The 288,358-nt window shown below is 42.7% G+C and overlaps 2 protein-coding genes, 1 long non-coding RNA gene and 3 pseudogenes across 5 annotated transcripts; 5 read left to right on the forward strand and 1 right to left on the reverse strand.

The window, feature by feature from the left end:
• The first annotated feature begins 721 nt into the window (after window positions 1–721).
• On the forward strand, window positions 722–114,975 carry SOS2 (SOS Ras/Rho guanine nucleotide exchange factor 2). Of its 2 annotated transcripts, XM_050796868.1 has the most exons (23): window positions 722–1,104; window positions 27,410–27,535; window positions 32,642–32,773; window positions 33,892–34,056; window positions 46,343–46,546; window positions 51,995–52,138; window positions 53,923–54,033; window positions 60,337–60,435; window positions 69,914–70,041; window positions 71,447–72,102; window positions 72,573–72,654; window positions 74,729–74,851; window positions 78,743–78,846; window positions 81,675–81,897; window positions 86,266–86,385; window positions 86,530–86,692; window positions 92,344–92,461; window positions 93,581–93,753; window positions 98,244–98,360; window positions 101,604–101,865; window positions 102,355–102,396; window positions 111,725–111,834; window positions 113,259–114,975. In XM_050796868.1, the coding sequence occupies exons 1-23, from the start codon at window positions 1,018–1,020 to the stop codon at window positions 113,766–113,768; spliced, it is 3,999 nt and encodes a 1,332-aa protein (XP_050652825.1). In that variant the 5' UTR covers window positions 722–1,017; the 3' UTR covers window positions 113,769–114,975. The 2 variants fall into 2 exon arrangements, with proteins under 2 accessions (XP_050652825.1, XP_050652826.1); XM_050796869.1 differs by lacking the exons at window positions 722–1,104; window positions 27,410–27,535; window positions 32,642–32,773; window positions 33,892–34,056 and adding an exon at window positions 43,203–43,295.
• A 384-nt stretch (window positions 114,976–115,359) lies between these two features.
• On the forward strand, window positions 115,360–123,796 carry VCPKMT (valosin containing protein lysine methyltransferase). Of its 2 annotated transcripts, XM_050796940.1 has the most exons (6): window positions 115,360–115,838; window positions 115,946–116,056; window positions 116,217–116,289; window positions 117,703–117,822; window positions 119,736–119,840; window positions 122,730–123,796. In XM_050796940.1, the coding sequence occupies exons 1-6, from the start codon at window positions 115,573–115,575 to the stop codon at window positions 122,742–122,744; spliced, it is 690 nt and encodes a 229-aa protein (XP_050652897.1). In that variant the 5' UTR covers window positions 115,360–115,572; the 3' UTR covers window positions 122,745–123,796. The 2 variants fall into 2 exon arrangements, with proteins under 2 accessions (XP_050652897.1, XP_050652898.1); XM_050796941.1 differs by lacking the exon at window positions 117,703–117,822.
• Window positions 123,797–132,518: 8,722 nt separating this feature from the next.
• Window positions 132,519–149,536, forward strand: LOC126959145 (putative uncharacterized protein encoded by LINC01599; annotated as a pseudogene).
• A 24,230-nt stretch (window positions 149,537–173,766) lies between these two features.
• LOC126958527 (PDZ and LIM domain protein 1-like) lies at window positions 173,767–174,751 on the reverse strand (annotated as a pseudogene).
• Window positions 174,752–194,139: 19,388 nt separating this feature from the next.
• On the forward strand, window positions 194,140–196,084 carry LOC126958553 (uncharacterized). Its single transcript, XR_007727219.1, has 3 exons — window positions 194,140–194,453; window positions 194,764–194,923; window positions 195,756–196,084. It is a non-coding gene; the product is annotated as an uncharacterized LOC126958553 (long non-coding RNA).
• Window positions 196,085–221,015: 24,931 nt separating this feature from the next.
• LOC126959146 (uncharacterized) lies at window positions 221,016–223,793 on the forward strand (annotated as a pseudogene).
• Window positions 223,794–288,358: the final 64,565 nt, after the last annotated feature.

The following is a 288,358-nucleotide window of genomic DNA, read 5'->3' on the forward strand; positions in this document are numbered from 1 at the left end:
AGCATACAGTACTCATGAAAACAAGCCACATAGAGCACAAATACGTTAAATATCCCGTCCAGCCCGAATGACCCTTTCTCTCCACGTCCCTGTACAGCCTCCCAAGACGGTAGTCCTCGGGCTCGAGGCGCCACAAGAGTGGCACCGAGTTCGGATTGTCTTGAGCAGGTCGAAAGGAGGGGGCATATGGGGAAAAAGCAGTCAAACTGGAGAGTCTGGAGCGGCCCCCGGTACAGTCCCAGGAAAAGAGGACTCCCCGGGGCCCCCAGGCCCCGCACCCCAGCGCCGGGAAGGCGCCTCTGCCTGCTCCGCGGCGCGCATGCTCCGTGTTAGGCCTCTCGGGCTACTCGGGATTATGAGCGCCGGGCCGAGGGGGCGGGCCGAGCCTCGGCTGCTGGGACCCGGGGCTCGGCGGCGACACCGAGGCACTCTGTGCGGCTGCTAAACGGGCGGCAGCGGCGGCCGGCGCTGTGCGCGCCATAGTGAGGCTCGCTCGCCCGACGCGCACTCCGGGTCGGTCCCCAGAGCTTTGTGGAGGTGACTCGAGTGGGCCGGGCCGGGCGGCGCTGTCGGCTGGGAGGGCAGGGAGGAGGCGATGAGGAGACAAGCAGCCGCCGCCGCTGCTCACCGCCCGCCGCGGCCGTAGCGGGAGTCGGGGCGGGGCTGGGCCAGCTGTACCCCTGCCGGGCCGCGAACCCAGACAAAGGAGGAGGAGCCGCCCCAGAAGCGGGCCAGCGCCGCCGGGAAAGGAGGTCACCGCCGGGGGTCGCCCGGACTCGCGGATCGCCGCGCTTCCTCTGCGGGCACTGCAGGAGGCGAGGGCCGCCCCTGCGGAGGAAGTCGACCCCGGGGTCTCCGCCTGCCCGCCGGCGCCGCCTCCCAGCCGCCTCGGCCGTAGCCTCGGTCCGGGCGGGAGGCGGCGGCCGCCGGCGAGGCGAGGCGGCCCGCGCCCTGCCTGTCAGGCCACCGGCCCGGCCCGCGGGCTGCCCCCGATGCGGAGGCGCTGTCGCCGGGGCCATGCAGCAGGCGCCGCAGCCTTACGAGTTCTTCAGTGAGGAGAATAGTCCGAAATGGCGGGGACTGTTGGTCTCGGCCCTGCGGAAGGTCAGTGCTGGGGCCGGGGCGGCCGGCGGGTTGGGGGCCGGGCCCGTGGTCCCCTGGGCTTCTAACGGGGAGCAGCTTGTTCCTCCCACAGGGCTCGAGTCCCGGGGCCGGGCAGTTTCTCGTTGGCTGGCAATGGGGGCTCACAAATGCCTGTTGCATTCTGAAGGACGTTTCTCAAGTTTTTTTGCCTGGTCCCGGAAGGCAGGTTTTGTTATGATCATAAAACTGGATTTCATGTTGCAGTCATTTCGTCAGGCTACTTCCGCCGTTGACCAATTTGTTGTCCTCAGGCTGGAATCGGGCAAGAGAAAGTCCCGCTGGTATTTAGACAGTTTCTAAAACAAAAGCACATTTTCTGGCTGGGTAATTACTTTTAATTAAGTTCTTTGGGAGTGTTTCCCCTAGGCGGTTTGCTTGTCAAGGGTATCCACTTATGAGGCAATGGTTTTTTGTAATATGGATGTTTCACATGTGTGAAATGTCAGTGAGTCATGATATTCTTATTCATTTTACAGTTCTAAAGGTGAATTTAAAGCGCCTTCCCACTTCCTGCAGACGGTGTCTTACCTGTTTACAAGAGATTACCCTTAGAAAATTTGATGTCTTCACGACCAAATTGCGATTTAGGACTTGAAATCATTTTAAGGAACAAAAAGGGGGCAACTCCTGCAAATCAGTCTTTCACGTTTGGGTGCATTGCTAGGGTGCATCTTTCCTGTAGATGGTGGTGGTCTTCTTCTGAATTTAGGTACTAACCATATGATCATTTTTATAATAAATCCTTTTGTAGGATCAAGACATTTAAAGACTGAATAGGTGCGGGATCCGCTATCATGCCTGCTGAGCAGGGGCTTTCTTTGCCATTAATGCAAACTTAGTCCTTTCTGCCTTTTGTGCAAAATAACCAAGAATACATTCTAAAATAATAAAGAAAAAATAAAGATTAATTTAAGAGACTATACTTGGAAAATATATCCTCATACATTAAATTTCTATAAATGAAAGGAAGTAGTGTATTTTAAAGTTAAGGACATTTTCCTCATGCGTTGAGAGTTGCAGATTTTCCATTATTTTCATAATTCTTACAAGGAAGTATTGCTTTCCTCAGGGCAAACACCAAGTCGTATCTTTTTAAAGAACCTGGCAGAGATGACTAGTGGCAGCTAGACAGTTATTCCATTGGTATACTAAGTGCTAAAGTATTAAATTGACCTTACTTCCATGTGCAGCCCAATTCTGTAAGGAAAGGGGAAGAAATGAAAAGTGTGCTGAGTGGTGATAATGAACTCTGGCCTGAATTAAAAGCAAAGGGGGAAATGTGTAGATAGTAATTAGCCCTTTGACCACAGGGAAGTGTGAGTGTAGTTATCAGGTAGGCCTATATTGTTGGCAGTGTGATGCAGGTGTGTACCCGTTTATAGTTTTCTGGTAGCAAATAGTATTTGAGTGTGTGTTGCATAACTTGTTCAATAGGTAACTTTGATTCTAATAATCTTTCATGTCCCGAAACAGATTTATGTTTTCTTTTTCTTTAAATAGAGAAAGGGTTATACTATGTTGCCCAGGCTGGTCTTGAACTTATGGCCTCAAGCAGTCCTCCCACCTCTGCCTTCCAAACTGCTGGGATTGCAGGCCTGAGCCACCTGGCACCAGACCCAGATTTTTTTTTTTTTTTTCAAGTTAGGCTAGAGACAAAGCCAAGATTAGCATCCAATCCTAGTCCATTGCTTTGATGCTATTACTTTGCATTTATACATTGTGCTTGCTTTCCTGGAACTCAGGTGCCTTGTAGATACTATGTCATATTCCACAGTTCTAGTATGTTCTTTATAAAGTAAATACATCTAAGAAAATTTGGTCTTTTGAGGTGAATTCAGAAAACATTTTCTGTTAACTTACTGTTATGATGGAATTGAAGTACATTTGTATGGAAATTTTAAAAAATATTTTTGGAAAAATTTTGTTAAAAGTAATTAAGATTATGTCCACTTTTGTGGTATTTAGGACATTGCAACTTGTAGGTCTATAGTGCCTGCTAAGAGCTGTAGCTCTTAGGGAGCTAAAGGTTCACTCTTTTCTTTGCAGAAAGTTTTAAATTCTGTTATGTATCAGCCACCTTGTCTTTGTAAAACGAGAATTTCTACCATTTTGGGGGAGTCTCTGTCTTCACATTGAGAGTGTCTAGAACTTGGCATCCTTCCTCTAGCTGACCAGATAGTTACAAAGACAACTAGGATTTGATTGGAATATCTCTCTCCTTCAGTTGGTGTTGCCATTGTACATGTGGTGTATTCTAGCTTCATTAATTCACCTAACCATTATTGAACACATTTTAGGTACTTGACATGATGCTGGATCCTAAGAATACAAAGATAAAATAAAGGCCCCTCCAAAGGTGTATACCATCTAAACCAGAAATTCTAAAATTTAAGGTTTTGGTTTATGTAAATGAGATAGCGATTCTGAGCTCAGAGTTCAGTAAGGGATATTTGTGTGTCTATGAAAGGAGCAGTGTACTTGACTGTGTCAGTTTAGTCAACTTGGACATCTTGGTAGAACGTCTAAAACTGTTAGAATGTAATTTTCAGAAAGGTAAAGTCATGACTTCCAGGCAAATGTAAATGAGCATGTATCAATGATTTTGATTCAGCCCATTACTTAATGAGGGAACTAGTAAGATGTTAAAGTCATTTAATATGAAAATTTGAGGAGGTAGGTATTTATAGGCAATTTAATAAGGGAATATTAAGACTGTTGGGTTACATACAGAATTAGTTAATATCCTACAAGAAACATAAAAGAAGAGGCTTTGGGTTATCTTTTCCTCTGGCTAAACATTACTTGCATCTCAGCCGGCGTGGTGGCTCACGCCTGTAATCCCAGCACTCTGAGAGGCCGAGGCTGGTGGATCACCTGAGGTTAGGAGTTCGTGACCAGCCTGGCCAACATGGTGAAACCCTGTATCTACTAAAAGAATACCAAAAATTAGCCAGGCGTGGTGGTGTGTGCCTGTAATCCCAGCTACTCGGGAGGCTGAGGCAGGAGAATCACTTGAACCTGCTAGGTGGAGGTTGCAGTGAGCCGAGTTTGCACCACTGCACTCTAGCCTGGGCAACAGAGCGAGACTCCATCTCAAAAAAAAAAAAAAAAAAATTACTTGCATCTCTATGTGCCAAAAATCTGTAACCTAATCTTATAGATGTGTAAAATAGCTCAATCAATAGAAATTAATAAAAGATTCAAGCATAGCACTGTACTGAAACACACCCAGTATTCTCTTTTGCTTATTTTCCAGTTTTGGCTAATTTTTATGAAAACTGGATATCTATATCTATATCCATGTATATATCCATATATATATCCGTATATATGTATTTGACAAAGTCACCATTGTCAACATTGAAAATGCAAGGGATTTTTAAAAAATCAACCTCAAGTATTCATTGCATTACAGGGAAACACAGAGATGGCCTGAGTGCAGTGGCTCATGCTTGTAATCCTAGCACTTTGGGAGGTCAAGGTGGTGGATCACCTGAGGTCAGGAGTTCGAGACCAGCCCGGTCAACATGGCGAAAGCCCGTCTCTACTAAAAATACAAAAATTAGCCAAGTATGGTGGTGCATGCCTGTGATCCCAGCTATTCGGGAGGCTGAGGCAGGAGAATCACTTAAACCTAGGAGGCAGAGGTTACAGTGGGCCGAGATCACACCACTGCACTCCAGCCTGGGCGACAGAGCGAGGCTCTGTCTCAATAAAAGAAAGAAAGAAAGAAAAACACAGAGATAAACAAATAGATTTATGGAAAAATAATTTTGGAAATAGAAATGTAGTGTTCTTTAGCTTTTTGCTTGTTCTTTAACTTTTAAAACAGAACCTCACCTAGAGCATTTAAAAACATAGAGGGCTGCAAAGCAGAGTGAAATGACACTACTAATGGATAATGCATGGATTGTTAACATTACTGCTAAATTATGTATCTTCCATAAGAGAGCCAAGAACATAATTGCCTTCACCTCTACTCCCCAAGATCATTGAAGCTATCGTGTTACTTGGGGAAAAAAGAGCATGGTATATATTTGTAAATGCAGTTTATTACCTGTGTCTTTGAAATGCCCTGGTACTATATGCATGTGTTATTTGATTGTATGTTGAGATAAATCAGCATTCTTCATATGGGAAATATACCTCAAAATCATTTTGTCAGATTTTACAGTCCCTGATATTTCTTTTGTAGATGTCTTTTCAGTAAGGTGTTTTTCACCAGGCTAGCCATAGAAAAAAATATGGCTGTTTTCTTGCCAGCTGTAGTTATAAATGTCAGAGAAAGGTAGAAAGAATTGGTTGAATTACTTTGTTCCTGAGTCCAATTAGATTCAGGTTAAATATCGACCTCCCCACCCTGTGACAATTTGCTCTTAGATATCTAAAAGGCAAGAGGTGTGAGAGAATGTCTGGGTTCATTAATAGCAGTCTAGGGCAAGGAAAAAGAATGGTAAGGGCTTTGATTTAAAAATGGTTTTGTGAAATTCTACTGAGATCCTAGTATTTCTGCGTTTGTACAAATGTCTCTTGGAAGTTTGTTTTAGAAGATAGCACTGGATCTTTCCTGAGGCCCACAAGGCAAGTACAGGGTGATCTGAGAAAATATAACTGGTGTCATTGATATATGAGAGTCAAAGAAGACTTTAAGAAAGCAAGATTTGTGCTTCTTTCTGGATGATATATTCAAATATATTGATATTACTGTCCCCAGGCTGGTCTTGAACTCCTGGGCTCAAGCGATCCTCCCACCTTGGCCTCCAAAAATGCTGGGATTACAGGTGTGAGCTACCTCGCCTGGCTGCAGACACTGTTCTGCAGTGTCTGATACGGAAGATTTAGCAGAGCCCCTGCTGTCATAAAGCTTGTGTTCTAAATGGCTGTGGCAGAGAGACAGACACTAAGGAAGTCAACAGTTATCTGAAAGATCAGTAGAATTCACAAAAAAAAAGGGGGCAGGGGGAAAGGATTTGAGGCTGAGGGGAAAGTAAGAACATGATTTGTTTGTTTTGAATAGGTCTCAGATTCTGAATTTAATGACTTATTTTAAAAAACAAGAAGAATAAGTAGATGTATGGTAGACTGTAGGTACACTGAGTTAAGGTCTTCACCTGAGAATAGGAAGTCCTGTTGGGTTCGCATTTACATGGCAAAGTAATTAGATTAACTCGATCAGAATTGCGTTTTGAAAAGATTACTTCAAGTCAAAGCCAAAAACTAATAAGAGATCCTGTGATTTTTGTGACATGAGGCCTGTTGTGGAATTCCTAAAGCCGCTGAATATAACAGTAGAACTCGAGGGAGTCATTTGGAATTATTCCAAACTAATAATGACCCAAACTGACCCGAAGAGTTCAGCCAGAACTAGATGAGCAGTAGGAATGTACTTTAACTTGCTGTACTTGGCTCCCTGTCAGCCGTGATTAAGTAGCCTTCTATTTTCGGTTTAATTTTGGTATGGTATATTTGGAGCAATAATATTCCATTAAAGTGTTTTATGCTGAGTATTCAAAGTATTACCTGTGTTACTACTTGACATAAATCAAGTATATGTCTTTTATATTAACCATGGACTCTCTTTCAAGGGAACAGTAGTTTGATTATATCCTGCATATTTGAATCAAAAGGAATTTTAATGTAACTAGTGGATTTAGCATTATCTCATGTTAACAATTAACAATCAAAAATTCTTTTCTTCCATGGGCCAGGTGCAGTAGCTCATGCCTGTAATCCTAGTACTTTGGGAGGCTGAGATGGGAGGATTGCTTGAGGCCAGGAGTTCAAGACCAACCTGGCCAATATAGTGAGACCCCCATGTCCATAAAAACATTATTTTCTTCTTTTACATAAAAATTATGCTAGTACAAAGTTTTTTCAAATGGATAAAATATTACACACTTCACATTTTAACATGTAGAAGTGAAGCAACAAGATGAAAATAATATCAAGATCTAGATATAAGGACTAGTATTAGCTCTTCTAAGTAAAGTTTTCTGTAGTCCAATTTTCTTCTTCATTAGGTCATTTTGTAAACTCAAACACTATTTCTCTCTTTCTTTCTCTTTTTTTTTTTTTTTTTGGACAGGGTTTTGCTCTGCTACCCAAGCTGGAGTACAGTGGCATGATCATAGTTCTCTGTAGCCTCCAACTCCTAGGCTCAAACGATCCTCCCACTACAGCCTCCTGAGTAGCTGGGACTACAGGCATGTGCCACTACACCCAGCTAATTTTCTTATTTTTCTGTGGAGACAAGGTCTTGCTATGTCCCCCGGCTGGTCTCAAATTCTTGGACTCAGGTGATCCTCCAGCCTTGGCCTCCCAAAGTTCTGGGATTACAGGAGTGAGCCACCTGCCTGCCAAACACTACTTCTTACATGCAAAGTATATTATAGTTCTTTCGTAATTGACCTATTAGCAGCATTTTACAGTTGATCTCTTTCTCCTTTTGAAATCCTTTCTTCATTTGACTCCAGAAGAACATCAAGCTTTCAGGGGTTTTTTTTCCCTGAATATTCCTTCTAGTTCCCCTTTCCTTGATTCTTCCTCATCTTCCTGACCAAATCCTTCTGACCTCCCCCAGACCACACACATATATATATGTGTGTGTGTGTGTGTGTGTATATATATATATATATTTTTTTTTTTTTTTTTTTTTTTTTCTTTTCGAGACAGAGTCTTGCTCTGTCACCCAGGCTGGAGTGCAGTGGTGCGATCTTGGCTCACTGCAACCTCTGCCTCCCAGGTTCAAGCACTTCTCCTGCCTCAGCCTCCCAAGTAGCTGGGATTACAGGTACGCACCACCATGTCATTAATTTTATTTTTGTATTTTTAGTAGAAACGGGGTTTCACCATATTGGCCAGGCTGGCCTCGAACTCCTGATCTCGTGATCTGCCCGCCTCGGCCTCCCAAGTGTTGGGATTACAGGCTGAGCCACTGCGCCTGGCCATTTTTCAGACTTCTATTTCTATTTACACATACTGCCTTGGAGATGTCATCCTACCTCATTGCTTTACATATAATCTATATCTGATAATTACCAAATTTACATTTCTGGCTCAGACCTCTTTCTTTTTTTTTTTCTTTTTTTTTTTTTTTGAGACGGAGTCTCGCTCTGTCGCCCAGGCTGGAGTGCAGTGGCGCGATCTCGGCTCACTGCAAGCTCCGCTTCCTGGGTTCACGCCATTCTCCTGCCTCAGCCTCCCGAGTAGCTGGGACTACAGGCGCCCGCCACCTCGCCCGGCTAGATTTTTGTATTTTTAGTAGAGATGGGGTTTCACCGTGTTAGCCAGAATGGTCTCGATCTCCTGACCTCGTGATCTGCCCGCCTCCGCCTCCCAAAGTGCTGGGATTACAGGCATGAGCCACCGCACCCGGCCAGACCTCTTTCTTAAACATGGATGCTCAACTCTTTTTTTGAGACAAGGTTGCACTCTTATCACCTAGGATGGAGTGTAGTGGCAAGATCACAGCTCACTACAGCCTTAACCTCCTGGACTCAAGTGGTCCTCCCACCTCATCCACCGCCACCCCTATATAGCCGGACTACAGGTGTGTGCCACCACACCCCAGCTAATTTTTTTTTCTTTTTCTTTTTTTTTTTTTTTAGATGGAGTCTCGCTTTTTCGCCAGACTGTAGTGCAGTGGTGCAATCTCGGCTCACTGCAACCTCCACCTCTCAGGTTCAAGCGATTCTCCTGCCTCCCAAGTAGCTGGTACTATAGGCATGCGCCACCACGCTCAACTAATTTCTTTGTATTTTAAGTAGAGACCGGGTTTCACCAATTGGCCAGGAAGGTCTCAATCTCTTGACCTTGTCATCTGCCTGCCTTGGCCTCCTAAAGTACTGGAATTACAGGGGTGAGCCACTGCACCCAGGCCCAATTTTTAAAAAACTTTGCACAGCCGGGCGCGGTGGCTCAAGCCTGTAATCCCAGCACTTTGGGAGGCCGAGACGGGCGGATCACGAGGTCGGGAGATCGAGACCATCCTGGCTAACACGGTGAAACCCCGTCTCTACTAAAAATACAAAAACACTAGCCGAGCGAGGTGGCGGGCGCCTGTAGTCCCAGCTGCTCGGGAGGCTGAGGCAGGAGAATGGCATAAACCTGGGAGACGGAGCTTGCAGTGAGCTGAGATCCGGCCACTGTACTCCAGCCTGGGTGACAGAGTGAGACTCCGTCTCAAAAAAAAAAAAAAAAAAAAAAAAAACAAACAAAAAAAAAAACTTTGCACAAACTGGTCTCCAACTCTTGGGCCCAAGCATTCCTACTTCCTCAGCCTCCAAAGTGTTTGAGTTACAGGCATGAACCACCACGCCCTGCCAACTTTTTACTTGATATTTCCACATAGGCATCTCAGCCAACACTGAATCCTTTTCTTCCCCCGCAAACTTGTTCCTTTTGTAGTGGTTCACATATCAATAAACGGCTACTCCATCCTTCTGGTTGCTCAAACTAAAAATCTTAAGTTATTCTTGAATATTGTCTTTTTTTATACCACACATCTAATTTGTCAGCACATCCTTTTAGCTCTACTTCAAACTATAACTATAGTTACCGTTTTGACTTTTACCACCTGGAACCAAGTCATCATCACCCATCTCCTGGAATATTGAAATATCTTTTCAACTGGTCTCTGCTCATCTACTCTTGCCCTATTTAGTTTTTGGGTTTTTTTTCCCCCAAACACAATAGAGATAAGTGAGATCATTTCACTCCTTTGTTCAAAACCCTTTCAGTGCTTCTTAGAATAAAAGTTAGTCTTCCCAAAGGTTTACTAGGTCCTCTGCATTCTGGGACTGCCCCACCTCCTGCTTTTACCTCTCTGACCTCTTTAATATTGTCCCTTGTTTGTTCTGCTTCTGCACCATACTAGCTTTCTTGTTTCTATAACATAGACATGTTTTAGTCTTAGGACTTTTGTACTTGCTGAATTTTCTACCTGAAACACTCTTCCCTTAGATAATCACCTGGCTGGCCCTTTTACCTCCTTTAGGTCTTTATAGTCAAGCATCATTTTCTTGGAGAGATTTTCTCTTACAGCCGATCTAAAACTGCTACATCCTCCTGCTTCCCAGACAGTCCCACATCAATGTTCACAGTGTTTTCTCTCATAAACCTGTATCTCCAATATAAATGGTATATCCAGTTCTCAATCCAGAAACCTAGTCATCATTCTTCCCCTCTTTCTAACATCTATTCATCACTGAATCTACTTGATTCTTTCTCCTAAATTAGGAGTTTTCTAACTTTTTTTGCTGTGTATCCCAAAAGAATTTTGAAAAACTTGCACATTTTTATGCTGACATCTGGAAATTTCCATTTTACATTTAAATAGTTGCAGTAGATGTAATTTTATATGTGTTGTAAATACTCATGTTTTAAGGAAAAACAGTTCCATCAGTCTTTTAAATGTGCTGAATGGAATTTAAATACGAAAATAATTTGATATCCACCATCATCTTTTAAAAATACACATGAAAAGTGTGTCTTTAAAAGTTGGAAATTTTACACTGTCCTTTTTTCTCTGTGAACTTTTTTCATTATATTTCCCCTACATAATTCTAATATAATATTTTTAGACTTGAGTCTTTAATCCCTCTTTTTAATTTATACTTCTTTACAACCACAAAAAAGTCTACATACTGAGTTTAGAAAGATTTTCCCTACGACCGTAAAGCTTTAAAACCTGTCTTTTGAACTGAATTATTATTATTATTATTAAAGTCTCATTCTGTCACTCACCCAGGCTGGAGTACAGTGGCATGATCATGGCTCACTGCAGCTTCAACCTTCCAGGCTCAAGCGATCCTCCCATTTCAGCCTCCTGAATAGCTAGGACTGCAGGCACATGCCACCACACTTGGCTAATTTTTAAAAAATCTTAGAGATGCTTTCTTTTTATTTTCATGGGCCTGTCCCCTCAGGAAGATGTGTTTTTCGACAGTAGGCTAGAGGATGGAAGAGGCAAGATACTTAAATGAAAATATTTGTAATTGTCTCTTTGTTTAGTGTCCTAGGATTTATGTATTGCACTTCAGAGCAACATGTGTATACTGTAGAGAATTTCAAGATAAGTGAGAGATCCGCCTTTCTTAGTAAAATGGAAGGGCAGCTGTGAAAGGAGAGGTGTAAAAGGAGACCCTGCTTTACTCACTGTGTGCAGACACCTTGTCCGACAGATCTTCTTTAGGAAAGAGTACATATGGCTGTTTAGAAAGTATCCTGACAGACGTGGGTGTTTGGCCCCGGGACTGATTAAACATAAGTGAATGAAACAAATTTAATAGTGATCTTTTCCCAGTTCACAGGGGGAAAAAGCTATTTTTTTTTCAATTTTATTTTTCTTCTATAAATTAGAAAAAACAATCTTTGTTGTCTGCTGCAGTTTACTTGCTAGTGAGTAGTGAAAGATTGTAAAATAAGTGAACGAGTGATAATGGAGGTTTTAAAGGGAAAATGGCTTTTAATACTTTTTGGTTTTTGTCTTACAAACATGTTCCTGTAGTTTGATTTTAAGTTTTAAAGTCATTACTAGCATTGTCCCTGCTGTGATAGAATATATGTCTTAATATTTCATGTTCTGCAAAGAACACTGATTTCCAAATGATCTGCCACTGGAACAAGTTGGGAACCATTTGTCTAGCCTGTACTATCCTGGGTTTACAGGCAAATGGCCTGCCTTTATGGGAAGGTGCTTCTAGGTCATGTGCCATTCACAGAAAACTTTGATGACAAAAAGTTTTGCTTCAGCTAATCTTTTTTACATATTTGATTATATTTTGGTAAGCTCTCACCTAATATTAAGTAGAAATAGCTCCTTGGCCTGTACTTATTTGCATTTTAAATAAACTTACATTGTGAAAGCCTGCTGAAAGTACCTAATTAAGAGCATGGACTCTGAGAAGTATTAGTAGACAGTGGGAGGAGTAGAGAAACATAAGAGAGGGAATTCCCTCATTTATAAAGTTGTATGAGAACCAGGTCTCCAGATACATATCCAGTGAAACGAAAACAAATTTTATGGAGTTTAAAAGCTTTTTCAGTATCCAGATAATTTCAGTGAGGCCAAGAGATCTGTTTGCTGCTGTGAATCTGTTTAACAAGTATTTACCGAGTGCTTTCTTTATGCAGGGTCTGTTTTGTTTTTTTTTTTTTTTTGAGACGGAGTCTCTCTCTGTCGCCCAGGCTGGAAGTGCAGTGATGCAGTCTCAGCTCACTGCAAGCTCCACCTCCCGGGTTCACGCCATTCTCCTGCCTCAGCCTTCCTAGTAGCTGAGACTACAGGCCACCACGCCTAGCTAATTTTTTGTGTGTGTTTTTAGTAGAGACGGGGTTTCATGTTAGCCAGGATGGTCTCAGTCTCCTGACCTCGTGATCCGCCCGCCTCAGCCTCCCAAAGTGCTGGGATTACAGGCGTGAGCCACTGCGCCTGACCCAATGCAGGGTCTGTTCTTTTAATGACATACTAGATTACCTGTATGCTAAGAATACAGGTGTAGGGAAATAGGAGGAGACCAAAAACAAGAAATGGGAGCTGATGTGGTAGTGCCCACCTGTAGTCCCAGCCACAAGGGAGGCTGAGGTGGAAGGATCCCTTGAGCCCAGGAGTTTGAGACACCACTGCACTCCAGCCTGGGTGACAGAGCAAGATTCTGTCTCCACACCTCTCCCCTGCCCCCCAAAAAACAAAGAAGAAGTGATTCCTGATCTTAATGAGTTTAGAGTATACAACTGTGGTTTCAATTCTTGCTTATACACTTTGATTAGAAAAATGTTGCCTTAGAATATTACATTTTAGAATTATTTTTAAAAACTTTATTGGGATATAATTGATATAAAGTATTTACAGTGCATACAATTACAATGTACAATTTGATGTTTTCAACAATGTGATAAGTTGTATATACACAGTAAAACCATCCCAATAAAGCTAGTAGACATACCCTTCAGCCCCATAAATTTCCCCTTGACTGTAAACTCCCTCCTATTTCTCCCCACTCTCAGGAGACATCCCAAGCCATCACTAATCTGTTTGCTTTCATTATCGATTGCATTTTCTAGAGTTTTATATTAATACTAATAGAATCATACTGTAAATACTCTTTTTTTTCAATCTGGCTTCTTTCAGCATGATTATTTTGAGATTCATTTATGTTGCATGTATCAGTAGTTCATTCCTTTTTATTGCCTAGTAGTGTATTCCATTGTGTAGATATACTGTGGCTTGTTTATCCATTCACTTATTTATGTACATTTAGTTTTTCAGATCTTGGCTATTCAAATAAAACTAGTCTTGGCCTCCCAAAGTGCTGGGATTATAGGCGTGAACCACCACGCCTGGCTGCTTAACTTTTTAAGAAACTATCAAACTGTTTTCTAAAGTGGTTGTAGTTTTACGTTCCCACCAGCAATATAAGAGATCCTGCTCCTCCTGCCAACACTTGGTAATTTAATTTTAGCCATTCTAATAGCAGTGTAATGGTATTTTGTGGTTTTAGTTTGCATTTCCCCAGTGATTAATGATGTTGAACATCTTTCATGTTTTTATTTACCTTCCATATATCTTCTTTGGTGAAGTGTTTGTTCAGATCTTTCGCCCATTTTTGTTGAGTTGTTTTGTTTTTTGTTTTTTTTTTTTGGCGGGGGGTGGAGTCTTGCTCTGTCACCCAGGCTGGAGAGCAGTGGCACAGTCTCAGCTCACTGCAACCTCCGCCTTCTGAGTTCAAGTGATTCTTTCCCCTCAGCCTCCCAAGTAGCTGGGATTACAGGCACTCACCACCATGCCCTGCTAATTTTTGTATTTTTAGTAGAGACAGGGTTTTGCTGTGTTGCCCAGGTTGGTCTCAAACTCTTGGCCTCAAGGAATCCACCCACCTTGGCCTCCCAAAGTGCTGGAATTACGGGCATAAACCATCTCACTCGGCCCCCTATTTTTTTTTTCTTTTTATGGAGGTTTCATTATATACCATTCTCTTAATACTATCTTTTTATCTTTTTCTTTCTTTCTTTCTTTTTTCTTTTTAAGAGGTAGGGTCTTGCTATGTTGCCTAGGCTGGTCTTAAGCTCCTGGCCTCAAGTGATCTTCCTGCCTCAGCCTTCCAAAGTACTGGGACTATAGGCATAAGCCACTGCACCTGGTTTATACTATCTTTTGGAGAACAAAAGTTTTAAATTTTTATCAGTTTGTTTTTTTAGGGACTGTGCCATTAGTGTCATATTTAGGAAATCTTTGCCTAACCCAGGGTTACAAAAATTTTCCCTTCTAGAAATTTTTTATTTATTTATTTTAATTTTCAGAAATTGAGATAAGGTCTCACTGTGTTGCCCAGGCTGGTCTCGAACTCTTGGCCTAAAGTGATCCTTCAGCCTCGGCCTCCCAAAGTTTTGCGATTATAGGTGTGATCCACCATACCTGGCCTGTTCTAGAAATTTTGTGGTTAAATTTTATTTTTATATCTATGACCTATTTGAATCACTTTTTCTTTCTTTTTTTTTTTTTTTTAAAATATCTCACCCTGTCTTATGGTGCTGGTCGAATCATTTTATATATGGTGTGATAATTCTGCATATGGTATGTTTGTTTTTTTGCATGTGGATTATCTGTTTTTTCTGTGACCATTTATTGAAAAGGCTATTCTTTTTCCTTTGCTAAAGGTCTTCATGCTTTTATTTAAAAAATCAGTTGCCCACATATGTGTGGTTTTATTTCTGGATTCTCTATTCTGTTCTATTGATCATTTCACTTATCTTTATGTCAGTGCCATACTGTTTTGGTTACCATAGCTTTATAGAAACCTTTGAAATCAGGTAGTGTTAGCCCTTCAACTTTATTCTTCTTTAGAGTTGTTTTAGTTATTCTAGGACCTTTGTATTTCCATAAGAATTTTTAAATCGACATACCAGTTTCTACAAAAAAGCTTGCTGGAATTTTGATTGAGATTGTCTTGCATCTACAGATCATTTGGGAGAAATTGACATTATAACAGTGTTGAGTCTTCCAACTCATAGCTTATCTCTTCATTTATTTCTTTAATTCCTATCAGCAGCATATTGTATTTTTATTTTTATTTATTTATTCATTTTTATTGTATTTTATTTTTATTTTTTGAGATTGAGTCTCAGTCTATGACCCAGGCTGGAGTGTGATGGCACAATCTCAGCTCACTGTAACCTGCGTCTCCTGGATTCCAGCGATTCTCCCACCTCAGCCTCCAGAGTAGCTGCCCGGCTAATGTTTGTACTTCTGGTAGAGATGGGGTTTCACCATGTTGGCCAGGCTGGTCTTGAACTCCTGAACTCAGGTGATCTTCCTGCCTTGGCCTCCCAAAGTGCTGGGATTACAGGTGTGAGCCACCGTGCTCTGCCAGTATTTTGTAGTTTTAGTGTATATCCTTCAACTAAATTTATTATTTTCTTTTTAAATTGAATTTTAATATTTCATAATGGGCTGGGTATGGTGGCTCACGCCTGTAATCCCAGCACTTCGGGAGGCTGAGGCAGGCAGATTACCTGAGCTCAGGAGTTCGAGACTAGCCTGGCCAACATGGTGAAACCCTTTCTCTACTGAAAATACAAAAATTAGCTGGGCGTGGTGGTGCGCACCTGTAGTCCCAGCTACTTGGGAGGCTGAGGCAGGCGAATCTCTTGAATCCGGGAGGCGGAAGTTGAAGTGAGCCAAGATCACTGCCCTACACTCCAGCCTGGGCAATAGAGCAAGACTCCATCTCAAAAAAAAAAAAAAAAAAAAAAAAACCAAAACCCCAAAACATTTTATAATGAAAACATTGCCAGTATTCTTAATTGATATTTGAGATATTTGCATCCTTGTGGAAATCTTGGCAATGGAATGAAGAATTTGGCAAAAATAAATATCAGTCAGACTGTGTATCCAAAAGGATTTATTTCCACATTGTACCTGAAGCTCAAATGTTAATTAATGAACAAGTGTATTAGCAAGATTTTTAATTTAAATGTGAAGATGAAAAACTGAAAAATATAAATTAGGAAATAACATTTCTATAACTTGTTAAGTGTAGTGGTTTATCAGGTTAAAAAGTTAAAGTGCTTTTGTGTGTGTCTACACATGGATTTATAGTATGAGACTATTCTATTTATAGTGTTATATGTAAGGAAATGCCTTCTGGCAATTTGAAAATATGGTGTAACTAAAATACAGGTCTGACTTGTTAATCTACTGTTAAAGACTGGAAATTATTTTAATTGCTCTTTTTCTGACTAGTCTTTCAAAAAAATATGATAGGCAAATTGGTTCTGTTGTGGTAATTTTGTTTACTGTCTCTGTGGAAGTGTAAAGCATGGTTCTCTTCCATCGTCTTCTTGATGTCCTATTACAGTATTTATGGGTGAGATTTTAATATTGCGTATTTATTTTTATGACTGTTTTTGTATTTGAAATTAAGAAGTTTGGCATAAGAAACTTTGATGCTTGATGTTCAAATTGCTTTGTAGCTTATTTAACAAAATCATAATCACAGAAAAAGAATCCATCCCAGTTAGACATTATCTTAATTCTCATGTTCATCATTTTCACTGAGTGGGGCCCCTGGCTTTTTATGGAAAGATGTAAGAAACAACCTTGCCCCAGGGAGGGGGTCCTGAGGAGGCAGGAGGATTGTTTGAGCCACAGAGTTGGTGACCAGCCTGAGCAATTTAGGTAGGCCTCATCTTTTAAAGGAAAAAAAAAGAAATGGCCTTATGAAGTCCACTGCCACACTTGCAATATAAATGTTTATTTATTTAGAGATGGAGTCTCATTATGTTTGGAAGCCTGAAACTCCTAGGCCCAAGGAATCCTCCCACCTTAGCCACTAAGAGTAGCTGGGACTACAGGTATCCCACTATGCCCAGTTAAATGTCTATTTTTCCAAAAATGTCATTTTAAAATCAATTGATCTATTAGAAATGTATGGTTAAAATGTAATTAAGTTATCTCTGGCTGTGTTAAAGAAGTGCAGGGTATAAGAGGAAATATTTATTTTCCCAAAACCTAATTTGAATTTATTAGAAAATATGTTAGAAACATATTTCTAACATAGAAACATATTAGAAAGCCTGATTTTTTGGATATCGGTCCTATGTGAATTTCTAACTGCCTTACTGTTAGACTTTTTGGACCAGACTTCTTCAAAGAGTAGTCTTTTCTTACCATGGCCTTCCATTTCCCCATTCCCCAATTCAAAATTATTTTTATCAATTAGTTTGTATTTTGTCAAAATTATTTATATAAATAAAAAGATAATTAGCTCTTACTTCCCCCTTAAACACAAAATTTTCTGTTTCCTAAAGAAAACCACTTTAACTTTTCAAAGTGATTTATTCTATATTTCTAAGAAAGAAAATGTGCTTATATTGTTATTTCTTGTTTTTTTGTTTGTTTGTTTGTTTGTTTTTTGCTGTTTTGGATGTTTTCTGTTGAGTTCCTACCATGGAGGGTAAGGATTTAATATTCTTTTCTCTCTCTCTCTCTTTTTTTTTTTTTAAGGCAGGGACCCACTCTGTTGTCCAGGCTGGAGTGCAGTGGCACAAAGTATTTAATATTCTTTAATATGCACATACATTCCCCTCCAACCACACACACTTTGCATTTTCTCTTCCCCCACTTCAAGTTATATCTTAATTTGAGTTGGATTAATATTCAAAGTTTACATTATTATGACTGTAAATGCTATTTTGGGGGGTTTTTTTGTGGGCAGAGGAAGGGAGGGGGAACAGGGTCTCACTCTGTCGCCCAGGTTGGAGTGCAGTGGCACAATCTCCATTCACTGCAACCTCCACCTCCCGGGTTCCAGCTGAGATTACAGGCACGTGCCACCAGGCCCAGCTAATTTTTGTATTTTTAGTAGAGATGGGGTTTCACTGTGTAGGCCAGGCTGGTCTTGAGTTCCTGGCCCCAAGTGATCCACCCCCACCTTGGCCTCCCAAAGTGCTGAGATCATAGGCGTGAACCACCGCACCCGGCCTGTAAATGCTATTTAATCTGCTTTTTCTTTTCTAACTCACTGCTTTTACTGGAGTTATTAATTATCTTGTTTTCTTGTTTGTGTGTTTTTCTATGTAGTATACTTGTTACCAAATTGAAACTTCTTACCAGTTTTCTAAATATCCTATCAAGATTTTCATCCATTATATACTCTGTCAAGTTCATTTTCTTGAGACAGTCTCTCCCAGAGCCTTCTGACCTGCACCAGTGTGGACTGGTCACTTTTATTCCTGTTGTACAGCTCTCATCCTATAATTTCCTTTCATTTTATGATGGTCATTCCTTTGACCTTTCTTCCCTATTGATTCCTTTATTTCCTTTATCCCATTTTTTTCTTTCTTGATTCATACCCTTGTTTTAGTGTAGTACAAATGACAGAAGCTTAATGATAAAGGCTACATGAGAGATAAAGTTTTTGACCTTATTCTATCTAAGAATGTCATTTTAGCATGGCATTTGATATTGTTGGTGTCTTGGATTCCAGGCTGAACGTCATTGCCATCTAGCTTCTAGTATTACTGTTGAAAGCTAATGTCTGCTTCTTGTATATAATCTGCTCCTCCTCACTTCCCTGTCCTCCCAGTCTTGTAGGATATTCTTTTTGTCTCCAGTGTCCTGACATTTAAATTTTGTTCAGTGATGTGGGCACTAGAAAAGCCTTTTAGACTTATTTTATTGATAATTTCCCCACTCAATTTCCTCTGTTTGCTAGATGATTCTCAAACTTTTGAAAACCTTATTTATGGTGAAGTGTAACATATAATCAGAAAATGTTTAAAGGATAAATACACATTTTAAGGAACACCTATGTAACACTCAGGTTAGAAGACAGAACATTGTCAGCACTTTTCTCAGAATAACTCTTCAAAAGGTAACCACTTTTATGGTATTCACTGTTTTGATTTTCTTTCTTTTTGAGACGGAGTCTCGCTCTGTTGCCAGGCTGGAGTACAGTGACATGATCTCAGCTCACTGCAACCTCCACCTCCTGGTTTCAAATGATTCTCCTGCCTCAGCCTCCCGAGTAGCTGGGACTACAGGTGTGCACCACCACGCCCAGCTAATTTTTGTATTTTTAGTAAAGATGGGGTTTCACCATGTTGGCCAGGATGGTCTCGATCTCTTGACCTCGCGATCCGCCTGCCTTGGCCTCCCAAAGTGCTGAGATTACAGGTGCGAACCACTGCACCTGGCCTGTTTTGATTTTTCTTTACAGTTTTTCCATCTCAGCATGTGTCCCTTAACACCGTTGTTTATTTTTTTTTTCTGACTTTATTTTTTATTTTTGTATTTAATTTTGTCTGACTTTGTGAATGAAATCCCATTGTCTGTATTTTTATCTGGCTTCTTTCTGCCAACATTTTTTCAGGGTGCATCCACATTTTATCTAGCTGTCATTACTACTGCATTTTTTTGACTGTGTATATTCCATTGTATTAATAAGCCACAATATATCTGTCCCATTCTGGATGAATATTTGAATTCTTTTCTAGTTTTGGAAGGTATTATTAATAATGTTATTTATGAGCCTCCTAGCATATGTCTTCTGATAAACATGTGTGCTCATTTCTCTAGAGCAGTGCTGTCTAGAAGAGATATAATGTGAGCCACACATGTTAATTTTAAATTTTCCCTCCTAGGCTGGGCATGGTGGCTCATGCCTATAATCCCAGCATTTTGGGAGGCCAAGGCAGGAGGATTGCTTGATCCCAGGAGTTCAAGGCCAGCCTGGGCAATATAGCAAGAACCTGTCTCAAAAATTAAAAAATAAATAAAAATTTTCCTCCCTAAGTGAATTAATTAATGCAGGAACAAAAAAAACAAATACTACATGTTCTCATTTACAGGTGAGAGCTAAACATGGGTACCCATGGACATAAAGGTGTTAACAGTAGACACCGGGGACTAATGGACAGGGAGTACTATGCTCAGTACCTGGGTGATGGGATCGTTTGTACCCCAGACCTCAGCATGACACAATATACCTAGGTAACAAAATCTGCACATGTGCCCCCTTAATCTAAAATAAAAGTTAAAAAAGAAAATTATCATAGCCACAGTTGAAAAGTAAGAAGAAACAGATGAAGTTGATTTTAATAACATATTTAACCCAATAAATCTAATCATTTCAGCATGTGTCATAAAAATTGAGAATTTGACTTCTTATTTTAATACTAAATCCTTGAATCTGGTTTGTATTTTACACCAACATCCCATTTCCACTCAGTGGAGGTACGTTTGAGGTGTTCAGTACCCACATGAGGCTAGTGTCTATTATATTGGACGGTATAGTTCTAAAGAAATATATGTAGATCTATCCTGAATATATATATCCTATAGTGCAATTGCTCAGTCATAGAGTATACATATCTTGAACTTTAGTACTTTAATGGCAAAGTGTTTGAAAGTGGTTGAACCATTTTACATTCTAGTAGCAGTGTGTGATAGTTCCCATTGCTCCACATAGTTACCAACGTTTGATATTACCAGAATTTTTAGTATTGCTGCCTGGTAAGCGGATAGTTTTCATGGTGGTTTAATTTGCATTTTTCTGATTACTTAAGAGCTAGAGCACTTTTAAATATATATATGGGCTATTTGAATTTCTTCTTTTGTGAAGTGCTAGTTTAAGGGCTTTTTGCCCATTTTTTTCTCTTGGGATTTTTATCATTTTTTTCTTACTGAACTTCTAGGAGTTCTCTATATATTCTGGACATAAGCCTTTTGTTATACGTACCACATATATCTTCTCCAACTCCGTAACTTGCCTTTTTACCTTCTTAAAGATGTCTTTTGATAAACCTAAATTTTAAAGTTTAATATAAAGTTTATCAGTTCTTTCCTTCAGAGCTAGTAATTTTTTGTGTCCTATATAAGAAATCCTTTTCAATTCCTAAAATCATGAAGGTATTACCTAGTTTTACACTGTCAGAGCTTTATTGAGTATATTTATTTGTTAGGCCTAACATGCAGCTAGGATTGATTTTTGGTTAAAGGATGAAGTAGTAGTCGTTGATTTTATTTTTCTGCAGTGGTTCAACACTATTCATACACTTCCCTGCCTCCCTCACAACTCTCTGCCCACCTCATACTCCACAGTGCCATCTTTGGAAATAAGGGTCTATATATATGTGGGCTTGTTTGTGGACTCTGTTATGTCCCATTGATTTCTTTCTCTATCCTTATGCTATTGTCACATTCTTTATTACTGTAACTTTGTAATAAATCCTGACAACCATTGGAGCAAATCCTTGTACTTCCTTACACACGTATGACTTTCTTGTCAATAAAAAAAAAGAATATATGACTGATTTTCTTAGCCTTTTGCACTTTTATGTACATTTTGAAATTATCTTGACATTTTTGGCAAAACAACCTGCTTGGTTTTGATTGTGATTTTATAACTGCATGGATCAATTTTGAGAGAACTCAGAGGTATACAACATTAATATTAAGTCTGACAGTTCACCAACATGGTACATGGTATCATCTTTCATTTATTTAGCTCTTTTATTTTTCTTAAAGTCTAGTTTTCTCCCTAGGGGTCAGGTGTACCTTATCATGTACTCAAGGTGCACAGTATTTTAAATTCTATTGTAAATGCTATTTAATTTTTTTTTTTTTTTTTTGAGACAAGGTCTCACTCTCACCCAAGCCGGAGTGCAGTAGCATAATCATGGCTCACTGCAGCCTTGACCTCCTGGGCTCAGGTGATCCTCCCACATCAGCCTCCTGTATAGCTGGGACTACAGGTGTGTGCCACAATGTCTGGCTAATTTTTTGTAGAGGTGGGGTCCCCATGTTGCCCAGACTGGCCTTGAACTCCTGGGATCAAGCGATCCTCCTGCCTCAGCTTCCCAAAGTGCTGGGATTACGGGAGTGAGCCACTGCACCTGGCCTAAAAATTTTGTTTGGTAGCTTTGTTGCTGGTACATAGAAAAGTTAATTTTTTATGAATTCAGATAATTTATCTGTACAATATTTTTGTCCTGCATGGGTGCGTTATTTTGTCCTCCATGGGTGCATGGATTCTTCAGAGAAACAGAATCAATAGGAAACACACACACACACACACACACACACACACACACACACACACACACACACAGAGGAAATTGGCTCATGAGATTATGGTGGCTGAGAAGTCCAAGATCTGCATTTGTCAAGTTGCAGACCCAGAAAAGCCAATAGTATAATTCTAGTTCTAGTCTGAAGGCCTGAGAACCAGAAGAGCTGATGGTATAAATTCCAGTCTGGGTCTGAGTCTGCAGGCAGAAGACTGATGTCCCAGCTCAAATACAGTTAGGCAGAGAGAAAGAATTCTTTCTTAGCCTTTTGTTCTATTCAGGCCTTCAGTCAAGTGGATAAGGCCACATTGGGGATGGGAGTCTGCTTTTCTCAGTCTACCAACTCAAATGTTAATTTCCTCCAGAAATACCCTGACAGACATACCCAGAAATAGTGTGTAACCAGTTATACGGGCACCCCAAAATTAACCATCACAATGGGCAGTCAGATGATCTGCAAATTTGTTTCTTCTTTACCAATTCTTAAATTTTCTTTTTCTTGGTTTACTGTACTAGCCAGGACCTCCAAATACAATGTGGAATAGAAATGGTAATAGAAAATATCCTTTTTCTTGATCTCAAAAGGAAGGTTGTCAGTGTCTTGTCTTACCATTAACTATGATTTTATATTAGGGTTTTTTTTTTTTTTTTTTTTTTTTGAGATGGAATCTTGCTCAGTCGCTCAGGCTGGAGTGCAGTGGCGTGATCTCAGCTCACTGCAGCCTCTGCTTCCCGGTTCAATCGATTCTCCTGCCTCAGCCTCCTGAGTAGCTGGAACTACATCCATCTGCCACCACACCGTCTAATTTTTGTATTTTTAGTAGAGACGGGGTTTCACCTTATTGGCCAGGTGGTCTCAAACTCTGACCTTGTGATCCCCCCGTCTCAGCCTCCCAAAGTGCTAGGATTACAGGTGGGAGCCACCACATCTGGCCTATTGTGGATTTTTAGTGTATATCCTTTATCAAATGAAAGAAGTTTACAAAGAGATTGTTTGTTTGTTTGTTTGAGACAGAGTCTCACTGTCACCCAGGCTGGAGTGCAGTGGCACGTGATCTCGGCTCACTGCAACCTCCACCTCCCAGGTTCAAGTGATTCTCCTGCCTCAGCCTCCCGAGTAGCTGGGACTACACGCACCTGCTACCACGTCTGGCTAATTTTTTGTAGTTTTGGTAGAGACGGGGTTTCTCCGTGTTGGCCAGGCTGGCCTTGAACTCCTGACCTCAAGTGATCCACCTGCCTCGGCCTCAGAAGTGCTGGGATTATGTGTGTGAGCCACCGTGCTGGGCCCACAAAGATATTTTATCATGAATGAGTGTTGAATTTTTTTCAAACGACTTTTCTACATATATATTGGGATGGTCATATTTTTCTTTTTTTCTCTCTCTTTTTTTTTGAGATGGAGTCTTACTCAGTCAGCTAGGCTGGAGTGCAGTGATCTCGGCTCACGGCAGCATCTGTCTACTGGGTTCAAGCAGTTCTCCTGCTTGGCCTTAGCCACCCAAGTAGCTAGGATTACAGGCCTGTGCCACCAACCTAGCTAATTTTTATATTTTTAGTAGAGATGGGGTTTCACCATGTTGTCCAGGCTGGTCTCGAACTCCTGACCTCAGATGATCCACCCACTTCCGGCCTCCCGAAGTGCTGGGATTACAGGTGTGAGCCACTATGCCCGGCTGTGATAGTATAATCTTATTTGTATACATTATGGAATTTAGTTAGGTGATACTTAGGCTTTTTTGTTTTTCTGGATTCATAAGTGAAAATGGCCTATAATTTTCTTTTCTTTTAGGGATGAGGTCTTGCTCATTGCCCCAGGCTGGAGCGCAGTGGCACCATCATGGCTCACTGTAGCCTTGACCTTCTGGGCTCAAGTAATCCTCTTGCCTTAGCCTCCTGAGTAGCTGGGACTACAGGCACATGCCACCATGCCCAACTAATTTTTTATTTTGGAGAGATGGGGTCTTGCTATGTTGCTCAGGCTGGTCTGGAACTCCTGGCTTCAAGCAATCCTCTGACCTTGGCCTCCCAAAGTGCTGGGATTACAGGCATGAACCACTGCCCAGCTGAAAATGGCCTATAATTTTCATCTTTTTGAGTTTTTATATAAAGGCTAGTCCCAAAATAAATTGGAGAGTTTATCTTTTTTAAAAAAAAAATTTCTAAATTTTCGCTTAAGATTGTTGTATTACTTCCTTTATGTTTGATGAGTTTGTCAGTGAAGCCAGGTAGACCCATATGATGGGCTATAATGCAAGTCTCAACAAATTTCAAAAGATTGAAATCATAGAAAATTTGTTTTCTGGCCAGGCATGGTGGCTTATGCCTATAATCCCAGCATTTTGGAAGCAGAGGTGGATGGATAGCTTGAGCTCACAAGTTCAAGACCAGCTTGAGGTCAAGCCTATAGTGAGCCATGATTGCGCTACTGCATTCCAATGTGGGTGGCAGAATGAGACTCTGTCTCAAAAAAATTAAATAAGTAAATAAAATTAAAAAGAAAGTATGTTTTCTGACCACATGATTATTATAGAAATCAATTTTAAAAACCTTTAAAAATATTTGCTTCTAGATTCTTAAGGTGAAAGAAGAAACCATAATGGAAATTAGAAACTATAGTCCACCATTCTTATCCTTGGGTTCTTAATCTACAGATTCAGCCAACCTCAGATCAACAATATTTGGGAAAATAATGGATGGTTGCATTTGCACTGAACACATACAGACTTTTCTTTTGTCATTATTCCCTAAACAATACAATATAATCACTATTACATAGCATTTACATTGTATTAGGTGTTTTTTGTTTTTGTTTTTTCTTTTTGAGATGGAGTTTCGCTCTGTCACCCAGGCTGGAGTGCAGTGGCACGATCTCAGCTCACTACCAGCTTCAGCTCACTACCAACTCCACCTCCCGGGTTCACGCCATTCTCCTGCCTCAGCCTCCCGAGTAGCTGGGACTACAGGTGCCCACCACCACGCCCGGCTAATTTTGTTTTTGTATTTTTAGTAGAGACGGGGTTTCACCGAGTTAGTCACGATGGTCTTGATCTCCTGACCTCATGATCCACCCACCTTGGCCTCCCAAAATTCTGGGATTACAGGTGTGAGCCACCACACCCAGCCCATTGTATTAGGTGTTATAAGTAACTTAGAGATGATTTAAAGTATATGGGAGGATGTGGGTAGGTTGTATACAAATGTTACACCATTATATATAAAGGACTTGGGCATCCATGGATTTGGGTATCCACAGGTGTCCTGGAAGTACTTTCCCACAGATACTGAAGGATGACTGTATTTTGAACTGGATGATTACAAAAATATTCCATATGAAAATACAGGTTTCTACAAAAGTAGTTTTAGAGAAAACATACATATTAGAAAAGAAAGGTTGACAAAAATGAGCAAATTGTCCATCTCAAGAAGTTGGCAAAAGAACCTAAGAAGCGGAAGAAATAATGAAGATTAAGCAAAAATAAATGAAATATAAAGCAAACATAAAATAGGATCATAAAAGCCAAGAGTTGGTTCTTTTAAAGATTAATAACATTGATAAACCTCTGAGATGCTGATCAAGAAAAGAACGAACACACAAAAACTAGTATTAGGAATGAAAGAAGGGATTTTACTGTAAATCCTATAGACTTACAAAATATGAGGCTATAATGCACAATTTTATGCTATTTTTTTTTTGAGATGGAGTCACCGAGGCTGGAGTGCAGTGGTGCGATCACTGCTCACTGCAACCTCTGCCTCCCAGGTTCAAGCAATTCTCCTGCCTTAGCCTCCTGAGTAACTGGGATTACAGGCACGCGCCACCACACCCAGCTAATTTTGTATTTTTAGTTTCACCATGTTGGCCAGGCTGGTCTCAAACTCCTGACCTCAGGTGATCCGTCTACCTCGGCCTCCCAATGTACTGGGATTACAGGCGTTAGCCACTGTGTCTATGCTAATTTTTTTAAACTCTCATTTTGTTCAGGCATGGATCCCTTAGGAAATGGCAAAGTCTAAATCATAGGCTAATCATTTTTTGGCAATGGTCGGTTTAGTGGTAGGCATGTGATCTGATGTTAGGAAGAATTCTATGGTAAATTTTGAGACTTCAAATGAAATGGTTAACTTCAATTCTGTGTTCTTTGTGGGGAGGGTTTTAAATTACTTTTGCTTAACTATGAGGCTATTCAGGTTATCTATTATTGTGTTAGTGCTTCTGATTTCATGGCATAAAAATTTAAAACAGGCTGGGTGTGGTGGCTCATGCATATAATCCCAGTACTTTGGGAGGCTAAGGTGGGAGGATCACTTGAGCCCAGGAGTTCAAGACCAGTCTGGGCAACATGGTGAGACTTCATCTCTACAAAAAGTTTTAAAAATTAGCCAGGTTATGGTGGCACACACCTGTAGTGCCAGCTACTTGGGAGGCTGAGGTGGGAAGGTCACTTGAGCCCAGAACTGCAGTGAGCCTGGGTGACAGAGTGAGACCCCGTCTCAAAAAAAGAAAAAAGAAAGCAATACTTTTTTATTATTTCTTTCAACAAATATTTATAGGACACCTACTGTATGCTAGGTACTATTATTTACCATATTTCTTATATCCAGTCAGACAGGATTATTTTTTAGGACAAAAATTTAGAAACAAAAACGGCTCATTCCTAGAAGGATACAGCTGCTTAATAAAAAGAAAAGAAAAAAAAAAAAAAAAAAGAAAAAAAAAACGGTAGGGGGCTCAGCATAGCTGGTGGTGACAATGCTATTGTGAAAGCTGAGTAGTGCGTATTTCACAGAGCACCTCTGTAATTTGTAAAGGAGTATGGTTTTTCAGAGGTACCTTTATTACTGGGATTCATGACCTGCATGGACTTCAAGTAGGTTTGCTGACTTCAAGGTATCCACAATTCCTCTGAAATTGTATCGAGTAGTTTATGTGTATATGCTTTTTGGTGATAGAGAAGAGAGGGTTCAATGACTTTCCATAGATTTTTCAAAGGGTCCAAAAATATTTAAGAACCACTGCTCTGTGGGTTAAGAAAAGTTTACAGAGACCAACAAATAGTTTTTTTCTTCATTTTGTGTTTTATGTCTGTTTTGAGTAACCATTATAGTAAAATATTAATTATGTGTAAGATTCTCTTTGACTTTTGTTCAATTTATATTATTTTGCCATTACTTTAACTGATAACTTTTTTTAAAGGTTCAGGAACAAGTGCATCCCACTCTCTCAGCTAATGAAGAGTCTCTCTATTATATTGAAGAGCTGATTTTTCAGCTGCTTAATAAATTATGCATGGCCCAGCCAAGGACTGTTCAAGATGTAGAGGTAAAAATTATGTTGTCATTTCAAGAAGTCATTCAACCACTGTATGAATTAATTTTTGTATCTATATCATTCTAAATTGTTGTGGAAACTAAAACCATTGAAATTATGCATGAGATATATGGTCAGTTTGTTTTTGACAAAAACATCAAGGCAGTTCATTGAGGAAAGGCAAATTTTTCAGAAAAAAAAGTCTTAGAACAACTGGGTGCATTTATGAGGGGAAAAAACCTTGAAACCTATCTCATGCCGTAGACAAAAATTAATTCAAAATGGATCATGGCCTTAGACAACAGCTAAATACAAGGTTTCTAGAAGAAAATTCTGGAAAATATCTTCATAATCTGGGGTTAGGCACATGTTTTTTAGAGAGGATTCAAAACATAGTACTTTATATTTAATCATAAGGCCAGGTGCGGTGGCTCACGCCTGTAATCCCAGTACTTTGGCTGACTGAGACGGGAGAATTGCTCGAGCTCAGGAATTTGATACCAGCCTGGGCAATATAGGGAGACCCCGTCTCTACAAAAAGTTTAACAATTAGCCAGGCCTAATGGCATGTGTCCGTAGTTCCAGCTACTCGGAGGCTGAGGCAGAGGATTGCTTGAGCCCAGGAAATCAAGGTTGCAGTGAGCCATGATCATACCACTGCACTCTAGCTAGGGTGAGAGAGGGAAACTCGGTCTCAAAAAAACAAAACAAAGAAGAAAATAGATGAGAAATTAAAAAGATGTAGTCATAGACTAGTGGAAAACGTAGAGCTTGAATCCAGAATATATTAAAAACTACTGCAAATCAATAATGAAAAAGACACTTTTCTCCCCTAAAGGGGCAAAAGTCTTAAACAGAAACATGTAAAAGAAGATTTACTAATATTCAGTAAGCACATGAAAAGGCGCTGAAGCTCGTAAGTGATCAGGGAAATAGAAATTAAAACCACGATGAGATACTGTTTCCCACCCACTAAAAAGGATAAAATTAAAGACTGATTACACCAAATGTTGGTGAGAATATAGAGCAGCTAGCTCTTTCTTTCTTTTCTTTTCTTCCTTTCCTTTCCTTTCCTTTCCTTTTTTTTTTTTTTTTTTTTTTTTTTTTTTGAGACAGGATCTCGCTCTGTCACCCATGCTGGAGTACCGTGGCACAATTACGTCACAGCTCACTGCAGCCTCAACCTCCTGGGCTTAGGTGATCCTCCCTTCTCAGCCTTCTGAGTGGCTGGGATTACAGGTGTGGGCCACCATGCCCAGCTACTTTTAAATGTTTTTGTAGAGATGAGTTTCCCTATGTTGCGTACGCTGTTCTCAAACTCCCGGGCTCAAGTGATCCTCCCACCGTGGCCTCCCAAAGTGCTGGAATTACAGGTGTGAACCATTGACCCCAGCCTCAGCTCTGTCGCCCAGGCTGGAGTGCAGTGGTGTGATCTCGGCTCACTGCAAGCTCTGCCTCCCAGGTTCATGCCCTTCTCCCCCCTCAGCCTCCCTAGTAGCTGGGACTACAGGCGCCTGCCACCGCGCCCGGCTAATTTTTTTGTATTTTTAGTAGAGACAGGGTTTCACCGTGGTCTTGATCTCCTGACCTCGTGATCCGCCCGCCTTGGCCTCCCAAAGTGCTGGAATTACAGGCGTGAGCCACTGCACCCGGCCTAACTATAACTCTTAAACATTGCTAGTGGGAATATGAAATGGTATAATCATTTTGGAAAACTGTCAGTTTCTTATAAGTTAAATATATATCTAGCATATGACCCAGTAGTTCTGTTCCTATTTGACCCTAGAGAACGAAAATATATTCACAGAGACCCACACATGAGTGCTAAAGCGGTTTAATTCATAATAACCAAGAGTTGGAAACAAATCAAATTTCTGTCAACAAGAAAATGGATAAATAAATGTGGCAGATTCATAAAATGGAATACTAGTCAGTAGTAAAAATTTAGAAATGAACTATTGATATGAGCAATAATATAGCTGCCATTCATAAACATTATATAGAGCAAAAAAGCTAGACCCAAATGAGTACATATGTATAATTTCATATATATATGAAATTTAGAAACAGCTAAAGCCAATTGAGGTAGAAATCAGAATGGTAGTTGCCTGTGATGGCTGGAGATCAGGGTTATAAAAATGTTCTCAATGAGACCAGGCATGGTGGTTCATGCCTGTAATCCCAGCACTTTGGGAGGCTAAGGTGGGTGGATCACTTGAAGTCAGGAGTTTGAGACCAGCCTGGGCAACATGGTGAAACCCCATCTCTACCAATATTACAAAAATTAGCCCATGTGGTGGTGCACACCTGTAGTCCCAGCTACTCCGGAGGCTGAGGCACAAGAATCACTCAAACCCAGAGGTTGGAGGCTGCAGTGAGCCGAGGTCTTGGTGCCACTGCACTCTAACCTGGGTGACAGAGTGAGACCGTCTCAAAGAAGATGAAAAAAAAAAAATGTTCTCTGTGTCAGTTGAGATAATGGTTACACAGACATAAGCATTTCTAAAACTCAACAAATTGTACATTTTAAGATCTGTGTATTTTACTGCATATAAGTATTACCTCAGTAAAAGATTAGTGTAAATTTTGAGGACATTTGCTCATTGATTTAAAAAAATGTATATGTATGTGTGTGTATATATACATATCTCTCTGAAAAACTATGTTTAAATTAGTGCTAAAATACTTGTTTTGCCTTGGTTACATGGAAGTATTTTTGGATTTTTAGCAATATCTGTTAGGGAGAGTTTTACTTCTTTTGTATAAAAGCACCCTGTGCACATAAAATTAATATTAATATAATTTGTATTCTTTTTCTCCTGCTAAAAACAAAACAAATGTCTAACAGTACAGCTATCAAAAATTATTTTTGTTTTTATTTTTTGAGATGGAGTCTTACTCTGTCACCCGGGTTGGAGTATAGTGGTGTGATCTTGGCTCACTGCTGCCTCAGCCACCCAGGTTCAGGCGATTCTCCTGCCTCAGCCTCCCAAGTAGCTGGGACTACAAGCGTGTACCCCAGGCTAATTTTTGTATTTTCAAAAATTACTTTTATACTATACTGTTTACATTTCCTTTTTTTTTTTTTTTTTTGGAAAATTTTTTCTATAAGCAACAACTTTCTTTCTTTCTTTTTGTGAAGTGGCATGATCATAGCTCACTGTAGCCTTGAACTCCTGGGTCCAAGTGATCCTCCTGCCTCAGCCTCCCCAGTAGCTGGGACTACAGGCATGTGTCACTGTGCCCAGCTAATTTTTATTTTTATTTTTGTAAAGACTGGGCCTTGCCGTGTTGCCCAGGCTGGTCTTGAACTCCTGGTCTTCAGTGATCCTCCCTCCTCAGCCTTCCAAAGTGCTGGAATTACAGGTGTTAGCCACCATGCCCAGCTATAACAAATTTCAGTATAAAGGGAAATCTTAATTTGTAGCAATTGAACTGTTAAGATTTTCCAGGATTCTTGGAATTAAAGCATTTTTCCCCGTGTTCTCTGCTGCCAGTTGTTTGGGTTTTCTTGTGTTTTGTTTTAAGAGACAGGGTCTTGCTTTATCACCCAGACTAGCGTGTAGTGACAGGATCATAGCTCACTATAGCCTTGAACTCCTGGGATCAAGCAGTTCTCCTGCCTCAGTGCGTGCAACCATGCCTGGCTAATTTTTAAATTTTTTTGTAGAGACAGGGTCTCCCTACTTGCACAGGCTGGTTTCATACTCCTGGCCTCAAGGGATCCTCCCACCTCGACCTCCCAAAGTGCTGAGACTTAGAGGCATGGACCGCCATGCCCAGCCTCTGCTACTAGTTTTGAACATGAAATAAATACACTGAAAGCATACTTTTCAATAGCTAAATTTGCTAAAATCTGAGACTATAATTGTAAATATAGGAGACCCTGCTAAATTAGAGTTTAATTCAGATCTCAGTAGTTCTTTTTCATGCCAATGAATCACTAATTAAATTAAATTTAGATGAACTGCCTAGGTGCAGTGGCTCACACCTGTAATCCCAGCACTTTGGAAAGTTGAGGCGGACACAATCACTTGAGCCCAGGAATTTGAGACCAGCCTGGGCAACATGGCAAAACTCTGTCTCTACAAAAAATAGAAAAATTAGCAAAGAGTAGTGGTATGTGCTTGTAGTCCCAGCTACTTGGGTTGCTGAGGTGGGAGGATCGTTGGAGCCTGGGAGGTGGAGGTTGCAGTGAGCTGAGCCGCCCCTGCACTTGCACTTCAGCCAGAAGTGAGACAAAATAAGACCTTGTCTCCAAAAAAAAAAAAAAAACCAAGATGAACCACAAAGGCTAGGATTGTTTTTGTCAAGGTATGTATTTTCATAAGCCATTCTGAGCTCTCTAACCCACTTCATCTTCCGAGAGATACATGATCCCTTTTATTTGAAGCTCTAAGATTAGAGTGGCTGTATACTAATGATTAAAAATGAATGAACAATTTTTGCTCTGCTAGGTAAATAGTTTTAACTCTAGAAACCTAATTTAAAATCACTAATACACTATTTCATGTTTTCTTAATCTTTCTTATATATCCTATGTATTGTTTTTTCATTTTTCCAGTTCACCTTAATTATGTTTAAAGCTTTCTTTTTGAATTTTGCCTTTTTGTTTTATCCATGAAAATTATGTGGAATAATTTTGATAGTCCTGTTGACCTTTTTTTTTTTTTTCCAATTGGGGTCTCCCTCTCACCCAGGCTGGAGTGTAGTCGCATGATCTCGGCTCGCTGCAACCTCTACCTCCTGGGTTCAAGCGATCCTTCCACCTCAGCTTCCCAAGTAGCTGGGACTACAGGCATGCACCACCATGCCAGGCTAATTTTTGTCATTTTTAATAGAGATGGGGTTTCATCATGTTGCGTGGCTGGTCTCAAACTCCTGAGCTCAAGTGATCCACCTGCCTCAGCCTCCCAAAGTGTTGGGATTACAGGCGTGAGCCACTGTGCCCGGCCTGACCTTTTTTTAAACCAAAAAATTTATTTATTACAGGAATCAGAATGTATTGTCACTATTATCTGCTAGCATTAAGAATAGTGATCAAGTTGAATTTTGTATGAATTTCCTATTTACAAACACTTTTATTAATACTACAATGGTTCTGCTATGATTGAGCAGGAGCGAGTTCAGAAGACCTTTCCTCACCCAATTGATAAATGGGCCATTGCTGATGCACAATCTGCTATAGAAAAACGAAAAAGAAGAAATCCTCTTTTACTGCCTGTGGACAAAATCCATCCTTCGTTGAAGGTAACAAAAGATTAAACATTAGTTGGGGGGTGTTCTTTATAACAAATAATATTTTATTTCTATATTTATAAAGCATTAATGTAGCATGGTCTGTGTTAGTGTGTATATGTGCGCTTGCATGTATATACTTGTACATACGTGTCATATAAATATGTATACAAAATATAGTCTGGTGAAATTTGCTTTTCAAACAATATTAAAATTAATAGTGATAATGCATCAGTATTATTTTGTGGCATCTTTTTTTTTTTTTTTTTTTTTTTTTAATAGAGACAGGGTCTTGCTGTGTTGCCAAGGCTGGTCTCAAACTCCTGGGCTCAGGCGATCCACCTACTTTGGCCTCCCAAAGTGGTAGGATAAGAGTCATGAGCCATCATGCCTGGCCCATTGTGGCATCTTCCAATGACTGTTACTCTGACTGATTCCTATGTAGTGGGCCATGATTCTCAGCCATTTGTTGATTAAGAAAGTGTATAATGTCAGAAGCTACTTTGAGTTCAGAGCAGAACTGTTTTTAAAATTAATTTGTATTATTACAGATTATTTTTTATATACTGGAAAAGTGGGCTAGGACCTAGTTTGCCTACTAGATGCATATTAGTGCATAGGGCAAAATATGCTTGATGTATATGGATTTTAAGAGTTTTGCAGCAAATTCAAGCACCCCGCCCCCCTGCGCACTCCCCCACCACACACACACACACACACACACACACACACACACACACACACACACACTTCCTCTCCTCCCCTCAGTAGAAACTACTGTAATTAGGGGATACTGGTTTTAAAACAGGGTCCTTGAAGATAGCAGATATTTTAATATTTGTCAGATGAGTTTTGGTTAATGTATTAGGAGGCTTTTAGTGGAGCGCAACCCAAGATCTCTAAAAGGCAGAGTTGTTAGATTGATAAAAGGCAGAGTTGTTAGATTCAATGTCTCTTAAAAGAAGAAAAGCCCCCAATTCAGGGACCAGAGATTCATTTTATAAACTACATTTAGACATATAGTTAATAGAAAGTTTTTTTATAAGCAAGGATGTTAAATAAGAATTTTTAAAGTGTTTAATACTTGACAGTGCTACATTTTGCAATTAAATTATTTATTCTTTTCACAGGAAGTGTTAGGGTACAAAGTGGACTACCATGTGTCCCTATATATTGTGGCTGTACTAGAATATATCTCAGCTGATATTTTAAAATTGGCTGGTAATTATGTTTTTAATATCCGGCATTATGAAATATCTCAGCAGGACATTAAAGTGTCAATGTGTGCGGATAAGGTAAGTGTTACAAGGTATTTAAACTTAACTTGAATAGCAACTATACTCATTTCTGCCTCAATCTTTTTGTATACATTATTAGATAAGTAATTTTTATAATTGCTAGTACTGGAAGAGAGAAAAATCCTGCCTTTACAGAGTAACCATGATATTTTCCAGGTTTTTAAGCATATGGCAGGATGGGGATCTCTTTTTTTGGTCAAGAATCTTTTATTACAAGAAAAAAACATCCAAGGCCTCAAACCAATTTAAGTAGTTTGAGTTTTATATTTTCAGAAAGAGAATATATAGAGTTCTACTCAGGTACTTTTAAGTGTAAGTAATTTTGAAGACGCTACTTTAGTTTCACAGCTTAGCTTAGTGAGGCACAGGGAGAGAGAAAATTAGGCTGAATGCTGAAGTTACTCTCCTTTGATCATTTTTTTGTTTTTATATCTGTCTTCTTCCCTGGCTGTAAGCTACTTGCGGGAAGAAATTGAGTCTTTCATGTTATTCTGTACTCCTTTTCTCACCTTCTTATTTTTCTTCCTATTTATTTATTTATTTGAGACAAGGTCTCACTTTGTCACCCAGGCTGGAGTGCAGTGGCACAATCTCATCTCACTGCAACCTTTGCCTCCCTGGCTCAAGCGATCCTCTTATCTCAGCCTCTCGAGTAGTTAGGACCACAGGCATGCATCACCACATCCAGCTGTTTTTGTGGGTTTTTTTGGAGAGATAGGGTTTCACCATGTTGCCCAGGCTGGTCTTGAACTCCTGAGTTCAAGTGCCTGCCTCGGCCTCCCAAAGTGTTAGGATTATACACATGAGCCACTGCACACACTGAAGCTATAACACTGAATAAGATTGCAATCCTTGTATTAGAAGGTATTTATTTTACTGCAAAATAAAAAGAAACAGATAATTACAGAACAATATGATTAAAACTATTATACTAATAAGTCCGAGGTACAGTGGAGAAAGTAATGAACTCTAGCATGGGTGAGGCCAGAAAGACTACAGAGAAAATGCCTAAATGAAGCTCTCTCAGCGTGAACAACCTCCAGGACCTAGCACATGTCGGTGGTTCTCACCCTTGACTGCACATCAGAATTAATAGAAAGCTTTTAAAGAATGCTGATGCCTGCATATCACCCCCAGATATTTAATTGGCTTGGATTGGATCTCCAAATCTCAGTGTTCTTTGAAAGCATTCCAGGTAATTCTGATGTGCAGTTATAATGACTGAGACCCATTGTACGATTCCATAATTTCAGAAATGACTTTTCACTTACATTGTGGTTGCAATTCCTTGTTATCTCTATTTTGACTTCTAAAATTATGGCTACTTTTTTTTTTTAACTTTGAAAATATCTTAGACTTATAGAAAAGTTGAAAGTATAACAAAAAGTACGTCCTTGCCACTTGAACCATATGAGAGTAAGTTGCCAACATAGTGTGTCTTATAAACAAGAACATTCTGCTACATTACCACAGTATGACTGACAGTCAAAATCCAGAAAATGAATACATTTAATACATTTTACCATCTAACTTTCAAACATCATTCATGTCTTGTCACATATCCTAATGATGTTTTTACCAAAATCATTCATTCCAGAAGCATATATTGTTTATGTGTCATGTATGTTTATCCTCTTCAGTCTGGAATAATTCCTCATTCTTCCCTTAACTTTTTTTTTTTTTTTTTTTTTTTTTAAACATGGCAAAGCAGGCCAGGCATGGTGGATCACACCCGTAATCCCACCACTTTGGGAGGCTGAGGCAGGCAGGTCACTTAAGGTCGAGTTCAAACCAGCCTAGTCAACGTGGCAAAACCCCGTCTCTACTAAAAATACAAAAAAAGTTGCTGGGCATGGTGGCACATGCCTGTAATCCTACTTACTCAGGAGGCTGAGCCACGAGAATCATTTGAACCCAGGAGGCAGAGTTTGCAGTGAGTTGAGATTAGGCCACTGCACTCCAGCCTGGGCAACAAAGCAAGACATTGTTTCAAAAAAAAAAAAGATAGTAAAGTTGACTTTATTCAAGGGAGGCCATGGCAATAGGTACAGGGACCACTGCAGTGTAATCCCATGGTTGGGGAGAGAGACATTAGAATCAACTCTCCTCCCTTAAGTTTTATAACCTTTACACTTTTGAGGGTTACAGGTCAGTTATTGTGTAGAACGTCCCTCAATTTAGGTTTTCTCTGTTGTTTTCTCTTGGTTAGAATCAGGTAATGGTCTTCTTTGGCAGGAATATCATAGAAATTGTGCTGTGTTCTTCTCATTGCATTTTCTCAGATGGCACACAGGCACATGATTTCGTTGTGTCTCATTAGTAGTGGTGATGTTGACTGATTACTTGATTAGGGAATTATCTGCCAGGCTTCTCATCTGTGAAGTTACTCTTTTCCCTTTTGTAATTAATAAATGAACATTTTGTGGAGTATTTTGAAACTGCGTATCTTATTATTCATCACACTCAAATTTGTTTATCTTAATATAGACTAATGAATTATTATTTTATTCAATGGGTCGTAATCTGTTCCTTCATTATTTAGATGTTGCAGGCCAGGCACCATGGCTCATGCCTATAATCCCAGCACTTCGGGAGGCCGAGACAGGTGGATCACTTGAGCTCAGGAGTTTGAGACCAGCCTGGGCAACATGTCTCTACAAAGAAAAAAAATTAGCCAGGCGTGTGCTTGTAACTATAGTCCCAGCTATTTGGGAGGTTGAGGTGGGAGAATCACTGGAGCTCGGGAGATTGAGGCTACATGAAGCTGAGATCATGCCACTGCACTCTGTCTCAAAAAAAAAAAAAAAAAGTTTCGGTTGTTCCAGATTTGGTTATTAGGAGCCCTAGCTTGGTTTTTCTGTTCCTGTCTATTTGAGCACTTTCTTTTCTTTTCTCCTTCCTATTTATTAATTTATTAAATTATAAATTGACAAATTATAGTTGTATATATTTATGGAGTACAAGGTAAGGTTATGATTACGAAGACAATGTGGAATAATTAAATCAAGTTAATTAACATTTATTCAAGTACTTATTTTTTGTGGTGAGAACATTTGAAATTTACTCTTAGGTAGTAGAATGATGGTTATAAGGCTAGGAAGGGTAGATAGAGTCGGGGAAATGGGGATGGTTAATGGGTACAAAAATATTGTTAGAATGAATGAGATCTAGTATTTGATATCTCAATAGGGTGACTACAGTCAACGATAATTTATTGTATATTTTACAACAATTAAAAGAGTATAATTGGATTGTTTGTAGCACAAAGAAAGGATAAATGCTTGAGGTGATGGAGACTCCATTTTATTCTGATGTATGCATTATATGCCTGCATTTACTCCTTAAATATATACACTTACTATGTACCCACAAAACTTTCTTTTGAAAATTGAAATGACAAAAAAATTTACTTTTTGCAATTTTGAAATGTAAATACATTATTATTTACTATATTCACCATACTGTGCAATAAATCTTACAAAAAAGACCCGATTCCTCCTAATTGAGGTTTTGTCCCCCTACCCTGCAGCCTCTGGTTACCACATTCTATTCTGCTTCTATGAGTTTGTTCTAGATTCCACATGTAAGTGAAAACACATGTGCATTTTTTGTTGTTGTTTGTTTGTTTTTTGTTTTTTTGTTTTTGTTTTTCTTTTTTGAGATGGAGTCCCGCTCTGTCGCCCAGGTTGGAGTGCAGTGGCGTGATCTCAGCTCACTGCAACCTCTGCCCCCCAGGTTCAAGCGATTCTCCTGCCTCAGCCTCCCAAGTAGCTGGGAGTACAGGTGCCCGCCACCACGCCTGGCTAATTTTTGTGTTTTTAGTAGACGGGGTTTCACTATGTTGGTCAGGCTGGTCTCGAACTTCTGACCTCGTGATCTGCCCGCCTCGGCCTCCCAAAGTCCTGGGATTACAGGCGTGAGCCACCAGCTTGTTTGCTTTTGAGAGCTTGAGTCTCCTTCTGTCACCCAGGCTCACTGCAGCTTCAAACCCCTGGGCTCGGGCAATCCTCCTGCCTCAGCCTCACAAGTAGCTAGAGCTATAGGCATCTGCCACCATGCCCAGCTAATTTCTAAATTTTTGTAGGAATAGGGTCTCGCTATGTTGCCCAGGCCGGTCTGGAACTCCTGGCTTCAAGTGATTTTCTTGCCTCAACCTCCCAAGACACTGGGATTACAGATGTGGGCCACTGCACCAGGCCATAAACTATTTTTTTTAATAAGTCATTCCTTTATTTGAAGCATTTTTCTGTGTCCTAAATCTCCACCTTTTCAGAGTTTTAAAAAATCATGTGGCAGGATTTTCAGATCCCCTTGTTATATTGCTTTTAGACTGATTTCTAAAACTGAAGACAGTAGTCCAGATTTGGTCTGAGCAACAGAGTATATTGAAATGCACGTACGTATCCTTTATTCTATATGCTATTCTTTTTTTTTTTTTTTTTTTTTTTTTTGAGACGGAGTCTCGCTCTGTCGCCCAGGCTGGAGTGCAGTGGTATTCTTTAATAATTTCAGCATTAATATTTTGGCACCATGTTACTCTGTGTACTTACTGAGTCTGCAGATTTCTAAACTCCCGAGGACTGTTCCACGTGAAGTACCATTTTGTTAAGTCTTTGATTTCTCCAACTTGTGCTGTTGATTTTTTGTTGTTATTGTAAGAATGAACGTGAATTTATCCCTAGAAAATTTCATACTGTTATTGAGGTTATGTTCCAGCATATGTAGATATTTTAAAAATTGAATTTTCATTCAGCATTTTAGGTACTCTTCCCACATTTTTGTAATGTGTACAGATCTGATAAACTTTGAATTAAAATTATTTAGTAAAAATGTTGAAAAGGCCAGGTGCCTTTGAATCTGGGAGGCAGAAGTTGCAGTGAGCCGAGATCGTGCCACTGCACTCCAACCTGGGTGACAGAGCGAGACTCCATATTATTTTATTTATTTATTTTTTGTTGAGACGGAGTCTTGCTCTGTCGCCGAGGATGGAGTGCAGTGGCATGATCTTGGCTCACTGCAACCTCCGCCTCCCAGTTTCAAGTGATTCTCCTGCCTCAGCCTCTCGAGTAGCTGGGATAACAGGTGCCTGCCACCATGCCTGGCTAATATTTTTGTATTTTTAGTAGAGACGGGATTTTACCATGTTGGACAGGCCGATCTTGAACTTCTGACCTCAGGTGATCCACCCACTTCAGTCTCCCAAAATGCTGGGATTACAAGTGTAAGCCCCCGCATCCAGCCAATACTCTATCTTAAGAAAAAAAAAAAAAATATATATATATATATATAGAGAGAGAGAGAGAGAGAGAGAGAGAGAAAAGGATTATATAAAAAATGAGATTTCTAGCATATGTTATTAGTGGCATTCTTCTAGGTTAAAAGTTACCACTTTTCTTCATTATTACCTTTTATTAGCTATTATTTCACATTTTGTTTAATTCATGGGTCAACAAACTTTACCTATAAAGGCCCAGGGGATAAACATTTTAGGCTTTGTGTGCCATACATCTTTCTTGCATCTACTCATCTCTGCCCTTGTAGCATGAAAGCAGCCATAAATGAATTAGCGTGGGCTATGTTCCAGCAAAACTTTGTTTACAAAAACAGTCTGTGGGCTGGATTTGGCTGGTAGTTTGCTGGTCCTTGTTTCAGACATTCCTGTCATGATCCCCTATTTGTCACAAGAGACTGTCATATGCTTAGCTAAAATCCGGATGACTTGGCCAGGCGTGGTGGCTCACGCCTGTAATCCTAGCACTTTGGGAGGCCAAGACTGGCAGATTGTCTGAGCTCAGGAATTCGAGACCGGCCTGGGCAACATGGTGAAACCCCATCTCTACTATAATACAAAAAATCAGCCGACGGTGGCAGTTGCCTGTAATCCCAGCTACTCAGGAGGCTGAGGCACGAGAATTGCTTGAACCTGGGAGGCGGAGGTTGCAGTGAACTGAGTGCCACTGTTCTCCAGCCTGGGTAACAAAGTGAAACTATGTCTCAAAAAAAAAAAAAAAAAAAAAAAATCCAGATGACTTGATTTGTGGGTCTAGTTATGTAACCATAAGTAATGAGATTGTATGACATGATGTGATCTTAGTATATCCAAACTGATTTCTAGAGATCACTAGTTCAAGAGCTCACAAACCATCTGTTTAATAATTATTTGAATACATGGTTTCTAGGGATATCTTTAATTTGCCAGACAGAGAACTTGAAACCAGACCTATTTCTTTACATTTAAAAATAAAAGCAACATTTGACTATATGAGGTATTCTAGCATATCAAAGATTGCTGAGAATTAGATGATCATAGGAAAGAACCATAGAATTTAAGTTCTAGTATATATGTCATTATTAAGGAAAATAGTATTTAAACTGGAAAAGTTGAACATATAAATGCTTAAGAAGGAAATTGATGTGTAGGAAAGGTAAAGGCCAGGCACAGTGCTTCACGCTTGTAATCCCAGCACTTTAGGAGGCTGAGGCAGGAGGATATATTGAGCCCAGGAGTTTGAGACCAGCCTGGGCAGCACAGCAAGACTTCATCTCTACAAAAAAATTTAGAAAAAGAAACAAAGAAAGAAAGGTGAGACACCCTGGAGAATATAGCAAGACCTCATCTCTACTAAAAATAAAAAAAAATATTAGCTGGGCATGGTGGTGCATCCAACTACTTGGAAGGCTGAGGTGGGAGGATTGCTTGAGCCTGAGAAATTGAGGCTGTAGTGAGCTATTGTGCCATTGGGCAATAGAGGACAAAAAAAAAAAAAAAAAAAAAAAAAAAAAAAAAAAAAAGAGAGAATAAGAGGTCACAAAGCTGCTCTGAAGAAACTTAGTTCACCAGATCTAGATGTACTAGCAGTTGAGTTCTGTATTTTCTTTTTAACCTATTGAATTATACTTTTTTTTTTCTGAAACAAACTCTTGCTCTCTCGACCGGGCTGGAGTATAATGGAGTGATGCTGGCTCACTGCAACCTCTGCCTCCTGGGTTCAAGCAGTTCTCCTGCCTCAGTCTCCTGAGTAGCTGGGATTACAGGCACCTGCCACACGCCTGGCTAATTTTTGTATTTTTAATAAAGACAGGGTTTTGCTGTGTTGGCCAGGCTGGTCTCGAACTCCTGACCTCAAGTGATCTGCCTGCCTTGGCCTCCCAAAGTGCTGGGATTACAGGCGTGAGCCACGCCTGGCCTTTTTTTTTTTTTTTTTTTTAAAGACAGAGTCTTGCTCTGTTGCCCAGGCTGGAGTGTAGTGGTACAATCTCTGCCCACTGCAACCTCTGCCTCCCGTGTTCAAGTGATTCTCCCACCTCAGCCTCCTGAGTAGCTGGGATTACAGGCACATGCCACCATGCCTGGCTAATTTTTTGTACTTTTAGTAGAGACAGGGTTTCGCCATGTTGGGCAGGCTGGTCTCAAACTCCTGACCTCAGGTGATCCATCCACCTTGGCCTCTAAAGTTCTAGGATTAGAGGCGTGAGCCACCCATGCCTGGCCAGAAAAATCTGAAGCTACCAGGAGTGGGGTATGAATATATTTTCTCTTTCATGGTAGTATTACTCCATCTGTTTCAAGAGCTAGCTCGCTCGCTCTCTCTTTTTTTTTTTTTTTTTTTTTTTTTTTTTTGGTGACAAGGACTCACCTAAGCTGGAGTGTGGTGGTGTGAACATGGCTCACTGCAGCCTCAACCTCCAGGGCTCAAGTGATCCTCCTGCCTTAGCTTCCTTTGTAGCTGGGACCACAGGCTTGAACCAACACCATGCCTGGCTATGTTTAAAATTTTTTTGTAGAGGCTGGGTCTCTCTTCGTTACCCAGGCTGGTCTTGAACTCCTGGGCTCAACTAGTCCTTCCACTTCAACTTCCCAAAGTATTGGGATTGCAGATGTGAACCACTGCATCTAGCCTGACTCTACTTTATTGTTCATGCTATAAACATGACCAAAAAATGCTTTACATGTCTAATAGTTTATAAATACATATACTACATGTATGCTGTTTAAACAGTTATCTTTTGTGTATTTACCGTGTGTCAGGTGCTTTGGATTTTAAGACGAAAGCACTGTGTTGTATCTTTAGATGGTTACTATTTAGTAGGAGAAAAGATAGAACAGAAATTTTAATACAGTTGGCCCTCTGTATTCATGAGTTCTGTATCCATGGATTCAACCAGCCACAGATAAAAAATACTCAGGAAAAAGAAATTCTACAAAATTCCAAAAAAGCAAAACTTGAATTTGCTATGAGCTGAGTGCTACATTTAATCTATGTGAATGAAGTGACATGTGGGCATTGTATTAGATATTACAAGTAATCTAGAGATGATTTAAGTAGACAAGAGGATGTATGTAGGTTATATGCAAATAGTATGTGATTTTATATAAGGAACTCGAGTATCTGAGGATTGTGGGGGTATGGGGTGGGTACTGGAACCAATCCCCTACAGACACCAAGGGATGACTTTATACATTAGGTGCTTCTACAGGAAAGAGAGAAAGTTGCTAATCAAGGGCTAATGCTAGTGGAAGAGATTCTGGTAGGGAGTCAGGGAGAGTTTGGAAAAGCTATCCAAAAAAATTGTATTTGAGCTAAGTGGTGAAAAAATGGGTAGAGATTGGTTAGGTGAATAAATGAGAGTTGGGAGGGAAGAGGAAGTAAGAGAAGACATTCTAGACAGAGGGAAATAGAGGGAACTGACCAGATGTAAGGGATATTTCTTAGTTAGAGTCAACAGGATTTGGGAACTGTTTGGATACAGGAGAGAAGTTGGAAAAGTGGTAAGTCTAAGGTGATGGACAAGTTTTCTAGTTATGAAGACCAAGTAGGTGATGCTGTTTATTAGTGATTCTGAGAGTGTACACATACAGGTTTTTTAAGACAGGCAGATATCTAGCGAGCCTTTGGTAACATTTGTCTAGGATCCGGAGAGATGCTGAGGCTACAGATAAACACTGAGGAGTCATTATCATCTAGATAGTAATTGGAAATCATTTAAGGGAATGAGCTCACTCTAAGGAATGATATACCATTCTGTCAGTGTAGCAGACATTTCAGACTGGTGACCTTCTAGTGAATAGGGTCTCCAGGTTTGTTTTTTAAATTTTTGAATTATTTGCCATGTATTTATATTTACAGATCTAAAAGTTGTACATAAAAATGTAAATCCCAGACTTTTCATGAAAAAAGAAAATCAGAATGCCTAACAGAAAATAGCTGGCACTGAGCGGCACACTTCCTCTTTAGGTGCGTGTACCTTACGGTTTGCCATAATTCCCACTGCTCCTTGTATATTATAATGTTACTTGCCTGACCCCTGTAGCATTTAAATTCAGGAACTTTGGTATTATGTGACCAAAAGAGTTTTAAGACTGGAACCGTGGAATGGGTGGTAGAGAAGGTAAGTCATAGAGAAGGAGGCCCCACTGACAGAATGGTATATCAGAAGCCAAGAAGAGAAAAATTGTTTGGGGGGGGTTTATATGTGTTTTTTCTTATTTAGAGATAGGATCTCATTCTGTTACTCAGGCTGGAATGTGGTGGTACGATCTTAGCTCACTGCAGCTTCGAATTCCTGGGCTCAAGTGTTTCACCTCAGCCTTCAGAGTAGCTAGGACCGCAGGTGTCTACTACCATGCCTGGTTATTATTTTTTTTTTACTTTTGGTAGAGGCAGGATCTTGCTGTATTGGCCAGGCTGGTCTTGAATGCCTGGCCTCAAGTGATCCTCCTGCCTCGGCCTCCCAAAGTGCTGAGATTGTAAGCATGAGCCACCATGCCTCACCCTGAGAGTTAAGAGTTTTAAGAATTAGAGAATGGTCAGCTGTGTCAAAAACTAGAGAAAACAAGTAGGAAGACTAAAACACGCCATTAGATTTGACACTAGATCAATAGTGAGAGCAGTTTCAATATAGTAACGGGCTTGCTAAGTGAATGGGAGCAAGAAGTTATAGCTAGCAAGTATGGCCTACTCTAAAAGGGTCTCTGGTGGGGAAGTGAAGAGGGTGGTAGCTCTTCTGTGTGTTTTTATGTCTCATGCCTTCCTTTATTTTGCATGTCTGTTTGAAATCAGATTTCATCACCAAATTCCCTGTGTAGCCATACTGGTTTCTTTAAAGTTAAAAGTGGCTGGGAAGGGGGGATGATGGTCTTCAATGACAGGAAGGTGGATTGCATGAAGCAAGCATTGGGGAAGGGAGGGATTTGAGAGTGTCACAGAACATGAGATTAGGAAGGTGGGTTGGAGTTAAATTATGAATGGCCTTTATCCTAAAGATGTTAGGATTTTATGTAGAAGGCAATGAAATCCAGTATCATTTTTATGTATCATTTATTTTTAGTAACATGATTTTAGAACTCGGGTTGGGAAGACTTGTGGCAGGCAGATCAAATTATGAAACTTGTGTATCCTTGTAAGAGATGGTGATTGTTTAGTAGAGTAATCTAAAGCCTGCAGTAAGATGGAGAGAGCTGACCAGATTTCAAAGATGCTTATAAGATATTTCTGAGTTAGATTCAAAAAGATTAGGAGGGCAGAGTTCCTGTTTACTTTATTAGCGTATTTTACCAACGTGTGATACAGTTTATGGTGATCAATAGATGTTTTTCAGAATGAACGAATGAATATCTGTTATAGTGTTGTCAGAATTTCCTCTCATCCCTTTGAAGTTTTTTTACTTTTTGGAGTTTCCTTTTCAGGGTATACCTTTTAGCTGAACTCTCTGAGTGCTTTTCAATCAGTTTTAAATATATAAATATATAATTAACTAGGTCTAATCATTTTTTTAAAAAACTATTATTAATTTTTAAATGTATGGTCACAGCCAGGCACGGTGGCTCACACCTGTAATCCCAGCACTTTGGGAGGCTGAGGTGGGTGGATCACTTGAAGTCAGGAGTTCAAGACAGCCTGGCCAAGAAGCCCTGTCTCTATTAAAAATAGAAAAAAAAATTAGCCAGGCATGGTGGCATGCACCAGTAATCCCAGCTACTCAGGAGGCTGAGGCAGGAGAATTGCTTGAACTTGGGAGGCAGAGGTTGCAGTGAGCCGAGATCACACCACTGCACTCCAGCCTGGGTGACAGAGACTCTGTCTCACCAAAAAAAAAAAAAAAATATATATATATATATATATATATATATATATAGTCATCTTTCTGTTTCTGTTGATTTACAGCTAGTTCTTGCCTGTTGGTTGACCTGAGTCTGTGGTAGCATCTTTACTATTTCTGAAAGAAGTGGTTGCTACAACAATTTAAGCATCTGTGGGATGTTTGGGTTTAGCAAATGAACATAATAGCAGTGGTCATTGTAGTAAATGTGCATCAGAAATGCATCGCACTGATCTATCGTGTGCCTCTACCATAGTAGCATTTCACTTTTCTCCTTTTAACCCTACTTAAATATATACTGTCATCCTTATACTATGGCAAGGAACTACTATGTTGAATTCCTACTATTTGCTAGACATAGTAGTATGCATTTTATATACATTACTACAGTGAATTATTCTTATCAGTTACATTTCACACATAAGGAATATGACTTTCAAAAGAATTAATGTGTTCATAATCATAGTCAAGTAGTGGCTGAACTGGGAGTTTTGGCTCAGATTATTGTTCCCCAAAAACAGGCTTTTTTTTTTTTTTTTTTTTGCTCTTTTGTGTGTGTGTGTGTGTGTGTGTATTATAGCACACATATATACACATACATATGCATATGTATTAGTACATATTTCACCATTAGTTCATATCTCCAGAAATATTTATTTTGCCATATTTTATTTGATTTTATTTGAACATTTCCCACCTTCAGTTTTCCTTTTATTCTAGGTTTTCTCATATAAATTTACTTATAATACGCACAACTCTTGTTGTTTCATAATGTTGTGTGTGTGTGTGTGTGTGTGTGTGTGTGTGTGTGAGATGGAGTCTTGCTCTGTCACCCAGACTGGAGTGCAGTGGCGTGATCATGACTCACTGCAGCCTTGACCTCCCAGGCTCAAGCAATCCTCCTGCCTCAGCCTCCCAAGTAGCTGGGATTAAAGCGCCCACCATGACGCCTGGCTAATTTTTTATATTTTTGGTTGAGACAGGGTTTCACCATGTCGGCTAGGCTGGCCTGGAACTCCTGACCTCAAGTGATCCTCCTGCCTCAACCTCCCAAAATCCCAGGGAGCTGGGATTACAGCTCCCAGCCCTGTTTAATAACGTATAGATTTCAAGTACTTTGAGGCAGTTTTTATAAAAATAAGGAAAATAAAACAAATCAACATTATTGATTTCTGTTTCTCAGGTTTTGATGGACATGTTTGATCAGGATGATATAGGCTTGGTTTCTCTCTGTGAAGATGAACCTAGTTCTTCCGGTGAATTAAACTACTATGATCTTGTCAGAACTGAAATCGCAGAAGAAAGACAGTATCTACGGGAATTAAATATGATCATAAAAGTGTTTCGAGAAGCCTTTCTTTCTGATAGAAAGCTGTTTAAACCTTCTGTAAGTACCTTTTTGGGTTTGAAATTCTGTGTACCCCCAAAAAAATAGCTTAAAATCATAAATAGTCACTTTTTTTTTTGAGACAGAGTCTTGTTCTGTCGCCCAGGCTGGAGTGCAGTGGCGTGATCTCAGCTCGCACCACTGCAGCCTCCACCTCCCGGGTTCAAGCGATTTTTGCCTTAGCCTCCTGAGTAGCTGGGATTAGAGGCATGCATCACCACACCTGGCTAATTTTTTAATATTTTTAGTAGAGATGGTGTTTCTCCATGTTGGCCAGGTTGGTCTCAAACTGCTGACCTCAAGTGATCCACCTGCCTTGGCCTTCCAAAGTGCTGGGATTACAGGCATGAGCCACTGCACCCAGCCCATAAATAGTAACTTTAAATACTTTATGAGTACATAAAAAATACTTTTATGTATTTGTGGGCTTTATAAACATGTGAATTGTTATAGTAATATAATAGGTACAGTGACAATGAAAATTAGGCACAAAATTAGAAAGATATTTATACTGGGGTGAAATCATTTTCCTCTATGCGGTATCTGATATTTAGAGTCATTCATTTGGAGTTGGTGAAAAAGATGTATGGTCTAGGAAAGAAAGACCTCTGCATTTTTCTGTCTTTTGGTAAGTACCTTAAGGCAGTAGTTTAAAGTTTTAATTTGAAGCTCAGAATATATGGGGTTAAAAAAAATAAAGTTTTAACAGTGGAACTTTTAAAAATAAAAGTTTATGCAGAATGCCATGTTTAACAAACAAAAAAGGTTTTTTTCTTTCTTTATCACATGATTTATTTTTCCATATATGTATGTTTGGCCCACACTTTAAAAGTAATTAGTCTTGGCCAGGTGCAGTGGCTCGTGCCTGTAATCCCAGCTGTTTTGGGAACCTGAGGCAGGAGGATTGCTTGAGGCCAAGAATTTGAGACCAGCCTGGGTAACAGAGCAAGACCCAGTCTCTACAAAAAAATTTAAAACTTACCTGGGCATGGTGGCACATGTCTGTAGTCCCAGCTGCTGGGGAGGCTGAAGTGAGAGGTTTGCTTGAGCCAGGAATTGGAGACTTCAGTGAGCCATGATCATGCCACTGCACTCCAGCCTGGGCAACAGAGTAAGACCTCAGCTCAAAAAAAGATACTTAACCTTTGTCTTATTTGTCTTTTACCTCCTAACTTCCTCCACAAAATAACTATAATGTGAGTAAATAACAGTGAACTCAGACACAGGTGGCTGAGTATTTAAAGTTAGGAACAGATTTAGCTTTTCTTTTTCTTTTCCAAAAGGATGAGTTTAAATGATAATTGGAAGTGTTTTAGTTGGCCATTAGGTTTTTTCTTTTGGATATATGTTTAGTTTAACAATGTTTATAATAATTCCCACTGGGAGTACTATCGTAAGTAGTCAGAACATTATGTTTTTCAAAGTACTGATCTATTTTATTTGATCCTTATAACAATCCTGAGGGATAGATTGGGCAGATATTATCATATCTACTTTACTTGTAAGAAGATTGACCTTATTACTATTTTTTTAAATATAGTTAGAGGTCTCGCTATGTTGTTCAGGCTGGTCTTGAACTCCTGGGCTTAAGCAATCTTCGTCCTCAGCCCCGCAAAGTGCTAAGATTACAGGCTTGAGCCACTGTGCCCAGCTGGAAATTAACATCTTAATCAAGTTAGTTATAGAGCTTGATCTTGAATGTGGCTTCTTTTCTACCACATTATAATTGGATTTTGTCTCTAGTGGTATGAAGAATAAAAACCTAATAAATGCTGGCAGCTATTGTTATCTTTGTCTTTTCTGTGTCCCATCCATTTTCATTCCTCAGGAATTAATTTTTATGGATCTCTTTTCACTGGATTAGTGCTGATATGACAGAAAATGTCTGTTTTAATACTAAAGGGTCAGATGGAAGAGAGAATCCCTTTTCTCTCTATCTCTGTATCTATTATAAATTTTTTAGCTTTAAGTAAAATATAAACTTTTGAGGTAAAGACTATCTAAAATCAGAGCATAGTACTCTACAAATGTTAAAGGAGTGAATGACTTAAAAATGATCTTAAGTGACTCCTTTTGCCCCGCGTCCCGTGTTTTCAAAAAGCTCGCATTTCTGGAAGGCCTAATATGTGCCAGGAGCATTTAACAGAAATCATCTAATTTAACCCTAAGAAGCTTACGAGCTGGGTATCATCAGACCAAATGTGTGACAATGGGCAAATTACTTAACTGCTCTATGCCTCTGTTTCCTCATTTGTAAAATGAGGATGATGATAATACCTATCTAATAAGGATATTAGGTTATTACATTTCAAGTGCTTAGAAGAGTGCCTAGAATATAATGTGCCCAAGAAATGTTAGCTGTCATTATTGTCCTTTTCATTCCTAATCCAAGGTCATTCATCTGGCATGTTGTAAAAGGGAAAAACAGTTTTTCTTCTCTAATCTTTTTTTTTTTTTTTTTTTTGAGATGGAGTCTTGCTCTGTTGTCCAGGCTGGAGTGCAGTGGTGCAATCCTGGCTCACTGCAACCTCTGCCTCCCGGGTTCAAGCGATTCTCCTGGCTTAGCCTCCCGAGTAGCTGAGATTACAGATGTGTGCCACCATGCTTGGCTAATTTTTGTACTTTTGGTAGAAATGGGGTTTTACCATGTTGGCCAGGCTGGTCTCAAAATCCTGACCTCAGGTGATCCGCCTCCCTTGGCCTCCCACAGTTCTGGGATTACAGGCGTAACCAACTAGGTGTCCTGTAATTCAGCTCAATTTTGACATTATTTACCTAGAAATAGTGTCAGATCTCACAGATTAAGGACTCAGTCCCAACACGACTGTCTCCTACTTCAGGCACCAGTTGAAAGTTCCAGGTTGTGAACCGTGCTCCAGACTGATCATTTATAAATTGGAGTTCCCATGACCCACTCCTTGGGTTCCATTAATTTGGTGGAACAGCTCACAGAAATCAGGGGAACACATTTACCAGTTTATTATGAAGGATTTTAAAAGGATACACATGAAGAGATGGACAGGACAAGGTATGGGGGCACAGAGTTTCCAAGCTCTCTCTGGGCAAGCCACCCTCCTAGCACCTCCACAAGGTCAGCAACCAGGAAGCTCATCAAGAATTTTTACGGAGCTTGATCTCTAGCTTCTTACCCCTGCTTTTTTTTTTTTTTTTTTTTTTTTTTTTTTTTTTGAGACAGGGTCTGGCTGTGTTGCCCAGGCTTCAGTGCAGTGGCACCATCTTGGCTTACCATAACTTCTGCTTCCTGGGCTCAAGCGATCCTCCAGCTTCAGCCTCCTGAGTAGCTGGGACTGCAGGCACACACCACCCCACCTGACTAATTTTTGATTTTTTGTAGAGACGGGGTTTTGCCATGTTTCCCAGGGTCTTTCCCCAACTTTTTATAGGTCAGTGGGTGGGGCTGAAAGTTGCAACCCTCTGATCCTTTTTCTTTTTTTCATGAGTCAGTTTGGTTTCAAGTAACCCTTCAATCCTCTAATCATCTGGTCTTTTTGGTGACTGGCCCTATCATGAAGTTATCTAGGGGCCCTACCGTAAGTAACCTCAGTAACATAAACTCAATATTTATCAAAGGGACTCATTATGAATAACAAAAGACATTATTATCACTCAGGATATTCTTAGCATTTTAGGGGCTCTAAGACAGGAACCAGGGACAAAGACCAAAAATATGTTTCATATTATACCACATGTGGTAGAGCCAGCATCCAAGCTCAGGTCTGTCAGGTTCCAAAGCCCGTGATGTTTCCATTATAAGATGCCAGAATGTATAATAGTTGGCCATAACCTGGATGGTCAGTCATATGATATGTTTGTGTTCAGAGGTCTTGAACCTGTCTTATCCTAGATAATAGCTATGTGCCACATACGATGTTTTAGTCAGTGATAGACTATATATACCCATATATATGATGGTAATCCTGTAAGATTATACTGTATTTTTACTGTACCTTTTCTGTATGTAGAGATGTTTAGATACATAAATACTTACTATTGTGTTACAGTTACCTACAGTATTCCGTACAGTAACATGTTGTACAGGCTTGTAGCCTGGGAGCAACAGGCTATACCTATGTGGCCTAAGTGTTGTAGTATATCATCTAGTTTTGTGTAAGTACACGCCATGATATTTGCACAATGACAAAATCGCCTAACAGTGCATTTCTCAGAACATACCCCTGTGTTTAAGCAGTGCATGGCTGTAATTCACAGATGGGAGCTTGGATGAAATCTGTAATTCCTTCTCAGATCCAGGAGATGGCTTCCAAATTGTGAAACCAGATTGTAGCAGGATTAGGAGTTATCTTCATTCTCATCCCAGCTCTTACATTAACCTATAAGACTATATAGCCTAAGCTATAAGTAAAACCTAGGGCTCTGTAAGACCTTGATCAAGTCTTTAAGCGACTTAGCCAGTTTTAAAACACTCAAAATGCCAGAATTCTTTAAGTAAAAAGTAGCTTAGAATCATCCACAGTAGGAGGTTTTAGATTTAACAAAACTATCTGGAATCTATATTTTGCAGTATTTTTACTGTCTGTTATCCAAGAGATTTTTAAAATTCTCTTCCTGTTCATGATTGATTTTTACTCTGTCTTGGAATATATTAGTCTGAGATTGAATGAAGATATACCCTTAACTCATATTGTTTTTTTTGTACAAGCAAATCTCTTTATTTCCAAAGACCTCTCCAACCCAAGTTAAAAGAATACACACTATGATTCCATCTTATATTAACATCAAGATGTACATGTTTGAAAATGGTTGGAATTTTATACTGGAATAATGCATACTAAACTATTAATAGTTTCTACCTCTGAGGGACGTGGGGGTAAGAGGGGCATGATAGTAAACATTCATATTTTGCTCTCTCTGTCTTGCGTTTGAATCTTTTGTAATGATAATACATTCACATATAATAACTTTTATTTTTACAAAGAATGAGTTTTTGTAGAATGCAAGAACAAAATGCAAAAATTCTGCTATAGCTTGTTGACATTTAATGCAAATATATTGCTTTATATAATATGCGAATTGTTCAAAAGTGATAACAGCTTTAATCATGCTCCCAATAAAATATTTGCTAAATAAATTCTACAGTTTATTCCATAAATTTAAAAACATGTAGAAAACAATTACCACCCATAAATTAAATGATGTATTTGGTGCAGGGCTGGCAAGCCCCAAAGTTGGGGCTTAGCTTGGGACAGTTCTTGGCTTTGTCCAGGAAAGAAGCCAAAGGCATGGCAATGGTAGGAACCTCTGCTGAAGCGGCAGTGTACAACAGCAGCAGAAGTACTGTTTCTTGTGGAGCAGGGCTACTCCGTAGGCAGTGTGCCTAGAGTAGCCTGTATTGCTTTTTATATTTAGTAATTTTTAAACAGAATTCTCAATCTCACATTTCTTAACCTTTCCTTCTGTTTTTTTCAGGATATTGAAAAGATTTTTAGTAATATTTCAGATATACATGAATTGACTGTGAAACTTTTAGGTTTGATTGAAGACACAGTTGAAATGACCGATGAAAGCAGTCCTCATCCCTTAGCTGGCAGCTGTTTTGAAGATTTGGCAGAAGTAAGTTTACAAAACTACTTTATATTCTCATTAAAGTCCTAAATGCTGTACTAAGAAATTTAGAGACAAGTCTTGGCAACATAGTGAGACCTCATTTCCATAAAAAAATAAAATAATTAGCCAGGCATGGTAGTGCCCATCTGTGGTCCCAGTGACTCAGGAGGCTGAGGTAGGAGGATTACTTGAGCCTGGTAGATCAAGCCCATGATGTGTCACTGAACTCCATCCTGGGTGACAGAGTGAGACCCTGTCTCCAAAAAAAAAAAAATTTTTATGAAAATTAGAAGATACCACTGGCCATTTTAAAAAGATATTTAAGATTTAACCGATAACAAAGTAAAATCACATTGCCTATATAGTGACACTTTCTTTATAGTGTATTTATGGCAATATTTATAGTAAAAGTTTATATACTAGAGTATTAATATTTGGATTTTTTTTTTAAGTGGTAAGTATGTTCAAGATGAAGGAAGATACATTTTATTGACCATAGCTCTTTACCTTCTGTGGATTTTAAACTTAAAGTTGGAAAGAAGGTTTATATTATTTTAATGTTTTCCAAAGTAAAAATCTTTTTGTTGTCTTTTAAATGACTATAAAAATAATGTAGCTCATTGTAAAAATATTCAGAAAAATAGAGAGATATATAAATTGGATGAAAGTCACTTTATTTTATGATACCCATAGATAACTTATCCTTATATTTTTCTGTGCATACATGCAAACGTATGTGTGTTTGCAAAAATAGGATCCTACTATTTTATAACTTACTATTTTTACTCTGTGCATCATAAACATTGTCCATGTTAATGTATATACTTCAACACAATTTTTAAGTATAAATAATGTGATGTTATATGGAGACACCATAACATATTTTAACTATTATCCATAGGTTGTAGAGTTTTTTCTTTTCTTTCTTTTTTTTTTTTTTTGTTATTGTAAACAACACTGCAACAAACATGCTTGCACTATGCCTTGATATTCCAAACCTTTTTTTTTTTTTTTTTGAGACGGAGTCTCGCTCTGTCACCCAGGCTGGAGTGCAATGGCACAATCTTGTCTCACTGCAACCTCCGCCTCCCGGGTTCAAGCCATTCTCTTACCTCAGCTTCCTCAGTAGCTGGGATTACAGGCGCCTGACACCATGCCTGGCTAATTTTTTGTATTTTTGGTAGAGACAAGTGTTTCACTATGTTGGCCAGGCTGGCCTCGAACTCCTGAACTCATGATCCACCCGCCTCGGCCTCCCAAAGTGCTGGGATTACGGACGTGAGCCGCTGCGCCCAGCCATATGTTCTAATCATTTTTAAGGATATATTCCTGCAAGTGGAATTTTAGTGCTAAAGACTAGGTATAGTTTTAGAACTTTGAAACATTTTGCCACATTCACTTCCAGATAAGTTCCAGTGTATGTAAGCTTCCTTCTTTCTTCACCCTTTCCCTTCGCTAACTCTGGGTATTACCTTATTCTTTCTCTTTTTAATTCTTTTTTCCGAAATTTGTTTTGTTTTCATATCTGGTTCTGCAGATATACCATTCATTTTTGCCAGTCTAATGGGAAAAGAAATCTTTCTTTCTTCTCCTTCTCTTCTCTTTTTTCTTTTCATTTCTTTCTTTTCTTTTGAAATAGGGTCTCACTCTGTTGCTCAAGCTGGAATATAGTGGCACAATCATAGCTCACTATAACCTCGAACTCTTGGGATCAAGTGATAATCTGTACCATATTAGTAGAAAATATATTCTTTTAAACCTAATGCTTTTTCTCTTTTTTTAAAAAATAGGAGCAAGCATTTGATCCTTATGAAACATTATCACAGGACATTCTTTCACCAGAGTTTAATGAACATTTCAATAAATTGATGGCCAGACCTGCAGTTGCTCTACACTTTCAGGTAAACTTAAATTGAAGGGTTTTCTTTTTGTTTATAAAGCAAATCAATAAATATCTCACTATTTTATCCTTCAAATATTTGTAATTCTAGAATACTTTTTATCCTTCAAATCTTGTTCATTCTAAACCTATTTTAGTTTATCTTCTGTTTTCTCTCTGGAGTTCTATCTGTTCTTATTGTAGAAATCTTTTATAGTACAACATCACGAATACTGAATGACCAGAAGAATTTGGCACATACTAGATATGGGATGTAAAGATGAATCTGGCCGGGTGCGGTGGCTCGTGCCTGTAACCCCAGCATTTTGGGAGGCCGAGGCAAGTGGATCACTTGAGGTCAGGAGTTTTAGACCAGCCTGGCCAACATGGTGAAACCCTGTCTCGACTAAAATTGCAAAAGTTAGCTGGACGTGGTGGCGGGCTCCTGTAATCCCAGCTACTCAGGAGGCTAAGGCAGGAGAATCACTTGAACCCGGAAGGCAGAGGTTGCAGTGAGCTGAGATCACGCCACTGCCCTCCAGTTTGGGTGGCATAGCGAGACTCCGTCTCAAAATTAAAAAAATAAAAAATAAAGATGAATCTGGAGTGTGATTTGAGGATTATGTTCCGTATAGGAGGAAGAATTGGAGAAATCTTAAAAAGTTGAGATAACCTCAACCTGCTATATACTCATACTGATTTTTCTATGAGGCCTACTATTTAAAGGAGATAAATACGGTATTGAGGGAGAGTATGCAAGTTAGTTGGTTCAGGAATACACTTAGATAAAATGAAAATACGTGGAGAGATACACACAATAAAATTTTATTTTTACTATCTCAACACTAACAACAAAAGTTATGTTGGCTAGGTGATACTTGACTAAATGTGTAAAACTTCTACATCTAAACCGACTTTTCCAGCCGGGCGTGGTGGCTCACGCCTGTAATCCCAGCACTTTGGGAGGCCGAGGCGAGGCGGGTGGATCACGAGGTCAGGAGATCGAGACCATCCTGGCTAACACAGTGAAACCCCGTCTCTGCTAAAAATGCAAAAAATTGGCTGGGCGCCTGTAGTTCCAGCTACTCGGGAGGCTGAGACAGGAGAATGACATGAACCCGGGAGGCGGAACTTGCAGTGAGCCAAGATCACGCCACTGCACTCCAGCCTGGGCAATGAGCAAGACTCCATCTCAAAAAACAAAAACAAAAGAAGTTATGTTGGCATAGGTGATACTTGACTAAATGTATAAAACTTCTACATCTAAACTGACTTTTCCAGCCAGACATTGTGGCTTGTGCCTGTAATCACAGCACTTTGGGAGGCTAAGGTCAGAGGATTGCTTGGACCCAGGTTTTTGAGACCAGCCTGGGCAACATAGGGAGACCTCGTCTCTACAAAATATAAAAACTTAGCCGAGCGTGGTGGTATGCACCTGTGGCATGCAAAGAGAATTGCTTGATCCTGGGAGGTCAAGTCTGCAGTGAGTCATGATCATGCCTCTGCACCCCAGCCTTGGGTGCAGAGTGCGACCCAGTCTCAAAAAAAATAAAAATTAAAAATAAACTGACTTTTTTTACCCCTTGACATTTGAATATGGTAAAATTTTTATTGTCCTAAAACAAGCAAGCTAACAAATGAACAAACCTTTCTTTAGTAGAATAAGTAACTAGAGTGAAGAAAGTTTTTTCATTTCCTCTCTCATTTTTTCTTTACAGCCAATTGTCTTTATGTTATTTTTTACCATTCTTTATGAAAACACTACCATGTATGTTTTAATCAGGATATAAATTGCCTTTGACAAGTAACTTAATTGCCAAATCCAGTAGATATTTTTATTTCATACTTATGTCTGTAGTATTTGTTACTCCTCTTGTCTCTGGGTTCCTGTATACCTGAAGACTGGCCGTGATGGCTCATGCCTGTAATCCCAGCACTTTGGGAGGCTGAGGTGGGTGGATCACCTGAGGTCAGGAGTTCAAGACCAGTCTGGTCAACATGGCGAAACCCTGTCTCTACTAAAAAATGCAAAAATTAGCTGGGTGTGGTGGCAGGCATCTGTAATCCCAGCTACTCAGGAGGCTGAGGCAGGAGGCTTGAATCTGGGAGGCGGAGGTTGCAGAGAGCCGAGATCGTGCCACTACACTCCAGCCTAGGTATCAGAGCAAGACCCTGTACCGCCACCCAAAAAATATATATATATATACATATAGATAGATAGAGATACACACACACACACACAAGCCCAGTGTGGTGGTGCACACCTGTAGTTCCAGCTACTACAGAGGCTGAGGCAGGAGGATCACTTGGAGGCAGGAGAATCGCTTGAACCCAGGAGGTGGGGGTTGCAGTGAGCCAAGATTGCACCACTGTGCTCAGGCCTGGGCTACAGAGTGAGACTCTGTCTCAAAAAAAAAAAAAAAAAAAGAAAGAGAAAGAAATACCTGAGACTGGTTAATTTATAAAGAAAAGAGATTTAATTGGCTCAGAGTTCCACAGGCTCTACAGGAAGCATGGCTGGGGAGGCCTCAGGAAATTTACAGTCATGACGGAAGGCAAAACGGAAGTAGGCACGTCTTCACATGGCCAAAGCAGGAGGAAGGAGCAGGGAGGTGCCACACACTTCTAAACAACCAGATCTCCTGAGAACTCTATTACAAGAACAGCATTAAAGGAAGAAATCCGTCCCCATGATCCAGTCACCTTCCACTAGGCCCCACCTCCAACATTGGGGATTACAGTTGAACATGAGATTTGTACGGGGACACAAATTCAAACCATATCAGCTCCTATGATACTACATGTTCCCAATTTTCATCTTCTCTGATTTCTTCTTCTCAGTCTCTTAATTATAGCTATTATCCAACTTCTGTTATCAGCCCCTGTTTTTCTGTTCTTCTGTACTCTCCTTGGGTGACTTCATCCATATCTATATACTGGTGACTTCTTATTTGTATTTCCAGACCATCACTTTCTTTTAAGCACTCTGTATATATGTGTATGTGTCTATACACTTTCATATAACCAGCTGCTTTGAATTGATGCACTTGGATACCCTAAACGCACTTCAAATATGACATGTTTAAAACTGAAGTTACCATCTTCTCCCTGCCTTCTTTACTGTAAATTCCCATTATTTATTATCTTCCACTTCTCTACTCTCAAAAATTTGTTATCATGGAATAAAAATTATACTTAATTCTCAAAATTACTTCAAGAGAGGAATATTTTTAAAGTTAACTCATTTTCATATAAACCATAAAGTATGCATTAAATACACAGTCTATAAGAACTTTGGATACTCATTAAAAGCACTCACAACACATTCCTTGTTTCAGTCCTATTTTATTAGAAATTTTTGCTGTGGAATTTGAATGTTAAAGGGCCCAATTATTAATAAAGCTGTCACCCTAGATATTCAGTGAGATTGGAAGAGTTAGATGAAATCCTTTTTCAGGCCAAACCCACTTGTTTTAACTTTAAAAAAAATTCTGTGTAAGATAAAATAACGCTTCCTTAATAAAACTAAAAACAAAAAGCATCTTTAGAAGCTGTGTAGCATACTTTATTTATTTAGAGACAGTGTCTCACTCTGTTGCCCGGGCTGGAGTACAGTGGCACAATCTCAGTGCATTGCAATCTCCACCTCCCGGGTTCAAGCAGTTCTCCTGCCTTAGTCTCTCGAGTAGCTGAGAGTACAAGTATGGACCACCACGCCTGGCTAATTTTGGTATTTTTTGGTAGAGACAGAGTTGCACCATATTGGCTAGGGTGTTCTTTTGACCATGAGGCACCGTGCCTGGACTGTATAGCACACTTAAAAAAATAAGATTTGAAGTTAGAACTTAAGGCTTTGGGTCAATTAATAGTTTTTGTTTGTTTGTTTGTTTGAGACGGGATCTCGCTCTTTCACCCAGGCTGGAGTGCAGTGGCATCATCTTGGCTCACTGCAACCTCTGCCTCTTGGGTTTAAGCAGTCCTCCTGCCTCAGCTTCCTGAGTAGCTGGGACTACAGACGCATGCCACCACACCTGGTTAATTTTTGTATTTTTAGTAGAGACAGGGTTTCACCATGTTGGCCAGGCTGTACTCAAACTCTTAACATCAGGTAATCTGCCTGCCTCAGCCTCCCAAAGTGCTGGGATTACAGGTGTAAGCCATCATGCCCAGCCCCAATTAATAATTGTATTACCTTGAGCAATTCACTTAATCTCTGAGACTCAGTTTGCTCATTAGTAAAATGGTGATCATAATGATATATATCTCTTATAGTTATTAGGAAATTAAAGGGTAATATATATAAAGCATAAGCATAATGTTTAATGTGTATTAAATACTCAAATGTAGCTCCTATTATTGTCAGAGGACTCCTTACACTGTAAATACATGCTACAAAAATTTTATAATGCACTCTGTCAGCCATTGTAGTACAAATTAGCAAAACAGTTGATCTTGTAGACTAATTTTGAAGTTTCATATTGGTTTCATTTCAAGCACTATATATAAAATATCCAGAGTAATTCACTATATTAATTAGATTAATGCTGTCTTATTCAGGCTGCTCTAATAAAATATCATAAACTGGATGGCTTATAAACAATAGAAATTTATTTCTCACAGTTTGAGTTTGGAAAATCCTATATCAAGAGGCTAACAGATATGGTGTCTAGTGAGGGTTTGCTCTTCTGGTTCATAGATGGTGCTTTCTTATTGTGTCCTCACATGGTGGATGGCACAAACAAGCTCCCTTAGGCCCCTTTTATAAGGGCACTAATCCTGTTCACAAGGGCTCTGCCCTCATATCCTAATCACCTCCTAAAGGCCCCACCTCTTAATACTGTTGCATTGGGGATTAGGTTTCAATATATGACTTTTGAGGGAACACAAACATGCAGATCATAACAAATGTCAAAATGAGTTAATCTTTAAGAAAATTGGTGGCACTTTTTGTGTATCCTACTAAGAAGTTTGGTTACTGGGTAATATGTCTGTTGAACAGATTATAATTTAACTTTAACAAAATGTGAAAATTATGGGAATATTTTTGAAGATTTTTTGAAAGCAACCTACCAGATTCTTTCTCACATTATATATTGGTGTGGTTGGTATTTTTCTTATGGCAAGAAATACCAGTAAGTCAACTATATAGATGTTTAAAATTAACATGAGTTAAATCCATTATAAATTTTAGAAAACCATTTATTCTGCAGTAGTTTCCAAAACTGGGGTATACCTATCCCAAGCTATATACTAAGATTTTTCAGGATATGTAAAGGCACAGAGAGCTTTAAAGGAATCTATTTCTAGTCTTTGGAGCCGTTGTTTATGTTTTTTGCATTGTCTTTTCCAAATTCTCTTACTTGTTAACTTTTGCTGTATGTATTTCCCATTATGCATTGATCCAAGATGTGAAAACCTCTAGGGCACCAAACAGGAAAAAAAAAAAAAAAGTATTACCTCTATGGGAGAGTTCACTGAGTACAAAGCAAAAGAGTTTGCAAAAGAAGGTTATAGGGGGATGCTAGTAAAAATTCTTGGTAGCCAAAATGTCATATCTATCTATGTTATGTCGTATCTATCTGCCTAAGAATTAAGACGTGATATGCTTATCACAAGGGTTTATATTAACCTTATTGTAAGTACTTTATCATCATTTAGGATAAAGAAGAGGAGAAACTTGTAAAGTTCTCATACCTTGATGTAATATGTTAGAAGCAGTTGTAGTTTCATCCAGAGGCTTCTAATCCTTCAGACCATGACATTAATATGTTCGTTTGAATTTAACAATAAAGTTTGACTTCTGACAAAGACTGGTGTTACTGTTTATTTTGACAGTGAAGATCGGCTTTGTCAATTAAGTCGTATGACAGACATTTTTCATAAATGAGCTAAATCTGAAATTTTATTCAATTATTGTTTGGTGAAATATATATAGATCACATTTACAGTATACAGCATCCCCTGAAATGCATCTTTTGTAACTATGTAAATTTAAAACATTTTAAAATTCTGCAAGAGGGTACATAGCTTCTCAGAATTCCTTTAGGGTATATGGAAGCCAAAACATAAGCTGTAGAGGATTATTGTGAAAGTTATTTTAGCCATATAAAAGAAAACGAATGTATATATTTCTCTAATAACTTAAAGGAGGAAAGGAAGAAAAGAACAACTTGATATACAGCACTTCAGTTTCAATATAGAACATGCGTTCTGTTGTAGTTTTGATAAGTCTGTATCTCAAATTTTTAGTGGCCGTTTCTGTTAGGCACTGCTGTTGCATGTCCTTGATGTCAGAGACATACTGTGATATCTTCTTGCTTTGCAGTCTATTGCTGATGGCTTTAAAGAGGCAGTTCGTTATGTCCTTCCACGTCTTATGCTGGTGCCAGTGTATCACTGTTGGCACTATTTTGAGTTACTAAAGGTAAGATTTTATAACATAGAATCTCAAAGTACTTATCTAATAGAAAAGTTTACTTTTTAAAATTAATGTTGGAGACACACATTATCAGTCTTTTAGTTCTTATTTTATGTAATTAATAACTTTTATATATAACATTGCTCTAAATTTCTATCTTGTTTATCTTATAAAAGAAATAACTTTTGAAGTTAATATTTTTTTCTGTGCAGTGTTGTATTCTTCCTCTCTTAGCTGGGACCCAAGTAACACATTAAAAATATATGTATAACTTTACAAAAAAAGATTCTCTGCTCTATTTTAATTAACTAGCCAGCCACTAGTCCTGGTCACATTGGCTAAGAGGGTTTGGGAGGCTAGTGATTAATTGGTGGCAAAAGTAGCTGTGGTTTAGGATGAGTCAGGCCATTATAGTCAATGACCTGATCTTAAATGCAGACCTAGTAGCAGGGATTTTAAAAAAGCAATCATCCAGGTAAGGGAAAAGTTTTTTTTTTAATTATGTGGTCAAACCAGCATTTTTAAATGTTGGCAATGTTAGAGGGCAACTCTAAGACTAATGATAGGACTTCTAATAAGACATAAACTATATTTTTAAAAATTTAGGCATCCAAATATACATGTGGGGCTGCTTATATATTATTCATATGAAGCCTGCATATCTTTTGATGAGTTCTTTATGGATCCATTAGTATCCATGGAGACTTACACAATGAAGTTGCTCATCTATTTGTGGATAAAAGCTGGCTTCCTCCAGCATCAAATGCTGTGGGTAGTAGCACTCCATAAAAAAGAACATAAAAAAGAGATAAGTATTCATTAGAAGTAATCATATATATTCCTTGCCTAGATGCCTACAAGATACACATAGAATTATTCTGGCTTTTATGTTAATGTTACTACCGTGGATTAGATGGAAAAAGTTTTAACTATCTATCTAAACCAACGATGTGGTATCCTAAAGGAGAGGTACAAAATAATCAAGCAGAAAGATACTTTGCTTCTAAAGAGCAGTAAAAAAGTTGGAAGCTGGACATGGTGGCACAAGCCTGTAGTCCCACCTACTTGGGAGGCTGAGATAAGAGGATCACATGAGGTCAGGAGTTCAAGGCCAGCCTGAGCAACATAGTAAGACTCTGTCAAAGAAAAAAAAAGTTGAGAAAGAACATTTTACTGAGCAAGATATGTAGGAATTACAGTTGAGAAGGGGCCATAATCTGAAAGTAGACAGAAGTTCTTAGATGTTAGCTAGAGTCAGTGAAAATCAGTAGCAGTGATAGAGATAAATGAATGGATTGTCACCAGAAAATCTCCATCTCTCATATGCTCACTTTGGTAATCACTCCTACCTTTAAAAGATCAAGGGAAATTGTGTAAGGAATTAGAAATGGGAAAAGAAACACTCATTGATGAGTTCTCATGCTTGTCCAAAGGCAGCAGATATTCTTATTACTAGGTAGTAGTAATTTTGGGCTTCAAAGAATGAATAAAGAGAGCCAGGTGTGGTGGCTCATGCCTGTAATCCCAGCACTTTGGGAGTTCAAGGGGGAGCAAATCACTTGAGGCTAGGAGTTCGAGACCAGTCTGGCCAACATGGTGAAATCATGTTTTTAGTCTCTATTAAAAATACAAAAATTAGCCAGGCGTAGTGGCACATGCCTGTAATCCCAGCTACTCAGGGGGCAGCAGAACGAGACTCCATCTCAAGAAAAAAAAAAAGAAAAGAAAAAAAGAATGACTAAAGAGAAACTACCCATGTCTGATCAATGAAACTGTAACCCTTAGAATAAATATGGAGTATACTCAGTTTTAATTAATGCACAGCAACAACAAGAACAAATGGAAATGTGGAATGGAAAGACAGGCCTTAGAAGAGATTAGAAATGGCAAAAGATTTGAATCACTTCACAAAACAGGATATCCAAAATGGCAGTAAACGTGTATTCAAACTCATTAAAAATCAAGGAAATGCAGTTAAAGCCACAGGATACCATTACATACACACCAGATTACAGAAATTTGAAAGTCTGAAAATATCCATAAACAGCAGCATGAACTATTTGCATTCAGCTAGGAATGAAACTGTATAACCCACTTTGGAAAACTGTTTGGCATTACCTTTTAAATTAAAAAATATGCGTACTGTGTGACTAGGCAGTTCCATCCTTGAATATATACTCTAAAGAAACAAAATGCATGCACATGTATACCAAGAGAAATGTACAAGAAAGTCTATACCAGGTGTCAGTAATAGCAAACCCTGTTTGCCAACCAGAAAAGCGTAAATAAATTGTGGTTCATTCAGGTAATGAAAGAAAATTACACTAGAACAACACACATCAATGACACTTACAAATAAACTTTGAGAGATAATATTTCATTGGTGTGTTATACCATATTTATTTATCCATTCATCTGTTGATAGACCATTGAATTTTTTTTTTTTTTGAGATGGAGTCTTGCTCCGTTGCCAGGCTGGAGTGCAGTGGTGCGATCTCAGCTCACTGCAACCTCTGCCCTCGGATTCAAGCAATTCTCCTGCCTCAGCCTCCTGAGTAGCTGGGACTACAGGTGCACGTTGCCACGCCCGGCTAATTTTTGTATTTTTAGTAGAGACGGGGTTTCACCATGTTGACCAGGATAGACTCGATCTCTTGACCTCGTGATCTGCCCATCTCAGCCTCCAAAATGCTGGGATTACAGGCATGAGCCACCGCGCCTGGCCGACTGTTGGATTTTTTTTTTTACCTTTTGTTTACTATAAATAATGCTTCTGTGAATGTGGGTGTACAAATACGCCTTTGAGACCTTGTTTTGAATTCTTTTATGTGTATACCTGGGAGTGGAATGGGTGGATCATATGGTAATTTTATCTTTAATTTTTTGAGGAACTACCATACTGTTTTCCACGGTAACTGCACTATTTTACATTCCTACCAACCGTGCACAAGGTTCTGATTTCTCCACATCTTTACCAAACCTTGTTAATTTCTTTCTTTCTTTCTTTTTTTGAGATGGAGTTCCACTCTTGTCACCCAGGCTGGAGTGCAATGGCACGATCTTGGCTCGCTGCAACCTCCGCCTCCCAGGTTCAAGCGATTCTCCTGCCTCAGCCTCCCGAGTAGCTGGGATTATAGGCGCCCGCCACCACGCCCAGCTAATTTTTTGTATTTTTAGTAGAGACAGGGTTTCACTATGTTGGCCAGGCTGGTCTCGAACTCCTGACCTGAGGCAGTCCACCTGCTTTGTCCTCCCCAAGTGCTGGGATTATGGGCATAAGCCACCATGCCTGGCCTGTTTTTTTGTTTGTTTGTTTTTTAATAGTAGTCATCCTAATGGATATGAGGTGGTATCTCATTGTGGTTTTGATTTTAATTTTCTTAATGACTAGTGATCTTGAGTATCTTTTATGTGCTTCTTAACTATTTGTATATCATCTATTTTATTGTGGTGTTTTTGGGACAGGGTCTTGCTCTGTTACCCAGGCTGGAGTGCAGTGATACAGTCATGGCTTACTGCAGCCTTGACCTCCTGGGCTCAAACGACCCTAGTACAGTGAATTAGAGATAAATTGATAATTTATTGGAATTTCCCTTTTCTATGGGCACACATGTCCATAGTAGATGTAGCATTTGGTAGGAGTTTCAACAAAAGCAGGGTAAATATTTCAGTGAAGTCTCATACATAATTAAGAAAAAACTTACATGAAATATAAAATCTTGGACAGGATACACTTATAGACAACTAGGGATAATGATGAGTATCAGGTAGCAAGGAATATATTCTTCAGCTAGGTTCATAAGATACTACCCATTAAAGCCAGGCACAGCAGGTCACGCTTGTGATCCTAGCACTTTAGGAGGCCAAGGAAGGTGGATTGCTGGAGCTCAGGAATTTGAGACCAGCCTAGGTAACATGGCCAAACCCCATCTCTACAAAAAATTATCTGGGTGTGGTGGCACATGCCTGTAGTCCAAGCTACTAGGGGGTCAGAGGGTTAAAGCAGGAGGATCGCTTGAACCCGGGACATTGAAGCTGCAGTAAGCCAAGATCGTGCCACTGCATTCCAGCCTAGTTGACAAAGTGAAACTTTGTCTCAAAGAAAAAGGAAAGATATTACCCATTAATAAACAATCACTTTTATTTTTAATTTTAAGCATACATAGCAAGGGTATCTTTTCTCTTTGACCTCTTTTCCAAAGTACACTCATTTCATTTTATTTCTTAAACTCAGTAGTTATCCAGTTTGTTTTCAACATAGAAAGAATCCATTTCAACTCAGTGGTCATCAGATTTAGACACAGACCAGTGTTATGCGTAGCTGTGTCTGGTGTCATTGTAGAGCGACAGGGTGTTAGTGTAGCAAAAAAGCAGAGACTTTGGGGTCAGAGCTCCTGGGTTTGGATACTAACTCTCTTATTTATGTTGGGCAAATTACTTAATTTCTCTGTGCCTCATTTCCTTCATCTGTAACATACGATAATAGTACCTTGTCTTACAGAGTTGTAATTAAAAGTTAAATAAGCTAATACATAAGAGGGTGCCCAGAGTAGAGCTCAAAAAACATTCATTATTGGTCTAAATACTTAACAAAATCATACAGTAGTCATTTATTCCAGTTACTACTGACAACCACCTAGTGGGTACACCTACCACGTGCAGGTAAACTAAAAAGGAATAAAACATGTCCCTAGGCATTAAGGTGTTCACAATTTAGTGAAGAAAATAGATGTCAAACAAATAATTACAATATTATAAGAGCCTAATAGAAGTAGTACTATGAGATCAATAAAGCAGGAGTTACTAGCTCTGCTTAGGAAAGTCAGAAAAAAAATCATATTAATTTTTCCTTTGTTTAGTAAAGTAAAAAAAAAAAAAAAACAACATTGGTTTTGGGTATATAGGGATTCGTCCTACTGAGAGAGAGCAAAGAGTGTGTGCGTGTGTGGGTATGTATGTGTGTGTGTGTCCTTATTTATTTGGGGGAGTCATGAAAGACAAATGCTGAGGAACTCTGCAGAGTAAAAGAGACAATAGAAACATGACACTTTAGTGCATCATGGACCAGTTCCTGTTTTGGGGGAAAATATTACCTTAAAGGATGTTATTAGAACAATTGGCAAAATTGGAATATACACTATAGATGAGATTACAGATTAATCAGTGTTAAATTTCCTGAAGTTGATCACTATACCGTGATTCTGTAAAACAAAATCCTTGTTGTAAGATGAACTATTAGAAACATTAAAGGAGTAAAGGAGAGTGATACTAGTTGAGAGTAATTTGTGATACATTTGACATTTCTTTATATTTCAAAAACTACTGACCATTCAGCGATAGTCCCCCTTCCTGTGCAAGGAACTGAATGGATAATATCACAAACTACTGAAAAAACAGTCTGCACACACTGGCACACAGAATGATGAAGCATGTGACAGAATGTTAAAAATTGGTGATTCAGAGTATTACAGGAGTTATTTGTGTTACTTTTACTACAACTGTTCTATAAATCTGGTATTTCAAAAGAAAAAATTTAAGAGGGAAAAGGCATAATCAGAAGGCATCTTCAAGAGGAAGCATGTCAACTGTGTCCTAGCAGCTAAATTCACCAGGTGGATGAGGAGGTTAAAGACTGATATGTAGAAAGCTAACAGGGGCATGAAAGTGCATTACTTATTTGCACATAGTTCAGTACAGTAATTTTTCTTTTTCTTTTTTTCTTTTTCTTTTTTTTTGAGGCAGTCTTCCCCTGTCACCCAGGCTGGAGTGCAGTGGTGCGATCTCAGCTCACTGCAAGCTCCGCCTCCCAGGTTCAAGTGATTCTCATGCCTCAGTCTCCCGAGTAGCTGGGATTACCGGCGTGCACCACCATGTGCAGCTAATTGTTTTGTATTTTTATTTTTGTGTTTTTTATTTTTATTTTCATTTTTTGCAGAGGGGGGAAACGGAGTCTCACTCTATCACCCAGACTGGAGTGTAATGGCACAGTCTCGGCTCACTGTATTCTCTACCTCGCATGATCAGGTCATCCTCCTACCTCAGCCTCCCAAATAGCTGGGACTACATGTGCACATCACCACGCCTGGCTAATTTTTGTATTTTTTGTAGAGACAGGGTTTCGCCATGTGCTCAGTCTGGTCTTGAACTCCTGGGCTTAAGTGATCTTCCCGCCTTGGCCTCCCAATATGTTGGGATTACAAGTGTGAGCCACCTTGCCTGGCCCAGTAATTTCTGTGTAAGATGTTTGGAATACATTCTTTTAAGTATTTGTAGAATATTAGTTGGATATTCATTAATATGATGTTTAGCAAACCTCACTGCTGAAAATTCAAGAAATATTTAGCAAATTATTGGATTATTTTGCCAAACAGAGCCATTGTTTAATATACCTCCATTACCAGGAAATCCCACTCTAAATATCCTCAATTTTGTCCTCCTTTACAGCTTATAATTATTACATGATTATTTAAAAATGACGCGTGGAAGAGTTTGAGCAGCCTTAAGACCAAGTAGACAATGAAAGTTTGGTATCCTCATACCTTTTTGGTAGAATCTCACTACTGGTGATAATTTAGATATTTGGATCAACAAAAACAATAAGAATAAAACAGTTCTAATTAAGCATTTGATATCATCAACATTCATATTTATTAAAGAAATATTTTAGAGTGGAGCTGAGTAGACTCTTTCTATAAGAAATCTTTAAAGAAGACTCTGTAAGAAATCTTTAAAGCAGCAAAATAAGTGATTTTGCCAGTAACTTTCACCTGTAGAAGTCAGAATAACCAAGCACAGATCCCTTTTCAAACTTTCTGATATTTTGACTTTGCTTCCATCCTTTCTATTGCTTACTCTAGAGATTAAGGTATTACTTCTAATGATAGTCATTTACATTATTTATGTTGCTAATCTCTTGATGACAAGATCTCTACATGTATCTTGAAATAAAATCAAATGGCTCTGCGCTTCATGTAGAGAATAATTTCTAAGACATATAAATAAAAGGTAATGGACAAAGTTCTCAAACAATATCCAGTTAGTTATTTGCTGAGGAAAGGGAACCATTGCTGAATGCTTTTGAGATTGCTCTTGGAATATAAGGAAAATTTTAATTTTTTTTTTTTTTTGAGACAGAGTCTCGCGCTGTCAGCCAGGCTGGAGTGCAGTGGCCGGATCTCAGCTCACTGCAAGCTCCGCCTCCCGGGTTCACGCCATTCTCCTGCCTCCGCCTCCCGAGTAGCTGGGACTACAGGCGTCCGCCACCTCGGCCGGCTAGTTTTTTGTATTTTTTTTTAGTAGAGACGGGGTTTCACCGTGTTAACCAGGATGGTCTCGATCTCCTGACCTCGTGATCCGCCCGTCTCGGCCTCCCAAAGTGCTGGGATTACAGGCTTGAGCCACCGCGCCCGGCCTGGAAAATTTTAATTTATCACAAAATCTCTAATAAGTTAGTTTAAGATCACAAAATAGATTTAAGTTTTTAAAAATTTTCTGAAGTGATCTAATTCCCCATATCCTTGCATAAATATATATTTATAAATACATAATATATATAATATCTATATGATGCTCCAGTTTGAATTCTTCTTTCAAAAAGATTAAAACAGTTTGAGAGCAGCCTGGGCAGCATAGCGAGACTCCACCTCTACAGAAAAAATTTTTTAAAAATTAGCCAAGCATGGTGGCACACATCTATAGTTCCAGCTACTTGGGAGGCTGAGATGGAAGGATCACTTGAGTCCAGGAAGTTGAGGCAAGGCTGCAGTGAGCCATGATCACCTCACTGTACTCTAGTCTGGGTGACAGAGTGAGACCCTGTCTCAAAAAAAAAAAAAAAAAAAAAAAAAACATTGGAGCACAATACAATCCACTCTGAATTATTTACTGTAAGTAAATTTTCTTTCTTTCTGACAGTGAAATACAAGAGAAAATTTTGGGGCAAATGAAATAGAGCCAGAGTTTTAGGGATTAATAAGTCAGTTTCTAAATCTTCTTAAAGGTTGAGATAGAATGTTAATTTTCATGGTTTCTTGACATTTACTAGAATGGTTGAATTTCATGTTGTAAAACAGCAGTGGAATCCTTTGAGAGATGCAGTTTACAGAAAAGTTTATGATGGATTGAAGTGTTAAAAGTTAGTACACTTCATTATGTTATATAACAAAGATTTGTAAACTTTTTGAAATTGCTAAAACAAAGTAATCATTAGAGAATATGAAATAGTTTATAGTTATTTATCTTATTTTCTCTATTCATAGTCACTAATGAGTAAAAGTAAGTTGTAAGCTTCATGCTTTAGATGTTTTAAACTTTTTTTAGTATATTTGGAAAATATAGCCTGGCACAATGGCTCACGCCTGTAATTTCAACACTTTGGGAGGCAGAGGTGGGAGGATAGCTTGAGCCCAGGAGTTTGGGACCAGCCTACTGAGACCCTGTCTCTACAAAAAATAAAAATAAAAATAAAAAAATTAGCTGGGCTGGGCGCAGTGGCTCACGCCTGTAATCCCAGCACTTTGGGAGGCCAAGGCAGGTGGATCACGAGGTCAGGAGATTGAGACCATCCTGGCCAACATAGTGAAACCCCATCTCTACTAAAAATACAGAAAGTACCCAGACATGGTGGCGCATGCCTGTGATCCCACCTACTCAGGAGGCGGAGGCAGGAGAATCCCTTGAACCAGGGAGTTGGAGGTTGCAGTGAGCCAAGATGGCGCCACAGCACTCTAGCCTGGCAACAGAATGAGACTCCTCAAAAAAAAAAAAAAAAAAAAAAAATTAACTGGATGTGGTGGCATGCTACTGTGATCCCAGCTACTCAGGAGGCCTTATGCCCAGGAGGTCGAGGCTGCAGTTAGCCCTGCCACTGTACTCCAGCCTGGGTGGCAGAGTGAGTGAGACCTTGTCTCAAAAAAAATAGAAAATAAAAATAAAATGTCCAAATGGTTTTTACAGTTGTTTTTTTTTTGTTTTGTTTGTTTTTTTCCTGATTGCTATGCTCATGTTAGTTTATATCTGTATTGTGTTATTGTGTTTATATTTATAGAAAGAGGGTTGGGCCAGGCCTGGTGGCTCACACCTGTAATTCCAGCACTTTGGGAGGTAGAGGCAGAAGCATAGCTTGAGCAGGTGTTCAAGACCAGCCTGGGAGACATAGCAAGACCCTGTCTCTACAGAAATTTTAAAAATTAGCTGGGTGTGGTGGCATTCGCCTGTGGTCTCAGGTACTTGAGAGGCTGAGAGTGGAGCATCATTAGAACCCAGGAGCTCAAGACCACAGTGAGCAAGACCCTGTTTCCAAAAAAAAAGAAAGAGGGTTGGTTTGAGAGGTCAGTAGGTATATATAAAATTATAGCTGTTTTTATTAAGTATATATAAAATTAATTTAGAGTTGATAATATCTGTTGCTGCTTTCTCTATTACTAGAAAGTTGGGAGAAGAATCAAACAGTGCAGTTTTGATTTTTCTTTCTGTTTTTTCTTAGCAATTGAAAGCATGTAGTGAAGAACAAGAAGACAGAGAATGTTTGAACCAAGCTATTACTGCTCTCATGAATCTCCAAGGTAGCATGGACCGAATTTACAAGCAGCATTCACCTAGACGCCGACCTGGGTAATTCCAAAGTGTTGAAAATGTGAATGCCTCTGCTTACTTCGCTGTCTCTGATGCCTGGTTTTCTAAAGAAGTGTGATTTTTTGTGATAGTTACATTCTTGAAAGTTGTGCTTGTCATGCTTTTATATACTTTTATCTTGGTCATTTACTCTTTTTTCCTTTTCCTTTCCTTTTTTTTTTTTTTTTTTTTGAGAAGGAGTCTCTATTGCCCAGGCTGGAGTTCAGTGGTATAATCTCAGCTCACTGCAACCTTCACCTCCTGGGTTCAAGTGATTCTACTGCCTCCGCCTCCCAAGTAGCTGGGACTACAGGAGCCCGCCACCATGCCCAGCTAATTTTTGTATTTTTAGTAGAGATGGGGTTTTACCATGTTGGCCAGGCTGGTCTTGAACTCCTGACCTCAAATGATCTACCTACCTCAGCCTCCCAAAGTGCTGGGATTACAGGTGTAAGCCACCGTGCCCAACCTTTTTTTCTTGTTTCTAAGAGACAGGGTCTCACTCTGTTGCCCAGGCTGGAGAGCAGTGATGTGATCTCAGCTCACAGCAGCCTCAATCTCTTGGGCTCAAGTGGTCCTCCTGCCTCAACCCTCTGGAGTAGCTGGGACTGACATAGCTGGGTGGCACATGCCACCACACCTGCCTAATTTTTGTATTTTTTGTTGAAACAGGGTTTTGCTATGTTGCCCAGGCTGGTCTTGAACTCCTGGGCTCAGGTGATCTGCCTGCTTTGGCCTCCCAAAGTGTTGGGATTGCAGGTCTGAGCCACTGCACCTGGCCAACCCAGCCTAGTCTTAAGCCACTGCTGGGCGCAGTGGCTCACGCCTGTAATCCCAGCGTTTTTGGGAGTCCTAGGTGGTCAGATCGCCTGAGGTCAGGAATTCGAGACCAGCCTGGCCAACATGGTGAAACCCCGTCTCTACTAAAAACACAAAAATTAGCCAGGTATGGTGGCAGGCACCTGTAATCCCAGCTACTCGGGAGGCTGAGGCAGGAGAATCACTTAAACCCGGGAGGCAGAGGTTGCAGTGAGCCAAGATCATGCCATTGCACTCCAGCCTGGGGACAGGAGCAAGACTTCGTCTCAAAAAAATAAAAAATAAAAAGATTAGCACTGTTATATTATTAGGATAGACTTAATAGATGTTTAAAAGTATAATCTATGAAAGAAATTTAGGATTTTTTGTAATTTTAGTTCTTATAGAGCCAGTAGTACTTCTCTTTCATAATAATGAAATTGAGGGATGTATTATTTAGTGGCAAAGTTAGAACTAAATGCTGTGTGTAAAAGCTACTGATTGGTTATTTAATATTTTTCTCACATGATTTGAGATGGTTTATGCTTGAAACCATTTGGGTTGCCTAGCTATTAAATAAGCTCTATTGTTTGTTTGTTTTTTTTAGAGATCCTGTTTGCCCTTTTTATAGTCACCAATTAAGAAGCAAACACCTGGCTATCAAAAAAATGAATGAAATTCAGAAAAATATCGATGGATGGGAAGGCAAAGATATTGGACAGTGTTGTAATGAATTCATTATGGAGGGACCATTGACAAGAATCGGTGCCAAACATGAACGGCATATTTTTCTGTTTGATGGCTTAATGATCAGTTGTAAACCTAATCATGGCCAGACTCGGCTTCCAGGTTACAGTAGTGCAGAATACAGGTTAAAAGAAAAATTTGTCATGAGGAAAATACAAATTTGTGATAAAGAAGATACTTGTGAGTGCAAGCATGCTTTTGAATTAGTATCCAAAGATGAGAACAGCGTAGTATTTGCTGCTAAGTCTGCTGAAGAAAAAAACAACTGGATGGCAGCCCTTATTTCTCTTCATTATCGTAGTACTCTAGATCGAATGTTAGATTCAGTATTACTGAAAGAAGAAAATGAGCAACCACTGAGATTACCAAGTCCTGAAGTATATCGTTTTGTAGTAAAAGACTCTGAGGAAAACATTGTTTTTGAAGACAACTTGCAAAGTAGAAGTGGCATCCCCATTATTAAAGGAGGAACTGTAGTGAAGTTAATTGAAAGGTTAACATATCATATGTATGCAGGTATGTGAAACTCATTACACCTGCTGACCTAGGGCCTGGGACCCAAAAGCTTTTTAAGGATGCTCAAAAATATTTGAGGCTTGGAGAAAAAACGGATTGCCTCCAAAATACAAAAATACTGCACAAACAAAAAGAATAAATAAGAGAAGGAATTAAATGTGTAAAAATGTAATATTGTTAACTTCATTAATTATTGAATATTCATAAAATATATGTATTTATGAATTTCGAATTTGAAAACAATTCTCGTTTATTAAGAATATACCATAGTATATTCTCTATGTCAGTATTTCTCTGTATATGGCAGGGATACTATGGTATCCTGCCAGTACCATGATTGTCAGGAAGAGCCACAATCTGAGGAGCCAAAGTAAAAAGAAAAAGGGAGGAAGGCCTCCAAATATGGTACTTTGAGTTAATTAAACTGAATACATTAAACATGAAACCTGTTTTATGCTCTGCCTTTTCAGATCCCAATTTTGTTCGTACTTTTCTTACCACATATCGTTCATTTTGTAAACCACAGGAATTGCTGAGCTTACTGATTGAACGGTAAGAAAAATATGTATTTCACTTATATTGACATTTTGTGAAAAATTAACTATTTTGTAAAGTGCCTAGTACCTAATAAATACTCAAGTAATTATTGAACATATTTTATTTGGCATTAAATCGGCAGTATTACTATTCTCTTCAAATAAGAGTACTCCCCAAAATCTGTTTATAACACAGATCTTTTCAGCTCTTAGAAATATTTCAAGTGGTGGGCCGGGCGCGGTGGTTCAAGCCTGTAATCCCAGCACTTTGGGAGGCCGAGACGGGTGGATCACGAGGTCAGGAGATCGAGACCATCCTGGCTAACACGGTGAAACCCCATCTCTACTAAAAATTGCAAAAAAAACTAGCCGGGCAAGGTGGCGGGGCATCTGTAGTCCCAGCTACTCAGGAGGCTGAGGCAGGAGAATGGCGTAAACCCAGGAGGCGGAGCTTGCAGTGAGCTGAGATCCGGCCACTGCACTCCAGCCTGGGTGACAGAGCGAGACTCCGTCCCCAAAAAAAAAAAAAAAAAAATTTCAAGTGGTAATCAGAAAGACTACTTTGGAGGATGAAAGCACTAGATTTTAATGAATATTGTTCTGTGTAATAAAATGATACTTTCTTAAAAGAGACTTTTCTACTTACCACTTTTTTTTTTTTACTGTAGACTACTTTGCCAAATACTTTCCACTTTTAAAACAAACTTGTTATGAAAACTTTCAAAACATATACAAGAGCAGATAGAAGAATATAATAAACCCATTTATCCATCAGCCACCTTCAGTAATTATCAACTCATTGTTTCATCAGTTTCCCTACAAATTTAAACACCCCACCCCATGATTGTTTTGAAGTAGATCCTAGACAACATAATTCATCTATAAATATTTTTCTATGTATCTCTAGAAAATATAGACTCTTATTTTTTTTAAATCAGATATCATTATTAAACCTAAAAAATCAGCAATTCCTTTATATGATTAACTTTTAAAAATCAGTGTTGGGTTGAATTTTTTTTATTTGTTTTATAGTATACTTTTTTAAATGTTTTATAGTTTAAAATGTAGAATCTGAACTCCAAAATGATTTTTTGTTTTACATTTTAAAACTTACTAAAACTTATTACTTATACCAAAGCTTATCAACTGTATTATCAAGATATAATTCTAGATCTCTATCACTATGTTGTTTTATGAAACTAAATTTACCAGACTGAATCAGTGTAATGTGCTATAAAGATCTACTTAGTTCTGTTTCCATGTCCAGAAAAAGAAAGCACACTTGTTAGACTTATAGTTTAGCTGTATTTCCTATGTTTTGAGCAATTTTTTAAATTTTTATCTTATCCACTTAGGTAAATTATTTAAATATTGTTAAATATTCAGTTTTGGCCCTCTCTTTGAATTTGTACTCATTTAAAGAAATTTATGGCTGGGCGTGGTGGCTCACGCCTGTAATCCCAGCACTTTGGGAGGCCGAGGCGGGTGGATCACGAGGTCAGGAGTTCAACACCAGCCTGGCCAAGTTGGTGAAACTCCGTCTCTACTAAAAATACAAAAATTAGCCGGGCGTGGTGGCACGTGCCTGTAATCCCTGCTACTCAGGAGGCTGAGGCAGAGAATTGCTTGACCCCGGGAGGCGGAGCTTGCAGTGAGCTGAGATCGTGCCATTGCACTCCAGCCTGGGCGACAGAGCGAGACTCCATCTCAAAAAAAAAAAAAAAAAAAAAATTTATTAGCCTACTTTCATTTTAATAATATAAATATTAAAGACAGATTAAGTAAGCCATTTCTATCATGTTCTTTAAATTGCTTATGAATTCTTTCCTTGGCTCTTTCCACTGGACCTTTTCTGTATTGATCAGTGCTAAAAAGCAAAACTTTAGTTTTTATGAAAGTAAGAATACAAAACCTTAGTTTTGTATAGCCAAAGGACAGTTTTTTGTAGTATACCATACCTTAAGGGAAGTTTAACAGTAATCCACTTTTCATGGAAGTGGTAGGAAAGAAGGTTGCTTGGTCACAATGTTTTCCTCCTTGTATTTTCATTATGTATGAACAGATTTTTCTCCTTTTGCTTTTCTTCTTAGGTTTGAAATCCCAGAGCCAGAACCTACTGATGCAGACAAACTGGCAATAGAGAAAGGGGAGCAGCCAATCAGTGCAGACCTTAAAAGATTTCGCAAGGAATACGTCCAACCAGTACAACTTAGGTTTGGTTTGAATATTTTATATATATGTATACATATTTTATGTGTCAGTTTTCAATATATAGTTAACACAAAAGTTCTCAGCTTTTAATTCAAATATAGGTAATATTTTTAAGTTCACAACAGTTAAGTAAAACTAAAAAAGTTCTTTCTCAGTGAAGGTATTCTTAAATACCCTGAAGAAATTCAACCATTGAAATATCCTGTATTTGCATCACATATCTCTGGCATGTGATATGTTATGCTTACGTAGCAGGATACCTATTTGTTATAGTAAGTAAAAATTATAAAATTTCATATGAGCTTGCCTGCTGTCAACCTTTTTTCACACTTTTTTCCTTCATTTCCCTTTGCGATCATATAGTAATCCTGGCTTTTTTACAATTTATAATATTTGTGGAAGTGTGGAAGTTCTAGCCGTTTTCCCACTTATCTCTCACAAAATATATAGACATTTGTTTAAGAAACCATTGCAATAATTTCTAAAAATGTATTTGATTATAGAAGCTTCCAGTTAATAAATACTACTATGTGCCAGGGATTACCCTAAATGTTTTATCTTTTTAATCTCATTCTTACAACATGATTACTATTCCTACTTTATATATAAGGAAATTGAAACCTAGCAAGATGAAGTAATTTGAGCTAAGTTATATGAAGAGAGTGGCAGGACTCATGTCTGATTTTCTTAGTCTGTGTGTGTGTGTGTATGTGTGTGTGTGTGTGTTTACCACTAAGCATTGAAAATTGCTAATCCTTAGAGCTAATCCTTTGATTAGCCCTCTTTACAGTCCAAGTAACCAAAGTATTATATACCCCCTTCCATTGGAAACCAAGTTATCTTATTAATTATATATAATCTAAATTTTTTCTCTGTAAATTTCAAGTGTCCTTGTTTACTGTTGACCAATAAATTGTAATTTTGGAACTGAGTATATTAGTTATTTATTTCCCAGGATAATTGCCACAAATAAATGCAGTTTTAGAAGAATGATAGTGCTCCCAGCTATATGTCTTTCACTAAAACTTTTAACATGTCATTCTTTGTATAAGAAGATGAGATTATTTATGTATCAGCAATAAATAAGTAATTAGTTTTTTCTGCTAGCTGTGATGCATTTGTACTTATCTACACTCACATGAAATCCCTTGATATGAGACATACATTTATGAGGTTGCTGTTGGGTAGGGTAGAGGTGGGAGTATGATATTTGATTCTCAGTCATATAAGCTCTTTAAGTATGTATTTCTAAGCATTTGCTGTATTCTCAGTCCTGTACTTATAACTATGCTAAGTACAAAAATAACACAGACTGTCATGATATTATGGCTTTATTGGGGACTTTACTGGGGGAAAAAGGCACATGAAACAGTTATGTATTGTTCTACTTTGAGTGTTTAAGTGACTTAGAAAAAATACAACCCTATAAAATTTCAGGAATAGCAAAGATTAGACCAGAGTAACTAGGGAAGGCATCTTGGAGAAGGTAAAATCTGAGATTGCCCCTAAAGGATGTATAGGCTTTAGATAGGTAGAAAGGTGATTGTAGGTATTCAGGGTCATGGGAAATAGTATGAAGAAAGGTAAGAAGGCAGAAATAAGAATGGTGTGCTGAGGACACAGGTAAGGACATTGACCTGAGAGGAATGTAAGCATTGAATGCAAGAAGTAGTAGATGAGATTACCTATATGGAATTGGATGGAGTTGAAAACTCTGAAATCCAGGCCAAGTTATTAAACCTGTTATATAAATATTGAAAGATTTCTAGTAAAATGGATGGTAGTAATTTTTCTAACATTTTATTATGAAAAATTTTAACATACAGCAAAATTGAGAATTTTAAAATGAACACCCTAAACCCTCCACCTAGATATGTATTCATCTATTCATAGCTATTCATGTATCTGTTCATTTATCATTCATCTATCAGTTCATTCATTAATTTTTATATGAATTTTGAAGTACACTCCTTAAATACTTCAACTTGTGTGTCATTTAACAGTTCAGTGTTTGTTTTTCTTTTGTTCTAAAATGTGCATTTAATGAAATACATTTTTTCTTGCTTCCACTGAAGACAGAAGGTACACACATCTTAAGTGTACTTCTGTTGAGTTTTAACACATGCATCTCTATAATCCAAACACCTTTCACGATATTGAATGTTACTACACCCCAGAAAGTTCCCTTACGTTCCTTCTCATCAGTTTTGTTCCCACGCCCAAAGGCAGTGTTCCAATTTCTCCCTCCATAGATTAGTTTTACCTGCTTTAGAGTCTTACATAAATGCATTCTTACAAACTCAATGTTGTGTCTTCTTTCACTTAATATGCTTTTGAATTTCATCCATGGTTTTGCTTGTATATCAATGGTTTATTTTATTACGAGGTTGTGTTTTATTATATGAATATACCAGTTTATTAATTTTCCCACTGAAAGATACATGGGCTTTTTCTAGTTTTTTATTATTATGAATAAAGCCGCTGTGAACTTTATCTTACCAGTCTTACTGTGAATATTTTTCACTTTTCTTGGGTAAATAACTCAGAGTGGAGTGGCTGGGTCATAAGATATGTGTGTGTTTAGGTTTGAAAGAAACTGCCAAAACTTCCCAAACATTCTCACCAACAATGTTCTAGTTGCTTCATATTCTCATCAATGTTTAGTAATGTCAGTCTTTGTGCCTTACCCATACTGTTGGGTGTAGCGGTATTTCATTCATACTTATTTTGTGGAGAATCTGTTCAAGTCCTCTGTCTAATTTTTATTGAGATACTTGTCTTTTTATTACTGAGTTGTAGGAGTAAATTGGGTAGGACTGAACGCCAGTCCTTTGTCAGATAAACATTTTACAAATATTTTCTCTCCATGGCTTGCCTACTAGTTTCCTTCTTTTCTTCCTTTTTTCCTTCCCTTTCCCTTTCCCTTCTTCCTCCTCCATTTTCCTCCTCTTCCCTCTCCCCTTGTCTTTCCTTTCCTTTCCATTGGCAAGGTTGATTAAATCTCTCTTTGTTATAGGTAATCATATTTGTGATACTGTAAAACAAAACAGTTCTTCTATTTTTTTCTTTTGAAATGAAATAAGAGACTGTAGGTTTATGTGTAGATTACATAGAAATTTGATGATAGGCTGGGCATGGTAGCTCATGCCTATAATCCCAGCACTTTGGGAGGCCGAGATGGGCAGATCATCTGAGGTCAGGAGTTCGAGACCAGCCTGGTCAACATGGTGAAACCTTATCTCTACTAAGAATACAAAAGTTAGCCCAGCATGGTGGCGGGCACCTGTAATCCCAGCTACTTGGGAGGCTGAGGCAGGAGAATCACTTGAACCCCCGGAAGTTGGAGGTTGCGGTGAGCCAAGATCGCACCATTGCACTCCAGCCTGGGCAATAAGAACAAAACTCCGTCTCAAAAAAAAAGAAAGAAATTTGATGATAGTACTTGAATTTAAAACCAGATATAGTGCATCTTAGTTGGTTTTCCATTTTAAGCATCTTAGTTGGTTTTCCATTTGATATGAAAAAATATCAAAATTTAAATTTTAAAAGTGCTTTTTATGAACTTACAATAGCTTTTGTAATATAAAGCATAAGTTTTCTACATATGAATAAAGAAAAGGTACTTTAACATAAATGGGAAGTACAGAAACCACTATTTTTATGCTTATAAATATGTTAAAAGTATACGTTTTATTAATAAATAATACACAGTTTGGAGACCTACTCTCCTCTTGTCGTTGAAGCACTTAAGGTATTAATTAAATACAAATTAGAGAGTCTTTGAGTATTATGTTGACTCTTGTATATAAAGCTATCATCATGGCATTAGAGAAGGAAGAAGTGTAATTGAACACTTATGTTTCACTAAAATGTGTTTCTTTCCATTTTATCAGGATCTTAAATGTATTTCGGCATTGGGTTGAACATCATTTTTATGACTTTGAAAGAGATTTGGAATTGCTTGAAAGACTAGAATCCTTCATTTCAAGTGTAAGAGGTATATTATTTAAAGGTTTGATTGAATCTTATATTGCACATGAGTTTATGTTCAAATCTGTGTGACTTTAAGAAACTAAAACATTTCTCCTTTTTTTTTTTTTTTTTTTTGAAACAACTTTGCTTTGTTGTCCAGGCTGGAGTGCAGCGGTGCCATCTCAGCTCACTGCAACCTCCGCCTCCCAGATTCAAGTGATCCTATTGCCTCAGCCTCCCAAGTAGCTGGGAGTACAGGCACATGCCATCACGCCTGGCTAATTTTTGTATTTTCAGTAGAGATGGTATTTCACCATGTTGGCCAGGCTGGTCTCGATCTCCTGACCTCAGGTGATCCACCTGCCTCAGCTACCCAAAGCGCTGGGATTACAGGCATGAGCCACCATGCCTGGCCAGCATTTTTCATTTTTAAAAAGCTGAAATAAAATTTGGAATGTTTTTTATAGATGGCAAGAAGCTCATATATGTTTAGAATCATCTGAGGTCTCAGAACTTTGCCTTTTCAAGTTTTTGAGGAGAATATTTCTTTTAAAGAAGTCAAAAGTCCTCTTTAATAAATTTAAGCTATTTAATTTTATCTCATTGCAAGGTTGCCATTTCTTCAACTGAATAAAATATGTGTAATTTTATGTTTTCTTACTTTCTTTAATCTTTTTCTTTAATTTTAATGATTAACAGCTTTCTTATAATATTTACGTCTTCTGAAATGTTTTTGGTGTATTTCTGAAATCTGAAAGAGAGTTTTCTACTTTAAGTTTCAGAATCATAGCCCAAGAAATGAAATCCTAGGCCATGAACATTTAAACAAATGTGTCATCAAATGTGTATTACTGAATCAAGAACACTTATGTTTTATTTGACATTATAGGGCATTACAAATACTATAACAAGTGTAACTTATTTCGTGTTCTACTTGTTCTTTAAGGGGAATATTATTTAAAGTTAAGAATGTTATTCCTTTGTTTCTAATTGAGATGTTTATGATACATTTTAATGTGTGCCTTAAAATTTTCATAATACTACATTTTCAAATTGTATTCTAGGCCAGTGCAATGGCTCACACCTAGAATATCCCAGCACTCTGGGAGGCAGAGGTGGGCTGATTGCTTGAGCCCAGGAGTTTGAGACCAGTCTGGGCAAAATGGCAAAACCCAGTCTCTACAAAAAATACAAAAAATAGCCAAGCATGGTGGCATGCGCCTGTAGTCCCAGCTACTCAGGAGGCTGAGGTGAAGCGATCACTTAAGCCCAGAGCTCGAGGCTGCAGTGACCTGAAATTGCACCACTGCACACAAGCCTGGGCAGAGTCAGACCCTGTCTCAAAACAAACAAAAAATGAAAATTTATATTCTAAGTGAGAACACTGGATTAGACACAATCTAAGAAGCTTCTAAAATACACACACACACTAGAATAAATTAAGTAAATGGTTATGTTAATGTCCAAAGTTCTTTCCTATACTAGTTAGACTTCAGAATAACCAAATCGTTCATGAGGAAAAGTTTATTTTTGTGGAAGTATTTCAACTAGTAAGTGAAGAAGGAATGGTAGAATATCACATTTCTCAGTTCCTAGTAAAATAATAAACCCAGGGAATTGTCATGAGTGGATGGGTGACATCGCAAAAAGGTAACTAGATATGCCTCCTGTTAGAAGTATTCTTGGCAAGTATTTGTGTCATAAAATTAATCCTGAATCAGACCAAGTCACTATATCTCACTTTACAGAAAATATAGAGGACAGAAAAACATGGCAAATGACAATTTCTTCCACAAAGTGCAAGCAAAAATATGCAATAAAGCAGTAACCTGTAGATTAAAGGAGACTTGAGACACATTGAGTCAATGCAATACGTGCCTTCTTGTTCAGATCCCTTTTCAGACTAACTATAAGAAAATATGGCCGGGCGCAGTGGCTCATGCCTGTAATCCCAACACTTTGGGAGGCCAAGGCAGGCAGATCACTTGAGTCCAGGAGTTCAAAACCAGCTTGGGCAACATGGAGAAACCCCATCTCTACTAAAAATACAAAACTTAGGCCGGGCGCGGTGGCTCATGCCTGTAATCCCATTACTTTGGGAGGCCGAGGCGGGCGGATCACAAGGTCAGGAGTTCGAGACCAGCCTGGCCAACATGGTGAAACCCCATCTGTACTAAAAATACAACAAAATTAGCTGGGTGTGGTAGCGTGTGCCTGTAATCCCAGCTACTCAGGAGGCTGAGGCAAGAGAATTGCTGGAACCCGGGAGGCAGAGGTTGCAGTGAGCTGAGATCACGCCTTTGCACTCCAGCCTGGGTGACAGAGTGGGACTCCATCTCAAAAAAAAAACAAACCAAAAAAAAACAAAAATTGGCCAGGTGTGGTGGTATGTGCAGTCCCAGCTACTCGGGAGGCTGAGGTGGGAGGATCGCTTGAGCCTGCAACATGGAAGTTGCAGTAAGCTGAGATTGCACCACTGCACTCCAACCTGGGCCACAGAGCAAGGCCCTGTCTCAAAAAAAAAAAAAAAAGGAAAATAATCAGAGAAATGTGAACAGTGACAAAATTCTTGAAGACAACAATGTATTAAGAAGTTGTCAGTTTTATGTGTGATAATGGTGTTGTGGTTATTACTTTAAAGAGTGTTTTAAAGATGCTTAAATATGAATGAAATATGATGTCTTGGATTTGTTTCAGAATAACATATGTTCTGTCATATTTAGGGTTAGATAAAATAAAAATTGGCCGTGTATTGGTAATTGTTGAGGCTGGGCGAAAGTTAAGGATTAAATGAAGATTTGTAGTCATGTGTGTCAAGTAAAAGACATTTTTGTTTATGTGTTCTTTTTCCAGGGAAAGCTATGAAGAAATGGGTAGAGTCAATCGCTAAGATCATCAAGAGGAAGAAGCAAGCTCAGGCAAACGGAATAAGCCATAATATTACCTTTGAAAGTCCACCTCCAGCAATTGAATGGCATATCAGCAAACCAGGACAGTTTGAAACATTTGATCTCATGACACTTCATCCAATAGAAATTGCACGTCAGCTGACACTTTTGGAGTCTGATCTCTACAGGTAGACAATTAATGTTAATTTCTTGCTTTATTTTTAAGAACCTTGAACATTACGTATTTTCAAAACATTTTGCACATTATTCATGAGTGCTTAAAAATACCTCATCTACTCTCATGGGCTTAGAGGAAAGGTCATAGCACAGTTTTTAACTAGTCTGCCCTGCAAGTAAAAGTCTTATATCACTATTTAGGCCTAGACTGGGGACTAGCAATCCATCACAAGAGGAATGGCAGGAAGAAGATTTTCAAGTCTACCACCTGTCTCCAGCTCCTAATACTTTCTCACCTTGGTTTAGTTTGAGGTCAGTCAGTCAAGTCAGTTAGTATGGATGCTAGGCCCTTAGCAGCTAAATGAATAGAATATTGTGTGAGATGGGTTTTCTTTTCTCATTTACATCTCAGGCTCTTGCGAAGGGTACAGGCCTTGCATGTAACAGCTCTCTGTCAAAAAATGTCACTACTATTATTCCATCAAAAACTTTTCTACACCAACCTGTTTTCCCCTCCTCCAAATCCTTCCCAGCCACTAATACCTGCAGTTCTACTCTCTACTTCCATAAGTTCGTAATTTTTTTAGTTTTCATATATGAATGGGAACATGTTATATTTTTCTTTCTGTGCCTGATTTATTTTGCTTAACATAAGGTCCTCCAGGCTCATCCATGTTGCCTTGAATGATGGGCTTTCATTCTGTTTTTATGGCCGAATAGTGTTCCATTGTGTATATATACCACATTTTCTTTATTCATTAATCTGTTATTGGACATTTAGGTTGATTCCGTATCACAATTGTGAGTAGTATAGGAGCCCCCTTTTAAAATATAAATATGCTTGGCTGGGCATGATGGCTCATGCCTATAACCCCGGCACTTTAAGGGGCTGAGGTGGGCAGATCACTTGAGACCAGGAGTTCAAGACGAGCCTGAGCAACATGGCAAACTCCGTCGTACAAAAACTGCAAAAAATAGCCAGGCATGGCAGCTCGGGCCTGTAGTCCCAGTTGCCCAGGAGCCTGAGGTGGGAAGGTCACTTGAGGTCGAGGCTGCAGTGAGCCAAGATCGTGCCACCGCACTCCAGCTTGAATGACAGAGTGAGACCCTATCTCAAAAATAAAATAAAAATATTCTCAAGGAATTAAGCAGCCAATTTTTAAATAAAGATTACACAGGGAAAAGCAAGACTATATAAAATTTAGTGATAATAGGTAATATAGTAAGGTACCTTTACTATATTATGTTTACTTTATGTTCTTTAGAATTTGCTTAGTTTGCACTGGCTATGCCATTCAGAACCAGACTTGACTCAAAATGTTATGTTATATTTTAAGTAATTTAGAATCCAGGTAGCTTTGTTTATGTTGTGGGATTTGTGGTAGGTAGAAATGAAGGTACTTATTACTTGAGGTAAAAAAAAAGCAAATAGTACTGCATTATGTTTTTTCTCACAATGTAATTGTTTTACATGAATGGACATCAGAAAAAGAGCACATCACTTTATGTGGACCTACTTTCAGGACATAGAAAAATACCCAATATTGACATCATTTGTAAACTAAATTCCTTTTTTTTTGAGAGGGGGATGGAGTCTTGCTCTGTCACCCAGGCTGGAGTGCAGTTGTGCAATCTCGGCTCACTGCAACCTCTGCCTCCCAAGTTCAAGTGATTCTCCTGCCTCAACCTCCCGAGTAGCTGGGATTACAGGTGTGTGCCACCATGCCTGGCTAATTTTTTGTATTTTTAGTAGAGATGGGGTTTCACCATGTTGGCCAGGGTGGTCATGAATTCCTGACCCCAGTGATCCACCTGTCCCAGCCTCCCAAAGTGCTGGGATTACAGGCATGAGCCGCCGCACCCAGTCTTGTAAACTGAATTTCTGTTGAAATAATAGAGCCACTTTAAGAAAACATTTCAGAAACTGTTAGCAAGTACTTATTTGTACACAAATCTACTGATGAAAAAATGTTTTTTTAATGAGTAACCAAGTCTGTAGGCCATTGATGGCAATGCCACCAGTCAGTTAAAAAAAAAAATAGTGATAGGGTCTCACTGTGTTGCCCAGGCTGGCCTTAAACTCCTGGCCTCAGGCAATCCTCCTGCCTTGGCCTCCCAGATGCTGGGATTACAGGCGTGAGCCACTGTACTTGGCCAATATTTAAATTATGTAATTCTGACTCACTGTATACAATGATTTAATCTGCTCTGCTGTCTGAATTTTAATTAAATACTCAGGCATTCAAAAAATATAGGAAATAATATAATTAATATTCATGAACAACAAAAACATTTTAGATAAAATTGAAATCCTTTGTATAATTCTCCCCAATCTTATTGCTCTCTTTCCCCTAAGAAATCACCACCACCCTGAATTTGATGTTTACTATTTCTCTTTATGTTTTTATAATTTATATACATACACAGAGATTCATAAACAATATATAGCATTGTTGTATACTTTTTTTTTTTTTTAAAGAAACAGGGTCTCACTCTGTTGCCCAGGCTGGAGTGCAGGGGCACAATCATAGCTCACTGTAGCCTTGAACTCCTGGGCTCAAGCAATTTTCCTCAGCCTCTCAAGTAGCTAGTAACTACAGACATGCACCACCATACCTGGCTAATTTTTTTTAAAAAATTTCATAGAGATGAGGTCTTGCTGTGTTGCCCAGGGTGGTCTTGACCTTGGCCTTAAGTTGTCCTCCCACCTCAACCTCCCAAAATGCCAAGATTTCAGGTGTGAGCTATAGTGCCCAACTGGTTTTTTATTGTTGTTGTTTGTTTAAGATGGGGTCTCACTCTGTCACACAGGCTGGGGTGCAGTGGCATGATCATAGCTCACTGCAGCCCCAAACTCTAGGCTCAAGCAGTCTTCCCACCTCAGTCTCTCAGTAGTAGAAACTACAGGGAGGAACTACTGTGCCTGGTTTTTTTATTTAATTTTTTTGAGATAGGATCTCATTATGGTTGCCCAGGATAGTCTCAAACTCCTTGCCTCAAGCAATCCTCCCACCTCATCCTCCCAAGTAGCTGGGATGATCGGTGCACACCACTGCACCTCAGCTTGTTTCACACATTTTTTAAACTGCATATACTTACATGTCATTCTGCAACATGCTGTTTACTTAAATTGTTTTTGGCATTTGTTCAAGTGAATGAATATAGTTCTAGTTAGCTTAATAGATGCTGTGTAGTGTTCCATTATATTTATACTCCACAATTTATCCAGTCTTTGGATGATGAGCCTCTATTCACTCTTGCAAATAATGCTTCACTAACATTCTTGTAAACGTTTTCTTATAACTTTGTTTTTTGTTTGTTTGTTTGGAGACCAAGTCTCACTCTATTGCCCAGGCTGGAGTGCAGTGGCATGATCTCGGCTCACTGCAACCTCTGCTTCCTAGGTTCAAGCGATGCTCCTGCCTCAGCCTCCTAAGTAGCTGGGACTACAGGCACGCACTACTACGCCCAGCTAATTTTTTTGTATTTTCAGTAGAGACGGGGTTTCGCCTTGTTGGCCAGGCTGTTCTTAAACTCCTGACCCCAAGTGATGCATCCGCCTCAGCCTCCCAAAGTGCTGGGATTACAGGCATGAGCTGCTGCACCTGGCTCTTATAAATTTGTGTCGGAGTTTATCTAGGATATATGCATACTTAAGAGTCGAATTGCTGAGTCATCCAGTATGTATCTCTTCAGTACTATGAGATCTTGCCAAATTGTTTTACAAAGCGGTTGTATCAATTTTTACTTCCGTATTGGTGTTCCTGTGTCATTATATTTTTACTCATTTGGAATTATCGGACTTTTTTTTCCTTTTTCTTTTCTTTTCTTTTTTTTTTTTTGAGACAGAGCTTTGCTTTCGTTGCCCAGGTTGGAGTGCAATGGTGCGATCTCAGCTCACCGCAACCTGCATGTCCTGGCTTCAAGCGATTCTCTTGCTTCAGCCTCCCAAGTAGCTGGGATTACAGGCATGCGCCACCATGCCTGGCTAATTTTGTATTTTAGCAGAGACAGGGTTTTTCCATGATGGTCAGGCTGGTCTCAATCTCCTCACCTCAGGTGATCCGCCTGCCTCGGCTTTGCAAAGCTGGGATTACAGGCATGAGCCACTGCACCTGGCCTTGAATTATCAGACTTTTGTTCATCTAATAAGAGTAAAATGGGATTTCATTGTGGTTTTATGTTATTTTCCCAGAGTAAGGGATGAAGTATGTTTTCGTGTTTGTAGCTATTTGGGTCTATTCCTCTCTGAATTACTTGTTCATATATGTGTTCATCTATCTTTTGGGCTAATTGTCTTTTTCTTGTTAAGTTTTAGAAGATCTTTAAGTAATACTAATCCTTTATAGATTAAATTGCCCTGATTTTTAATTCCATAGGAAAGTTCAACCATCTGAACTTGTAGGAAGTGTGTGGACCAAAGAAGATAAAGAAATAAATTCTCCAAATTTATTAAAAATGATTCGCCATACCACAAATCTCACCCTCTGGTTTGAAAAGTAAGTTTTAATTTACTCTTACAACTTCCTAATAGCCATAATATTAAGTCATATTTAAGCTAAAATTCTGGCTACACATAATTATCTTGTTTTCTAAATGAGGTGAAGAAACTTTTCTAAGCTATGAATTTTTGTTGTTGTTAGATGCATTGTGGAAGCAGAAAATTTTGAAGAACGGGTTGCAGTACTAAGTAGAGTTATAGAAATTCTGCAAGTTTTTCAAGATTTGAATAATTTCAATGGCGTATTGGAGATAGTCAGTGCAGTAAATTCAGTGTCAGTATACAGACTAGACCATACCTTTGAGGTAAGTTTTAGGCTTAACATTTTCATTTTTCTTGGGGATGATAAAATTAGCATAAAAGAAATTTCATCTGTCATCTATCATTTTTATTAAATTATTTATGAATTCATCCTTGCTTCTTAAACACAGTGATATAAATACATTAGCATATATGTTGATATATTAGTTAATATATGAGTGTGATATATGTGAATCCTAGGCTTATATTAGAAAATATATCAGTATTTTATAAAGAATATGAGACTTACACTGCCGTGTAATGTACTTACCTAAATGTAATGAAGTTCCAAGTGGATTTATTCAATGACACATTGATTGATAGTCTCAAATGATGGATTTTAAATATAAAAATACAAATAATGTCCTAATCACCTTTAGATAGTCCATAATAAAATAATATGGGAAGAACTCTTTCAAAAACTTAAATTTGGCCAGGTGTGGTGGCTCACACCTGTAATCCCAGCACTTTAGGAGGCTGAGGCGGGTGGATCACCTGAGCTCAGGAGTTCGAGACCAACCTGGACAACACGGTGAAACCCCGTCTCTACTAAAAATACAAAAATTAACTGGGCATGGTGGTGCACGCCTGTTATCTCAGCTACTCGGGAGGCTGAGACAGGAGAATTGCTTGAACTCAGGAGGCGGAATTTGCAGTGAGCTGAGATTGCACCATTACACTCCAGGCTGGGCTACAGAGTGAGACTCTGTCTCAAAAAAAAACCCAGTATTTTATTTTTTTAACTATAAAATATGTGTTTAACATGTACTATTGAAAATTCAGGCCGGGCGCGGTGGCTCAAGCCTATAATCCCAGCACTTTGGGAGGCCGAGACGGGCGGATCACGAGGTCAGGAGATCGAGACCATCCTGGCTAACACGGTGAAACCCCGTCTCTGCTAAAAAATACAAAAAACTAGCCGGGCACGGTGGCGGGCGCCTGTAGTCCCAACTACTCGGGAGGCTGAGGCAGGAGAATGGTGTGAACCCGGGAGGCGGAGCTTGCAGTGAGCTGAGATCCGGCCACTGCACTCCAGCCTGGGCGGCAGAGCCAGACTCTGTCTCAAAAAAAAAAAAAAAAAAAAAAAAGAAAATTCAGGAGATATAGAAAATAGGGAGATATTTTGCATATATATTTTTAATAACAAAATTGAGATTATATTGTACATAGATTTTTATGGCCTTTTTCTCATAAACAGCTTTCTATTTTTGTATTAGCTTATCTTCAAAAACAAGGTTTTAATGGCTTCATGGTTTTCTATCATGGATAAATCATAATTTATTCCAATGGTAGATTGTGGGACAATTGTTTCTGATTTTTTTCTGTGATAATTTATCATGGAATATTCACATATAGAAGTCTTTGTAAGAGCTTGATTATTTCAAGAAATAATCTAGGGGTGGAAATCCTGGGTCTGAGTATTTGTATACTTTAAGACTTTTAATACTTTTGCCAAGGTGTTTTGTAGCAGGATACGATAAATGCCCCTTGGTATTATGTGCTTTATTAAAAGCTTCTGGCCAGGTGTGGGGGCTCTCACTTGTAATCCCAATACTTTGGGAGGCAGAGACAGGAGGATCACTTGAGCCCAGGAGTTTAAGACCAGTCTAGGCAACATAGGGAGACCCCATCTTTACAAAAAAAAAAAAAAAATTAGCCAGACGTGGTAGCGCATGCCTCTGTTGGGGGCAGAAATCGCATTTTTAAATTGTGTCTTAAAAAGTAACTAGTGAGGCTCGGCGCAGTGGCTTACCTGTAATCCTAGCACTTTGGGAGGCCGAGGCAAGTGGATCACCTGAGGTCAGGCTGGTCTTGAACTCCTGGGCTCAGGTGATCTGCCTGCTTTGGCTTCCCAAAGTGTTGGGATTGCAGGTCTGAGCCACTGTACCTGGCCAACCCAGCCTAGTCTTAAGCCACTGCTGGGCACGGTGGCCCATGCCTGTAATCCAAGCGTTTTTGGGAGTCCGAGGTGGGCAGATCGCCTGAGGTCAGGAATTCGATACCAGCCTGGCTAACATGATGAAATCCCGTCTCTACTAAAACTACAAAAATTAGCCAGGCATGGTGGCATGTGCTTGTTTGTAATCCCAGCTACTCAGGAGGCTGAGGCAGGAGTATCACTTGAGCTTGGCAGGTGGAGGTTGCAGTGAGCAGAGATTGCCCCACTGCACTCCAGCCTGGGCAACAGAGTGAAACTTGTTCTCAAAATAAATAAATTAATAACTAGTGAGGTTGAATATGTATTTATTGGGTACTTTATGATTTGTATATTCATTTCCTCTCTCATTTTGGTGGGAGGGTGTTTGCATTTTGTTTATTTATTTATTTATTTTTATTTTATTTTATTTTTTTCCCTAAAGAGACAAGGTCTTGTTCTGTCACCCAGGCTGGAGTGCCGGTGGCATGATCATAGCCCACTGCAGTCTCGAAGTCCTGGGCTCAAGGGATCGTCCTGTCCCAGCCTCTTGAGTAGCTGGGATTACAAGCATTGCTCAGCTGCATTTTATTCATTTATCTGAATTTTTCATATATTAAAGATATTAAAACTTAGACTGTACATATTTTCTCATTTCTGTTTGTCTTTTATCTGCTTTTTTAATTTAAAAAATGTATAATGCTTTGACATAAGGAAGTTTTATCATTTTTATTTTGTTGCATGTATCAGTCTCTTCATTTATGGTTTCTTCCTTTGCTTTTGCACCTGGAAAGACTTTTTTTAACTAAAGGATACCAAGTTAGAAACTCAGCCATGTAAATACTGCCTTTGGGAATGTGCGTTTTTACAGTCTTTCTGGAAAGCAGTCTAACAATATATATTAAAATTAAAAATATGCATACTCTTAGGACCCAGAATTGTAAAGAAATAAATGCACCAGAATATAAAGTTATGTGTACAAAGATACAGTTACTGCAGCATTAGTTGTAGTAGCAGAAACAGGAAACAACCTGAATGTCTATCAATAAGAGAATGATTAAATACATCCTGTTATACCTATATTGTAGAATATTGTTCAGCTGTAGAACAAAGTGAATGGGATATATGTGTATTATGGAAGAACATTTGTGATATTTTAGTGGGGGAAAAGCTTCAGAATGACTATAACATTATTCCATTTTAGTATAACAAAGCAGAGCAAACCCCAAACCTCTAAATGGAATTGGATAAGTATTGAGAATAATGTGGGAGGATACATACTCCTCTTTTAACGTTATTTATTTATTTATTTATTTATTTATTTATTTATTTATTTTTAGTGGCTTGTGATTAGAGGGGAATAGAGGAAAAACTGCTTTATATGTATATTTTTCTGTTTGGATGTTTGCATTTTATTGATTTGTATGAACTTTATAGATTAAAGGTATTAATACTTAGTCAAATATTATGAAATAGGCTGGGTGCAGTGGCTCATGCCTGTAATCCCAACACTTTGGGAGGCTGAAGTGGGTGGATTACATGAGGCCAGGAGTTTGAGACCAGCCTGGCCGACATGATGAAACTCCAACTCTACTAAAAATATAAAAATTACCCAGGCGTGGTGGCATGCACCTGTAATCCCAGCTACTTGGGAGGCTGAGGCAGGAGAATCGCTTGAACCCGGAGGCAGAGGTTCCAGTGAGCTGAGATCGTACCACTGCACTCCAGACTGTGCGGCAGAGCAAGACTCCATCTCAAAAAAAAAAAAAAAAAGAAATATTAATCCATTTAAGAAATGTGTCATAAATTGAATGCCTGTATATGTGGGCATTTTGTTGGTCTCTCCATTCTGTTCCTTTGATCTATTTGATTACTCTTGTGCCAGTGCCACTTGTCTAAACTATCGTAACTTTATAGTAGTCCTTGATAGAGAAGAGTAGGGCAAATCCTCGCCAATCTTAACTGTTTTTCAGGAGGAACCTATTCTTGGCCCTTTATTCTCCTATATAAATTTTAGAATCAATTTAAGCTTCATTTTATAAAATTGGCATTTTGAGCCGGGCGCGGTGGCTCAAGCCTGTAATCCCAGCACTTTGGGAGGCTGAGACGGGCGGATCACTAGGTCAGGAGATCGAGACCATCCTGGCTAACACGGTGAAACCCCGTCTCTACCAAAAAATACAAAAAACTAGCCTGGCGAGGTGGCGGGCGCCTGTGGTCCCAGCTACTCCGGAGGCTGAGGCAGGAGAATGGCGTAAACCCGGGAGGTGGAGCTTGCAGTGAGCTGAGATCCAGCCACTGCACTCCAGCCTGGGCGACAGAGCCAGACTCAGTCTCAAAAAAAAAATAAAATAAAATAAAAATAAAATTGGCATTTTGATAGGAGTTGCACTGGATCTCTAAATCCAATTAAGATTAGTGAAGAACTGACATTGTTATAGTAAAAAGTCTTTTCAACTATGAACATTGTTTATCTCTTCATTTATTTACTCAGTTAATAAAGTTTTGCGGGGATTTTTTTGTTTTGATAGAAATAGCACACCTCTTTTGCTAGTTTTAGATTAGAATTACTTTGTTTTTAGTAACCTTAGAGATAGGGTCATGCTCTGTCACCCAGTGTGGAGTACAGTGGCATGGTCATAGCTTACTGCAGCCTTCTATTCCCAGGCTCAAGCAATCCTCCTGAGTATTTGGGACTTAGTCTCCTGAGTATTTGGGACTATAGGCACGTGCCACCCTGCTCAGCTAATTTTTAAAATGTTAGGTGGAGATTGGGCATTGCTATGTTGCACAGACTGGTTTTGAACTCCTGGCCTCAAACGTTTCTCCCACCCCAGCCTCTCTAAAGTGCTGGGATTACAGGTGTGAGCCACCGCACTTGGCCAGAATATTTTTTTAAATCACGATTTCTTTATTGATGATATCTAGAAATGCAGTTGGTTTTTGTCTATTGGTTTTATATGTAGCAACATTGCTGATTCTCTCATTAACATTCTATATGTAGATTCATTGGAGCTTCTTCATGGGAAGTCATATCCTCTGTGAATAGTGACAGATTTTTTTCTTTCCAATCCCTAGCTCTTTATTTCTTTTTCTTGTCCATGCTAGCTAGGACTTCTGTATAGTATTGAATAAAAGCTCCAATGTTGTCCCCTTGGCTTTTTCCTTGATTTAAAAGAAATTGACTGAATGGTTCTCCATCAAGCATAATGTTTGCTTTGGGGTTTACGTGTGTGTATATATTCTTTCTGAAGTAAAAATTAATTTTCAATAAGAAGATCTAGTAATGAAGTATAAAAGAAGTTCTAGTTTACTTCATTTACTAAATTTTTGTTCAAGTCTTCTTGCCTTCCGATAGTTGTCTTCTCCTTACCAAAACCCCAACCCTTAGCCCCAAAAGATATTTCAGTGGAAAAATATTTGAATGTTCAGGGGTTATAATTTTCCTCTTCTACAGCTATGACTTGAAACCCTGGCTAGTCAAGATAACTCACAAGGCATGATGTAGAATTTTTTTTATTGCTTAATCTTCTAATTTATATGAGTAAATTATGAGTTTTGTATTTATAGATAAAGAGGAGAAATCACTTCAGGTAAGTGTACAAAGGAATACCACTCATCTCTTAATTTAAAAAATTGTTTTCCAGATAATTTGCAAAATTTTATAAAATTTAAAGGTTTGCATTTATAAAATACGATTGAATTGCAAACAATTTATACTCAATTTATATATACTTTAAGGCACTGCAGGAAAGAAAAAGGAAAATTTTGGATGAAGCTGTGGAATTAAGTCAAGATCACTTTAAAAAATACCTAGTAAAACTTAAGTCAATCAATCCACCTTGTGTGCCTTTTTTTGGTAAGTTACTAAATATGGGTATATTTTGAGGGTTAGCATGTGATAGTGTGTGATAGTCTTCAGAGGCACATTATTCTATATCTGAGATCATCTACTTTTATTAGCTCTCTGTATTGATAAATAATAGAACTCTCTATTATCTATAAAATGAAGACTATAATATCTCATAGGGTTGTTATAAATAAGGATTAAAAATATTTTATCTGTACTACCTAATAAGTCTAGCACATAGGACACACACAATAAATGGTAACTGTTATTTTTATCATAACTATGTCACATCTACAGCATTTACTTTCTCTTTAATTTATTAAAAGCTTTTATGTGATTTTTAAATTTAAAATATTGTTGTGTATGATTGAAATTGAATAATTTAAATCAAATTTTGTCAATTTCAACAATTTTGGTATTTTGGGCCAAATAATTATTTGTTGTGATGGGCTGTTTTGTGCATGGTAGGATCTGTAGCAGCATCCTGGCCTCTATTCACTACACTCCAATAGCCCCCAGAGTTGTAACCAAAAATGTCTCTAGACATTCCTAAATATCCCCTGGGGGACGGGTTGAGAACCACCAATTTAAATGAATCAGCAATTATGTATGAAAAAGGGACTAAAAACTTTTTTATTGTTCATGAGTGAGAAGTAATTATTTTTCTGTCTAAATTACAGGCTCTGAAAAAACATAATTAGTTTATAAGCCTATAGACTTATTAACCAAATTTGACTTAAAATTAATTTATTGATTAATAATCACTTAAGATACTTGGCATTAAATATTTATAATCAAATATTAAAACATTTGGTTAGAATAGATTTAACATAACTTGCGCTTGGTGAAATTAGGGTTTAGAAAATCTTAATTTGCCATTTCTTAGATTAGCAACCTTTCTGTTTGTATAAGCCAGTAGCTTTTGTTTTCTTTTTATTTTAAATTATTTCTCTTTAAAAAATTCTTTATGGAGAGTTAATGATTGTTTATCAGAGACTTAACATTTTAGTAGTAGAGTTGCTGAATAGTATATGATGTCTTTCAACTTTACTAGATCAGTTTTTTTCCCAAATAATTGATTAAATAAAATTTAAAATAACTTTTCTTTAAATTCTTTTTTTTTACTAGGAATATATTTAACAAATATTCTGAAGACTGAAGAAGGGAATAATGATTTTTTAAAAAAGAAAGGGAAAGATTTAATCAATTTCAGTAAGAGGAGGAAAGTAGCTGAAATTACTGGAGAAATTCAGCAGTATCAGAATCAGCCTTACTGTTTACGGATAGAACCAGATATGAGGGTAAATATTTTCTTTGCTTATCTTTAAAAGAGAACATGTTAATGGGTACCAAAAAAAAAAAAAAATAGAATGGATAAGACATACTATTGGATCGCACAACACAGTGATTATAGTCAATAATAACTTAATTGCAGGTTTAAAAGTAACTATAAGAGGCCAGGCACCATGGCTCACACCTGTAATCCCAGCACATTGGGAGGCTGAGTCGGGCAGATTGCTTGAGATCAGGAGTTGGAGACCAGCCTGGGCAGCATAGTGAAACCCCGTCTCTACTAAAAATACCCAAAAAAATTGGCTGGGCATGGTGCTGGGTGCCTGCAGTCCTAGCTACTCAGGAGTCTGGGGTGGGAGAATCAGTTGAGCCTGGGAGGGGTAGGTTGCAGTGAGCCGATATAGCGCCACTGCACTCCAGCCTGGGTGACAGAGTAAGACTCTGTCTCAAAATAATAATAGTAATAACTATAAGAGTATCGGCTGGGCGTGGTGGCTCACGCCTCTAATCCCAGCACTTTGGGAGGCTGAGGTGGGAGGACCACTTGAGGTCAAGAGTTTGAGACCAGCCTGACCAACATGGTGAAACCCCGTCTCTACTAAAAATACAAAAAATTAGCCAGGCATGGTGGCGGGTGCCTGTAATCCCAGCTACTTGGGAGACTGAGGCAGGAGAATCATTTGAACCCAGGAGGTGGAGGCTGCAGTGAGCCGAGATCATGCCACTGGCCTCCAGCCTGGGTGACAGAGGGAGACTCCGTTTCAAAAAAAATAAATAAATAAAATAAAAAATAATAACTATAAGAGTATAATTGGATTGTTCATAATACAAAGGATAAATGCTTGAGGGAATGGATACCTCATTCTCCATGATGTGATTATTCTACATTACATGCCTGTATCAAAACATCGCATACGCCCTACAAATATATACACCTACAATATGCCCATGAAAATTAAAAATTTAAAAATTAAAAAAAAATTTTAGATCTTGTGTGACCTATAAGAAATATTATAGTTACATGTTACGCTATTTGTCTTGCTATGAAAATAATAGAAAAAAATCGGTAGATAGCAGGTTAAACATTAGACATTCTATACTATCTGCAGTTGTTAATATTATTACTAAGTACTTTCTTTTGAAAGTATTGCTTCTTTTTGTAGTTGGTTCAAGCTACACCATAAAAAGTGAATGACAAAGTAGAATGATGTCCATGCAGTAAAGAGAAAAATCACTGCTAGATTTGATTGATAGCCATTTTAGATATTTTACATGTAGCAAAATAATATATAATTCATTTCTTCATAAGAACACTGTGTTTAAATAGGAAAAGGATCAGGAAAGTGGTATATGTATGCCTAGCAGAAGATGATTTTTCTCACATCCTTTCAATTGATGTTCTATTTTGAGCAGTAGTGTGTAATATTAATTCTGTAGTACTACAAAATATGAAATAACCTTGTAAATTAAACTATGATATTATGTTTATGTTAAACGAATGTTATTATATTATACTTACTTGAAATTGGGAGCACATTATAACTATTAACCAGAATAAGTTCACCTGTCACATTTAAAATTGTGCTAAACTTTTTAGGCATAGTCTGCATGCAGATTGGGCATATTGAGTGAAAATATCCACCATTACTTCATCCTCCTAGATTATGAGATAGTAACTTCTTTGTTCCCAGTTCAAAACAAAGTACCCTAAAGTCCTAAGCAAAAGACCACCTAAAGCATACCATTTATAAAAATGATAGGTTGGGCACAGTGGCTAGCGCCTATAAATCCAGCACTTTGAGAGGCTGAGGTGGGCGAATCACCTGAGGTCAGGAGTTCGAGACCAGCCTGGCCCACATGGTGAAACTCTGTCTCCACTAAAAATACAAAAATTTTCTGGGTGTAGTGGCACGTGCTTGTAATCCCAGCTACTCGGGAGGCTGAGGTGGGAGGATCGCTTGGACCCAGGAGGCAAATGTTGCAGAGAACTGAGATAGTGCCACTGCACTCCAGCCTAGACAACAGAGTGAGACTCCATCTCAAAAAAAAAAAAAAAGATACTTGCTCTTAAAAAAAAAAAAAGGCGGGAACCTACTGATGGTGACCTATTTCGTCCCCTCTCACCATTGAACCCACCCTCTGTGATGTGGGGCTTCAGAGGGCTAAGGAAGTACGGCCCCCACAGGAATAATGTTACACTTTAATTCGGTATACTTGAAATAGTACTTTTAGTATTCATATCTCAGAAACATACCTGCTAATTGGTGTTTGTGGTGTGGTCTAGGGTTCCTGCCACCATTTAAAGCATTTTTGGGAGGAAATGTCTTCTATATGATTGAGTCAAAATAAGTTTGAAATGTAGACAAAGTAGCTATTCACTTTTCAAATCATACTTAAATAAATAATATTTAAAAATAGAGCAAAGGATGAGAATATCAAGAATACTGCTGTTATGACTTTCTGAAATCCTTTAATTACTATTGGCTAATATGATTTAATTTAGCTAACCTGAACATAAGAACACATTGTTTCAGTATTGTTAAAGGAGTAATATAATTTTCTTGAAATTGGCAGAATGCCTGAAAAATGAGAATAATTTTATACTAGAAATTTTAAAGCTCATTTCGCCTACTGCTAAAGCTAAAACCCAGTACCGTTTTAATATATGCTTCTAAACCACTTCAAAATTAAATAAAGCTAAATCCAGTAATTTTCTGCTAAGGAATTTTTCTAAGGAAATAATAAAAAATGTACAGAAAAATTTATATACAGGAGTTAATAAAAATAATTGTTATAAAGCAAAAAATTAGAAAGTACCTGTATGGATAACTAGTTATATGGAGATTATTAAATTCTGAAATAGCCATCTGATTAAATACTATAGAGTTAAAATTTGTATTTTGTAAAATAAGCAAACTGGCTGGGTGCGGTGGCTCATACCTGTAATCCCAGCACTTTGGGAGGCCAAGGCTGGCAGATCATCTGAGGTCGGGAGTTCAAGGGCAGCCTGGCTAACATAGTGAAACCCTGTCTCTACTAAAAATACAAAAGTAGCTGGGCATAGTGACGCACACCTATAATCCCAGCTACTCGGGAGGCTGAGTGAGACTCAAAAAAAAAAAGCAAACCACATGGAAAAAAGTTAATTGAATATAAACTTCAGAAAGATTAAAATTGATATTCCAGTTTTTCAGGAAAATATATATAAATTATATATATTAATAATTATAAATACATATATACATGCATATACATGCACAGTAAAATCATTGGAAGATAGTCTAATATTTAAATGTAAACAATGATATTTCTGGTTTGTAAGATTACTGTTTCTTTTTCTTTTTTTCTCCTTTTTTGGCAGTGCTAAATCACCTAAATTTTCTACATTAAAACTTAAATTTAAGCTTAAAATATTTTTTGATAAAGGCAGAATTTTTAACATTTTATTTATTAGGTTTTTTTTTAAGAGGAGAGGTCTCACTATATTGCCCAGGCTGGTCTCAAATTCCTGGGCTTAAGCAGTCCCCCGGCCTCAGCCTCCCAAACTGCTAGGATTACAGGTGTAGGCCACATGACTTGGCTCAGATAAAAACATTTTTTATACTAGAAGTTAGCACAGATAGGTTTAAGTTTATAATCATTCTTTTTCTTTTTTGTTTTTGAGATAGAGTCTCACTCTTGTTGCCCAGGCTGGAGTGCAATGGCATGATCTCGGCTCACCTCAACCTCCGCCTCCTGGGTTCAAGCGATTTTCCTGTCTCAGCCTCCTGAGTAGCTGGGATTACAGCCATGTGCTACCATGCCCAGCTAATTTTGTATTTTTAGTAGAGATGGGGTTTCTCCCTGTTGGTCAGGCTGGTCTCGAACTCCCGACCTCAGGTGATCCACTCACCTCGGCCTCCCAAAGTGGTGCGATTACAGGCGTGAGCCACCGTGCCCGGCCTATAATCATTCTTGAAATTACTTTTAAAGTAATTTAAATGACTACTTTTAAAGTAAAAGAAATTTCCAGAATAATTATAAATGATCAAGAATGATCTATAAATTGGATTAACAGACCTTAATCTAATTTATCTCCACTTTTTTTTCTGATGATCAAAACTTCATTGTGTATTATAACCATAATTTTGTTCTAAACACTTTTGGTAGCTTTCTGGTGATGATCATTTGTTACAATGAGTAGGAATAAAGTTTCCTAAGGAATAAGTAGTGCTACTACTGAGCCATTAAAATGGTAATAAATGAAAACTCATATTCTTAATAGAACTTTAAGACTAGAATATAACTTCCACAGAAATTATATAATCTTATTCAGAAGTAAGGAGATTGGAACAAGCAACACTTGTGAACTTTTCAGATATTGTGATCTCTTAATGTGTTAATTTTTTAGCATTAAATAATGAAGTAATTTTCAGCAAAAAATTTTAATGAGATCTTATTTTAATAAGATCTAAAATATATACTTATTATATATGCACTTGTGATATTTTAATTTCAGAGATTCTTTGAAAACCTTAACCCCATGGGAAATGCGTCTGAAAAAGAGTTTACAGATTATTTGTTCAACAAGTCACTAGAAATTGAACCTCGAAACTGCAAACAGCCACCTCGATTTGTAAGTCTTTTATAATTTTGGAAGCAAGTGTTCTGTTTTTAAAAATATTATTTTCAATGTTTAACAACCTGTTATCTTAAAAATGTAATTGAATGGCTGTTCATAGGTGTTTTGTTTGCAGTAATATACTATTTCTAAAATTACATATACTGTGGGGGAAATGTCAGCCTTTTGATAAAATCTGGTTTATGCCTTATCTTAGTACTGCTTATTTATGTGTCTACTTTTGATCTCTCCTAAAATAATACAAAAAGGTGTGAGAAAGTGAGAACTTAATAGGTAGCTGAATGGAACAAAAAACATGAAAAGACCTGGGAAGGAGTAAGCAAATATATTTTGGTTCTTGTGACTTGATATGACTTCTGCCATTTGGGCTCCATGGTCCATAGTTGCCTCTGGAACCCACCTCTGTCACTAGAATTTGATGCTGTTTCCAGTTACTGCAGGAGTTTGCAGTGGCAACAGAATTAGTAGAAGACAAATTCTAAGTAGCTAAAAGTGAAGCAAGATATAGAAGGAAATAAAAACACAAACCAACTTTGAGTGAAGCAAGAAGTCAGGTAATTTCATGATATCTCATCTTCACAATTGTGTGATATATGAGGGGACTTCAAAAAGTTCATAGAGGCCGGGCGTGGTGGCTCACGCCTGTAATCCCTGTCTCTACCAAAAATACAAAAAAATTTTGCCAGGCATGGTGGTGCACACCTGTGGGGCGGAGGTTGCAGTGAGCCAAGATCACTCTACTTCACTCCAACCTGGGTGACAGAGTGAGACCCCATATAAAAAAAAAAAGAAAAGAATGAAAAAAAGTTCATGGGAACATGGAATGAAAAGATAAATTTTTTGATGGAATTAAAAAATAAGCATAAAAATATAAAGTTTATTTTCCAACATAAGCTTCATCAAGTTCAGGACACTTTTGTAAGTGCTAATACCAACCATTTTGTCCATCCCCAAAAAGCTAAAGATCCTGGGAATTTAACCATGTCAATGCAGTCTCTTTTACATTATTAACTGAAGAAAAACGGTTGCCCTTTAATTTTTTTTTTATAATTAGGAAACACAAAAAAGTCAGAAGGAGCCAAGTCAAGATTGTAAGTGGATGCCTAATGATCTCCCATCAAAACTCTCAAAGAATTGCCCTGGTTTAATGAAAGGGATGAGCAGGATCGTTGTTGTGGTGGAGAAGGTCTCTTTGGTGAAGCTCTCCTGGTTGTTTTTCTGCAAAAGCTTTGACTAGCTTTCTCAAAAGAGTCCCATAGTAAGCAGATGTTATTGTTCTTTGACCCTCTACAAAGTCAACAAGAAAAATGCCTTGAGCGTCCTAAAAAACTGTTGCCATGACCTTTGTTTTGTTTTTGTTCTTGTTTTTGTTTTGTTTTCTTGAGACAGAGTCTCGCTCTGTCGCCCAGGCTGGACTACAGTGGTGCAATCTCGACTCACTGTCACCTCCACCTCCCAGGTTCAAACAATTCTACTGCCTCGGCCTCCCAAGTAACTGGGATAACGTGTGTGCCACCATGCGTGGCTAATTTTTGTATTTTTAGTAGAGATGAGGTTTCACCATGTTGGCCAGGCATGTCTTGAACTCCTGACCTCAAGTGATCCACCTGCCTCGACCTCCCAAAGTGATGGGATTAGAGGTGTAAGCCACCATGCCTGGCCTTTTTAAAAAAAAAAAAAAAAAAAAATGGAGACAGAGTCTTGCTGTATTGCCCAGGCTGGTCTCAAACCCCTGGCCTTAAATGATCCTCCTGCCTCAGCCTCCCAAGGTGCTAGGATTATAGGCATGAGCCACGGTGCTTGGCCAACCTTTGCTCTTGACTGATTTGGTTTTGCTTTGACTGGACCACTTCCACCTCTTGGTAGCCATTGCTTGGATTGTGCTTTGTCTTCAGGATGATACTGGGAAGCCATGTTTCATTTCCTGTTAACAGTTTTTCAAAGAAATGCTTCAGGGTCTTGATCCCACTTATTTAACATTTCTGTTGAAAGCTCTGCTCTTGTCTGCAGCTGATCTGGGTGCAATGGTTTTGCCATCCATCTAGTGGAAAGTTTGCTCAACTTTAATTTTTCAGTCAGAATTGTGTAAGCTGAACCAGTTGAGATATCTGTGGTGTTGGCTATTGTTTCTGTTGTTCATCATCAGTCCTCTTCAATTAGAGCAGGAATTAGATTAATTTTTTCCTCAGAAATTGATGTCGATGATCTGCCACCATTGGCTTTATCTTCCATATCATCTCATCCCTTGTTAAAATAAGTTATCAATTTGTAAACGGCTGATTTCTTTGGGGCATTGTCCCCATAAACTTTTCATAAAATATTAGTGATTTCACCATTCTTCCACCCAAGCATCATCATAAATTTGATATTTGTTCTTGCTTCAATTTTGGCAGAATTCATGTTCCTCTGATAGGGATTCTTTACAAACTGATGTGTTATCCTTCTTAGTATCTCAAACTAGGTACTGTTCAGACATGTTATAATAAGTTAGTATGAGTTTATTTTTTGATGGAAAAAAATGAAAGTCATACATAGTTATTTCATAATAGACATTTGCCATGCAGTTTTTGAAAAACCCGTCGTAGATCTTACTCTCATTTTACAAAGGAAAATGGTGAGATTCCAAGGGGTTAAATAAGTTTTTCAAGGCTGCAAAGCTAGATATTGGCACAGTTGAGATCTTAACTCAAGTTTTCTGATCTGAGTTCGGTGTTTTTTATTCGATTACTCCTGCCAGAACTTGAAAAATGGGACAGAGGTGAGGGTGGGGGACAATGATAGGAATTTTCTCCAAAGATTATTAAAGCACCAATGTAGAGGTTGATCATTTAGTATAGGAAGAGGAAAAAAATTATCTTTTTTTTTCTGAAGCATGTAGCATGTTTCATAAATTATGTTCCCAGTAAATGTTTGTAAAATTTATATAGATATTTTCAAAGAAAAGTTTAGGTTGGTATGTTTTAGGAGCAAAATGTGATTTTCACATAAATTTTCAAGAATTTTTTTTCTGCAGCGCTGAAAAGAGACTTACTTATATTCAAATTCATTTTAAAATTAAGCCAGTCAAATCCAGAAGATTCTACTAGAATGATACAGGCTGTCATTGCAGACTGAAGGACTGCACGCTTAAGAACTGTATGCTTAAGAACTAATAAGACTAATAAGGTAGCTCTAAGTCACAGAAACAAAGTGCTGTCTATGCAAATTTGTGACATTAATCATGTTTGCTTTTCCCAGCCTAGAAAATCAACTTTCTCCTTGAAATCTCCTGGAATAAGGCCTAACACAGGCCGACATGGCTCTACCTCAGGTACTTTACGAGGTCACCCAACACCATTAGAAAGAGAACCATGTAAAATAAGCTTTAGTCGGATTGCTGAAACTGAGCTGGAATCAACAGTGTCAGCACCAACTTCTCCAAATACACCATCTACTCCACCAGTATCTGCTTCTTCAGACCTTAGTGTATTTTTAGATGTGGATCTCAACAGCTCCTGTGGTAAGTATTTGATGTAAACCATTTGGTAAAAAAGGAATCCTGTGTCTCAGATAATTCTTATCATTTTAATTAGGGAACTGTAGAATCTTTCGCAAACTATGTTAGTGTGAAAAGCTACATCTAAATGTGAAAATAGTGATTAATACAAGAAGTAAAGCATAATTTGTGCATTGTTGATGCATATTATCTTCTAATTTATTCATTCAACAAAGATTTATTCAGTACCTTTTGGGTCCCACTACCAGTCTAAAGGGAGCAATAGATGGTGAGTAAGAAAACAAATAGAGATAGAGGGGGAACCACTTATTGCTAAGAAGGAAAACCATTCTAGGTACAGAAGGTTCTGGGTTAATTTTTTTAAAAACTAACATGGCAAAAGATTATGATAAAATTCTGCACTATGTATTACATATTATTTATGGAAACAATTAAAAAATAATACCATACATGTTACCTTCCTTTTCAAATTAATTTTTCTTATTCCAATAGGCAGCAATAGCATCTTTGCTCCAGTGCTTTTGCCACATTCAAGTAAGTAAGATTTAAGTTCATTCTAATGAAATGACTGTAAAGATAATAATCTGGTTGATTAAATTTATATTTCTTTTGGGTTTTGGCAATATTAAAGAATAAGAAAAGTTATAGCCGGGCGCGGTGGCTCAAGCCTGTAATCCCAGCACTTTGGGAGGCCGAGGCGGGTGGATCACGAGGTCAGGAGATCGAGACCATCCTGGCTAACATGGTGAAACCCCGTCTCTACTAAAAATACAAAAAACTAGCCGGGCGTGGTGGCGGGCGCCTGTAGTCCCAGCTACTCGGAGGCTGAGGCAGGAGAATGGCGTGAACCTGGGAGGCGGAGCTTGCAGTGAGCCGAGATCGCGCCACTGCACTCCAGCCTGGGTGACACAGCGCGAGACTCCGTCTCAAAAAAAAAAAAAAAAAAAAAAAAAAAAAGTTATAAATAAATGTAATTATTTGCTTACAACTGTGTACTACTTAAGCTTCACTATAGTTTATTTTCATCATTTTTTATGATCTGTTCTAAGGGCTGTATGGCCTTAAAGAAATTACTTACCTTCCCCACACTTGTTAAGGATCAAATGAAATAACTATATAGAACACCTAGCCCGGCACGGTGGCTCACGTCTGTAGTCCCAGCACTTTGGGAGGCCAAGTCAGGCAGATCATGAGGTCAGGAGTTCAAGACCAGCCTGGCCAACATAGTGAAACCCCATCTCTACTAAAAAATTACAAAAATTAGCTGGGTATGGTGGCTCACACCTGTAGTCCCAGCTACTTGGGAGGCTGAGGCAGGAGAATTGCTTGAACCCAGGAGGCGGAGGTTGTGGTGAGCCGAGCTCAGGCCACTGCACTCCAGCCTGGGCAACGGAGTGAGACTCCATCTCAAAAAAAAAAAAGAACACCTAATATACTGCTTGGCATAGAAGGAATAGTAATTTCATGTCAGTTGTCTTTCTTCCTTAACCTTTTCAAATCATTTTTCCCTGGGAATAATATACTAAATGTTTATCAGGTTCCCAGGATATCCTCAATCACTTATTTTTTTTACATCGTCTTATTTAATTAAAGCAGTATTTTTAGTACTAGTCTATCATTCCTAATTATTTCATAATTTACAACTTTTAATGCTGTTAACTTTCTCTCTGTGGTCATTTGTTTAAAACAAAACCCAAAAATGAACACAGCACCTTTGGGTATAATTCTCCCAATCTGGAGAACATCTGCTCCGAGCATAGTAAAATACATAGTAGCAAAGTTCCCTATCTTATGAGAAAAATAAGGTTAGTCTTTTAAATGTTCAATTTTATATTTAATTTTAGTTTAAAAAATTTTTATCTGGCCATGTAGTGGCTCATACCTGTAATCCCAGCACTTTGGGAGGCTGAGGCAGGATCACTTGAGGCCGGGGCAACATAGCAATTCAAGACTAGCCTGGGCAACATAGCAAGACCCTGTCCTCCCTACCAAAAAAAATTTTTATCAAAGTGACATATTAATAGAATTTAAAAGGGAAATAACGCGGAAACACTTAAAATGAAATTAACAATGGTTCTCTACCTCAAGTCTCCCCACTCCTTTTCTCCAAGGACACTTCCACATTTCTAAATGATGTTTTTATATTCTCTCTTGAGTCATTAATTTTAGACAATGTTTACTGATCTCCTGTTATAGTGGATGAGAATTTCATGCTCTACCCTGTCTATACTTACCACATTTGGGGCAAGTATTCACTGCTATGCTTCCTTTCTTGTATAGCTCTGTTTCCTGGAGTTAATAATTGCCTCAATGTTTAGGTTTGTTTGTGTGTTTGTTTAGGTTTGTTTGTATGTTTGTTTAGCACCTTTCCACGCCCTTTCATAGCAGTTTTCCATAAAGTCAGGCCAATCAGGGAACCTAACAGGGTTCTCCCTTTTCTTTTCTTTTCTTTTCTTTCCTTTTCCCTTTCCCTTCTTTCTTTCCTGGAATCTTCCGTCCTGGTGCCTTTTTGTCCCCCTGCTCCAGTTTGGACTGGTTGCTACTCAGGTGTTGACCGTGCTGTCATCCTAGAACTTTCTTTCATTGTCATCGTAGAAGTTCCCTTTGCCTCCCTCCTGTGTTGGATCATTGTTTTTTCATTCCTCATCTTCTTTCTTGATATGCTCCCTGATTTTGATAGGAGTAGCTCCTTTAGTAGCTATGTGAGAAAAGATAATACATAAGACCTAAACTTTTTAAGTTATTGTGTATATGGAAACCCGTACACCTTTTTTTGTTTGTTTTCTTTTGTGGAAGCCTATTATACATTTAATTGTTAATAGTTTAGCTGGATATAGAATGTAAAAAGCAATTTGACTCAGAATCTTGAAGGCATTTTCCTCCACGGTCTTCTACCTTTCATAATTCCTGCTGAAAAGTCTAATACTATTCATTTATTACTCAGTACATAATTTTTAAACGCCTGATATGTGCAGGCACTATTCTAGGTGTGAGAGTGATAGCAGTGAATGAAATAGCCAAATATCTTTCTCTCAATGACCCTACAGTTTCAATCTTTTTTTTTTTCTAATACCTAGAGCATACCTACAGTAGCAAAGGGACCCAAATATACAGAGCCTTAAATGAAATAGAAGTTTATTCCTCACAATAGCCAGACCAAGTAGGAAACTGCTCCACTGGGTTTTCCAGCTAAGCAGGGCAATTCAGAATTCTCAAGATATGACTTCCATCTCTGTCTTGAGTACCTGCTATAGTTGTTACCATTTTTTGGCTAGCAGGACGATGGAGGGCAAGGAGCTTTGTTATAAAAACATGATCTGGTCCAGGTGCAGTGGCTCACACCTGTAATCCCAGCACTTTGGGAGGCCGAGGCGGACAGATCACCTGAGGTCAGGAGTTCGAGACCAGCCTGACCAACATGGTGAAATGCCATCTCTACTAAAAATACAAAAATTAGCTGGGCATAGTGGCATGCACCTGTAGTCCCAGCTACTCAGGAGGCTGAGACAGGATAATTGCTTGAACCAGGGAGGTGGAGGTTTCAGTGATCAAAGATCGTGTCATTGCACTCCAGCCTGGGGCGACAGAGAGACTCCGTCTCAAAAAAAGAAAAAAAGACAAGATCTGGGAGTTGCATATATCACTTTTGCTGTCTTCCTAAAACTTAGTCATGCAGACCTTCTTAGCTACAAAGGAGGCTAAGAAATGTCTCTAACTCAGAAGCCATTTGCCTTGCCAAAATTCGTGGGATCCTATTACTAAAAGGAAAAAGGGAAAAGTGTACTGGGAAGCAGCAGGCTCTGCCACAATATGTTGAAGAAACTTTTAAGGCATTCTCTTTATTCTTAATAATCTACAGCTTCACAGTGAACTGCTTTGATGTGGGGTTTTTTTTTTTTTTTTCATTTTGTCATCTACTTAATGATCCCTTTAAATTTAGAGATTCGAGTATTTGATTTCCAGAAAATGTTTCCTATTGCTTTGGTAATAATTTTTCCCCCAGCATATTCTCTGACTCCTTTTGTGGAGCTCCTTTTTCTTATTCTCATACATCCTAGATTGGTCCTCCAATTTTCTTGTCTTTTATCACCTCTTGTCCATCTCTTTGTCTTCTTGTTCTGTTTTCTGGAAGATTTCCTCACTTTATCTTTGAGCTTTTCTACTTATTTTTTTCATCTGTCATAATTTTGAATTTCTAAGAATTCTCAGTTCCCTCTGATCATGCCTTTTTTTAATAACATCCTATTCTAATTTCATGGATGCACTGTCTTCTCCTATCTCTCTTAGGATAATAATTTTAAATTTTATTTTTAAATTTTATTTTTAATTGACAGATAATTGTATATGTTTATAGGGTACAATCTGATGTTTTGATACATGTGTACATTGTGGAATGATCAAATCATCTAAGTCTCATATCCAGTGGCTGGACAGGGTTGTGCCGGGAAAGGGGGGAGACTTTGGTCAATGGATGCAAAGTTTCAGTGACTATAGTTAATACTAATATATATTTCTGAATAGATAAAAGAGAAGATTTTAAATGTTCTCACCACAAAGAAATGATGAATATTTGAGATGATGGGTAATTATAGTATTTTTGAAAAAAAAAATTGTTTTGTTTCTGGTGTCTCTTTTCTGACCTTCTTTCTTGTATTAGTTGTAGTCTCTTGTCTTTCATATTGGAGGCTTTCCTTTCTTGTCTGGTAGTATTTCTGTTCATATTTTCGAATGAGGGGGAAACTGATGGGAAGTGCTATATCTATATCCATGGGCACTTATTGACTTGTGGGTTTCACTGTAGAGTGATGGAATGATAACTTTTTACTTAGGAAATCCCCAAATGTTAGAATCTATAGGCATTTTCTTTAGGAATGTTTAGTTTCTCTAAAGAAGGATCTTTGAATCTTCTGCCTGGGGCAGTCTCGCCATGTAGTATGGATATCTGTGTTTTCAGCTCAGACTAGTATCCCAAGTCTGGGGTTTAGATTCTCCAGAGAATAAAACTGCCAGTCTCCTACAGAGGTGGGAATGAGGTCATTGCCTGACCTTACTAGGTAGGGGAGAGGAGAATGGGGTTCTAACTGCCCCTTATCCAGACTTAACCTTTAAGTCTTCTGTTTTCATGCCCGTGCCTTCCTTTGTACCAAATGCCTTTAGCTCCTGAATCCTTATTTGGTTCTGTGGGGGCAGATTTGCTGCTGTTTGTCAGTATTACTCTCTGCAGACATTTGGGTTTCATCTTCCTCCATCTGTCTCCATATACATTATAATCTACCTTCATGAATTAAAGCTTCAGCTTCATGTATTTCCTGGCTTTATTGAAGTTTATTGATATTTCTTATTTTTCTTGTTGTTCTGTGGTGGAGATGTCATTACACTGTCTATTAGTTTCTTAATACTGCCATAACAAAGCACCACAAACTGAGTAGCTTAAAAGAGCAAAAATGTATTGTCCCACAGTTCTGAAGGCCAGAAATCCAAAATCAAGATGTTGGCAGGGCCATGTTGACTCTGAAACTTGGAGAAGAGAATCCTTCCTTGCTGCTTCTAGCTTCTGGCATTTGCTGGCAATCCTTGGCATCTCCTGATTTGTAGATGCATCACTTCAATCTTTGCCTCCATTGTCATATGGCTGTCTTGTCACGAAATGTTTCTTTATTTCTTCTCCTCTTCTTAAAAAGACACTGGTCATGTCATACTGGATTTGGACCCATTTTAATGACCTCATCCTAACTTCATTACATCTGCAAAGACTATATTCCAAATAAGGTCACAATTATAGGTACTAGGTTATGGGACTTCATCATATCTTTTGGGGGAACACAGTTCAACCCGTAACACTGCCATTGTAGAAGTAAGAATTCTGGACATTATTTGGAATGATAGTAAAATACATTTTCCATATAAGAAAATTTTACATTTTGAAATTTAATAGAAAGTTGAGAATAACTGCATAAATTCTGGATATTCTAAAATAAATCCCCAAAGAAAGAAATAAAATATTTATAGTAAGTGTGAAAAGTACTCAGATGAAATGAGAAAAAAGGCAAGACTCCATTCACAATGAACATGGGTACTTCACATCAAAGGAAGTATATCTTGTAAGGAACATAGATAATTATAGATAGTTCAGCATCATTAGAAATCCGAAGAATTTTACACAATAGTGAGTTGCCATTTTAGTCTTTTGAATTAATGTGTTTTTTCATTTGTTTTTTGTTTGTTTGTTTTTGTTTGTTTGTTTTTTATTGTGAGCAAGCCTATGGTAAAAGGTACATTACTTATCCCCATGTAAACTGGTATATTAGTATAACCCTTTTGGAAAGCAATCTGAATACAATGTATCAAACCATAAAGATGTTTACACCCTCTGATGTTACTGATTCAGCAGATAATTGAATACTTAGTTTGTACCAGCTACTCTGCTAAGCACAAGAGATTCAGTGGCAAACAAGAAAGACAAAGCTTCTGCCTTTATTTATACAAAATACCCAATAAATATTTGGAAAAAGTCACATGCATGAAGATTCATCCCACTCCCTTGTCTTTTCTTCCAGTTCACTTGTCGCTCCTTGGTCTCTCTTGCTGGTTCCTCCTTACCTTCCCAAACTGTTGACATCGGAAGGCCTTAGGACTCAGTTTCTGGACCTCTTCTCACTCACTTGGTTGTTCAGTCTTGTATCATTTACATGATGATAATTCCCAAGTTTTTATCTCTAGCCAGAACCTCTCTTCTGACTTCTAGACTCATATATTTAATGACCCATTTAACAGCTCCAGTTGGATATCTTTATAGGAATCTCAAACTTAACCTCTCTGAAACTGAGCTTCTTATTATCCCCTCCAAAGTTGTTCCTCTCACTGCATCCTCATCTCAATTCTAATTACAAGCATCCAGTTCCTTAGGCTAAAAATACTATAATAGAAGTATCTTTTATTTCTCTCCCTTTCTCACACCCCAAATGTGACCTATCAACAAATCTTGACTACTCTCAAAATATATCCAGAATCTAACAATTTTTCACCATCTCCACTGCTGCCACCCTGGTCCAAGCCACCATAACTTTTACCTTGTTTATTACAGTAAGCATCCTAACTTCTTATCTTCTCCACTTTAGTATGTTTTTAGTACAGCATGCGGTGGCTCACCCCTGTAATCCCAGCACTTTGGGAGGCTGAGGTGGGTGATCACCTGAGGTTGAGAGTTCGAGACCAGCCTGGCCAACATGGTGAAACCCCGTCTCTACTAACAATACAAAAATTAGCTGGGCCTGGTTGCAGGCGCCTGTAATCCCAGCTACTCGGGAGGCTGAAGCAGGAGAATTGCTTGAACCCGGGAGGCAGAGGTTGCAGTGAGCCGAGATCACACCATTGCTCTCCAGCCTGGGCGACAAGAGTGAAACTCCATCTCAAAAAAAAAAAAAGCCCTCTGGTGGCTCTCCATCTCACTCAGAGTGAAAGCCGGTTCCTTTAAAGAACCTACAGGCCCTACACAGTTTGGGTTTGTTTAATCTGTCAGACCTCATCACTTATTTTCCCCCTTTAGTCAGTCTGCCTTAACATAATAGACACATTATTGCATCAATGCTTTGCTCTTGCCATTCCTGCTACTTATAATACTCTTCAGCCATTTGGCCTCACAGCCTGCTCCCTTACCGCCTTCAGGTTGTGTTACCTTAGTGAAGCCTTCCCTAATCACCCTATTTATATTGCTCCCCTCACACCTCTTTCTATACCCCTTTCCAACCAAATATTTCTTCTCATAATTTATAGGCATTATACTTGTACTTATCTTTCCCTAACCTAGATTAGAAGTTCCATAAGGACATGACTTTTTGCATTTTGTTCACGGTTATATTGCTAGTGCTTCAGACAGTGCATGACAGTATTAGCAGGTGCCCAATAACTGTTGAATGAATGAATGAATGAATGGCAGAACATTAGAATTAACTTAGATAGATAACTAACATTATAGAAATTGTTTAGTAAATTCTACTATATTCACCAGTTTGGAATAACTGCAGGCACTAAAAAAGTTCATAAAAACTGTAGTCTTGTAGGGAAATGCACTTGATAGAAAATTAAATTGCATTCACACTTCAGCAAGGGTTATTGATTGCCTACTATGGAGAAATATACTAGTTAAGTGGTGACTGTAGAGTCAGACCCAGATTCAAAACTCTCATAGCTTTCCCATCATTCACATATCATCTGCTTCCATGAATGTGTGCATCTGTTACCACCTAAGACTGGCTTAAACAATAAGAAAACACTCAGACATACTTGGAAGCCTAGGGGAAGGCTGCTTTAAGACTGGTTGATTCAGTGACTCGATGATGTAATTAAAGACCAGGGTTCTTTTTGACTCTTCATTGTTTTGTCCAGATTATCAGCTTGATCTAAAGCTGTTTTTCCTCAAAATCATAACTGGCAAGAGCAGTAAAGGTTGTGTGCTTATTTGTTCAGTCAAATTATACATAGAGAGAAGTACAGACAAGACAGTATGACAACGCTTTTCCAAAAAAGAGCAAGGAACTTCCTTTCCATTAGCCCCCAGAAAATCTCCTTTTAAATTTCACTGGTCTGAATTAGGTCACATGCCTACAGTTAAACTCATCACTCTGGCTAAAGGAATGGGATTACTCTGATTGATTTACACTAATTAGGCCCCATCCCTGGAGCTAAGGGGTCAGGTTCGCTTTCCCTAAAAAAATGGCTACTTGCATGAAAGAGAGGTAGATAAAAATCTGATCATGTTAAGAAAGTGAGTCCCATGCCTACTCCTTGGCTTGAATTGGGGTGCCCTGGGCAGGATTGGCCAACTAAACCAAATGGGACAGATGTAGCACCACCGAGAGGAGTTCTCCCAAAGACCGCACAAACAATGCTGGCAGGTCTGAGGAACATCCTCTGCCTAACCTCCCCTCACCATCTGCCAACCTCATAAGCATCATAAGCATACCTTTTGTATCAGCTGTTTCCTCCTGAGCCAACAGGATGCCCTCCTCCCCCCTCCCCGCCCCCCGCCCAGAGGTAACTGCAGAGCCACATGATCAGGATAGCAATTTTTGACACAGAATAATTAGTTTGACATATCTACTTGGATGTCTCATAAGCAGTTCAGTTAGAGTGTTTAAGGTTAAACTCATCAACTTCTTTCCCAGTTAGCTCCTGTGTTCCCGATCTCAGTATAATGATAAATACGACATAGTTACTGCCTTTGTAACAACAGTGTGAATATAGAGAGATCAAATGGGAAGTTGAACTATAGAAAAAGTAAAAATGAAGATAGTAATTATTATATGTCTGGTTGATCTGTTTAGGGGTATTTTCCTGTCATTTATCATTTTGTAAATTTCCTTTAATGTGATTATATAACGTGTACATTATCAATGAGAGACTTGCAAAGACAAAGAGTTATGTGATATTAACACTACCTTATGGGCTCCTATATGGAGGGTTTTGTTACCTGTGTGGTGATGGGCCCAATCGTAGCTGCTTCAAAAATATATGGTCTCTGATTAGGATGGTCTTTCTTTGGAAGTTACTACAGTATATTTAGACATGTTTTGATTTGTGAAAGACTTTTCAGGGAGCAGAATCTCATTAATCATAATTAAATGGTATACCTTCATTTAGCTAAAGTACCCATTCATGCCCCAGGCACTGTGGTGGTGCTAGAGATACAGAAATAAATACACACTGCCCTCAGAAAGCTTACAATTTAATGGGGAAGATAGGTAAACCAATAGTCGATAGTCTGACAAATGCCATAGTAGAAGTATCGACCAGAAGCTGTGATAAAGGTTTATCTTATAATTATACTGTGAATTGTGGTTAAACTAGTCTTTTTCTCCCCCAGAGTCTTTCTTTAGTTCATGTGGTAGTTTACATAAACTAAGTGAAGAGCCCCTGATTCCTCCTCCTCTTCCTCCTCGAAAAAAGTTTGATCATGATGCTTCAAATTCTAAGGTAATCAACAGGACTTTACTCCAACTTATTCAAAGTTGTGAATCTTCAAAATAATACCCAGTGTTATAAAGAGTCTGTGAATTATACTTTGGCTACCATTTATGGTTTTTCAACATTTGGGTTGTTATATTTGAAAAATACTTTTAGTTGTTTAATCCTTATAAAAACCTTTTCTAAATAAGAGGCTGGGCCAGGCACGGTGTCTCATGCCTGTAATCCCAGCACTTTGGGAGGACGAGGCGGGTAGATAACCTGAGATCAGGAGTTCGAGACCAGCCTGGTCAACATGATGAAACCCCATCTCTACTAAAAATACAAAAAATTAGCTGGGTGTGGTGGCAGGTGCCTCTGATTCCAGCTACTAGGGAGGCTGAGGCAGGAGAAGCGCTTGAACCTGGGAGGTTGAGGTTGCAGTGAGCCAGGATTGTGCCACTGCACTCCAGCCTGGGCAACAATTGCAAAACTCTGTCTCAAAAAAAAAAAAAAAAACACTGGTTGGGAGGCTGAGGCAGGCAGATCACCTGAAGTCAGGAGTTCAAGACCAGCCTAGCCAATATGGTGAAACCCTGTCTCTACTAAAAATACAAAAATTAGCCGGACATGGTGGTGGGCACCTGTAACCCCAGCTACTCAGGAGGCTAAGGCAGGAGAATCACTTGAACCTGGGAGGTGGAGGTAGGTTGCAGTGAGCCAAGATTGTACCATAGCACTCCAGCCTAGGCGACAGAACAAGACTCCATTTCAAAAACTAAAAATGAAAAAGAGGCTGGAAGTACAATTTCTTTCTGGTACAGGTGGAAAAAACCTTTAGTAGTATTCCAAGCATTCTTCAAACTTTCAACTAATGCTTCTCAAAATTTTAAGGGTGCATCAGAATTACCTAAAAGGCTTGGTAAAATCAGATTGTGGAGCCCCACCTCCAGAGTTTCTGATTCAGTAGGTCTAGGATGGGGCCCAAGAATTTGCTTTTCTAACAAGTTCCCTGCTGGTACTGATGCTGTTGGTCCCTGGATCACACTTTGAGATCTACTGCTCTAAGCCTCATTGGAGAAAGGAGCAGTAGATACCCAGTAAGCAGAAGCTAGACATTAAAATCCTCTTGGCATCATGTCCTTTCATGGCTATAAAGCAATAAATTGTCACTTACCTATTATAATTAAAATACATAAATTTCTGAAATGTATGCACAAAGCAAGATAAAGAGTTATGTTCTAAGACTTAAATTAAAACATCTCATATATAAAAATATTAAATTCAGCCCTGAATTAAACTAGGAGCACTCATAATCTGATAATTAACCCAGATTAGTTTATTTTGAGCCTCTGAATTTAACTTGATACATAAGAATTTTTCAGACTTAACATTTTTAAAAATTTTTCAGGAGAATAGAGGTATAATTTAATTACTTTTTTTTTTTTTTTGAGGGAAATATGAAATCTGATGATGATCCTCCTGCTATTCCACCGAGACAGCCTCCTCCTCCCAAGGTAAAACCCAGAGTTCCTGTTCCTACTGGTGCATTTGATGGGCCTCTGCATAGTCCACCTCCACCACCACCAAGAGATCCTCTTCCTGATACCCCTCCACCGGTTCCCCTTCGGCCTCCAGAACACTTTATAAACTGTCCATTTAATCTTCAGCCACCTCCACTGGGGCATCTTCACAGAGATTCAGACTGGCTCAGAGACATTAGTACGTGTCCAAATTCGCCAAGCACTCCTCCTAGCACACCCTCTCCAAGGGTACCACGTCGATGCTATGTGCTCAGTTCTAGTCAGAATAATCTTGCTCATCCTCCAGCTCCCCCTGTTCCACCAAGGCAGAATTCAAGCCCTCATCTGCCAAAACTGCCACCAAAGACTTACAAACGGGAGCTTTCGCACCCCCCATTGTACAGACTGCCTTTGGTAGAAAATGCAGAAACTCCCCAATGACCTTAGCCATATGTAGTCATTGACACTGGAATGGTATTTGTAAAGTTTTTTTTTAATTTATTCAAAAAAAGACATAGTATTTTAGTACTTTTTACAAATAATGCTCTTACAAAAATGCTACTGATCAAATAAGCTTTTAAGAATTGGAAAAATAAAAATACAAAAGTCCTTCACCATTATCCTCAGGTGATCAGTAGCATTGCCTTGTCTTGGATCCTCAGTGCTGCCAAAAGGCCAGTATAAAGAATTTATATTTGCACTGTAAACTCTGCAAAAATATGGTTTAAAGTGACATGATTGCACTGAAAAGGGATAGTGCTTTTGTGAAATTTTTCAAATTTGAGTAATAGATGCCTTTTTAAGGCAGTGAATTTACACAAATATGGGAGGGGTATATGGTGTTACTGATTTTTAGACCTCTTTGACCATCTTCTAGTTTTTACTTCTAGTTTTTACATCTAGGAGAATTGTGAATAACACCAACTGTTCTTAAACTCTTTAATTCCATGTCTTAAATGCCGGTATTTGCTGCTGAAGACAAAAATGAAAAGTAGGATGAAAATAATAGAATGGCACTGTAAGTGTTTATTATTTTGTCAAAATGTAATCAAAGACTACATAACCCAATGATGGAGGTAAAAAGGGCATGTATCTCATTCAGATGTGCCTTTTGTTTTTGCAGACTATGATGTCTTTAGCTAATGAATTGCCTATTGTTATGGAAAACAGTTAATATGCCATGTATGTACAGTTTTGTTTATATTGTATATTTAAAGATACTGCTAATCTATATAAATTTAAGTGACTTGAGGCCTATAATACAATCTGCTACTTTACTAATTCATAAATTCAAAAAAAATTCTATGGCATAGGAACCAACTGCCTTGCCTTCAACACCTAGTAACTTTCTCTATAAATCTCGTGTTAACTGAAATTTTTTTTAAATATATTTTTTAGATTGGTAATATTTAAACCAGCAAATACTTAAAGCTTTATTAAATGTTTTAATCAGATAAGTGAGTAAAACTTTTATTTGCCATTTGGATGCCTTTGTTCAAAGTGATAAAGAGTGTTTTGCTGATAGTGCTGTAGCAGCAGTTGTAAAGTAGCCAAAAGCCACGTTGTTTATTTACTGGTCTGTGGCCTTTTACTGTGCTTTGTATCAGAGTTCTTAACAAGATTAATAAATCACCCCAGTCTTAATTTTAAAAGACTTTTAAAATATGTGTTTTCATTTTAAGGAACAAAGGGGGAGATTGTTGAGTCCTGTAGAGAGACACACACACACACACACACACACACACACATTTTTCTTCAGTGTTAAATGTGAGCTGCAGGCTTCTAGCAACCACTTTTTTGAATTCATACAAAAAACTAGGAGCATACTAGGAACTTGAAAAGAAAGATTGTAAGATTATAGCCATCTTTCGTAGGATCTTGGAAGCTGCTTGCATTTAAGCCTTGTAACTACTCTGTAAATCAAGTCTCCAACTAGGTAAACTCTGAGGTTGGCTTTGTTTTTTAAAGAGCAGATTATAATAGTAGTTTTGTCAAGAAAAGTGATTTAAACGGCCTCTTCGTTAAGCCAAACGTGTGATTTAGAGTAGAGAGGGGGCTGCCAAGCGCGTCGGGAAAGGCGGAGCCCCACATTCGGCCCCGCCCAGGTAACGCCGCCTTCCGGGCTTTGTTAACTCACGCGCGCTGCTGCGTCAACTCAGCCGCGGGGAGGGGGCGGAGCCGCAGGGCGGGGCGGTGCGCGCTGATGTGACGTGCCTGCGCGCGCCGCTTTCTGCTGCCGGCCGCGATGGCGGCTACGCCGGAGTCCTCGCTGGAGGACCCACTGCGGAGCTTTGTGCGCGTTTTGGAGAAGCGGGATGGTACGGTGCTACGACTACAGCAGTATGGCTCCGGCGGCGTGGGTTGCGTTGTTTGGGACGCTGCCATTGTCCTTTCTAAATACCTGGAAACGCCCGAGTTTTCTGGTGACGGGGCCCACGCGCTGAGCCGGCGGTCGGTGCTGGAGCTGGGTTCGGGTACCGGGGCCGTGGGGCTCATGGCCGCTACCCTTGGGTAAGAGCTGACGGGCGGGCGGGATGTGGGGGCATCTTCTTGCTGGAGAAATCCAGATTACAGGTTTTCCCGCCTGTGCTTACACCTCAGTCGACGTTATTTTATAGGGCTGATGTTGTAGTCACCGATCTTGAGGAATTGCAAGACTTGCTGAAGATGAATATTAATATGAACAAGCATCTTGTCACTGGTTCTGTTCAAGCCAAGGTACTGAAATGGTTTGTATGGCCTTTCAGCTTGTTTTAAGATATCGATTTGTAGTTTGTTTTAAATTGCGTTTCATTAAAAGGATGGACGGGGACTTTTCGGTTCTTTATAAAACAAGAGTATTTTGAATTATTAAAACAACAATTGAAATATTTGTTTGACATTTTTAAGGGGGGAAGAAATAGAAGGCTTTCCTTCTCCACCCGACTATATACTGATGGCCGACTGCATATACTATGAAGAGGTAAGTATTCAGTGAGTGAAATACCTTCATTTAGAAGATGAACCGTATTTCATGGATTCTGAAGCACACGTTTCTTCACATTTTAACATCTTTGAATCCGGGATTTGCCTTATAGTTGATGCAGTAAAGAAAAGATAAAAGTCACCATGGACCATTTGTATATATGCTCATCATTAACATACCGGCCTGGTGAAGCATGTTGAGAAAAGTGTTACATGCATTTTACTCACGGCTTCTGTAAAAATTTTAAAGGATTTTGTCAATTGGATGTTATGAAAAGCCAAAATCGTCTCTTTTTCCCTTGGTTGTTCCCAGGGAACATGTTAACCATGACATTGAGAATTAAGTTGTAAATAATTCACTGTTCTTTGCTTTAAATATCAGTTTGGACCGGGCGCGGTAGTTCACCCCCGTAATCCCAGCACTTGGGAGGCCAAGGCGGGTGGGTCACCTGAGGTCGGAAGTTCGAGACCAGCCTGAACTACATGACAAAACTTGTCTCTACTAAAAATACAAAATTAGCCTGGCGTGGTGGTGCATGCGTGTAATCCCAGTTATTTGGGAGGCTGAGGCAGGAGGATCGCTTGAACCCGGGAGGCGGAGGTTGCAGTGAGCTGAGATAGTGCCGTTGCATTCTAGCCTGGGCAACAAGAGCAAAACTCCGTCTCAAAAAAAAAAAAAAAAAAAAGGTGCATCAGTTTGTATAGTGTTGTGGGCATCAGTTATTTTAAAAATAATTAGCATTGAACCAAGTTAGGGTCAGATTTAACTTTTGTAGGGTAAATTGTTGATTATTTAAATCTCAAATTACATAAAATTAAACTCTTGAGTAAAGTTGATTACATTTGTTTTTTCATGAGAACTCCAAAATGCAGTTGTCTGAATCCTTTTTCTGGAAACCGAAATCAGCACATGGTTTAGTTAAGAGGAGCTTACCCAATCGTTAGTTACAGAGGGGTTTTTGTTTGTTTTAAGGTAGGGGTCTTGCTCTGTCACACATGTTGTAATGCGGTGGAGTGAGCATAGCTCACTGTAACCTTGAGCCCCTGAGACTCAGTCCTCCCATTCAGCCTCCTCAATAGCTAGGACTATAGGTGTGCACCAGCATGCTGGCTAATTTTGCAACTTTTTGTAGGTGTGTGTGGAGGTGGGGTGTCTCTCGCTGTATTTTCCTGGCTGGTCTTGAACTCCTGGTTTCAAGCAATCTTTCATCTCTGCCTTCCAAAGTGTTGATATTAGAGGTGTGAGCCACCACACCTAGCCTAGAGCTTTAATTACATGTACTTTGTTGGATTGATTCAAAGATGGATAAATTGTAGGGGAGCTATAAATATCCCTCTACCTCCTCAACCCACTTTTAGAGTAGAAAAAATTTTTAAATCATAAACAAAAAGTATATTCTTTTTTAAATAGTCTTTGGAGCCATTGCTGAAAACTCTAAAAGATATCAGTGGATTTGAAACTTGTATTATATGTTGTTATGAACAACGAACAATGGGAAAAAATCCAGAAATTGAGAAAAAATATTTTGAGGTAAGTATTAAGTGCTGTATTATCTTTGTAGTGATTTCCCTTCAGGGAGTCTGTATGTGACTCTTCAAGTATTTTATGGTAATTTTGGGTGGGGAAAACATTGTTTGTGTGAAGCTGAGAAAAGGATCTTCACAGCCCATGATTCTGCAGAGCTCCTCTTTTTCATCTTTTCTGATCCTTTATTTCATTTCTAATTAGTTGATCTATGGCTACAGAAGAATGTTAAATAATACTGGTGCCACTCCTTTTTAAGAACAGTATTCAGTGTTTATTCCACATGATGCTGCCTTTGGGGAACATATTAATGATGTATGTATTACCTTTGGAGAATGCGTGATAGAAATGTGCAGGTGAGGCCGGGCGCGGTGGCTCAAGCCTGTAATCCTAGCACTTTGGGAGGCCGAAACGGGTGGATCACGAGGTCAGGAGATCGAGACCATCCTGGCTAACACGGTGAAACCCTGTCTCTACTAAAAAATACAAAAAAACTAGCCAGGCGAGGTGGCGGGCGCCTGTAGTCCCAACTACTCGGGAGGCTGAGGCAGGAGAATGGTGTAAACCCGGGAGGCGGAGCTTGCAGTGAGCTGAGATCCGGCCACTGCACTCCAGCCTGGGCGACACAGCGAGACTCTGTCTCAAAAAAAAAAAAAAAGAAATGTGCAGGTGATAAGTTGTTTTTGTTTGTTTGTTTTTGTTTTTGTTTTGAGACAGGGTTTCACCCTATAGCCCATGCCGGAGTGCAGTGGCATAGTCAGGGCTCACTGCATCCTCAACCTCCTAGGCTCAAGTGATCCTTCTGCCTCAGCCCCCACAAGTAACTGGGACAAAAGGCATGTATTACCACACCCGACTCACTTTTTGTGTTTTTTTGTAGAGATGGGGTTTTCCCATGTTGCCAAGTGATAAGTTTTTACTTCTGTGTTTTTGTCTACATATTTATGAAACCTCCAACCTAGATAACTGTCTATTTTTAGGGTCTTTTTTTTTTCTTTAACTTTTTGTTCTGAAGTAGTTAGAAAAGACTTACACAAAGTTGCAAATATAGTATATAGGGTTTTATGTATCTGTCACCCTTCTTCCCCTAGTGATAGCCCAAACCCTTTTTATGGACACAAATCTATCACATTGTGAGTAGATTTCTATCTACTGTCACATTGTGAGTACGCTTTTGAGGGTACATCTATATAGGCCTGCAGTTTTGTCTGCTGAAAGGACTACTTTGGTTTAATGAGACAGCAGGTATATGACTGCCTCAGGTAACATATACTAAAATGTTTTTTTTGTTTTCATGTTTTTCTTGAATATGAAAAATGCTCATGTTTTGAAATGATTCATAATGAAAATTTCTTACTGTTAAACAGCTTTTACTGATAAAGCATATGTAAAATGCATACCTATCAGTCAAGTGCTGAGCTTAATTTTTCATGTGTATACACCCAAGTGACTATTACCAACATAAAGATAGAGGACATTTTCAGGATCTTGGAAGGTTTGCACACTGCCCTTTCCCAGGCAGTACTCCTCAAAGGGTAACCACTGGCCAGGCGCGGTGGCTCATGCTTGTAATCCCAGCGCTTTGGGAGTCCGAGATGGGCGGATCACGAGGTCAGGAGTTCGAGACCAGCCTGGCCAATATGGTGAAACCCTTTCTTTACAAAAAATACAAAAATTAGCTGGGCGTGGTGTTACACTCCTGTAATCCCAGCTACTCAGGAGGCTGAGGCAGGAGAATTGCTTGAACCCGGGGAGGCGGAGGTTGCAGTGAGCCAAGATCGCACCACTGCACGCCAGCCTGGGTGACAGAGTGAGACTGTCTCAAAAAAAAAAAAAAAAAGATAACCACCATTCTGACTTCTGTCACCCACAGGTCAGTTCATATTACTGAATTTGAAGTATGTCTCTTAAATTTATAGCTCCTTCAGCTAGACTTTGACTTTGAAGAAATTCCTTTGGAAAAACATGATGAAGAGTATCGAAGTGAAGATATTCATATTATATACATCAGAAAGAAAAAGTCGGTAAATAACATTCTCAGTTCTTCATTCTCCAAGGAGGTTTCATCAGCTGGACACTATTTCAGGGCATATGTGTGGTATGGGCGTTGATTTTGATGTGGAGAAACAGCTATAATGATTCACTGGACTCAGGCACTAACTTTAGTGTCAAGATAATTTAATCTATCTTGCCTTGGGTTTTTGCTCTAAAGCCAGGTTGTTTTTTTTTTTTCCTTTTTCTTTTTTCTTTTTTTGTATTTTTTAAGTAGAGACATGTTTCACTGTGTTGCCTAGACTGGTGTCGAACTCCTGGGCTCAAGTGATCCGCCCACTTCGGCCTCCCAAAGTTCTGGGATTACAGGCATCAGCCACCATATGTGGCCAGGCTTGTCTTTTAAAGGCCTTTTCCAGCTTTTCCATAGGTGTGATTTGTATAGCTCTATAATTGGGTATTACCTCAAACAAGTGATTAGCTATTTATAAGTTTCTTTTATCTCTGTGAGATTTTAAAATGCTAGCTCTTATCTTTGTGAACTTTTCCTTATTAAGAATTTTTTACAGAAAATGAAATATAGCAAGGCAGATGAGTCCATAAAAGATAAATGTACTCAATTAAGTAGAAGTTATGTATCTTCCCCCTTCTTGGTGCATGTTTTACCTGGTATAATAATCACATTTTATGCAGGTTGCCTCAGTGATACCTAGGGTTTGAACCTGTAGAAAGAGGGAAGAATTGTACTTCTTCCTTTTTATTTTGAAACTGGGTCTCACTCCGTCATCCAGGCTGGAGTACAGCGGTGCAATCTCAGCTTGCTGCAACCTCTGCCTCACAGGCTCAAGAAATGATCCTCCCACCTCAGCCTCCTGAGTACCTGGGACCATAGGCATGCACCACCATGCCCAGCTAATTTTTGTATTTTTTTCTGTAGAGTGGGAGTTTCGCCATGTTGTCCAGGCTAGTCTTGCACTCCTGGACTCGAGTGATCTGCCCACCTCGACCTCCCAAATTGTTGGGATTACAGGTCTGAGCCACTGCACCTGGCCCTTTCATCTATTTTTGTATTCCCAGCACCTTTGGTATATGTAACCTAGTGTAAGGCAGGGAGATGATTACTTTTATGAATTAAGGATGCTAGATTCAATAAGCCCACACTTTTTTCTATCATCTTTGATTATGTTTGTGAAAAAGTTTTCTGATTATATGAATTCTAGTCAAAAGCAAATAAAACTTAGTTTTAGGGAACAAAAGTAGGTGTTAGGACTAAATCTAAGTAAAAAGGCAGCAGTGGGATTATTCAGATTAACATTTATGTGGCATGGTGCCAAAGATACAAAAAAATTAAAACTTGGTGCTTTAAGAGATCCATTTTAACTGAAGCTGTTGTGCAGTTTTAAAAGTAGAATTTTTTTGGAGACATAAAGATTTTGTGTTTCCTGAATATAAAGGCTTTTTTTTTCTTTTGGCAAAAAAAAAAACACCTATTTTTTAGTTGATGTAATTCACCATAAAATTCATGCTTTTAAAGTGTACAATTTGGTGGTTTTTAGTATATTCAAATAGTTGTGTAAATCACCACTTTCTAATTTTTAACGATTTCGTCACCCCACAGAGAAGCCTCTTACCCGTTAGCAGTCACTCCCTGTTACCCTTGTCCCCAGCTGCTGGCAACCACTAATCTCTCTATGGATTTGCCTATTCTGCTCATCATATGTAACGAGTCACATACTATGTGGTCTCTTGTGCCTGTCTTCTTTCACTCAGCATGGTATTCTCAAGCCTTATCTACATTGTAGCACGCATTAGCACTTAACTCCTTTTTGTGGCTGAATAATATTCCCTTATATGGCTATACCACACCTTATCCATCCATTGATGAGATGAATAATGCTGCTATGAACATTCATCTACGAATTTTTGTGTGAACATGTTTTCAGACCTCTTGAATATTTTAGAGGAATTGCAAGGTTATATGGGACCTCTGTTTAACTTTTTGAAGACTTGCAAACTGTATTCCAAATCTACCATACCATTATACATTCTCACCAGCAGTGTATGAGGGTTCCAGTTTTCTCCACATTTTTACCAACATTTGTTAATTATACCCATCTCAGTGGATATGAGATAGTCCCTAAACTGTGGTTTTCATTTCTCTAATGACTAATGATGTTGGGTATCTTTTCTGTATTTAGAAGAAATGCTTGGCCCATTTTCAGATTGATTTATTTGTCTTTTTGCTTTTGAGTTGTGAGAGTTCTTTATGTATTCTGAATACTAGACACTTACAGATGCATGATTTCTGAATATTTTCTCCCATTCTGTGGGTTGTCTTTTCATTTTCTTGATAGTGTGTCTTTTATTTTCTTTATTATTTTCTTATTTTTCTTTTGAGAGAGTCTTGCACTGTCACCCAGTCTGGAGTGCAGTGGCATGATCTTGGCTCAGTGCAACCTCTGCCTCCCAGGTTCAAGTGATTCTCCTGTGTGAGCCTCTCAAGTAGCTGGGACTACAGGCATGTGCCATGATGCCCGGCTAATTTTTTTGTGTTTTTAGTAGAGACTGGGTTTCACTATGTTGGCCAGGCTTGTGTCGAACTCCTGGCCTCAAGTGCTCTGCTGCCTCAGCCTCCCAAAGTGCTGGGATTACAGGTGTGAGCCATCACACCCGGCCTATGGTGTGTCTTTTGAAGCACAAGTATTTTAATTTTGATAATGTCCAGTGCATCTGTTCTTTCTTCACTTGCCTGTTAGGTGTCAGCGAGGAACCATCTATAAACATGCATGGTTGTTCACTTGAATTGCACGTAACCACTGTTAGGCATACTAGGCATTGTGAGGCCTATTAGGCATTATTAAATACCCTGTAAATAGTTTGTGGTAAATCAATCTTTTAAGTTTCCTTTTTTTTTCTTATAGAAATTTACATCGTGAAGCCTTTAATCATTTTACCCAAGCCTCTAACAACCTGGGTGAACTAAAGATGTGAATACAGCATGGGAAGATTGTGTTCACAGATTTTTTTCTGGCACATCCTTAGAGAGCCGATGTATAAATGACGACCACAATGGGCTGCCTGCAATACGAAAAATGTCTGCTTACCTGCCTGCCTGCCAATGGCCCTGAATCTAGCTTAGGTTACTTAGTTCAGCATCAAGTTCTACTTAAAAGAAATGTTGGGAATCAGTTATTCAAATAAAAATTGGTTTTGAGGCGAGGCTAAAATCTGCCAAAAACAGTGAACCAGTATGATTGACTTGACCTTTTACAGGAAACTAGAGATAAATTTCTGAAGAGAACTGTCTACTATTATATAATAATGTTTTAAATTCAAACTAGTAAATTTTAGTTTGTCTCCAAAGTTTAACAGGTTTTCATTTTGTACATAATTATACAATATTTATCATTTGTATTTTCCACTTCATTTCTTTTAAAATATTAATACTTAAATGTTCTTTTAATTTTAAGAACTGAGATACTGTCTTGTATACTTATATTAGCCAAAGTTTTCTTTTCCTCCACCATACATATCTGTGTGATTTAATCAGTAAATTATATTGTAATGAGTTGCTAAGAAGACAAATCAGAAGATTGGAGGAACAAAAGATATCTTTACAGATTTTTCATTTGATAATGGAGTGAGAATAGAAAGACCAGTTTCAGGCTTATGCACTTACGTGGCTCATGTACTTTTCTTTATGTATATGTTCCAGGAAAATCTGGCTTAAAAATACTGGTATTGTTTATATGAAACAGTGAAAGGTTTTTGAATAACTACAAATGTAGTTCTGTATGTATATACCAAATGAATTTTTGTTCTGTGTCTCTGTTTTATGTTATGAAGCCATTTGCTCATATACAATAATCTGTCAAGGACTTTAATCATATTTGTTCCAAAGAGTAGTAACCGGATAGAATTTTGGTATTTACAGGCATTGGTGCTAGATGGTACATTTTACGTCTTAAAATAAACATTGTTTTTGAGACCTTGTGACTTTGTGAATTTCAGAAATACCTCTGAAGAAAGTAAACATCTAAGCAGTTAACTGCTTTCCAGAAAGAGCAAAAGCAGGCCTATTTAGAGACATTAAGGATACAAGTCAAGAAATCAGTTCATTCTTCTCAGGTTTATTTCAATCTTAAAAGTCTCCATTGCTGATTTTTGGGGTTCCCCCCCCCCGCAAAATATTTTGTTCATACTACACTTAGCATTTCATTAAGCAGTTTGCAAGGCAGTATAATCTAAATGTATGGTGCTTTGTGAGGTACAGATAGTGCTAGCTGTTATTAATGATGTCTTAGGACAAATGACCACTTTTTAGCTTGTTTTATAACATTATGAAATTTGTAAAAATAAGTTTGACCTTGACTATAGTAGTCCACCCAGGTTAGTTAAATGTCTTTTCACCCTCCAATTTTTATGCCCTCCTGCTTTCTCTCTACTTTTTTTTTGAGACGGTTTTGTTCTGTTGCCCAGGCTGGAGTGCAGTAGTGGCACAGTCTTGCTTACTGCAGCCTTCTCCCAGGCTCCGGTGATCCTCCTACCTCAACCTCCTTAGTAACTGGAAATACAGGTGTGCCACCACGCCTGGCTAGCTTTGTTGTATTTTTTGTAGAGCCAGGGTTTCACCATATTGCCCAGGCTGGTCTCAAACTCCTGGACCCAAGTGATCCACCCTCCTTAGCTCCCCAGAGTGCTGGGATTACTAGCCATGAGCCACTGTACCTGGCCCTCTTTTAATACACACTATCTGTGTGTCTTCAGCCTGAACTTTATTTTAGTTTAGCCCTTGATTTCACTTATATGAAAACCCAGCTCTTTTAGTTCAGAAAAATGAAACTTCACTCATTTCCTGGAGGAATCAGCCTGAAGTCAGCCTCTATGCAACTTTGCCAAAATCACACTCTTGCTTGACTTCCTCCCCCTTCATGTTCGGCTATTCCCATTCCTTATCTTGATAAATGTTTGCGTACATTGCTCTCTGTTTGCTTCTGGAGAACTCACCTAAGTACTGACTGTAGAGGAAATTTGTAATTGAAAGTCAAATAGGCCCCACATGGTGGCTCACGCCTGTAATCCTAGTACTTTGGGAGGCCGAGGCGGGCTGATCTGAGGTCAGGAGTTGGATACCAGCCTGGCCAACATAGTGAAACTCTGTCTCTACTAAAAATACAAAAATTAGCCGGGCATGGTGGCGTGCACTGTAATCCCAGCTACTTCAGAGGCTAAGGCAGGAGAATTGCTTGAACCCCAGAGTGGAGGCTGCAGTGAGCTGAGATGGAGCCACTGCACTCCAACCTGGGTGACAGACTCCGTCTCAAAAAAAAAAGTCAAATAGGATATCTTTCCTGTTCTGGAATAAAGCCCAAACTGAAGTCATAAGGTGCCAATCCTCACATTCTAAGATTAGACCAGTGGTGGTTAGGCCCAGTGAATGCTACAGGGTTTAGCTGAAGGCTGCCAGTTCAGAGAACATGCTCCATCACCAACCACTATTCCACAGACAGCTGGGGAGCCCTGGAAGAGGTCTCCTCTTGGTGGAGTCCATTGTTAGGGAATGTAATTTAGTCTTTTGGGCTTTCAAATGTGGAAAAGTAACAGATTGTACCTGCACTCACAAACCACAGGAGGAGGCTGAGTGAGGTGGCTCATGCCTGTAATCCCAGCACTTTGGGAGGCCAAGGCAGGCAAATGACGAGCCAAGGAGCTTGAGACCAGGCTGGGCAACATAGCAAGACCCTGTTTCTACAAAACATACAAAAAATTACTTGGGTGTGGTGGTGTACGCCTGTAGTCCCATCCATACTAGCGAGGCTGATGTGGGAGGTTCTGAGCCCAGGGAGGTTGAGACTGCAGTGAGCCATGATTGCACCACTGCACTCCAGCCTGGGTGGCAGTGAGACCCTATCTCGAAAAAACAAAACCACAGGAGGAAGGCCTGAGGAAGTTACTAGAGATTCAAGATGCTTGCAAGTATGGGAGACCAGTATTTCTCTTACTGGTTGGCTTTGTGTTTACGCACCAGCAGCAGATTCCAAAGCACGGAGATAGAATTGGAGGAGTGATGTGGGAACTGTAAGGCTGAGGGGTATTGAAGATGCACCCTGCCAGCCTGAGAGATGATGCAGGAGTTGAGGGTTAGAAGACTTCTGCAATATGAAGGAGGGGATGACATTTAAAAGGCAAGTGCAACAGATGAGGTGATGCCACCAGCTGGGGCTCAGCCAGGACATAGCTAATTCCCAAATCCCAAGGGACTGCCAATGCCTTGGCCTCTGGGCGAGTATGGCTTGCCTCTGCACAGTGGAGCCCGTAAACCACTTACCAGAATGCAGTTATAGCCAATTAGGGAAAGGGTTGCAATCCCACAGTTAAGGCAGTGTTTCTCAAACCAGGCTGCACGTGAAAAATTAAAAGCACACAAAACCCTTTCCCAGTCCAGTTTAATCAGAGGCATAGTATTTTTGTTAAGGGGTTCCAGATGGTCTTAATGTTTAGCCTTAAATTGAGAACCACTGCAACAAGGAAACCTCTTTTAGCATCTACTTCCCAAGGAGAAGAGAACAAAGAAAGAAGAAAGTATATAAAAAGCAAACCATCTGTCAATAGAGTGGGCCTATAGTACATACGGAAAAAAACCACTTTGAATCCGATGTGGAATCTTGTATGAAATAGGAGGTTTTAAAATAAACAGAACTGAGCTTTGAAAACTGAAATAGACTATAAATATAATCTGAAAATTTAGAGAATCTGGCCAAGAAGGCAAAGGTGATGCTAATCAAGAAGGAAGGGGGATTCCACAGTTAAAAATTGTTGCAGGTCTAGTCTCCAATGACTTGAGTCTCTTCTGTACACCAGTTATAACTTTAAACCTCTCTGAGTTTGCATAGCTTTGCATTTTAATCTGCCACAGTTTACAACCAAGGGTCCATGGATCATATGTTTGGTGAAGTTGGAAATGAAATTACTTCTTTGTTGTTTGGGTTGTCACCCAGGCTGGAGTGCAACGGTGCGATCTTGGCTCACTGCAACCTCCGCCTCCCAGGTTCAAGCGATTCTCCTGCCTCAGCCTCCGGAATAGCTGGGATTACAGGCACCTGCCACCACACCCAGCTAATTTTTGTACTTTTAGTAGAGATGGGGTTTCACCATGTTGGTCAAGCTGGTCTTGAGCTCCTGACCTCAAGCAATCCACTCGCCTCAGCCTCCCAAAGTGTTGGGATTATGTGTGTGAGATGCCGCACCCGGCCTAGGTTATTTTTAAGTAAGAACTACTAATCTAGAATGATAGTGGGATTTTTTTGTTTTGTTTTTTGTTTGTTTTTTGAGACGGAGTCTTGCTCTGTCGCCCAGGCTGGAGTGCAGTGGCGCGATCTCCGCTCACTGCAAGCTCCGCCTCCCGGGTTCACTCCATTCTCCTGCCTCAGCCTCCTGAGTAGCTGAGAACACAGGCGCCCGCCACCACGCCCGGCTAATTTTCTGTATTTTTAGTAGAGACGGGGTTTCATAGTGTTAGCCAGGTCTCGATCTCGTGACCTTGTGATCCGTGTGCCTCGGCCTCCCAAAGTGCTGGGATTACAGGCGTGAGCCACCGCGCCCGGCAGGGAATTTTTTTTATACTGCATATCTTTTAATTTTTTTTTTTACCTTTTTTGAAAATTTCCTTGTTAAATGATGTGAAATATGATATGTCAGATTATAGGTATTTTAAAGAAGAGTATGGGTTATAGAAACATCTGTTGTTCTAAAGGCTCCCTGTAGATGGCATTGTTTGACTTTGTCTTTAAATGTTTTATAGAAAGGAAGTTGTTAAAATAGAATCTACTTTGAAATGCAATCACATTTTAAAGGTGAACGAAATTAGATTAAAAAAATAAGCCTACCTTCTGAGTTACTTTCAGAAGATAACACAGGGTAAGTAAAACAAGTTTTTTTCTTGTAAAATTGTATTTGGTTTATCTTTCCGTTTCTGATACGCCTTTTGAATATCATTCATAAAGCTACGTTATTACAATTCATAAAACATTTTCTCCACTATTGATATCTTCTGTGAAAAGAAGACATATATTTAACAGGCTAAATTAATTCAAGTGATGTTCTGAAAATTAAATTCACCTTGAAAGTACCTTTTACATAATCAGGATTTTACATCTGAGACACTTAAATCTTCTCATTTTAATTAGTTTTTCAAAGCAGTTTTTTTTTTTTTCTTCAGTAGAGTAAGTGGTGTTCTTACTTCCGAAGGCTGAAGCTTTGTCTTTGGTTCCCACAGTCCTGTAGGCACAGGCCAGGTATTTGACTTTTGGGTTTTCTTTTTTCTCAGGAAACATCAGGATTTGAAAGAGTTTTGATTCATTGATAACAAACATTGTTAGAGGAGAATATTCACTTTTCATACCATAAAAACCTTCACTCTAATAGAAATACAGATAAAGAAAACTGTTGCAACAATATCTTACTGAAAATTAATGGAAAAGCTAAGTTTTTACTTTCCATAATATTGGGTAGGGAAGCAATAAATTCTCAAGGCATTTTCACCAGTTAAGTTTAAACCATTAGACATTTGGGGTTGTTCAAGACATTGAAGTTCTTATGTATTGGTGAAGTTCTGTGAATATCTAGTGAGCCCCCATCAACTGTGAGATACATTCTAAGTCATTGATTATTAATAACAAGATGCTATCATTTGCAAATGATAAACCTAAAATATGGTAGAGCAAATTATCTCCATGATAATATTTTGCTCACGTGCATTCTGCAGTGTCAGCACAGAGGCTCTGAGACCAGATTTTCTGGGTTTGAATCCCAGTGCTGCCACTTACTAGCTGTGTGACCTTGAAGTTACTTAAATTCTGTGTGCCTCAGTTTCCTCATATGCAACGTAAAGATCATAATAGGTTGCTGTGGATATTAAATTAGTCAGATACATGTAATGTACTTAGGTACCTGGCACATAGTAAGTGTTCAATAAATGTGACTGTAGTTGGGGTTGGATTAAAGGTGAGGACTTAGAAAATATGCATAATGCAAGTCAATTTTATCTGTTGCAGTGTGAAATCTGGGTATATTTTTGAGAGTATAGGATGCATGTAAACATAGCTCCCCAGTCACGGCGGGAATGGCAGCTGGGATGGGAGGAGGTTGAGAACATTGTTACACAACATGTACTGTTATTTAAACAAACAAACAATTTTAGAAAAATAAAGATACAGGGAAGAAAATTTTTGTTCGCTGTTCATTTTTACAGTTTGAAAACAACTGCCACGAGCATTCAAAGGGCCAATAGGCACAGAGCAAATCCTCGTTTCTATTTATAGGAGCCTGGATTTGCTGGCTGGAGCTCCAAGATTAACCTTCCATCGCCCTGGACCCTTACTCAGTTCTTCCACGGTTCTTTGCTAAACCTGAGACCATTAAAGTACAGCAAAAAGTCATTTTTCTGAAGTCTGAGACTTGATCTATCTGCATAACAATATTTTCAGAGTTTAGATTTATTAACTCCAAAAGAGCAATGTGACTTTAAAATATGTTTGTAGCAGTTGCTTCTTGCCTAAATAATCTTTCACTGTGTAATGAGTGTGCGTGTGGGATGCAAGACTTAACTAATTCCTCAGGCTGCCTGACCATGTCTTTACTAACAGACCAGAATGAGAGAACCTTGGATTGTGTCTGTTTCTCCATCAGCCAGTGTAAAGTGGCACATAGGCTTTACTTCAGAGGGGGTGTCCAATCTTTTGGTTTCCCTGGGCCACATTGGAAGGAGAAGAATTGCCTTTGGGCCACACATAAAATACACTAGTGATAGCTGATGAGCTTAAAAAAAAAATTGCAAAAACAATCTCATAATGTTTTAAGAAAGTTTACAAATTTGTGTTAGTCCACATTCAAAGATGCCCTGGGCCACATGCGGCCCATGAGCAGTGGGCTGGGCAAAGTTGCTTTCTGCATTATATTAAACTTGCAAGCCCTTTCTGTTTGCAATTAATGGAAAAGATTGTTGTGAATGCTAAATACGTGGCCTTAACTTTTAGAAAGCTTTATACATTACCTATAATACAGTAACTTATTTTTGGTGAATTCACATTTTTTAATTTTCATAGGTTGAAAACAGTGATATTTCTTCTTCCTCGCAAAGCAAAATTAAAATGTTTGTAAAAGAGCTGGCCTAGATGCAGTTCTTACAGGCTTAAACGTTTCAGTAGTTAACAAATTCCTTTCAGGTTATCAGTTTGTTTTTGTTTTTATTTTTTTTTTGAGATGGAGTCTTGCTGTGTCACCCAGGCTAGAGTGCAGTGGTGTGATCTCGGCTCACTGCCACCTCCGCCTCCCGGGTTCAAATAATTCTCCTGTCTCAGCCTCCTTAGTAGCTGGGATTACAGGCGCACGCCACCACGCCCGGCTGATTTTTGTATTTTAGTAGAGACAGTGTTTCACCATGTTGCCCAGGCTGGTCTCGAACTCCTGAGCTCGGGCAATCCGCCCAGGTCGGCCTCCCAAAGTGCCAGGATTACAGGTGTGAGCCACCGCGCCTGGCCAGTCAGGTTATTAGTTCTAATGAGGTACCACTGACAGTCTTTTGATGGGTCAGTGCTTTTAAATACTTTTGGGTTTTTTGTTGTTGTTTGTTTGAGACAGAGTCTCCCTCTGTCACCCAGGCTGGAGTGTAGTGGTGCAATCTTGGCTCACTGCAACCTCCACCTCCCAGGCTTCAGCAATCTTCCCACTTCAGCCTCTTGAGTAGCTGGGATTATGGGCACGTGCCACCATGCCCGGCTAAGTTTTGTATTTTTTGTAGCGATGGGGTTTGGCCATGTTGCCTAGGCTGGTCTCAAATTCCTGAGCTCGAGCAATCCGCCTGCTTTGGCCTCCCAGATTGCTAGGAATAACAAGGATGAGCTACCGTACCTGGCCTTGAGTATTTTTTTTTTTTTTTTTTTTTCCTGAAACGGAGTCTCGCTCTGTCACCCAGGCTGGAGTGCAGTGGCCGGATCTCAGCTCACTGCAAGCTCCGCCTCCCGGGTTCACTCCATTCTCCTGCCTCAGCCTCCGGAGTAGCTGGGACTACAGGCGCCCGCCCCCTCGCCCGGCTAGTTTTTTGTATTTTTTAGTAGAGACAGGGTTTCACCGTGTTAGCCAGGATGGTCTCGATCTCCTGACCTCGTGATCCGCCAGTCTCGGCCTCCCAAAGTGCTGGGATTACAGGCTTGAGCCACCGCGCCCGGCCGTAATTTTTTAAAAGTTACCTTTAACTCAGATTTGTTAATCTGCTGAAGTGCAGGCATTAACGGTGTGAGTTCCAGGTGCTTGTGTTGGCTCATGATTGTTTGATAAATCATTGCCCGAGTTTTATGTATACGGTACAAACAATCTCATGTATCTACATTCAGTACCCAACCTTGTTCTTTTAAGGAATGTGTCCTGATAACCTGCTTGTGCTGCATGCACAGTACAGCAATGTACTGAGGTGCTACATATACAAATTACTATTTTTTTATACAAAGCTTAGATGAGAAACTTTACACTTGTGTTTAGAATGAGTGTAAATAATCTCATGGCATATAATTCACGTGGAACAAAGGACTGGCTTCTTCAAACTTAAAAACAGGAAAAACAAGTTTCACACTCCCACAAATAATAAATGTTTAACCAGAGAGAATATCTTTGGATTTCAGTGACAATTATGACTGTAGGTACAATAATATGCTTTTTTTTTTAATTTTTATTCTTTTTTGAGATGGGGTCTCACTCTATCACCCAGGCTGGAGTGCAGTGGCGCAATCTCGGCTCACTGCAAACTCCGCCTCCCAAGTTCACATCATTCTCTTGCCTTAGCCTCCCGAGTAGCTGGGACTACAGGTGCCCACCACCACACCCGGCTAATTTTTTTTCATTTTTAGTAGAGATGGGATTTCACTGTGTTAGCCAGGATGGTCTCGATCTCCTGACCTCGTGATCCACCCACCTCGGTCTCCCAAAGTACTGGGATTACCTACTCAGCCAGTAATGTGGTTTTAAAATAGCTATTTTCTTTCTAAATCTTGTTACAAGGATTTTTTTTTTTTTTTGAGACAGTGTTTCACTCTGTTGCCCAGTCTAGAGCACAGTGGCATGATCATAGCTCACTGCAGTCTTGACCTCCTGGGCTTAATGGTCCTCCCACCTCAGCCTCCCAGTAGCTGGGACTACAGGCAACATACCACTATGCCTGGCTAATTACAAAAATATTTCTTTTTGTAGAGACAGGGTCTCACTGTGTTGCCCAGGCTGGTTTTGAACTCCTGGGCTCAAGCAGTCAACCTACCTTGGCCTCTCAAAGTGCCAGGATTACAGGTGCGAGCCACTGCAGTGGATGGATTTTTTTTTTTAATTCTGTTGTTCAAAACTCTTCACTCTCAAGCACGTATCTGACACCCACAGTCCGTCTGTTACTCTTGTTCCCTGTGAAATGTCTGCTTGTTAACCTGAGAGTCCAAAGAACAGGAGAGGCATAGTCTGGCTGGTAGGAACAATATTCCCAGTTAGCCCTGGAAGACAGCTCCAGTTCAGTTCTAAATCCGATCACCTTCCCTTTATGCTCCCAAGCTTTATGAGAAAACAGCTCACTTGATTACCACCTAATCTACCTGTATGTCCTTGGGCAAGTTAAACCCTGCATGTTACTTTCTCTTTCTGTAAAATGAAAATATCTACTGGCTAACATTGTGGTGATGGTTAAACTAGATAAGCAGTCGCCTCAGCTTAAGTCAAAACTGTTTGTTCTGAGAATCCAGACTGGTAAACTCTTGCAAACTAGAGAAGTGTACAAGAAACCATCCCAAGTAAATGACACATAAGTGGTCCAGGAAAAACAATCCTCAGTTGTTATGAAGGATTCCAAGTTTAGGTGTGTGCCTGTTATTTACTGTTATGTTCCAACCAGACATCTTCACCACGTCTTTTAGACCCTACCTTCATCATAGGAAGAGAGAAGCCACAGGGGAAAATAATTGAGAGATTGCTCTTATTAAAAATAAAAAATAAATCCCCGTAAGGCTTTAATGAGGCATAGGGCATCACTGGTTTGATACTTTCCAGCAGAATGCAATACAAAAAGCAAAACGAAAGAAATAATTCCCCTTTTGAAAACACGAAGGTCCCAATGCAGCAGACTAGTGCAGGCCACAGAGGGCAGGAACAGAACTTAGCAAAGAAGTTCCCCGAGACTCCTCAAAATACTGTCAAGTGGACAGCAAATGAAATATGGCTTTTTGCTGTTAACGTTTCTCCACAGTTAACTCAAAACTGAGGACCTCTGTGTAAAGAGTCTGGAACAACGCCTGACATAGAAGATCCTCAACAGCGGGGAGGGAGAGCATCAGGATAAATAGCTTAATGCATGCTGGGCTTAATACCTAGACGATGGGTTGATGGGTGCAGCACCACCATGGCACATGTTTACCTACGTAACAAATCTGCACATCCCGCACCATGTATCCCGGAACTTAAAATCCTCAAGACATTTTAATTCTCTTCCCTTCTCTCATTTTGAAATCCACCCTCAATGACTTTTCTGAACATTCAACACGTTTATTTACTCCTTCAATTCAGCGGACAGGCACTGTGCTAGGTATCAGGGATGCCTATCAGTACTCTTTTCGATATTAGGGACAAATAATAAGATGCATTCCATACCCATAAGCAGCTCTTACATCTGTAATGAGAGGCATATGAAAAAGAATTGCAACTCAGAGAAATGCAATCATAAAGGCATAAGCTAGCTACAGTGGCAGTGCAATGAGGGTGTGGTCGCCTCTGACTCAGTTGGTCAGGGAAGATTTCATGAAGGGACCATTAAGTTGATTTTTGAAGGATGAATGGAAATCCACTGGACAGCTTGTCAGGTGTTCTAGGCAAACACATGCAACAGCATCAAATGTGGTTTTGATGTGGCTCGAGCATAGGGCGTGTGTAGGAGGTGACTAATGGGTAGGCAGGAGGGCAGGGCAAGGACGTGCAGAGTCCGTGTGGCGTATTCAGGAGTGCAGATGGATTCTAGAGGCAATGAGAGGATATTTCAATACTTTAAGCAGGGAAGCCACTTGGCCAAATCATTTTAGAAAAATTATTCTGACAGCAAATTTGGAGAGTGGGCGGGAGAGGGGCAAGACATGAGGCAAAGAGATCAGGAAGGAAGAATGAACAGGTAAGAGATGTTGAGGAGTGGGGTCTGAACTCTGGCGGTAGCAGTAGGAATGAAGAGGAAGGGATCTGAGAACTTCTGTGGAGCTAGACCCCCAAGGCAGACACAGTAAGTTGTGCAGGTGCCCGCGGAGCATCCTGATGGGGTCAAGGCCTCTACGGTCCTCATACTGCCCTTCTGCAGGTCAGAGTCCCTTTTCTTTAAAACACTTTTATTTTGAAAAGAGTCGTAATAACATTAATTTTATTAGAACTAGAGACTTTACTGTCATCTGCCAGAAAATTTTCCTGTATATAAATCATGTAAGTTTGGAATCAACAGTTTTAATTTTTGGTTTTAACTTCAAAACAATAATAATATCTACAATGTGAATGGTGTCCCCTTTCGATGTTGCTCTTTGCTGTACCCAACCTGAGTGACCACACACTGCGACCCTGGTTTCATGTGTGTAATAGGCAGCTAAACACAAGCGGCCCTCTGTATATGTGGTTCCATGGGTTTCAACCAAACGCAGATTGAAAATATTCAGGAAAAAAAAATGGATGGTTGTGTCTGTACTGAACATGTACAGATGAAGTTTTTCTTGTCATTATTCCCTACACAAGACAGTATAACAACTATTTACCTAACATTTACATTGCATGAGGTATTACAAGTAATCTAGAGATGATTTAAACTATATGGGAGTAGGGGGTGGGTGCGGAGGGCAAACGCATGGCTAATGGATGCTGGGCTTAATACCTAGGTGATGGGATGATTTGTACAGCAAAACACCATGGCACACGCTTACCTGTGCAATAAACCTGCACATCCTGCACATGTAGCCCTGAACTTAAAAGCTGAAGATAAAAAAAATTCAGTCCAATAAAAAAGTAATAAGGTATATGGGAGGATGTGTGTAGATTATATGCAAATACTACACTATTTTATATAAAGGACTTGAACATCTCTGGATTTTGATATCTGTGGGGGGTCCTGGAATCAATTCCCCATGGATACTGAGGGATGACTGTATGTAGGTTTGGGGGCAGAAGAGAGGGTGGATTGAGAAAGATGAGGTCTTTTTTATTATTATTGTTTTTATTTTTTGATGAGACAGTCTCATTCCATAGCCCAGGCTGGAGTGCAGTGGTGCGATCTTGGCTCACTGCAACCTCTGTCTCCCAGATTGAAGCGATTCTCCTGCCTCACCCTCCTGAGTAGCTGGGATTACAGGTGTGTGCCACCACACCCGGCTAATTTTTGTATTTTTAGTAGAGATGGGGTTTTGCCATGTTGGCCAGGATGGTCTGGAACTCCTGACCTCAGGCGATCCACCTGCCTCGGCCTCTCAACGTGCTGGGATTACAGATGTGAGCCGCTGCGCCCAGCCAAGATGAGGTCTTATAGATCACCCTAAATGTATAGATTGGAGAAAAGCCCAGATTAAGGCCCTGGGAAGTACCAAAATTCAAGAAATAATTGGAAAAAAAACAGAACACTTAAAGGTGAAATCTCGAAATGTCTTCTGCCTTGACTCCAGGGACAGTCAGTTCTCAAAAAGGTTGATGGTCATATAGCTCCCATTTTTGTACTTCATACACTGAGACTTCCAACCTGCCTTTTACCTGCCAGCATTAGATTTTATACATCTGCCCCCAAGTCAACATAATGATGCTGCCTGCTTAGCAGCTTAGCTATCTGCAGCAGTGCCGTCTTTGCACCGCGGTATTTGGGCAGCTGTTTTAATACCTGGTCCTTGTTCTAAAAAAATGAGAGAAGACCCCCAAATCAATATGTTGTTACTAATGATGAGGAACTCGGGTCTCAAATTAATACAACTTAGGAGGGAAGCCACTGATATTCAGAAAGCAATAAATCTTGTAGCCTCAATAGCTGCTCACTGAACTTAGTTTGTGAGTTCACTTGTGAAAAGGAATGAGGAAAATATGAGTATAGAACCAATATTGGAAATATTGTTGAACATGGGGATCTGTTTCTTTCTTTTTTTTTTTTTTTTTTTTTTTTTTTTTTTTTTTTTTTTTTGAGATGGAGTCTTGCTCTGTCGCCCAGGCTGGAGTGCAGTGGCGCGATCTCGGCTCACTGCAAGCTCTGCCTCCCAGGTTCATGCCATTCTCCTGCCTCAGCCTCCTGAGTAGCTGGAACTACAGGTGCCCGCCACCTCACCCAGCTAATTTTTTGTATATTTAGTAGAGACGGGGTTTCACCATGTTAGCCAGGATGGTCTCGATCTCCTGACCTTGTGATCCACCCGCCTCGGCCTCCTAAACTGCTGGGATTACAGGCGTGAGCCACGATGCCTGGCCTATTTCTTTTTCTTTTTGATACTGGAACTTTCCTCCTATTTGACTTAAGTAGGTCTTTCTCCGCACAGAGTCTGGTTGCTTCTCAGTCACCGCCTTCGTTCCTTTTCCTTCCCTGTCGCTTAACTCACAATTCCCTGGGGCTCTGTCTTTTGACCGCTCACCTCTACACACATAGATCTTGCAATTTTCATGATTCCAACTGCAAGCTTATTGTAGAGGCCCCCCCTCTAGACCTCTGGCTCTGACCCCTCTCTTAAGTCTGACCTCTCCCCTTCAGCTGCCTGCCTGATGTCTTCCTTTGCTTGCCCAACCAAGAGTATGTCTTAGCAAAATGTCTGCAAAAGTAGACTCTTTTGCCTCATATTCTTGTTTCACTAATGGCATCACCATTCTTTTAACATTTCTAATTTCTTCTGCCTCACATGAAATCAGCGTATCATATACTGATCTACCTGCGATGGATTCTCTCGCTCTTCCCCCACTTTCCATCTTCACTGCCATTGCCTCAGGTTGGGCCTCACTCCTCTGTCTCCCCACCTTCAATATCTCTCTACACTTATCTGTGCAGGCGGTGGTGGCAAAGCGCACTCCTAACCTGCGGTTCCGGACTTTTCATCATGCTACTCCCAGAAGCCCACCAAGTTCAGGAAAGACTTGGGTTTCCTGACCCAGGCTAACCCACAGGATCCCCCCTGGATAAGAGGCCCTTCTTTTCTGGGGTAGCTAGTGCCAAGGGTAAAGTAAGTTTTGAGCTGCGCAACAGTAAAGGTCAAGACAGAGGAAAGCAGAGTCTAGAAGCAAACAGAGAAATTAGAACATTTTCCCGATGATTCTGTTTGAATCTCTGAAGCCAGCTAAAGCCACCGCAGCCCCTGGACTTCCCAGTTACCTCACCTAGTTAACTCTGTTCTGCTGGTTTGGGGCTGGGTTTCTCTCCCTTGCAGTGGATCAGATCCTAACTGGCAGAGCATTCAAACCTTTCAGCCCATTAAACCCTACCCTTAAGATCCTTCTCAATCATTACCTTCCCAGAAAGTAATCTGCTTTTTAAGTTTGCATTTTGTCCATGATACCCACCAGATCATCTTAACAGTTGATTTAGAAGCTTTCTAGAATAGTGTTGGTTGCTGATCATACTGTGGAGATCTTATCAAACTACAAAAGTAAACGTTATGAAACTCACCAGAAAGTAAAAGGGAGGAAAAAAAAACCTGTTGTGGGAGTAGTTTGATTTAAATGTAACAAAAGAGGAAATCCACTTCTTTGCACCCAGAAAGTGTTCAAGCCTGCACCTCTCCATCCCCCCATCAAGGGATCATTATTTAGTGAGAATAACTCAAGAGATGAGAAAATGAGTAGCTTACATGAGGAGGTAGATTCTGGGCTTGATTCTAACCCCCGTGGTGTGGGGGTTCCTGAGAAGTGGAGGGAGAGTTGCAACAACGTGTATTAGGAGAGGTACTTGGGCAGTGAGGTTTGCCATCTGGAGAGCAAGTGTTTTTTGTTTTGTTTTTTGTTTTTTTCGCTCTTGTCGCCCAGGTTGGAGTGCAATGGAACAACCTCGGCTCACCGCAACCTCCGCCTCCTGGGTTCAAATGATTCTCCTGCCTCGGCCTCCTGAGTAGCTGGGATTACAGGCATGTGCCACCACGCCTGGCTAATTTTGTATTTTTAGTAGAGATGGGGTTTCTCTATATCGGTCAGGCTGGTCTGGAACTCCCGACCTCAGGTGATCCGCCTGCCTCAGCCTCCCAAATTGCTGGGATTACAGGCGTGAGCCACCGCACCTGATCTTTTTTCTTTTTTTAAACTTATTAAAACAAACAAACAAACAACAAGGTCTTGCTATTTTGCCCAGGCTAGTCTTGAACTCCTGGGCTCAAGCAGTTCTCCTGCCTCAGCCTCCCAAAGTGCTGAGATTACAGGCATGAGCCACTGTACCTGGCCAGCAGAGCAGGTTTTAAAACTGGCCAGGTGTCATAACTCATGCTTGTTGTAATCCCAGTACTCTGGGAGGCCGAGGCAGGAGGATCATTTGAGACCAGCCTGGATAATGTAGTCGGACCTTGTCTTTACTAAAAATAAATTTCAAAAAAATTAACCTGGCATGATGGCACATACCTGGAGTTCCAGCTACTGGAGAGGCTGAGATGAGGGGAGTACTTGAGCCCAGGAGATGAGCCAGCAGTCAGCTGTGATCTCGCCACTGCACTCCAACCTGGGTGACAGAGCATGAACTTAGCTTTAAAAAAAAAAAAAAAAAGTTTTAAAACTGAAGGTGCTTTCTTGTTGCTTTTCTCTTGGATTATGGGGAAAGCCACTTTCAGAGTGGAGTTTCAATTTTTTTTCCTTTTCTGTTGTATTTCCCTTTAGTCACCTAGGCTTCAGGAAAATCTGACACTCGGATACTGCCTATGTGTGGTGGCAGAAAGTGGAGAGGCCGGTATAGGACACATACCTGCCCCACATTCACTTATCGTTCCCATGGTAGAGTCCTAGGTTGATCTTAAAGGCAGCTTTGATGATTGACAGATGATTGGCCTAAGTTGTAGGAGAATTAACCAGCTTACCAGGTTAAACATTGGGGTTGCGTATGGGAGGGCTTCAGACTCAAAAATTGATGGAAGTGCTGGCCGGGCATGATGCTCATGCATGTAATCCCAGCACTTTGAAAGACCGAGAGGCAGGTGGATCACCTGAGGTCAAGAGTTCGAGACCAGCCTGGCCAACATGGTGAAACGCTGTCTGCACTAAAAACACAAAAATTAGCCAGGTGTGGTGGTGTGCGCCTGTAATCCCAGCACTTGGTAGGTTAAAGCAGGAGAATTGCTTGAACCTGGGAGGCGGAGTTGCAGTGAGACGAGATCTTGCCGCTGCACACCAGCCTGGGCAACAGAATGACACTCTGTCTAAAAAAAAAAAAAAAAAAAAAAAAAAAAAAAAAATTCTGATAGAAGTTCTGCTTCATTGATCTGGTTAATGTGATCAGGGATAACATAGGATCCAAGCTAATTCTGCCACTTAGCAATTCAGAGCTATGCAGTTAGATAAAGATCTCTGTCCAGCCCTGTGAAATACGAGCAGAGGAGCAGAGGTAGGGGTGTGTGTGTGTGTGTGTGTGTGTGAGAGAGAGAGAGAGAGAGGGAGAGAAGAAGAGACAGACAGAGAGACAGACAGAGAGAAAGGGTGAAGGTTGTTAGTAGGTTTGTAATTCTTGGTAAAAGGCTGGAGGGGAATCTATTACTTTATTTTTTTACTAGTGTCTCCAAAGGACAGATACAACTTTCCAGATAGCCTTGAAAAATGTGACTGTTATTCTGCAACAAAAAACAAAAACAAAAACAAACAAAAAACAAAACTCATTTTTCACACTCCCCTGAGGTTCCTGGCAAGAAGCGTGAGATTCTATAGAGAGAGCGCCCGGGTTTTGCCTGTTCAGCTGCCCCTGGTCAGGAGCTTGTGTGTGAATCTCCCCAGAAACTCTTCTCCAACCACAGGACACTTCCCTTGACCCTGATTCGTCCACGAGTCCCCAGAGTATTTTGCTACCATCTTTCCAAACAATCCATGCCAATCATTGATTATGATTAGGAGCGTGGCCACGCAGACCCCCTCAGATCACCCTGTCCCTCTTCTGATTGAAGATTTGCCTCAGCATCACTTGGGGGGTACTTTCTGGACTAACAGAAGCCAGAGGGAGAAGGCTGCGCTCCTGCCTCTGCTGCTGACTGGCTGTGAGTTCTGAGGCAGGTCCCTCAGTCTGAGTTTGTTTTTTCACCTGTGAGACAGGGATGATGATAGTGGTGGTGGTGACATTTGGGTTTTTAAATTTTATTTATTTTGAGACAGAGTTTCCCCTCTGTCACCCAGGCTGGAGTGCAGTGGCATGATCTCGGCTCACTGCCACCTCTGCCATCTGGATTCAAGCGTTTCTTGTGCCTCAGCCTCCCGAGTAGCTGGGATTACAGGTGCACGGCACCACACCTGACTGATTTTTGTATTTTTATACAGTCGGGGTTTTGCCATGTTGGCCAGGCTGGTCTAACCCCCCTAACCTTAAGTGATTCACCTGCCTCGGCCTCCCAAAGTGCCGAGATTACATACATGAGCCACCACGCCTGGCCTGGTGGTGAAATTTGTTATGTTCACCCGTGGAGGTCTTAGGGTTCTCCAACAGTAAGATAGATGTCAGAGCCAAATGTCAACTTGAAATCTGGATGGAAATGTGAGTTCCTGTGGGTATTTCTCACAGTTGACAAACGACTTGATTTCTTCTTTCCCCTTCTCAGCAGTGTACCACGTTTGAAAAGAATAAATGGGGCTCCTGGACTTTCAGCTACCTTTGCTTCCAGCAGCTGTCTGCAGATCTACTGCATCTCTGCATGAGCAGGGTTCTCAGCCCCCGCTGCATGGCAGGGGGTGGAGATAGACTCTGAATCCGCTCCCCTCGGTCTCCCAGGCTGGCTTCCTTTCAGGCCCTAGCTGATCCTGGACCAGATCTTATCAATCTTCTCCCCTCCTGCTTTCTCTTCACAGAAGGTGACCCAAAACAAGGAGTCATCATCTCTCCTTATCTGCATGTGGCCGGCCAGGCCATGCGGCAGGTGCTCTGGGTACCAGCTGCCCATCGTTATATAGAGGAGCAAGTTCCCGAAGGGAGTGGCTACTACAGGACAGAACCTAGGACATGCCAAGTATTTGATACCAATTATTATTACTCTTCTTACTGGAGTATAGTGGAGTGACCTGGTTTTGCAAATGTGTTTCCTTTCATTCCTTCAACCTGTCAAATGAAACAACTCCTCAGCTCAAAACTCTGATTTCATTGTTCCTAAAAGAATTTAGGGTTGTAGATCTTCCCAGGCTGGCTGTAAATGCTATTTTGGTCTGTGGGAGCTCCAGGACCTGATTGAAAGCAGCCCAGCCCGTGAGAAGCTCTGCTGTAGAGGATCAGGCAGCATTGGGACCTTGGGCTTCCAGGGTGCCAAAGTCTCACAAAGCCTGGCCCCTGGGACAGGGCTCCCTCCAAGCCTGAACCTCAGGGGAAGGCTCAGCAGTCACAGCCACCAGTGTTTCAGCTGCCAGCGCTGCTCAGAGGGGGAAGTGCTGCTGCTGCCTGGAGGGGCACAGCCCTGAAGGTTACAGTAGATGTGGGCAGAGAATGTGGAAAATCACCCAGAGATTGCTGCTCACACTTCATGTCTTCAGAGCATCACCTCTCATTTTATAGCTGGAGAGATGGGGTGCACAGCCAGGGAAAGCCAGGAACAGGTTCCGGCTTCCATCACTCAGATACTCAGGAATCCCTGGGTACCCCCCACTGATTCACACTGCTCTGAGCTGTCCATGGCATCGAACCATTTGCCCACTGATGCTTCCTCCCTCCAGGGACGCTGTCCATCTTCAACAAGGGAGGATCCCAGATACTCACCACGGGCATTCATTTTATATAAGTCCCAATTGTGGCCCAGGGGTCGGTCCTTGAACCTTATTCAGATTTACCTATGACTTTATCTGCACTCACATAAGCACTAGGGGGACAAGAAGCTGTTACTCCAGTCCCTCTCTCCAGATGCCTCCATTTTAAAGACTTTGTTCTGTTTGTTAACAGTGTAGATCTACTGACTTGTTGTGTGTCTATTTTAACTCACAAATTCCACAGCCTCCTCCTTGAAGACAAGAATGGCATCTTCTTTGCATCTTGCACCATCCTCACACTTATTGCTCAGGAATATTTGATTATCCAGTTCCATAATTAATCCATCTGTCTTTCCTTGAGCACCTACAATGTGAATTCTAGGTTCTACAGAGAATACAAAAATGAGTAGACATGAATGGAGAGTGGGGCAAAAGAGTGGAGAAAGAGTAATAGCTTATTTCATAAAGTTTGGTAGGTAAGAGGAGAGAGGCTGTGCACAGGGAGGGGAGGTTGTGGTTGAAGATAAATGGAGGTGACTAGGGGGTGGATAATTGATGGAGCGAAGGGTGGTAGAGCCTGGAGGGAAGAAATGGGAACCTGAGCACAGGCAGATTGATTCCAGAAAAAAAGAGTCACCTCTTCAGCAAGACTAATGGAAGAGGGAGGGAAGTGAAGGTGGGGAGGGAAAGGAGAACAGAAGGAGATGTGGCTACATTTGGACACAGACGTGAAAGAGAAAGTGACTCACCGTAATGTCCTCAGGTTTTCACTGTTGAATGAAGGAGGGGACGTAAGCCCCAACATTAACGTGCCAGAGTTGACAAGGATCCATTGCTGGGATGATTGGGGGTGGCATATGTGACTCAGAAATGGCCATGTGGCCTGACTGGGGGAGATCAAGGGAAAAGGAGGAGAAAGGAGAGCAAAGCTGGGGAAATAGGAATTATCTCTAGGGCCATCTTTTCTTTCCTCTCCCACTCACACCCCATGTATCAGGAGCCTGAATCGGGCCTTCCCCAAGTTCTGAAGTCCTCTCTCCTTCCCTCATGGTGTACTTTGCCGGCTACGTGACTACTTGCTGTTACTGGTTCAGTAGGTGCTCCTGGCTTTGTGTGCTTTCCTCTCTCAAGTACCAGTGTGATATTCTTAGAAGATGGGAGAGGCGCAGTTAGATTTTGGTTCGCATAGTCTGTGACACTTTGTTATGGCAGTCCCAACAAACTAATACAATAATCTTACAGCTACATTTTAAAAAGTATGAGATATTACCTGGGTGTGGTGGCATATGCCTGTAACCCAACTACTCAGGAGGCTGAGGCATGAGAATCTCTTGAACCCAGGAGGCAAAGGTTACAGTGAGCCAAGATCACACCACTGAACTCCAGCTGGGGCCATAGAGAGACTCTGTCTCAAAAAAATAAATAAATAAATAATAAAATATAAAAATTAAAGTATGAAATATATTTCATCAGCATTTTAAGGATTGTTTGATATGTCAAAAACTGGGTTATAGAGTAGTTTAGACCCTATAAATAAACTAATCATAAATAAATTCAAGAAGAAGAAATTTACTTAACAAAAGACAACATTAAACATTTATTCAAATTCATCTACTCTTTTCATGAAAAATATTTCTTAAAACAAGGTTTTGTTAACTATGGCAGAGTAGTCATTAATTTCCAGCAACCCTGGCTTCTTCCCCTGTTAGCACATGGGATTAAATTATCCCCTGTGAAGGGACTGGTGTTTTGGGACATGGGACATTGTCTTAACCCAGGCAACTATAACACATATACTGCAGACTGGGTGACTTAGACCAGGGGTCCCCAGTCCTTGGGCCGTGAACTGCTACTGGTCCATGGCCTGTTAAGACCTGGGGTGCTGAGCAGGAGGTGAGCAGCACTCCAGTGAGCCCCGCCTCCTGCCAGATCAGCCGTGGCATCAGATTCTCACAGGAGCGCAAACCCTACTGTGAACTGTCATGTGAGGGATCGAGGTTGTGCGCTCCTTATGAGACTTTAATGCCTCCCACCACCGGCCCGTGGACAAATTGTCCTCCACAAAACGAGTCCTTGGTGTCAAAAAGATTGGGGACCGCTGGCTTAGACAACAGAAATTTTGTTATTTAACTTTTCACAGTTCTCGAGGCTGGAAAGTCCGAGATCAAGGTGCCTGCATCTGGCGTCTAGGGCGGTCCCTATTCCTGGTTTCCAGGTGGGTGTCTTCTTGCTGTGTTCTCACTTGGCAGAGAAAAAAGAGAGAGCAAGCTCTTGTGTCTTTTTATAAGGGCACTAATACCATTCATGAGCCTGCCACCCTCATCATCCAGTCACCTCCCGAAGGCCCTGCCTTCTAATACTATCCTCATAAACCTGCCACCGTCATAACCCAGTCACCTCCCAAAGGCCCTGCCTCCTAATACCATCATTTGGAGATTAGGATTTCAACATGGAATTTGGGGAGACCACAAACATTCAGTACATAACAAGTGCCTATAATAGAAATTCCTCTCACACTCTTTGAGTGCACACCATGCAGTGTGCTAGACGTCACTCCCAAATGTCATTCCCTGAATTCTCACAACAGGCCTAGGAGATAGGTAGGTATTCCATGGCACATACAAGAATATCAGAACTTAAAGTGGTTAAATAACGGTCTGCAGTTACAGCACTAATCATTAGGGAGAGTGCTCCCTAGTTCTGATAGAGCAGGTGTAGATCCCAGCTCTGCTGCATCCCGGCAGTGTGACCTTGGCAGGCAGCTCAACTTCTCTCTACCTCAGTTTCTTCATTTGTAAAGCAGAGACATGGTACTATGCACCTCATGGGGTTGTTGAACAGATTAAATGAGATAATATATCTTCTTGGCACAAAGCCTGGCACATATAAAGTCCTCTAATGTTAGCTATTACTATTGCTTTAAGAAATACGGTAAGTACAAGTAATATCAGACACTCTATAGCAGTATTTACAAAGAGCTTTCTGTTTTGTCAGATGAGGAAACCGAGGCTGAGAGAAGTTAAGTGACTCAGTTGGGGCCCCCCAGCCAGTAAGTGGTGGGAAGGGGACTCAACCCAGCCTTTTGGCTCCCAGCGGGGCAGAGCTGCAAACTTCTGACAGCCACTGCACTAGTCAACGTCCTTGAAATAGTCAAAGCTCCTATCTCAGCTTAAAAGTCATGTCTCTGTGTGTATGAATTTACTGTGGAGGAGGGAAATGGCTCAGACTCTTATCCTGTTGTGTAAAGTTCTTCTTGCTTTACATCTCTGCTAGTCAGGGTTCTCCAAAGAAACCGAAACAATAGGATGTGTATAGAGAGAGAGAAATTGATTTTAAGGAATTGGCTCATGTGGTGGAGGCTGGTCAGTCCAAAATTTACAGGGTGGGCCAGCAGCTGAAGACCCAGTAAAGAGCTAATGTTGCAGTTGGGGTCTGAAGGCTGTTTGCTAGCAGACTCCTTGCTCAGGAGAGGCTAGGCTTCTGTTCCATTCAGGCCTTCAGATGATTGGTGAGGCTTACCAGACGTTATGGAGGGCCATCAGCTTTACTGAAAGTCAACCAATTTAAATGTCAATGTCATCTAAAAACACCCTCACCTGGAACACCCACAATCATGTTTGACCAAATATCTGGGCACTCTGACCCAGTCAAATTGACATGTAAAATTAACCATCACAATATCTTTGCCCAGCTCCATCAAGAGCTGGCTGAGAGATCTTATGCAAGGTACTGACCTTAACTCCCACTCACCACATGCCCTGGAAAGATGAAAAAGTGCTGTAGGATAAGGTTGAGTCTTTGAACCCAACCCTCCCATCCTTTTTCTTTCAGAAGAAGAATGCTGTTAATGAAGCAATTCACTTTGTTTCATTTTCAGTCAGTCCACTTGTGATATCAGGCTGGTAGGTGAACCTTTGTTTTTTTTCTTTCCTCATTTCTTTTGATATGGTGGTAATGTTTTACTTTCATATTAACTACAAGCTTGCATGCAACTAAAGGAACCAGGGAGGGAAGCTGTGTTTATAATCTTCTCTTTAATTATGGTACTTGTTTAACCTTAGCTAAGCCTAGCTCATTTTTTTAAAGTCAATTTTATCGAGGTAGAACTGCTGATTGCAAAAGTAGGTTTTAAAAACATTCCATATCTGTATAGAAATGGTATAAAACTAAAAATTAAATTCCGTGAAAACTGAAATCGCACCATCTTGAATGTCAGGGAAAGGACATACTTTGTAAACTGGTCTTGGTGGTGCGCCCAAAGTGCAGGGGCAAAATTTAGCCTTTTTTTTTTTTTTTTTTTTAAGGCCAGTCAAGTGAAGCAGTGGGAGTGGAGAAGGAATAAAGAAATCTGTAACTGGTTGTGATCAATTAGTTGTAAACACCACTGCACTCAGACCAGCCAAAAATTAGCCTCTTAAGTGTTAAAACTATAAAACAAAAAGCATGAGGCAGCAGATTTGTGAAAGTTTTAAAATTACCTCCAGTAATTTAAATTTAAATAACTTAATTAAATTATTAGGTAAACCTGCCAAGGCTAGTAAGCAGAAATTCTCACCCAGTAACCAATGCAAGTAATAATTCTAATGGAATACTCAGCTGGCCAGATATCTGAAGTGTGGCAATGGAAGGACTCTGGACTCTAATGAATAAACTAACCACCTTTTATTTATATGGCACTCTAAGGTTTTGAAAGGACCTTCATTGATATTAATCTTGTTTATTTCATTCTTACAACCACCTACTGCCATAAGACAGCCAGATCTCTTTCTCCCCATTGAGACCAAGAGGGGTCCAAGGTCATACAGCTGCAAAGTGGCAGGGAACAGAACAGACTGAGATCATCTTTCCTCTGCATCATTAGTCCAAGGTCTTTGTTGGGTGCCTTAGAGTCCAAGGGTGGGTGGAGAAGAATGATGGACAGAATCATGATAGAAGAGAATTATGGCCATTCTTGCAATTGGCCCATCTCAAAGAAAAATAGAGAAGTTCATCCAAAATGGTATTGCCATTTCGGGTCATATAAATGTGCAGGCCTGCACATTTACTCCGCAGAATGAGACAACACAGAAGACAAAAAAAAAAAAAAAAAAGAGGGGAGGAGCACTTTAACAGAATTTAAATATTACTGTCTTTTTCGCGAATAACGACCAAAAAACTCCCCAACCTTGAGGAATGGCAGTGGAGGAGGGCAAGGGAAAGAGTGCCGCTGGGGACAGTTTTCTGCCTCGGAGGAGCGAGTCACACCGCCAGAGCTGTGAAAGATGAATCACATCTGTTACATCAGGACTTGGTACAGATTTCCTGGGAAACTTGTCACTGAGGATATAATAGAGATGACTGTTCTTTTGGGGAGATGAGCATTTTCTGGAGGGAATAGTCTAAATCAATTTGGGATTAAGTGGCAAATTAAGATGAAAATTAAACGAGTGTAATATAGCTTTTGTGGGCTGTGTTCACCTCTCCAGGAGGTCAGCATGGTCAAACTATGTAAAAGAGAAAATGTCAGACTTGGTCGCAAAAGTGAAAAGGGATGATATTTTTTATCTCACCTTCCTTGACAGGAGGGGCTCTTTTTAAAATCGAGATGACACCTCTCCATTTACAAGTCACTCCCCTGTGTATCATTTACGCTCTACCAAGCAGATGCATGGTTCCTGTTTTCTAGATGAGATAGCTTAGGGCCACAGCTAAAGGCACACACTGGGCCTGTAGCTCAAAGCCCGTGTCCTCTCCACTCCATCACGAGGCCAACCCACTCAGTCTCTAGATGGGGGCAGAGAGGCTGATGCAATGACTTATTGGCTCCTTGTTATGAAGGTAACCAAACATATTGTTCTGCCCAGACACGCGAGAGTCCTGGTCAAACTAAGACAATTGGTCACCCTACTTCTGTGTTTTCATTAGTACTCATAGGAGATTCTACAAGAACCACACTGAATGCTAAGACATTTTAGGACACAGCTATATACGCATGGGATTTGCGTGTGGTTTCATTCTACCCAAACAGTATTTGCCAGCATTTTAAAATTTACTCTTAGTCTCCTAAGATTGCCATTTTGATTTCTTTTCCTTCTTCACTTCTTTATAGTTCCTCATTGTTATTGTCTCAGATCACCAAAAAGGGGACAGGGAGAAGGAGTGGAAGCAAGGAAAAACAAGGGAGAGAAATTCACTGGACCCCATTGTTTACGGTGTGGTCTTGGCTCCGGTGCGTCGAGGACCCATCTATAGCAGGAATTCCCAAACCTGAACATGGTGGTGGGGAGCCCCTAAGACAGCCCCCAGGATTCCCACCTCTTGCCATTCATGCTCTTGGGTAATTCTCTTCCCTCTTCCCTTGAGTAGATTTGTCTTCAGGGCTCACTTTTGTGTTTGTGCTTCACCTCCACCCCTCACTTCTCTCTTTCTCTCCCTCTCTCCCCTTCCCTTTCTCCCTGCCTCCATCTCATTTCTAACCCTGGGAAAGGCCAGATGCTGTGCTGTGAGCAGACATATAGACAGGTCCTTGTGGTGAGGAGCTGATGTTTCCGGGCCCCGAGGTCTGCTGAGGCCCAGTTAGGTGAGCTTGGAAGCAGACCCCGTAGCACCAGCGAAGGCTTGAGATGATAAACATCTTGACTGCAGCGCCATGAAAGACCACGAGCCAGGATCATCAGGCCAAGTCAGTCCCAAAGTCCTCACCCATATAAACTACAAGATGATACATATTGCTGGTTTTCAGCCTTTTTAGGGTAAGTTGTTCAGAAGCAGTAGATAACTAATACAAATGTATATCAGAACCACTTAGATAACAACTTAATAAAATGTGTATTCTGGGCGGCACCCCCAGAGATACTATTCAACAGATGTGGCCTGAGATCTTTGCCTTTTCACCAGGAATCCCAGGAGAATCTGAACTGAACTAATTTCTGCTTGAGAGCACACAGAATAAACTCTCACCTGGGAAGGCCTGGCCAGAGGAAAGACCGTAAGGAAGGGAGAATTGCTAGATAAAAACAAGATGCCCAGTTGTATTTAAATTTCAGATAAATAACAAATAATGTTTTAGTCTTAAATCTACCCCAGGCAGTATGTGGGACATATTTACATAGAAACAGGATTTGCCGATTATCTGAAATTCAGATGTAACTGAGTGTTCTGTATTTCTGTTTGCTAAATACCATCCAGAGGCCCCACAGGAAGTGAAGGCCCAGTGGGAAGTAAAGTGGTGCCTCCCTTTCCCAGATGGCAGGATTTTTTTCCTTAAGGACATGGAGGCCTGGGCTCTTCCTTCCTGTGGGGAGATGGCCACCAATGGCCTCGAAGTCTTGCTGTCCTTCTCCCTGAGGAGCTGCAGGTTGCCCAGGATGGGTCCTGCCCCTCCCACTTCAAAGACTCCCACCAGATTGAGTCACTCCTGGATGTTCTGGTGGGAGCGTTTTGAGGAATCCCCCACACAGCCCCACCTCGCCTCCAAGAGGCTGGAGACCCCACAGGTGGGCACGGTGTTGGTGGCCAGCACATTGGTGGCCGTGGCCGGTGGGTGAGCAAGGAGACTGGTTCAGTCAGTGGACCTCATGCCTGGTGGGTGCCGCCCATGACACTGGGAACTTCCTTGCTCCTTTTGGTGCTGTTGGCACAGCCTTTCCAGAGCAGTGAATGAATGCCAGGCTCCTCCCACACCCCTCCAGGAACGCAGACCAACACAGCTGCTCTATTAAATGTGTGCACTTCTTATTCCGAGTATGTCTGAGTCTCTGATGAGCTCTATTTATTGCAGCCCTCAGCCCTGTAAAGAGGAGGATGGTTCCAAAGAGCCCTGAATGCAGGCGGTTTTACAAAATCAGCCTCTCACTTCTTTGTATATACTTTCTTGTCACAGGAACAGCCTTAATTTTGATGTTTATTTTGAACTACGAAATATAAGATGAATGAGAGTATGAGTGTATGTATGTGTGTGTATGAGTGAGAGAGAGAAAGACAGAGAGAGAGATTGGCTGGATAGACTGAAATGCTTAAGGCAGGGATGGAAGATGAAGACTGAGAAAATGTGTGGCTGTGGTAGAATCAGAAACTTTAATATGTACTTTGAAACCAGACCTGAAAGTGAGGTCGCATCACTCTGCTCTTGTTCAGCCTTGCTCAGTGGCCTGATGCAAGCCAAAAACCCACAGGAGGGGAACTCCGCTCAGTCTCTCTCCTGAGAGAAACTCTGGAGGGGTCTGACATTTTGAGAGCAAGGAGGAGGTTTAGAATCAAGTGTACAGAAGCTCTGTTTGCCCTGGAGGCTCTGAAAGGCTCCAGGAGAACTTTTTGGGTGCTGCTTTATATTAATAAAACCAGCATGGCTGAAAGAAAACATATTCAAAAAGTAGAATCTGGTGCCACTGCACATCTTGTACGTCAGGAAGAATCCCATGTTCCTGGACCCCCACCCCTGGTGTAGCTGACTTGGAAGACTGGAGAAGACCGTGAAGCTACATTTACAGGGTGTTATAGAGCCAGAAGATACTTTAATAATCTAGGCTAGGGACCAGTGCTGTGGCTTCTGCCTATAATCCTAGCACTTTTAGGGACCAAAGTGGGAGGATTGCTTGAGCCCTGGAATTCAAGACCAGCCTGGACAACATAGCAAGACTCTGTCTCTACAAAAAGTAAAAATTAGCAGGGCAGGTGGTGCAGGCCTGTAGTTACAGTACTCAGGAAGCTGAGGCAGGAGGATCGCTTGAGCTCAGGAAATCGAGGCTGCAGTGAGCACTCCAGCCTGGGTGACAGAACGAGACCCTATCTCTAACAAACAAATACAAGAAATCCAGACCAGGTTCCTGTCTAACGAAGAAGAAGCAAGGCTCCCACTTTGGCCTTCAGTTTGACTTCTCTGGGCATCTGAAAAATTAGTAGCAACCTCACAGATGTATTGTGAAGATTAAGTGCAATGATGTATATAAAGCCCTTGGCACTTTGCACTCAGTAAGTGGGAGCTGTTATTTCACGGGTTCTGCGTGCTTGAGTGTGTGGTGGTGAGGTTGGGGTGGGCGGGGGGAGCGGTTTCAGCACAGTACAAAAAAGAGCTCAGCTTCCTGAGACAGGGTTCTTATATATTTAGAGTCTTTTTAATTGGAAAGGACAAAATAGGACATTTAATTCAGTCCCTTTGTTTTAGAGCTGAGGAAACTGAGCTCCAGACAAGTGAGAGCTTGCTCAGGATCCCACGATAGCCTCCTGTTCGGGAATCCTGTATCATGCCTACACAGCAGGGAAACTGCTGTGCTTTTAGCCCAGAAACTCCACTGCGAGTCATTTAGGCAGCAGCAGAGGGGAGTTCCCGCACCGCAGACCGAGTGCTTGGCTGGATCTTTTCAGAGACCACCAGCACCGTCACGGTGGGCCCCCGAACTTTTGTAAATCAAAGAAAGTGCTACATAGAATTACATCCAAAGGCAAGTCTGGATTTGAAATTAATGACTGTGGGATTCAGAAATGATTTTGAGATGAAATGAATAGTTCAAGAAAATTTGCATTGCAGTAGACAGCATTGCTTAGGAAAACTCCTCTGTAGAATCTCAGAGACAAAGATCATGTCTGTTATTTTAATTCATAGCCTCAGGGGGCTTGGAGAAAGGAGGAAGAGTGAGAGTTCTGAAGCTCGTTTTTTTTTTTTTTTTTTTTTTTTGAGACAATCTCGCTCTGTCACCCAGGCTGGAATGCAATGGTGCGATCTCAGCTCACTGCAACCTCTGCCTCCTAGGTTCGAGTGATTCTCCTGCCTCAACCTCCTAAGTAGCTGGGACTACAGGTATGAGCCACCACACCCAGCTAGTTTTTGTATTTTTAGTAGAGACAGTGTTTCACCATGTTGACCAGGATGGTCTTGATCTCCTGACCTCGTGATCTGCCCGCCTCAGCCTCCCAAAGTGCTGGGATTACAGGCGTGAGCCACAGCTGTGCAGAAATAGGACTGTTTTCTCTTTCTGAAATAGATTAGCTTTTAGATATATAGCAATGTCTAGCATTGGTCAAGCGCTTGGTATGTATTTTACTTATTTGTTTAATCTTCACAACAACCTTGGGAGATAGGTGCTAGAATTATCCCATTTACAGATAAGAACACTGAGACCAGAGAGTAGCTTATTCATGGTCAAATAGCTAGTAAACGGCAGCATCAGGACCAAATCTCTGATTCTGGCTTCAGAGCCATTCTCTACTCTCTTAAAAGAGTCCAAGTACCAAACCTATGAGACTAAGAACTATTAAACATTCCTGTGCACCTGTACATTTCATCACATTACTATCCCAAGGTTAAGGGTAAGGAGCTGAATCCTCTTGGTGCCTAACACCCTAGTCTGCCCTACCATACTGTTGGTCTGGAAATTCTGCAGAAACGTGGGTGGGATCTTTTATTTTCTAATCTCCAGTGCTCAGCCCTTACTTTATGGCTGCTGGAAGAAAAGCAGGAACTAGCTCTGCTCTTTAGTCCATAAATGGCATAAGGAGGCAGCACCAGGCTTAGTATTAATAGTTTTTTGTTGTTGTTTGTTTTCTTTTTGAGACAGTCTTGCTCTTTCGCCCAGAGCTGGAGTGCAATGGAGCCATCTTGGCTCACTGCAACCTCTGCCTCCTGGGTTTGAGCAATTCTCCTGCCTTAGCCTCCCAAGTAGCTGGGATTACAAGTACCTGCCACCATGCAGGGCTTTTTTTTTTTTTTTTTTTTTTTTTTTTTTTGTATTTTTAGTAGAGACAGGGTTTCCCCATGTTGGCCAGGCTGGGCTTGAACTCCTGACTTCAGGTGATCCACCTGCCTCAGGTGATCCACCACGCCTAGTCTGGATGTATATGAATTTGTCATATATTGAAGAATACTTCAGACCAGGTGCAGTGGCTCACACCTGTAATTCCAGCATTATGGGAGACCAAGGCAGGCAGATCACCTGAGGTCAGGAGTTCGAGACCAGCCTGGCCAACATGGTGAAACTCTGTTTGTATTAAAAATATAAAAATTACCCAGGCGCGGTGGCAGGTGCCCATAATCCCAACTATTCGAGAGGCTGCAGCAGAAGAATTGCTTGAACCCAGGATGCAGTGAGCAGAGATCACACCACTGTACTCCAGCCTGGGCGACAGAGCAAGACTCCATCTCAAAAGAAAAAAAAAGAATATTTCTATTGTGTCTCATCTTACAGATAATGCTGAAATGAATATTTACACACATGTGTGTTTTTGTCTTGGACTGATTTCGTTGTTATTTATGAAAAAAATCCTAGAAGTGGAATTGTTAGGTCAAAGAATATTTGTATTCTAAATTTTAATTGATATTTGCACCTGCCACAAAGAGGTTGCACCAATTTGCTCTCAGTGAGAAGGAATTTTCAATGCTGAGTCTAACCATCCTTGTCATCTGACTAGAGTTTTATATACCTAACATACAGCTTTGCTGTGTGGTATGACAGGTAAATCAGATGATAAATATATTAAACAAATGGACACATTTGTCAAAATGTTTTGAATTGCTTAATGGGAAAGAGTGTGAGAGCCTGATGTATCTCTGGCAATGACACTCTTGTGGCAGAGAAGAATCGGGTGTGGCTTTCATGTCTGGTAACTTGCAAATGGTCACTTGTGCAAGATATTTACCATATTTCACTGGGACCTCCTAACGTCATACTGTTTTGATCTAAACCCAGGTTGGTAAAGAAAATGCATATGATATGAACTTACATACCTCCCTGAATGCTACATCAGAGAAGCATATAGAATTCAACTCTATAAAATCCACCTTCCCCTCTGAAATGTACATCTCAAGGTGTGTGCTCCTGACTCAGGTTAACCTAAACTTACTTGACTTTCTTCATCAAAGCCACCTGAGAATTCAGTAATTCCTTTGCATTTGTGGCTTTTAAAGATTCCCACCTCAGCTGGAGGGTTTAGTGTGTAGATCATTAACACCTGAGACTTTTGGGCCCCACCTGAAGTTGTACAGTGGTAGAGAAACACAACTGGCTGCAAACGTATCAGCCTGAGTATTTAAAGTTGTTAGCCACAGTAAGCTTTGTAGATTAGCTATGAACTCGTGAGTTCTGTCCTTATCCGTCATTACCAAGGATGGTAAAAAGTCAACTATATTATAAACCTAGTCTGGATCTGGTATGACTTTACGCTCCCCATCTTAACAAGGCGCAGACGAGTAGGTGACACCTAACCTAATGAAAAAATCATTTTTAGATGCTAGAAAATAAATTTCCTGCTGAGTTAGGCCCAGATCATTCTATTAACAAAATGTGCTGAAATATGAAAAAGCATACAGCAGCGGGGCACAGGCAAATTGGAGCAGAAAAGAGCAGACAAAGGGACTAGCAGGCAAGCTGTTATAGCAATTCAGGAAGAAGATGGTGAATGTCTAGACTAAGGTAGTCCTAGCAAAAGCAGAAGGGAGGTAGCCAATCTGAAGAGCGGGGCATGGTGGCTCACGCCTGTAATCCCAGCACTTTGGGAGGCTAAGGCAGGTGGATCACTTGAGGTCAGGAGTTCGAGACCAGCCTGGCTAACATGGTGAAACCCTGACTCTACTAAAAATACAAAAAAATTAAAAAATAAGTAGTCGGGCATGGTGGTGCACACCTGTAATCCCAGCTACTCGAGAGGCTGAGAGGCAGGAGAATCACTTGAACCTGGGAGGCGGAGGTTTCAGTGAGCCAAGACTGCCCCACTGCACTCCAGCCTGGGCAACAGAGTGAGTGAGACTCCATCTCAAAACAAAAAAGATAAGTAGCAAATTTGGGAGCCACCAAAGGAAGGCTAAATCAGGACGAAGGTAAGATGTAGTGCAAAGAGCTCAGGCTGGATTCTGACCTCTATCTCACAGTTGAGTGACCTCAAGGCCCCAAATCATTCATTCGGAGCCTCTGTTTTTGCACCTGTAAAATTAGGAGAGGGTGGGCCCTAAGTCCATTGAGTGTCCTTAGAAGAGAAAGGAGAGGGAAATTTGAGACACACGGTCATGTGATGATGGAGACAGAGATTGGGGTGATGGGTCTATAAGCCAGGGAACGCAAGGGTTGCCAGCAGCCGCCGGAGGCTGGAGAGAGGCATGGCAGGGACTCCCCCTCTGAGCCTTCAGAAGGAATCAACCCAGCCGACACCTTGATTTCAGACTTCTGTCCTCCAGAGCCGGGAAAGGATACACTTCTGTTGTTTTAAGGCACTGAGTTTGTGGTAATTTGTCACAGAAGCCCTAGGAAATGAACATACCATCAAGCTGGGAAGCCTTGGCAAGAGGGGTTGCCGGTCCAGGGTCACCGCGGCTGTTCACCCGCGCCCCTCTGTCCTCAGGGGCCGCGTTCTCCCTGAGGCATCCATGCTGGCTTTGGAAGCTCGTGGTACAGTTTCTCAGGAGCATCCTCGTGTTTTGATAATGCTGCTCTCCTCTCAGAAGCTAGAGTGAGTACGAGTTGATTCCAAATTACATTTAAACACTTTCTCACTTGCCTCAAGGTTTTCTTCTTGGGGAAAAGTCCTGAACACTCTCATTCCCTGGGGCCATTAAATTTCGCTTGTTTTATAATCAACATAGCAGTTATGTGACAGTTGACAAAGCAAACCATGGCACACGATCTGTCTCTAGCTGTTGCTTAGAATGGTGATTCTCAAACTGGGCACACCAGAATCATATAGAAGGCTTGTTAAAATACTGGCTCCCTTCCCTCTACCCCTGTCCTCCCACCTGTTTCTGATTCAGTAGGCCACGGATTTCTCATTTCTAACAAGCTCCCACATGGTGGGCGGTGTCATTGATACTGGCCCCTGCTACACTCAAAACCAGAAGGACTCTCAAACTTTACGGCACATTAGGATTGCATAGGGAACTCCCAAACATCCCATGCCAACGCTGCACCCCATGCCTATTAAATCAGAATCTCTGAGGGTGAAACTTGGGCATCAGTCATTTTTAAAACTCCTCAGATGATTGGTTTTTTTCTGTTTTGGGTGGAGGGGGACAGGGGCTCACTCTGTTGCCCAGGCTGGAGTGCAGTGCCACAGTCTTGGCTCACTGCAGCCTTGACCTCCTGGGCTCAAGTGATCCTCCCACCTCAGTCTCCCAGTAGCTAGAATTACAGGCTTGCACTACCAGACCCAGCTAATTTTATTTTATTCTATTTTTGTAGACATGAGGTCTCACTATGCTGCCCAGGCTTGTCTTAAACTCCTGGGCTCAAGTGGTCCTCCGGTCTCGGTCTCCCAAAGTGTTGAGATGATGGGCATGAGCCACAGGGCCCGGCTATCAAATGATTTCAATAGCCGATCAAATAAAGAAAAAACAGTGGCTTAGTGGCCCTCCCTTCCTCCTCTCAGCCAATCCCAGAGAAGCTGGAGGGCTGGGAGCTACCCTGGCTAGGCTTGGGGCCCATCTCTCAAATCCAGGATTGGGGCCCAGCCTTGGAGTGAGGAAAGAAGACAGAAACCAGGATTCCAAGGAGGTAGCACCTTCTGTGGCCACTGCCTGTGGGCTCAATCTGGGGACCCAGCAAGAGAGAGATGCTAGAGCTTGGTCCAATGGCCTGGATGCAAAAAGCCCCCTTCTGCCACTCTCCTGGCTTTATGAATCTGATTTCCGTGGCTTCACTCCTCTTTGCTCTCCTTTCCTTATCTACAAAGTGGGGAAAATAAAAATGCCTACCACAAAGCAAAGCTGTAAAAGATTAGAGAAAGCAATGTACTTAAAGTACCTTGCCCAGGTGGTTTAAAAGAGAGAGCTCAGCAAATGCTAATTTCCCTTTCTCACCTGCCCTCCATGTGTTTCCTCCTCCTTCATTCTGAACTGAGCAGGAGAAGGAGACACAGGCCCACTCATCCTTTGCTTCTAGTTTCACAGCCAGAGTTTGGGGCCTGACATCTTAGTCTCGCTATTTTTCCTATTAAAAGCGATCATTAGGACTACCTTTTTTTGGTTTGTTTATTATTCCGAGATTCCTTTAAAATACACATGTGTATCCCTCCTTTGTAAGTGGAAGTGTACTTTATACCTCTTTCTCCAGTTTGCTTTTTTTCACGAATCTTTTTTATTTTTCTTTGACATGGAGTTTTGCTGTTATTGCCTGGGCTAGAGTGCAGTGGTACAACTTGGCTCACTGCAACCTCCACCTCCTGCGTTCAAGCGATTCTCCTGCCTCAGCCTCCTGAGTAGCTGGGATTACAGGTGCCTGCCACCACGCCTGGCTAATTTTTGTATCTTTAGTAGAGAGGGGGTTTCGCCGTGTTGGCCAGGCTGGTCTTGAACTCCTGACCTCAAGTGATCCGCCTGCTTCAGTTCCCCAAAGTGTTGGGATTACAGGTGTGAGCCACCGTGCCTGGCTTTTTCACCGATCTTGAGAGCTCGTTTGGAGGTTCTGGCAGGGGAGCACAGCTACTCATATACCTTTGACCAAAGAAGACCAGTCCTCCTCTATTGGGGATAGAGCGAGAGCACAGCTTCAGGAGGGAGGCACACAGAGCAGTGAGGGAGGAAGGGGACACCTGCCTAGCCAGCCAGACCAGCCCCTCCGGCTGGTTAGAGACACCGAGTGCTAACCCTATCCTCCATAGCTTCTTTCCACACAGTTGACCAGGCTTTGCCCGCAGAGGCAGCAATAACGAGGTGGCCTCTACCTCACTGTGGTCCTCCAGATCTCATCCCAGTGCATCTTGTCGGGGGCACCTAATGCCTGAGCAGAACTCTGGCTGCAGAGGAATCTGCAAACACAGTTTTGAGTGTTCTTGTTTCTGTCATACAGGAAGGCCCACAGCGGGTGGGAGTGCCAGTCACCACGTCCAGCTCACCAACTCCATTCCTTTCCTTTACAAATGAGAACACTGAGTCATGGGAGGGTTTCATGTGCTCAAGATCACAGAACTGGTTCACAGCCAACAGCCCCAGCTTTCGCCCTTCACTGTTTATGCAGTTTGTCCTTGGTGAGTTGGACTTTCATTGACCAAACACCTTAGAAAAACAGGAGCGTACACTGTGAGCTTTTTGTTTTCTCCATGTGACAGAACACACCCCTTCGAAGCCTCCCTTTGGATGCATTATAATCATTGAGTGAGTGTGGTGGGCTGAGCCGTGTCCTGCCTCCCCTTCCCCAGTTCATACGTTGAGGTTCGAAGCCCCGGTACCTCAGAGTGTGACTGTGTGGGCAAGTGGGGTCTTTACAGAGGTAACCAAATTAAAATGAGGTCACCAGGGTGGGCCCTAACCCAATAGGAATGTTGTCCCTATAGGAATAGGACACTGGGACACAAACAGTATGGAGGAAGATGATAAAAGGACACTGGAATAAGACGGTCATCTACAAACCTGGCAGAACCAGGGACAGGTCCTTCCCTCACAGCCCTCAGAAGAAACAAACCCGGCCAACACCTGGATCTCAGATTTCTAGCTTCTGAAACTAAAAGACACATTTCCATTGTTTAAGCCACCCAGTCAGTGGTGCTTTGCTATGGGCACCCTAGCAAACTAATACAGTAATTAAGATCTGGTAAGAAAAAAGAAACATGTATCCAGGAGACCAGGGTAGCCTCTTTTATAAATTGCTGCGTTCAGTGTTTCTGTCCACATTCATTTCTGCAACTGCCTCCCCTCTTGATGTTTCTGGTAAGCAGACTGGTATCTTCCCCTAAGAGGGGCTCTCTTTCAGAAAATGCTTCCTGCATCTCGCATAGTTCACAAGCCTCTGGAGTGGCGAATTGGCTGCAGCTTCCAATGGTGATAGCATCACCAGCCCTCACAGAAAGGCAATCTGACCACCTCAGAGCTTTTGCCTCATTGGGCACCCAATGAGGATTGTCTCTCTCTTTTCAACCCTTCCTCTTGGGGAGCTGTGGCCATCTTTCCCTAAATGTATTTTCCCCCATTTTCAGAGGAGGCAAATGTGGCGTGCCAAATGCATTTTTAATGACTGAGATCTGCATTTAAACATATTTTCCATCTTTGCTGGGTCATTACATCTTTAAATCCCTTGATATTTTAATGATTTCTATGGTCAAGCAATGCATAGGTTTGTTCAAGTTATTGTTCTCTACACACTTCATTGCTCATAAGATGCTCCAGCAAGAGCCCACCGAAGGCTCATTTAATACATGGCACTGTTCTTGATGTGTCCTTTCTTGGCAGCCCAACCCCTGCACTGGCAATGGTCACAGCAGAGCACATTGCACCAGGCTTCAGGTGTAAAGACAGAGAGTACAGTTCAAATGACCCCTGCAAATCCTTTCAGAAGTTGCCATGTCGGAGACCCTGACACTATTTCTCACTAAGCATAGGATGGGCTCTCTCTCCGGTGTGGAAGCAGAGTGTTGACTCTTCAGTAGAGCCCCAGGGCAGGACTGGCCTGTGTCTAGGGGCCATGTTAGTATTATACAAAGGCTTGCTAGAGCTCGCGTACGAGAATGAGGCAGGAACCAACATCTATCGGGAAAATCAGATTCATATCCCCTCACTGAGTGAAATGGGCAGAATTACCTACACTATTTAAATGTTCTCTCTCTCTCTCTCTCTCAGTTCAGCCTTACTAAACATATGGCAGTGTACAGCATGGCTGGATATAATATGGCAGACACAGACAGGACTGGACTGTGGTCCAGGATACCCAGGTTTCAAAGTCACAAGCCTTTCAGAGATTGCTAATACAAAGGGACTTAAGAGACGGTAGACTTAAAGCAGGTAGAAGTCATTACCTTCTCTGGGCTTCAGTTTCCTCACCTGTAAGATGCATGCTTTTGAGTAGGATGATCCCAAGGCTCCCTTCTCCACCCACTGACATTTGGTGAGTTCGCAGCAGAGAAAGACTGGCCACCTGGGACAGCCTCAATGACTCAGTGGCCTCCTAGAAAAGCATGAGCCCCCTCCTGTCTCCTCCTGGAAATGTCATAAGACAGAGTTTGGTAAGAGTAAGAACAAAGATGAGAAATGGCTTCTCTAGAGGACGCCTGGAAATCCATTCTGCTGGTCTCTTCAGTTGAGCAGATCTTAATCTAGCACCTGCTAAAGACAGAGTGCTGAGTTCTAACCCCTGGCACTTCAGAGTGTGACTGTGTGGGGAAATGAGGTCTTTACAGAGGTAATCAAATTAAGATGTCAGTAGGGTGGGCCCTAATCCAAGACGACTGTCATCCTTATAGGAAGAGGAAAATGGGACACAAACAGTACAGAGGGAGGACAACAAGAAGACATTTCTTATTATTTAATAAAACAATCAAACTTAGACCAAGGTTGGAGTTTCACAATGTCGGGGACAGTTCTCAACGGGCTGTGTTTGTGAAGTACTGGAAAAGTAAAGAAGGTATATAAACTGTCCCTGACATTGTGGAACTCCCAGTCTTGGTATAAGTTTGAATGTTTTATTAAAATTGAGAAAACTGAGTGTTTGGTTTTGGTTGGGGGTGAAATCCATTGGGAACAACTCTATGGCATATCAGGGTTTCTTTTTGAATGAATCTCTAGACTTACATCCCTTCGTGGCTGTGGTCATCATTAGTGCTGTTCACCAGATATTTCCAGTTCCCTTTCTACTGAGTAGATAGTAGATCCATTTGTCTTTGAGCCACTAAAATTAGGTGTGGCTATGTGGCTGGCTTTGCTGATGAAATGTGAACAGAAGTCATGGGTTTCGCTTTCAGGCAAAAGCCTGAAGAACCATCACATGCTCTCCCCATGGTTCCTTTTTTGGTGCTACAGTACTGAGTAATACTCTAGAGGGCGGAGGCTGGCTAGCCTGTGTCTCTGGATGAGGATGAAGTAGAGTAGAGACCTTGCTGATCCATGAGGGACATGGAAGATGAGCAAGAAACGAGCCTCTGTGAGTTTAAGCCACGGAGATTTACAAAACTCTTTTATTATGGAAAATTTCAAATATATATGTATATATGCAATATAATATATATGCATACATATAATATCAAACCTATTATACCCATTACTCAGCTTCAACAATGATCGGTGCTCAAATGTCAATGATCAATGCATAAAGCCTCTGCGATTTGGAAATTTTTTGTTGCTACAGCACAACCCAGACAGACCTCCCTAAAACAAGAAGAAAGAATGTGGTTTTATAGAAACACGAGATGAGTGACAAGGAGCTAAAGAGAACGGACACAAAATGCTTGAGATTTGATTTCTATGCTGTATTTTTAAAAACGTGTATGCTTTTACTAATTCAGGAGAACTGAACATCTGCATGAATTAGCTGAAGTCAAAGTTGATTGTCTTAGTCCATTTGGGTTGCTAGGACAGGAATCCACAGACTGGATAGACATTTATTTCCCACAGTTCTGGAGGCTGGAAGGTCTGAGATCAAGGCGCTGGCAGATTCGGTGTCTGGTGAGGGCCCGCTGTCTGGTTCATAGAGAGCACCTTCTCCCAGAGTCCTCTTGTGGCGGAAGGAGTTTCTTTCATAAGAGCTTTAATCATCTCCATTAAAGGGCTCTTCAGGGCTCTGCCCCCAAGACCGAATCACCTCCCAAAGCCCCACCTCCAAATGCCATCACCCTGGGGGCTAGGATTTCCACCTGTGAATTTTACCTAGCATTGCTGAACACTCAGAATGGGTCTGCTTTGTGGACTCCTGTCCTTTCTCTCCACCTAAGGCCACCCCCTCCAGCTCACCCTCCAGCTCACCCTCCAGCTCTCTTGGTAGCTGGCACCCAGCTTCTCATGAGCTCCACAATGTGTTTTCTGTGGAGAGAGATGGAAGCCCTGTGGCCTTGCACAGGGACCTACCTCAGCTCTCTGGGCCCAGCTTTTCACATCTGGCCTCATGAAGGATGTGTAGCTGCTGCCGGCTTCAGGGGCAGCTCCAAAGAGTTAGGCCTGCTGAACAGTTAAGTCCTGTTCTCTCCACAGAGCCAGTTTGATGTAGTGCATTTGAAGTCACATGGGGGCCTTGAGGCACATGTTTTGTTATTCCTTAGCTATACTTGTTGCAATGATAGTGGTGTAGCAAAATCTCCCAGCAAAACCTCCACCGGTGGCTGAGCCCACTGAGGACCTGTGTTTGCCAGGTTAACTTTCTCTCTGTGTAGTTCCTAAAGGACTGGAGTGTGTTGCCCAGCTACCCGTGCTTTTCCGCTAGTCTACTGGACTGCCACAGAGCTGGCACTGCTACTGTTATTCTGATTTTGTAGTGTATGTAATTGGGCAATTCTCCCCTCTACTCTTCTTTGTAAAAGTTAACTATTTTTCTACTGAGTTCCTCAAAAAGAAATCCAGTTGGAATTTTGATTAGGATTGCATTAAATGTATAGGTTCATTGTTGATATAATTAGGTCTTTATAAATGTCATCCAAAATAAGTCATCTTCCATGAAGTCATCCTACCCAAAATGTGGAATGTATTCTATTTATTCAGATCATTTTATGTTTCCTTATTAGAATTTAAAACATGTTTATAGAAATTTTGTGTATTCTTGGCTATTACCTAGACATATTTTATAATTCTTGCTGCTGTTGTAAATGGCATCTTTTAAATAATATTTTCCAGCAGTTACTGTGGGTGGACAGAGATGCTGTTGATTTTTGCAGGTAGATTTTCTGTCTGGTGAATTGCTGAACCTTATGAGTTCTAATTTCTTTTCTTCTTTTTTTTTGAGACAGGTCTTTGTCAGGCTGGATGCAGTGGCGTGATTTTGACTCACTGCAACCTCTGCCTCCTGAGCTCAATTGATCCTCCCACTCAGCCTTTGGAGTGGCTGGGACTACAGGCATGTGCCATGATGTCCGGATAATTTTTTGTAGAGATAGGGTTTTGCCATGTTGCCCAGGCTAGTCTTGAACTCCTGAATTCAAAGCAATCTGCCCATATCAGCCTCCCACAGTGCTGGGATTACAGGCGTGAGTCACTGCACTGGGCCTGAATCTATTTTTTTCTAAATTGACAGGTTATTTTATTTTTTTACTGCTACAATAAGAAGCACCCTCCCCCAGTCGCAGTTAATCTCTGTGATAGGTGGGGGTTGGCACTTAGGGGAAGGGTGACCCACTAGACAGGGGTGGAAAATGCCTGGGTTTTTGTGACACTAACACCTGTGTCCTCCATAGATGGAGCTCACATCGTGGAGCTCGTGAGAAGCTGAGTGCCAGCTGCCACACACATTCAGATATTTGCTGTCGGGCCACGGGCCACGCTGACGGAGAAAAGGTGGCCTAAATTATCTGGTAATGGGGGTGAGAGAGAGAAGGATGTGGCGACGAAAAGGAAGACAGAATAAGGAAAGGAATAGGGACTTCGGGGGACTTTGCCTGGGTTGGAGGTCAGGCTGGGGCCTGGCAGGTATGAAAGACAGAGGGTGATAAAAGGGCATCAGGTGTCAGAGAGCAGCTGGACCAGAAGACGCACCATCTGACAGCAACACCCAAAGACCTTTGGTCACGTAATGTGGGGACAGGGAGGGAGGAGCTCTGGCACTGGAGATAGACTTGGGCACCCGGCAGTGCCCTCCCACACCACCCACGCTGACTAGTTCACACAGGCCTTGCCCCATGTCACTGTGCTGCCTTGACACTGACACCCAACGCTGCCGGCCAAGGGACTTCTCAGGGTCCAAACTTCCTACATTCCCAGGGCTCCCAGAAATCAGAGCTGAACCCACAAGGCACACAGAGATGGGTCTCCAAGCTGGCTCCCAAAAAGAAGTGTGTTGAGGGAAACATTCTCAGCAACAGTGAGAATGTTTTCACTGGACCACTGTTTACCTTGTTTAAGGAGAAGCTGTCGCTAAGCATTAAGGTTGCTTTGATTTGGAGACTTCTCTGCACACCAGAGAAACAGTGGCGAAGGGCCGGCCGCCTTCTGCCCTGCAGTGTCTTCCGGGGCTGTTGGAGGCAGGATGTGGCCGCCTGGTTCAACAGCTGTGATTAGTGACCCTGATGGTAGCCACTGGCTGAGTGATTGTAAAATCAGGAAGTGAGGAGGTTTTTGTGTTCCCTCCTGGCCCCTCCCGCAGGAGCTCTGATGGAAAGGTGAGCGTGCTAAGTGCAGTTGTGCTTTCTGACGTCTGCTCCTGTTTTTGCCCTTTCACTGCTTTTAATCAATTCTGGGTTCAGGCACCCCGAGCCTTGAACGTATGGAATCTGTCCTGGGAGAATCTGTTTGTTTTACAGAGGTGGCGATGAGCAGAGGCATCCAGGCAGGTCTATTCATGTGGGAAAGCAGAGAGTTGCCCTGGATCCCACTTCAGGCCAGACCCTTTGTGTCTCCAACGGAGACAGGCCTGGCACTGTCTGTAAGCAACTCTGGAAGAAGACTTTACCTGTAAACGTATAACAACAACAACAAAAAAGAGTCTATTTTGGAGCAAAGAATCCAGAAAAAGGGCTAATGGCGGATGATAGTGTAAGTCTGGCCCAATGACCCAAATCCTGAGTTTGTGGAGGTGTTTCCAGGGGCTGAACGGCCAGGCCCAGGCTGACCCCAGGGAACCCCCAAAGCCTATGAGTGAGGCCTGCGTTTCGGGGTGTGCTCCTTGTTTCCTGTGCCGGCCTGTCTCCACATGCTGGGTGGTTGTGAAATAACGGCTTGCAGTGACTCAGCTTTATAAATAGGACATTTACAGTGAACATTACAGGAAATTCCCAGAGTCTCCTGCCGGGGCTTATTTTAGGTGTGCAGCTTACACAAGTGAAACCCCAGCCGCCCTCTTCTAGCCTCTGCTCCCCACAGCATCCTTGGGTATCTGATTTGAGGCACTTGCTTCTGCTGTGTGACAGGAAACCACCCCAGGAGGTCTGAGAGCAATGAGGAAAGGAGGCGTCCATCTCCAGCTCCGTTCAGACACGCTCCTGGGAGAGAACAGCTCACATCTGGCTCACATTCCCATGTGCCAAGCGCTCTGCTGTGTTACCTCAGTGACTTTCACTGACTCCCAAGGAAGTAATAGGGATGGGGAAACTGGAATTCAAACCCATGTCCAACTCCCTCTGGATCTCGAGAGATTAACCACAGACACAACTTTTCCCGAACACAGAACAAGAAGGCAAAAGAAAGCAGAGGTCCCTGTTTTCAGGGGAGGACAGGAGAAAGGTGCCAGTACCCTGGCCTTTGGTTATATTTCCCTTTCCCTCTTCAGTAACACATTTCTTGGTAGGGCGTCTGTTCTGGAAAACCAGACTTGAACTTGGAGTGGCTCAACAGCCCTTGCTGTAGCTCGGTTTGATGGAGAAGCTGAGAGAGCTGCTTGCACCCGAGTAGGAGGCTCTGTCATGGAGGAGCTCAGGCCATTGCAGGCTTAGGGCCTAAATGTTGTGCAAATATTTGCCCAACAACTCCCAGTGTGCCTTGGAACAAGCAGCAGGAGCAGCCCTGGCTGAGTCCCTGAAGAGAAATGTGGATGTGATGCCTTTGAATGGCTCCCAGCTTCTACTTCCTCATAATTTGCCAGGATCTCTGTCACCAACGAGCCTGGTTACAAGGAGAGGGGGCTCCGTGCTAGCCTGCCGGGCACAGTGGAACCTTCCGCATTCTCCAGATGAAGCCGGCACACCCATGCCTTCATCAAGCAGCAGGCACTGCCAATGCGTTTTTGAGCTACAGAATTGTATTCCCAGCAATTTGTGAGATTCTCCCCCTAGATCCTCGCAAAGCTTCTGAATTTATCGTGTTCAAAACAGAACATCCAAACTGGCTTGTCTTGTATTCTCTTTCAGTTAAGGCTGCCTTCCCTAGTCCCCCTAGTTAGAAACGATAGGCTCATCCTTTAGCCCTCTGCTGCTCTGCCCTTGCCCCCCCCCCCCACCCAGTCTGATTGATTTCTCCCTCATAGCTTTCCCCTCAGTGCCTGGAGTGCATGGGTCTGACCCAGTGGGTGGTTGGCAGGGGTAGGAGTGGGAGTTGGGAGGGGCACATGACCCAAGCTGAGCTCATTAGGGCCCTTCCCCAGGATTTTTCTAGCTGCAGCAGGCTCTTTTCTCTCTAGATGCTTGCTGGAAGGGTAGGAATCCAGAGAAACCTGTGGCCATGCATCGACAGCCTGGCAAAGCCTGCCTGCAGCAGCAAGGGGACATGGTACTGCAAAGAGAAGCTGTGATGAGCCGCGGAGAGGGACTTCCTGAGGGGACAGAGCTCCCAGTGCAGCTGTCCCCAAACCAGGTCCACCCCCGCCCCTATCCATCCTCCACAGGCCACCAGGATTCTTTTCCATTTTCTCCAACTTTTTGTTTTAAAAAAATCCAGCTACAAAGAAGCTGACAGAATAATCCAGTGAATACCTACATACCTTCACCTACATTCACCAGTTATTAGCATTCAGTGACAGTTATGTTCCCTTTTTTCCTGTATATTCATGTATGTGTGTTTTCTCTGAACCATTTGAAAATAAGTTGCTGATGTCATGACACTTCTCCCCTACATATTTCTGCATGTATTGCCTTAGAATGCGAACATTTTCCTACACAGTTACAATACCGTGATCACATTCAAGAAATTTAACAGGGCTGGGCGCTGTGGCTCATGCCTATAATCCCAGCACTTTAGGAGGCCAAGGTGGGTGGATCACAAGGTTGGGAGTTCAAGACCAGCCTGGCCAATGTGAAACCCCATCTCTACTAAAAATACAAAAAAATCAGCCAGGCATGGTGGTAGGCACCTGTAATCCCAGCTACTTGGGAGGCTGAGGCAGGAGAATCACTTGAAACTGGAAGGTGGAGGTTGCAGTGAGCCAAGATCACGCCACTGCACTCCAGCCTGGTCAATAAGAGTGAAACTCTGTCTAAAAAAAAAAATAAAAGAAAAATTAACAATAATATAATAGTATTATCTAATATTAATATATATCCACATTCAATTTTGCCAAGTGGAATTTATATATGGATATAAGATATTATTATAGTTGTTTTTTTCCCTTTTCAATTCAAGAGCCAATCATGGATAACAAATTGAATTTAGTTGTCATATCGGTTTAGTCTCCTGTAATCTAGAATTGTTTTCCTGTCCTTTTTTATATTTCATGGCACTAGCATTTTTTGTATCCTTCAATTTGGATTTGCTTTTTCCTCATGATTAGAGTCATGCTATATATTTTTAAAGAGATATACTCGATTATTTTCAGTGTATCACATTAAGAGACACACGATGTCAGTTATTGCTGGTATTAAGTTTGATCACCTTGTTAAGGTGGTATATGCCAGATCTCTTCATTGTAAAGGTACTATTTTCCCTTGAAACATGGGAATAATTATATAAATATATATATATATCTGTTCTTGTAAAGTGGAAATTAAATATATGTTCTTATGCTGGTTCCCTTGGCTCCAATTTCCACAGGTCAACATAAAGAAGGCCCAGTTGCACCTGCACACACAGTGGGTTGCGTTAGAGGGGAGGAATGCTGAGCTTAGAGAATCAGCATCTTTTATGATGGGCAATAGTCTCTGACCTCTTCTGCAAAAGACATTATCTTTCTTACACTAGGCACTACGCATGCCTGTACTTTGCTCCAGAGGGAGTCTTGTCTTCCAAGCCTATTTGCTATTCAAGTGCCTTTGGAAAGAGATTCCAGAACAGAGGCAGTGAGTGCTCCTGCTCATAAGACACCCACAAATGTGAGAGACCCATGGAGAGCAGTCTCCCAACAGATCCTGAAAAGTTATCTTTGCACAACACAATCCAGTCATGTTATGTTGTGGCTGGTGGCCTCCCAAGTCTCTGCACCTTCAGTAGTGGACACCCCCACCTCCCCTGACCCACAGCTGTGAGCATGGTTTTCCAGAATTCGGTCTGTGTTTCCCATCTTCTCTCTCAGCAAGGTGTGGCCGTGTGACTAAGTTCTTGGCAAGAAGCTTTAAGTCTAAGTAAGTGTGCACAACTTCTGGAAAATGCCCTTAAATGATAGGGTGCCTTAAAGGATAGGGAGCGTGCCTTTCTCCTCTTTCCTTCTTTGTACAACATAAAGTAGCAACCTCCCTCCTCCAAGGCACTTGCTAATTCTCTCTCTGCCTTGTTTGTTTCCACAGCAGATAACACCATTTGACACAATATTTATTTTGCTTATTTTGCATATTGTCTCTCCTCATTAGAATGTAAACTCCATGAACAGGGCTGGTACTAGCATATTTGTATCTGTTGTTGAAATATTGAAAACTTCTATACCAGTGGGTGACTGGTCACTGCCCCTGTGTGCTCCCCATGGCACCTCCCAGCTACCCAGCTGTCTTAGTCTTCTTGGGCTGCCATAATAAAATACCATCGACTGGGTGGCTTCAACAACAGAAATGTATTTTCTCACAGTTCCGGGTCCTAGATCAGCATGCGAATCAATCTGGTTCCTGGTGAGGTTTCTCTTCCTGGCTTGCAGGCAGCTGCCTTTCTGCTAAGTGCTCACATCGGGAGGGAGAGACAGAGCGTGTATGCTCTCTGGTGTTCCTTCTTCTAAAGGACACTAATCCCATCAGGCCGACGACCCCATCCTTCTGATCTCACCTAGCTCATTACCTCCCAAAAAGCCCCATCTCCAAATACCATCGCACTGAGGATTAGGACTTCAACATAAGAATTTTGGGAGAAACACAAACATTCACTCAAGGACAATGAAACATGCCTTGACTCAAATAGTAGGGGGCTCCCAGGACCCCACTTCTGCATGAAGGCCAGTGATGCCCTGATCAGTCAGTATGCTACGCCCCCGACATGTTCAACAAACACTTCTTGCTTGAACGCATGATAGAGTCTAGGATGGCGCCAAGCCATTCCATTGTCCATCCCAAACTCAAGAAGAGCTGAAATCAGGTTCTTCAGTGAGTAAAACTCAGGGAAATTACCAAGCAGCACTTCTCTGCTATTTTTAAACAAAGGGCTTCTTTCCTCAAACCCTTCCTGTTCCTATCTCATCCCACCCCGGCAGAAGAGGAAATGACTGAGTGGAAACATAGAAGGGAAATCATTTTATCCCCCTGAGACGAGCCATTGCCAGGCCCTTCCCTATATCAGTTACAGGATCAGCAAGTGCAGGAGAAGCAACACTGCACAGGTGTGAGTGCCGGGACGGGAACACGCAGGCTACCATCAGCTCATAGCCACACACATCTTCTCACTGCACGGTGTGAGTGCCGGGACAGGAACACATGGGCCACTGTCAGCTCAGAGCCACACACATCTTCTCACTGCACGATGTGAGTGCCGGATGGGGACACGTGGGCCACCAGCAAGTTCAGAGCCACACACATCTCACTGCATAGTGCGAGTGCCGGGATGGGAACACATGGTCCACTGGCCAGCTCAGAGCCACACACATCTTACTGCACGGTGTGAGTGCTGGGACAGGAACACACGGGCCACCGTCAGCTTAGAGCCATACACATCTTCTCACTGCATGGTGTGAGTGCCGCATGGGAACACGTGCTCCACCGGCCAGCTCAGAGCCACACACATCATCTCGCTGACCTTACCTCTCAGGAGTTCCATTCTGCACCAAGGTGATGGAGCAGTTTTTTTTTTTGTTTTTTTTGTTTATTTGTTTGTTTTTTTGAGACGGAGTCTGGCTCTGTCACCCGGGCTGGGGTGCAGTGGCCGGATCTCAGCTCACTGCAAGCTCCGCCTCCCGGGTTTTACGCCATTCTCCTGCCTCAGCCTCCCGAGTAGCTGGGACTGCAGGCGCCTGCCACCTCGCCCGGCTAGTTTTTTGTATTTTTTAGTAGAGACGGGGTTTCACGTGTTAGCCAGGATGGTCTCCATCTCCTGACCTCGTGATCCGCCCATCTCAGCCTCCCAAAGTGCTGGGATTACAGGCTTGAGCCACCGCGCCCGGCCCGGAGCAGTTTAAAAGCATGTATCTGTCACATTTTTAAATGTGCAAACCTGGTGAACCAAGAGATTCCTCGTTCTGGGATCTACCTTTGCACACGCATGCTCAGGGAGGCATTCCTTCCAACAGCAAAAGCAGTTTAAATAATCTAGATGTCTAGCAGTGGGGAAACAGCTAATGGATGTATTGCTAGAGAACACACTATGGGTGGGGAGACCGGATGACTGAGAAGGAGAGAGAAGGAGAGGTGTTGAGGGCTGAGCGCTTGGTGAGCACGGGCTGCCAGCTGTCCCGGCTTTTGGCAGGCTGCTTGCTGCAGACAAGTGGCCGTGGGGACGTCATCACTTAAGAGCATTCTTGCCAGCTTTGCTGATGTCGGTGCATGTGCAGCATGGGAGGAGGTGCAGGCCTGGTTTGACCTAACCATGGGTCTGTCTTTAATCACTATTAAAAGCAGTCATTACTACCCTCTCTGGTGGCACTGGACTACTGAAAGTGTAATGGAAAGAAGTTAAACTAAAAGTAATGTCTTAAACCTATTAATTTAAAATGACCAAAAGGAAAAGAAGCCCACAGGAGAGAACTCTTGCCTTTATTTCCCATTAATTGAGCCAAAGAAAACTCTTTCCTTCAAATGGCTAAGCCGAGCCATTCTTCTAGCTCTCATTGTTCTCTGGTGTTTGCAAAGGGCACTATCTGGCTGCGCGGCTGTGCCAAAGAGCTCTCAGGACAGTCGTTTAACTGAGGACAAACAGCATGGCAGATCCAGCTTTGCTCACAGTGTCTGCAGGGAGTTAATAAGAACTCCAAGAAAAAATAAACCTGGGCCGAGCACCGTGGCTCATGCCTGAATTCCCAGCACTTTGGGAGGCTGAGGCAGGTGGATCATTTGAGGTCAGGAGTTCAAGACCAGCCTGGACAACATGGTGAAACCCTGAATCTATTAAAAATACAAAAATTAGCTGAGCATGGTAGTACATGCCTACAATCCCAGCTACGCAGGAGGCTGAGGCAGAATTGCTTGAACCTGGGAGGCACAGGTTGTAGTGAGCCAGGATCCCACCACTGCACTCCAGCCTACACTCCAGAGTGAGACTCTTGTCTCGAAAAAAAAAAAAAAAGGAACCTGGGAAGCACTGGGTTAAAAGAAGTAAAATACCAGCTGGGCGCAGTGACTCACACCTCTAATCCCAGCACTTTGGGAGGCCGAGGCGGATGGATCATGAGGCCAGGAGATCGAGACCATCCTGGTTAACACAGTGAAACCCCGTCTCTACTAAAAATACAAAAAATTAGCTGGGCGTGGTGGTGGGTGCCTGTAGTCCTAGCTACTTGGGAGGCTGAGGCAGGAGAATAGCGTGAACCCGGGAGGTGGAGCTTGCAGTGAGCTGAGATCACGCCACTGCACTCCAGCCTGGGTGACACAGTGAGACTCTGTTTCAAAAAAAAAAAAGAAGTAAAATACCTTTCCTTACAATAAAGCCTTAAACATATTAATGTGCAATGCAAATCTTCAAGAAGGGTATGGAAAACCGTGTTGGTTTCCTGCTTAACATTCCCTGCCACATGCCTTTGTTGAGAGACCCTCAATTTTGTTGGTTTATAGCACCTGTGTGTCTCACGGGCTCCTCCCTGATCCCAGGAAGAAATGTTCACAGGTCTGAGCCATTTTCCTTCGGTGACTGCTTTAGTTTGGCCATGTGCTGCAGTCCTGCATGTAATGAATGTAAAGACAATCAGCCCTGGGAACCTCTAGGAAGGATTTCTTGACTCTTAAAACATGACACAGGATGAGTACTTGCCTCTTCCTGCCTTAGGGCATTGTCATGTGAAGACATGGGCTTGGCGCTACTTCAGTCCTGTTGAAATCATGAGGGAAAAGTCAAGAAAATCTCAGAGAAATGGATCTTGATCTTTGATGCTGTTAAGTTGTGCATTAACCAACCCCAGAATGGCCCTTTAAGTTTGTCACTTTGTAGTTTAGGTCTTAGGATATCCTGTGATGTTCAGCTCATAGCACCCTGAAACCAAGGGGCACATAAAGTACAGACAGTGCCCAACCAATTCATCTGACCACAGAAGGTCCCCCCAGACTAGGGCTCTACTAAGAATGCCTTGGGAAAGGCTGACAGAGTGAGGAAGATGGAGGTGAAGGTCAGATGCTCCAGGCTCTACCCTAGGTTCTAAAAATCACGTGAGCATCTGGGCCTCATTTTCAACTCTCTGAAAAGAATGTGCCAACTAAAACAACAGAAGTCAAGCATCTAATACTGTGCATGGCGCGTGGTAGGTGTGTCACACATAAAGAGCTGTCATTCATCAAATGGAAGTGGGGAGGAGAGGAGTCGTCCAGTTTCCAAGTCTCATTTATGCCCGGGAGATCTTTGTAACTATTCCAAAAATAATATGTGTTCCTTGACCCCATACCCATTTATAGAAAGAACTCTCTTGCCTCACTCAGCAGGAAGAAAGAGAAAATAAAGATTCCATAGATGTCCTAGGCAAGCATGCTAACTCCTGGGTCCCTAGTCCCCGCTCTTCTGCTGGAGCGAGCTGAGACCAACTCCCTGGATGGCCAGAGTACTTCTGTGTCTGCTACAGGCTCTGAAACATTCTTCAGTGAGAACGTCCACATGTACCAGAGACCCAGTCTGCCGCAGAGGAGACGTCTTCACTCTAGGCACTCGTGGGGATGCCAAGGAGATTGAGTTCCTCCTCGTCCAGAGCTCTGGCTGAGACTCAGAGCAGCAGCCGACAGACAACTGACTAGGGGCTTTGCTCACTTTCTCTCTCTCTCTCTCTCTGTCCTCTCTCCTCTCTCCTTTCTGTTTCTCTCGGTTTTGTTTATTGAGGGAAGCATTTAATGTGTAATTATATATTTCATCCCCAGAAAAAGAATCCCAGGGTTTTCTTTCCTGTGTGCTTTTATCGTGCTTTCTCATGGTCCATGATGCCAGCTGCAGTCATCAGTTCAACAAAACCAAACTGAGGGGATGGAGACTAATCTGCCATTTTTCTTAGGTCTGAGTTGCACAGTAAATCTGGAGATGATCACTGCACATTTATTTAGCCTGCCTGTGAGGGTCACAACAATTTTCTCAGTTCTAGGATCAACAATGATTTCAAATTTTCCTAAGTTACTGAGCTTCATCATCACAATTAAAAACCGGACAATGATATGGGAGCACAGCCTAATAAGAACCTGGTGTTGGCCGGGCACACTGGCTCAAGCCTGTAATCCCAAAAATTTGGGAGGCTGAGACAGGTGGATCACTTGGGGTCAGGAGCCCACTTCACTCCTTCTGCCTGCCCCACTCTCTGAAAGGAGAAGAGACGCAGCCACCTAGCAAGATTCTCAGGAGAAAAGCAGACAGGGCTGAAGAAGAACCATGCCACAGAGGCCAGATGAGGCAGGGGGACCGGGCATGTTGGAAACACCTCCTGTGGGGCTGAACACCAGCAGAGAAGAAAGGGGGCAAAGGTGCCAAGATAGGGCATGGGACTGCAAGCACACAAAAGAGATGTTCCAGCCGGGCGCAGTGGCTCAAGCCTGTAATGCCAGCACTTTGGGAGGCTGAGGTGGGTGGATCATGAGGTCAGGAGTTCGAGACCAGCCTGACCAACATGGTGAAACCCCATCTCTACTAAAAATACAAAAATTAGCTGGGCATGGTGATGCACGCCTGTAATCCCAGCTATTCAGGAGGCTGAGACAGGAGAATCACTTGAACCCAGGAGGCAGAGGCTGCAGTGAGCCGAGATCATGCCACTGCACTGCACTCCATCCTGGGTGACAGAGCAAAACTCCGTCTCGAAAAAAAAAAAAAAAAAAAAAAAAGCAGGGGGGATGTTCCCCAGGCTTTGGGGATAATGGGATTAGAATTATTCTTTGGGCCACTCTTTAAATCTGACAGTTCTCCGGGACTGGACTATGAGATTCCTAACTTTTATTTTTTTTATTTTTTATTTTTGGAGTCTATAAATGTATTGAGTAAAAACAAAATCAATGTCAGATACATTATATTTGACTGGGTTCAAATTTGACTGATGTCCAAATGCAGCAGAGAAGAACAGAGGGGAGAAAAGGACATGGTGTTGCTGGCAAGGGGACACTGAACAGAACAGTCTTCCTTTCATTATAAAAACGGGCATCACACAGCCAGTGTGAGTCAATTAACCAAGGCAGGGGATTCAATGTTTTACGAGCAGGGGGAAAACCAAAGTAAGCAGAGAATTTTCAAGAGAGGAGAGGGCCAGAACACTGAGAGAAAAAGCTGCAGCAGTGGCCAGCTGGAGAACAGTGGCTGGATCCGCTGGGTCACTTGGGGAACAGGGTGACCACTTCGTAGCCCTCGGGTGGTGTGACTCGCTCCCAGGCATGCTTCTCACAGTGGATTTGATCCTCCACAAAGAAATGGCCCTTCTGTTTCAGGCTGGTGCCACAGTCAGTGCCCACGTAACACTCAGGGTGGCGGTGATGGTCCCGCAGCTTCACACCGACAATTCCAGGGCCACATTTGTCACACATAGGCAACTTCTGAGCATTTCCAATCAACGCAGCCACTTTAGTGACAGGAGCTTCAACACTTCCGAATCCTGAGGGCTTGTTGGGATCCCTTTTTCTTCAGACTCCAGGATTTCCTGCAAAACCGGGAAAAACATGGACTGTTTTGGGGGCTCATTCAACTCCTGTTTCTCCTGATGCATCTTGTAAACTTCAGATTCTGTGTCAATGACACACGGCTGCTTGGAGGCTGAGCATGGTCTGAGGGTCTGCCGTTCGCCTCCACCCCGCTGGCAGCAGTCTTTGACTCCAGGGCGTTGTTGAAGTTGGAGATATTTTCAGAAGACTAGAGGCCAGCTGGGTTGCTGTACTGGTTTGTGATGACCCTGGCGGCAGTGCTGCAGGCAGGCGAGGTGGTAAAGGGCATGGAACTTCGGTTGTGGGCGCTTCCTATGTGCAGTACCTCCCGGGGTTCAGAGGCTAAATTCATCTTGTATGGATGACACTTCCCTTCCTCCGTCACCAGAGGAGACCAGACTTTATGTTTGGATCTGGCTACAGTGAAAGTCATGTTGTCTGTGCAGCCTTTGATTCTGTTCTGAGCTTCCAAGTGTGTCATATTGCGAGAATTTTCCCCATCAATAGTTGTGATTGTATCTCTGATACATAAATTAGCTAGAGCCACCTTGCTTCGAGGAGTGACCCGGGAAATGGCGAGAGGCTGCTCGAAGTCCTTGTCGCCCACGAAGCAGAAGCCCCTCGGCCTCGGGCCCTAGAGGACGATCTGCTGGGTGGCCATGGCGTGGCTGTGGTGGGTGACGACCCGCGGGGACAGACAGGCAGGACGTGGCATGGTGTGCAGGGCTCCCCCGGCAGCTCGAGATTCCTAACTTTTAAATGTTACAAGCTGAAGGGGTGGCCTGCCCCTCCACACCTGTGGGCGTTTCTCGTTAGGTGGAACAAGAGACTTGAGAAAAGAAATGAGACACAGAGACAAAACAGAGAAAGAAAAAGTGGGCCCAGGGGACCGGTGCTCAGCATACAGAGGACCCACTCCGGCACCGGTCTCTGAGTTCCCTCAGTATTTATTGATCATTATCTTTACCATCTTAGAAAAAGGGAAGTGACAGGATAATAGGATCATCGTAGGGAGAAGGTCAGCAGTAAGACATGTGAATAAAGATCTCTGTGACATAAGTTTAAGGAAAAGTGCTGTGCCTTGATATGCATATGTAAACATCTCCATAAACCTTTTTAGTGCATAAAGAGCAGCATTGCGCTAGCAAGTCCCACCTTTCGCCCTAAGGCGGTTTTCTCCTTTCTCAGTAAACAGAACATACAATCGGGTTTTACACCGAGATGTTCCATTGCCCAGGGATGGGCAGGAGACAGATGCTTTTCTCTATCTCAACTGCCAAGAGGCCTTCTTTCCTCTTGTACTAGTCCTCAGCACAGACCCTTCACGGGTGTCAGGCTGGGGGACGATCAGGTCTTTCCCTTCCCACGAGGCCATATTTCAGACTATCACATGGGGAGAAACCTTGGACAATACCTAGCTTTCCTAGGCAGAGGTCCCTGCGACCTTTGGCAGTGTACGTGTCCCTGAGTACTTGAGATTAAGAGAATGGTGATGACTTTTCACAAGCATACTACCTTCAGGCACTTGTTTAACAAAGCACACCCTGCACAGCCCAAAATCTGTTAAACTTTGAGTCACCACAGCACATGCCTCTTGCAAGGACAAGGTTGGGGGTAGGGTCACAGATTAACAGCATCTCAAATACAGAACAAAATGGAGTCTCTCATGTCTACTTCTTTCTATATAGACACAGTAACAGTCTGATCTCTTTCTTTTCCCCACAACAAGCACTGTGATTGTGATGCCCGGTGTCAGTTGGGAGGAATGGGTATTTGATGAGTTCAGTGTCAGTCTAGGAGGGCTTCTTGGAAGAGGCGACTATTGAGCCAAGTTATAAGGCTGTGCTTCTTCTTCTCTTATGTGCATAGGAATTACCAAGGCTCTGATTCAGTAGGGCTGGGGTGGGGTCTGCAATTCTGAATTTCTAACAAGATCCCAGGTGGTGCTGATGCTTTGAGTAGCAACATTCCAAAGGATTATCGAGTTACCAGAATGAAAACGGGGCTCGGTCTTTCGAAGAAGACATTCTTGGCACCAGGCAAAATAGAGCAAAGGGGGAAGGTAATCAGTACCATGAAGAGCAGGGTGTGTGAGGAGGGAGTGGATGAGACAGACCTCGCTTGGGGGGTCCCTGGCCTGAGAAGGGCCTGGTGGAGTGAATGATGGAGTCTGGAGTTGCCTGTGCATGACAGTGTTTCTCAAGGTGGAGCCCAGCTCTATCAGAAGCCCTTGGGCACTGGTTGAGAATGTGCATCACTCCACCCACAGAACTTTGGATTTTTGGAGGTCTGGAGGTGGCTCAGGAATCTGCATTTTTAAGAAGCTTTCAAGGCAATTCAGATGCAAACTAAAGTTTAATAATCTGCTATGGGCAATTAAAGGTTTTCTGAGAGAGGAAGGACAAGATTAGATTTGCATTTTGGAGAGATGCTCTGGGTACCTGAGGAAGATGAGGCTGGGAACAGGGAGGCTGGGGAAGGGCTAAGGTGGTTATGCAGGCCAGAGAAGCTGAGGGCTTGCAACAGGATCCTGGCAATGGCAACGGAGAGGATGAACTCAAGTGACATCCATCAGTCATTCCGAGTGGGCTGCCACTCATGAGTATATGGGGGCAAGAGAAATGATGAGTTCAATTTTGCCAAGTTTGGAGGATATCTAGGTACAGAAGTCCATCAGGCAATTGAATATGAGAGTCTGAAGTTCAGAAACGAGGACCAGGTTTGGGTATAGATTTTAGAGTCAGCCACTTGTAGTGTATTTACCTTTAAGCACTATGGTGAACTTCATGTTGGCTGCAGTAGGCTTTTCAGATCTTCCCAGAGACTATGGGTGGGAGCGAGGGGAGAACGGTGGTCTGAGTACTAATTCTGCCAAGAACCAATATTATTACTAGTGGTGATGCTGATCATCGCGTGCGGGGACCAGACCTTTCCTAGAGCATGTCCGGATCTTGTGTCAGTTCTCCCACTGAAGACTTGCAGGCTTCTTAAGTAATGAGTCCAGCCTCCCAGAATCAGCCTGGGAGAATGGAGGACCTCGTTGTGGGGATCTATCAAATCTTTCTGCTGTGCTTTGACCTTGTAAGACACATTTTCACACTCCAAGGGTAAATTGTGCTGAACATGATAGCATCAGCTTATGGAGCCCTGTGCCGGGTTCTAGGGATGGTCTCTGCCCCTAAGAAACCCCAACCAATTGGAAGAGACAGACAAGGAGTTGGACATTCATGCTGTTATGTGTCCAGTGCATAGAAATCTAAATAAAACTGGGGTTTCAGGGAAGGCTTAGTGGAAGAGGTGACACCTGTTAGATTTTGAGGGAGGAACAGAAGTTGGGTAGACAAAGTAATGGAGGTGAGGGAGAAGAAATATTTTAGGCAGAGGAGACAGCACATGCCAGGCACAGGGTCATGAACCAGGACAGGTCAGGGAACAGTGAAGACTTAGATCTGGCTGGAGCAAAGGCCTATGTGGGACAGAGATGGGAAACCAGTCTAAGCGGGAAGGAGCAGAGCCTACCATGAAGGGTCTCATTGTGTGCAACGATACGGAATTTAAAGTAATCTTAAAAACTCTAAGGAGGTCCAGGCACCATGCCTCACACCTATAATCCCAGCACTTTGAGAGGCCAAGGTGGGAGGATCACTTGAGTCCAGGAGTTCGAGACTAGCCTAGGCAACATAGTGAGACTCCATCTCTACAAAAGTTTTTCTTCTTTTTTTTTTTCTTTTTTTTTTAATTAGCTGGGCATGGTAGTATTGCCTGTAGTCCCAACTACTCCAGAGGCCAGGCAAGAGGATTGCTTGAAGTCTAGGAGTTCGAGGTTATAGTAAGCTATGATTACACCACTGCACTCCAGCCTGGGCAACAGAATGAGACCCTGTCTCAACAAAACAAAACAAAACAAAACAAAACAAAAAACAAAACAAAACAGAAAACCCCCACAAAACTCTAAGGAGGGACACTAACTGACAGCCAGGTGTGGGTGAGGACCAACCAGGTTTCTGCAGTGATCACCTGGGCATGAAGAGGAATAGAACCAAGACAGTACAGGTGGTCCAGCCACCAAACCTATCTCTATTTTGTCTCCTCCCCACAGCCAGCAGCCAGAACAAGCCACCATCTCCCCTGGGGTCTCACAGTAGCCTCCTGACTGCTCTTGCTGCTTCCACACTTACACTTCCTGTTCTCTGCAAGGCAGCTGGAGTGACCTTTCACTATGTAAGTCATATTATATCCACTCTCTGCTGTAAACCTTTCAATCAGTTTCCATGAATGGTTCTGGGAATAAAGTCCAGCTTCCTTCCCCTGATTCACTTGATCTGGCCCTTCCCACTTGTCTGACCTGTTTTCTAGCCCATGCTCCCTGTCCTTGTCTATACTCCTAATGTGTGGTCTTTCTATTCCTTAAACATGCCTGGCTCAGTCCCATGTTAGAGCAATTCTGCTGGCTCTTCCTCCTGCCTGGACCTTCACACAGCTGGAAATTCTTGCTTTTCAAGTTTTAATTTATTTTTATTTTTATTTTTTGAGACAGAGTTTCACTCTTGTCACCCAGACTGGAGCGCAATGGTACGATCTTGGCTAACTGCAACCTCTGCTTCCTGGATTCAAGCAATTCTCCCACCTCAGCCTCCTGAGTAGCTGGGATTACAGGTGCCTAGCACTGCGTCCAGCTAATTTTTGTATTTTTAATAGAGATGGGGTTTCACCATGTTGGCCAGGCTGGTCTCGAACTCCTGGCCTCAGATGATCCACCCACCGTGGCCTCCCAAAGTGCTGGGATTGCAGGCGTGAGTCACCACACCTGGCCACAAGTTGTAATTTAAACATCACTTCCTCATAGAGACTTTCCCTGACAATCCCCTCAATCTCCAGGAGCTCCTCAGTCATTCTCCATCAAAACACCCTATTTCGATTCTCTGAACAGCTCTTATTACTATCTGGTATTCTCCTGTTTGTTATATATATTTATTTTCTCTCTCCTCTGTAGTAGACAGTGTCCAAAAATGGCCACCATCAAATCTTTCTCCCATTGTATACACATGCTGCTCCACTGTTCAAGAGGTCAAGTTTATTTCTCCTTCCATTGAATCTGGACTCGCCTCATGATTTCTTATCACTTGCTTTGACTGACGGAACAAGGCAGAGAGGATGCTGTGCCAGTTCTGGGCCTAACTTTCAAAAGGCTTGTCAACATCTGCTTTTACTCTTGGAGACCAGCTACCATGTAGCAAGTCTGACTACCTTGAGACCACCATGCTGTGAGGAAGCCCAAGCTCTCCACATGGAGACAGGCCATGTGGAGGAGTAAAAAATGCTGATGTTTGACAGTATGAATGCTGGAAACCAAGGAATTGAAATGAGAATGTGGGATATTGGAGTTTGTGTGTTTTCAATAAGTTTAGGGATATTGAAGTTTACCATTTCAGTTCCGAGTTTTGAGAATGTACAGGATATAGAGATGGCTGAGGTGGAGAGGAGACAATGGTCACCAAAGTTAAGGAGGTAAACAAATTTGAGGCCAGGATACTGGCTGATTCACACATGAAAATTCAGCTTTTCCAGGGTGATGGCAGGTCTGGCAGTGGGGAGAGGCACTGAAAGATTCCGCTTGGGAACTGTGAGAGCCACACAGGGGCAGGTGGTTTCCTTGGAAAGATCTAGTTTTGATGGAGGCAAACAGATTTCAGTGAAGAGTCTGCAGCCATAGAATGGAGAGACTGTTCACAACTGAACAGGGGTCTCAAGGGCAGGAGAGGACAACCCAGAGAAACGGGTTGTCAGGAAAGACCTCAGTGGAAGACAAGTGAGGTGTGGGCGTGGCACCTCACTTGGGCTGAGAGTCGAGCAGAGTGCAGATTCAGTTTCACTGGGGGCAGAAGTGAAGGATGATTCAAATGAGATCACTGGGGAAGTTAACTGGCCTCAAGATTTTGGCTGACCTGGAGAGATAAAAATCTGGTTTTCCTGCCAACACATTCAGAAGAGGGAGAGTGTTTTCTGTTGGCAGGAGAATCAGCAATCGGAGACCTTTGCTCAGGATTCCAAATGAAACTCTGGTGACAGGATGCAGGGCAGGGTATGGGTAGGCCCTCATCAGCAAACACCCTGCTGGCCTCGGGACCTTGACTCTGAGCAGAGGGGAGGAGCAGGCAGCTGAGCCATGTGGTGGACGAGAACCAGGCTTGCCTGCACTGCTCTACTCTGTAAAGCTTTGAAATTCTTAATCATTTACTATCTAATTTAACGTTTAAGAATTAATTGTATTAATTTTGGATAATTTGACATTGTAAACAATTTTTGAACAAGGGCCCTGCATTTTCATTTTTCAGTGGGTTCTGCAATGTATGTAGCTGATCTTGCCACTACACTACTGTGTGCATGGGAAGGTTTCAAGAAACCCATCAAACACAGTGCCCGTAGAGACAAAGACACACAGGACGCATCTGAACAAAAGTAGGTAGTCTGTGCTGGCTGAAACCCATCAGGAAACAGGGGAAAGTTCATTCATTCACTCACTCACTGAAAACTTTGTTAAGAGGGAGGAGGGGAGGTCCTGCTAGTGCCAGGAGCAGGGAGGGAGAAATAAATGACAGTCATGGTCCTCAAGAAGCTCCTGCTCCGTGGAGTAAGAGAAATGTACACAGGAACAATGCAGCAGAATAAGGGCCGGGATGAAAATAAACACCTTCCTTCCATTTCCTCATTTTAGGGGTACATGGTTTGTCGAAAAGACATCCAGTTAAATTAAGGTAGTTCTGTCCTACTACACGGAAAACTTATACATGGTTTCTGTGAATATATGGTTCCCTCCCAGAACACCAAAGAACCCTCCTCAACAGGAAACCTCAGTGGCTTGTTCCCTCTGTGTGAGGATGTGTTGAAAAGAGCAAGGAGTCGATTTGGCAGGAAAAAAAAAATGGAGTTACTACTGAATGTTGGCATGATCCTGTGGTTGGAAGGTCAAAACAGAAACTGGCAGCACGACTTTTTATTAAAAGTCCACTTGGAGAGCTCACATGAGATTCTTTGATCTTATAGGTCAGGGCACTGAGGCTTTAGGGCTCCTGAGTTTATTTGGTAGTGAGGCTGCTGGGTTTCTGAATAAAGACCTGTGGTTACAGTGTGATTTCCTGCCCTGCTTTTTGCATTACAGGCGTGGTCTGCCTCACTCAGCCAGTCTCAAGAGAGAGAGGAACTGTGGCTGCAGTTTCCCGAATTATCCAAATTAGGACTCAAAAGAAGAGAGTTCTGAGGCCCAGCAACTCTGAGAAAATCCTGAAAAACCTTGTGATAAAAAGGTACATCTTTCCTTAAAGACAGAGCACTATGTCAATAGAACTGAGCCCTGAAGCTAAGTGAATGAAGGGCTTGAGAGTTGCTCTCAATGGTGAAGATAAAATAGGTATTTAACCTTATGAATGGTGGCATTTTAGCCCAGAAGAGTGGAGGGGACCTGCGTTTCCTTTGCACCCATTGCACTTAATACTTAGAGAGAGTAAGGCCAGCCCTAAAGTTCAAAGGAGACCCATCCATTTCCAAAAGGCTACTTTAAAAAATTTTTTTTTTTTTTTTGAGACGGAGTCTCACTCTGTCGCCCAGGCTGGAGTACAATGGTGCGATCTCAGCTCACTGCAACCTCCACCTCTCGGGTTCAAGTGATTCTTCTGCCTCAGCCTCCTGAGTAGCTGGGACTACAGACGTGTGCCACCACACCTGGCTAATTTTTTTTGTATTTTTAGTAGAGACGGGGTTTCACCATATTGACCAGACTGGTCTCGAACTCCTTACCTTGTGATCCACCCGCGTTGGCCTCCCAGAGTGCTGGGATTACAGGTGTGAGCCACCACGCCCGGCCAAAAAATGTTTTTAACTGAAAAAAAGATATGCTAATTGTAGAAAAAGCATAAAACTGCAAGAAAGAGATAATTTTTAAAAGCCATCTTTAGTCCTACTACCAGAAATAATCACTGTTTTTTGGTATATTTCCGAATTTTCTTCTTTGCATGCGTATACATATATAAATAGTTATGGGCTCATACCATCCATGTTGCTTTGTTACTCTGTTTCATGTAATACTAAATCGTGAAATAGTTTCATGTCAATAAATACACTTAAATGATATTAAGTGCCTAAATATTCCTTTGCAGAGTTGTATTATTATTTATTTAATGAATTGCCTATTATTGGAGATTAATGTTGTTTATAATTTTTTTTTAATTTTATTAGAGATTGGGTCTTACTATGTTGACCAGGCTGTTCTCAAACTCCTGGCCTCAAGCAATCCTCTTATCTCTGCCTTCCAAAGTACTGGGATTACAGGTGTGAGCTACCATGTCCGGTCTGTTTATAATTTTCAGTGATTATTCTTAATTATTTCCTTAGTATATGTTCCAAAGAATTTAATTGCTAGGTCAAAGCTTATGACCTTTTAAAGGATTGTGATAGTGTATCGGTCAGACAGGCTAAATGTTGTAACAGACATAGCCAAAATCTCAGTGGCTTAACACAATAAAGATGTATTTCTCTTTTATGTCACAGTTCAACACAAGTCATTGGTTGGGAGTAGAAGGCACTCTGCATGGTCGTCTGGAACCAGGGTTTGCCCACCTGATGGGTCTCCATTTGCCCCGGCCTTGGACTTCTCCACTGGATGCTCTGATTTCACTTGATAGGTAAAGGGAGAGAGAGAGAGCATGGAGAATTGCACAGGTAGTTTCAGGGTCAGGCCTGATGGTGACTCACATCACTTCCTCTGCCCACCTTCCAATTGTCCAGAACTCAGTCACATGACTGCTCCTAACTGCAAGGAAGGCTGGGAAGTATAGTCTTCCTGAGTGTCCAGGAGGAAAACAAGAGTGTAAGGGACCCAGAACAAGCTTTGTCTCTGCCTCAAACATAACCAACTTACCAATCAGCAATGTTTTTCCAGTTATGTATGTATGTATGTATGTATGTATGTATGTATTTAGAGACAGAGTCTCATTCTGTTACCCGGGCTGGAGTGCAGTGGTGTAATCTCGGCTCACTGCAATCTCTGCCTCCCGGGTTCAAGTGATTCTCTACTCTAAGCCTCCCGAGTAGCTGGGATTACAGGTGCACGCCACCACACCCAGCTAATTTTTGTATTTTTAGTAGAGACGGGGTTTCACCATGTTAACCAAGCTGGTCTCGAACTTCTGGCCTCAGTTGATTCCCCAACTCAGTTTTTCCAGTTTATATTCCCACCAGCAGGGTACAAGGATTCCTATTTCCCTACTTCCTCATTAATTAAGGGGATGACACTCTTTGCGTTGTTTTTATAGATCTGCACGGAATAATGCGGATTCTCTGCATGACTGGAGTTTGTTTTGTCTTTGAAGATAATCTCACTAGGATCTAGACCATACCTGCTGGAGAGTCAGGACTCTGGATTTCTGACTGTTTTGAGGACAGCTACTCTCATCCTGGGCTGATCTGAGTTTCTGGGTCTTTCTCTGCCTGTTCTTTCCTCTCCCCTTCCCTTCTCTGCTGCAGAAGGTGTTTTATGTGGGTGTCAGCAACATCAGGACCTTTCAAACCCCTTGCCCCAGTATCATCCCTGAATGCAAAACTCACTTAGAGGCCTAGGGAAGAGATTAGAGCTCTGCTTTTCCTCTGCCACCTCAGGTGTATTCTAGCTTACAAGACACTTTCACAGAAAAAAAATTCAGGGAATGGAATGGGAAGGCAAAAATAGCTGCTTGATGCTGACTTGGCACATTGACTTCGACCAAATCACCCAGCGCCTCGTCCTTAGCACTCTGGTGACCACAGAATAATCCTCGCGCAGTGAGTAGTGGAAGTCAGGAGGAGTAAACTGCCTAGATGTCATGAAGGGAAAGCAATAGACTTGTGCAAAGTCTATTCTTGTCCGTTTCCCTGTGAATCCAGGTTGCTGAACATCGGCCGATGTCTGAGCTGTGGTTTCCTCCTGGTTTTGAAATTTAGTTACTAGAAGACAATGCTTTTGAATGGCTTCTTTGCCATGACTTTCACAGGTCCTGCTGGCTGTTGCCTAATGAATGTCTGATAGGCCTAGCCCCTTGGCAAAGCAATGTTTTATATGCAAAATTATGCTTGTCCAGTGCCTCCTGGGAACTGAAAGCCTGGCATCAGCAGAGGAACGCAAACCGGGCAAATCACGGATCTCCAAGGCTTGCATTGCTTGGGGGCCATGGCACACAGCACTGCTAAAAGCCTAGGACAATCTGTGTGTTTTAGGAGCAAACCGATGCCTCGCACTTCTAAACTGTATCCTTTGCTCCCTCCCTGAGAGGCAGCCGTGTGCTCTGGGCTTCCTAGGTAAGTGACTCACACGAACTATAAGCCTGGCTTATGACCTAGAAAAGGAAACAGGAAGTGGCTTAGAGACATAAAGAGCACAGCCCAGGAGGGGCTGCCATGGAATTCTCCTTAGGTGAGAAGGGGTCCAATGGGCAGAGGGGCAACTTGGCATCCTCTCTTTCCCCGCGTTACCACAATGCCCTTGGCAGGGACCATTTGATGGGGAGTCGGATGTCTTCCTGGGGGTGGTGAACAGGGGTGAGGGAGGGGGAACTGCTGCTGGGTCAGTAGCTCCTCTCCAGAGTGAGCCCATCTGTGGAATGCCATGCCCCTTCTCTATCCCATCTTTGCAAGTGGGCTTGGGTTCTTGGGATGAGTTTCATCAGGCCTTATACATGCAGACTGTGAAGAGGTGCCTCCAACAAGAAAAACCAGTCTCTGGCAGGTCCTCTAAGGGCAGGGATTCTGGAGAGGCCGCCCTGTCCTCAGCTTGGCCCTGGCACATTCTGGCTGCAGGTAAGATGGCTGCAGCAGAGGGAGGGGAGGGGCCTCCCTGTTGATGGAGACCACCATGCAGCGCTTCACTATGCTTCCCTTTCTGGCTCTCCCAGGGAGGAAGGGTGACTGGTGGCTGGCGGCTGGCGGCAGGGCTTGTGGAGGCTCAGTCCTGGGCCTGGTCCTGCTTCTCTTAGAGGTGGCTGGTTGTGCAATGGCATCCCGGCTGCTCCTCTTGGAGCCCCATGACCACAATTCCAGGCTCCACCCCCATTTCTCACCACCAGTGGTGAGAAATGGAATTTTTTGTTTTGTGTTTTTATGCTGTTCCCATAACACCCAGCACCTATCCCCAAGGATGAGTCCTGAAGACCCGTAGCCATGGCAGGGCAGGGCCTAGGTACTGAAGAAGGGTCCCACTCAGAGGCCAGTTCCACCCACTGCAAAACGCCCTCTGAGGACCCTCACTAGACCAGTTCCTCAAAGTGCGGTCCGCAGGCTGCCATCAGCAGAATCATGGGGTGAGGAAGGGGCTGGTAAAAACACGGGTTCTTGGCCCCCTCTGCAGACCTCCAGAATCTAACCCTCTCAGGAAAAGTCCTGGAAATCTGTGTGTCTAGAAGCACTTTCTTCTCCAGGTTGGTCAGCTCGGAAATGTCTAAATACTTTTCTCAATACCAATCCCGGTCTCATTTATTATCCTTCTCATGAAAATGATTTGCTTCCTTTCAACCTTGTATGACCTCTGAAAATATGACCTAAAGCAGAGGGTCATATTTTCTTATGCACTCACATAAGAAACATCACCTGTGGCCTTCATTGGCAAGCATGGATTGCTGTTTTCAATCAGGGGCTTTGAAGGAAGACACTTTTGATCATCGGGCTGCCTCTGTCTGCTTTTTCACTGAGTTGTCACTATTAAATGCCCTTCCCTGGCTTTGCCTTCTCTCTTCTCCACCAGAAAATGGGCCTGCTGCTCTAAGAGGTTGGACTCTTGGAATCCTCTAGCACAGGGGCCATGAAAATCAATGACTTCCTTGTTTGCTGATGGAGCAGAGGTAGAATCTCTTGGTGTTTCCACAGAGAAAACGCTGGCTGTGAAGAGCCGAGAAAGATGACATGATGAAGCCATCAGGGGAGGCACCAAACATCCTCAACTCTGCTCACCTATGGTTTTCTCCAGCCCTCCCAGAGCTCCTCCTGTGTGAGTAATGCAGTGTGTGCTGGTCAAGTGTCTCACTGAAAAAAGAAAGAAATCCTGATTTGCAGCATTGGCCAATTTCTGTAGTGTAAATACTCCCACCATGGCAGATTTCAGGTTACCAAGGGTTTCACAACTGGTTCACAAGTCTTGACTGTAATGACCAGCTCATGCAACTCCAGCACCTCATCATCTCCGCCCTGTCCCAGAAAATCCCCACATCACACCCAGGCTGAATATCACTTTCAGCTTCTCAGTCAGAAGGAGAAGTGGTTAAATATACCAGGATGGTAATGACTAAGTATCAGAATGGTGAGTGTGGAGGGTCAGGATGTCTGCCAAATTGGAGATGACTCTTCACTTCTCAATCTTGGTGTCTCATCTGGGGAAGTTGGAGGGAGACATGCACAGCTTCTCATGAACAGTCCTGGAAGCCCTTACCCCAAGGCCTCACGGGGCTCTCTCCAGGGCTTGCTCTTTCTCACTCTCTACTTTAAAAGCCTATGATTCATTGCCAGAGAACAGAAGGCTCCAGCCTAATGGGCCAAGTTGTAAACGGCGGGATTGGGGGCTGTCTAGACTCTGGGTCCTGCCTTTTGTCTTGGCTGGTGTCAAAATGAACTCTTTAAAAACTGGCCTCAGGAAGATTCCCCATCGAACAACCAAAGACTGAACAGCCTGGACTGACCTTTTTCTAATTTTTAGGGGTCTTGTGAACAGGAGTCAGGTGGGCAGGCAGCTCTTGTAAAGCTGAGTGTAACCAAATTTGTCCATAGCCTGTGACAGCAAAGATCACAAAACTCTTCCTTCCCCTTTAGGGCCTGGGAGTGACGCCGAGTGACGCCAAACCGAGGGGAGAATGGTGACCTATTTTATCTCCCAAACATTGGGCAGTCAGTTGCATTTGCAGATTTAAATCCACCCACACTGCTGCAGTTTCTGTTCTCCTGCCCCCCAGGCATACTTCTGGCTGGAGCTGGTTTTGTAAAGTGGAGTTGGCCGTGGGTGTGGGAGTCCTCCTCGGAGAGCCTGGTCTGACAGCCCCAGTCCACAGCCCTCCCATGGGCTTTTGGGCTGCTCCAGTCCTGGCAGGTGCACAGCACAGGGGAATCTGGTTTTGTCCTGGTCTCAGCTGGGGAAGTCTAGTTAAAGAAAGAAAAGGTCAGCTGGGTGCAGTTGCTCACACCTGTAATCTCAGCACTTTGGGAGGCTGAGATGGGCAGATCATGAGGCCAGGAGTTTGAGACCAGCCTGGCCAACATGGTGAAACCCTGTCTCTACTAAAAATACAAAAATTAGCTGGGCATGGTGGCGGATGCTTGTAATGCCAGCTACTCGGGAGGCTGAGGCAGGAGAATCGCTTGAAACCGGAAGGTAGAGGTTGCAGTGAGCTGAGGTCCCACCACTGCACTCCAACCTGGGCAACAAGAGCGAAAATCTGTCTCAAAAAAAAAAGATCTCGCTGGAAATGGCCTTAAATCTGGGTGGGGTCTCTGTAATATTCTAATCACTCAATCACTTAACAAATATTTATTGAGGGCCTACTAGGTGCCACACATTGGAAGACAGTGGAGGGTGAAGCAGAGTCTGCCCTCAGGGAGCTTACAGTTTAGATTACAGGCAAGACAGCACTTACACACGTAATTCCAGATGAGTCAATAATGACAGGGGTGCAGAGGCTTTGAAGCAGAAGCATAAGGTGCAATGGGAACATAAAACAGGGAAGCCTAATGCAGACTAAGGGGCCTGAGGAGGGTTCTTCGAGAAAGTGAGGTTGAAGCTGAGAACCTGAGGGGTGGTTTGCATGCAGTACAATTGAAGGTTGAAAGGGAAGATCCTCCAATGCACAAAGAATTTATGCTGCAGAAACATTCTCTTCCTGAGGATATATTTGGGAATGTAGGTAGAAATTAACTGTCTTGCCTTCATATACAGTGTAGTGGAGACCACTGTGGATCTCCAACTACTTGTCTTTTCTTAGTAACAAGTCCCCAGTTTTTGCTAGGTACATAGCTACCCAGAGAAAAAATTATGTGGCCACCTTACTATGTTTCGGCCAATGAGATGTCAGCAGAGGTAATGTGCGGGGCCTCTGAAAAGGCTCTTTTCTGCTACCTGGTACTGGCTGGAGGCTGAAAAGCCATTAGGGACCATGAAGAGACATGCTAAGGTTGGAGAGTCAGCGTATTACATGGAGCCTCCTTCTCTGATGGCCATGGGCTGTGATACGAGCCCTGGATTGCCTATTTCCCGACTTCTTTTGTAAAAGGGAGAAATAAAGGTCAATTTTTTAAAAAGCGTCTATTATTTTGACATTTTCTGTCATACACAACCAAATAGAATCCTAACTACTATACATGGCTTATTTTCAGCTTAATGAAAAGATCATTGTTCTGCACTACACATAAATTACCTATTTTATAGAAAAGTCTGTGATTACAATATCTATTTTCCCAGCCTCCTTCTTCACCTCCTTGATCCCCTTATCATCCCCTCGGCCCTGCACCTCCTCTCTTTCCTGACTCCCACACCACAGCTAGGCCTGCCTTCTGTGCTTTTGCCTCCAGGAATGAACGAGACTCACAGCCCGAAAGTTCTCCAAGCCTCGGCTACCTTCCCTCAGTGGCTGCCCTGGCAAAGGTCCTGCAGCACGGAATCACACAAAGTCCAGCAAAGCAACTGGTCTTTCCTGCCCCTTCTCATCCTTCCCAAGAAAGTGTGAAGAGTTAGAATACTCAGGCAGAGCTGAAAAAAGCGCACCCTTTTAGAGAAACCACAAGAATGATTGGAGGTGCTTTAATTGAACTGCCCTGCCTTGGGGTTTTCAATCTATGCAGAATTTAATGGATCTGTTTCCCCAGTCTCTGGCTAACCAAATCCAAGACATCAAGAGTCAAGGGGCGAAGGTCAGCATGTTTAGTTACAAACCTTTGGGGCTGTCTGGGGTGATTGCAGGCCTCAGCATGCTGGCTTTGGGTGGGATGAGGCTGGGGTTGCATAGAATTCTGTCCCCCCTGCCCCTGCCTCAAAAAAACTTGAAGGCTTAAACCCCAGTACCTCAGACCATGGCCTTATTTGGAGATAGTCTTTACAGAGGTAATCAAGCTAAACCGTGGTCATTAAGGTCAGCCCTAATCTAATCTAACTCCTGTCCTTATGAAAAGGGGAAATTTGGCCGGGCGCGGTGGCAGCTCACGCCTGTAATCCCATGACTTTGGGAGGCCAAGGGGGGTGGATCACAAGGTCAGGAGTTTGAGACCAGCCTGGCCAATATGGTGAAACCCCATCTCTACTAAAAATACAAAAATTATCCAGGCGTGGTGGTGCGCGCCTGTAGTCCCAGCTACTTGGCAGGCCGAGGCAGAAGAACCGGGGAGGCAGAGGTAGCAGTGAGCCGAGATCGCGCCACTGCACTCCAGCCTGGATGACAGGTGAGACTCTGTCTCAAAAAAAAAAAGAGCCGGGCGCGGTGGCTCAAGCCTGTAATCCCAGCACTTTGGGAGGCCGAGACGGGTGGATCACGAGGTCAGGAGATCGAGACCATCCTGGCTAACACGGTGAAACCCCGTCTCTACTAAAAAATACAAAAAAACTAGCCGGGCGAGGTGGCGGGCGTCTGTAGTCCCAGCTACTCGGGAGGCTGAGGCAGGAGAATGGCGTGAACCCGGGAGGCGGAGCTTGAGGTGAGCTGAGATCTCGCCACTGCACTCCAGCCTGGGTGACAGAGCGAGACTCCATCTCAAAAAAAAAAAAAAAAAGAAAGAAAAAAAGAAAAGGGGAAAGGTGGGGACAGACACATCCACAGTGAGAACAGCATGTGAGATGCAGGCAGAGGTCAGGGTGAAGCTTCAGCAAGCCGAGGAATACCAGAGATTGCCAGCAAACCACCAGAAGCATGGGAGAGGCATCCAACAGATTCTGCCTCTCAGCCCTCAGGGAAGCCAACCCCGCTGACACCTTGGTCTTGCACTTCTAGCCTCTAGAACTCTGAGAAGACAAATTTCTGTTGGTTATGTCACCTAGTTTGTGATACCTTGTGGGGGTAGCCCTAGCAAACTCAGGCAAGGTCCTTCAAGTACCAAAGAATGGAGGAGTTTGGTGACAGCCGCTGGTCTCAGGCGATTTCCTTGCAGCCTCACATCGGGACGTGAAGACATGGGGAGCAGCTGGCCTCCTCTATTTTTCTGTAGCTGATGGAAAGTGAAAAAAAAAAAAAAAAGCACAAACAGCCTCATGGCCTCGAAACGCTGCATCCCTTCAAGCATCAGGTGTTTCTCTTTCAGAAAGGTTCTTTGCACTGGTAACAACTATGTAAATAGTGCTTGCTAATTTGCCAGGAACTATTGTAAGTGCTTTAATATTCTAATTCCTTTTGTTATTGTGACAGAGGAGGAAACTGAGGCACAGAGAGGTTAAGCGAGTTACTTAAGGTTAGCAGCTAATATGTAGAGAAGGTGAAATTTGGGGGTTTTTGTTTGTTTATTTGTGTAGAGCTGGGGTCTTGCTATGTTGCCCAGGCTGGTCTTGAATTCCTGGCCTCAAGCAATCCTCCCATTTCAGCCTCCCAAAGTGCTGGAATTGCAGGTGTGACTGCACCCAGCTGAAAAGGTGGGGTTTGAACCCAAACAGACTCCCTCCAGAGTCCACACATTTAACCACGACATCTTTAAGTGCAGGAGCTGGAGTCCATCCGATCCTGTGTTGGACACAGTAGTTCCTGATTGAGATTGGTGTGCTGAGTGAAAGCCATTTCCAAGCCCTGTCATTTGCCACAGTGCGTGTGTGTGTGTGTGTGTGTTTTAACCCCTTGTGTCTATCACTGGTGGCTGGTGGCTGGTGGCTGCCCCAGTAAGGGCTACCTTGAAACAGCAGTCACCCCAAAGCAGCAGCTTCCCCTCTCTTCTCATGCTCATTTTCTGGAACTCTTACCTGGCCTGGCTGGGCCAGAACTATCCCCTGCATATTCCCCTCAGTAGAGGAGCTCAATGAGTCCTCTCTCCACCTGCAGGCAACCAGGGTATCCTGACAGAGACCACATCCTTCAGAAAGGCCTTTTCTGCTCACTTCCTGGGTGTCATGGTACACAAGATTACGTCCCAGAAAGCATGACTGACACTGACTGGCAAGGTCTGTCTGAGTATCTATCTATCTATCTATCTATCTATCTATCTATCTATCTATCATCTATCATCTATCTATCTATCTATCTATCTATCTATCTATCTATCTATCATCTATCTATCATCTATCTATCAATCATCTATCTATCTATCTATCATCTATCTATCTATCATCTATCTATCAATCATCTATCTATCTATCATCTATCTATCTATCATCTATCTATCAATCATCTATCTATCTATCATCTATCTATCTATCATCTATCTATCATCTATCTATCAATCATCTATCTATCTATCATCTATCTATCTATCATCCATCTATCTATCATCTATCTATCTATCTATCTATCTATCTATCTATCTATCTATCTATCTGTCTATCCATCCATCTAATCTTTTTTTTTTCCCTTTTCCTGGCAGAAAATCTAAATGTCTAAATGGGTAGGCATCCTTGAACTTATGAACAGTCTTTGCAAACCCCAACTAAACCCTTTCTTTGTTGAATGATTCTTGCATGTGCACAAATGCACACGTGAAAAAACTTTGTATGTGATCTCTCCTGCCTGGATTCCGTCCACCTCACCCGCTGCTTGGTTTCTGCTTGTGGAATTGGAAGTCCGCAGGGATGGGGGAAGAAGGTCAAAGCATGTCCACAGGCTCTGCAAAAGCCAGCCACTGGGCCAAGCTGCCACCATCCGGCTCCTCCCACTGCCTACTTTACCCATGTCACCTCACAAGGGGCTAAGCTAAGGTTGCTTTGGGCATGGGTGGGGCTTTTTTTTTTTTCTTTGAGACCATGTCTCACTCTGTCTCCCAGACTAGAGTGCAGTGGCACAATCACAGCTCATGGCAGCCTCACCCCAGGCTCAAGTGATCCTCTCACCCAAGCCTCCTGAGTAGCGAGGACCACAGGTATGCACCACCGCACCTGGCTAACTTTAAAAACTTTTCGTGGAGACGGGGTTTCACTATGTAGCCCAGGTTAGTTTGGAACTCCTGGGTTCAAGCAGTCATCCCACCTTGGCCTCCAAAGTGCTGGGATTACAGATGTGAGCCACCATGCCCAGCCTACATGGGGCATTTTGTTAAACAGAAATGAAGACTCAGTTGCTACTAAGCATCTGTGCCACTTGTTCTGTGACAGCTCTTCATTTTTACTGTTTTATTCCTTACCATAACCGGATGTTAACCCCATTTTTAAGAGGCTGCATTTGAGGCCTAGCAATTTACTCTGGGGAACTTGAATGAGAGGCTTGGAGCCTGGGCTACAGCAATTCTGAAAAGTCCACTCCATGCCCACGATCCGCCATGTCAGTTACGGAGGCCCCAGAAATGTGTGCTAAGTCAGCATGGAGACTGTTTTCTGGGTAAGGACATTTGCATTTTCTCTTTTGTTTTTTCAACAATGAAAATGCTTTGAGTTGATTTTCTAGACTTGGTAACAAAGAGGATGATGACAATAATGATGCAAAAGTACGTGAAATTGGGCTGGGCATGGTAGTTCATGCCTGTAGTTCCAACACTTTGGGTGGCCAAGGTGGGAGGATCACTTGAGGTCAGGAGTTCGAGACCAGCATGATCAAGACGGTGAAACCCCGTCTCTACTGAAAAAATACAAAAATTAGCCGGGTGTGGTGGTGGTGTGCACCTGTAACCCCAGATACTCAGGAGGCTGAGGCAGGAGAATCACTTGAACCCGGGAGGCAGAGGTTGCAGTGAGCAGAGATCACACCACTGCACTCCAGCCTGGCAACAGAGTGAGACCCTGTCTCAAAAAAAAAAAAAAAAAAAAAAAAAAAGGATGTGAAATTGGTGGTAAATCATTTACTGGGGCCTATGCTGTGGTAGACTCATGGACAATACAAACATGAGCCTTGCTTTTTAGGAGCCTAAAGTCTGAATGGGAAGGTCAACCTCTATGTGAAGCAAGTGGACAACTGAGCTTTCCCTAAACTGAAAGTGGCTTTACTGAGGATGTGCTGATCTTAAGGACAGAGATCCCTCCACTTGTCTCAAGGAAGGAGGGGTTTAACGTAGGAGTGAACGTGGTTGGTGCTGTCATGGAGACAGCTCCGAGGCCTGGGGAGGCCTCTCTACCTCACCCCTCCCTCAGGATCCCTGCTCTCTCTGTGCATCTGTCCCCTGCTCCTGTCTCTAATGATGCTTCCTCTGCTCATTCAGCTCCTGTTCTCTCCTAATCTCAACTTACATGTGACTTCACTAGCCGGGATTCTGTCTCCACCTCTAGACATCCTTTCATCTTCAACTACTACCCTAAGTACTTCATTCTTTCGGTATTTGGTAGTTCTAATTCCCAGGAGAGGCTCTGATTGGCTCAGCTCCTAGGCCTCTGTAAGCCTGTGTTTTAGCAATCCTTGGTCACTTGTCCCTCCTGACAGTCCAGTCAGATGTGGCCAGGAATAATCACAAGATCACCTAAAGGGCTCTGGGCAGCTAGACACCTAAAACAACTCCAGGATGGGGGTCCCTGATGATAATCTCAACTAAAGGTCATAGGAAACAGAATCGCTCTGAGCCAGAGAGAGTAGACTTCACAGGGCACTGAGATGGCCAGGACTTCAACACACAGCATTTACATCATAGGAGAGAAGAGGAAGCTGACAGGCAGGAATGGCTGTGGTGGTAGACTGTTGCAGTTTTCAAAATTATTTGCTTCCCTTCCCCATGGAAGGATTCTACATTCCTACCCAGATAATATCACACTTGGTAGTGTGAAACTTTTACCAATGAAATGTGAGTAGAAGGGATGTATGTCATTTTAGGCAAAAGTTTTGATAACCATTGCATGGTTCACCATGTTCTCCTTTCCCTCTGCCACAAGAACAACACAGTCCCACATAGGGACTGCTCCATCTGCTTGGGTCCCAGAATGGAAACAACCTGGGGCAGAATCAGAGCTCAATCTTGACAGTCCATGATGGATACATGATGCGAATAAGTCAATCTTTGTTGTGTGAAGCCACTGAGATTTTGGGCTCATTTGTTACCGTAGCATAACCTAGCCTATCCTGACTGAGACAAGGAATATGTTGTGTTTTTAGTATATCAGATAAATGGGAGAGAAGGATGGCAGTGAAGCGGTAATGAGAAGTGGGACCAGGAATCCAGGTGTCAGGGAAGGAAGACATGAAGCAGGCAACGAGAAGATCTGGAAAGAAGGAGGAGACTCTGAGAGCCATTGTAAAGGAAGATGTAGCCGGTTTTGGTAACAGGTTGTGTGTTATTCTCCTTGAGCTGTGATTATGGTTTGGCTGTGTCCCCACCCAAATCTCATCTTGAATTCCCACATGTTGTGGGAGGGACCTGGTTGGGGGTGATTGAATCATGGGGACAGGTCTTTCCCGTGCTGTTCTTGTGATAGTGAATAAATCTCATGTTTTAAAAAGGGGAGTTTCCCTGAACAAGCCCTCTTTCCTTCTCTGCCACCGTGTGAGATGTGCCTTTCACCTTCTGCCATGATTGTGAGGCCTTCCACATGGAACTGTGAGTCCAATAAACCTCTTTCTTTTGTAAATTGCCCAGGCTCAGCTATGTCTTTACCAGCAGTATGAAAATGGACTAATACAAGCTGCCATCACAAAATGCTCTAGATTGGGTGGCTTAGACAACCGACACTTATATTCTCACAGTCCTGAGAACTGGATATCTGAGATCAAGATGCTGCTGGCAGAATGGGTTTCTGGTGAGTTCTCTCTTCCCGTCTTGAATACAGCTACCATCTTGCTGTGTCCTCACATGGCCTTTCCTCTGTGTGTATAAAGAAAGAGAGAGACAGATTTTTGGTATCTCTTTCTGATCTTATAAGGAAACCAGTCCTGGCCAGGCGCCATGGTTCACACCTGTAATCTTAGCACCTTAGGAGGCTGAGGTGGGAGGCCAGGAGTTCGAGATCAGCCTGCGCAACATAGTGAGACCCTGTCTCTACAAAAAATAAAAATTAGCCAGGCATGGTGGCATATGTCTGTAGTCTCAGCTACTGGGGAGGCTGAGGCAGGAGAATTGCTTGAACCCAGGAGGTGAAGGTTGCAGTGAGCCGAGATAGTGACACTGCACTCCAGCCTGCATGACAGAGAAAGACCCTATCTCAAAATAAATAAATCAGCCTTTTTTAAAAAAAGGGACACCAGTCTTATCAGATTAGGACACAGTCCTTATGACCTCATTTAGCCTTACTTCCTCCCTTAAAGGCCCTGTCTCTAAATATAGTCACATTGAGGGTAAGGGCTTCAATATACGCATTTTATGGGGGCAATTCAGACCAGAAAAGGTTGAAATAGGGAACAAAGGAGAGTAAAGGATGAAAAAAGCTCCTAATTTACTACTTTGCCATAGTTGGGAGTTGGAAGCACTCTGAGGGGAAGGTTTGCTTTTAGACCAAAGGAATCAGTGGTGGGGTGGTCGTGTAGCTTGTGATTTCCCGCAGGCACTAGGGATTGGGCTCAGGGTTAGAGAAAGAGATCTGGGTGAGGCAGACTATGGAAACTGTGTTTTGGTTTGTAAATATATCCAAACAGGTTGTGAGAAATGGAGCAGAAGCACCACACTTGAGGAGGGAGGCCACGAAGAGGACCCTCAATCCTAGATGGACAGAAGGAAGAGGAGGGAATGAAAACAAAGATCTTCCAACGGCATCACTCCACTGCCTGGGGCAGACCCTGGAATGAGTTGCTCTGCCACCTGAGATCGCTGGACAGAGCCCCCATCATCCGGGAGAGCAGCCAGACAGGCAGGCCCAGGACAAGGGCTCGCGTGGCATGGGGCACAGGGCAAGGCTCCCTTAGGTTGTTAATGTGGTGGGTCCAGCACAACTAAATGCAACTCAGAGATTATTTATTTTTTCAGTGTTCAAACCTTATTCATACTCTTGTTAAAATTTTACTCAAAAAGGCAGTGCGTGGTGTGGCTCATGCCTGTAATCCCAGCACTTTGAGAGGCTGAAGTGGGCAGATCACTTAAGCCCAGGAGATTGAGACCAGCCTGGGTAACATAGACCCCATCTCTAGTTTTGAAAAATAAAATTAAGTAAAAAAGAAGAAAAAGTTTGGCCGGGCGCGGTGGCTCACGCCTGTAATCCCAGCACTTTGGGAGGCCAAGGCAGGCGGATCACGAGGTCACAAGATCGAGAGCAGCCTGATCAACATGGTGAAACCCCGTTTCTACTAAAAATACAGAAATTAGCTGGGTGTGGTGGCACGTGCCTGTAATCCCAGTTAGTTGGGAGGCTGAGGCAGGAGAATTGCTTGAACCCGGGAAGCGGAGGTTGCAGTGAGCCGAGATCACGCCACTGCACTCCAGCCTGGTGACAGAGTGAGACTCTGTCTCAAAAAAAAAAGAAGAAAAAATTCACACAAAAAATCCATGAGGTAGGTGTCATCTCCATTGTAGAGAACAGAAGATCGGAGAAGCAAGGGAACTCTCCTGGGGTGAACAGCTCAAGTGACTGAGGCAGGTCTCTTACCACTGTCACGAGCGTCTGTGTGAAGAGAGTCCACCAACAGGCTTTGTGTGAGCAACAAGGCTGTTTATTTCACCTGGGTGCAGGCAAACTGAGTCGGAAAAAGGAGTCAGCAAAGGGAGATAGGGGTGGGGCAGTTTGATGGGATTTGGGTAGGTAGTGGAAAATTACAGTTAAAGGTGGTTATCTCTTGCGGGCAGAGGCGGGGGTCAAAAGGTCCAGGGTGGGGAGATCACGAGATTCATTGTCCAGCCAGCCGGGGAAGTGTCACAAGGTCGATTGATTAGTTGGGGTGGGGCAGAAACAAATCACAATGGTGGAATGTCACCTTTTGTGGTTCTTCAGTTGCTCCAGGCCATCTGGATGTATACGTGCAGGTCACAGGGGTTATGATGGCTTAACTTGGGCTCAGAGGCCTGACAACCACCACATTGCCTTTGGGATTCCACCTGCATCTTCCCTTGGAGAAGTCCCCCATGTGGAGATTTTGCAGGTTTTAGCTCAAACACAGTTCAAGGCAAGGAGCAAGAAACCACTTGAAGTGATCATTTCCCAGCTCTGAGGGTCTCTTTCCTGTGAGTTTGGTCACAGTTTAGCTTCTGTCCTTGGAAGCTTCCCAGAAACAAGACCAAGACTATCTTTAATATTAAGGGGAAAACAGGGCTTTTGCACTAAGAAGGATCTGCATTGCTTTTGAAACTCCTAAAGTACACATTTGTGTTTTCTCTTGCTTGGAGAGGTCATCCAAGAACTGGCCACTCCCTGACATTTCTATGGAATCTCTTTTTCTGGAATGGTCTTCCCAGATCCTCTGGATTCCAAAAAAGCACATCCGGAATGGCAAGGTTCTCATGGTAGTAACAGCGTGTACATAATTCTGTTTAATACTCCTTGCTGCTATGTGAGACGCACAATTGCGCCCATTGTTCCCGTTGGCAGAAACTGACTTCTGGCTCCAACTTCTTCATTTTTTCTACTTCTACTTCTGCTTCTACCAAGGAACAGCTGGAGAGATGAGGTTGTTGGCTCACACACAATAGGCCCCAAAAGCGCCTCCAGTCCTCCCCAAGCTGTGTGAAATTAACTCAGCATTGCTTTGTATAGTAAGACATACTGGCATCGCTGAGTGAACGCCTAAGCAGCTCTCACTGTCTCCACCTGGCCTGAGAGGTCCAGCAAGTGCTAACGCTCTGGTGTGTCTGGTTCCAGGATACTCAACTGAAATACCCCTGCTGAAAGGATGGTAAAGCTGTATTCTTGTTGGATATTTAAAACAAGAAGCTGTGAAGTTTCCCAAAGGCTCTGAATCTACACTTCAAGGTCAAGAAAAAAAAGCATTAACCTAGTTTAGCTGTATTTTAGGAAGCAGATGCTGGGCACCTGAAAGGCCAAATTTTGCTTCTAGCTACAGGTTTTCTGCAGAGAAAACAAGACAGAGCTCAACTTAGGGCACATAGATGAGCAGGATAGAGGATGTTGCTTAAGGACCCTGCAGCTCTGGACCCTCCAATGACTAAGTGTGTCAGAAAGAGCATGTGTGACCGTGTTCTGTGGAATGTGTGCATTTGTAGGATGCTTTCTGCACAGGCACTTTTCAAAGAGCTTTCTCTTTGGAGGTGTGTGTGGGGCAGACAGGGTTGGACCAATATGGGGGGGGGCAGGGATGGGGAGGACATAGTGAGTGCAGGTTCTACCGTTACTGTAGCCTCTGAAAACATCATATGGAAATTCCATTGCAACTGGAAAACCAGAGTCATGGGAAGTCAACTTACACCCCTTAAGTTACAGAACAGCCATCAACGAGGAACTCCATTTCTTTTTTTTGCTTTTGTTTTTGAGACGGAGTCTCACTCTGTCGCCCAGGCTGGAGTGTAGTGGCGAGATATCAGCTTACTGCGACCTCCATCTCCCAGGTTCAAGCGATTCTCCTGCCTCAACCTCTCGAATAGCTGGGACTACAGGCATATGCCACCACACCTGGCTAATTTTTGTATTTTTAGTAGAGACGGGGTTTCACCATCTTGGCCAGGCTGGTCTTGAACTCCTGACCTTGTGATCCACCCACCACCTAGGCCTCCCAAAGTGCTGGAATTACAGGCATGAGCCACCATGCCCAGCCACAAATTATTCTTAAACTAAGCAACTTAAAACAACAAACGGTTATGATCTCACAGTTTCTGTGGGTTAGGAATCTGGGGCTTAGTTGGCAGTTCTGCCTCATGGTCTCTCACACAGTTGCAGTTAAGCTGCTGGCTGGTGCTGGCATCATCTGAAGGCTCAATCGGGAAAGGATTTGCTTGCAAGCTCAGTCATGTGATTGTTGGAAGGTGTTATCTCCCTGCTGGCTATTAGCCAGAGACATCTGTTCCTCACAACCTGAGCCTCTCACAGCATGCCTGAGTGTCTCATGACATGACCACTGGTTTCTCCCAGAGTGAACCAAGAGAGAGAGGAAGAGGAGAGAGAGCCCATGACAGAAGCCATAGTCCTTTAAAACCTAATCTCAGGAGTGACATTCCATCATTTCTGCTACATTCTTTTGGTGACAGAGGAAATGCTGATATGGGCATAGGCTATGCAAGGATGTGAATTCCAGGAGGCAGGGACCTTGGGGGCCATCATGGAGGCTTGTTTCAGAAAGGAGAGAAGACGAGGGAGAGCATCATGCAATGAAAAGTTTAGTGATATGACCTGGCTAATGAATGAACAGCTCTTCTATTAATGGGATTAGTGTCTTTCAAAAGTCAACATCTGTGGGCCTTCCCTGTAAAGTCAGGTATTTGGACGAGTATGATCTCTAACTTTTCTAAAGTCTGGGGTATTTGCAATTATAGATTACTGAGGAGAGGGGTAAAGAAGGGGAAGAGAATAGGGAGAGAGAAACTTGAGCCCCATGAAGCAGCCTGAGCCCTGAACACTGAGCCTGCTCCAGGCTCCAAGCCCCAGACCTAGTGGATTCCACAGCTCCAGGACCAGGCTGGATGCCCAAGTCCTGCCGTTTGCTGAAGGAGGAAATGGGAACAGTGAGCTCTAATTTAATAGCTCCTGCCTTGTTCCCTGAGGTTTCCAGATCTATTTCTGTGCACAAGCCAACAGAAATAAGTGAGGGCACACCGAGCCTGGGGAGAGGGCACTCCTGGTATACAGAGCTGGCACCAGTTTGTGTGTAAAATGATGGGGCTTCCTAATTGCCTAAATGTTTTTCAGAGTGGAGTATAGTCATCCTAGCAACTGCTAGCACCTGAGCAGTTCTTGAGACCATCATTGCTTCTTATTTCACATCCTGCCCAACCCTTGCAGACCCTTCTACCTACTGGTAACTGGGATCTGCTGGACCTCATGGAGCATATTATTCAATGGGCACCAGGGAACCTCGATGTTAAAGTGCTCTTATAATTTTTTTTTTCTTTGAGACAGGGTCTTGCTGTGTTGCCCAGGCTGGAGTGCAGCGGTGCAATCATAGCTCACTGCAGCCTCAAACTCCTGGGCTCAAGCCATCCTCCCACTTCAGCCTCCACCCCCAAATAGCTGGGACTACAGGTGTGTACACTACTATGCTTGGCCAATTTAAAAAAATTGTTTTTAGAGACAGGGTCTTGTACAAGGCCTAGGCTGGCCTTGTACTGATGGGCTCAAGTGACCCTCCTACCTTGGCCTCCCAAAGTGCTGAGATTACAGGCAGGAGCCACCATACAAGGCTGGAAAAAATCTTTGATGGGGCTGCTTCTGCTCTGGGAGCTGCCTGCTGAAAGAGAAGGACCAGGCTTCACTCAGCCAACTTGCCTTCCTTTCTTTGAGTTCGGCACAGGGAAATACCAGCTCCTCAGAACTGGAGATGCATGGACTTTTGCAGTGTTCAAGGAGAATGGCTTGTTCTCAGAGATGAGTTATCTACTTCAGTAACCATCGTGAGCATTCCGTGGAAGTGCCAAAGTCTTACAATTACCCGTGTAATTTCTTGGCACGTTTGGTGACGCCTGAGTCATCCCAGGAAACATCCTGGGTGTTTATTCTCAAATGCTGAGATTTCATCCTCAAGTTTTGAGCTGCTCCTTCAGGAAAGTTGCCAGTTTTGCAGTTCTCATTATAAAACCATAACCTGTAACTGCCCAGGAAGCCCCCAGCGCTAAGCGGGGAGTGTCTGAGATTGCCAGACTCCAGGCAGATCCCTAAGACCCCTGCAGAACTGAGCTAGGGCAGTGTGGGGTAGGAGGAGTTGGATTCTGTTTGAGTCAAAGAGAGTTAACTGCCAAAATCCTCAGCAAGGTTTCCTTCTGAGAAAAAATAAAGAAGCCTGATTGGAAAGAAAGAGGATTTCTAAACAGCCAGCTAAGATCTGCGGTTGCATCCTGCTACACTGAGAACATCTTAACATTTCAGACACAAGATCGGGGCTGTCTGCTGTCATTTGAACTGGCTTGGGATAAAATAAAGGTTGTGCTTTCATATTATGAGTCATATGGCTCTGTGAGCTGGAGCAGAGATAGTTATCCTCGTGAAGACCCATGTTCCATCCCTGAATTACTCAGGACAGCTAGCTCTCCAGGACTGGGACTTCTCATCTGGCCAAGCTCCTCCCAAAATTTAACACTCACCTTCCCTCTTTCTTCGCTTCCTGTCTCTTCCCTTCACTTGCCTTCTTCAGTCTCAAAAGGACATTAAGTGATTCCAGATCTGGATTTCAAAACACTCTTAAACAACCAGAATCCAAGATATAAATGGAACTTTAGAGGCCATCTAATTTAACCTCTGTGTTAATTCTGAAATCTTCAAGGGTCTGGCCTCTGACAGACACCTTCATGATAGGAAGACCAGGATGACACAAAGCAGTTCATTCTCTTTGGATGACTCTATTATTGTAGAAATGATTTTCATATTGACTTTCTTTTTTTTTTTTTTTTTTTTTTTTTTTTTTTGAGACGGAGTCTCGCTGTGTCTCCCAGGCTGGAGTGCAGTGGCGTGATCTCGGCTCACTGCAAGCTCCGCCTCCCGGGTTCACGCCATTCTCCCGCCTCAGCCTCCCAAGTAGCTGAGACTACAGGCGCCTGCCACCACGCCCGGCTAGTTTTTTGTATTTTTAGTAGAGACGGGGTTTCACCATGTTAGCCAGGATAGTCTCGATCTCCTGACCTTGTGATCCACCCGCCTCGGCCTCCCAAAGTGCTGGGATTACAGGCTTGAGCCACCGCGCCCGGCCCATATTGACTTTCTTATACTGAAGTTGGCCTCTCTCAAACTCACTTGTATCAACTCTTACTTTACAGGTCGGGCACGGTGGCTCACGCCTGTAATCCCAGCACTTTGGGAGGCCAAGGTGGGCAAATCACAAGGTCAGGATTTCAAGACCAGTCTGGCCAACATTGTCAAACCCTGACTCTACTAAAAAAAAAAAATATATATATGTATATATAAATATATATATATATAAAATATATGTATATATAAATATATATATATAATATATGTATATATAAATATATATATATATAATATATGTATATATAAATATATATATATATATATGCCAGGTGTGGTGGTGCATGCCTGTAGTCCCAGCTATTCAGGAGGCTGAGGCAGGAGAATTGCTTGAACCCAGGAGGCAGAGGTTGCAGTGAGCCAAGATTGTGTCACTGCACTCCAGCCTGGGTGACAGAGCCAGACTCCATCTCAAACAAAACAAAACAAAACAACTCTTACTTTACCTTCTGGGGTAACCCAGCATATGGCTACTCCTTCTCTATAGCAGTCTTTCAGATGTTTGAAGAAAATTGCTATGAGGCAAAGTGATGTGACCAAAGCATACAATTTGGATCTTGGGTGAGTCTCAGATTCGCCCCTATTGATTGTGTGTGAATTTGAAAAAGTCCCATAACCTCATTTGCAAGTAGAGATACTACCCCCCATTGCAGGCAGTGTATCTATACCTCTGCATTGAGTGGTCTCATATTGGTCTCTTGAACTTGGTACTGTAGGAATATTTACACCATGGAAATTGGCAAATACTACCAATGAGGGCTTTTTGCTTGTTTGTTGTTTTACTAGCACACCACTAACCATATATCAGTTTAGTGGTAAGGATAAAATTAAGTTAGTGCAAGTAAATGTCCTTTGTGAACTATAAAGACCATAGAAAGTATAAATACTAGTTATTTTGATAGACTGTCACAAAGTGGTCCTCAATCAGTCACACTCCTGAATTTGTACTTTTGTGTGGTCATTTTTTACATTCTTACTTTGGCTGCTCTTGTGACTTTCCTAGTCCAGTAGAAAGCAACAGAAATTCTGGGCCCGGGCATTTAGAGCCCTGTAGCAGCCACTTTCACTGTCTTGCTGCCTTGAGAAGCCATGAAGTCTAGGATAGCCTCCCTGAGTATGAGAGGCTCTGTGGAGAAGGACGGTGAAAGAACATGAGGAGGGAGGTGCCCATTCCAGCTGAGGTCGTCGACATGTGAGTGAAGTGATCAGGGCTCCTCCAGCCCCAGTCGACCTACCATCTGGCCCCAAATCTATCAAGGAGCCCAGCCAACACCATGACACCACATGGGGCAGAGGAAAGCTCCCTGGCCCAGACTGCAGAACTGTGAACAAATGAATGGTTATTGTTGGTTTAAGAAACCAGGTTTTAGGCGTGGTTTGTAGATAATGATCAACACATACTACAGTTATTATCAGGCCCCTCCAAGTCTTTTCTTGTCCAGCTTAAACTTTCCCAGATCCCTGGATGGCATCTCGGTCTTCCTCTGGATGGGCTCCATTCACCAATCCTGGGATAAACATGATGCTTGCCCCCAGAGCTCTGACCATGCAGAGCTTGAGGGAATTCTGCCCCGTGCTCTGGATCCTAGATGAACACTTCAGTTGGAAGGCGAACCAGAGCTTTTGGCAGACACAGCTCACTCTGAGCTCATTCTGAGCCTCTGCAGACAACTCAAACCCCCAGGCTGTGAAACTAGGCCCTCCCATCCTGATATACTTTTAAATTCCAAGTATAAGGTTTATAGTCATCACCACTAAACTTACCTTTTCATATTTATTTATTTATTTATTTATTTATTTATTTTTGAGACGGAGTCTTGCTCTGTCGCCCAGGCTGGAGTGCAATGGTGTGATCTCGGCTCACTGTAAGCTCTGCCTCCCAGGTTCACGCCATTCTCCTGCCTCAGCCTCCTGAGTAACTAGGACTACAGTTGCCTGCCACCACGCCTGGCTAATTTTTTTGCATTTTTAGTAGAGACGGGGTTTCGCCATGTTAACCAGGATGGTCTTGATCTCCTGACCTCGTGATCCGCCCGCCTCGGCCTCCCAAAGTGCTGGGATTACAGGCATGAGCCACCACGCCTGGCCACCTTTTCATTTTTAACTTTTTATTTCAGTTTTTGAAAATCTGGACTCTGATTTGATTTTAAATTTCACACCAGCTAGCTATAGCATTTCCTTACATACACACATTCACCCCCACACCCAAACTCACATCTGTCTAGACTCATGCACATCCAAATACACACAAACCCCTATGCACATAAAAGGCAGAAACTCATTTCAGTTTTCATAGCAGCTATGGTGTCTTCTTAATAGTCATGGATCTTTGTGGTCAGCCTCCTGACTTCTTTCTCAGCCTCATCTCCTCATCACTTCCAGTTTTGGTAGAAGAAACCACAACTCTAGTGACTTAACCAGTTAGGGTTTATTTTTCTTAGACAAAAAGAAGCCCAGAGGTAGGGAGTCCAGGACCAGAATAGGGGTCCCGTGATGCCATTAGAGATCAGGTTTCTTCAGTTCTTCCATTCTGCCATTTTTTCATTATTCTCATGATTTCAGGATGGCTGCTCTACCCTTAAATGTGGCGTATGTGACAAGAACAAGACAGAAAGGAAAAAGAGAAAAAGAAAAAAGGCAATTGCCACTGAGTCTGTTCCCTTTTATCCAGAAATTAACAGCCTTCCTGGAGCCCCTGCCCAGGAAACTTCTAGTTACATTCATTGTCCAAAACTGGGTCATGTAGTGACCCCAGCTGTGAGAGAATCTGGGGATATGAATATTTGTAACTGGGCACATTGCCACTCTGAGAAAAAATAACTGAGGTTGTGTTAATAAGAAAAAGAATGGAGAAGGATAAAAAAAAGAAAAGAAATGGAGAATTAATAATGAGTAGAGAACTAGCAGAGTTTGCCACATTCTCCCACACATACTATAAGTTTCTGTACCCAGATACATGCCAAATTTATTGAAAAAAGGTTATGGAAAATAAGGCAATGCTGGAGGTTGCAAAAAAAAAAAAAATTAGTCACAAGTTCTCCCATTCCTGTATAAACAACTCTTTTCCATGTGACTTTGACATTCTTCTCATCAAGAGTCTATTTTTCCACTCTTTGATTCTGGGTAAAGCAACTTGTTACTCGCATTAACCAGTAGAATGTAACAAAAGTGATTCTATGTGACTTTCTAGCTCAAGAGGCCTTTCAGCTTCCATTCTTGCCCTCTTAGAACTTGGTACTACATATAAAGAATCCCAGAATAGCCTCCTTGAGGATGAGAGACCACACATAGAAAGAAGCCCAGCCAACAGCCAGTACCAACTCCCAGACATGTGAATGAGGTCATCTTAAAAGATCCAGCTCCATTCGAGCCTCTAGATGACAGTGGCTGCAGAAGTAACTTTAGAAAACCACCCTGCTGAGCCCAGCCCAAATGGTTGCCCCACAAAATCATGAGCAAATAAAATGACCGTTGCTTTAGATATTAAGTTGTGGCATGAATAATGAGTTAATTTATTTGTAGAGTACAAACAAAGTAGGTAATATTTGTGGTGTTGTTGGATCTTAGATTGACCCAGGTCAGGTTTTCAAACTTTGTTCACAGGAGCCCTGCATGGAAGGCAACAGGAAAGGCAAACTAACTGCTCCCCAAGTCCCCTGCCCTCACCCATCAGGGCACCTTGCCTCTATCCATTTTGCAGAATTGGGTCCTGCATAAGATCTTATTTTTAAAAAAAAACGTTCAATAGCCTCTCAATCGGATCATCTCTAAGTTTGCTTTACTCTAAAACACAATGACCAGTCATAGAATTTTACTTGTTTTGGTAGTTGCATTCTCCCTGCCTCTCTTTCTGCTCCTTTTCCTTTGTATTTCATCTCATTCACCCACATCACGGTTCATCATAAAAGCACCTGGTGTTCTTCAATTACTTGCCCTGATTCCCCTCAGCTGCCACCCACCCATCCACCTACATACTCAGCACCCAACCTTTTCCCTGCCCTTTGCAACCCTCCTTAACAGGAAGCAGGGCTTATGTTTCATCCTAAAAAGCCAAGGCTAAACTAGGAGAGGTGGCAGGGCCTGTGTAATTCTCAGAGGTACAGACTAGATGTTGTCATAAGTGAGAGCAGAGGGCTGGGAATGACGCCTGCCCATGAGAGCCAGGAAGAAAGTTAAGTCTTTAATGGCTGACCTTTTCTAGAGCATTCTTTGTGCCAAGAGCCATTCTAGATGGTTACTTATCTCCCCAAATCCTAACAATCCCAGAAGATAACCCTTATCCTCTCACTTTACAGATGTAGAAACTGAGCCAGAATATCCAAAACAGGTCAACCTCTAGGACTGGTCATTAAATTTCAGGCACGTGCAGGCTCTTCACAACACCTGTGCAGGTCATGCTCTGTGTAAGTTCAGTGGTTGCTTTCCTGGAGTTGTGTGGTGCAAACCTGCACAACCATACAATGGGGTGCAAGCACAGCCTCTGGAGCCAGGCTGCCTGGCTTCAAATGTCAACTTCATTAATTAATAGCTGTGTGACCTTGGGATAGCCACTTAACATCTCTGGGGCTCACTTTATTCATTTGCAATGGAGACAGTAATGACACCTAACTCATAGGCTCTTTAAAATATGGTTTAAATAAGTTAATATTCGTGACCTGCTTAGAACAGTGACTAGCTACATAAGTGTTTGATTTGAAAAGAAAATAGTCTGCAGCTCTATGGCATATGACCCAAGTGAGGCCAGCATCCCTTCCTGGGATTGATTTTCAGAACTGCAGACAGGAAGCTCTTTTTTCTACTGGGATTTCTAAATTGGGACTTCTGGTGGCCATGATCCTCACCACGTGGCAAAGGCATCTCGGCTGAAAGAGAATGAGGCCAACATCCAAAGACAGAGACAGGCAGGAAGGAGAGCTGGAGAGAGAGTCTTGGCAGAGTTCAGTGGCCATTTTCTGTGATTCCTGCAGTCCCTCCTTCCATTCTGTCACTGCCCAGGAATCCTTCCCAGCTCCGGGAGCCTGTCAGCCTCTCTTTTTATTTTTGTTTAAATTGGGTGGGTTTATCTTCCATCCCTTGTGATTGAAACAATCCAGGCCAATCAAGGTACTTTAGATCAGGGGTTGCAAAATGAAATACTTTCAGAAGTCACGGAGGTCCTGTATGGGAAATCACGTTTGATGGCAAAGAGTATATACAGAAATGTTTTTCCACTATAAGAATAAACAGCAGTGCATGTGCAAAGTCAGAAGCACCTGGCCTCTTATGAGGGCTGTCACAGGGAGCAGTGGAAAGTGCGAACTTGTCACTCACTCACTCTATCTAAAAGGCCCAGTCTATTTGGCCACGAGGGCCTGGGGTACTAATACCTACTGTTTCTCCGAAAGAAGACGTGAATCTGTGACTCCCAGCTTATAAATGTTGAATCAACATTTGCTCAATATTGTGCAATACATCTGCAAACCGAATGTGTCCCCAGGGTTGCAGGTTATCACAGTAGCTGGTCCAGTTCCAGGATTTCCCATGAGGGGGACTAACCTAAGAGTCTAAACAGAACCAGAGTCCTGGGACTGCAGGTCTGATGGAGGGTTTCTAGATTTCCCTGCTCCACTCTCACATCAAAGCTTGCCCCTTTTTAAAGGGACTGCTCCCCATGGACTGGTGGACCAGTCCCCTCCTCACCAGCACCCTCAGCTCCTCAATGTGGCTGCTTATCCTCAGGCTGTATTTCTCTGTGTGTGTTGGGCGGATGGTGTTGGTGGTTATGGTGCTAATAGAAGAGGCCTGCCAGCCAAAAGTGAACCCACAGCAATTTGATGCTCCAGTTCTGCTTGGGATTTTATAGCTCATGTAGCTAGAACTTGGGTACCCAGGATCTGCTGCAGGAATGTTAATGGCGAATCAGGCAAAGTGACAGAGAGGAAGGCTTTTCTGGAAGTCTCTGAGGGCAGACCTGGGGGCAGCCATTCAAGACCTATCCTGTCTCGCTGAATTTTTAGCTCTGCTCTACGGAAGCACCGCTGCTTAAAATAAGACGGAGTGAGGGCAAACACCGACTTTAATGGGGGAGTAGAAAGTCAGCATTTGGGGCTCGCTTTGGAAGGCTCTTTTCTTGTGCTCTTCTTTCAAAAATAAGGAGGAGAAGCCCCTTGTGATGGTCCAGCTTTTGTCGATGCTGAAGGAAACAGCCAAGATGGAATTCTCTGAGAAATACTCCAAGGGTTTGGAGGCAGGGGTTGTATCTATGTGAAACTGAAAAGAGATCCTGAGACTCCTTGTAGAAGGAAATGAGGTAGGAGTGACGCCAAGGGGAAAAGCAGTAAATGCCCCTCTCCCTCAATTTGGAGACCATGAAGAGGGAAAGCAGCCACAGCTCTGCCCAAGATAGACACGTTTCTGCTTCATTCACCTGGTGACTCGGGGGCGTGTGGGCCAGGACCTGAGAGATGCCAAATATTCCTGAGTGGTCTCACCAAGAAAATCCTCCTCCTATTTATTAAGCTAAAGAGTTGCTGGGGTTTGCAAATGCTGAGACCAGAAGAGACAGCCCAGGGCTACATATGGAACCCTCTGAGGTTTTGTCCTGAGAATCAATGAGGACATCAGCACTTGGGCAGCAGGCTATCCCTTTGCCCCTTTTCTCATTGTGAGTTGTCTTAATCCATCACACAGAGCCTGGTATCAGTAGGGGTTCAAAGAATGCTGCTGAATTGAATTAGAATAAGACACACAGGAGGCTGGGCGTGGTGGCTCACGCCTGTAATCCCAGCACTTTGGGAGGCCGAGGTGGGCAGATCACGAGGTCAGGAGATTGAGACCATTCTGGCTAACACAGTGAAACCCCGTCTCTACTAAAAATACAAAAAAAAATTAGCCGGGTGTGGTGGCGGGTGCCTGTAGTCCCAGCTACTCGGGAGGCTGAGGCAAGAGAATGGCATGAACCCGGAAGGCAGAGCTTGCAGTGAGCTGAGATCATGCCACTGCACTGCAGCCTGGGCGACACAGCGACACTCCATCAAAAACACACACACACACACACACACACACACACACACGCACAGGAAATGTATTCATCTCTTCTTTAAATAAGTGCTTATCTGAGTGGCCTCGGGATCCCCAATGGGTATTCTGTGGGAAGGGCACCACTGGAGTTACCCTACTCAGTACAGCATTGCATCTGTGGCTCTGCTTAACTGGAGTAGGGATGCTGAGCTCTGGGCAAACTGGAAGATGGAAGATAAGCCCTAGGGAATGCAAAATCTTATCGCTACTGAGAACACAGCTTCACATGAGTTGTGGACATAAGTCAGGGAAGTGAAATCCACCTGCTGTCATGATTTTAGGGGATTTCAAAGTCTAAGTCAATGAACTGGCCAACAATCTAGAGTCTTAATTCCTTGACATCTGTAATTCCAATGACATCTGTAATTCCTTTTCTGTATCATGGGCACCCTCTCCCAGGGCCTCAGCCTGCTTTCTCCTTGAACTTCACCATCTCTGCCTTCTGCCCAGCTAGCTGTCTCTGCTTTTTGAGACAATACCAATCCCCATCTCTGGCCCCTTTGTTTCTGACCTGTAACTCTTCCCCACCCTTTATAACTCCACCCAATATAGGTGTGAGGACAGTTGGGTCATTGGAACTGCACCCCACATCTTACTCCTTGTCTTAGTCTGTTGGGCTGTTACAACAAAATACTATAGACTAGGTAATTTATAAAGAACAGAGGGTTATTTTTTCATAGCTCTAGAGGCTGGGAAGTCCAAGGTCAATGCACTAGCTGATTCAGTGTCTGTGAGGGCCTGTCTCTCATATGGCACCTTCTTGCTGTGTCATCACATAGCAGAGGAGGAAGACAGAGATGATTGCTGTGTCCTCACATGGTAGAAGAGAGGGAAGGGCAAAAGAGGCTCCACTGGACCTCTTTTATGAGGTCATCAGTCCCATTCATAAGGAATCATGATTTAATCACCTTCAAAAGGCCCCCGTCTTAATACTATCCCATTGGCATTTAAGCTTCAACATGAGAATTTCAGGGGGACACATTTAGACCCATAGCACCCCTACACCTACCAGGGAAGTCCCACACACAGATTCCTGATTTCCAACTTTAGCTGAGTCCTCAGGTCCTTTAAAAGGGCCAATGACACCTGGAAGAAGGGACCTGAGGTGGGGATTATAGGATGGGAGGTGAAGTGGTGAGAGAAAGGGACTCAGCCAGATGTGGCAGAGGGTGGAGGGTAGGGGAAGGTGAGTATGGCTAGCAATGTCAATGCCACAAAGGGCCATGTGGGGTGAGAACTGTGGAGAGGCTGGTGGGATTAACCTAGGTCACCTTCTGCAGGCCGTTTCTTCAGAGAGTGAGGGCAGAAAGCAGGCTGCAGCAGGCTGAGTGGATGAGAGGTAAGAAAGTAGATCCACAGAGAAAGCCTTCTTTAAAGGCACTTGGCTGGGAATGAAGTAGCACACTTAAAGCCTGGAAGCAAGTGAGCTTGGGGATTTTAATGGTAGATGGACCTGGAATCGAGTCCATCCAGCACTTTAAGCACTCTGCAAGTTCCATACTTGGCCAAGCTCACTTGGGTGAGCTTGGAAATGTCACGGAATTCCTTGAGGCTTCTTTCTCTTTCTTTCTTTCTTTCTTTCTTTCTTTCTTTCTTTCTTTCTTTCTTTCTTTCTTTCTTTCTTTCTTTCTTTCTTTCTTTCTTTCTTTCTTTCTTTCTTTCTTTCTTTCTTTCTTTCTTCTTTCTTTCTTTCTTTTTTTCTTTCTTTCTATTTCTTTTCTTTTTCGTTCTTTTCTTTCTTCTTTCCTTCTTCTCTCTTTGTTTCTCTTTTCTTCCTCCCTCCCTTCCTCCCTTTCTGTCTCCTTTCCTTTCTTTCCCTTCCTTCCTCTTTCTTCCTTCTTCTCTTTCTCTTTGTTTCTCTTTCCTTCCTCTCTCCCTTCCTCCCTTTCTGTCTTCCTTTCCTTTCTTTCCCTTCCTTCCTCTTTCTTCCTTCTTTCTTTCTTTTCTTTCTTTCTTTCCTTCTTTCTCTTTCTTTCTCCTTCCTTCCTTCCTCCCTTTTTGTCTTCCTTTCCTTTCTTCTTTCTTTCTTTCTTTCTTTCTTTCTTTCTTTCTTTCTTTCTTTCTTTCTTTCTTTCTTTCTTTCTTTCTTTCTTTCTTTCTTTCTTTCTTTCTTTCTTTCTTTCTTTCTTTCTTTCTTTCTTTTTTTCTCTTTCTCTCTTTCTCTCTTTCTTTCCCTTTTTCAGAGTCTCTCTGTGTTGCCTAGGCTGGAATACAGTGGTGGGTCTCGATTCACTGCAGCCTCCACCTCCCAGGTTCAAGCATTTCTCATGCCTCAGCCTACTGAGTAGCTGGAATTACAGGTGTGCACAACCACACCTGGCTAATTTTTGTATTTTTTTGTAGAGAGGGGGTTTCACCATGTTGGCCAGGCTGGTCTTAAACTCCTGGCCTCAAGTGATCTGTCCACCTTGGCCTCTCAAAGTGCTGGGATTATAGGCATGAGCCATCACACCCAGCTAACCTCTGTTTCTTCATCTGTAAATGGAGAGGATATCACCTACTTCATTGGGTTGGTCTGAGGATTAATCAAGATAAGGCAGATTAACTACTATGCACCTGCCATGTAATAAGTACCCAACTCATCATCTCCCTTGTATTTGTGGGCTTATGGGAAGAAAGAAAAATAAAGGATTCCAGAGGGGATAGTAATTAGCAGGGCATGTTCTGCAGGAGATGGGAGAGGATGAAGTCAGCCTCTGGAAGGCAGAGGAATGATTCTTCCTCTAAGACAGGAGGACATGAAGGGAAAGAGGAAGATGCAGATCAAATTGTGAGGTAAAGTGGCCAGAGGTTGTGGAAGTCCACATCAGAAGGTCTCTCCCACAATCTGAGAATGAAGTCCTTCTCAGCCTTCAGTTCTCCAGGCTCCCTTTTACATCTCGACAATCAGATATTTTAAGAAAGTGGTCATGTCCATAAATCATTTTTACAGATGAACATCAGTGGCTTCTTGTGTGGTGTGGTTCCCACACTTATACCACCTTTCTCTGGGAGTCCTTGCAGTGTGTTAAAATGTATCTTAAAACATGGACCCAGAACTAAGCCTAATATTTTACAAATGGCCTGACCTGTGACAAACCCAGGGGGCTACTGTCTCCTCACTAGACACTCCTGACTCTGTGAACACAATCAAAGTCCATTCAGGTTTCCAGCTGCCACATCAGGCCTTAGTTCACCTTGAGCTTGCAGTCAACCAAAATCTGTAAGTCAGTTTCACATACAACACCGTCAAATGAGATTCCTTTTTCCTTCATCATTTCTTTTCCTCTTTTAATCACTAAGTACAAAACTCTACTTTCATTCCTTCAAAATTTTATCTTCATTTTGATCTATCCTTCTAGCCTTTCGGATTCCATCCTCCTGGCCCCAGAGGAAGAAGTTACATTTCAGACCTGTCAGGTGACTCAGCCCCACTGACACAAAGAGTCTTTGTTAGTTACATCCAGGTGCCTCTGATTTCCTTGGGGACAACCCAGGACTGTCCAAAGATGCTTTGATCCTTTTTAGTATCTGTGAGGATGTGCAGGGAGATGGATGCTAACCTGGGCCAAGGATGTATAAGGATCCTTTGGAGAACTGGGGGCCTCCCTGAGGAGCTGAGACACTGCCCTCAGAAAAGGTTCTGAGTAACATCTGCTTTCAAATCCAAAACCACTCTTGGGAAATGAGACTCATTGTATAGAAAAGGTGATACCCTTGCTGATAGCAAATGGAGACAAGACTTCTAGATGACACCTACTGGTGCTCAATGAGTGTTGAATGAATAAATGAGCAAATGAATGAATGAAATGTAAGTGTGGATGGTTTTGAAGCCCCCGTTGATCTGGGCCATACTTTGCTAGGCAGTAAACTTGTTGTGCAGTGTGGAGGAGCACGACCCCAGGGTTGGGGTGGTGGCTGCCGAAGGCATGGAATGGAGGACACGAGTGCCCAGAAATCAAAGCGCTGCCCTCAGGGTGCGGTGGCAGAGGATCAGGCTCTGGAAATCTGTGGTCTTCCTCCTGGTCTTCTGGCATCTTGTTTTACTCTCCTGTGGGCATTTTATTCTGCTCTCTGTCCTCCCCTCCTCATTTCTCCTGAGAAAAGCTCATCTGAAGATGAATTCAAAACAGCCGGTTTGAAAAACCAGATGTTTCATTCTTATATTGCCAAGAAAGATTTGATGTAAGCCCAGTTGTCAGGAAGCTCTATGTGATTCACAGATATGACGGCTTCCAGCAGCTAGGAGTGCAAGGAAGGGAGGGAGCTGGAGGACGTACGTGCAGTTGTCTCATCTTGGAGAGGGGCACACTGAGGCAGAGGCTCAGCTAGGAAGCAAGAGGAACAACAGGAGGCACCACTGCTGTTGTTTCCAAAGACAGCGTGCAGCCCATGACCCCCCTAGCCTGGCCCATGTGACCCACATCACATCTTTTCCATCTTCTAGGAGAAATGAGAGGATTTTAAAACCAGCCTTAACTGAGTGCAGTGGCTCATGCCTGTAATCCTAGCACTTTAGAAGGCCAGGGCAGGAGGATTGATTGAGGCTAGGAGTTTGAGACCAGCCTGGGCAACATAGCAAGACCCCCATCTCTAAAAATAAACAAATAAAAGAAAAAAATTAAAACCAGCCTCTTCAAAGACACAATTATAGGCGCTCTGCCTGTGAAGTAGCCATTCTTTATGCCTTTACTTTCTTAAACTTGCTTTAAAAAAAAAAAAAGACATTTACAATTATAAATGTGGGAGGCAGGAACCCAGATTCTTACCTTGATTATTTTTTGCTTTGGTTTTTAGAAACTGACATGAAATAAACAACCTTTTGAAATAATTCTTATTTTCTTTCTTTCTTTCTTTTTTTTTTTTTTTTTTTTTTTTTGAGACGAAGTCTCCCGCTGTCGCCCAGGCTGGAGTGCAGTGGCACGACCTCGGCTCATTGCAAGCTCTGCCTCCCAGGTTCACACCATTCTCCTGCCTCAGCCTCCTGAGTAGCTGGGACTACAGGTGCCTGCCACTACACCCAGCTAATTTTTTGCATTTTTAGCAGAGACGGGGTTTCACCGTGTTAGCTGGGATGGTCTTGATCTCCTGACTTTGTGATTCGCCCACCTCGGCCTCCCAAAGTGCTGGGATTACAGGCGTGAGCCACCACGCCCAGCCTCTTATTTTCTTTATTAGATTGTAAACTCCTTGAGGGCAGGAACAATGTCTTTTTTATCTCTGTGATCCTTCAGAGTGCTTATATCCCTTATACATAGTAAATGCATCATAAATATCTAATAATAATAATGGCTTCTCTTATCCAGAATGTCCAGGCACATGTTTCACTAATATTTGCTGAGCCCCTACCATGCTCCAACCAGCACTTTAAGCACTCTGCAAGTGTTAACTAGTGAATGTTGAGGTGTTGAGGTTGGATTCCTTCTCTAAAGATAGTTTGTCACATGGTTGTCAATGACCTGCCAAAGTGGTATTTGGAGAATCCAGTTACAGTGCTCCCGAGCTGCAGAAGGAGCTCTCTGAGATCCAACAACCTTGTGTGGAATTCCACAATTCTCTTATTCATAAACGGACCCTCTATACAGACTTGTAGTGAAACATCAAGAAACACTTCCCACTTTAGTTTTTCACAAAGAAAGCTGCTCGTGTCTCATCTCAGCTGAGATGGGGTCACGTAGGGACGCAGCTCCCTTGCCTGATCTCTGGCTCCCTGGAAGTTTCCTAAACTGTGTCTGCGGGCCTGAATCCTTGTAAGTCCAGCTGTCCATGAGGCATTGACATGGGATTTGAGACCTTACTCCCTGAGGGTAGTGATCTCTAAATGGTCAGGATGGAGAATGATAGGGAAGCTTTCCCCAGGGGGTCCCAAGCCATTCTCTCAGCACTTATAACAGGAGGGTGTCTTTACTGATGTGTCTGGAATTAATTATTCTTTCCCGCAGTGGCCTTCATTGGCATCGCCAGCAGTGGAGTTATTCCAGTGAGGATTTTTTGCTGTGGCACATCATGGAGTGGCATGAGAGGTCAGAGACTCCTAGTATCCCCCAAATATCCATTCTGCTCTTCTTCCTTAGTGATGGGCCCCCAACATGAAACGGCACTCGGAATGAAGAATGCCTTTTCCAGCCTCCCTCGCTGTCGGAGTCTCCATGTTCCAGCCAATGAAGTAAGTGAGAGTGGCATGTGCAGCATGGGGCGAGAAGAGGGGAGGCAAGGGAGTCGTGGAAAGTTTATGCCAAATGTCAAGGATGGGGAGAAAGCAGGATAAAGAGATCCTGGTTCATGATAACCTCAGGAAGACTAAGTCCAGACTTCATTCACCTGAGAAGGAAATACACTTCTGTCTTCGTTTAAACCATTTGGAAGCAGAGAGTGGGGCCTTTAAAAGCTGAATCCAGTTCTCACTGGCACCTAGGTAGGGCATGAGGTTGCCCGCCCCACTGGAGTCAACTTCAGCCTGAAGACTGAGAGACTTCTGAAAGTGGAAAACTTACTCCAAGTATGGGTCGGGATCCGGACGCCAGTCCCCGTGGCCACTGCTGAACGACTCTTGGAGTGTGGGGATTCAAACACGGAAGGGATCCCTGGGGAGAAAACCTCACATTGTCCCAAAATTCTGCATGACTTGAGTGAATCTCTCAGAGTCTCTTTTTCAAGGCTATGTTGCTAAAAGCACAGTGGAGACAGATCACCTGGCTATGATGAAGGGAGGGGAATGGTTTTAATAAAGAGGGGAAAAGTGGAAGGCTGTGTTTTTTCTTTTTTTTCCTTACTTTTTTTTTTTTTTTTTTTTTGAGACGGTGTCTCGCTTTGTCGCCCAGGCTGGAGTGCAGTGGCGCAATCTCCACTCACTGCAAGCTCCACCTTCTGGGTTCACGCCATTCTCCTGCCTCAGCCTCCCGAGTAGCTGGGACTACAGGCACCCACCACCACGCTCGGCTAATTATTTTGTATTTTTAGTAGAGACGGGGTTTCACTGTGTTAGCCTGGATGGTCTCAATCTCCTGACCTTGTGATTCATCCGCCTTGGCCTCCCAAAGTGCTGGGATTACAGGCGTGAGCCACCGTGCCCAGCCGGAAGGCAGTGTTTTACAGACTAAGCCTCCCCTCATAGGTTTTTCTGTTCTTTCTTCCTGCCTCACTTTTCTCTTTTACCTGAAGAAATACCTTGTTTTTTAAAAATTTTATTTTTAGGCCAGGGGTGGTGGCTCATGCTTGTAATCGCAGCACTTTGGGAGGCCAAGGCAGGTGGATCACCTGAGGTCAGGAGTTCAAGACTAGCCTGGCCGACATGGTGAAACTCTGTCTCTACTAAAAATACAAAATAATTAGCCAGGCATGGTGGCACATGCCTGTAATCCCAGCTACTCGGGAGGCTGAGGCAGGAGAATCGCTTGAACCTGAGAGGCGGAGGTTGCAGTGAGCCGAGAACGTGCTATTGCACTCCAGCTTGGGCGACAAGGGTGAAACTCCGTCTCAAAAAAAAAAAAAAAATTTAATTTATGTATTTTTAGAGGGGTCCAGTTATGTTGCCCAGGTTGGTCTCAAATTCCTGGCCGCAAGTGATCCTCCTGCCTCAGCCTCTCAAAGTGCTGGGATTACAAGCTGGAGCCACTGTACCTACCACACATTGCTTTTGATTGCTAGAAACCAGTTTATACATCAGACTTGAGCCAGCTGGTGATCAGTTCTCTTTAAATTGCAAATGATATAAACTCCAATTCAAATGGACTTCAGCAAAAAAAGATAATTCATCAGCACATGTAACTGGAAGTTCGGGGCTTCACACACTGCTGAATTTGGGTGCTTCAACCGGTCATCAGGACTCAGCTCTCAGAGTTGCCTTGTCTCTGTGGCTCTCTCTCTCCCAAGAGTGGCAAGATGGCTACCGGCATCCTTAGGGTCATGCTGGAATAGATTAGATGTCCCTGTGGAAAGCTAGACACTTTCCCAATAGTTGCAAATATTACATACATATATATACAAAGAGTCCTGGGACTGACTCATTTAACTGACCAGTGCCTGAAGGCCTTGTTGACTGGCCAGGCCCGGGTCAGTCCTGAATCTGGGTGGGGTCAGCCTCATCAGAACAGCACAGCGAGTTTGGGGGTAGGGGGACGGAATATGTAAAGAAAAACCAGGACAACGCTAAGCAGACAAAATAAAGGTTTTTTTTTTCCCCCTATTACAACCAAGGCCACCTGGATTTCATAGTTCCTGCCCAGGAGGCAAACCTGGCTTACTAATTTCAGTGTTCTTTATTAGAGAGACACACATAGCAGAGACACACGAAGGGAAATCAGAAGAGGGAGGGGAGGATGGAGCCTCTAAGGGCAAGAATGCATTTTTTTTTTTTTTTTGAAATTTTGTTTTCATTTGAGACAGGGTCTCACTCTGTCGCCCAAGACAGAGTGCAGTGACACAATCACAGCCCACTGCAGCCTCAACCTCCCTGGGTTCAGGCAATCCTGCCACTGCAGCAGCCTCCCCAGTAGCCGGGACTGCAGGTACATCCCCATGCCTGGCTAATTTCTGTATTTTTTTTTTTTTTTTTTTTTTTTTTTTTTTTTTACAGAGACAGCGTTTTGCCATGGTGCGAAGTCTGGTCTCAAACTCCTAGGCTCAAGCGATCCACCTGCCTTGGCCTCCCTAAGTACTGGGATTACAAACATAATCGTGGCTCCCAGCTGAGTGCTGTAAGGGTCTTTTCCAAGCTGAGTGCTGTAAGGGTCTGGGATAGGCAAGGAAGATGCTAAGGGTGTGGCCACTTGCTGTACAGTGGAGCAGGGACCTTAGAACTACATAGAAGAATGCTGGCCGGGTGCAGTGGCTCACGCCTGTAATCCCAGCACTTTGGGAAGCCAAGGTGGGCAGATCATGAGGTCAAGAAATGAAGACCATCCTGGTCCACATGGTGAAACCCCATCTCTACTAAAAATACAAAAATTAGCCGGGCGTGGTGGCACGTGCCTGTAATCCCAGCTACTCGGGAGGCTGAAGCAGGAGAATCGCTTGAACCCAGAGGCGGAGGTTGCAATGAGCCGATCGCACCACTGCAGTCCAGCCTGGTGACAGAGCGAGACTTCGTCTGAAAAAAAAAAAAAAAAGGAAATATATAGAATGCCTTCTGAATAATCATTTCTTTTTTGAAATCATGACAAAATCTCCCTGGACACAGGGATGGGTGTAAAGAGCAGCTGGGCAGGGGATGAGGGCCTGTGCCTGAGGTGTCCAAGGGCGGCCCCAGTTCCCTGCAGATCCAGTGCAGCGGGAGGTGCAGGTAGATCTCCCTCCCCAGGGCACAAAGTTGGGTGGGGAACACCTGTCAGCACGAGCCACATCCCACCCCACCCCGCTCAGGCCTCAGAAACCTCAGGGAAATGCCTAGATGCTCCACCTCAAGGAAAACATTGAGGCCCCATAGCCAGGAGTGCCCTGTTTGTGTCTAAAAGTTGCCCCAGCCCACATTTACAGCTGGGAGGATCAGAAGGGCAATCTCTGTCTTCTCTCCAAAGGAAATCATACACATAGCTACCACCGGGAGCAGGGTGGGCCATCTGCACTCCTCATCCTACCTCGCCATCACCTTAGGAAGCAGCCATTCTCCTTGTCTTTACTGTAGAGAAGGAAGCCTGGATGGCCTGCAGTTGAGGGGACCTGCGCAAGCTCACAGGACTCTTCATCACCATAACACCTCCCTCGCCCCATAATAAAAATGATCAAACCTGTCATGATGTCAGCAGCACCAGTGTTGGTCTTTGTGGGAGAGAAAAACACAGTCCAGGGCTGCAGGACCATTGTGTCTTCCCAGCCCGGAGAACACCATTGGATTCCCTCCCACGCATGTTCCCAGACTGCCTGCCTGCCTCACTTACCTGCTCAGGGTGGGGCTGGAGGGTGGCCCCTGGGAAGAGTAAGAACTGGCCAAGCCTGAGATGTCCTTCCCTCATTTAAGGCACCACCTTTTCCCTTCTCCTGCCATCCTGGGTGCCTGGATACTTGGGATTAGAAACTAGACTGGAAATGTAATCTTTCTTCCGTTTGGGGCTGAGAACTGGGTATTAGTAGGATTTTGAGTTTATAGCACAGCCATTTCCTAAAAGCAATTAAGACTACACCGGGCGCGGTGGCCCACGCCTGTAATCTCAGCGCTTTGGGAGGCTGAGGTGGGTGGATCACCTGAGCCTGGGAGTTCAAGACCAGCTTGACCAACACGGAGAAACCCCGTCTCTACTAAAAATACAAAATTAGCCAGGCATGGTGGCACATGTCTGTAATCCCAGCTACTGGGTAGGCTAAAGCAGGAGAATTGAACTCGGGAGGCGGAGGTTGCAGTGAGCCAAGATCGTACCATTGCACTCCAGCAGCCTGGGCAACAAGAACGAAACACTGTCTCAAAAAAAAAAAAAAAAAAAAATTACAGTCATCTCCCAGAAAAATCAAGAAGGAAGACCGTTGGAGGTTCAACCTATAGAAGATATGTTCTCATGGAATAAACCAAGAACAGAAGTCTCTCAACATTTAAGTTTTACAGACGAATAGAACCTGAGCCACTGGGTTAAACATGACAAATGACACACAGTAACAAATATTGAAGACATCGTAATGCCAAAGCAACAGAAGCAGCACCAGAAATGTTGCTGAGGCCACCATTTAGTTAATGCAAGTTGAACATATGGCTTTGGTTACCTGTGGTTCCAGGCCAGAGGCATGAAAGCCAGTGTTTGTGGAAAAGCCAGGAGGAAAAGCTCCTCTCCCCACCCCCACCTTGTCACTCAAGGTTCTGGTGCCCAAATCTCAGGACACGTCCTCCCATTTCACTCCTGCACCAGCCCCACTCTTGTAACACTGCACATGCAAGATTGTGAGAATCTTCAAAGTGCAAATATTGCCTTCTTCATTTTAGAATCCATGATGTGCTTGTGGAGAGAATGAATGAATGCTCAAACATGAATGGAGACAGACAGAGAGGAAGGGCAGGCCTAACCAAGGAAACTTATTATTTCCTAGAAAATCATTGATGAGCCTGGAGAGAGTTGGCTGAACAAAGGTAACAATTTTTTTTTTATTATTATTTAACGTATTAAGTTGGTAGAAAAAGTAAAAGAGTGAATCAAGGTTTTTGGATTGGAAGAAGAAGGGGCCCACTGAGTTCCCTCTGGGATTGTGGAGTTTCTTTTACAGCCACATGTGGAGAAGAAACTAAGGGCCACAGACCAAGTGACAGGTTGGATGGCAACCCTGGAAAAGCCACACACCTTGGCCTGTTGGAGGAAGAGGAGCAGTAGAACCTGCGTGGAGCCTGACAGAACCCAAGATGCCGTTCAGGAACTGAGAGGCCTTCCAAGATCACACACAGTTCTACAACACAGACATTTCGTCTTCTTGCCACTTAGCAGAGGGGCCCATCCCTCTGTGCCTCCAAGCTCCGTGGGCCATGTGGAAAACTCAGGTGTTCTGTCTCTGCCGGGATCTTCTTCCTGCTGCTTAAGTGTCTGCTGCTTCAGGGCCTCAAGTGGCTGCTTTATCTCCTTCTCCTTTACTACCAAGTCTTCACTCTGAGCAATTTGCCAAGACAGAGAATCTCACTGGCCTTGTGGGGCTGAGCCTTCCTTCACTGGCTGACCGACCGGGAAGTGGGCTGCTGCCTGGATCAGGTGCACGCCACAGTTCATCCAGCCATGCGCAGAGTTCTAGGGTTATGCACGTGACCCCGTGTGTGGGCAGAGGCTCTTAGCAGGGGCCGAGAGCACTGTAGGCATCTTGAGGGCCAGAGTCCCCAGCCCCAGATCACAGATACAGCATGATCAAAATATGAGGGGTCAGGGGCAGAGATTATTTGGAATAATGTGCTGAGTTTGTACACTTTTGACAATTAAAAGCCCTATGTCCCCCTGATGTCATGCATACGCTCCAGAGGAGCCACTTGGGACAGAGAATCAACAGGGCGCTTGGTGTGCACTGAAAGCTGATAGTGTATATTTGTGGGGACTATACAGGGAGAGGAATATGAAGCCTTGACAAGATGTGGTGAGTATGTATCAGTGAGGTAGGTAACTCATTAATAAGGGACTTTGCAAGGTGGCAACACTGATTCAAAAAGATTACCAGAATAAAGATTCTGTGAACTCAGAGAACGAAAAGGAATGCTGACGCAAGCCTGTAATCCCAGCACTTTGGGAGGCCGAGACGGGCGGATCACGAGGTCAGGAGATCGAGACCATCCTGGCTAACGCGGTGAAACCCCGTCTCTACTAAAAAATACAAAAAACTAGCCGGGCGCAGTGGCGGGCGCCTGTAGTCCCAGCTACTTGGGAGGCTGAGGCAGGAGAATGGCGTGAACCCCGGAGGCGGAGCTTGCAGTGAGCTGAGATCCGGCCACTGCACTCCAGCCTGGGCGACAGAGCGAGACTCCGTCTCAAAAAAAAAAAGAAAAAAAGATCACAAAGTTAGATACAAAACTGGTTAACGTGCGTGCTACAGGGCAGCAAAACTGTAACTTTTGGGGTAATTTATCTGACCAGATAGGAATCATTTGCATCTCTGCAGAACAGAAAAACATTTACCTTTTTTTTTTTTTTTTTTTTTTTTTTGAGACAGTATCTGGCTCTGTCCCCCAGGCTGGAGTGCAGTAGCATGATCTTGGTTTACTGCAACCTCCACCGCCTAGGCTCAAACCATCCTCCCACCTCAGCCTCCAGAGTAGCTGGGACTACAGGCACACACCACCATGTTGCCCAGGCAGGTCTCAAACTCTTGAGCTCAAGCCCACCTCAGCCTCCCAAAGTGCTGGGATTACAGGCGTGAGCTACCATACCCAGACAGCACTTACATTTTAACAGTTTCTACACAGTACTATCTCATGTTATTTTATTTTGTTTATTTTTTAAAATCGATATGGGAATCTTGCTATGTTGCTGACACCAGTCTTGAACTCCTGGCCTTAAGCAATCCTTCTGTCTTGGCCTCCCAAAGTACTAGGGTTACAGGCCTGAGCCGGGGCTCCTGGCCTAACTAAGAGTTAAAAATGTTTGGACTCTATTTTATAGTAAAAAGTAAGTCAAAGTTACCTTCCCCTAGATAGCCAAATGACTCTCAATTGGGCTTGTTAGACATTGCTTTAATTTAATATTGAAAGAACTTTTTGCTTCCCCTCCTCCTAGTTTTAATAATTCTTAACAGAGGGAAATAGCAACAAAATTTTTGCTGTAGTGGGTATTAAAGAAGGGAAAACAGACATGAATGCTAGAGTCAAAATGCCCAAGGAGCGGAGGCACCAGGGTTCTCCACCTGGTTTGGCGGCACACCAGCGGGTGACCTGGAATCTAATTTCACTGGAGCTCGGTGTCCTCATCTATAAAATGAGCTATTGAACTACACACTTGGCAGGACTTTGCCCCAAAGGTCATTTTCAAAATAAAAAATATATATATATGCCACTTCCCTTTTCCTACATTAACCCTGAGAGACAAAGAGGAAGCGGGAAGCCAGCACATGGAAGCAATTTATTGCAGACGTTTCTGGGTTGGGAGAGGAGCCTTCGGACTGCTGCAGAGACCTTTACCGGAGGTGCGGAGAACTGCTGCGGGGCTCGGCGTGCACCGGGCTCCGGGGTGTTCACGGGCGGCGCTGCCTCTGCTGCGCGCAGGACGGGAGTCGCCGGAGGACCGGTGGTGGATTCCCTCCCAGCATCCCTCCTCTGCGTCCAAAGTCAAATTGCTCTTTACTCCGCCCACGCGGGCGTGGCGGCTGATATCCGGCCGCTGGGCGTCCCCGCGCCCCCGGGGGCCCCGCCCTGCCGCTTTCTCTGCAGCCCACCCGGCGGCGCCTCCCTGCAGAGCTGCTCCCCCGCCCAAACCGCCGCGGCGCGATGCCGAGCCAGCCCCGCGAAGCTGCACCCACCCCTGAGGACCAGCCCCTCGAAGGCAGGGCCAGCACCTCCCCGGGCTGCTGCAGCCGTGAGCCACCCCTGTTTTGTGAAACACACACTTTGCCGTTTCAGGCCGCACTTGCCCGTTGCCATGGGCGTTTTCAGTGTTGACACAAGCAGGGACTCGGAATCCCTTGACTTTGAGTTGCAGATCGTGGGTGTTGGCGTCTCCGCTGAGTTACCAGGAAGGATGGAAGGGGCTTTAGCCTCCATCCTCACTTTCCTTCTCAAAGAGTTGGCTGAGCACCCAGAGTTTTCTCTTTGGCTTGTCTCAGGTCCCCTTTCCCTGAGAGGTGAAAAGTTTTTCAGAAAGGTGAGCGCTTTCTCTTTATTCCCACGGGCCACTTCACACACTCCTTTTTCACCTCTAGAGTAGATGGAACCGTGGAACCATGGAACCCTGCCCTCTGGTTGTGTCTGTCATCTCCTACTGGGACCAGAGCCACAAAAGACCTAACTCTCTCCAGCGTGCAGGCATCCCAACTAGAAGAAGCAAGGAGGCAGAGACCAAGAGGACATCAAGAGGCGTTTGAACCCGCAGAGAGGGCCTGGAACACAATGCTGAGCGTGGGCCCAACCACTGCTTCTCAGTGGGGTGGGAGAGTGGCGTGGGGAGAGTTGTGGGCATTTAGGGCAGGACAGTGCCCCGCCCCCGGCTTGGGACCGGGCTGCATTGCATCATCACTGTAACCACTAGCCGCCCCCGCCCTCACAACCCCTGTGTATGAAATGCAAGTAGCACCTCCCCATCGTTGTGACAACCCAAAATGCCACCTCCTATGCCCAAGCACTCTCTAATGAGGTGTTTCCTTAGGTTGAAAACCACTGTTAGATCATTTCCTAAAATATATCTCAAAAGATCAATTAGTTCCTTAAGATATAAGTAGGTGTTATATGAAAAGAGTAGCATGCTAATATCAGTATCATGCTGAGTTGGGGAAATGGTGGGTTAAAAAGTGGAGCAGGATTTACTTACAGGACTTCTCAGAACCTTTAATATGTATAAATACATGTTTTGAATCACCAAGAGAGAGATGGACTATGCGGATCCCCAAATTTAATTGGCCCCGGAATTCTTTCTTTGTAGGACCCTTTTAGGTGCAGCCTACCTTAGATACCTCTGAACTACATTCTGTCATCCAGGGCACTCTCTGGGGACTTCTGTATCCTCCCCAGTGTGAAGTGCAGGAGTGAGCAGTCAAAAGGCCCTTATGTTTTTACTGAATTGAAACACCTAGAATGTGTGAAGATACCAGGAAGGAGGCCAGAGCTTCAGGAAACCGCTGCAAAGATGACCTCACAAAGAAATCATTGTGGCAGGGCCCCTGGCGCACTCAAGGTGATGTGACGTGTCCTGCTCCTGAGAGCACGCAGCCCTGCTGGCGCCTTGGGCTTGCATGGCTCAGGGAAAGGAAAATAGCCCGGGTGTTTGGAAGAGAAGTATGTGTGGATGGAATTACTCAAATGCTGATGGATGGATTGGGTCTCCTGTCCTGCTGGCCTGGCAGCCTCTGTGTGGAAGGCTTTGCCCAGGAGATGGGTCACAGCAGCTCTGGTGAGATGCTGGAAACATAAGCCCAGGCAGATATAATGGCAGTGAGTCACAGTAAACCAACAACCATCAGGTGCTCAGGAGGGAAGCTGAAACCAGGGGACTCGCTGCGCTGAGCTAAGCGAGGAGCAGGACTCCTGTTGTGCAAAACACAAAGAGCAGAGTGTTCAAGTCCAAGGATCAGGTTCCTCCAAATGGAAGCCCAAGCTGTGCACACTGAGCTCCAGGGCTGGCGATACAATCACCTGCCTCTGCCCATGCAGGAGGGTACCACCCAAACATACCCATTTCTCCTGGGGCATGGGCAGGGGCCAGGGGAGACAGGGCCCTACCACTTCCTGTGTAAAACTGAGTGAGCAGCCCAGCGCCCATCAGGGTCGAAGCACCTCACCTGCACCCCCCAGCCTTGTAATTTGGGCTCTGCTCACCACGTGCTCTGTGCTAGTGAAACTGCCCTCTGAGCAGAAATAAACTGTTGGCTCTTAAGTTTTTCCAGATTAACCAGACTGGCCAATGCCTGAGGCTCTGCGTTCAAGATAAAAGTGCCTAAGAAAGGAAAAAAAAGTGCAAGTAGGCAGTCCCCACTTCTCCAGGGCTGGCGGGCTCTGAGGATCCTGCCTTAGCCTGCTGAGCAGCCCAGAGTGGCTTTAAGAAAAAAAAAAAAAAGCCTGAACAACTTTTTTTTGCACATGGGTCACAGTCAAGCTTCTTAAACTTGGATGACAGTAAACCTATGACTAACTGGATAATTAAAGCCACAAGTCTGGAGGCCTGGGCAGGGCTCTGCTCTGGAATCTCCGGTGGCCTGTTCTATAGGCCAGCGTCCGTTGTCCTCCCCATAGCACAAATGCTTTTGTGAGTTGGAAACCCTCTGTGGTGACCTCTCCGTCTTCTCAAGGTCAGTTCTCCACTTGTCCATGGCTTCATGCCCCCACCCTGCATCCCTGTCCACTGCATGGAAGGAGGAAATCTAACCCACCGGCCACAGTGCAGCCCACACTCCCCACCCTGCCCCGACAGGAACATGACAGAAGGTTTCCAACTAAAACCAAAGTTACTCAGCAAAGCTTCCTGCCAGGCAGCCATGCTGGAGGGCGCAGCATGCCTCTCTCTGCTCTATCTGTTTTATGAAACTTCTTTGCTGCAAGCACTTGAGAGCCTCCCGGCTTCCTGGGGAGAGTGGACTGAACTTCAAAGCAGACACCGCTGCAGCTAAGAAGCCCCTGGGTTGCTTCAAAGACTGTCTCTTCCCAGTCTGAAGCTTCTGGTGAATGTTTCTCCCTCATTTCTGGAACAACGGATAGAGCTGCTGAAGTTTACAACATCCCCCAAGGCATTTCTGTGTTTCTGCCTTTAATCTAGGGCCCAAGTGACCACCCACAAGAATGCCCTGAACCCTGACTGCCTCAGGATGCATCCTGCAGTTTACATTCCCATGGTGCCTCCGCCTCCACTCCAGCCGCCTCTCTGGCCACCCCTGCCCCCTCCCTTCTCTCCATCATGCCAAAAAGTGCCCTCGTCCTCTCATGGTGGACGAGGGGATTCGGTTAGGAGTCAGGATGGTCTATATGATTTTTGTACACTATTCCAGAATAGGTGTGTGGTTGCTTTAAAAATAAAAAGAAATGTGTCTTCCAAATCTTTGAAGCCCTTTGATTACAGGAAGCTGTGGACTGTGTTTAGCCTGTGGCTCTGTGTGCCCCTTGGCTGCTGCTGCTTACTCCTTTTTTTTTTTTTTTTTTTTTTGAGACGGAGTCTTGCTCTGTGTCCCAGGCTGGAGTGCAGTGGCGCGATCTCGGCTCACTGCAAGCTCCGCCCCCCGGGTTCACGCCATTCTCCTGCCTCAGCCTCCCAAGTAGCTGGGACTACAAGCGCCCACCACCACGCCCGGCTAGTTTTTTGTATTTTTTTAGTAGAGATGGGGTTTCACGGTGTTAGCCAGGATGGTCTCGATCTCCTGACCTTGTGATCCGCCCGCCTCGGCCTCCCAAAGTGCTAGGATTACAGGCGTGAGCCACCGCGCCCGGCCTGCTGCTTACTCCTGACTGTGAGGTTGCTAACATAAGAAGCAAGAGTAATTTGGATTTGCGCTTCTTGGTAAAAACCCCTTTCCATTAACCTGTAAAACTCTAGAGGGCAGGGGATCTCTCGCATTGAATCTTGTGGTCTTGTGAAAATACCTGGAAAATAGTAGGCATTCTCCAATGATTGTTGGATTAATGTCATTGCTTAAAAAAATAACAAAAACAAAAACAAAGTCACTGTCTCAGCTCAGAATGGTGTATTTGCAAGTGTTTAGGTCAAACATGTGTTGAGAAATTGCACATACACCGTGTACATCTCATGTCATCAGGAACTTACATTACCAGACCACTTGTTTCGCCCACTATCTTGTCATCTGTATTGAGCAGACTAATACCTAGCAAACCACATGAGCCTTCAGGAGGTCTGTAGACTGAGAAGGGCATTTGAGATAAAGAAATCCCACAGAGTTCTAAAACCAAAATGAAAAGTATAAAGATGATTGTCCTGTGAAGTGGCCCCAAGCCTCAGACCCATCACCATCTACCTCTGGCCTCACTTGGGGGCCAATGAAGATGCTCAGCACAGAACCTCTTATCTGTGGTTGTGACTTCCTGGCTGGCCAGACCTGAAGGAGGTGGAGGAAGAAGTGCTGTGGTGAGTCCTGTGACTCAGAGGAAAGCAGCCAGGACATGACGCCCAGCACAACCGCCTGGGGTGGCTGCAGGGAGGTGGCCTAGGGACAGATGAAGCTGCAGTGGCGACCACCTCCCCTGCAGAAGGAGCTTTCTTGTCCCTCCTCATCCAAACACACTCCAACTTAAAAAATCATTATGCATAACTCCGAAAGCAGCTCTATGCTGTACCTGTGTGTGTCCTACCAGATTTCTTTGTTCCTGGGGGAAAACAGCAATAAACATCACATTCCTTTGCTGCTGCTTAAAAGTTAAGAAAAGTTGCAGTCAAACCATCTATTAACAGATAAATTTAAGAACGGTGTGAGTTCCTGCCAGCTGCTGCTGATGGGTTTTCCAGAAGGGAATGCTATGCCGGCAAGGCAGTGATTAAGTGTGATGACAACTACCAATTTAGTGAAGGGTCAGTGGTTTTCTTGTATATTTATTTATTTTTATTTTATTTTATTTCATTTCATTTTATTTTTGAGACAGAGTCTTGCTCTGTCGCCCAGGCTGGAGTGCAGTGGCGTGATCTCAGCTCACTGCAACCTCTGCTTCCCGGGTTCAAGTGATTCTTCTGCCTCAGCCTCCTGAGTAGCTGCGATAACAGGCACGTGCTACCATGCCCAGCTAGTTTTTTGCATTTTTAGTAGAGACAGGGTTTCACTGTGTTAGCCAGGATAGTCTCGATCTCCTGACCTCGTGATCCGCCCGCCTTGGCCTCCCAAAATGCTGGGATTACAGGCATGAACCACCACACCTAGCCATTATTTATTTATTTTTGAATATTGAAACCCTCTGATTACTTACTTGAAATAATACCAAATAGCAGCATTATGGTAACGGCAAGAATTCAACCACTTCCTGGCAAGTAGTAAGTATACTTCATTTTATTCTAATTTTCTCAAGTTTAGAAGTTACTTAGAAGTAAACTCTAAGTTCGGTCCACCCAGGTCTAAGGAAATCTTCCTTAGTGTCTTAGTTTGCTAATCCCAAGACGGTCTCTGGGAACACTCTGAGCAATGAGACCAAGGCCCTGCCCCCCAGGCCATCTGCTGTCACCAAGCCAGGGCACCCGGCCTAGAGGGCTACATGTGGGTCGTAATGAGCCATCTGGCTGCCTGGCAGAAGGCATCCACGGGCAGGTGTCTGAGACGCTACTGACATTACCACCGACCTTTGCCAAGAAGCAGGTTTGGTTTTATCCAGAATGGCCCAGCGTGGTGGTGAGAATGCATCTTCCTGGTCCAGGACACTTTCAGGAACCAGACTGAAAATTCTCACCCTCAACATTGAATTTTTGCCTTAGCAGTAGGGTCTACACTTTCCCTGGGTTGTTCTGGGACTTCATTCTGACCATTTTCCTCCCCATCTGGAATAAAGCGGGTCTCTACATACCTTCATATCCTTCCATGTGTCCTGACCAGTCACAGGGGCAGTGTCAAGGCGTGGCTCCTGGAGGTTTTCTTTGTTTATTGGGGTTCTTCGGAGAAACAGAACTAGTAGGAGGTGTGTGTGTGTGTGTGTGTGTTTGTGTGTGTGTGGTGTGTATGTAAATAAAAGGAAATTTATTATGAGGAATTGGCTTCTGGGGTCATAGAGGTCGAGAAGTCCTGTGATCTGCCATCTGCCAGCTGGAGACCCAGGAAAACTAGTGATATTATAATACAACCCAAGTTGGAAAGCCTGGGAACCAGGAGAGCGGATGGATGAGATCTCAGTGGAGGACTGGAGTTCAGTGCTGCGATCATGGCTCACCACATAAAATGTCCCAGGTCAAGCAGTGAGGCCAGAAAAAAGGGGTAAATTCCTCCTTCCTCTACCTTTTGTTTTATTTAGGCCCTCAAAGGATTGGGTGATGCCCACTCACATTGGGGAAGGCAAGCAACCTGACTGTGTCCACCCATACAAATGCTGATTCCATCTGGAAACATCCTCCAAGACACACCCAGAAACAAGGTGTTACCTGGGCACCTCAGGCCAGTCAGGTTGACACATACAATTAACCATCACAACTTTGTTTTTAAAATAGAAGTGCAATTTAGGCTGGGCTTAGTGTTCACACCTATAATCCCAGCACTTTGGGAGGCTGAAGCAGGCGGATCACCTGAGCTCAGGGGTTCGAGATCAGCTTGGCCAACGTGGTGAAAACCCATCTCTACTAAAAATACAAAAATTAGCCAGGTGTGGAGGTGCAGGCCTATAGTCCCAGCTAGTCAGGAGGCTGAGGCAGGATAATTGATTGAACCCAGGAGACAGAGGTTGCAGTGAGCCGAGATTGCGCCACTGAACTCCAGCCTGGGTGATAGAGTGAGACTCTGTGTCACACACACACACAAAAAAAGTGCAATTTAAATCAAAAGAGTTTAATATACAACAAATACCGATGTAGCTTTACATAAAGTCCTTTAGCCATTCCTTGCTCCCAAACAAAATGCCACTCGCAAGAGTTTCCTATATAGAAATTCTATTGTCACCACTCATCTGCTGTGACACGTGTCACAAATAGTTTCTGATATAGTATCAGAGTACATACATTATTTACCTTTGGCCTGGCAGGCACAGTGGCTCATGCCTGTAATCTCAGCACTTTGGGAGGCTAAGGAGGGTGGATCGTCTGAACCCAGGAGTTCAAGAGCAGCATGGGCAACATAGTAAAACCCTGTCTCTACAAAAAATACAAAAATTAACTGGACATGGTGGCTCATGCCAATAGTCCCACCTGCTCTGGAGGCTGAGGTGAGAAGATCCCTTGAACCCGGGAGGTAGAGACTATGGTGAGCCATGATCACACCACTTCGCTCCAGCCTGGGCAACACAGTAAGACCATGTCTCAAAAAAATTATTTACCTTTAAAAACTAAATTATAGCTCAAAGTGATTGGTGTTACAGGGTACCTCTCTGTTACTTGGGTTTAAATTTGTTTCTAGAATGGGAAAGGAGACAGTGTGAGAGCTTGTAGCCTGGCTACACTCCTGAGGAGAGCCAGGGAGAGTGCTCTGCTGGCACCATCTGAGCCCGCTGTCATCAGGGCTTATTGGGAGCAGTAGACAGACAGAGGGAGAAGGAAGGTGAGGACTGCCGATCCATGGTGCTGTAGTAGGCTGTTACACAGCGGCAGAGAAAGTGGATTCTAAGGCTTTAGAGAGCCAGAGCCTTCCTTCTCCCTCCAACAACGGACGTCACCAAGTATAATTTATCCTAAATCCACCAAGTGGATTGAGGCTTTTAAGATATAAGGACCTCCTTTGGGTTCTTCCTATTTGGGGGCAGAATATTAGAGCACACCCAGACCAGTCCTGCGGCCAGGACTCTACCCAGACTATAGCCTGAAGGTTCAATTTGCTTGGTCTAAGGAATTTTTTTTTTTTATGTTTTTGTTTTTTAAAAATAGAGTTGGGGTTTTGCTATGTTGCCCAGCCTGGTCTTGAACTCCTGGTCTCAAGTGATCCTCTCATCTCAGCCTCCCAGTATTGGGATTACAGGCATGAGCCACCATGCCCGGCCTAAGGAATTGTAAAAATTAAGTGCCATCATTTTAAAATTAGGAAAATTCAGGTAAAATTGAGATTCCTGATTTCTTCCAAGAATCACAAGTTTCACCGTGTTTGGCAACACTAGACTGTGTTCCTACACAACAGCAGCGGGTAAGAGCACACGGTGGGTGAGCACATAGCACCCCCTCCTCTGCTCACTGCACCCCAACACTCACCCATGCAGCCCCACCCCACTTGCTTGGAGTGTCCTGCAGGCGAGGGGCCACTGTGTCACTCCCACCACAGAGCCCCACTCTCCTGTTCTCTCTGCGACTCAGAGGACGTCTAGACCCGTGTTTCCTGGACAGAAGTTAGCCCTGGGAGCCACAGTTTATTCCTTCCTTCGCCCCTACACAAACGCAAAAGCCTCCTCCCCATTTACTAAGCCAAAGAATGTCAGGATTGAATGTTTTGAAAGAAGAGTTAAAGACAGCTTTAGCCCTGGCATTCCACAGCTCCTTATTAACACAGAGACTTTTCATAACTCTGAGACAGCTGGAGACACGTTTTTGTGAATTCAAAACTCCTGTGAAGGACGCTGGCCTCAAGGGTGCGGGGGAGGCTGGTCAGGATTCCTAATGTGCTCTTGGACTCAGGGCAGGTGCAGCTGGTGTTCTAGACCACAGCACAATGGCAAGAAGGCCCGAGACCCTCTGGAGCAAGTCAGGGTCCAGGCACCACTGGCCCCAGGTGAGCCCAAGATGCAGGCTTCAGTGTCAAATTAGCCGAGAAACAGACAGGACCCAGGGCCTGAGCACACAGACAGCCCCACGCACGTGGGATCACACACTGATTCGCTCATGGGAGCTGACTGTGAGGGCTGACATTGCCTTTGGACTGAATTGTATGGGATGTGCTAAAAGAGGCTTTGGAGTCAGAAAATGTTAGAGCCCAGCAAGGCACTCTAGAAAGCATCTGTTCCAGGGTCCCCAACAGTGACTGCTCTTGAGAATCTTCTAAACACTTCCAAAGTACAGATTCCGGCCAGGCGTGGTGGCTCACGCCTGTAATCCCAGCTACTTGGGAGGCTGAGGTGGGAGAATCGCTTGAACCTGGGAGGCGGAGGTTGCAGTGAGCCGAGATTGTGCCACTGCACTCCAGCCTGGGTGACAGAGTGAGACTCTGTCTCAAAAAACAAACAAAAAACAAAATATAGATTCCTAGGTTCCAGCTACCCCTGCCCCAACACACACACACATATGCACATATGCACACACATGGATTCTCATGAGCATCCAGGTTTGGGAACCACTGATATAGTCCAAACCTTTCCATTCAGTTTCTCAAGTACAGTACTAGGTTCAGTGACATTTCCAAGGCCACATCGCTGGTTTCGTGGGACTGGGATTACAGTACAAGTTTCTTGACTACAACCCAGGGCTTTTTCTACTACACGCTATGTGTCTCCTGGATGTATCATAAAGGAGGCTGCTGATGTGCCCCAGGGATTTCTGGATGTGGAGAGAGGGTAAGAAGCATAGTCTTTGTGCTTGTAAACCAAGGTAATTTTCCCCAATATTGGCCTCAGTCTCAAGTCTCTCTGGGCAAGAGATTCTGCCTCTAGCTCTACAATTACTGCAGTTTCCCTTGTTTTTTGAGAGGAGATGAAAAGTACTGTACAGTGTGTGGAGACTTCTCTGTGCCTCAGTTTACCTCTAAAATGGAGAGAGTGGCCAACACCCTTCTACCTTCTTCCTTGGGGCTCTGCAGATTGACCACAAAGAGATTGACCACACAGATTGATTGACCTGTGAAACCCCAAGGCAGGAAAAGAAACTTTCTGTGCCCACACAGGTGTTCTTTTTTTTTTTTTTTTTTTTTTTTGAGACGGAGTCTCGCTCTTTTGCCCAGGCTGGAGTGCAGTGGCGCTGTCTCGGCTCACTGCAAGCTCCGCCTCCCGGGTTGACGCCATTCTCCTGCCTCAGCCTCTTGAGTAGCTGGGACTACAGGCGCCCACCAACACGGCCAGCTAATTTTTTGTATTTTTAGTAGAGACGGGGTTTCACTGTGTTAACCAGGATGGTCTCGATCTCCTGACCTCGTGATCCACCTGCCTTGGCCTCCCAAAGTGCTGGGATTACAGGCGTGAGCCACCGCGCCCGGCCACAGAGGTATTCTTAAAGTCAGGGTTGCTCTTGGCACACATATCAATAATCCTGATGTCTAGGTACCGTTGCAGATCCTTTGGCTCTCCTCTACCCATTCCAGGAAAGACTGCCTGTCTTCTCCTAGTTTCTTGAGGGCTGATGAAATATTTCCTGAATGTGATCTCAGATGGAATCCCAGTTTTGAGGGACCAAACAAGATTTTTCTTCTTTTTTTTTCCTTTTTTTTTTTTTTTTTTTTTTTTTTTGAGATGGAGTCTGGCTCTGTCGCCCAGGCTGGAATGCAGTGGCGCGATCTCGGCTCACTGCAAGCTCCGCCTCCCGGGTTCACGCCATTCTCCTGCCTCAGCCTCCCCAGTACCTGGGACTACAGGCGCCCGCCATCACGCCTGGCTAATTTTTCTATTTTTAGTAGAGATGGGTTTTCACCATGTTAGCCAGGACGGTCTTGATCTCCTGACCTTGTGATTCGCCCACTTTGGCCTCCCAAAGTGCTGAGATTACAGGCGTGAGCCACCGTGCCTGGCCAAGATTTTTAAAAAATTAAATACTACTATTAAATAGCTGGTATTGAGTTATTGCTAAGTGCCAGGCATTATGCGAAACACTTTACATGCATTATGGCATTTAATCCTCACCACAACCCTAGTGAAATAAATATCAATATAATTAAAAGTATAAATATAAGTGAAGTGTTATAATAGTCTCATTTTACAGATGTGGAAAATGAGGCTCAGAAAAGTTAACGTGCCCAAGATCACACAGCTGCTAAATGACAGAGCCACGATTCAACCCACATAGTCATCTCTAGAAGCAAAGTTCCAGTAAAGGGATTGATGACTGGTCACCGTCGTCACGAACCTGACCTTTCCTGCAGCACTGCCTGGTACTTTCCCAGTACAGTGTTCTGCCCTGACACAGCCAAGGCCAAGGGCAGTGTAGGCACAGCAGCCGTGACTCTCTGCTGGGAGGTTAACAGCTCCATCAGTTCAGGGACTGCCTGACCCAGCCTGACCAAATTAGAGCAAGTAATGGGTGTGACATAATTTGACATGTACATTGTTAATTGAACCCAGTGGGAGATGATTTTAAATAGAGGCGAATACCACGCTGTGAACTATTTGGGTTATGAAGCTCTTATTCTCTTATGCTTGCAGGAGAAAGAATTGTGCCATGAAAAATGGAAAACTCCCGAGAAGCTGTTCCAGCGTCAGGAGAGCAGCAGACAAGCTGGACTGGGGAAGATTCTTCCTGGAAGTTTCGGAGATGTCACTCTCATTTCCTAGCATCTGACCCCCAAATCCTCTCAAAGCCCAAATCAAGAACCACAGACTCTAGTCATCTTTCCCCCAGAGACTTCCTAACTGGGGGACCGGAAACCCCAATTACAAAGCCTGCCCTGGTAAGACGGCAAAACAGCCACCGCTTCAAGTCCCCAAATGCAGCCCTCACAGCAGTCTCCCTTTCTGAGGTTCAGAGAACCAAGAGCCCACCCCAGGTCCTCGCTGAGGGACTCATGCAGGTGCAGTCTCTCTGGGCGTCACCCTATGCCCAACTCCTAGGCCTGTTCCCTCCTCACGATCAGAACTTACCTGTCCTATTTCCCGTGCCCTCCTACTTGCTTCCTGACCTTCACGAAGAGTACGAGTGCCGCATGTGCTAGTGCCACCGATCCTAATGGCTTATGATGTGTTTATCCTCTCAGGCAAGACCTGCAGAGTGTGCGACACATACCAGCACCCAAGAAATGTCTACCGAGGAATTAATGAATGAGGTAAGTTGAATGAGTGAAGCAAAGGTTTTTCAGGAAATCCCGCGCCTTACCGCAAACCAGTAGGCCTAATACTGGGTTTCAGGCTACTGAAAATGACATTTGAGAGCAATAGGCCTTTTGGGAGCAATTTGCCTTTTAAAAAATTAAAGTCCTTTAAATAACATTACCTGGTGAGGATGACCAGGAAAAACATAGGGCATAGGGCGGCCTCCCCACAGGCATTTTTCTTCTTTTCTCTTTCCTAGCAGGGTCCCATACTTCCCAGCCATGCTGTTGGCAGGCATTCACATAGTCACAATTCTCTGGGTAGACCTTGGGAGGTTTAAGCCAACCAGTGACCCCCATCATCCTAGCCCCAGAGATTGGCTTAGGGATAGTGACCCAAAGCAGGCCAATGCAAGGTGACTTTGCCAGGGGCTTCTGGGAAGGAAGTTTCCTTTCTCTGAGGAAACGTGAATGAGAACATCCATAACGCAGGTGGTGTCTGGCAGCCATCTTGTGATCATCTGGCAAGACAGCCCAAGAATAAAGCCGCCACCATGGTAGACTAAGAAGACACAGGGAGACACTGGGTCTTCATTGACTCGACCAGCTGCACATGAGGCCTTACCTGAAGCCCACGTGACCTCTGCACTTCTCACTTACATGACAGAATAAAGCTCTTTTTTGTTTAGACCAAATAAACACATAATGCAATTACATAATCCCTTGATTCCTTTTTATGACTGAGCTCAGAGACTGTATTTTGTCATTTTAAATCACCTTTATCTTACAGTTTATTTAACTGAAACAAATAAACCAAAACACGCCAGTTTTTCACTCCTCTGTCAAAGCCTTTCCAAGATTCCTAAGCTTGTGATGTCCTGGGTGAATGAAGAAGTAAGAGAGTTTTCAACAAAATAGAAGCTTATTTCTCTCTCATATAAAAGAAGGCTGGAGTCTGGCTGGTATGGGAGCTACAGCGTCATCAAAGTTCTATCTTTTCGTCCTGCCATCCTTAGTATACGGTTTTCATCTTCAAGATCATGTCATAAGCTATGAGGATGCAAAGGTATAAGAATGACATATGAACTTTGAGGACTCGGTGTGGGGGAAGGTGAGAGGGGGTGAGGGATAAGAGACTACATATCGGGTACAGTGTACACTGCTCGGTTGACAGGTGCACTAAAATCTCAGAAATCACCACTAAAGAACCTATCCATGTAATCAAAAACCACCTATACCCAAAAACTATTGAAATAAAACTAAAAATTAATTAAAAAAAAACAAAACAAAACAAAACAGATAACTTCATGGTCCAATGTGGCAGCTAGAGCTCCAATCATCACGTTAATCTCCTTGTTCCAGAAAGGCATGGGAGGAAAGGAGAAGGAGAAAAAGGAGTGTGTCAGTAGTCTATACCTCTTTAGGAGTCCACAGAAGACTACCCAACAACTTCTGCTTATGTCTCACTGGCCTTCAGGCTGCAAATGTGGCTTCCAAGTGTAGTCTTTCAGCTGAGCATACTGCCACCCAGATTAAAATCTGGGTTATGTGACTAAGGAAAAAGAGGAGACTGGATACTGGATAGGCAACTAGCAGCCTCTGCCCCACCCTACTTAACAAACTGGTCCAGCTTCTGTGTTCAGATCTGATGCTTGGTGCCTGTGTCTCCAAGGAGACCCCATGATTCAAGCTGCAATTACTCTCTCCACAGGCCCTTAACAAGGAAAGCCAGATTTTTTCCCTCCTGAGGATCCTTTGACCAGCATCTTCGGATTTTTTTCAGTTAGAAGTATTCACTAAGAGCCTGTTGTTTTGTTTTGTTTGTTTTTGTTTTTATGTTTTTTTAATGACCACATCAGTCTTTCATTAGCATCTTTGCTTTGATTTATCTTATTGCATAGTTGAATTTCTTCTCTGCCATATTCCAGCCAGACCCCATTCATACTCACCCATCTTTGTTCACAAGTCTTTCCCTAAAACTATGTTTTGTGCAACATGGGTCCACTCTTCCATAGTTAGTTTCTCACTTCCCTCTGGCATTAACTTTCTCAATCTGGTGGATAACGCACTTGTGGCCCAGGGTAACAAGAACTGTGGTTGGTTGGCAACAGCAGCTGAGTGGGGCTGGTCTTCTCTGAATCATGAAGGACAGGGAATTATTTTGCCTGGAGACAGGTGACTGGGTGAGGCTAGGGTGATGATTTCTTTTTCAGCTCTCTCAAGGCCTTCTGGCCCCTTATTGTACATTTCAGGCCCCATAGAGAGTGCTGCAAGCCTCTAATAGTAATTCACAGGCACAAACAAGGCAAAATCAAACAATAGTAATGAAGCAAATTATTGTCTCACTAGAGGCAAAACATCTGCTCCTCCCCACCTCACTTGCACAAAAGCAGAAAAAAAAATTAAATCAATGTCGAAGAATGCTAACAAAACATGTTACCTCGACTCTTCGTATAAAGAATACCTTTTAGAAATATCTAGTTGTTTCATTTACTTGAATGTTCCCATTTTTATTTTAATTATAAACTGAGAGCTATTATAAATCATAATTTTACATTCTATTATGCATTTTCAAATGGAAACATCCTTAGGCAAATGTGAACAATTATCTCCAAATGTTATTTTTTTTTAAGTTATAATCTTCAGAGGAACAACTAAATTATACTTTAAATCACCGGTTTAAAACTAAACCTCGCCAGGCACAGGGGCTCATGCCTGTAATCACAGCATTTTGGGAGGCCAAGGCAGGCAGATCACTTGAGGTCAGGAGTTCAAGGCCAGCCTGGCCAACATGGTGAAATGCTGTCTCTACTAAAAATACAAAAAATTAGCCCAGTATGGTGGCACACACCTGTAATCCCAGCTAATCACGAGGCTGAGGCAGGAGAATCACTTGAACCCAGGAGGTGGAGGTAGCAGTGAGCCGAAATCACACCACTGCACTTCAGCCTGGGTGACAGAGCAAGACTCCATCTCAAATAAATAAATAAATAAAACATAAAATTATGAGACCTGATATTATGGGCTTAACCAAGAGGGCTTGCCATTGGATTTTTAAAGTTTTTAAAAATTGATATAATCATCCCTTTTATTAGAGATATTCATATATTTTTAAACCAAATGATTGTGATAATGCACATTTTAGGGTCACAGGCATTCATTATCTTAATGGCCTAATGATAAATGGTACAAAGGTTTGAGACCTAAGAGACCTTTACTGTATTGAGAGGGCAGGTGAAGAAATTCCAAAGGGAGGTATTAGCGTATTTCCTCTCTGCTTTTCAATCTCCAACAACAGACAGTAACATCATAGTTCTGAACATTCTCCATATATTATTTGGATTAAACAGAGCCTTATTTTCCAGAGAAAACAGGCAGCATGAATTTTAAAAGGTGCATTTTGCTGATAAGCCAATCTGTACCCAAATGTCACACCACATTCACTCTGATAAGATCCTTCAAGAAACTAGGAATGACTCCATTCCCCTGGAAAGCACAGTCACAAGCATCCAAGGCCATTGGGAGAACTGGATGGATATCAAGGGATGTGTCTTTTTGGAGCTGGAGAGGATGTACTGAGGAGGGCAGACCCTAAAGCAGACAGGATCTATCTCAGACAGGTCATTTGAAAGAGAACTTACAGAGGAATGGCATCCTCCTTTGTCTTTGGGTAGACCAGCCAGGTCTCTGGCAGCCCTACTGCCTGGGCTCCTTTCCAGGGCTGAAGCACCCCTACGAGCAGTTGAACAGCATGACTCTGGCAGCGAAGAAACCCTTGATGGGCCTCTGAGGCTGGGGAGCCTGACTAGTACCTCACTGTCCTTGGAGACATTGTCCTTGTTGTTGCCTTAAGAGCTTTCCTTTGTTTTTTCCCTCCCAGTATGCCACAGTTTGATTTTCTCCCTGCTTTCCACAATAGCATTCTGCACAGAGGATCGTGAGCCACAAAGCTAGGGGGACCATGTGTAACAACTTATACAAAGAGCATGGTCCTGTAAAACTAGCTGGGTGATGTTGGGCAAGTCACTTAACTTCTCTGTGTCTCTGTTGTCACAATTGGAAAATGGAGATTATAACAGCACTCACCTCCCGGAACTGATGAGTAAATACTGCCTAGCTGATAGAGCTGCATAAAAGTTAGCTATGACTACAAGGACAGGTGAGCAGTTTCTTCTACTGTACTTTCTCCCTGGATTTACATTTCACTAAAACACACATTTGCCTCTCCAAACACAGGACCAAGATCCTAAAAATGAATTGTCTCACTTGGAATTCTTTAATTGGTCTTGGAATTCTTTAATTCTGTCCATAGTTCTTGAGATATCAAAATCTGTGGCCTGGTATGGTGGCTTATGCCTGTAATCCCAGAACTTTGGGAGGCCTAGGTGGGCAGATCACTTGAGGTCAGGAATTCTGAGACCAGCCTGGCCAACTTGGTGAAACCCTGTCTCTACTAAAAATAGAAAAATTAACCGGGCATGGTGGCACACACCTGTAATCCCAGTTACTCAGAAGGCTGTGGCAGTAGAATTACTTGAACCTGGGAGATGGAGGTTGCAGTGAGCCGAGATTGTGCCACTGCACTGCAGCCTGAGCAACAGAGCGAGATTCCGTCTCAAAAAAAAAAAAAAAAAAAAAAAAAGGTGTGTGTGTGTGTGTGTGTGTGTGTGTGTGTGTGTAGATTCTTTTAGTCACACAAAGTCTATGCTGATTTGGTTAAATGTTAATCTAATGGTGAAGGCTAAATAGCATTTGTTAACTGTTAGCACACTGGGTTCAGGAACATGTGGATAAAATGTAACTACGTTATCTTGGTTCAAATTCCTTTTTTGTGACCGACTGTTGTCTCAATGAACCTTTGCCGAGTTTTTGTTTGTTTTTTTCTTGGTTACAGCAGAGAGTAAAATAAGTACATCCAGACTTTCTCATATGGAGATAAATTGATGCCAAATTAGGTCTGTAGAGGCCTCATTTTGGCTTCTCTGGTCACTGTGCAGACGCATTTTCATGCACATTGAAGACAGTCCATTAGTTCTTGGCTAGGAGAATTAAGTTTTCAAAGCTGCTATCTCTAACAAGCCTCCCCTTTCTTACGCACAAAACCTCACTGAAGGTGAGAGGCTCTTCTCCATTTATGGAGAAGAGGGGCAAGCTCCATCTGCAGTTGCCCCACTGTAGCCCTGACAATCATCATTCCCAGGAGGCCTCTGGACTCTGATTTGGATCAATCATTAAGTTCCAGCATACAACCCAGATTAAAATCTCTCCTTCCCAGGAGGAAAGCATTTTTAACCTCAAAATTATATAGTGAGGCCTTCAAAAAGTAATTTGCAAACTTCTTTGCCTCTTGAGAGGATACATCCATTCTCATCTGAAATTTTCCCTCAGTGCCTTCTGTGTTGCATTGACTGAGCTTCTGAGCTCTCGCGATGCAGCTGAAAAGGAAACAAAGAAGTTTTGCTCCTATCTGTTTCAGTGAAAACGTAAGCCAGAATGTTGTGGGTTGAGTCAGATTCTCAATGGGATCTTTAGATGGTGGGGTTCCTGGGAGGAAAATTCTGCAGATTTATTCTGGAGTACCTAGCCAGGACTCCTTGACCTCAGTGTGCTCTCTGAGCAGAGCCTCCTTCACGTGGAGAGGTGAACATTGTAGTGAAGGGTGTTGAAGTGCTAAGGATCAATATTCACTAGCAACCAGGATTTTGGAACATGGTTACCATGGTAACATTGTCAGCCCCAAATGACTGTCATGAGGTGAAAAAAAATTCTCTTAAAATAAATGAAACCAGAAAAAGTATATTTATAAACCTCTTACCAAACACCTATCTGTTCACAAAGTAGAACATGTTCTTTAAGCTATACATACTCAAAGACTGGGGGAAATTCATGACACAGAATTTTTCTTGAATTAAGAGAATTGTTAACAATTTTTCACCCCCAAAATATGGTCTGTAAAAATAACTGATATGAATTTTTTAAAAATGAAAATAGTTTCTAAGGAATTATGGGCTTGTACACTTAGATATTATGCAGCCATGACGTTAAAATTCTGCACTAAACTGCCAGTCGCTTATTTGAAATTGGTAAAACAATACTTGATTGGGACTAAAAGCTCAAATTTTCTTCTGTCTAAGTTGTACAGATTATTTCTATAAGGCTCAGTAAATAAGGTGCCATAATATTCATTGTACCATGAGAAAAAGATATTGGCCACACATTAGACAAAAACCCTTGGGAAAGGTTTTTGCCTTGCTCTCGCGAAACTCCATCCTTTGCTTGTCCCTCCTTACTAAGAGAACCACAGTTTTATTTAGAGCAGCAATGTGCCCAAGCAAAAATACTCCATTTCATAACCTCCCTTGCAGTGAGAGGTGGCCATATGCTATAGTCCCAGCCAGTAATACATAGACAGAAATCCCTGAGAAGGATATTGTTGGGAGACATTTCTCCATGTTCTCACACATTTCTGTATTTGTTTTGTTTTGTTTTGTTTTTGAGACAGAGTCTCACTTTGTCACCCAGGTTGGAATGCAGTAGCGTGATCTCAGCTCACTGCAAGCTCCACCTCCCGGGTTCACGCCATTCTCCTGCCTCAGCCTCCGGAGTAGCTGGGACTACAGGCGCATGCCACCACACCGGGCTAATTTTTTGTATTTTTAGTAGAGACGGGGTTTCACCGTGTTAGCCAGGATGGTGTCGATCTTCTGACCTCGTGATCCACCCACCTCGGCCTCCCAAAGTGCTGGAATTACAGGCCTGAGCCACTGCGCCCGGCCACATTTGTGTATATCTTGCAAGCAGACACACTGGCTGCCTTTTATTTGATCATATTTTCCAAGGATGTTGGTATAGCATGTATGCTTGGAAAATAGAGAAGCTGTTTCTCCAGAGAAAAGGGGAGCTTGCTTAGAACCTTAGAAAACATAGATAATGTTTCCCTCCAGAGCAAAGGGCAGGCCTGCCTACTGCCCATTATATAAAATTTGGGGTCCTTAAGCTCAGGGTTCCACTCCTATATAAAGAACTCACTGCATGTGCTGGCATTCGCGTGGGACTTTCTGTATTGCCCCTGGGGGACTTGAGGACACTGCTACTATGCTGATGCTTATACTGCTTATACTGCCTGCTGTGTTGTGCATAATAAAGTTCATTGTGTCTGACCCCAGAGTCTCATGTCTTTTGCCCGCATCCGTGAAATCATAACAGGCTAACTTAGTTATAAGTAGGATAAAATCTCAGACCCTAGGCCAGGCGCAGTGGCTCAAGCCTGTAATCCCAGCTCTTTGGGAGGCTGAGGCAGGCGGATCACGAGGTCAGGAGATCAAGATCATCCTGGCCAACATAGTGAAACCCCGTCTCTACTAAAAATACAAAAATTAGCTGGGTGTGGTGGCGCATGCCTGTAATCCCAGCTATTCGGGAGGCTGAGTCATGAAAATCGCTTGAACCCAGGGGGCAGAGGTTGCAGTGAGCCAAGATCGTGCCACTGCACTCCAGCCTGGCGACAGAGCGAGACTCCATATCAAACAAACAAACAACAACAAAAAAAAACAACTCAGACCCAGGCCAGGCGCAGTGGCTCACACCTGTAATCCTAGCACTTGGGGAGGCCAAGGTAGGGATCACTTGAGCTCAGGAGTTTGAGACCAGCCTGGGCAACATGAGGAAACCCCATCTCTACAAAAAAAATAACAAAAAAGGGAGGAGGGGCTTTTTATAGCAATGCAAACAGTCGAATTAAAATAAAAAAGTCTCAGATCCTTCATAGTTCTTGACAGGATATTCTTCCAGATTAAAAAAAAGTAAAGGCCAGGTGTGGTGACTCACTCCTGTAATCCCAGTACTTGAGGAGACTGAGGTGGGAGGATGGCTTGAGCCTAGAAGTTCAAGACCTATGTGGGCAACATAGTGAGACCCTATCTCCACAACATATTTAAAAATTAGTCAGGCATGGTGGCATGCTCCTGTAGTTCCAGCTACTCAGGAGGCTGAAGTGGGAGGCTCACTTGAGCCTGGGAGGTTGAGGCGGCAATGAGACATGATACCACCACTGCACTCCAGCATGAATGACAGAGACTCTGTCTGAAAAAAAAAAAAAGGTAAGGCAGGAGAAAGCCTTCGCTGCTTTGCCCTTCTCCTTCCTTCCTGCCTCAAAGTGCGGCAACCATTGAGGTGACAGCATGAGGACAAAGGCCTGCCTGCCTGCTAAGAAGGGCAGAGCAAAAGGAAACAGTACCTGGGTTCCTGATAGAGAGTTACTGTACCAGCCCTGAATTGCACAATTTCAGGATTCTTGTCATAGGATATAAATGAGCCCCTACTTGTTTAAATCAATGTTAATTTTTTTTTCCCCAATCAAATGCATCCCTAGAGTGTGTATCAAATGGTATCATAGTAACTACATAATAGTAATTGTGTTAAACGTATACAACTTAGGTCTAATATATTGCTACCTTCCTTTCTTTTTGATCCTGATTTTACCTGTGTATTAACATTGCTATATGTATGCCTTGTAAGCTAATTCACATCCTTTTGGGAAAAATGTGGTGGGGGGTAAAAATCAGTTCAATAAGTATAATTTAATCTTGAGCAAAATTTATCTGAGAATTCTTCAAAGTTAACCCTTAGGATGTTCGTAAAAAAGGCAATAAGAATAGGACTATCCCATTTCTGGAAACTTCTACCACATGCCATGAGGCTTGTTTAGTCACCAGTGTGTGTCCAGTACCCAGAACAATAACTGGCTCATAGTTGGCCCTCAAGTATTTGTTGACCAAGTGTTCACAAAAGGTCTCTCTTTTCAAATGTGTTGGTTGCATTCAAAGAAAGGTAACATTTAACAGAAAATATTTCAATACATCAGGCCTGTCACTTGACTATAATAATTGTCTTAAGAAAAGACCTCAGCTCAACCTCAAGGAAATAACTTCTCTTCTCATTTTTGTTCTGTTAACTGGAAAATACTACATAACTTAATAATGAAATTAAAAGGGACCAGGCGCGGTGGCTCACGCCTGTAACCCCAGCACTTTGGGAGACCGAAGCAGGTGGATCACTTGAGGTCAGGAATTCGAGACAAGCCTGGCCAACATGGTGAAACCCTATCTCTACTAAATGTACAAAAAATTAGCCAGGCATAGTGGCACACGCCTGTAATCCCAGCAACATGGGAGACTAAGGCAGGAGAATCGCTTGAACCCAGGAGGCAGAGATTGTAGTGAGCCAAGATCATGCCACTGTACTCCAGTCTGGGTGACAGAGTGAGACTCTGTCTCAAAAAAAAAAAAAAGAAAAGAAAAGAAATTAAAAGAACTGACTCATCTCCAGAGGCTGTTTCAATAGGATAACAGAAGTAATGACAATTGTCATCACAGATTAAAATTTTTTGAATGTCTTATACACCATTTTTAGAACATTGGATAAACTGTAACATATATCTAGAAGAAAAATTAATACATAAAATGAGAATATAAGAGGTCAGTTTAGATCTTCACATCAAAAATAAGATAAACAAGAAGATAGTGTGCAAAATAAGATAAATTATAAACATCCTTAGTATATCTTCAGTACATGTTGATTCCTAGTTTTTGTTGAAAAACCTAAGCTATGTGAATTACCTGTAATATGTATCCTTGGTATGATTTCTGCTTACAAGTCTATCAAAACCACAATGAGATATCATTTCCCATCCAATAGGATGTCTGTTTTTTTTTTTTTTTTTTAGAAAAATAGCAAGTGTGAGTGAGGATGTGGAAGTATTGGAATACATGTGCATTGATGGTGGGAATGTGAAATGGTGCAGACGCTATGGAAAACAGCCTGTGGCTTCTCAGAACATAAACATAAAGTTACCATATGATTCAGCAATTCCACTCCTAAATGTATACTCAAAAGAATTGAAAACAGGGACTCAAGCAGATACTGGCACACGGGTGTTCATAGCAGAATTATTCCCAATAGCCAAAGATGGAAACAATTTACCCACCAACAGATGAGTGGACACACAAAATGTAGCATGTACATACAGCGGGATATGATTCAACCATAAAGAGGAATAAATTCTGATACATGCTACAACATAAATGAACCTTGAAAACGTCATGCTGAGTGAAATAAGTGTGGTACTTGGATACTAAATAGGTCTGGAAAAAAAAAAAAAAAGCCCAGGTGCGGTGGCTCACGCCTGTAATCCCAACACTTCAGGAGGTCGAGGCAGGCGGATCACAAGGTCCAGGGATCAAGACCATCCTGGCTAACACAGTGAAACCCCGTATCTACTAAAAATACATAAAATTAGCCTGGTGTGGTGGCGTGTGCCTGTAATCCCAGCTATGCAGGAGGCTGAGGCAGGAGAATTGCTTGAACCTGGAAGGCAGAGATTGCAGTGAGCCAAGATCGCGCCATTGCACTCCAGCCTGGGCGACAGAGTGAGACTCCATCAAAAGAAGGAAAGAAAAAGAGAAAGAGAGGAAAAGGGAAGGAAGGAAGGGCGGGAGCGAGGGAGGGAAGGAGTGAGCTGGTACAAAAGGACAAATATTGTGTAATTCAATTTATATGAGGTATCTAGAGCAGACAAATTCATAGAGGCAGAAAGTAGAATGGTGGTTACCAGGAGGTGGGGCATGAGAGAATATGGAATTATTGCTTATTGGGTACAGAGTTTCTGTTTGAGATGATGCAAAAAGTCCTGGAAATAGATAATGGTGACAGTTGCACAATATTAAGTGAATTGTGAATGTACTTAAGGCCACTGAATTGTACACTTAAAAATGGCTGGCTGGGCATGGTGGCTCATGCCTGTAATCCCAGTACTTTGGGAGGCCAAGGCGGGCAGATCACGAGGACAGGAATTCGAGACCAGCCTGGCCAATATGGTGAAACTCTGTCTCTACTAAAAATACAAAAATTAGCTGGCTGTGGTGGCAGGTGCCTGTAGTCCCAGCTGCTAAGGAGGCTGAGGCAGGAGAATCTCTTGAACCCAGGAAGCAGGGGTTGCAGTGAGGTGAGGTTGTGCCACTGCACTCCAGCCTGGGCTACAGAGCAAGACTTCGTCTCCAAAAAAAAAAAAAAAAGCTAAAATGGGCCAGACACAGTGGCAGTGAGGCGGGCAGATCACCTGAGGTTGGGAGTTCAAGACCAGCCTGGCCAACATGGTGAAACCCCATCTCTACTGAAAATACAAAAATTAGCTGGGTGTGGTGGCGGGTGCCTGCAACCCCAGCTACTTGGAAGGCTGAGGCACAAGAATCTCTTGAACCCCGGAGACAGAGGTTGCAGTGAGCCGAGATCGCACCACTACACTCCAGCCTGAGCGACAGAGTGAGACTCTGCCTCAAAAAAAAAAAAAAAAAAAGCTAAAATGGTAACTTATATTACATATGTTTTAGCACAATTTTTAAAAATCCATGAAACAAATGAAACCAAAAAAGTGGGTTTTGTTTGTGTTAGGAAGAAAAAATAGAACGGTTTTTAAGTTTTGTTTGTGGGTTTTGTTTTGTCTTTGCTTTCTTTAATCCCGACCTGCCCATGCTGTGTAGTGGGGTGACTAAGACCCCCCCATGAAATGGCAGAAGCCTTTCGGGCTGCGGGTTTGGGTGGCTTTGTGCCTCAGGAGATCCTACGTCATTTGGAAAGATTTCTACTTTGGCAATTTTATTCCTATTCTTCAACTCTCAGGAATGTGTAGCATGGAAGCTCCCGCCACCCCTCCGCCCCCGCCAAAGCCTGTGTTGGGTCAGAATTTGTTTGTGAAAATATTATTTTAGGATTCCTTCCACTTCTATCATCTGCTTATTTTCCTTCCTGCATATTTCATAACGTAGCAGAGCGATTTCTGATTCAGCAGTTAAAATAGTCTGTGCATTCGTTATCACTTCCTTGTGACCCACTTTATGCACAATTACTCATTTTGGCACCAAAAGTTTAGATTTCCAAAAAAAATTCTGGGACTAAAGTATGTGTCTATAGAGAAAAGGAGGAGAAGAGATATTGACTGAGTATCTATCCTAGCACTCAAAGGAACCCCAAGGGTGGGCACCGTGGATCAGCCCTGAGGTTTCCCATCTCACCACTCTTCTCTCAAATTACATCCTCTTCAGTTGTTCCGCACTCTTAACCCCACCTTTACACTCTCCTTACTTTAATTTTCTTCCTGGGAAATATCTCTGGACACTCACCAGACACTGGCTGCTGGGCGTCACGGTGCTAAGAGCTATGAAAAACAGGAAGAGCAATGAGACCAGGTCCCTGCTCTGAGGAGATGTGTGCCAGCGAAGTTTCTCTCCCGTGTGAGTGTGCTACAAGAAAATCTGAACCTGAGAATCTGATTCAGTAGGTCTGCACTTTCCCCACTTCCCCAGATAACTGTGATTAAGACTGTCAAGCCTGTGACTAGTGGGGAGGCAGTAGAGTGTTTTCTGTGCTAGAGGGAGGCAGCCCTGAAGCACTGCACTAGCACATGGAAAAGAGAGACGAGGCCGGGCGCGGTGGCTCAAGCCTGTAAACCCAGCGCTTTGGGAGGCCGAGACGGGCGGATCACAAGGTCAGGAGATCGAGACCATCCTGGCTAACACGGTGAAACCCCGTCTCTACTAAAAAATACAAAAAACTAGCCGGGTGAGGTGGTGAGCGCCTGTATTCCCAGCTACTCGGGAGGCTGAGGCAGAAGAATGGCGTAAACCCGGGAGGCGGAGCTTGCAGTGAGCCGAGATGCGGCCAATGCACTCCAGCCTGGGCGGCAGAGCGAGACTCCGTCTCAAAAAAAAAAAAAAAAAAGAAAGAAAGAAAAGAAAAGAGAGACGAGATTGGGCCAGGCATGGTGGCTCATGCCTGGAATCTTCGGGAGGCCACGGATCACTTGAGGACAGGAGTTCGAGACCTGCTTGGCCAACATGGTGAAACCTCCTCTCTACTAAAAATATAAAAATTAGCTAGACATGGTGGTGCACACCTGTAATCCTGGCTACTCTGGAGGCTGAGGCAGAAGAATCGCTGAACCCGGGAGGTAGAGGTTGCAGTGAGCCGAGATCTGACCACTGCCCTCCAGCCTGGATGATAGAGTGAGACTCTGTCTCTAAATAAATAAATACAAATAAAAGAAAGACAAGTTTGGTCTAACAGATGTTGGAAGGCTTCATGGAAGGGGAAATTAAGCAGGTGGGAGGCCCAGCAGGCACTGCTACCTGCTGCTGCTCAGCACTGGATGTGAGGGCAAGACTTTGGGTCACATTCCTCCCCTACCCCAGGGCCTTTGGAGCATATGTAGAGGACAGAAAACGGGACAAGGGGGTTCACTGACTTCTAAGAGGGTCCAGATGGATGATGCCTTATCCTGGAGTACCTGCTGCACACTGAGTTCCAGTTCCAGACTAACCTGCTAGCAGAGGTCCCTGCTAAGGTCCCTGGACAAGGTCCTTAACTTCTCCAGTCTCAGGTGAGAGATGATGTTATCTGCTTGGTAGAGTTGGTGTAAGAATTAAATGAGCCAATGTGTGTAAGACCCTTGGTACACAATCAACCTTCAGTACATGATGGCTAAGGTTGTTTTTATTAATCTAGATTTCTCCTTAGGATAGATTCCTGGAAGTGGAGCTACTGGAACAAGGAACGTACGTGTTACTAAATGGTACATACAGAAATTGTGCACAATTTTCTTTTAAGTTTATAAAATTGTCTCAATTTGACTGCTAGAGATAAGAAAGTTCATTTATATCTATGACACTAGGTGCTTGGGAGGATATATACAAGGTATTAGCAGTGGTCATCTCTGAATGGAAGGAACAATGGGTGTTCTCTATGCTCTTTTTCTGAATTGATAGATGGTGGCCACGGTGTTCTTCCTCTTCCCTTTCCCCTTCTCCATCGTCCTTCTCTTCTTCCTTCTCCTCCTCTTCCTCTTTGTTGGCCTCCTTCTTATTCTGTTCTTCTTCCATCACACCACACACACACACCAGCTTGTTTCAATGCCTGGAATTTTCTTTAAATTAACATTCCCTGCCCCAGGAGACCCCTACTAAAATGCAAATATGTTAACTAGAAAATGCAACTCCCAGACTCCCAAAACACTCTCCTTCCCCAGTGTATTGATCCCATTGGCTAGCTGTTAACATCTGGCCCAGAATAAGGACAGAAGGAGGGCCTTGGGCAGGGTTACCATCCCAGAAGGGCAATCCCAGAGTACGCATGGTGGCCATGGGGGGACCATAGGAGTGGTTATCAGAGCTAAAGGTACATCAGTAAATATCAGATGCTCAAGATAAGGCAACCAAAACTGAAGCAGTGAGCAGGTTTCCAGAGGAGTCCTGGGAAGGGAATGGCTGCCCTGCTGTCTGAGTTGGCTCGAGTTCAAGGGCTGGAGGCAGAGGAATGAACCAGTGGACCTGTTTGTATCTCCTGCACAGTTTTATGAAAGCCCAGTTATCAGGTGGAATGATACATCATGAGAATGCAGATTGCCTCTTTGTATACACCTATTCTTTTTGGTATAAATTTTATACCAGAAGGCTACAGTTTATACTAGTAAGTTCCAAAGTCCTGGTAAGTAAATCACCCTGAAAGCAACTGGAAGATCTCAGAGTAGATGCTGTGACAATTTGGAGTGATTCCTTAAAGTGCTTTCTATATGAAAACTTTCCTTTCTTGATTAACTTATTACATAGCTATATTACCCTTGACTACAGAGTTATTTTTAGGCAAACCAAACTCTCTGTCATTCCCATGGATACATTTTCACTCCATAATTGAAATCTATTTCAATTCTGGAGAAATGTCTTGAGAGATTGATATTTCTGAAACAACATTGTTGCTTTGGCTTTTCCCAAATTCCCTTAATTACAAATTAGGGCAGGAAACCTCCCCCTTTTTTTTGTCCTAGAGCTCAGAGCAGCCTCTGTCTAATTCAGATTCTAAACTTCACATGAGAATCCAAATTTTAAGAAAAAGAGAGATTTCCAGTTCAAGGAGACAGAGTCTGGGTGGAAGAGAGGATACCCAAGTTGTCAACAGGGACAAACAAAGGCTAAGGCTGTCTTGCATTTATTACAACAACAATAACAACAAAAAGAAGGTGAGGACTCATGCAAACGGGCTGGCCAGGTTGCAGCCCCCCTCACCTCCACATCCTCAAACCTCACTACCAACCAAAACTGCTCTGAGCAGCTTCTGCATGTTCCTGTTATTGGCAACAAACCCATCCTGAAAAAAGAAAAGCATTAAATCCCTTCTTCAAAAGAGGGGAGAGAAACACCAATAAAGTGCCAGCTACTCAGGGCTGAGAGGTTTCCACAGAGCCCAGTGATCAGAAGTTCAAGTCTAAGGCACTGTGGCAGGGTCTCACAAGAATGTGCATTACCTAAACCATGTCTGGAGAACAAGCGGAACAAGGCCATCAGCTCTGAAAGGCCTGGGTCTAGCAGGGGGCTGAGTACCCAGCAGCTGAGGGAGCAGACAGACGCCAAGGCACCCAAGGGGTCTCCAGGCTGCACCTCAGCAGCTCCCATCGTTTCATGCTCCTATGGTGGGTGGTGGGGAATGGTAGGTGGTCTTTCTGCCCCTTTTAGTGTTTCTGAAGGGAAAGGAAAGCAAGCCCACAGGCAGGCAAACCTGGACAGCAAATAGAGAGCAAAATGCACAAGGGCAGGGAGGGAGGAGTCCAGAGAATGCATTGCTCCCCACAGAGGCAGGCCAGAGGGAATGATGGTGGGTGGTAGTTCTTCTGCTTACCAAGGTTGGGGCTCCAGATAGGATGGCAAGGGGGTGTCTGCAGAGCCGGAATGGCTACCCTTGCTCAGGCCAACGGGGGTGCTGTGCCCCAGACTTCCCTGAATCTTCATTTCTGGCCCCCTACTTGCTCTCCCTTGGAGCATCTCACCCACTTCTACAACTTCAATTTGCATCAGTGCTGGGATCTCCAAGATCTCTTCCCTGGAGTTCAGACCCATGCATCCACCCTCTGTCCAGGCATCTCTACCAGCATGTCCCACAGATACCTCCAAACCAATCTGTCCTAACTGAACTCTTCATGTCTGCACCAAAATATACCCTCCACTTGGGTGTATTCTCTTACCTTAGTTAATTTGGGGTAGGGGACTCATCCATCCAGTCAACCACAAACCTTGCCCACACCACCCCACATTTTGTTAATCACTAAGTCCACCAATTTGACTTTCTAAGCCACCCCAACCACCTCTGGGGAGATCAGGCTACCGTCCCCTCTCACTGCATTGGTGTGACAACCCCCTCACTGCCTCCCTTGACTCTATTTTGTCCTCCTCAAGTCCAGCCAGGTTGATTTTTCTAACAAGTAGGTCTGAGTCCTGTTTCAAGCTTCTTTCTATGTCCCCACTCCCATACAATCTGTTCAAGACCTCAACTTGGCATTGGGGCTCACAGATCTGTTCAGAAGTGTAGCCCTTTAAAAAGTTACATTTTGAGCTATTTAAAACTCACAAAAAGGCATACAGAATGTAACAACATACATGTACCCATTTCCTAACTTTATAAATAAAGCCTTAGCAAAACAGTTGAAGCTCCCTGCGGACTCCCCCATCCCTTTCCTTTCCCATAGAGTAACTGCAGTCCTGAATTTGTCATTACTCCTATTCTTTCTTTGTAATTTTATGTAACATGGCTTCTTTATTTCGTTATAATGTATCTATTCTTCCTTATGAGACTCTCTTGCTGGGTAAATTTTCCTGCAGTCCAGGAAATGCTATGAAGACAGTAAAAGCAGCCATCACTTCAGGTGCATTCCCAGCCTCTCAGGGCGTTGCATCTTCCTCTTGCTGTGCTCCAAGATGGCGGCAGGGTAATTCCTTGAGTAGGAGGGGTATTGTCTTTTGTCGCCTTATGGGTGACAAAAGGCAGCACCAGAGTCCGCCAGTGCACTGGAGTCCGCCATGAGGCGCTGGAGTTCATACTATGTTCTCTAGATCCTCACTAATCTCTGCTGCAGGGTGGCTGGTAACTTCTTGTCTGATCTCTCAGCTTTGCCAGGGTTCAGAAATTTCCCCAGGTAGACTCAGCCATAGCTCAGCTTCCCTTGGCCCTGGCTCTGAAGGGTTTCTGCCAATATACCATCCAGCATCTGGCCTGAGAGGTCCCCCGAGTCATTACTATGAGCTTGCCTTCCCTTCACCACTGAGGGCCCCAGGTAGCCTCTCTAACTCTTATCTCAACCATCTCTCGTGACATATGGGAGCCTCTGAGTCCAGTTCATGCCACATGAAAACTGCAGGGGGTTCAGCAGAGAAGCCACACCGCAGCCCTACCTCTGCCTAATCACACTACTGTTTTACTCTGATGAGTCACGGCAGCCTGAGGGGCATTCTCCTTTCAGATTCGAAATATGAAGCAAGGTAGATGCCCTACGTCTGGTGTTCATATCAGCCTACCTGAAGCAGAAGAGAGTCTCCTTCATCTGCGCCCTTATAAAATCGGTGGTCGATAGTCTCCAAAGATGTCCACTGTTGATTCATCTCTCCCTATATGTGCATATTGGTCCTCCTATTGAGAAATAGAAGCTATTTCCTCTCCCTTGACTCAGGGCAGACTTTGTGACTTGCTTTGATCAACAGAGTGCAGTGGGAGTGATGTTCTGATAGTTCTCAGCCCAGACCTTAAATGCACTGGTAACTTCCTTTCTTTTCAATTGGAAGCCATCTACCATGTAAGAAGTCCAGCTACCCTGAGATCATCATGCTGTGAAGAAGCCCAAGCTATGCATATGTAGAGGCAATATGAAAAGAGACAGAGAGAGAAAGATGCCAGCCAGCCAGCTATTTCAGCTATCCCTGCTGGAGGCATCAAACGTGGGACTTAAGAAGTTTTCTTGGGTATTCCAACCCCAACAGATACTCCATGAACACAAGAACCACTAAGCTGAGCTCAACTCAGATTACAGAACTATGAGAAATGATAAAAATAGTTCTAAGTCACTACGTTTTGGAAGTGGCTTACTATTTAGCAATAGTTAAATGAAACACCTCTCCAGCTGCATTTCTCACCAATGCCTGCTTTATACTTTATGCTCCAACAACTCAGACCAGCTTGTGGCCCTCTGTGTATGCCATGCTGTTTCTCACTTCCATCCTTTTGTTCAAGCTATGATCTCTTTTTTGACCTCTCTTCTTTGCCTCGCTAACTTTCATTTTGCTCTTGTCTTGTTTCCTTTTTTTTCTACTAGGCACCCATGATACCCTATGCAAATCACTACCATTATACTAAATATGTTATATTATAATTGTTTCTTTATGCAGTGGAATCCCAAACTAGGCTATAAACTCCTTAAGCATAGGAATCATGTCTTACCCAGTTTTGAGACATCGCTTTATATGGAAATGCAAGCACGTCCCTTCACCTGAACTCCTTCAGCTCAGTTTCCCTGTATCAGTCAGGGATTGCATTCAGTTGTCTGTAACAGAAACCCAACCTCACCAGGTTAACCAAACAATGGTTTATTTCTTTCATATAACAAGTCTGAAGGTAGGCCTTCCAGGCAGGAATAGTGACTTTACAATGTCAGCAATATCCCAGGTTCTTTCCACCTTCCTTCCCCTCCACCCTCAGAATGTGGATTTCCTCCTCATAGTTGCCTCAAGGTCACAGCATGGCTACTCTGCCACCAGCCTCACACCCACATTCCAGAAAGAGAGAAGGAAGGAACAAGGAAGAGGGGGCAATGCCCATATCCCAGAGACAACATTTTTCCAGAAATCTGCAGAAGACTTCCACTCAGGTCTCACCGGCCAGAACCAGATCACATGGCTGTCCACAGCTGCAGTAGCAGCCACAGAAATCACCAGAGAGCCTGAACTTTGAGCTAGAAGCAGTCACTAATTGGGGTTGTCTCTCTGCAAGGAACAAGGAGAGAATGGACATTGGGTAGCAACTGGTAATGTCTGCGTCATTCACCCCCTATAAAACGGGGTTTAGGACCTACTTCACAGAGTTGATGAAATTAAGAGAGAATGTAGGCAAATACTGTCCTTAGTATCAAGGACATAGTAAGCACTCAATAAAAGCAATTACGTTCTTGCATTTCCAGATGTGACACTTAATTCCAATATCCAAGAGTTTTCCCTGAAGGGGCAGAAAATTAGTTGGCTCAAGGCATTTGTCCCACTCTGTCTGTAATTCTTCTGCAGTGAATTTGTTTCTGATGATTAACAAGTTTTTTCTCAATAGTCTATTCAACTGTTAATAAATCCAGACTGGATTAGCATTATGACTCTTCACTTATAACGTGTGACCCAGAAAAAACAAAGCTTGGAGGGACACAAAAGACAAATGAGCTGTTTTCATTGCTTTGTGGCTACAATGTTGCATATTTCATTTCTGATTCATGGAAAAATATCCAGCACACAGAAGTCAGCTAGATCTGTGAAAGGCCTTGGACCAGGGAGGTTAAGAATAAAGTCCCAATGTCTTAGTCACTGGGGCCTAGGAAGCTGACCTGGAAGATGTTAGCAGCAGAAAGACTTTTTTTTTGCTAGGAACCTGCTCTGTGAATCTGCTACCCTCTTGCTCCCACAGCTTTGTTTAAGCAGATCACTAAAGATTTCTGTATTGACTAGAACATTTTTGTTTATTTGTTTGCAAGGGGAAAAGCACAAACACAGCACAAGACGGCATATTTAAAAAGTAAATTTATATAATCCCAATGCCTTGGGAGGCCAAGGCAGCAGGAGTTCTTGAGGCCAGGAGTTCAAGACCAGCCTGGGCAACATAGTGAGAACCAATCTCTACCAAAAACTTAAAAAATTAGCCAGGTGAGGCCGGGCGCTATGGCTCACACCTGCAATCCCAGCACTTTGGGAGGCCGAGGCAGGCGGATCACCTGAGGTCAGGAATTCAAGACCAGCCTAGCCAACATGGTGAAACCTAGTCTCTACTAAAAATACAAAAATTAGCTGGGTGTGGTGGCGCACGCCTGTAATCCCAGCTACTCAGGAGGCTGAGGCAGAAGAATCGCTTGAACCCGGGAGGTGGAGATTGCAGTGAGCCGAGATCGTGCCACTGCACTCCAGCCTGGTGACAGAGGGAGACACTGTCTCCAAAAAAAAAAAAGCCAGGCGAAAGGATTGCTTGAACCCAGAAGTTCAAGGTAACAGTGGGCTATGATTGTACCACTGCATTTCAGCCTGGGCAACAGAGTGAGATACTGTCTCTTAAAAAAAAAAAAAAAAAAAAAAAAAAAAAAAGCAAACTATTGGTTTGAGTGACTAAAATGTCCAGGCATAGAGTTTCAGGCATAACTGTCTCCAGGTGCTCAAATGAAGGATTCAGGAATCTCCCTTTCATCTCTCAGGTTCTCCCTCCTTGGTAACAAAACTGGCCCCTTAAAGCTCTCAAACAGGAACCCACCAGCTTAGGAACCCCAGCAGAAAGAGGAATCCTTTTCCCTAATTTTTCCAGCAAAAGCTCCAGGACTAGCCCAACTTGGGTCACTCTCCCTCCCTGAGTCAATTCACTATGCCAAAGGCATGTGGTTCTTTTATTGGCCAGTCTGGGTCGCATGCCTTACCAGGAGCCCGGGGTGGAGCCAGCCTCACTCACACTTCCTAGGTGGAGAGTAGGAGTAAGGTTCCAGCCTGGCCAACATAGTGAGACCCCATCTCTACTAAAAATAAAAAATATTAACCGGGCATGATGGTGGGCACCTGTAATCCCAACTACTTGGGAGGCTGAGGCAGGAGAATCACTTGAACCCGGGATGCGGAGGTTGCAGTGAGCCAAGACCACGCCATTGCACTCCAGCCTGGGCAACAAGAGTGAGGCTTCATCTCAAAACAAAACAAATCAAAACAAAAACACAAAAAATAAACAAAAAACAAATTAAAAAATAAACAAAAAACAAAGAGAAAGGTGCTTCTCCAAAGTATAGCTGAGGTGCTTCTGCCAGCAAAAGCATATTCTAAGAGCAGACCCTGCAAAAGCTGCATGATATTATTAGATACAGATATTGCTGAGCATTAATACCATAATAATACAGTGACGGTCTTTTCCATCTGTTAATGTTCTACACATTTTTCAGATTCATTTCAAATGTCACCACAGACCAGGCGTGGTGGCTCACCCCTGTAATCCCAGCACTTTGGGAGGTCAAGGCAGGCAGATGGCTTGAGGTCAGGAGTTTGAGACCAGCCTGTCCAACATGATGAGACCCTCATCTCTACTAAGAATACAAAAATTGGCCGGGCGTGTTGGTGGGCTCCTGTAATCCCAGCTACTTGTGAGGCAGAGGCTGGAGAATCACTTGAACCTTGGAGGCGGAGGTTGCAGTGAGCTGAGATCGCACTACTGCACTCCAGCCTGGGTGACAGAGTTATACTCCATCTCAAAAAAAAAAAAAAAAAAAAAAAAAAAAAAAAGGTCACCACAAACAAATCTCCCTAATGAGATTAATTTTTCCATCAGCACTTTCTTTTTCTCTCCTGGCATGTATCATATCTTGCTATGTCGATCACGGTAAGTCACACACCCATTTGTTTCTACTCTGGTTTGGTTAAAAAAAAAAAAAAAAGGCAGAGCTGGAGCTGGGCACGCCTCCCATTCATGATGAGAACACCCCCCACCCTGACACCCAGGATGAGGGCTTCTCTGCCTCAAGTGTCCAAGCCTTGGAATGAAGAGAATACAAGATGGTAAGGAAGACGAAACTCAAATAGCTCACTCCAGGAAGAAAACTCAGCCGTGGCGCAACACTGCATCTGGGAAATCAGCCTGGCTTTTCTTTCTGAAGTCATACTGGAGCTGTCTTTCTTTAATATGCATGAATGAAGCTAAGAAGAGATTCAAACCCTAAGATGGCAGTAGTCTTAGAAATTCCATGTCCTAAATGAATTTGAGAGAGACAGGAAGGGGAGAGAGAGAAAGAAGAGAGAGAAAGTGTTGTGAGACACCCTCCTTCCTCCAACAAACAAAAAAGCAAATACCCCAGATGCCTTTTACACTCACCCCGGGGCGAGCAGCTTATTTCTAAGTTCAGAACCTTTTGCTGCTCCTACTTTCTACAACCCCATCTGTTTCCTCTCCTGTTGCTGGTGGCTTCATTCCAGGGACACTCCCCTTGAGGAAGAGGGAGCCGGCATACCAAGATCTTTCTAGTGTCACTCTTGCTTGCAGACACCTGCAGATTTCCCGTGAATGTTTCCTGTTCAATTCAACAGGTTTTAATTACGTTAACTAATATTTGCTCAACCATGGTTGAACCTTGTAAAAGACAAACTCCAAATGACTGGGATTGGGCAAGCCCAGAAAAATCTAAATGTTGATGCAAACATGCTTATGTTTCCCTCCTCGTATTCCTCACTGCTCTATCATTATGGATATTCTGCCTTGGGAGATCCACCTCCTGTTCTTCTCACTTAAGGCAAAAAACCATAAATCCTCTCTTTTCAATTTCCATGTACTCCTGGTAGAAGCAGGACTAAGTTCCCCTCCTGCAGACACCTCAGCTTTCTGGGCAGAAATGGCCTCTGTTGGCTCCTTAGTAAAGTCTAAGTGACAGTGACCCTCCTTCGCGGAGCTGCAGTGGTGCTTCCCTTTCTGTAGCTTCTGGGCCATATTTCTGAACCAGAAATTGAGGACTATCTGAAAAAATCTGAGATGTATTGTTTCTCAAGTCTTGTCAAGCCTATTGCACAGTTTGCTCCCCTGCCAAGTTTCTCCCTCATAATCCTGACACGTTTGTCCCAAAACACACTCATTTCCCATAACCAAAAGAGCCTGAGGGGGGCGGGGAAACTTGAGAACTCAAGAGGTATGAAAATGAAAGCTAGTTATGTGAGACTTCATTTATGATCATAATGAACCCAAGAGTTTCCGATGTATGGTTTTTGGTAGTTGTTAGAGTCCAATGTCCTTATTTTGAGCTTAGAGATAACGCAAGGTCCCTACCACAACCCCCACCGCCACACACACACAAGGTTGCCCACGCGAGGGGCATCTGGGGAAAGGAAACAACAATCAGTTGACAGTCTATTAATCAACTGGAAGTGAGCTGTTTTATCCACAAAGTAGGTTGAAAGAAGAGTGTGTAAGCATTCTTTTTTAGATAATAGAGCCTGGGTACAGATTACCAGAAATCTGAACCACACCAGAAGTTCTTAGTGCAGTAGATATTTAACAAGGCAAAAACGACGCCCTTCCTCTTCTCTAAACTAGTTCCGTGACGGTGGTGGAATGAAAGGCCTTGGCTTTCATACACATCACTCAGATATAAATAACTGCTTCTGACAGCCTCAAGCTTGACTTCCTCAAACTCAGGTCTTCACTTCCCCCACGGCATGGTCAAGTACACCTGCTCCTAAAAAAAGTGGCACGTTGCCTTCTTCTAAGTAAATTATCTCCATATTTTTTTTTTTTTTTTTTTGAGACGGAGTCTCGCTCTGTCGCCCAGGCTGGAGTGCAGTGGCCTGATCTCAGCTCACTGCAAGCTCCGCCTCCCGGGTTCACGCCATTCTCCTGCCTCAGCCTCCCGAGTAGCTGGGACCACAGGCGCCCGCCAGCTCGCCCGGCTAGTTTTTTGCATTTTTTAGTAGAGACAGGGTTTCACTGTGTTAGCCAGGATGGTCTCGATCTCCTGACCTTGTGATCCACCCGTCTCGGCCTCCCAAAGTGCTGGGATTACAGGCTTGAGCCACCGCGCCCGGCCCTCTCTCCATATTTTTGAGGGAGAGTCCTTAAGAAAGGCAAAAACCACTGTGCCTAAGCAATCAGTTGTACTTCTATGCAAGATTCTCCATCACTCTTCTCCAAAGACACTAACCTACAAAACCAAAATGTGATTCTTGAAATCAAAGAAAATCTGCCATACACTGCTCTTTAATCACTGGCTCCCTGAAGGTACAAACAGCTGGACTATAAAACATGCCCATGCAGACAATCCCTGTGTCCTGCACATGCATGTCTGTGCACACACATACACACGCACACTCAACGTCATGTGTAACAAACAGTAGACAATTCCATGCTTTCAGGACAGGCACCAGCCAAATCCTTAAATTGTGAAACCAAGAATGCAAGCAGCAAAACTTGTGATTTCAGGCCACTTTTGATTATATTTCTGGAGCTCAGCCAAGAGAGCCATTTCCAAGAAAAGCAGCTCAGACAATTGCACAGTCAGCTCTCCAGCCTTAAACCGAGCTCTTTGTCAAGCTAAGTGGGATGTTTCTTCTCCTGACCCTAGCTCAGGCTCCAGTCCTATAACATGTCGGTTAACTAAGTAGCAAGTTCTCGGCCTTCACCAACAATACACAAGGAAGAAGCAGAACAAAACCACCTCACACTGTCAGCAACTGGAGAGTCAGCACAACAAACAATTGCGTGCCGAGCACTGCTAGTGAACAGGCACAACAAGGTGCTGATCGTTTCAGACAAAGGGAGAGAAAGGAGTGAACTCCCAAATGTGAGCCCTACACCAACCACCCAGCCAGCCAACAAAATTGTTTCCCTCAAGTGGGCAGCCTTGCCTGAGGAAGCCACGTCTATAACCAAAAGCTGACCTACAGGATTTGTAATAAAGCTCAAACTGGACCTCGCTCTGTCCTGGGGATGGACACGGGACATAGAATCCATTTGGGGGCCATTTGCTCAGATTGGGAGGAGCTGGAGACTTGGGAGGGAAGAAAGTCACTGTAGTTTTCATGACCCGTGAACCTAGATCCAGTGTGCAAATCAGGCTATGCTGAAGGTCCCAGAATGAAGCCCTTCTTCCTCGTTAGACACTCAAGTCCAAGGGAACTGCACTTCAAATTCCATAAATACATAGTAAGTGAATAAATAAGTCACTGACCATTTATATGCAGAGCTTTTTGGGTGGCAACCGCTGACTTAGAACATTTGCCCTATTTAGAAGCTAACTCAGGCTTAACTTAGAGGAGACTATTCTGAAGTAAAAGTTTTTTTTCCTGATAGTTTTTTAGCTCTTTGATGTTAGAATTTATTTTGAGATTTTAAAAATAAATATTTTAGGCCAGAGGTGGTGGCTCACGTCTGTAATCCCAGCACTTTGGGAGGCCGAGGCGGGTGGATTACCTGAGGTCAGGAGTTCCAGACCAGCCTTGCCAACATGGGGAAACCCTGTCTCTACTAAAAATATGAAAATTAGCCAGGCGTGGTAGTGCGCGCCTATAATCCCAGATATCCGGGAGGCTAAGGCAGGAAAATCCCTTGAGCCCGGGAGGTGGAGGTTGCATTGAGCCGAGATCGCGCCACTGCACTCTAGCCTGGGTGACAGAGCCAGATTCAATCTCAAAAATAAAAATAAAATAAAATAAATATTTTTAAAACCTAGGCAGCAAATGGCATCATTTTACTCATCCCCTAATTTAGATAATAAATTAGCCTCTATTTCTAACCCTCACAAATAAATTCCATACTGACTAAAAAGCCTAAAGTAAAAAATCAAAATGAGTGTTAGAAGGAAACATGGCCCTGTGCAGTGGCTCACACCTGTAATCCCAGCACTTTGGGCGGCTGAGGTGGGAGGATCGCTTGAGCACAGGAGTTCGAGACCATCTTGCACAGGGCATCATAGCAAGACCCTGTCTCTACAAAAAATAAAAAAATTAGCCAGGTGTGGCGGTGCATGCCTGTAGTCCCAGCTACTCAGGAGGCTGAGCGGGGAGGATTGCTTGGGCCTAGGAGGTTGAGGCTACAGTTAGCCATGATCACATTCTGTACTCCAGCCTGGAAACAGAGTGAGATCCTGTCTAAAAAAAAAAAGGAGACAAGACATAAGAGAGTATTTTACAATCTTGAGATAGAGAAGGACTTTCTAAGCAAGATACAAAACCAGAAACCATAAAGAAAAAGAATTACAGATTTGACTGTGTAAGAACTTTAAACTTTGTAAAATAAAAGGGTCTACATACAGACTAAGAGACAATATTTACAACAGAATTAACATCCAGAGTAAACAGGACAGATGCAAGTCAATAATAAAACACAAACCACCCAATAGTAAGTGTGAAAAAAATTCATAAGAAATTCACAAATGCAATTGGTCAAGTTGAACAGAACAATGCTGATGACCCCAAAATCTCATTCCTAGATATATACCCAACAGAAATGATGTACAGGTATACTAAAGAGCATGCACAAGAATGCTCACAGCAACATTATTCATTAGTAACTAAAAGTTGGCAACAGACATAACCCAGAGGTCCATCAATCAATAAATTGTGATATATTCACATAATGCAATACAATAAGCAACGTAAATGAGCATACTACAGCTACACATGAGTCTACACGTGAAAGACTCATAAACGTAATGTTGAATGAAGGAAGCCAGACGCAGAAGAGTGCATGCTTGTATGAGTCTGTTTATATGACAGTAGGAAACAGGCACGACTAATCTATAGGACTTAGATGTTAGGGTAGGAATTACTTTGGAGGAGATTGATCTTTTTCAGGGGAGAGTCTTCTTTTCGGGAGAAGGTCTTATAATATTCTATTTGTTGACTTGGGACACGGTTATAAGGAAGAGTTCACTTTGTGTTAATGCATTGATCAGTACACCTTTAATTTATATACCTTTTCTTTTTCTTTCTTTCTTTTTTTTTTTTTTTTTTTTTGAGATGGAGTCTCGCTCTCTTGCCCAGGCTGGAGTATAGTGGCACAATCTCAGCTCACTGCAACCTCTGCCTCCCAGGTTCCAGTGATTCTCCTGCCTCTGCCTCCCAAGCAGCTGGAATTACAGGCACCTGTCACCATGCCCAGCTAATTTTTGTTTTTTTAGTAGAGACAGTGTTTCGCCATGTTGGCCAGACTGCTCTCAAACTCCTGACCTCAGGTGATCCACCCGCCTTGGTCTCCCAAAGTACTAGGATTACAGGCGTGAGCCACCACACCCAGCCTATACACCTTTTCTGTATTTTTATTTTTAAAAGTTCCAAAAATTGAAATGGTCTATAGGCATATGATAAAATGGACAATCTAACTGGCAAATCCAGGAAATGCAATTTAAAACGACACTGTTTTTCTGGACATGATGCTGGCAGTTTTAAAAAAATGATAATGTACAGGGCTGATGAGTATAATGGTGGCTATAAAAACCAGAACAGAATTTTGGAGGAGAAACTCTATTATTTACAAAAATTTTAAATGTGCATGCCCTTTTATCCAGAAATTCCACTTCTAGAAAGATATCCTTCAGAAACACTCATACATACACACACCCATTTGTATACAAGAACGTTTGTTGCGGCATTGTATGTAATGGTGAAAAATGGAAAACCACCTATGTGATCCTTTGCTAAAATAGTGATAAAGAAACTATGATGCATCTGGAAGGAATGCAGCAGTTAAAATGGGGGATGCCTATATACACTAACACAGAAGGAGCTGCAGGAAATGTTATTAAGTAAAAGAAAAAAGTAAGTCAGAGAACAGAACATGTCGTGTGATCGTTTATGTATAAATGACCTGAGTGGGCTGGGCATGGTGGCTTACACCTGTAATCCCAGCACTTTGGGAGGCCGAGGCGAGCAGATCACGAGGTCAATAGATCAAGTCCATCCTGGCCAAAATGGTGAAACCCCGTCTCTACTAAAAACACAAAAATTAACTCAGTGTGGTGGTGCACACCTGTAGTCCCAGCTACTCTGGAGGCTGAGGCAGGATAATTGCTTGAATCCATGAGGCAGAGGTTGCAGTGAGCTGAGATTGCACCACTGCACTCCAACCTGGGTGACAGAGCAAGACTCCATTAAAAAAAAAAAACACACCTGAATGTCCTTAAAACATTAAAACCACACGAAAAAAAATTAAAACAAGGGAAAATATCTGATGTGGTTCATTTATCTTAATACTTTACAAATCCTAAGATAACTTCTATGCACTATACAAGAATTCTCTGGAGCTGTATCTCTACACCAAACCTGAAAGGAGTGCACCACAATGGGAAGGAACTGTTTCTTGTTCCACAGCCTCCTAGAAGAGTCTCAGTGGCTCCTCAGAAATGCCAGCTCCCACACAGGCCTGAGCAATAGCACATGGAGTCTCTCCAGACCTTTGTGCTTCTGAGGCACTTTTCAATAATTAACTAATCCGCCTAAAGGGTGGGGCGGGCTATGGCTCCCACAGACTCAGCACTCCCTTCAGCCAGCTGCCCTCTGCAATGCAAAGGCATCCCCTAGGAATGGCTGTTGGTCAATCCCTGCCCCACCACAGCCCCCAAACTCAGGAGGATGAAAGGGCCAGGGCAGGAAAGCAACTTCCCCTCTCAGATGTTCTCCTGGAGAAGTTATATTACTCTCGCCTACCTCCACCTCTGCTCTGTCATGCTCCTCCCCCATCAGAAAAAGAACGTTCCAACAGGCAGCAGGACAAATTACAGCTCAATGCTGTCAGTTTCAACACTGCTCTTTGTTGCTCCAGGTCCTATGAACCACAGAAAAATGCATAGGTCCTTTCCTTTTTTTCTTTCCGGCACAAATAAAATAAATAGCAGAAGCAGTTTCTATTTCAATATTTTCAAATGGATGGTGTCTGGAGCAATGGTTCCCAGTCTTTGGAATTTAACAAACCATTAAAATTTTTAAAACCTTTTGAGAGACCAACATAGGACTGCTCACTTTTATTTTGCCAAGCACAGACACTTAAAAAACACCCTGAACTATTATCACCATCATTTTATGGTGGGTGATGATTGGACCCCTTAACCCCAAAACAATGTAATCGTGACAATGTCAGATGTTAAAACAGCACTTCAAATTTAACACACTCAGATTCATGAAAAATACACACGTATTTCATGTAGACTAATGAACATTTCCTTACAGAAGCACCAGCCCCTTGGAAAGAACTGGCAGAGACTAAATCATAAGTTTCCAAACCTGGCTATGCCTGAGAAAGATAGGAAGGCATTTAAAAATACATGTATACAGATTCTGGATTCCCACCCCATCCATATTTACTGTATCACCTTCTGAGGATTTCTTGAGATGGAGTTTTGCTCTGTCGCCCAGGCTGGAGTGCAATGGCACAATCTCAGCTCACTGCAACCTCTGCCTCCCAGGTTCAAGCAATTCTTCTGCCTCAGCCTCCAGAGTAGCTGGGATTACAGGCACTTACCATCATGCCAGGCTAATTTTTGTATTTTTGTAGAGAAGGGGTTTTACCATGTTGGGCAGGCTGGTCTTGAACCTGACCTCAGGTGATCCGCCTGCCTCAGCCTCCCAAAGTGCTGTGATTACAGGCGTGAGCCACCGTGCCCAGCCGCCTCTGAGGCTTTCTAAGGGTGGGGCCCTGGAATGTGTATTTAGAACTTTTTTTAAAATCTACCGTGGTGAAATATACACAATATAAAATTTACCACTTTAGCCATTTTAAGTATACAATTCAGTGGCATTAGGGACATTTACAATGTTGTATGTAACTTTTCATCATCCCAAACAGAAACTCTGTACCTGTTGAGCAATCACTCCGCATTTCCCCTTCCCCCAGCTCCTGCCAAACCTCTATTCTACTTTCTGTCTCTGTTAATTTGCCTATTCTAGGTCCCTCAAAGAAGTAGAATCACACAATATTTTTCCTTTCGCGTCTGGGTTATTTCACTTAGCATAATGTCTTTGGTGCTCATCCGTGTCATAGCAGGTATCAGAATCCCACTCCTTTTCGTGGCTGAATCCTTCTCCGTTGTATGCATTTGCCACATTTTGTTTATCTATTCATCTGCTGGTGGACGGTTCTGTTGTTTCTACCTTTTGGATATTATAAATGGTGCTGCTATGGAGGTTGTTGTACACGCATCTGTTTGAGTTCCTGCTTTCTATTACTTTGAGTATATACCTAGGAGTGGAATATGCTGGATCATATGGAAATTCTGTATTACTACCAAGGAACAACCAGGCTGTTTTCCACAGTGGCCGCACCATTTTACACTCCCTCCAGCAATGTGCAAGTGTCCCAAGTTCGCCACACACCAACATCTGTTGGTTTCTGTTTTTGTCTTTATACCAGCCATCCTCATAGACATGAAGTGGTATCTCATTGTGGTTTTGATTTATATTTCCCTAATGATTAATGATTTTAAACATCTTTTCCTGTGCCTATTGGCCATCTGTATATCTTCTTTGGAGAAATGTCTATTGAATTCCTTTGCCTATTTTAATATTAGGTTGTTTGGTTTGTTGTAGTTGAGTTGTAGGGGCTTTTAACATGTTCTGGATAGTAGTCCCTTATCAGATGTGTGATTTGCAAGTATTTTCTCCCATTCCATAGGCTATCTTTTCATTCCCTTCATAGTGACCTTTGATACACTGAAGTTTTTTATTTTGATGAAGCCAAATTTGTCTATTTTTTCTTTGACTGCCTGTGCTTTTAGTGTTGCATCCAAGAAATCTTGCCAAATCCAATATTATGAAGATTTAGTTTAGGTCCTTGATCTATCTTGAGTTAATTTTTGCACACGGTATAAGGTAAGGGTCCAACTTTATTCTTTTGTAAATGGATATCCAGTTTTCCCAGCACTGTTTGTTGAAGGCAAGGGTTTGGTTCCAGGCTCTCTATTTTATTCCACTGATCTGTATGTCTGTTCTTATGTTAGTACCACACTACTTGGTCTACTGTAGCTTTGTAGCAAATTTTGAGTAAGAAATGTCAGCAAGCTACCCCGCTCCAGAAGTGCCTGCAGGAAGGAATTAAAGGACACAGGGGCTAGCGGGTCTCTGAGAAGAAGATCGTTGACAGCCTTGTAGCAGCACGGGTGCCCTGGTGTGCTGCTTCCACCCTTCACCTGATGGCAGCTGCCTCTGGTGGGCTAGCTCCTCCAACCGTAGTACTTGGTCTATAACCACCAGAGCTCTGGGCAAGTCCTTAGTCTGAAAGAGGATGACAGGAGAAAGTGTTGTGTGCAAAATGTGATTCACAAGAGTGGCCAGGAGTCAAAGGCCCCTTTCCCTCTTTTTTTTTTTTTTTTTTTTTTTTTTTTTTTTTGAGACAGAGTCTCGCTGCGTCACCAGGCTGGAGTGCAGTGGTGCAATCTTGGCTCACTGCAACCTCCACCTCCCAGGTTCAAGCAATTTTCCTGCCTCAGCCTCCCAAGTAGCTGGGACTACAGGCACCTCCCACCATGCCCAGCTAATTTTTGTATCTTTAGTAGAGATGGGGTTTCACCATGTTGGCCAAGATGGTATCGATCTCTTGACCTCATGATCCGCCCGCCTCGGCCTCCCCACTTTTTTTTTAAATTAAGGAAATGTCTCTGAGTCATAAAAGACCCCTCCTTGAGCTTTCACAGGCCCAGCAGACCCTGCTGCAGCAGGAAAGAGGAGGTTTCTTGACACAAATTAATTAATTCAAAATTATTCTAAAACATTTTCTTGGCCTATTCATACACAAAGGCACAAAGATCTTGGACAATGGAAAAGTATCACGAAACTTATATTTAGAGAAACTATTTCCCAGTTTCCTTTGCCCTTTAAACTCAGTCTCTAGCTAGGCATGGTGGCTCATGCCTGTAATCTCACCACTTTGGGAGGCCGAGGTAGAAGGATTCCTCGAAGCCAGGAGTTCAAGAGCAGCCTGAGCAACACAGCAAGACCCTGTCTCTATTTAAAAAAAAAAAAAAAAAAAACTTAATTAAAAATAAATAAATAAATAAACTCAGCCTCTCTTCTCCCTACCCCCAGTCTTCCTCAGGCACCAGTCTATGTTTCTAGTAAAAACTTGCTTGGCCACTTGTGTAGAAAGAGGAATTAATTTAATATTTGAATACTCAGCCGACTGGTTCTCCTTGGGAGCAAGTAGCCAAGTAAATATCCAAGAGAGAACAAGGGAAGGGACAAAATGGCACCAAGCCTGAATTGCGAAGTCCTCAATCATCCTGCAACACCCTGGATACGCAAACCGAATATCTTCTCTCTTGGTGAGTCACGGCCTCCCACGCCCAGCAGGGTGTAGAAACATTTGACTGAAACCTGTATAAAATAGTGAGAACAAGTCAAGCAGGTAAAACATTTCCTGGCTGTCAATTTAATACAAGGTTCAATCCTGCTTTAAGATGGAAGGAAGACAGGAGGCGGGGTTTCAGAAATACAGGTTTTATATAATCCCACAGAAACCAGGGATCTGCAATAAGGCGTGAAGATTTTTAGTCTCACAGGTATTTTCGTCTGTAAACACAAATGCACATGGAAGCTCCGACCACATAGTTTTTGTTTGTTTTATATTAAGAGGATGGGCATTTCTTTAGTACTCCAGGCCTTGAATAGATGACCATTTGGAAGAGATGATGAGTTTCCTCTTCAAAACCCAAGATGTAGATAAACATTCATGCTGTTCCTATTTCTACTTTTTTCCTCCCTTCTACCCTTTACTCCTGAAATGGATAAGAAGAGGCAATAATAGCATCCCAGCAAAACAGAACTGGCTCAGATACCAAAGGCCTAAAAGAGATGATTGCATTAGCAAGAAAGCCTGTGACTAAAAATCCAAAACTTAAAACTACTACACATAAACCTAGTGCTCAAATAGCCTACACCACTGTGACATCAGAAACATTATTTCTCAAGATTGAGAAGGGCTAGTGAAAACGCTTCTGGGCCTGCAAAGCTGTGAACTTATGTGCAAGGCTGCAGTAGCCCAAGCTCTGATCCTGATGACCACTGGAGCTGTCTCTGCTTCTTTATATAAATAGAAAATGTTCCTAATAAACGTATTCTAGGTCACTGTTGGTAAACACTTATTAGGCACCCGCTTGTCCTGCGCTGACCTGACCAGATCTGTTTCCACTTCCCTGAACCATCGCTTGGATGATGAAGCACATCTCAGAGCACTGCTTCATCACCATTCAGGAATTGTACCCTTTTAAATTTCTATATGGGTATGCGCTGCTTTTGACACAGCTTTTGTTGTAAGCAGGCACTAAAATAGAGGCTTATAATTAGCTATCTGGGGAGGCAAGTGTGTGGTAGAATAGAGCTCAGCAAGAGAAAAGTCAAGGCAGGTACTGGGGAAACACCGCATGGATGATGAGTAATACAAAGGTATGTTGAAGTGTGGCCACCCCACTAAAGTCAGGGGGAGGGAGTTCTGTCACTGTTCACCTTTCTAATTAAAATTTCCATACGTATTATCATGTAGTTCTGAAAGTGTACTTGCAATTTATCTAACACCACTTAATCCTGGAAACCTGTAGTGGGCTGGAGTGTGAGATATATGATACCAGACAGATCACAGTTCCCGGAGGGCAGAACTACGTCTAGTCATGTCTGTGTCTCCAGACCCAGGGCCAGCACCTGGCCCCACAATGGGCCCTCAGCTTTGACTTTTGAATCATATCCTTCCAGGTCACCCCAGTTTTTACAGTCTTAACCTTTTGATATCTAAATCTAAGACTAGGTATCAACTTTAACTCTCATGTCTCTACATTTCAAGCTCCCTGCTGTTATACTTAGTCTTGATACAGAAGGATAGAAAAGATGATTTTTTACTTCTGCTTTACCCTCATCTGAGTCCAGCTTACCTCAAACGGAGTCCTAGCTGTTGAACACGTCCCTGCCTTCCCTGAAAATACAGAAAGGGAACATACAGCACCAGGACCTGGGCACTGGGCCTGGCCCCTGTCTACCACTGTCAACTTCTTTTCTCACTTTCTACCAATTCTTGCTACTCTCCTTCATATATTTGGACGCTGAGTCTCTCACCAGTTCACTCTAATCTCAGATGACCTACTAATCTATTTTTTCTGCTCAGATTATTAAAATAGAAATTAAAATGGACTTCGGTCTTGGTTAAACTTTAAATTTTCTGCCACCTCATTTTTAAGAGTCTGGCCTGTAGTCCATGGTGAAACCCCATCTCTACAAAAATTAACTGGGCATGGTGGTATGCACCTGTAATCCCAGCTATTCAAGAGGCTGAGACAGGAGAATCACTTGAACCGGGGAGGCAGAGGTTGCAGTGAGCTGAGATCACTGGGCAAAAGAGCGAGACTCTGTCTCAAAAAAAAAAGGAAGAAGAAGAAATAAAACTCAAAAGAAACTAAACCTGCTCAGAGGATTTCAACATACAACCAAACAACCCAAAGTGATTTCTGTATTTTTCAATCTAACCCAAGAGTGGATTGGCAGGAAGGGTGCACGACCTGACCCAATGACAATGGTCGCAGGAGGAGCCCTCCAGAAGTCACCAGGTATGGATGTTTCCTGGTGCTATGCATTTCTTTTACTTTGTCTTCAAGACCCCACCCAGAGAATGTGTCTTCATTTTGCACCGCAGGCTGTGTCTCTCCAGTAAAAAAAAAAAAAAAAAAAAAAAAAAAAAAAAAAGGCTCCCACTCTGAGGAGGGCTCTCAAAGTGTTTTACTCAATGCACCCCGAAGAAATGGCTGCATTCATCATGAATCCTCCCCTCCTAAAAAGCCACATTTCTAGTAGTTCAGTGACAGGAGAGAGAAAATACTCATCCCCTCCTGTCATTCCCGGAAGTAGTGCTGGAGAAAATATAATCAACCAGGCGTGAAGTTACTACACGGAGCCGGCACAGCCACAGGTGAAGAGGATTTCGCAGCAGGGTGTGGGAGGAGTGGAGCCGAGCTCCAGGTGCAGGGAGGCATAAATCACAGAACCGTTGTGCTTCAAAAACTCCCATGTTGTTACCAAAGGCCTGATAATTATGTCCATGAACATTCTGCCTTCTCTTTACTACGCTGATCTGTCCACTTACAGAAAACTTCTAGGTTTTCTTCCCAAAGGGTATGTATCTCTGAAAACTGTTTCACTAAAAAGAAAACACTGGGCGGGCGGGCGCAGTGGCTCATGCCTGTAATCCCAGCATTTTAGGAGGCCGAGGCAGGCGGATCACTTGAGGTTAGGAGTTCAAGAACAGCCTAGCCAACATGGTGAAACCCCATCTCTACTCAAAATACAAAAATTCGCCGGGTGTGGTGGTGCATGCCTGTGATCCCAGCTAGTTGGGAGGCCGAGGCAGGAGAATTGCTTGAAACCAAGAGGTGGAAGTTGCAGTGAGCCGAGATCACTCCATTGCACTCCAGCCTGGGCGGCAGAGCAAGACTGTGTCTCAAACAAAACAGAATGAAACAAAAACAAAGAAAACACTGGGCCAGGTGCAGTTGTTCACGCCTGTAATTCCAGCACTTTGGGAGGCCAAGGTGGGAGGATGGCTTAGCTCAGGAATTTAAGACCAGCCTAGGCAACATGGCAAAACCCCAACTCTACAAAAAATACAAAATTAGGCGGGCATGGCAGCATGAGCCTATCGTCCCAACTACTTGAGGCTGAGGCAGGAGGATCACTTGTGCTCCAGAGGTTGAGGCTGCAGTGAGCTGTAATCACACCAATGCATTCCAGCCTGGGTGACAGAGCAAGACCCTGTCTAAAGAAAAGAAAAGAAAAGAAAAGAAAATACTGGGTTTAAGAAAGCATTTTATTTTCACAATGTTTTTACTTTTAATTTTTTAAAAAGTTTTAAATTAATGAGACAGGGTCTTGCTATGTTGCCCAGACTGGTCTTGAACTCCTGGGCTTGAGTGACCTCCTGCCTCAGCGTCCCAAAATGCTGGGATTACAGGTGTAAGCCACCACACCCAGCCTTTTATTAATATATGTTCATTAATCTTTCTTTTTTTTTTTTTTTTTAAGACAGTATCTTACTCTGTCACCCAGGCTGGAGTGCAGTGGTGTTATCATAGCTCACTGCAGCCTCCAACTCCTGGGCTCAAGTGATCCTCCTTCCTCAGCCTCCTGAGTAGCTAGGACTGGGGGGAAAAGCCACCACACCCGGCTAATTTTTTGTTTTTTCAAGACAGTCTCACTCTGTCATCTGGGCTGGAGTGCAGTGGCGCAGCTCACTGCAACCTCTGCCTCCCGGGTGCAAGTGATTCTCCTGCCTCAGCCTCCGGAGTAGCTGGGATTACAGGTGCGCGCCACTACTGCCAACTGATTTTTGTAATTTGAATAGAGACAGGGTTTCACCATGTTGGTCAGGCTGGTTGCAAACTCCTGACCTCAGGCGATCAGCCTGCCTCAGCCTCCCAAATTGCTGGGATTACAGGTGTGAGCCACCATACCCGGCCTTTAAAAAAAAAAATTATAGATATGGAGTCTCACTATATTACCCAGGCTGGTCTCAAACTTCTCACCTCAAGCAGTCCTCCTGCCTCAGCCTCTCAAAGTGCTAGGATTACAGGCATGAGCCATGGTACCTGGCCAATAATTTTTATAAAATTAAAATGAAGCATGCATATAAAAGGGAAACTGCCATCAATGAAGCAGAACTACAAATTGTGGTAAAAGTAGCTGGTGAGGATGGTAAATTTCAGTACATTAAAAGAGGCTATTCTGATTCCCTTTCAGCCATCTTTACCAAGCACCCTTATGTGCCAAACACAATGCTAGATGTCTTTGGGAATCTAAGAAGGCCGTGTGATGAACAGTGTTTGCCCTCAAAGCATTTATAGTTTAATTGGAAAGAACAGTAATAAATAGATGTAGACATAAAAATCAACAGGCCGGGCTTGGTGGCTCACGCCTGTAATCCCAGCACTTTGGGAGGCTGAGGTGGGCAGATCACCTGAGGTTGGGAGTTTGAGACTAGCCTAACCAACATGGAGAAACCCCGTCTCTACTAAAAATAACAAAATTAGCCAGGTGTGGTGGGGCATGCCTGTAATCCCAGCTACTTCGGAGGCTGAGGCAGGAGAATCGCTTGAACCTGGGAAGCAGAGGTTGCGGTGAGCCGAGATGGGAGGTGGAGGTTGTGGTGAGCTGAGATCATGCCATTGCACTCCACCCTGGGCAACAAGAGTGAAACTCCATCTCAAAAAAATAAATAAATAAACAATACGAGTACAGAAGTACAGACCTGGAACCAAATTACCTCCACCACTCAAGGCCAAAATTGAAGGGGGTTCCAAAAACTCAGCAATCAAGATAAATAATATTTTAACATTATTAAATAAGATATACTATTATTATTGTCTTTATTATTTGAGATAGAGTCTCACTCTGTTGCCCAGGCAGGAGTGTAGTGGCACAATCAAGGCTCACTGCAGCCTCCACCGCCCGGGCTCAAGTCTTCCTTCATTCTCAGCCTCCCAAGCAGCTGGGACTACCGGCATGCACCGTCATGCCCAACTAATTTTAAATTTTTTGTAGAGACGGAGTCTTACTATGTTGTTCAGGTTGTTCTCAAACTCCTGGCCTCAAGGGATCCTCCTGCCTCAGCCTCCCAAAGTGCTAGGATTTAAAGACGTGGGCCACTGCCTCTGGCCTGCATTATTTTTAAAAATAAAAGTTCATGCATAAAATCTATGATATACAAAATAGCAAAAGTTTAAATGAAACAAGCTCCACCTGAGTGCAGTGGCTCACACCTGCAATCCCAGCACTTTGGGAGGCCAAGGTGCGTGGAGCACTTGAGGCCAGGAGTTTGAGACCAACCTGGCCAACATGGCAAAATCCCATTTCTACTAAAAACACATAGTCAAGCATGGTGGTGTATATCTGTGGTCTCAGCTACTTGGGAGACCTACTGAGGAGGGAGGATCGCTTGAGCTCAGTGGGCGGAGGTTGCAGAAAACTGAGATCATGCCACTGCACTCCAGCAGCCTGGGTGACAAAGCAAGACCTGTCTCAAAAAAAAAAAGAAAGAAAAAGAAAAAGAAACAAGCTCCAGCAATGCTGTGCCAAACCATATTGGAGCCTGAGGCAAAAGGAAAGGTGTGCACCCCTATAAGTGTGTCTTAGTATATTTTTTAATCATTAATACTTCTCCAGGACATTAATGTTATTGAGAAAATACTGAAACTGAAAAGTGGGTATATTAAAACTCGTGATGTTAAGTTTAAATATTTTTACCCCAAACAGAACTTGTTACTAATTTTACTTTCTTGGCTTTAATGGAAGCGCACTTATCACTTACTAGCTTTGTAATCCTAGATGAGTTTCTTAATCTCTCTGTGCCTTGGTTTCCCCTTCTGTAAAAAAGGTAGTGGGGGTGGAAGAACAGTGCTATCTCACAGGATTGTTGTGGAGATTGAGTTATTATGTATTAGGACAGCACTCAGTGCATAGCAAATCCTCTTCAAGTTAAGCCATGTTATTGTGTCTTTATTATCTAGACAGTGAAATTTTAGGAGATCAGAGATGCAAGAGATCACTTTCAACCAAGATGAGGTCCTTCCTAGCTGTTGTCACTTACTCTGATATTTCACCCCACAGGGACGCGTGCTCACCACTGTATACTCTGGTCTCTAATAGGTCAAGTCCCTTAACTGGCACTCAATAAATATTTATCTTTTGGGTGAAAGAAAATTGTAAAGTGCTTTCTGGAGAAGATGGCGTTTGAGTTGGCCTTTAATAAATATTAGGGAAAAAATTGGGAAGGCAGAAAGGGTATGATGAGGGAGGATATTTGAGTTCCCAGCAACACACCTAATAGAGATACTCATCAGTCATTTGAAAATGTGAGATTAGCACTTCGAAGAGAGATGGAATGGAATTGTAAACATGGGCATAATTTGCATGCTTGTGATAGGAATATCACATAGGCAGATGCCCTCTCCCAGGCAGAGGGTGTGCTCAGAGAATTGCAAAGAACAAAGGGCAAGGCTGGATGAGTCTGGAGAGGAACTAGGGAAGACATCTGGGAATTCAGGAGGCTCCTCAGGAATTCAGAGTCTCCAAATCATGCAACATCTTCCTGGCTCCTAAAACAATTCTCTGAATAAGTAAAAACAACCTCAAGTAAGAGAGACCCAGAGCATTCACGTGTTCATCCTGAAATATTTTATTTTGAAACTTGATGAAGGTTCAAATGAAACATTCGGCAGTTAGTGTGTATGTGTGTGTGTATGTGTATATACATTTTTTAAAATATTTATTTATTTATTTATTTATTTATTTTGAGAGAGAGTCTCATTCTGTTGCCCAGGCTGGAGTGCAGTGGCATGATCTCGTCTCTTTGCAACCTCCGCCTCCCAGGTTCAAATGATTCTCCTGCCTCAGCCTTCCAAGCAGCTGGGATTACAGATGCACGCCACTACACCCAGCTAATTTTTTCTTTTTTTTTTTTTTTTTTTGAGACAGAGTCTCGCTCTGTCGCCCAGGCTGGAGTGCAGTGGCTGGATCTCAGCTCACTGCAAGTTCCGCCTCCCAGGTTTATATCATTCGCCTGCCTCAGCCTCCCGAGTAGCTGGGACCACAGGTGCCCACCACCTCGCCTGGCTAGTTTTTTGTATTTTTCAGTAGAGATGGGGTTTCACCATGTTAGCCAGGCTGGCTTCAAACTCCTGACCTCATGTGATCCACCTGCTTCAGCCTCACAAAGTGCTGGGATTATAGGTGTGAGCCACCGCACCTGGCCCTCAGCAATTAGTAGAGTATGTTTTAAGATCATGTATTTTCTTCTAATTAAACTCCAGAAAAGAAATGTTTCTAATAAGATTAATAAATGACAAAGTCACCAACTGCTTTGAAAAGATAGCAAATCCAAGCTCCTACCCATGCCTTCCTTTTAATATGGAATACTTCACATCACTCCTAACTCATACATTGATTATTCTTCAACAATTAATGTTTTAAGCCAGTAACTTGGAAACATCAGAAATGTGACTTGGTTCCCAGTCTACCTTGCAAATGCTTATCTTTCCCACAGTGCCAATGAACACCATTATCAATACTTCTTTATTCCTCTACTTATAACTTGGTTTCTATAACAACCATCACATTAGATGGTTTGCCTGTTTACTTGTTTCTTCTATGAGCTCCTGGGAGTCAAAAGCTGTGCTTTATTTACTTTTATATCCTCAGCACCTGACAAGCTGACATATGGTATATATGCAATAAATATATATTAAGTGAATGAATGAATGAACGGAGGCTGAGTGCAGCGGCTCACGCCTGTAATCCCAACACTTTGAGAGGCCGAAGCGGGCGGATCACCTGAGGTCGGGAGATCAGGACCAGCCTGACGAACATGGGGAAACCCCATCTCTACTAAAAATACAAAATTAGTTGGGCGTGGTGGCGCATGCCTGTAATCCCAGCTACTCGGGAGGCTGAGGCAAGAGAATAGGTTGAACCCAGGAGGTGGAGGTTGCAATGAGCTAAGATTGCACCATTGCACTCCAGCCTGGGCAACAAGAGCGAAACTCCATCTCAAAACACACAGACACACACACACACACACACACACACAAAACAACAACAAAAAACTGTGCTTTATTTACCTTTGTATCCTCAGCACCTGACAAGCTGACATATGGTAGATACTCAATAAATACATATTAAGTGAATGAATAAATGAATGAATGGAGACAGAGCACAGTGGCTGATGCCTGTAATCCCAGCACTTTGGGAGGCTGAGGCGGGCAGATCACCTGAGGTCAGGAGTTTGAGACCAGCCTGGCCAACATGGTGAAACTAAAAATAAAAAAATACAAAAATTAGTCAGGCGTGGCCATAGGCAACTGTAATCCCAGCTACTCAGGAGGCTAGCCTGAGGCAGGAGAATTGCTTGAAACAGAGCGGCAGAGGTTGCAGTGAGCCAAGATCACGCCACTGCACTCCAGCCTGGGTGACAGAGCAAGACTCTTAAACAAACAAACAAAAGAAACAAACAAACAAAAGAAACAAAAAAACCAAAGAAACAACAAACAAAAGAAACAAAAAAATAAATAAATAAAAATAAATAAATTAATTAAAAAAAGAAGAAAAGGGCTGCTAGGGACATGCAGTTGGGGCAGGGTATTTGATGGGGTATGGATTGGAAAGAGAAGATACCTAAGGCTGTTAGGGGAGGGATAGGGGCTGCTGAAGCTATGGAGCCCAGGGAATATGAAGAGGGGCTCGAGTAAAACAGGAGCAGCAAATGTATAAAGAATATTTACATGTTGTTTATAAGCTCCTGAGGGATAAGGTGGCATTATATACATTGCTGACTACCTGCCTGAATTTCCCTTCCTTCCTTGGAAAAGCCCAGCTTCCTCCCCGTGAGGCCATGTGCTCTTGAAGGCCACCCTGAGTCAAGCCCTGAGTATATGGTGTTGATTCAATTCTGGCCAACGAGGCATGAAAAGAAATTTGCTGGGGTAGGGAGCATAGTTTGGGAGAAATTCTCTTGCTATTAAGAAGAGACAGGTGGCCGGGCGCGGTGGCTCACGCCTGTAATCCCAGCACTTTGGGAGGCCGAGGCAGGCAGATCACGAGGTCAGGAGATCGAGACCATCCTGGCTAACACGGTGAAACCCCGTCTCTACTAAAAATACAAAAAATTAGCTGGGCGTGGTGGCAGGCACCTGTGGTCCCAGCTACTCGGGAGACTGAGGCAGGAGAACCGCTTGAACCCAGGAGGCGGAGCTTGCAGTGAGCCGAGATTGCGCCACTGCACTCCAGCCTGGGCGACAGAGTGAGACTCAAAAAAGAAAAAAAAGAGATTGGTAAGAATAAATCTCTCCTTTCCTCTGGCTCAAAATCTTGCTACGATTGATGCCTGGAAATGCCTTGGTTGTGAGAAGCCGCAGAGAAGGTTGCAGAGAGGAAAGATGGGCAATACCTGTGGGCGTGGGAGGTCCTCCATGATGTCACTAAGCCCCTGAATTGCCTAATCCTGGAACCAACCTACCTCTGCCCTTGTTAAATGAGACGATAAGGCCATCTCTCGTCTAAGCCCATTTGAGCCAGGGTTTCTGTGATTCGCAATCAACAATGGTTATGAGTTTGTGCAGACCCAACTCTCCCTTCCAACTGCCTCTTCTAGTGAGACATCAATTCTACCGGGATCTGGCCTCAAATGTATGGAATGAATTAGGCTTGTAAATTCCCAAAATGTGAATTCTTTGCTGCTTGGAATCAGCATTTATAATGAACAAAACATTTTAGTATATGCTTATTTTAAATATATCAGTGATTTATTAGGCTCACATGCCAACAGAGATACCTCACCAAAGCGGTCTTGCTATCCAAGTCTATAGCAAGTAGATTCTATTTCAAGCAACAGCTGGAACATGGGACTGAGTAAGAAGCTGGATTGTGGATGATATGCTCTTTCATTTGTAACACAAATATTTGTTTTCAGTGGAGTAGTTCCATATTAATTAGAGATGGAACTGCTGACTTGATTTCCAGAATGCAAACAAGAAATACTCCTCATTCCTGACTTGAAAAGGTTAGGGTGAGAAAAGAGGGAGTGACATTCATACCAGAATAGCTTAGAAATGAGATTGCATCTCTTATGAAACTTTAAGGAGGCTAGGCGCGGTGGCTCACACCTCTAATCCCATCAGGCAGAGGCGGGTGGATCACTTGAGACCAAGAGTTGGAGACGACCAGCCTGGCCAACATGGCAAAACACCATCTCTACTAAAAATACAAAAATTAGCCAGGTGTGGCCGGGCGCGGTGGCTCAAGCCTGTAATCCCAGCACTTTGGGAGGCCGAGACGGGTGGATCACAAGGTCAGGAGATCAAGACCATCCTGGCTAACACAGTGAAACCCCGTCTCTACTAAAAATACAAAAATACTAGCCGGGTGAGGTGCCGGGCGCCTGTAGTCCCAGCTACTCGGGAGGCTGAGGCAGGAGAATGGCGTGAACCCAGGAGGCGGAGCTTGTAGTGAGCCGAGATCGCGCCACTGCACTCCAGCGTGGGTGACAGAGCAAGACTCCGTCTCAAAAAAAAAAAAAAAAAAAAAAAAAAAAAATTAGCCATGTGTGGTGGTGGGCACCTGTAATCCCAACTACTCGGGAGACTGAGGCAGAGAATCACTTGAACCTGGGAGCTGGAGGCTGCAGTGAGCCAAGATTGCGCCACTGCACTCCAGCCTGGGTGACAGAATGAGACTCCGTCTCAAAAAAAAAAAAATGGTGACACCAAATACAAATTCTACTAATCCTTCTCTTTGGCAGCAGATAGGCTTTCAGAACTTCTGTTTTATTTTTCCCCTCATTAATTTTAGCCGTTGTTGACAAGACTTTTAAAAAATTGGTTAATTTTTTAAAATTTTCCTCCCACCCTATGTAGTGACCCGTCTCCCTTCTCCCATTTGAACAAGGAACAGGCTCTGTGCATCCTTACCTCAAAGGAGGTTTGTAGCAAGGCAGAAAGCAAAAACTGCCTGCAGGACATTTTCCTTCTTGAATTTTGTTTTCATAAGCGTAAGCCATTAATTAATTTATTAGGTAGTTATAGGGAATCCTGTAAGGGAACTATGAAGAAAGTGGGATGTTCATCAGACTAAAAGATTCCTGGAAACAACAAGGAGGTACAGAAATCTATAGATTCCTTAAGTATCTGGGACTAGAGCCCTTCCCACTAAGTGGACTAATCGTGCCTTAAGGAGGTGATCAAATCTTCAAAGGCTTTGTTTTGTGGCACACCTAGGCAGGCAGAGCTCTAGGAAACAGCCTTGCTAGAGACTCCCATGCTTCAAACACTGCAGGGGGAGAAACAGAGCCCCTAGGTTTGAAGGGACCACACTGGCCAAGACAATGGATGTTTCAGCAGCCACCAATGCGGTCTGGTGACTGATGCCCAGAGGGCCTCCCCACGTGCTGGCACTAGAGACATTGGGTTTCCAAACAACTTTCGGGGTGAGGAGGCACTAGGGGAAGTCAAGTGTGCCTGTGAATATATTTCCTTCTTGCTAGGTAGGAAAAGGTAAAGTTGAAATTAAGTTGATTTAAATACATGAAGAAATTCACCATCTCTTGCCACCTAGGTTTGTGGCTTGGGCGTCATACCTGTGAACACTGACTATTTGGAGTCCATACTCAGTGGAATTTCTCTCTATATCAAATTAGTTATGTCCACTTGGGAAACATGCTGGAAACCCTGGACTCTAGATTAGTCTTAAAATCTCCAAGTACAGCTGCTTTCACATAGAGGGACATACCATGCTTGCTGCCAGACCATTCTAAGTGGAATCCAACTAGCCACACCGGAAACACCTCTTTAGATTTGAGGACAGGAACATCAGATGGCCCAATATATTTCTTGGTTGCAAGCAGCAGAAGCTAGCCCTGGCTAATTTGATTTAAGCTGGAATGTATTAGAAGGATACTGAATAGTTCACAAGATGGATGGGAAGGCTAGAGAACGAGGATCAGGAAAAGCGCTGGACACCAAGGGAGAATGGGCACTGAGGAGCATGGCCCAGGTCGTTCCACAGGACAGTCTACCCCTGCCAGCACCTCACTGCTGCCCACAGATGACACTGCCACCACTAGCGGCCTCTAAACTATTTTTCTCCCTCTGCTTCCTCCCTTGATATTCAAGGTCCAGAAAGGAGGCTCTGACTGGCTGAGTTTGAGTCCTACACCATTCCCTGGATGTCCCTGAATAGAGGGAGAGGGTTGGCTATGAACACAATGTAGAATACTGTGTCACCCCAAAACTATGATTGGAGGAAGGGAAGCTGAACAAAAAATAAACACACTTAACAAATGTCCACCACATTCCCAACCACTTCAGGAGAAGAAAAAAGCATTAAAGTCTTGAAAACTCCAGCTTTCAGTTAACTACCTTGTAAAGGTACTCACTTATTTCCCAGGATTGAGCCCTATAAAAGTTTTATGCAAGCTCATAATTTCACTCTCAAATGAATTTGTAACCCATGACCCTGATTCCTGCCCAGTACTTGGCCCTGCCTATTGGCCCTGGATTGCTTTCTCTGATTAGATTTCTATAGCAATTCCTCAGGCTCAGGGACCAAAAGACTTGCCAGGCACCTAAGTTTGAACAACCTTTTGCACTTCGTCTTTCACTCTTACCTCCACCCTGAGGCACATGGGTGCTGTTGGCTTCCTGATGAAGTTAAAAGGGAAGATAAACTTAAGGACCACAGATTTAGAAGGCTATTTTCATCTCCCTACTTATAGGCAGAACTACAGTCTCAGAAAAACAGAAGTATGGCCTATTTTTTAAGCTCTTCAGAAGTGGGAAAATACTATTCTTGATACATCCAACAGAAAATAAGACACAAGCTGTGTTTGAAGATTCAGTAGAAAACAGAGAACACTTCATAAAAACAGGGGAAAAAAAGATGTTCATAGACTGTCTCCAAATCTGCTCAATTGTACAGGAGGAAGATAAATCCAAAGGATCACGACAATGGTGGGGACACATCACCCCACATCTATGATTGCTCCTTGCTGCTTCTCCAGCTTTGGGTGATGAGTGTGGTGAACAGATACAGCCTGTGGCATAGGTCCAGGCAGGAAATGGGTCTTCTCTTACATCTGGTAGCACTGGAGTAGGATCTGTGCCTCACAAAAGCATCTCCTTTTTTCTAGAGGTTTATCAGGATCCAGGAATGTTAGAGGAGACAAATGCTCTGGAAAGGGAAATACTAGGTGAGAGCTAAAGGCACATTCAAACCTGCCATTTGTGCAACAGGAAGTGCCACAAAGTCTTAGAAAGTATAAGCCGCCGGGCGCGGTGGCTCAAGCCTGTAATCCCAGCACTTTGGGAGGCCGAGACGGGCGGATCACGAGGTCAGGAGATCGAGACCATCCTGGCTAACACGGTGAAACCCCGTCTCTACTAAAAATACAAAAAAACTTAGCCGGGCGAGGTGGCGGGCGCCTGTAGTCCCAGCTACTCGGGAGGCTGAGGCAGGAGAATGGCGTGGACCCGGGAGGCGGAGCTTGCAGTGAGCTGAGATCCGGCCACTGCACTCCAGCCTGGGCGACAGAGCGAGACTCCGTCTCAAAAAAAAAAGAAAGTATTTATAAGCCATAAGTGACCACTAAAAGCTGATTAGCTAATTTTCTTTTAAAAGGAAAATGTTGGGGAATTTTAAGTAAAGGCAAAATCCTTCCGATGCTTCTTGTTTTAACTTTCCTTAGCTTTTTCACTTAGCTTCATCTGTATTTAAGGGTCTCACGTTGTTAGTTCAGCCAAAGGAAGTACAAAATCCTCCTAGGTTCTACCACTGTCGGCCATCCCCAGCCTGTGTGTAACTGAACATGCCCATTAGCAGGATCTTGGGAGCCACAGTATCAGTGCCCTCAAAGTTGGCCAGTGGCCAGCAATAAACAGGTTCTGGCTGGTCATACCTGAGGTTTGGAAAGCTACTTTGTACCCAACCCTGAGGAGCGGTGTGGAGCCAAGACAAGAACAGGCAAGCTCCTGCAGAATTCTGTGCTTGTGTGGGGTGAGCCTGCTCCACGTTATGCTCTGAAATGGGAAACCTGGGGCAAAGGTAAGACATCCCAAAGGAAAATAGAGTGAAATTTTAAATTCTGAGGGCTCCTCTGCACTGCAGAAGCCGACATCCCCTCCCCTGTCCCCTCCCTCATGGCCAATCACTCTGCTAAGGTGTTTCTGCCTCATTTAGTGCAAGCATATTAAAATAGAAGAGGAAAGTGAAACTATGCACATGTCTCTTTTTCCATCAGAGGTGAAGCTAAAGTATATAGCATTTGTAAATATTATATAAAATATAAAGTATATAATATTTAAGTTCCTCACAACATTTTCCTGAATATGATTGACAACAGCTACAGAACTTGGAATGGGGATTTTGTGTGACTCACATTTTTTTCTTTCCGTTTCTTAACTGTCACACTCACTCCATAATAAAAGGCTTTCAGGCGTATTATTACATCAAGAACACTAACACTTCTCAGGGGACCTCCCTACCCCAAGGAGTTCTCACTCTCTCTCCCATAGAAGATACAACATTCTCAAAGAGTGAGTCAACTTACCAGGTTAGTCAAGGTATAAATTACTCAGCCATCAATCTTCACATCAATAAAACCTGCATAAGTTGGCGTAGATTTACTATATTAGACCAAGAGGCACATCTGAAAGCAAACCTTCAGCTGGTCAGAAATTCCCAGCGTGAGTTTTCCAAGCAGGACTGAGACCTTAGCCCTTCCATGACTTTTGGTATAATCTGTTGATTCTGTCTAAAAAGAAAAGAAAAGAAAAGAAAAGAAATGTAATGTATGGGGTCCACAAAAGTTAGATGCATCATATATTTTAATTTATAAGGATGCTCCCAAACTCCTTTCACACTCAGGCGGTGACCCAGCCTTCTGCTTCATTGAGAGAAAAGAGGGCATCAGGATAAGTCTCTCACCTTTTTTCTACCTCCCAACTTATATTTTTTTCTTTTTCCTTTTTTTTTTTTTTTTTTTTATGAGACAGAGTCTCACCACTCTGGAGCTTAGTGACGCAGTCTTGGCTCACTGCAGCCTCAACCTCCTGGGCTCAAGCGAACCTACCATGTCAGCTTCCCAGGTAGCTGGGACTACAGGCATACACCACCATGCCCAGCTAATTTTTTTTTTTTTTTTTTTTTTTTTTTTGAGATGGAGTCTTGCTCTGTCACCCGGGCTGGAGTGCAGTGGTGCCATCTCGGCTCACTGAAACCTCCACCTCCCAGGATCAAGCAATTCTCCTGCTTCAGCCTCCCGAGTAACTGGGATTGCAGGTGCCTGTCACCATGCACAGCTAATTGTTGTATTTTTAGTAGAGACAGGGCTTCACCATCTTGGTCAGGCTGGTTTCGAACTCCTGACCTCAGGTGATCTACCCGCTTTGGCCTCCCAAAGTGCTGGGATTACAGGCGTGAGCCACCGCATCCAGCCCAGCTTATATTTTCACTTGCATTCTTTGTTCCAGCTGAAGGAATGTGTGCCCTCCTCCTAGACTCACCACTGCTCTCTTGATGCTATCCCCATCTCCCTGAAACCTCAAGCCATCAAGAGGCCCCACTCTCTTCTTTCTTCGCTCTTTCCCTTGTTACTAATCCCCCTCTTCCTTTTCTGCCTAAGAAACACGGTCAACACTCCATCATGAAAAACTGCTCAGACTACTCACCTTCTCACTGCCAATCTCCCTGAGCAGCTATTCGTGCTTCAACCCAACCCACTGGAGTGTGGCTTTCAGTTGCTCCACTCCACAAAATGGCCTTTTTGTTTTTTTTTTTTTTTGAGATGGAATCTCGCTGTGTCACCCAAGCTGGAATGCAGTGGTGCGATCTTGACTCACTGAAACCTCCACCTCCCAGGTTCAAGCGATTCTCCTGCCTCAGCCTCCCGAGTAGCTAGGATTACAAGCGCCTATCACCATGCCCCACTAAGTTTTGTATTTTTAATAGAGATGGTGTTTCACCACGTTGGCCGGGCTGGTCTTGAACTCCTGACTTCAAGTGATCTGCCCACCTCAGACTCCCAAAGTGCTGGAATTACAGGCGTGAGCCACCACACCCAGCCTTGCAAAATTGCTTTTTGAAGCCAGTGACTGCTTGATGGCCAGACTCTTATCTCAACCTTGGCCTTGACTTCCAAAACAGCACTCTTCCCCAAATCTCCTGTTTCTATGACCACTCACGTTGTCTTTCTCTACCCAGCCCTTAACGTTTTTCAACTTATGCTTCCTCCTTTGGATGTTACATCTATTCTCACAGTTTCACATGTTACTTATAAGCTGGTAATTCCAAATATCTATCTCTAGCCCTGAACTCTCTTCTGAGTCCCAGACCATTTCCAAGTGCATTTTGGCCATATCCACCTGGGTGTCCCAGAGGCCCCTTAAATAAATAAGTCTAAATCCAAACTCATCCACTGTCTTGTCTCATCTCTAACCCCTCACTCCCCACCCACAGAAAATGCCTGCATTTTAACTACCTAAAAGTTATTTTCAAATATCAGAAATTCTATAATCACAAAAAGACTGCAGTTATAGTATATAACCCCAAAGATACAGAGTAGTACAGGGAAAATCTGTGATACCCATAAAACAAAACAAGCAAAAACACTCAAGAATAACCTAAAGATTATTTACTAGAGAAACTCCAAAGGAGTAAAGAAAAACATGTTATAATAGGGAAGTGAAATGGTATCTTAGAGACAACTGGTGAAGACCAGACATGCCTAACAATTAAGAAATAATTAACTGATGGTATTTGCTTGGATTTAATTTGCTTAGGTTTACCATTTCCAATTGAAAACATCAAAGGATGTCATTACCTTGAATATGGTATTGTTGTTCAAAAGTGGATTTGCCTGTTGGATCTGCCCAACACAGCAGGAAAGTGTACATCCAGAAGAGAACATGTGATTTGCAGCTTTCTATGCTCATTTATGGCAAGGACCTTACCAAAGGCAGACACCACAGTGAGCAAGCGCTAGAGGTACCAGGAAAAAGAGCCAGGAGGACAAGATGTTTGTTAAGAAGCTTCACATGGCCAGGCACGGTGGCTCATACCTGTAATCCCAACACTTTGGGAGGTCGAGGCAGGAGGATTGTTTGAGCCCAGGAGTTTGAGATCAGCGTGGGCAACACAGCAAGATCTCACCTCTATTCTACCAAAAAAAAAAGTAAATTATTTTTTTAAAAAGAACCTTCACTCATTTCATGTGCTAAACAAAATTATACACATCACAAATAATGGTCACTTTCTACAAGTGACTCCAAGATAGAAGATAACTCAATTATAATCAATATTCTGCAGTTCCTGGCTCTAATGTATGTATTATTCACTGATCTTTGGCAAATGACTTAAGTTTTCTAAGACTATTTGCAGGTCTAAAAAAGGACTGTCTCACAGTTAAAAATCACTTGACAAAATCAAGCTCAAGAGAGATGGCTGAATGTTTGAAATCTCCAGTCCTGCCAACTGACTTGTAGAATATTCAAATATAACTTTCCAGTTGCCAAAAATTGGAATAATGTTAGCTTACATTTCTAGGAAATGTCAGATGAGGCAATTTGGAAAATCCACCTGCTGTGCCTAAGCCTGAATCGAACACAATAAATGGTCCATTTTTCTCTGGAATTTGAGTTCTACTGAATTAATCTTTTTTTAAGATGGAAACCTGAAAGTAAACATAATGAATCACTCTTCCCACCATGCCTGCTTGTCTTGGTGCTAGCAGCAGTTCCCTGCTTTCTTTGTAACACGGCTCTAGCAAGGAGCCGAGCATCTGAAGCAAAGTGTGATCAACAGATGCTCGTTTCCATAATTGGCACTTTTCCAATAACCAACCCCAAATTTAATTAGCCACTTATCTGAAGCAGAAAAGGATTTCTAAAGCATTCTAGTAATTTGTGCTATTTCTCTCCACTGGTTCATGCCCCAGCCCCACAGGCCTCCTCACTCAGAAGTCTTTGAAGGATGCATGTCAAGCACAGGATATGTGCTTCTTCCTACTGTAAACAAGCAAGTCTCTAAAAATATTCATGAGATTTTTCTACTAGGGAAAAGAATAATATTCCACTGAAGACCACATATGATACAGAGGAAGGATGCTGGAAATAAAGCTCCATACATAACTCAGTACTAGTAGGTCAGCATGTTAACTAGGTTAATTCACAACTGTCCTATCACCAACTACCTAGCACGAGGCTCTCACCAACCTGCAGCCAGATCCCAGGTGGTCCCAGTGGCTGCATTCATTGCATACAACCTGAGCAATACTCTCATTCCACTCTTCACTCTGCCGACCCTGTATTCTGTGAATTCTGCCCTAGTTGCAAACCTCTTGGTACAAAGGAACTCTACGTTTAGTCCTCTTGACAACTACCCATTATAAGATGGAGTTTCCAGGAACTCATGTGATCATGAGACTCTGCAGTCACTTCAGGTGGTCTTGTTGGCTGGCTCAGGGGGGCTGGTGTCAAGCCCAAGCAGAAGGTACTTTTGCCCATGGGGTGTTGGCAGATGGTTGGGAAGTTAGGCAGAGCATTACCTGCTGTGGATATGTCCTTGCTCCTGCTCAGCATCCTCTGCCCTGTCTTTGGGAGCAGAACTCCTCTGGGTGGTGGTGAGCCAATCCCATGTGGTTGAGCTAGCTGATCCTGCCCAGTGCACCTCAATCCCACCAAGGCCACAGTGACTGGGAGAAGGTTGGACCTGTGACCCAGGTTATACCAGACGCCTCTCTGAAAGCTACTGGAGTTCTCAGAAAAAGCTTTTTCCCGGGTCACTGAGTCTTGCACACTACTTGAGAGAACCTACCAGGAGAAAGGGGGCAGGGGAAGGAGGGCTTCCCTGACCACACCATCTGAGTCCTGAATCCAGCCCTACCTAGAGCCAAGATTAACCTGAATTTCACTTACGTGAGCTAAGCAAGTCCCATTTTTGCTTAAGCTACAGAGGATGTGGTTCTTTCTCTGAAAGTTTCCCCCACTAATAAACACCTAACCTCATCCCCTCCGTAGTTGTTATCCAAGTTATTTAGATGATTATCTTCCTTCCTTGTGTGGTTTTTGCCTAAAATTCTCCATGTCCTCCCAGTGATTCCTGACCCCTCTAGCCCTTTGAACTGAGGTCAAAGTTTAACTCTTAAAGGGACACTTCTCACATTAACCCACAGTTTCCAAAGCCCTAGAGTCTTCAATGTGTGTACATATGAATACTTTCTCATAATCATATGCTAAGTGCTATTCCTTAGTCTAGTCTCATTCCTGCTGTTCTGTAACCAAAAGGCAAAAAAAAAAAAAAAAAAAAAAAAAACTTGCTGAAAGAAGTGAGATTTCTCATTTTAAAGTGCCTTACTGATTTAAAAAAGAAAAAGGGGCCACTCAATGTGAGATACAGCAAAGATCCAAGTTGTGTATATGTGTTTTTTAACAAATGGCAGTATGCATTTGGATGCTTATTGTGTGCCATCTATTGTGTGCCAGGCAGTGTGCTAAGCACCTTGTGCACGTTTTTTTTTTCTTTTCTTTTCTTTTCTTTTCTTTTTTGAGACAAGTCTTGTTCTGTTGCCCAGGCTGGAGTGCAGTGGCATGATCTTGGCTCACTGCAATTTCTGCCTCCTGGGTTCCAGCAATTCTTCTGCTTCAGGCTCTCAAGTAGCTGGGATTACAGGCACCCACCACAATGCCCGGCTAATTTTTGTATTTTAGTAGAAATGGGTTTCACCATGTTGGCCAGACTGGCCTGGAACTCCTGACCTCAAGTGATCTGCCCACCTCAGTCTCCCAAAGTGCTGGGATTACAGGCGTGAGCCACTGCACCCAGCCACATTTTTTCATTAACCTTTCCAACCTCTGTGCTAGGTACCATTATTCTAAATTTTTTTTTAAAAATTCATACTAAGGCTTTCAGAGATTATGGAATCTGCTCAAGGTCACACAACTGGTAAATGCAGGAGCTGGACTGAGTCCAGAGGCCGCTCTTACCATCCCCGACTCCCACCCACAGACCAGGCAGTGGCCCTCTTAGAACACCCAGTGAGGCTTTCCTGGGAGTTACCCTGCATATGAAACTCAGTACTAGCAGGTCAGCATTTTAACTGGGTTAACTCCTCACTCTTCTACCATGACCCACCCAGCATAGGACTCCCTCCACCCAGCAGCTGGACGGGTCCCAGGTGGTCCCAGTGTCTGCGTTTATTAAACACTGCCATTTCAGTATTAAATTAGCCATTTTATTAATAGTATTAATATCCATTTTATTAATTAATTATTTTTTTTTTTTGAGACAGAGTCTCACTTTGTTGCCCAGGCTAGAGTGCAATGGCTCGAACTTGGCTCACTGCAACCTCCACCTCCCAGATTCAAACGATTCTTGTGCTTCAGCTGGGCGCCACCACGCCTGGCTAGTTTTTGTATTTTTAGTACAGACAGGGTTTCACCATGTTGGCCAGGCTTGTCTCGAACTCCTGACCTCAGGTGATCCACTCACCTCGACCTCCCAAAGTGCTGGGATTACAGGCATGAGCCACCGTGCCCGGCCTAATATCCATTTTAGACATAAATGAAATGTGCTTGGTTATTTTGTTTCTGGTTCACAGCAATTCTAAGGGAATAAAAACATAGAAATGACTGTGAGATAGGTGCTGTCCCTAGAAAACAGTGATAAATGACTAGTAGAATTAGAAGGAGCCTGAAAATCTGTTAAAGCAAGATGTGGGAACTCGAGACATGCCCAAGTTCACCCTTCTCATGACCTTTCCTTCACTGCCTGATTCACACAAAGAGGCCTCAGAGCAAGCAGCCCTGTTTCTGTGGATTCTGAATGGCATCATCACCAGGCGGGTCCTTCAGGGTACTGGGGGCAGCATGCAGCCTGATAGAGTTGGCAAATGTGAATCTACTAGAAGATTGACATAGAGATCTAGTAGGTATTCTTTTTATTAATATTCCATCATCAAACTGTCTTTACAAATATCTACATTTATTTTGGGTCTTCCCTAGGTGGTAGCTAATAAATCTGACTAGTAAATCATGTCTAATAAATAGGACTTCATAATGTGTTACATAGCACTTGATGCTCAAATGCAAATGTCCTGGTTTTTTGGAGTTTTGTTGTTGTTGTTGTTTTTAAGAGACAGTGTCTTCACTCTGTCACCCAGGCTGAGCTGGAATGCAGGGGCCGACCATGGCTCACTGCACCCTTGAATGCCTGGGCTCAAGTGGTCTTCCCACCTCAGCCTCCCAAGTAGCTGGGATTACAGGCACTAGCCACTGCGCCCAGCTGTATTAGTTTATTTTCACACTGCTGATAAAGACATACCTGAGACTGGGCAATTTACAAAAGAAAAAGGTTTATTGGACTTACAGTTCCACATGGCTGGGGAGGCCTGAGGAAGGCAAGGAGGAGCAAGTCACATCTTACATGGATGGCAGCAGGCAAAGAGAAAGAACTTGTGCAGGGGAACTCCTCTTTATAAAACTATCAGATCTCGTGAGACCTATTCATCACTATCATGAGAACAGCACAGGAAAGGCTTGCCCCCATGTTTCAGTTATCTCCCACCAGGTCCCTTCCAGAACACATGGGAATTCAAGATGAGATTTCAGTGGGGACACAGCCAAATCATATATCCAGCTGCGGCTCAAATGTTTTCATTACATAAATA

This window comes from Macaca thibetana, chromosome 7 (genome assembly GCF_024542745.1).
Source record: "Macaca thibetana thibetana isolate TM-01 chromosome 7, ASM2454274v1, whole genome shotgun sequence".
In the NCBI taxonomy this organism is placed as follows: Eukaryota; Metazoa; Chordata; class Mammalia; order Primates; family Cercopithecidae; genus Macaca; species Macaca thibetana.

Coding starts and splice junctions, on each gene's coding strand:
- SOS2 (XM_050796868.1), top strand. CDS start 1,018: ATGCAGCAGGCGCCGCAGCCTTACGAGTTCTTCAGTGAGGAGAATAGT. Junction 1,105..27,409: donor TGGTCTCGGCCCTGCGGAAG/GTCAGTGCTGGG, acceptor CTTTTTTTAAAG/GTTCAGGAACAAGTGCATCC. Junction 72,103..72,572: donor AACATATCATATGTATGCAG/GTATGTGAAACT, acceptor CTGCCTTTTCAG/ATCCCAATTTTGTTCGTACT.
- VCPKMT (XM_050796940.1), top strand. CDS start 115,573: ATGGCGGCTACGCCGGAGTCCTCGCTGGAGGACCCACTGCGGAGCTTT. Junction 115,839..115,945: donor CTCATGGCCGCTACCCTTGG/GTAAGAGCTGAC, acceptor GTTATTTTATAG/GGCTGATGTTGTAGTCACCG. Junction 116,057..116,216: donor CAAGCCAAGGTACTGAAATG/GTTTGTATGGCC, acceptor GACATTTTTAAG/GGGGGAAGAAATAGAAGGCT.